The following is a 288,358-nucleotide window of genomic DNA, read 5'->3' on the forward strand; positions in this document are numbered from 1 at the left end:
CTAAAACAACAAAGCAGGTACAGCCCTGTCAAGAAGAACAAGAGCGCATGTGTGGGTGCAAGAATGCAAGTTCCTTGTCAGTTAAAGCTATCGAACAGAGCCTTCAGTGATTGCTGCAGCTTCTATGATGAGTCTCGTACTCTCGTTAAGATGCTTTGTTAGTATAGCCGTCTTTTCAAAGAACGGAATAGAGCCACATTGTGCGCAATGCAGACTAAGAAAACCCTATCTCCTCACTCCTCAGACCTGTCTACCCTACGCAGGACAGACCGCAAGACACGAGTATCTTGTACACTACCCCTTTTGAACAAATTTACTTCTTGGTCTTCGTTTGTCTCTGTCTTTTGTCTGCAAATTGTAAAGTTCTGCGCGCGTCTGTACCAGTTTTAGAAAAAGTGTTTGGAGTTCTAATTCGTACTCAGCGCACGCAAACTTGCACGTGACGTGGAAGACTACCGAAGCTGTTTCTCTTCGTAGCCAAGAGACTGGGACGGCATGCTGCGCGCTGTCTTCTCTACGCATAGTAATGTGTTACCGGGCGGACCGAAAACGTATTTTCGGTGAAATCTCCCCTGAAGGTTGTGACTGCATACCTAAACAAGGTTCTGCGGCCGAAGTTGGCAGGATGCTGTCAGCAACACGAAGAAGCTGTGGAAACTACGCGAAGCTGAGGCTGCGCGTGCACCTGTGTCAAGTAACAGGCATACAAGCAAAACATGTGCAGGAGTGAGCCTGCAGTGAACTTTGAAATCGTGTGTTGGTGTATTAGGCCCAATTGAGACATTTTGGTTTATCTATGTGATATATATTCTGTCTTTTTTTAAATGCGTTTCAGCAGTATTTGGCACTATTTTCTACGTATCGCAAGATAAGATGTACCTTACCTACCGCACGCCGATTCGCCCGTGCGTTCGGCTGCTGGCGTTCCGAATCAAGAATAAATACGTCGCGCACAACTTCCAATTACCGTACACACACAACTTGTATTACACATATCAACAAGTTGAACAGCAAGCATGGTGCGCAAGCAAGCTATGCGTCAGCGATCAGTCGACGGACGCAATGTTGAATGTTCTCGATGTTGTTCGATAACGTTCTCGAATCCAGTGAACCTGAACACCGACTGCAAAGCTAGCACAAACAGTCAAGATTCACCAAATGTCAAAGTAAATGGCATCTCGCACGATGTCACTGCGCTAATGCAACTATCTTTACAGCTCCGGACCTAGCGAACACACCCGGGCGTGACACGAACAGAGACCGATAAAGCCATCAAGAGAGTTCGCGAGCACATGGAAACATTCGCCGTACGTTTCATTAGTTACACTGCTAACCACGCAGTCGATCCATACCTGTCGATGACTCGAAATCATTCTTGGAAACATTTCGGCGCGCACACAAAAGACGAAAACGAAAGGCGAGTAGCACGATGTAGATACTTCTGCAAAAATTACTGTCATGATGTGTTTTTCTTATGTTTCCTTATGTTTTGCTTGTTTGTTTGTTTGATTGTTTTTACGCACATGCGCTCTTGAGCTACCCTGGGTTATATATTTCGTGTACTTCCTTCAATAAACTTAGTTGTGAGTTCGCACCCGTTTGTCTACTCGCCTTTCGTTTTCGTCTTTTGTGTGCGCGCCGAAATGTTTCCAAGAATGTCCTCAAACCAACTCGCCCAGCTCTCCATACTGTTACTCGAAATCACTTCTAATATCCTCTTGAAGAAACACAGTTCCCGTCCAAGAAACCGCTTAACAAATTGGTGGAGGTGCTGGGTATCGATCCCCGTACCTCTCTGTACGGGACTCGGCGACAATTCGCTATGGCGACAGTCCAGGCCAAAGCACGGGCTCCGAGAGCGAGCGGCGTTTACAAGAGGACGACCCACTAGGAGCCGCTGGAGAACGCAACCGTTGAACAGTACCAATTGCTTCGCCACATTATTTCGTTTTTTTTTATTTCGAGCGATACTGGTTACGGACACCGGCGGCGGCGGCGGCGGACAACTACGGCGCCAAAAACGGCCGGTGAAATGATCTCATAACAGCTTTCGCTGTAAAACGCCGCCATGCTGGTAAATGCTGGGCTGCGCACGGGAGTACAAAGGCCGAGGTCACAGCCTCCACAGTGCATTTTTGGGGGGTCACGCCTATTTAGCGCAGCCCAGAGAGGATTATGGCGGCGCCCAGGGAGCCGTGTGTGAAAAGGTCTTGTCTGCCACCAAGCTCGAAGAAAAAAAAAAGAAAAACCTTCCTTGTTTCATGTTGGCCTAATACCTTATCTAGATTGATTAATCTATGTTATTATACCTAAAAAATATAAATTCACGGTCCATCTCTCTGCCTCTTAAGGCAGAATGACCTTATTTTCCCCCATTACTTGTTTTTATACTTTATCTATACTTTTCTGCCACCAATACTCTAACCGTCTCTTACTTATTTCTATCGCGGACGTGTTCAGCTTTCCATTGTTGTCCATAAAACCCAAGGCTTCCTGTAGACTCGTGCCGTATACTTGGGTGAATATGTTCCATCGTTTCCTTAGTTCCCCCGCAGCATGTACATTGTTCTTCTTCGTTGCTGAATCTCGCTTTATAACTACGCGTTCTAAGGCAGCCCGACCTTGCTTCAAATAGCTTCAAACAGTAAAGCGCTTACCCTTGAATTATCATAAAACCTTTCCCTCCTTATTTCGTTTTCTCCCTTTCGGTAGTTGCTCAGAGCCGGCTTCTTTTCCATCGCTGTCGTCCAATAAGTCCTCTCCGCCTCTCTGACCTACCGCTTAATGCTCCTTGTTGCCATATCGCCCGCACTGCTAGCCGTATATTTACTGGTGAGCCTCCTAGTTCTTTTTCTCCACTGCGTGTCAACGCTTTTTCTATACAAATACCTGAAAACCTTCTCTGCCCATCTACTCTTCTCCATTTTCCTCAGCCTCTCTTAGATTCTCATTTTGCTCGGAGCTTCCCTCACTTCAAAGCCTGTCCATCCCATATCACCCTTTACAGCCTCATTTGTCGTCTTCCCATGAGCGCCCAACGCGAGGCGGCCCACCGTCCTTTGATTTACATCCATTCCTGATTGTACCTCTGACTTCATGCACACCACTGAGTTCCCAAATGTAAGCCCCGGGACCATCACACCCTTCCACAGCCCTCGAAGCACCTCGTACCTATTGTATCCCCATAAAGCTCTGTGCTTCATAATTGCAGCATTCCTCTTTTCCTTTGCTACCGATGCTTTCTCTTGCACCTCCATATATCTGTCCCCCTCATTTACCCATACTCCGAGGTACTTGTACTCGCTTACCCTCGGTATTTTTTGGCCCTGTATTTTGACCGCATGGTCTTCGTGATCATTGAATACCATCAATCTCCATTTTGTTGCACTAAATCCTAGTCGCCTCACATTCCCATATAGCGGATATTGTCACGGGGTCGTGACGTCGACGAAGACAGCAGTCGTCGTGTTCAAGCTGAAACTCTCTAATTTGGCCGAACTTGTGGCCGGGAGATGAAAACTCAAGCTACAGCAATACACGCTGTACACTGATATCGACGAACAGGGCGTCGGCCGTCGATAAAAAACTGACAAGGCAGTGGCGTACCAACTCGTTCGCGAGTGGGGGGGGGGGGGCTGACGTCGCTCACTCTGTCCTCCACACACACACACACACACAAACACACACACACACACACACACACACACACACACACACACACACACACACACACACACACACACACATATATATATATATATATATATATATATATATATATATATATATATATATATATATATATATATATATATGTATGACTTGAGGTGATATTTTTTATATTCATAGAGCTGATCAGATGACTTGTTTTCAGAACTGTTTGTTTTAAATCAAGGAAGAATCTGCACAAACAGATTGTGCAGGCTGGGCCGCCATACACCGTGACAACACAGCAGTGTTTAACCACATTTTGTAAATATTACCATGAAGTTTAAAAAGTACACCCAAATTTGACCTGATCATCTGAGCATTGCATTAGCAAACTTAACAGTCTTAGTTTGGCGTTGTAGATACGATGAGTATGAAGAACCTGCTATGACTCCAGTGCCTTATGTTCTCACTTATTATACAAAACATGTGGCTGAAAAAGCAAGGTACATAAGCCGAGTGCCAACTTTACTGTTAGAGCCCTCTAATATAAAGTCTTCCTGAAGGAGAAGACCCAGTTCAGTCGATTAATACTTAAGGAAACCACGTTGAGCTGGTTGTGTATAGTTATAAGATTATAAATGACTGCGAATTTATATCCTAGTTGTCGTTCCTTGCCCTGCTACTTTTCCCATCTCGGGTGAAGGGTGGACGAGAAAGCGGTGAAGTGGCCCTTTACTCCTCCCCTCCGGTTCCTCCAAGTAAATACCCTACGTAAACTGTGTAAGCTCAAATTTTCCTTGAAAAAATGTGCGATTGTAACGTTAAACTAGCACGCAATGTTTCCTTCCGTATAGGTCGTTAGCTATTAATGATTGGTCGAGATTTTCTGGGTCATGCTCATAGCACCTGCTCGTAAAACGACGCAATAAATGACGCGTAAGTGATCCACCGCGTAATTACCACTCACGCATGACTGCCTAAAAAATAAATAATAATGAACTTGAAAATGGGGTACCAGCGAAAACACAGAAAACACGTACACAAGAAGGCGTTACACATGGACGAACGCTGGACTTTCAACTGTGCTTTATTGGAAGTTGCGTTGCCGCACAGGACTTCTCACGCATGCGCATTGCCGTTACTTCCCACGACACGCGACACTTCAAACTTATTTTTCCGCTAAGTAGGCACGTTCTTTCGACGTCAGAGACAAGGACGTACGAGTCCCGAGTTGAGCGGGGACTTGGGAAGCAATTTGGCTGTTCATTGCCGCAGTTGCACGAAGTGCAAATCGATTAAGCCGAGGTTCGATCGCATGACCAGTTGGGGTAGTGGAAATACAAGATATGAGCGGGAAATTTTAGAAGCATTTCATATTGTAAATCATAAACATAATTGTGTCAGCGATACGTCCTTGTCTCTGACGTCGAAAGAGCGTGCCTACTTAGCGGAAAAATAAGTTTGAAGTGTTGCGTGTCGTGGGAAGTAACGGCAATGCGCATGCGTGAGAAGTCCGGTGCGGCAATGCAACTTCCAATAAAGCACAGTTGAAAGTCCAGCGTTCGTCCATCTGTAACGCCTTCTTCTTGTGTACGTGTTTCTGTGTTTTCGCTGGCACCCCGTTTTCAAGTTCATAATGCACCAACTGGCCCAACAGCTAGCGCTAATGCACATAATAATAGTGAACTATTTTCAATACGGCGTATTGTTTATCACTGGTGCTTCGCTATTCGTCAAAAATTTTCAATGTGCCATAAAATCGCTCCCCTGTTACGCGACGTCACAAGTATGCGACAACTTAAAATGAAGTGTGCGCAATAAGCAGCACATTACTGTGCCGAACAATAACTCACTTTTTTTTTTTTTCGGAATAGCCAGACAGTGTCTCTTTCTGAACGTAATTTAAGAAGGCTGCTCGCCAATCACATTGGCAGAGGCTGCTTATAGCAGCGGGCGAGATGGATTCATATGTGTAATTGTGTATAAAAGATACTTTCAGTTGTAGTATAATGTAGTGTAATGATGTTGAGCTGTTTTTGCGCGTGTACAACTCTCTGTGAACTCGCCGTAGCTGACAGAGAGGTAGAGAGAGAAAAAAAGTCACAGTTTCGCCGCAAGGCCGAAGCAATGAATGCGATAGCAAGAAACTAATGCTATATGAAGTGAGGCTCGCCAATGGATACTCTCAGTTTGAACAGCGCTCCTGTTGCAAAGGCGGCCGAAGCAGCGAATGAAACTAGCGTGCTTCAAGTGTCGAGCTGTGACACTTGATAGTTCGCGCTCATCTTCTGTTTGTTCGTTTAGCGGCGTCCCTTGAGCTCGAGTGGCTTTCGTACGCTCCGTAACATGAGCGCGGACATCACGGTGAAAGCGTGAAACATCCCTCTTCCCCTCAGCACAAGAAAACCGCGCCAGCAGACAGCGGAAGGGCAAGGTTCTACCTGCGCAACGCCGACTACTTTTAAATGCGCCTGTCGCGCTCCTAACGCCATCTCGCTGGTAATGAAGAAACGCTTATAAGCGCAGCCGTCTCTGAGTCCGTCCAGCGGTAAAGGATGTGTATATAACGCTCGCCGTTACTTACGTGGAGGATCTGCGTTTCGTGGCGTAGTGGCTAGCGCCACTCGCTGCGGAGAAAGAGGTCCCTGGTTCGATTCCGCGCTTCGGATGCATTTTTCTGAATTATTTTTCTTTGGGGCTTTTATATATATATATACACACTTATACATATACGGTGCATGACGGCGACGGGGACGGACATTTTGCAGCCGAGACTGTCCATATAATTGCTATCGCAATAATAAGCATTAAGAACAGACACAATCCTTTGCAGGCAAGCAGGCTTCTTAGTCCAGAATACTGTGGAGACTGATCATATCCCTGGTGAGGTAGATCAAGTAACGGGGCAAACTTGAAAGCTGGGCTTCTCAATGTGCTCGAGTCCACTGCCTTGTTACAAGCCGCCGCGATCGCTGCAGGCTACCATATGATGAGCAAAGGGAAGCAGGCTAATCGGTGACTAAAGTGGGAATCTATTTTAGCTGTCCTGGCTAGGCACAACTAAAATACTGGACACTTCTGCACATTCATCCACGAACAGCAGCTTGGATATGGAGCAGTGGCGATGCTATTCACTTTCAAAGAAAGAAACTGAACTTCCTGAAAAAGAGGGCGTTTGATCGGGCTCTAAAGCGTTTACTGGTTCCCGCCCATATTTGCGTCGCCGATTACTTAAATATCAAGCCTGGCAGAACAAACTAAAGTCATGACAGATTGCTGTAATGTTATAGAGCCCCTGCTGAGCGATAGCTTACTCTGCAATGCTCGAGCGCAAGGCGCGCAAGCGTGGAATAGGCAGCCCGCACCGCAGGTAGCCTACAGTACGTGGTCATGACACACGGAGGACAGTCGTCACAGCAGAATCATAGAATAAATTTTATTACATAATTGCGTTATTGGTGCGTTCAAGTAAAACTTTGCCTGACTTATTATTTTTGCAGTCCGCAGCCGACAATTAATACTGTCGAAAGTGGGGGGGCTCCGCCCCCCTTGTCCCCCCGGTAGATACGCCTATGGTGAAGCGCGTCGGTATTTATACATGTGCCGTCGAATATCCCAGCGTTATCGCTGGTTGCCGCGCAAACTCTAGAATAAGCTCGAGTGTTCGCGTGTTGCGCGCAATCTTAACAAAACGATCTACAATATACGGGAAGCTTCTCGAACAATGAGGCGCGGTTTGCGCTGGGCGTTGCTGACAGTCTTTGTGGGCGAAAACCGAATACCGCAAAAGCGATAATAAGAAACGCACGTGGCAATATGAACGACATAAATAAAACGATCAGAAATGCTCTTTGTTTTGTTGAGTACTGCGTACAAATAAATGATACGAGGACTTTCAAAGGCCTATAAGAATAAACTAATCGAGTTAGTAATGATAAAAAATACAATCGCCATTTGTGCATTTATGTGATGAGTCAACAATACAGTACCCGTTCTGTCACGCGGCTGCCTCACGGGCTCGCAGTCTGCAAGGAGAGCACCAGTGCAGATACGCAATCGCGATCACTATGTTGAATATTTTGGGGTATGCGCAGTACCACAACGCGTTTTCACATCAGCTGGTGTCCCAGTGTGCTCTTTCCGAAAGGTACTGAATGGGCGCGACGATATGGGAGGCGTCGACTAAACCTTATTGCTGGATGCGTAAGGACCACTCGGTCTGCCGTACGAGAATGATCAAAATAAGGCGCGCAAAATAAATGACGATTTGAATATGCGTACAGCTTGGCGCTTGTTTTGCCTGTGCATTTCCCTTGAATATGCAGTTTCACAGTTCAGTTCAGTGCTTATAATCTTGTCAAGGCTGATGCGGCACTGCGTGGCATAAGAATGGTGCGTACCGACTTGTGGAATGACGTGGTTTTCTTTGCCACTTGGAAACGCAATCACCGGTAGCACGCGCTCCGCCTGACCTTCGAAGTTTTCAGCGGCCCACCAGGGGGGCATCCGGCGATATGGCGCCGTGCGCGCAAATACAGAAATGTGGCCGTTCACCTGGTTCAGCGTCGGCACGCACGTAGCGCTCGCACAAACAGCATTTGCGTCCTTGACGACCTGCTCGGTCCCGCATATCTTTCTAAACCTTCAGAGCAAGCGACACATGAAGCTGCACATGCACGGCGAGCAGACAAACAGCGCGTGCAGGGCGCGTAAACGAGCTGAGACGCAGTCAAAAGGCAGGTGCTTGGAGAGCAGCCATCGGTTATTGCAACAAAGGCGGCGAAGGATGGATGGATGGATGCTATGAGCGTCCCCTTTATAACGGGGCGGTGACATGTCTGCCACCATGCTCGAAGAAAAAAAAAAAAAAAACCTTCCTTGTTTTATGTTGGCCTAATACCTTATCCACATTGATAAATCTATGTTATTATACAAAAAAAATATAAATTCACGGTATATATATAAACGCGCACGACGCAGCGCCCCTGGCTGAGCTTGGGAGGCCTATTGAAAATACATGAGGACGGACTATTTCCTCCTATTGACACACTGTTTTTTTTTTCTTTTCCTGAATTTCCCCCACTCCTCAGGTCACAATACATCTCCCTTCTACTCTCGGGAGCGCACCGACGACCAATTTGGGCTTTTATCGTCACACTCAACAAGGCAATGCTCACTTCCAAGGTCATTTAACCAACACTGCGCCATTGGATGTACCGAGTGGGACGATCGAGTGCCAAGCTTTGCTGAAAGGCCTCATTGCGCACGGTCAGGAGTCGCCTTCCGGCCAGGAGCCTTCGAGGCAGCAGTGAGGAAGGCGTACGGCGATGTTGGGAGATCAAAAGTAAAGAGGTGTCGTGTTTACTTGGCTACACATTGGTAGCGGATGCCTCTTCCAGCAAGGGTTAAAATGGCTTTCGGACGACGATTGCTAGGGAAAATATGGTTCACTTCATTTGTCCAATAAGGTAGCTCAGGTGCGGCCTACAGCAGTTTTCTGTGCAGATTACGATTATATCGTCGAGAGTACAAGTCTTCGATGAAGGACCATGTGAATAACGTCAGAAAGAAGGTCTCCAGCAGAACACATGGCAGCACCTCATGAAGGCCAGCCGCAGCGTAATCATAAAAGAAACTGCTATTGCAGTCAGTATCTGGAATTTCTCCCCGTCCAGACTACAAGAGAACTGCTAAGCAGGAATCAGGGGCGTAGCCAGAAATTTTTTTCGGGGGGGGGGGGGGTTCAACCATACTTTCTGTATGTTCGTGCGTACGTTTGTATGTGTGCGTGCCTATATGCGTAAGCAAAACTGAAAAATTTCGGGGGGGGGTTGAACCCCCCAACCCCCCCGCCCTTGGCTACGCCCCTGGCAGGAATGATGGCACTCTTCCCTCAGCAAGGTGCCTTGGCCACTAAAACGGGCTTCAGCCACTTGTATGTGAGTAAGGCTTTTAAACCAAAGCATCCTAATAATTTTTAAACCTTTCCTTTTGTTTCTTCCCTTAACTATGCACACTACCAACCACACCAGTAATTGCTGAACCGTGAATTTCTACATTTTAGATGTTCCATTGGCTCATACCGATTGGAGCTGGCCACGTGCATGGGTATTTTTTAGATTAAAAGCACTTTCTTTTGAATAGTGCCACGGGCGTTTCCTATTATCACCTTTGCTTTATTCGGTTTTCGCCCACAAAGACTGTCAGCAACGCTCAGCGCGAACCACGCCTCATCGTTCGAGAAGCTTCCCGATCATTGTAGATCGTTTTGTTAAGATTGCGCGCAAGACGCGCACACTCAAGCTTATTCTAGAATTTGCGCGACAGCCAGCGATAACGCTGGAATATTCGACGGCACATGTTTAAATGCCGACGTGCTTCACCGCTTGTCAGTTGATCGACGGACGACGCCCTGTTCGCCGCTATCATTGTACAGCGTGTATTGCTGTAGTTCTAGTTCTCATTTTCCGGCCACAAGTTCGGCCAAATAAACAGTTTCACCCTGCAAAGGCCGACTGCTGTCTTCGTCGACGTCACGACCACGTGACATCTGGTGGAGGTGCTGCTTCATGATCCGGACGCCACCGCGGAGCGCTGACCCAAGCCCAAGCCGCGAAGAAGACGACTCTAAGGACAACCCGGTTCCTCGAACCAGCCGCCGGCAGAAGGGACTACAACCAGAGTACGGGCTCCTACCCGAAAACGCCAGGCAGCCGAAGACCGTCACATCGACCGCCGAGACGATGACAGACCCCCTGCCACCTACAACGGTAGTGATGCAACAGCCAAGGGAGCCACCGACTTTCCGTGGATCATCGTTTGAAGACCCGGAGAGCTGGCTGGAGACGTACGAGCGAGTCGCCACCTTCAACCACTGGGACACTGAAGAGAAGCTGCACCACGTCTACTTCTACTTAGAAGACGTCGCGAAGACGTGGTTCGAAAACCATGAATCGAGCCTTCAATCCTGGGACCTCTTTCGGACGACATTCCTCAATACCTTCGCGAGCATCGTCCGCAAGGAAAAGGCCGCTGCTTTGCTAGAGACAAGAGCACAGCTACCGAATGAGACGGTCACTATCTACACGGAAGAGATGACGAGACTTTTCCGCCTGGCCGATGCTGCCATGCCTGAGGAAAAAAAGGTCCGCTTCCTTATGCGGGGAGTGAAACAAGACCTCTTTGCAGGATTGGTGCGGAACCCACCGAAAACTGTCACAGAATTCCTAAAGGAGGCTACAACAATTGAAAAATCCCTCGAGAATAGGACGAAACAATACAACCGCTCAACCCTGTCGACAGGCTACACCGAAGCGCACTCGCTAGGCACCGACGACCTACGGGAAACCATCAGAGCGATAGTGCGGGAGGAGCTGCGCAAGCTGTTGCCTTCAGCGCAGCCTCAAGTGGATTCGATCGCCGACATGGTCCGCGAGGAAATCCAGCAGTCGCTGGGCACCCCCAATGCAGCGCAGCCGCAGCTGCAAGCAATGAACTATGCTGCAGCAGCCCGACGCAACGCCCCCGCTCCTCGTCCACGTCAAGACGCCTCGCCGCCGCAGCAGTTCTGCCGCCAGACGCCGCCGCCGCCATCACCACCAACGCCCTACCGTCCTCCTGTCGCCCAGCGCTATGCCCCGCGCTACGCCCCAAGGAAGACCGACGTTTGGCGCGCCCCTGACAACCGCCCGCTCTGCTACCACTGCGGGGAGGCCGGCCATACGTACCGCCGCTGCCAGTACCGACAGATGGGGCTTCGAGGATTCGCAGTCAACGCGCCGCGCCCGCAGCCAGGCGAACGGCCTCGCGACATCGACGACTACCTCACCGGAACACAGTGGCAAGAACGACGACCTTCCCGCTCGCCTTCGCCGGGCCGCTATATACATGTCACCGCACCGCCGGCAGTACACTGGCCCCAATCGGGGCCGGTCGCCTAGCCCGTATCCGGGAAACTAAGGGCAGCAACCGATGGAGGTGCGGTTGCTATACGACGAAATGCCGAATATCCTCCGCGGCCACCTACGACCACAACGCGACAAGACCTGCACAACACGACGCGAACCAGACAGAACCCTGCCGACGAAACCTCGCAGACCGAAGTAGACCTGACGACGCAACGGGGAAGCAGTGGAACAAACCGACGAAGCCGTGACCCGACGCCACGACCTAACTGCAACGCAAGACGACGAACTAGCGACCTCGACGTTCTTATCGACGGCCACAGCGTCACAGCTCTCGTCGACACCGGAGCCGACTATTCTGTCTTCAGTGGACCGTTCGCCACCAAGCTGAAGAAACTAAAGACCGCTTGGAGTGGACCCGAAATCCGGACAGCTGGAGGCCACCTGATAACGCCGATTGGTGTCTGCACGGCGAGAGTCACCATCAATAACCGGACTTATCCTGCGAGCTTTGTAATCCTACAAAATTGCTCTAGGGACAGGGGCGTAGCCAGAAATTGTTTTCGGGGGGGGGGGGGGGGGGGGTTCAACCATACTTTATGTATGTTCGTGCGTGCGTTTGTATGTGCGCGTGTATATATACGCAAGCAAAAGTGAAAAATTTCGGGGGGGGGGGGGGTTTGAACCCCCCCAACCCACCCCTGGCTACGCCCCTGTCTAGAGATGTGATACTTGGAATGGACTTCCTAAGTGACCACGGCGCCGTCATCGACCTGAGGTCTGAGTCGATAACGCTAACCTCAGACAAAGCGCTCCCGCCCTACGCGACGCCAGGGAACCATGCACTCTGAAGGTGATAGAAGAGCAGGTGACCGTTCCGCCGCGCTCCAGCGTCATTAGAGAGTTTTAGCACTGGGGACCCCAAGCCACCTGCGTACGCACGGTCTTGCGTTCCTTTGTACTCCCAGCCGCATCCACCGAGAATACAAAAGAGCGCAAGGGCCCGCGCGCCCCCAAGCCCGCGGGAACCCAGCACTAAAACTCTCTATTATTTCCGTCGGCACCGCAAAACCTGCGAACCTTGCAGGCGTCATCGAGGGCGATCAGCAACTACTCCTGAACCGTCAAATTTGCGTCGCACGAGGTATAGCCGAACTCCGTGACGGTAGAGCAAAGGTAGTGCTGACAAACTTCAGCCACGAATATAGGCACCTCAACACTGGTACGACGGTCGCCTACATCGACGAATGTGTGGCCGCCAGCAATGCTTCCGCCCTCTTCGATGCTGCCAAACCTGCTTCGACGAATCGAGGTCCCGAACCAGATTTCGACGTCAAACCGAGCCTTGCGAAGGTCAAGCAAGACCAGCTGAAAACCCTGCTCCTGCAATACAAGGACTGCTTCTCGTCGTCATCACGAATTCGACAAAGTCCGGTGGCGAAACACCGAATAATAACGGAGGAAAGTGCGAGGCCCCTCCGTCAGAGCCCCTACAGAGTTTCGACTCGAGAGCGCGACGCAATAAAGGAACAAGTCGACGAGATGCTACGCGACAACGTCATCCAGTCGTCCAAGAGTCCGTGGGCGTCACCCGTGGTGTTAGTGAAGAAGGACGGGACACTGCGCTTCTGCGTTGATTATCGGCGCCTGAACAAAATCACGAAGAAGGACGTGTACCCCCTCCCACGAATAGACGACACCCTAGATCGACTACACAACGCGACGTACTTTTCGTCGATGGACCTCAAGACCGGCTATTGGCAGATCGAAGTAGACAAAAGAGACCGAGAAAAGACCGCTTTTATAACGCCCGACGGCCTCTTTGAGTTCAAGGTCATGCCCAGGGGCGTAGCCAGAAATTTTTTTCGGGGGGGGGGGGGGGGTTCAACCATACTTTATGTATGTTCGTGCGTGCGTTTGTATGTGTGCGTGCCTATATACGCAAGCAAAACTGAAAAATTTCGGGGGGGGGGGGGTTTGGACCCCCCCCCCCCCCTTGGCTACGCCCCTGGTCATGCCTTTCGGTCTTTGCTCGGCACCTGCGACGTTCCAGCGCGTCATGGACACCGTGCTGGCCGGATTGAAGTGGCAGACGTGCCTTGTGTATTTAGACGACGTCGTCGTGTTTTCCTCGACATTCGACGAGCATCTCCGGCGGCTTGAGGCAGTACTTCAAGCAATCAAGGCCTCTGGACTGACCCTGAAGCCAGAAAAGTGCCGATTCGCGTACAACGAGCTCTTGTTTCTGGGTCATGTGATCAGCAAGTCTGGAGTGCGCCCAGACCCGCGGAAAACAGCTGCCATCGCCGACTTCGCGCCTCCCATAGACAAGAAGGCCGTGCGCCGATTTCTCGGCTTATGCGCCTATTACAGACGCTTCGTCAAAAACTTCATCGCCGAACCACTGACGCTTCTCACGAAGGCTAACGTGGAATTCAGGTGGGAAACGGAGCAAGTGCAAGCATTTGAGGAACTTAAACGACGCCTGCAGACGCCACCCCTACTAGCGCATTTCGACGATTGCGCCGATACGGAAATACACACTGACGCAAGCAGCTTAGGATTCGGTGCCGTCCTTGTGCAAAAACTGACGGGCTTGAAAGGGTTATCAGTTATGCTAGCCGGTCACTATCCAAGGCGGAAGCCTACTATTCCACAACAGAAAGGGAATGCCTTGCCATCATCTGGGCTACGTCAAAGTTTCGCCCCTACCTTTATGGCAGGCCCTTCAAAGTTGTCAGTGACCATCACGCCTTATGTTGTCTAGCTAACCTGAAGGACCCTTCAGGTCGTCTCGCACGATGGAGTCTGAGGCTTCAAGAATTCGACATTACCGTCGTGTACAAGTCCGGACGAAAACACTCTGACGCCGACTGCCTCTCTCGTGCCCCCGTCGACGCACCGTCGCAAGACGACGACGATGACTGCTTCCTCGGAAGTATAAGTGCCGACGACTTCGCCGAAAGGCAACGAGCCGACGCGGAAACGGGAGGCCTTATGGAGTACCTCGAGTGCAAGACCGCCGTTGTTCCGAAGGTATTCAAGCGAGGACTGCCGTCGTTTTTCTTACAGAACGGCGTTCTCCTGAAAAAGAACTTCTCGCCACTTCGAACGGACTACCTTCTTGTCGTGCCCTCATCATTGCGACCAGAAGTCCTCCAGGCCCTACACGAGGACCCGACGGCTGGACACCTCGGTGTTTCCCGCACGCTCGCCAGAATACAGGAAAAATACTACTGGCCACGCCTTGCTGCCGACGTGCCGAGATTGCCAGCGACGGAAGACACCGCCGACTAGGCCAGCGGGACTTCTGCAGCCAATCGAACCACCTCACCGGCCGTTCCAGCAAATCGGGATGGACCTACTGGGGCCGTTCCCGACGTCGACTTCCGGCAACAAGTGGATCATCGTAGGGACTGACTACCTCACCCGCTACGCCGAGACAAAGGCCTTGCCCAAAGGCAGTGCCGCCGAGGTAGCCAAATTCTTCGTGGAGAATATCGTTTTGCGTCATGGCGCCCCAGAGGTCCTTATCACTGACAGAGGTACCGCCTTTACTGCGGACCTAACTCAGGCGATCTTCAAGTACAGCGAGACGAGCCACCGCCGCACCACCGCCTACCACCCGCAGACCAATGGCCTCACCGAGCGTCTAAATAAGACCATCGCCGACATGCTCGCCATGTACGTCGACGTTGAGCACAAGACGTGGGACGCCGTCCTTCCGTACGTGACCTTCGCTTACAACACGGCTGTCCAAGAAACGACGCAGATGACGCCGTACAAGTTGGTCTACGGAAGGAGCCCGGCGACGACGCTCGACGCCATGCTACCCAACGTCACCGACGAAGAAAATGTCGACGCCGCCGCTTACTTACAACGTGCCGAAGAAGCTCGACAGCTGGCCCGCCTGCGCATCAAGACACACCGACAGCCGTCGCTACAAGATTCGACGACACTTCGTCGAGTACCAGCCCAGCGACCGTGTCTGGGTCTGGACGCCAATACGACGACGCGGACTGAGCGAGAAGCTTCTTCGACGATACTTCGGACCGTACAGGGTACTTCGACGCCTCGGCGCGCTCGACTACGAGGTTGTCCCTGACGGCATTACGAACTCTCAGCGGCGTTGTGCACGACCTGAAGTCGTCCATGTCGTGCGCCTCAAACCATATTACGCGCGTTAGCGAATCTGAGGACTCATTTTGCTTTATTGTTTATCGTACTTTGTTGCTTTATTCTTGTTATTTATTCGCAATGCCCGTAGACTGTCGCGTCGCCAAGCGGAATTCAGGAGCGTCCTCTCGAGGAGGGTTAGTAGACGACAAAATGGCAGCACTACGCAGTCGCTCCCTTGTTCGGCTGTGCTAGCCTCAGTGTTAACGCGTTGGCAAGGAAGGAACACTACGACTTTGCATGTTCCCTGCATCAGTGAACAAACTGGGCCCTCCGTGACACTAGAAATTTGATTCGTTCTTGCGAGACGCGAAGTTTTCGTGAAAATACGTGGCAACTCGCGCTTTCAATGCTAGCCCACAGCGTACACATACTATCAGCTTCGCGAGGCTTTCCGTAGCCACGTAGGTTAGTTAAATGTTATCGTCCGACATATTCAGTTGAAGCTCACCCTGTTTTACTTGCATATAGCATGCATTGGTCACTGTTTCTTGTAGTGCATGAGTCCCATAACACTGTACGCGGGAGGCCGCGCTGGCTCGCGAGTCGCGATGTGCTCTTGTATAACTGAGCGATCTCAAGTTGGCGATACGTTAAAATAGGACCTCTATCCTTTGTCAGCAAAGCGCTGTTACGAATCGTGCGAGCGACGTTTCAATCATTCGAGGACGCGTCTGCTCGACGCCTTTCTTGGAGCGAACGCTTTCCACGCCGTCCTTCGCCAGTGTGTTGGGTTTCATAGCCACCACTACCACGGCCGGCCGTGCCACCACTGCGCCGCTTGTTTTTGTACGTTTGTTGATAGGTGGCAGCACACTGAAAGCGATTTGCTTGTTGACCGGTCGGAGAGCAAAGTGGCAAAATGGTGTTCTCTGGCAAAATGTTCTCCGCACCCAGACTGCCCAGACGTCTCTCTAATTGTAAACGTGGTGACGCGGAGTGGTCGAAGTCGTTCGGCGGAGGAAATTCTTAGATTGCTTTCAGCAGTGATGTTGAAAGGAACCATCTTGACGACGAGGATTTTTCACTGGACGTAGAAGCAAGAAGACTGTGAAAGCACCGAGAGTGACAGCGACAATGAACCATCAGCTGCTAACTGACGATCGAGGAGCGAGTTGCACTGGTTGCACTTCACGTCCCCTCGTGCGTTAATGTTCTTCCACACTCTTAAGTCACTTTGATTGTATTTAATGTATAATATCCTTGAGCGTGATCAAAATAAAAGCATAGTTCCTCTTGTGCATTGCATGTATCGCAATTATTGTGGATATTATGGAGCGCCGCATGCCGCCAACACGCTCGAGCTCGACCAGCGAAGTGAAATGGTTAGAGCTATGGAACGTGCAGTCACGGCCACAATCCACGCCTCTCGGCTAAATTCTTGGACGTTACGAAAAGCATACGCGTGCATTCTTTTCGATATTCATGTTTCGATCGTGCTGATCGAACCTGCAACATGCCAGTGAAGTGAACTGCACACGGCTAGAGTCTCAGCATGGCTGTGACACAAGCGCTACTGAATGGGATGTTAAATGCTCGTGTTCCGTTGAAGACGTAACTCCGCGTTCCCGGCTGCGCAAGTAATGACGACGTCGTATTATGTTTGCAAACCATCGCCACATTAAACATGTGGTCCCGTGCAACAGCGATGGCGCTACTCGCTGGCGGCCTACTACTGCCGCAACTCCGTCAGGCAGGCTCGGTACGTACTACCTCGGAGTGCCGTTCAGCTCATACGTCAATTCTAGTTCATGCAGTTTTATGTAGCACGCACAATATTTCGCAAAGCATCGTTATGCACGGTAACGGAGCTGAAATATAACCTTTCACACCGCAGCAAATAATTAGGTGGCGAGTACTTAGCACTTTCCATGGTTTGGGAAAGTATTTTAGTCTCATATCCATTTCAGCGCAGCTCATGACTTCATCCGGTGAAAGTGACACGGGCCGTACGTCCGCACGTCCTATCTGTTCCTATTCGCAATGATGATGATGATGACTTGGGGCTATTCCCTTTGTATCGGGCGGGCAAGATTAATTTGCCCTAGCCAGCGAAAAAAAAAAAGAAGAAAACACACACACACACACACACACACACACACACACACACACACACACACACACACACACACACACACACACACACACACACACACACACACACACACACAGCACCGTAAATAAGTCTATACGGCTAATTCACTGCCGCTGCGTCGCTCGCCACCACCGCACCAGCCTTGCTTTGGTGGTGCGAACTGCTGCATAGTTCACTGCACCAGCCGTTTCATCGCCTGCGTGCAGCAGGGGCGTAGGCAGAAATTTTTTTCGGGGGGGGCACCTCCTTGATCTGTAGTGGGGACGAGCAGACAGATGTGGTAGAGTGTCATTTTCTGCTCTGCATGCTATGGCAAAAAAAAAATTTCGGGGGGGGGGGGGGGGGGCACGGGCCCGGTGTGCCCTAACGTGGCTACGCCCCTGGCGTGCAGCACCGTGTCACTCGTGCGCGCAAACCCCAGTGCCTCGGGCAGAGTAGTGCCCTCTCGCTGGCGGGGGCACAAAGACGTACAGCGTAGCACAAGGTGGGGGATGGTTTCCTCTTCCTGCTCGCACACCCGGCATAAAGCCCTCGTGTCGTCGGTAGCTTCGTCGAATCGACGGCGGTACACAAGTGTTCGCAGTGCCCCAGCCCGCGCTTCAAACAAAAGGCCGCTACCCCCATTTGTGTCGTAGATGCGTTCCTTTTCTATAACACTTTTGTGCTTGCGGTACTCCGTCAATGTTGTCTTGGAACATATCGCCTTCCGCCACTTTTCGTTTTCTTCTTCCCGTACTTGTTCTTGAACGGCCCGAGCCCATTGGCACTCCCTGGTTGCCGTCACGGGCTTCGCGAAGAACCCGAACTTTCGGCGGAGGGTGTGCAACCGCGCAGCCCATTCAGTCCTCGTTCCGGTCAAGTGTGTGTAGCGGAACAAGCGCCGTGCCCACCTGCGGTCGTTCATGAGACGCAGGCGGCCCTCGTAGGCGATCTTGCTCCTGGCTTCTCTAGCCTCATACGACGACCACCCCACGTCTCCTTGAATGGCCTCTATGGCAACTCGCCCGTGGCAGCCCAACTACAGCCCAACGCCAGTCGACCAACCTCTCGCTGCCCTCGCTCCAGCCACTGTCTAGTTCCTGACTGGAAGGTCAGCACAGCACCCATATGCACCAGCACCAGTCTATGGGCTATGGATGGATGGATGGATGCTATGAGCGTCCCCTTTGTAACGGGGCGGTGACATGTCTGCCACCAGGCTCGAAAAAAAAAAAAAGCTTCCTTGTTTCATGTTGGCCTAATACCTTATCTACATTGATTAAATCTATGTTATTATACCAAAAAATACAAATTCACGGTCTATCTCTCTGCCTCTTAAGGCAGAATGACCTTATTATTCCCCCATTATTTATTTTTGTTCTTTATCTCTACTTTTCTGCCACCAATACTCTAACCGTCTCTTACTTATTTCTATCGCGGACATGTTCAGCTTTCCATTGTCCCTAAAACCCAAGGCTTCATGTAGACTCGTGCCCACACGTATACCTGGGTGAATATCGCCACATTCAATCAGTACATGTTCCATCGTTTCCTTAGTTCCCCCGCAGCATGTACATTGTTCTTCTTCGTTACTGAATCTCGCTTTATAACTACGCGTTCTAAGGCAGCCCGACCTTGCTTCAAACAGTAAAGCGCTTCCCCTTGCATTATCATAAAACCTTTCCCTCCTTATTTCCTTTTTTCCCTTTCGGTAGTTACTCAGAGCCGGCTTCTTTTCCATCGCTGTCGTCCAATAAGTCCTCTCCGCCTCTCTGACCTTCCGCTTAATGCTCCTTGTTGCCATATCGCCCGCACTGCTAGCCGTATATTTACTGGTGAGCCTCCTAGTTCTTTTTCTCCACTGCGTGTCAACACTTTTTCTATACAAATACCTGAAAACCTTCTCTGCCCATCTACTCTTCTTCATTTTCCTCAGCCTCTCTTCGAATCTCATTTTGCTCTGAGCTTCCCGCACTTCAAAGCCTGTCCATCCCATATCACCCTTTACAGCCTCATTTGTCGTCTTCCCGTGAGCGCCCAACGCGAGGCGGCCCACCGTCCTTTGATTTACATCCATTCCTGATTGTACCTCTGACTTCATGCACACCACTGAGTCCCCAAATGTAAGCCCCGGGACCATCACACCCTTCCACAGCCCTCGAAGCACCTCGTACCTATTGTACCCCCATAAAGCTCTGTGCTTCATAATTGCAGCATTCCTCTTTCCCTTTGCTACCGATGCTTTCTCTTGTACCTCCATATATCTATCCCCCTCATTTACCCATACTCCGAGGTACTTGTACTCGCTTACCCTCGGTATTTTTTGGCCCTGTATAAAGACCGCATGGTCTTCGTGATCATTGAATACCATCAATCCACATTTTGTAGCATTAAATTCTAGTCCTAGAGCCTCACATTCCCTTCCGCATATATATGCCAGTCGCTGTATATCATCTTGACTCTCCGCAAATAAGACAATATCATTAGCGTAAAATAGACCTGGAAGCTTCTGCTCAACCATCGTGCCGACCTGTTTGTGTGACAAATTAAATCCAATGTTGCTACCTTCTAGCGCTTTTTCCATCCTCACCATGTACAGCATGAATAACAGCGGGGACAAAGGACATCCCTGTCTCAGCCCCTTGCTAATTTCAACGCTGTCCTTGCTACTTATTCCTTCCCATTCTATACAAACTGTATTTTCTCGGTATATTTCCCTCAAAAGCTGTATACAGTCGTCACCTATGCCCACTTCTTCCAGTATATCCCACAAAATTTCCTGATTAACGTTGTCATACGCCCCGGTAATATCTAGATAAGCTACGTATAAGGGCCTGTTTTCTATTTTCGATATTTCTATACACTGAGTAAGAACAAACAGATTATCGTCTAACCGCCTGTCGATTCGAAATCCATTCTGAAGTTCTCCCAAAATGTCATTTTGTTCCACCCACGCTTCTATATTTAATTTTACTGCCTGCATCGCCAACCTGTATAGCACCGATGTAATGGTTAGCGGTCTATACGATCGAATGTTATCCTTTTCTCCCCTGCCTTTATATATTAAGTTCATTCTACTTTTTCGCCAACTGTCTGGTATTTCCCTCTCCTGTAAGCACTTTTCTACGGCTTTCAGCAGTGCTTCTTTAGTGTTATGTCCGAGTTCGTTAATGAGGCTGACGGGAACCCCATCTAAGCCCGGTGTAGTGCGCTTAGGAATTTTTCCTTCGGCTTTCTTCCAATTGAAATTCTCTATTACTACATCTTCGTCGGTTGCACTCCTTTGCGCACTTTTACTCACCGGGGGAATCCCGTGGGCGACCTTTTTAAACGAATCGGCTGTTATCTTTCGGATGTAACCTAGCGCTTCATACCCTTCCAATTGATTTCCTCCTTCATCTACCATATGTTGTTGCATTGTGACAGACTTCCTACCCAGCGCTTTTAGGTGGCTCCAGAATATCCTAGGCGCGCCCTTCTTCTTTTCGCGAATCTCTGTCATCCAGCGTTCACTTTCACCTTTAATTTTTGCCTCGACTAATTTCTGCACAATGGATTTTTGCTCTAAATATATTTCCCATATTTGGTTGACTTCGTCCTGTGGCCGCTTCTCCTTTTTTGCTTGTCTGTGCTCCCGTGATGCCTCACGTCGCTTCTCGATCGCCTCCCGGATTTCTTTGTTCCACCAACTTTTTGGCTTTCTCTTTCCTTTCCAACAAATCGTTTTCTTCTCTTTTTCCATTTCTTTTGTGATTATATGTAGCAGCTCACTATACTTCCAGTCTTTACCTGGTAGTTCGTCTACTTTTTCCTCGACTCTTGCGGCTATATTTGTTATTTGTTTGTCATTAAGATACAAGCTGCCAAACTTTGATTCTATGTTCTTATTATCAGTTTTATATCCCATTTGTAATATTATGCGTTTATGATCACTACCCAAGCTGTTAATGCCTTCCTCGTCTATTCTCATCTCTCTAAGTTTGTCATATATTCCTTCTGTCATGAGACAATAATCAATGCTCGATTGCCGGTTTCCGACTTCCCACGTGACCTGCCCCTCACACTTAGGCCCCACGTTAACTATCTCAAGACTATGTTGCTCGCAGAGATCTAGCAAGAACTTGCCATTGGTGTCTGAATATCCGTCAAGGTCATGAATGTGAGCGTTCATGTCCCCTAGAAGGATTATCTCGGCATCATGACCAAATTCTTTAATATCGGTGCTTATGCATTTCACTATCTCCAGATTCTTTTCTCTGCAGTTATTCCCCGTCCACAAGTAAGCTACACCTAGCCACGTTTTCTTTCCACCTACTGTGCCCGAAACCCACATGTGCTCTGAACACGTTTGTTTCACTCTATCCAATTTTGTTCTGCTATGGATTAGCATTCCAACACCCCCACCTCTCCTTTCTGATGTGATCCTGTTACATCCTTCCCAAATATAATTGTCAATATGTGGTGGCTCTTCCAAGTCTCTAAGGTGTGTTTCTGTAACCGCATAAACACCTATCACCTATAAAACACCTATAAACACATAAACACCTATGCCCATAGACTGTCGCGCCACCGAGCGGAATTCAGGAGCGTCCTCTCGAGGAGGGTTAGTAGACGACAAAATGGCGGCACTATGCAGTCGCTCCCTTGTTCGGCTGTGCTAGCCTCAGTGTTAACGCGTTGGCAAGAAAGGAACACTACGACTTTGCATGTTCCCTGCATCAGTGAACAAACCGGGCCCTCCGTGACACGAGAAATCTGATTTGTTCTTGCGAGACGCGAAGTTTTCGTGAAAATACGTGGCAACTCGCGCTTTCAATGCTAGCCCACAGTGTACACATACTATCAGCTTCGCGAGGCTTTCTGTAGCCACGTAGGTAAGTTAAATGTTATCGTCTGACATATTCAGTTGAAGCTCACCCTGTTTTACTTGCATATATAATTGGTCAGTGTTTCTTGTAGTGCATGAGTCCCATAACACTGCACGCGGGAGGGATGTCGCGCGGGCTCGCGATGTGCTCATCAGGGGCGTAGCCAGAAATTTTTTTCGGGGGGGGGGGGTTCAACCATACTTTATGTAGGTTTGTGCGTGTGTTTGTATGTGTGCGTGTATATATACGCAAGCAAAACTGAAAAATTTCGGGGGGGGGGGGTTTCAACCCCCCCCCCCCCCCTTGGCTACGCCCCTGGTGCTCATGTATAACTGAGCGATCTCAAGTTGGCGATATATTAAAATAGGGCCTCAATCCTTTGTCAGCAAAGCGCTGTTACGAATCGTGCGAGCGACGTTTCAATCATTCGAGGACGCGTCTGCTCGACGCCTTTCGTGGAGCGAACGCTTTCCATCCACGCCGTCCTTCGCCAGTCCACGCCGTCCTTCGCCCTTTCACCTGTGGTCATGTCTATATCGGGCAAACGGGCCGGTGCATTAATATCCGGTTAAGAGAACATTCAAAGAATTATTCTTCTGATGTTTACTCCCACGTAGCTAAGCACTGGAGGGAATGTGAACAGGAGACGAAGAGGGCGTGCCACCCCCTTCTGGATAGGACCCAAGTCCTGTACCGTCACAAGGACCGCAATACACGGGAGCTCTACGAAGCTTACGCGATTGGAAAAACAAGGGCGTGTGTAAGCGATCCGTCGGTGCAGCTTGCTGACTGTGAAGTGCAGTATCTAGATTCTAGGTTTTGACATGGTGATTGACGCGTTCACGTGACCAGTTTTTGCCGAATGAGCTCATCCTTCTTTTTTAATCTTCAGTGTATATATGTCACCCTTCACTCAATAAAATTTCAGTTGTGAGTCTGCGCATGTGTTGTCCCCCCCCCCCCCTTTTCTGTGTCCTTGTTCCTTTTAGCGCAATATACCTTTGAAGAATGAACATCAACCAACTAGCCCAACTTGCTGCTCTGTTCGCCAGTGTATTGGGTTTCATAGCCACCGCTGCGCCGCTTGTTTTTGTACGTTTGTTGATAGGTGGCAGCACACTGCAAGCGATTTGCTTGTTGACCGGTCTGAGAGCAAAACGTTCTCAGCGCCCAGACGTCTGTCTAATTGTAAACGTGGTGACGCGGAGTGGTCGAAGTCGTTCGGCGGAGGAAATCCTTCAGATTGCTTTCAGCAGTGATGTTGAAAGAAACCATTTTGACGACGAGAATTTTTCACTGGACGTAGAAGACTGTGAAAGCACCGAGAGTGACAGCGACGATGAACCACCAGCTGCTAACTCACGAGGAGCGAGTTGCACTTCACGTCCCCTCGTGCGTTAATGTTCTTTCACGCTCGTAAGTCACTTTGATTGTATTTAATGTATAATATCCTTGAGCGAGATCAAAATAAAAGCATAGCTCCTCTTGTGCATTGCATGTATCACAATTATTGTGGATATTATGGAGCGCCGCATGCCGCCAACACGCTCGAGCTCGACCAATGAAGCGAAATGGTTAGAGCGATGGAACGTGCAGTCACGGCCACAATCCACGCCTCTCGGCGAACTTCTTCGACGTTGCGAAAAGCATACGTGTTTATTCTTTTCGATATTCATGTTTCGATCGTGCTGATCGAACCTGCAATATGCGAGTGAAGTACACACGGCTAGAGTCTCAGCATGGCTGTGACACAAGCGCTACTGAATTGCATGTTAAATGCTTGTGTTCCGTTGAAGACGTAACTCCGCGTTTTCGACTGCGCAAGTAATGACGACGGGGTATTATCACTGAACACTTTTATGTTTGCAAGCCATCATCACGCGCAGCAGCGATGGCGCTACTCGCTGGCGGCCTACTACTGCGGCAAATCCGTCAGGCCGGCTCGGTACGTACTACCTCGGAGTGCCGTTCAGCTCATACGTCAATTCTAGTTCATACAGGTTTATGTAGCACGCACAGGATTTCGCAAAGCATCGTTATGCACGGTAACGGAGCTGAAATATAACCTTTCACTTCGCAGCAAATAATTAGGTGGCGAGCACTTAGCACTTTCCATGGTTTGGGAAAGTATTTTAGTCTCATATCCATTCCAGCGCAGCTCATGACTTCATCCGGTGAAAGTGGCACGGTCCGTACGTCCGCACGTCCTATCTGTTCCTATGCTAACAAACGGGTTGACTTTGTTGACCCTCCTCCTGGCGCCATATTGAAAAGCACGGCGCGCCACCTATAGCTACCTATAGTTCGTGGCAGGCACTGTTCGTGGGCATTGCCTAGCATTGCGAATGCTAGCAAACGGGTTGACCCTCCTCCTGGCGCCATCTTGAAAAGCACGGCGCGCCACCTATAGTTCGTGGGCATTGCGAATTGTTGCATGCATTGGCCTGTTCTGTTTTAAGCATCGGGACGATGCTTTTTCAGAGGGGGGCACTGCCACGGGCGTTTCCTATTATCACCTTTGCTTTATTCGGTTTTCGCCCACAAAGACTGTCAGCAACGCTCAGCGCGAACCACGCCTCATCGTTCGAGAAGCTTCCCGATCATTGTAGATCGTTTTGTTAAGATTGCGCGCAAGACGCGCACACTCAAGCTTATTCTAGAATTTGCGCGACAGCCAGCGATAACGCTGGAATATTCGACGGCACATGTTTAAATGCCGACGTGCTTCACCGCTTGTCAGTTGATCGACGGACGACGCCCTGTTCGCCGCTATCATTGTACAGCGTGTATTGCTGTAGTTCTAGTTCTCATTTTCCGGCCACAAGTTCGGCCAAATAAACAGTTTCACCCTGCAAAGGCCGACTGCTGTCTTCGTCGACGTCACGACCACGTGACAATAGTATACTTTGCGTAAATTGGCACATTTTATTTTGCTCGATGGGTTGGCTGAAGCCTGCTGCTGTGAATGCAACATAGCAGAAAATTTCGCCTAGTTCCTGTTCCTGAACTTGGCTCGTACTAACAAATCCTGAGAGGCAAATTGCCACTGTCCTTAAAACGAAAAGTATACAATCACTGCATACTGCCAGCTTTAACATATGGGGCGGAAACATGGAGTATAACAAAGCAACTAGAGAAAAAGCTCAGGACCACACTGAGAGAAGACAGTAGAATGGGACAGACATGGGCTCTGGTTGATCTTAAGCAAAAAAAAAAGGTGGCCACATAATGCAGACAGCCAGTTGGAGGAGAAGGGAAGGAGTATGCAGGGATAATAAACAGGAGACCATAGGGTCCCTTCCTTTGCATGCACATTGGGTGCTTGTTTTTGATGAAATTCGATAAAGGTCTTTCAGCACCCATTTTTTATTTTCTTGTGAATTTCGGTGCATACATATGATTTTTTTTTTACTTTCCAATTATCCAAAGTTTTGTGTTTTGGATGGTCACACCAAGCACACAAAAATGCACAGTAACGTCATTCGTGCGAAAAGCACCAATGGGTAAAGACGAGCAACAATTACACAGGGTGCACACTACAGAAATACTTCACAAGGTTCCCCTCCAACCATAGAGTCCATAGTTGATGCAGGGGCGTTTTTTTTTTCCAGCAATTTTAATGGAAACATTGCTGTCTTTTACATAAAACTTACTGTCCAAAAATTTACTGGTGGATGTTTTCAGTCCTTTTGTTTAAACCAAAACATGAAACCCACCAAATGTTGTGCATTTAGAACTGTAGCACTGAGATGTTTTCTAGCTCTTATGAACAAGGTTGGCAATCCTCAGAAGAAAAAGAGAGTGGAAAAAAAACTTGATTAAAATAAAGAAAGGTGCATCACATGATGTTTATTTATATGTTGGGCCCACACATACAGCACTGCACCTGAGAAATATTTTACAGTTTTAAGTTAGCATCTCAACATACGATGAAGCCATGAGGCAAGGCAAGACATTCCCGCTTCACATCACCCTGTATGCATAGAAATCATTGAGGGCTTCACAAAGGTTGACACTGCACACCAAAGTCACTACGTAGCAAACAAACAGGAGGGCCAGTGGATAGAGAAAAATGTGCGTATTCTTGAGGATAGGAAGCGCTGAAAGAGAAAACATAATCAACATTTTCAAAACACATCTACGGTGAGGACAGTCTGTCATAGACACAACAAGAATGAAAAGCTACTAGGCACATCAGGTGATAATACAGTAGGAGTAAAAAATTTAGAGACCACTAGGTCTGGGAAAACTTTGAATTTAGCAGCAATCTGTGACTGTATTCGCTCGAACTGCAAAGAACATGTTGTTAGTGTGTTTTAGAACAGGCCAGAAATCAAAATTCAAGGCTACCTTCCGAAACAATGGGAATATTCAACTTTTTCTTGTGTATAAGCTTTTGATGCTGACTGTACAAGTCCTTGAGCAGCTAGCCTTATCAGCCCGAGCGAGCACTGCTATGTGGGCAGCCTCCAGGGCATTGGTCCTGCTTTGTGTCCATTTATTCTTGATTTTCAAGTAGTATTGCAAAGCCATTTGTGGGCGAGCTTATGGCAAATTACTAAACGCATACTTGCCCCAGGTACAGTTACCACCAAAGACAAATACCCCAAACAAGGCAGAAGTTCAGACGGAGGCAACAATGGTCTCTGTGAACTTGGTTGCTGCCTCGATGAAGACTCGCTGAAACGTTGGCTCCAGTGACACCCTCTGTTCAAAGATTTTTTGCCGCTATAGGCACTTTCAAAGTGCTGAAATATGCTTCATTTCAAAAGCATCAAAGGAGGCCTAGACTCTATGTTCAGCACAGAGAATGCATGATGTAAAATTAAAAAAAAAAAACTCAACAATCCCACAAATTGACCTGGTAAGAGCAAGTTGTGACAGCACTATTACAAAAATTTATATTGTGTAAAATACCGGGCAAGTGCCCCTTCCCCTTTTCGGGTGATTTGAAATATGTGCCAATGACCAAGCAAGCGCCCCCACCCCCCTCCTTCCCTTCCGCCATTTTTTTCCAACCTGTTCTCCACTACAGAATCCTGCAGCAACAGTTCCTAGGAACCCAAGTTCCATGTCTTTAGATATCTTAGCACTCTTACAGCGTGGGGCCTCGGGGGTTGTAATCTGAGTTGTCACAAACTGTCAGAACATTTGAAGAATGTTTCCCCCTTTGTCATAGCTCATGACATTCCACACAAGGATTCCTTCTGGTTCAGTCAAAGCAGTAAATGCATGCATATTCAATAAGGCATTTCATTAGAAGCGCAGGTGTGAATTCTTCTTAAAGGTTCTTTGCTGCCATCTTGAATTTCGGTCCGAAACCGAGCAAGGCCCCCCCTCCTCCAAATCTTGTCCAATTATCTTTCACTGTAAAGGGAAGGGGGGCACTTGCTTGGGATTTTACGGTAAGCACTAAACAATTTCATGACAGCCACAATCCCAACACGATTTGGTGCTACATATCCAGATGTCCTTAGTTTGTTTCTGCGTTACCTTTTCACTTCCTTCGTTGTGTTTAAGTCATCGCATATCAAATTCTGGCAATATGCCACAGTGGCTCCCAGCCCTGAACAAGGTGGGTCAAACATCGTCACTTGGACCTTGCATTTCCTGTCACTTGCACCTCTAGTCATCCTGCATCATGGTGGGGCACTAATGGTGGCGACGGCATTAGCATAGTTGTCGCAGTGTTGATTGATTTTAATTAGGAGGAACAGCACTCCAAGGGGCTTGGCACTGCTTGCAGACGGTTGTCTCTCGTGGGGAGGTCCAGAGGATGTGGACTGTCCTCACAGACTGCCGTGGCAAGTCAAATGTTGGTGACGCTGCATTCGTGTTACCTTTTGTGTTTCACGTTGTTTTTTCTGTGTTATATTGGAATTCTATAGTAGAATACAACTTTAAAAGCATTTCCTCGTCAAAGGCCTGCATTAGTGGGCACACACTCCAGACTGACGTCATGAGCCGGACTGCTGGTGCCTCCTGAGGACATTGCCGAGTGCATGAGCGGCAGGCACTATTTCGTTAGTCACGGAGGCAATCAGCTGCTGCACTTTGGTTGTCTGGGCGAGGCCTCTCTGAATTTCTTAAGTTGTATCCGACTATAATTTGTGTTCTGTCATGTTAGTGTAGTTATTTGTTTGATCTGCCTGGCGGGCTCACTATTGTGTAAAAGGTACTAATGAATGCCCTTATGTTTACTGTAACACTACGGTGTGTACTACGTCTGTTTGACCCTCGAGAGAGAGACCCCACAGCACGTGGTTGGAGCAAGCGAACTGGCACGTAGAAAAAGATGCACATGTGCTGTATACACTCTCAAGATCAGCCGTGAAACAGTAAGAAGGTGCAGCATTTCAGTTTGGTAATCCAAACTTCCGCACTCAACTGTACATCCTATTTATTAATTAGGAACTATGCGGGCTTTAATAGGTGCCACTAAAATCTATGAATTGTGGTGTGGGAACTCTAGGCCCTTGCTTTTTGCACACTGTTCGCTTGCCCAGCGTCTTCTCATAGTAAGGGTGGTGCTTTTGGCATTGTAAAAGGGTAATTTACTGATACAAGAAAAATCGTTTTTCTTTCTAGTATCCCTAACCTTATACTGACCCTATACCCCTAACCAACATATAAATAGTCAAACAAATAGTGCACCATGGCATCAGTTCCAAGAACTTTGGTTCATACAATTTTGTGATATTTCTTACCACTGTAGCCAAGGAATGTGATGTAGATGTAGTATCCCAGCGCTATCAGCCACAGGGTGTTGCCAAACAGAAGGGAGATGTGGTGCGAGAGCACTGCACAAAGAAAGCACACCACGCTCATTGAATCTCCCCTCTGAGCAGGCTGGCTATGCTCAAGTGGTTAGCCTTTCCCGCTTCTTTCCAAAGTGCAAAATTACACATTCAAGAGGTGCAAGCCGAAAAGAGTCTTTAAAAATATTGATTTTGATTATGCTGTAGAACATTCACATGCAAACAGAAGTCTTGGCCCAATGGTGTAGCACGCCCTGGCTCATTCTTTTTCTCTAGTGCTCAGGTGGAGAGATGAAAAGCTCTTGTATCGCCATTACAGTGACAACAAAACAAGAAAAATAAAACCGCTTGACACCCTGAATTCCAAGAATAATGACATCTACAAAATAACTGCACATCAGCTTGCACGACTGAAGAAAAAAAACAAAAAACGAGGCGGCTACTTCACATTCGGCAGAGACAGAGCAGTGATAAAAGGTGGGCAACATTTTTTAGCAATAATTTAAAAAGTTAGCTATTTCATAAAGTGAACAACTCATGTAGGGTTGAGCTGCTCATGTTGTCCATACTAATGCGTGCAACACATATTAGATTAATGGTTGCTGTCCATACTTTGTTCTGACTGCTGGTAGTTGTATGGCTAAGGTGGTTCATGTAGAGGGGCTAAGCAAGAAATGTTTTACAAGTGCCTCTTTTGCTCGTGACCTCCCAGGAACAAGGTTTGGTTGCTCTGCCCCCAGAACAACACTTCCGTCCTGCGCTTTTGTGGATAGCCATCGTGTGGTCCAACAAAAGCAGTTCTACAGGATTTGTGTGTTCTTACAACTCACGACAAGAGAGGAATCCAAAGAACACAGAGAGCTATACATAACTGCACTTGGCAAAGGAAGCAGAATAATCTGAAAGTTCTGGGAAGCTGCATTCCACCTAAATACTGTTAGGAGGCATTGTGCATGCCATTGGAGACGAAGAGACAAAGAAGAAGCCCTTCACAGTTACTTGTAAATATATTCGCTTCTGTCTCTCTCGTGTATCCCTGTGACATGCCCAACAACTTGGAATTTCTGTTTCTCAAATTCTGCACTGTCACACTTTTTCACAAAATATTTTCCCACTTACTGTGACTCACTGTTGGCTTAAGTTTGCATGTACAAGGCTACGTCGATTGCAAGTGTGTAGACAATGTGCATTTTATAAATAATGTCAGGATTAAACGTAATAATAAAGCTCAAGATAATTATTAAGCCTATCAGCAATCATTTGTTTATAAGCAGCCTTGCACAAGAGAGCCTACTTCTGCAACGGGAACTGAAGCAGATGACCAAAGTGCTATACAACAAGATTAACTAAAACTGAGATGCATGGTCCCTGCACTCTATATAATATGTGTTTTTACTATTTCACTACTGCTTACTATTAGGTGCTTCAGTAGCAATGTGAGATTAAAGTAGTTTATACTCCTGTCACACAGGCACCCGCGAACTATGTTTAACTCCTCTGTCCTTACGCCAAGTGAGGCGTGTCACACGGTCTCCCTTACACCAATGGAGCGTCTCGCAAAGGCAGTTCGGCGAACTTCATGCCCAGTAATCTGTAGTTATGGAAAAAATTGCATGGACAAAACAGCCGCAGCCAACACAACAATGAATTTTATCAATATTAAAAGTTCTGTTTTACTGCATAATCCATTGATCACGTGCATTTAATGAAAAAAATATACGTGCACAAGTGCACATACTGTTCGCACCATGTCTTGCGAAAAATCTTCGTGCCGACATTCTGAGTCTGTGCATCTCATTCTGTTCTTAATGCAGTGCTCTTTATTCTCCTTGAACATTACTAAAAGTCACAGCAGTGAGCGACGTGGGCTCTTCCTTCTTCATCGACCCTGGCAGTCGTGCCAGCAGCACATGTGAAATGTTGTGGAATCAATCCGCAGCAAAGGCTTCACGGACTGAACGTGAGACCTGTGCTTGTCCGATACTGGAAAGGACAACGCGACCTAGGTGGTAGAGCAACTTCAAAGAAATCGATGACAACTTCCAGTGTGTGTGACAATCATCCCATGTAGAGAAAACGCGTACCAAAACAAACATACAGTATCACCAGCACTCCTGTCAACATGCTTGCAGGTACACGTTTCTGTGATAGAAGCCAGTTTTTGTGGTAATCCCGACACGAATGTTTTTTGTTGTGCCCTGCTCTGTTACGAATGTGCGAGGAATCATGTATCTGCTTTACAGGCCTTTTTCTTACCAACAAAGAATCAATTGTGAGTGTAAGCACTGTCCTGTCCACTTCTACAGTCCATGTTTTTCGGTGCGCTTCAAACTAATTTTTGAAAGATGAACATAAACCAACTAGCCCAACTCGCCATCTTGCTCCAAAACAATATTTTTGAATTTCAATTTGAATAAACTATAGATTTTATAACATAAGTACAATGCAGAATGTTTTCAGCGTGATTAGATGCAAAATCTTGCATGCAGACGTAGGCCCAACAACACCTAATGGGCCTATTGAAGCTTCTGTGCAAAGCTCATAATATGGCCGCATCACATGGCCACAACTCCATCTCCGCCCAACTCCCTAATGGAGTTTTACATTTATGAAGTTTAACGGAGTTTGGTGGTGGCCGTGTGAGAGGGGCACTCCACATTATGGGCCGACTGCAATACTTAGAGTCAGAGAATGCATACGTCTCTGGGCAAAATAGGACGTTTGAAATATGAGTGTAAGCATTGTAGAAATCTTACAAAAAAAAAAAAAATTGGCCGCATATCTGCGTGCTTCGCTGCAAATGTCATCGAAAGACAATAGTCCTCTGCTGGTTGTACTACATGAGTCCTCCTTCTCCATGTTGAATCGTCGCATCATGCTCATAACGTCGCATTTTCAGCGCAGCCCAAGAAACACTATGGTCTTTAGAATTACGTATCTATGTACTTTCTAGTAAAGGAATACACCACCTAATACTAACGTATTGGTGTTGCGCCTCAGATATGCGTAATATTTGCTTTTTGATCGACAATGTTCACAAGCATGAATGCAGCTACCAGTTCAAGATGGCTGGGCGTTCAGCGAGTGCTTAAACTTTGGCCGGGTGGCTGAATCGTGTGGCAGACAGACAGACAGAAATTTCTGCATTCAAGTATCCCAAGATCGTCTTTAAAAATTGAGGAGCCCTTCCCCTATCGGAGAAATGATGTGCCTGACCTGTCTTTCTTTCTTTTTTCTCAATGCGCTTGCTCTTTCCTAACGTAAGCGTTGAGTTTTATTACAGAGAGCAGCCAATTACAGATAGTGGCCATCCCCAGAACGCTATTCGGGCTGAATTGGCATGGCGACCATCATGCGATCACGGAAACGAGGGCTAGGAATTCAATTTTCTCCCAGTTGAAATTTTCCTGAAGTACGCAACTCCTGATATTGACCTTATGCGTTGTCTAGCAGATTAGAGTCCCGCCAACGCGAAATATTTCAATGAAACATCTACAGCACGTGCACTGCTTCCCAATTCCTTCTTGCATAGCCTTCAGTTCAACTCACATTGGGCAAGCATGGGCACATAACCTAGTGGTCAAGGCCCTCCCTTTCAGACCGCATGGACCCCGGTTCAAACTCAAGCCCCGGAAAGAAAATTTATTTTGTTTTATTATTGCTTTAGCTGCGGGTGAGGAGGGTTAGTTGGAACACCATCATCAGCTTCCCAGGTCAGTCATTACAAGGCTAGCCTGAGAAAGCCTTTTCTTGATACTGAAGCTACAAGAGAGATGTAGCCTAGACTACCGTAAAATCCCGAGCAAGCGCCCCCTTTTCGGGAGATTTGAAATATGGGCCAGTCATGTCCTTATTTTTTCAACCTGTTCTTCGCTAAGGAACCTTGCAGCAGTGGTTCCTAGAAGCCCAAGTTTTCATTGTCTTTTGATATGTCCACGATTTTCTAGTAGTTTTACAGTGTGGTGCCTCGGGGTTGCATTCCGAGTAGTTACAGATTGCTGGAACATTTGAAAAACGTCTTTCCCCCCTTGTTGTAACGCATGAAATTTCACACGAGGATTCCCCGCAGTTCAGTAAAAATAGTAAATGCATGCGTATTCAATAAAGCATTTCATTAGAAGCACAGATGTGCATTCTTCACAGAGGCTCTTCAGCTGCCATCTTGAATTTTGGTCTGCGGCCTAGCACAAGACCCCCCCCCCCCCAAATCTTGTCAGATTATTTTTCACCGTGGGGGGGGGGGGGGGGCATTTGCTCGGGATTTTACAGTAAGCTTAAGAGCTCTGAAAAATAATGTAGAAGCTAAAAAGAAATTTCCAGAACCAACAGGCTGATAAAGAGAATGGAAGGCACGAGGCCGTGTAATGAGCAGGGCACATATGCTATGCACAGCAAAGAGGCACTCACAACGAGAGAAGAAAAGCTGGAAAACGTGCAACACCACCAGCGGAGGAAAGAAGGCGTTGAGGTGCACATCAAAGGCATATCCCCATTCGACATCCTCCGTGCGGCAGGTGGGCTTGAGCAGATACTTGTTGCTGATGGCCCTGGGCAGACAAGGAAGATGTGACCACAGTCCTTCAATCAAAAACTGCCATAGGCTCCACGTATCAAAATCAGGACATGCCATCGGCCAAAATCATGGAGGTCCACTGACTGTAGCGCCATCTGTATGTAGAAAAAGAAGCTAATAAATGGCATTTTTGTGTGTAGCGTTGTACAAGCCCACAAGCACCACTGCGTTGATGAAGTGAGCAGTGCAATTATGTTTGTGGCTTATATTTTGGAGACGATACTGTGGAAACAAAATGCTTGGACCTTTCTCAACAGTACTTCTCCTAGTTCTTGCTGTGGCAACTCGCATAATAACAGCGAAGACTGCAGCTATCGTGGCGATGCAGTTTACTATCCCTCGCAAATTTGTCCACGGGCATGTTCGTGTTTCGGAAAGGAGTTTTGCAACCCGTACGATCGAAGAAACATTGATATAACCTTGCTGTCAGTCAGTGCCTCGGTTCGTCCTCGTCAAGTGTGCACCGCTTTCGCCTCGTTACGATCAACCAACTAGCTCGAGACGTGTTATTCCAGTTGATATAACCTGTCTACTGTTGTTCTAATTGCCAAATATACCAATTAGAAAGTTGACAATAACTGCAAGACATCAAAACCAGACGTTTTCAGCGAAAGACACAATGCATTTTACCTTTTTCTGGTGAAGAGATGAACGTATGTAAAATATCTGACTATGCACCAGAGTAGACGGGTCTCTCTCTCACACCGTATATCGTAAAATCCCAAGCAAGTGCCCGCCCTCCCCATGGTGACAGATAATCCAACAAGGTTTTGAGGGGAGCCCTCGCTTGCTTGGTTGCGGATCAAAATTCAAGGTGGTGGCAGAAGAGCTGCCAAGCAGAAACAATGCACACCCATGCTTCTAATGGAATGCTTTATTAAATACGCATTCATTAAGTGTTTTCATTCACCCTCGAAGGGTGCACAAAAACAGTGAAAACGGCAGACGGGAAGGGGAGGGGGCGCTTGCTTGATCGTTGGCACACATTTCAAACCTCCCAAGAAAAGGAGGGGGGGGGGGCGCTTGCTCGGGATTTTATGGTAGCCATTACTGGTACTTTTTTTTTATGAACGGTAAAAGCGCCCTGGAGACGATCACACAATGAAGGAACAACACACGTGCAGCACTGCCTTCTCAGCACTGCTTATATAGCACAAAACATGAGCACATCTGCTGCACAGAACTGGGCAACATCGCGGACACCAAGGAAATCAAATTCTTTTTCTGTCGGGCGGCACTTGTCACCCATCTTTTCAATCGCTTCTATAATCTCGTTTGGCTGTATAAGTAGTGCACAAAATAAACTGTTGAAAGTAGTGCTATGTGTGTTTGTTCCTTCATTCTCCGATTCGCTTTTACCCTTCAAAAAAGTGGACTACCAAAGTGCCCAGATTACCACCTTGGTGATTATTGGTACACATTTTACAAATACCGTGCTAACCCAAATCTAATGTGCACCTTTATCCCAAAAGCACGCCACTGGCAGTAGCAGCGACAGAGCATGTCTCACGCGGGGTTGGCCTACAGGCAGGGGTTCATTTCATGATCAACTGTAGTCTGAGTATGTCACATCTTTTCCTAGTGGAGTTCAAATGGTGAAGCACCACTTTCAGAATGAAAACTCATTTAAAGGTTATTTCACATTCTAAAAACAGTGGTCACATCAGCTGCATCACATCTTTTTTGGGTGCCTGAGACTTGTGTCCATGAATCAAAGGCTGAAAGTTAATCTGGAAATGCTTCCCAAAAATGGAGAGATATCCAGACCTTGAAGACAAGCTTGCCAACCCTGTTAAGCAACTTCATGTAGGCCCACGACAACCACGCTTCTCGCCATAAAGGCCTGCAAACTAGCACACGGTCGGTGTCTACAAAAGGTGATATTAAAAGAAGGAAAAAAGTTCTTTCTCTAGACGTGAACAATCATCAGCCAGAAGCTTTTGAGGAGAAGCTTGATGCATTGCAGCAGTTCATGCTGGTACTTTGTCACATAGCAGCAAACTGCAAATGCAGACCAAACAGCACTGTGATTCAATATGCCTGCAAACATAACGTTCGAAGGCACCAAACAGGTATCTTTGCTGTTGTGCCGAAAATGAGTCAATGGGTACAAGTTGACTCCGTACAGTACACACTTGATAACTCAAGCTTGAGAGGATCTCGAGATTGTTTGACCACCATGAGAACGATGGGAGGCTTTGAATTGGATCATGTTAGCTAGCGGACTGTCTACAAGTCTTCTTCTACAGTTTCAGTTTCGTTCCGCACGCAGCAGCTGTATTCTGCCGCAATGCCTATGGTGTTCTCTGGCGCGGGTACATGTTGGGGTGCTGCACAAAGCACCGCCTTTGTTGTTGAAAGTGGCTGAAGCGTGCTAGGCCGTTGCAGCTTTACTTAGCAAAGCATCGCACTGGTGTAGCGTCCTGAAATTTATGCAGGGAGCTACATAGCTTTCACGTTATTCTGATAAGCACATCTTGCCCACAACTGGCTTCACAGCAGAGCAGCCTTATACTTTCACCATCAGTCTGCACATGGGACGACGCATCACAGCAAGAGACACGTTTCATGTTTCTAACTCAATGCAGTATTTTTATTTCCATAAATAGGTGATGCGTACTTTTGAGACAAAAACACACGTCTGTTTTCACTGTTGTAAAAAAAAATAATTCATTATTTTGCAATGCCAAATCTGGAACAAAATTGCAGAGCAATGCGTACTCTGATGGTTGAATTTGCCCGGGCTTCACTTCTTTCTCATGGTCCCACAAACTTGCAGGAATAAGTTTTGCATACAGAAGAAGAAGCAAATTTTAATTGGAGGAGACTTCACATCACTTTGTTTAAAGTTCGGTAAACAAGTGCCACCAATCTCAAGAATGAAATCCATCCAAAACAGATCCGAAGCCTGTACTTCCCATCATTCCCATGGTGGTTGGAATACCGCTCAAGGAGTCCCACACAGACACTAGTGCCAGATTTTCCTCTATGCCAGAAACCTCCATGTTGTTATATTTGTTGTATATTATATTCTACATATTTCTTCTGTTGTATGGCCCCAGGGGGCGGCCCACAAGATCTGCAACCGAGGGGGGCGTGGTGTGAAACCTGCGGGTTTCTTTGGAGCCACAACGGTGCTCGGTGCCCCCTTCACAAACAATACAATGGCACAGTCGACATGACCGCTACCAACTTCGCTGACGACAAGCAGCAGCGCACCATTCCTGTGCTCAAGCTGCTGCTCATGACTATCACCGTGTTACGCTCTCCGTTCTTAAAAGATACGGTATGTGACAGCATTGGCGCTTATCACAGTGTCTGGCCAGACCCAGAGAAGCCGAGTGCTGTTGCCGAGTTCCCTTGTCCTGAAGACAAGGAGGCTGTTCAGCAGTTCCTGGGCCTCTGCACACTACTCACATCGTTTCATTGAAGGATTCTCCAAAAATTGCAGGACCTCTCACAAGACTAACACTTCTCAGTTATATAAATGACATTGATGACCAGATTAACCCCAATATTAAGGGTCGACTTTTTGCAGACGACTGCCTGATTTACACCACTGTAACCAGCCGCAGTTATCAAATCGCTTTAAATTCTGCATTAAAAGTTATTAGTGACTGGTGCGATACGTGAAAAATGAAAACAAACTACAGTAAGACTATGTAAATAACGATAACCAATAAAAGTAAAAATATACACTCCTTCGATTACGAGATGGATGACAAAGCTTTAAGCCATGTAAACCATTTTAACACTTTTGTGACCGCACCTATTCCCATCGATAGTATGTTATCGATGACTTCAAGATCAAGTTTTGGCACTCTTTGAGCGGTTCTGGACAGCTAACGCAATACAAAGCATAAAATAACATGTTTTTTATCAGTTTTGTTTGCGAGTTTGTTTTTTCCACTGCGGGGAGATTTTTAAAGCTCGTTCGCAGTCGAGTAGGTGAGCGCTCGTTGTTTCAGACTTCGTGTCGACGCCGCTCGCGAGTGCTCCACAGAAACGGCGAATTTAGACGGATTCCGATTAATATGAGCGGGAATCTCTGGATGATGGTAGCACCACAGAGACGGAAGACGACTTCGATTCGCCAGGCTTCAGTACGGACGGCGAAAGTGCGTCAAACCTCCCCGGAACATCAGCAGCTATCCGCTGGTAAGTTTCGTCGTCTCCTCTGGTCGTTTTATCGCTGCCGCGCGTCGATGTAAACGTATCCGGTGTGTTCTAAATATAACAGCTCTTATCTGCAAGGTGTTGACTTCATTCGGGCGGGAGCATTTGGCGCCGGCTGCAGAAAGAGCGCAGTTCTCTTCGCGAAGACGGCGAGGAGCGGACTTTGACCCAACGCTCCGGTGTGCTGCGCGGTGGTGTCTTCGTGTTGTTTTTTACCGCAGAAGTCGTCAGAGAGATATGCAACCACACAGATAAGTATGCGTGGATGCATACTTTCGAAAAGCCAACATACAGTGAGAGGGACGGATCCATGGAGGGAGGTTACTGAAGAGAAGATGAGCAAGTTCGCCTCACTCCATGTGTACATGGTAATCGTTGAAGTCCCGCGCTTGCATTGGTGTTGGTGTCGACGACACATATTTCCAGGCCTTCGTCCACCGTCAGTGATGCCACGGAAAAGGTTCAAGGCTTCTTGAGTGTCTCTGATCTGAAGAAGATGACCGTCGCATCCCACGAGAATCTTCACCACGTGTCTTCTTTATAGCAACACATGAACGATTTTTCTACGCTATCTTTTAACCACGTCGGAACCTTTCAGTGGATGAGAAAATGGTGAAATGTGAAGGTCGGTATGGTATTCGGCAGTATATGAGCGAGAAAGAGGTCAAATGAGGGTACAATTATGGATTTTTGCAGATTTAGAACAAGCTACACTGTTCATTTCAACAAATACACAGGAAAATGGAAAAATACCAGAACTGCAAACTATGCTAGGAAAGTTGAACAGAAAAAAACTTTTTTTCCCAAAACATGCGCAGCCAGCCTTTGTTTCACCGCGTCGAGAACCTGCATCGCGCGGTGGCATGATAGGCACTAGTGTTTATATTCTTGTATTTATGTAAATAATCTTTGTACTTACAGAGCTTATATTTCCACTATTAGTTTATGAGGGCTTTGCGTTCAAAACGTATATTTCGATTTTTTTTAATGTTTGATCTTTGCAGAGTAGCATTGATGTTTTTATGAATCTTTCTTTCTTTTTGATGCATTCTTCTTTGTTTGATAATTTTTTTATTATATTCTAAATAAATCCGTTGTTTGAAATTAATACTGTTGGAAAGACCAATTCTTCCTCTATCATTTGATACCCTACACTTTAGCATCAATTTTATTCTGTGGCAGGAAAAAAATATTTCCTGGACTAGCCAAAAACAACCGATTTTTCCGCGGTCACGAAAGTGTTAAGTACCTTGGACTTACTATATCGAATGATCTAAACTGGAAAACACACATAGACAACATATGCTCCTCGGCTGAAAAAAAGCTTTGGTACTTGAGGCTATAGGGTTTACTTTTTGCAACAAGCATGAACACAACAATCCACGCGTGCGAACCTGTCCCTCGTTTGGATCACACCGCGCACTAGAGGAGTGTAGTTACTCGCTACTAGTGCTACGCAGCAGCCCTAACAGTCAGAACTGTGACCCCCTATCCCGCGATTCGCGTAGAGTTGCGACCGCGGCGGGCTTCAGGCCAGTGGGGACAGAGACAAGTCTTTCAACTGAAGATGTTTATTCACCTCAGATGCCAATTGCAACAATAGAGTGCACATCAAGTGGCACATCAAGCACATCAACACCTCAGTGGCGGAGTGTTCCGCACTACTGGGGGGAAACAACAACAAAATAGCAAGCACACGTCGAGGGAATGATAAATGCTCATCTCACCTCGCGTGGCTGCTTTTGCACTCCGGTCCGGGGTGGTGGTTCGCACTTCATGGCAGGAGCGCTGCAGGGGTTGATGGTGGCGGTGGTCCTCACGGCTTGGGTCCAATGTGGTCAATCACATCTCCCCAAACCGAAGACACCGAGGCCCCCAAGAAAGCCGCGCGCGTTCCTTGGGGTCTGGAGAGGAGTCTCTCCAGAAAAGGGCAAGGAGGGAAAACGGGGCATCTCGACTTCGGCCAGGGAGCAGGGCGCGAAGGGGTTGATGGTGGCGGTGGTGCTCACGGCTTGGGTCCAATGTGGTCAATCACATCTCCCCAGACCGAAGACACCGAGGCCCCCAAGAAAGCCGCGCGCGTTCCTTGGGGTCTGGAGAGGAGTCTCTCCAGAAAAGGGCAAGGAGGGAAAACGGGGCATCTCGACTTCGGCCAGGGAGCAGGGCGCGAAGGGGTTGATGGTGCCGGTGGTGCTCACGGCTTGGGTCCAATGTGGTCAATCACATCTCCCCAGACCGAAGACACCGAGGCCCCCAAGAAAGCCGCGCGCGTTCCTTGGGGTCTGGAGAGGAGTCTCTCCAGAAAAGGGCAAGGAGGGAAAACGGGGCATCTCGACTTCGGCCAGGGAGCAGGGCGCGAAGGGCTGCGGGAGCGGCACAGTGCCCTCTCCCACGCAACCCCCTCGCCACTGCGCGTACAAACGTGGCGCGAAGCCGAGGTGCCGCCGCGTTGAAGACAATGGGTTGCGTGTGCAACCCCACAAGGCGAAAGTTAAAACTTGCTCCAGAACAAACTAAATTAACTGCATACTTACCACTTGTTCGTCCTACACTAGAGTACGCGAGCGTCGTCTGGGACTTCTTTAAAAACAATCTGATAGAAAGAATTGACAAAATCCAAAGAAGAGCCGCAAGGTTCATCTTATTAAAATACCGATCAACCGATTCCGTAACTGAGATGATTAACAAATTAAACTTGCCTTTACTTACTCAACACAGGAGGATAGCTAGATTGAAAATTCTATATCTGATTCATCGTAACTGGTTTAATTTCAATGCCCCAAAATATATAAAACAGCGAGTGTTCTCAACAGTCAGAAGCAGCCACCAAGAACATGTTCTACCAATTCCAGCACGAATAGATGTACATAAATATTCGTTTTTCCCCAGAACAATAGAGGAGTGGAACTCACTGCCACATGAACTACTGACAGTAGACAATGTAAGCAAGTTTGAAACCGGGATAACTAAACTTTTCACTTCGACTGTAGACACATACCGTACTTACTCGAATCTAGGCCGGCCCCGATTCTAAGCCGACCCCCGAAATTCGCAAGGCTAAAAAAAGCAAAGCTTAATCCCTGTACTCGAATCTAAGCCGACCCCCCCCCCCCCCCGCACTTTGCCGCATCATTTTTTCAAAAAAAAAAAAAAAAAAAACATCAGTTTAGAATTGAGCAAATACGGTAGCTTTTACCTAGCGGATTCACTTGACCTAAAGAAAACTCTCGTTTCCTGCTGTATAAGAACTGTTTCATCTAGCGACCGTGGCAAAATTGATGGTACCATGATTTACTAGTGTCTATAGCTCTTCTTGCTTGCACTGTACCTATTCTATCATTGTATTACGTGTACTACTGCATTGTGCCTTTTGTGTGTACTGTACCTTGAGTCTGTCCTCGATCGCGACTGCACTTTTTTTTCCTTTTTTCATATCTTGTAACGCAACCACCCTGCAACGGCCTTCAGCCGACAGTATTGATAACTATATAAATAAAATAAATAAAACAAGGACTGAGGAGCAACAACAGGCCTTCGTAAAATTGTGCAAATGTACACGAACACCCGCAATGTACGAACCTGAGCCATGCTAGTTCAATGAACCAAGAAGATCCATTCCCACTTGCTGGAACGGTACTGGAGGCAGGTTCAAAGGCTGGAGGCCTGAAGGTTGGAACATTACGTCACTGACAGTCACAGAAGGTGCTGACACAGCACTGAACGGAAGAATACACCGTTTACTGTGGAGTTATTACAACAAGTCACCAAGCTGACACACACCAACCACCTGAAGACCACAGCCTATCATTCCCAAACAAACGGCTTGAGGGAACTCCTAAACAGAACACTGGCCGGCATGCTATCTATGTATGTTGATGTGGAGCACAAAACGTGGGATGAAATTTTGCCCTACATAACGTTTGCTTACAATACAGCTGTGCAGGAGACCACCGAGCTTACACCATTCAAGCTTGCTTACGGACGCCACATCACAACACCATTAGTCACCATGCTCCCAGTAGACCACCAGAAATGACAGCGTCCAGAAAGCTGAGGAAGCTTGCCAGCTTTCTCCGAACCGCATCCACATGCAGCAGGACACTGATGCTCGCCACTGCAACCTAGGCCGATAGATTGTCCACTACCAACCAGGCAACTACAGATGGGGTATTGGACACCTATTCACCCTGTGGGCTCTCCAAGAAGTTGTTACTACGCTATCTTGGCCCTTACCAAATTGTGTGCTGTCTTGGCAGTATCTCACATGCAAGATATTGTCACGGGGTCGTGACGTCGACGAAAGCAGCAGCCAGCGTGTTCAAGATGAAACTCTTTATTTGGGCAAACTTGTGCCCGGGAAACGAAAAGCCAAACTACAAGCAGTAGACGCTGTACACTGATAGCGACGAAGAGAGCATCAGTCGTCGATAATCTGATGTGCAGTTAGGCGCATCGGCATTTATACATGCAGCATAGAACATTCTAGTCTTATCATTGATGGCCGCGCTAGTTCCAGAATGAACTCAACTGTTCGCGTTTGCGCGCTCAAGCCTATCAGAAGATCCTAAAACAATCTGAAAGGCTCCCAGACATATGGGCGCGGTTTGAGAAAGGCAGTGACTATACGTGTGACGGACCGGTTACATAGAAATACAAAAAGGAGCGCACGTGGCAATATTCAGATGGCTAAGTAGGCAGCCAAAGCCCTGTGTCACCATGTGGTGAAGAGTGTACGCCTTGACTCCATTTTCAAGGGTTGGGAAGGCCTACCATATGGAGCTAAACATATCTAAATGCTCTGGTTGTGTCAAGGGTGCACTATTTTATGCTTACACAAAGTTTAATGCAAATCCGACTTGATAGCGAATAATACAGATGTATATCAAGTGCGTTTCTCTCAATTTTCACATTTTGCGCACAATCTTTCGTGTACTTAAACTTGTCATATCTTAACGAAATTTTGTACAGAGTATCTTCAGACAATTTAGAGTGCCAGTATCTATATCAAACCTTGATATCAATTACGTGTTCATTGTTTTATCATTTAAAATGCCAACAGTGCAAATGCGAAATACACATCTGGTACTCATGATTTTTTTTTTAAAGGTATCGTGTTATGCCCGCATTTTAGGTAGTTCTCTGCACTGTATGGTTTATTTGCAGCAAAATGAGTCATACTGCAATGCCCTGTGAAAATCTTTAATAAGCTAAAAGGTGTCTGCAAAAAAAACCCTACATTTTTGTTGCTAATGTTCTTGGAAATCTGGAACTACTACAGCTACAATAAAACTAATTGCAGTTTTGAAATAAGGTTAAAAAGCCCTATTTGTGATTAAAACTTTACAGTTCTAGGCCAAGAATTTTAAAAGATCTTTTTCGGGTGGAGTCTCCCCTTTTCATGATGGTTAGTGCAAACACAACACAGACGAAAGAAGAAGAAACGACGACACAAGCACTATCTACCATATATACTCGTGTAAGGGCCGCACTTTTTTTTCGAAATTTTTGCTTGGTGCGGCCCTTACACGAATCAGGCCGATGACAGCTCACCAAAGGTCTGTACTGTTTCCGCGACAGTAGCAGAGTGTAAGAGAGTCGCAAATAACATTCCAGGAATGTTTTTTATTACGATTCCATTTCGCTATCGCTGTCCTCGTTCTCGGAAGAGCTCGCCTCGGCGTCGGCGTCCTCCCAGAGACGTTCATCCTCAGCGCCGCTCATGCAGTTTGAAATTCCAGTCACCTTGAAGCTTTTCGCGACTGTTTCAAATGACACGGCACGCCACGCACTCAAAATCCATGCACACACTTGTTGTAGCGATGCCCACCCCCGACTTGCCTTGAATTGTGCCTGGGGTATTTCCATGTGGCGAGCGATGGTCAGGGCTTTCATGCGGATCATGTCAGTTGAGACGGCGTAGCCGTCCCTTCGAGTGTCGATGACATATTTGACAAGTTCGCCTTCGAGTTCCGGGTACTTGCACTTCTTTCCGCGAAATGCTTTTTGGCTCCTGTTGGTAGCGGCGAGGGCATCTTTCTGTTACATCCAGTAACGCACGCGCTTCTCATCGACGTCAAATTTGCGTCCAGCTTCTCGCTTGCCGTGCTCCTCGGCATATTCAATCACTTGCAGTTTAAAGGCTGCAGTGAAAGATCTCAAGTGCCGGCCCATCGTCCCTCACCTGCGATGGCTCAAACAGGGCCACTACTACAGACAAAGTGACACCGACAACACCGATCTGAAGAAACACTGCCAAGCTATAGTGTTCTAGAATATTGGGTAGTGAGCCCACTCTCCGGGGAGAGGGTACGTTGCCGCGGCGCAAAAAATGTAAACGAGTTTTCGTTTTCCTGAGTTCCCGTGTGGCGGCGCTACCATCGTCAGCAATGGGAGCCTTCGCGCCTTCGCCCCGCTGCTGTAGGGCTGCTGCTGTGTTTCGTCGTCGCTGCAGGTTTTCGGCCGAGCATTGCTTCGTCAATACGTTTCATTTTTCAGTTCCTGTAGTTGTGAATAATGTAGATTGGTAGCAAGGCTTGTTCACGGGCTGCTTTTCATGTGAAGAACTCCGTGCAGACAGCATTTTAGATGTGCTGACCATTGTGAAAGCAAGGCTTTGGCAAGAGGTTGGGTGCCGAAGCCATGCCTCAATGCTCTCTCAAAAAATAATCCAATTCTATGTTGTTACGCGACTTCATTTTTACATTAAGGGGCTAAACACAGACAGAGCAGGCAAACGCCAAAAAGCAAAGCACTTCAAGATAAGCCGCTGCACTTAAATAATTTTATTATTGTTCCTGCATTTAGATTTTACAAGTGTAGGTTAAACTTGAAGTATGAATCTTCTCTGAACATTCTTTTTCTGTTTCACTGACCCAAATACAAGAAAATGCCAGATTTGAAAAACAAGCAAGATAGTATGTTAATTGCCACTCGCCATGCATACTATAGCAATAAACCCTTAATTCAACTGTGAATGGTGGCTTTGGTCCTTGGCGTACCATCAACAGTGCGATTAATATGATCTGCTAGAACGTCAGTAGATCTGTATAAAAATGCATGTGTTTAAATGGAAATGTGTCTATTATTTGTAGAAAAGAGTGCATATGAACCTTTTAGGCATATTATAGTGTCAGCAGAATTGCTAACTGAATTTTGCACTCAACTGATAGCGGTGTTTGCATGCAATTTCTTACACAAATATAATTTCCAGCATGTGAGGGGTCTTCAAGAAGCAAAATCTGATTGCATGGTCTACCCTTACTTTCGGTCTTTTATTTCTTGGGCATGATTAGGATAGGTCTTTCCTGCTGTGCACTCCCACACATTTTCTTGCACTTTTCAGGAGAATATATCAACTGAGAGCGCGTAAGGTGCTTAAGTTTGTAGTAATATTGTTTTATTTAGTGAGAGTATGACCTCACTAAAGAGACTACAGAGTACAAACGCTAGCATGAAAATATTAGTCTCTTTTATCTAAAGGCAATCGATGTCAGTGCACGTTAAAGAACCCCAGGTGGTCGAAATTTCCGCAGTCCTCCACTACGGCGTGCTTCATAATCAGAAAGTGGTTCTGGCACGTAAAACCCCATAAATTAATTAATTATCTAAACGCAATAAAACTGCGAGATCTTTTTTTTTAAGCGAGAGCTCGCTACTGCAATACAAAACTGGCGGTTTACAGCATATATTGCATCCGGCGCCCGCTGATGACGCGCTCATGTTTAGCGATACTTCATGCGCCAGAACAACGGCCAAAGCAAGAATATGCTCACGCAAAAGAAAAAAAAGCAACGAAAATGGCTATGTACAGGGGTTGCACAAGAGTAGTTTGTGCTTGAAGCGCTGGCAAACGAACCTTCGCGCTGAGGGCAGCAACGCGTCGCTTACATTGCAGGTGGTGGTGGCGCCATCTACCAGGTGAGACATAAAGTGCGTCAGTGCACGGCCTCCAGTCAGCCCACTACCCCTTTCTAGAACACTTTAGCCAAGCTACTAAAGCAGAAAAGCTGGCAGCGCCATCTAGCTGCAATTTAACTAACTACACTTTTCTGGCGGGACTTTTTGAATTTTTTTTTTCGAAATTCCCCCTCTAAAGTAGGGGTGCGGCCCTTACACGAGTATATACGGTAACAGCGTACTCGAGAAATCGCGGAGGCATTTGAGATGATCAAAAAGAAAGACACATGCGTGAGCTGCCCTTCTATCGCTTTGATTGATGAGGAAGTGTCTTTCCTGGAAAGGGCGTAGTTTTGTTAGCACACACGTTTTTATCTGTCAATTATCTTTGGCGCATGTGCGCGTTTGTTGTTTTTTCTCTTTCTTAGACATATATATTTGTGATTTTTCCAATAAACATTCAGTTGTTACATAGCGCTTGTGTCGTCGTTTCTTCTTCTTTCGTCTGTGTTGCGTTTGCGCTAACCATCATGAGCATTTTCCAACTCGCCCAATTCGCTACTCTCCCCTTTTCTGTAGCTTCATTCTCAATGCAAGGAAGTTCTTTTGAGGAAGTTCTTTACACGTCATAAATGTCAATAAGGGCGACTATAAAATGCCGGTAGTAACGCAGACAGGTCCTTAGACACTCGTCTGACATTTTTTATGCAGCGACTGATAACGATCGGAGCAGACTCTAGCAAATATTAATAGCAGTGACAGCAGTACAACTCGTACACAAGGCACTGCGTCGGTAGCTTTGTCAAACCTCCGAGAGATGGCAGAAATTTTGCATAAGGTCTAGATATGCCAAGCATTTTCAAGGAAAGAAAACAATTCCAGGACTTTCAAGGGCCTTGTTAAGAGCGGCATAGCCAGGAGTGGGTAAACCCTCCCCCCAAAAATTGTCAATTTTGCATAGGTATTTTACACACAACCACACATAAAGGGTGGTTGAAGCCCCCTTTCTCAAAAGAGTTTCTGGCTGGACCACTGCTAGCGATTGTACATATGGACTTTCCCATTTCAAGGGTTTGCAATGGATTCAAGGATCTGTACACATCCTGACTTGAGTTTCCACAAGGTGTTGTAGCACAAGCAAAGGATATGTGGACACCAACATGGTTGCTGACTGTGCGCAGTGAAACTGGTCCCTTGGGTTTCATGCTGTGCATGTGCCTGATGCATTCAAGTGCCACCTTGACCAGCATGTCAAGCACGAGTGTGCCACAGTGACTGCGATACCTGGAAGCATGACATCCCAGCTGTAGTCACTTGACATTAACAACACATCACAGGTGGTGCTGTGCTACGTGGAACAATTAAATGGCAGCCGCACTTCCATGCCAAGCAACAGGTTGGCATCACTGAATGCATGCACAGCATTGCTACAAGTGCCAATGTGGCCTCTTTGGCAACCCCTTACGGTTTTGCTTGCAATGGATCTTTATCCAAAGTCACGTGACGCCCCAGTCACGGCCGGCTGAAGAGCCCTGATGAAAGTGCCCTGGCCTTCACTACCGTCTCCTACTGCCGTGTGTTTGAATGGTTATCGCGACAGGCACCAGCATCACAAAGCATTTCCTTGCTCTTTTAGGTCAGTAGTTAGTGTGCAAGCTCCTCGATTTCTGCCAATGCACGCAAATGCTCAATCATTGTGCTCAGAGGCTCGAAACATCAAGTAAGTCACCAGTTTCTTACGATGTTTGTAACTGAAAACGCATCCCACAGACAAGCATTTCTTTGCTTAACCCTTTGAGGGTTGCTTTTTTTTTTCGCAAAATGCATCCCAAAAACGTGTTTTTTTATTGCTGAATTACAATTCTTCAGACGAATCTACATAAGAAAAAGAATTGTCTAAATTTTTTGGGGGTGGCCGTAAAATGACAAAAGAATCATTTGGGTTACATACACATGGTTTATTTGTAACAGCAAGATAAATTCTAAAAAAAGCCTGTAGAACTGTTAAAAAATTATGCGTTCAAATAAACGTCTGTGCAGTTCACAGTCGTACAAGAATAAGTGCACGAAGTGGCGTTAAGTGGAAACACGGGGGGGAGAAAAGCCACTTTCGATCCAGTCAGCCTCGTCTCTCCATGCTCGCATTTGAAATGTCGCTCACTCATCATCATTTCAGTCTTAACTCATAAGTAACTCCTCGCATGACGAGCTGACATTTACTGAATCAAATTCTCATTTGGTAGTCGAGTGGCGATTCCGGAAAGGGCTGCTAGACTCACTAGTGGCAGAGATACCGGCGCGCACTTCCATAGAGAAAGCAAGCTGCATGGGGGAGTGCACTGAAGAAAACTGTGTAGTTGTGAGCACTTCCGGAATGCAAAAACAAGTCCGAAACCTATAATAATCCTTTGTCTTATCGCCAAGGAGACGGTGGCGGTTTTTGTGAGTCCCTGACACAGGAAACGCAACCACAGTGGCATCATTCGTTTGTGTCAGTCGGTGCCTGCACGGTGTAATCGCGCCTCGGGGAGCAATAAACGAGAGAGTAACAAAATGGTCAACCTTTGAGAAATTCTAAATAAGAAATCAGAAATGTTTTGCGGGTGCAACAAGCAGGAACCGGCTGAAGAACGAAACCGAAACTAGCTGGCGCACTGCTGTAGTGAAGCATAAAAGAAAACGGAGAGACATCGGTGCAAGAAAAAAAATTCCACGTATTCCCGCACTGTAGCAGCACATGCCAACAAGAGAAATGATCAAAAAAGGCATGCGTTTTAAACATACAGGCATGATGTACATGTATGCCTTTGACCGTCTTGTGGCTGTTGCGGATGACATACATGTACATCTTTGACCCTCGAAGGGTTAAAATATATTTCGCGCTTATTGTAGCTTTGTTCAAATACTGCAGAAAGTTCCCATATTAAAGTCACTACCTCTTGATGTAATACTTGGCATCATTAGTTGTTGGAATTTTCAAGAAAAAACAGGGAATCGGTCTGTGTTGGTGCCTCGCAAACGCTCCAAACTAGATCTTCAATGATTATCTCAACGGTGATACCTGCCTTCAAAGCAAATGCAAAAATGTGCGAAAACGTGTCAAAATTCTCATCAAATTTGCATATTAGGGTTCAACTTGTTCAATACAAAACTTAATATAAAGGTAAATGTTTTATTTGCAAACAAGAAAGGCTGCTTAATTACATTTGTCTGCTACTGTAAGGCTCAGTTTGAAAGCTGTCCTCATTTTGGCGTTTGCACAGCGGTAGAACGTAGCTTTCAAGATAGCACCCAGGCAGCACAGCACATTGGGCCAATATTGTTTATAAATTGCAAAATGATGGCCTAAAATGAAGGCCCATTCACGCCACTACAAAACAAATGTTGGCAAAGCCAGCCTATAAGGATGCCAACAATGGTCCATCGTAGCCAGATAAATACAATATTGGTACCGCCATCGTACAAGGATGGCAACAAAGGCCCATCGTAGCCAGCCAAGATACAATATTGGCAGCGCCATCGTATAAGGATGGCAAGAAAGGCCCATAATTCCCAGCCAACATAGAATATTAGCACAGCCATCCTGTAAGACGGCAACAATGGAATACCGTTGCCAGCCAACATACAATATTGGCAGCGTCGTTTTATGAAGATGGCAAAAACAGTCCATTGTTGTCAGTCAACAAACAAAACTGAGACTTCCATTCTATAAGAAAGGGAACAATGGCACATACAGGGTCTTGATCTTTAAGTTGGCATTTAGTTTGGCACGAAACATGTGCTAAATAGTTGCACAAAATTTGTTTTACAGATGTTGAGCAATGTAAAATAAGTACCAAGTTCTCAACTGAGTTTTGCGCACTGCTGGAAATACATCTATGAGAAAGGAAACACACACACAAAAAAATCTATCTTTGCAATGCTTGTTAAATGTTAATGTTAATTGTGTGATACAGCCAGCGTATACATCATACCTGTATAAAAACAAAAAAAACCTGCCTTTACATTGATTGAAGCTAGTATATAGCATTGATGATTTAATGGAGTAGAATAGAATTCTAGTCTGCTTCGCAATGGGCCTCTGCGCTGGTGCTGCTTTTGCGCACGCACACCAAAATTATTCTGACAGCTTTATTAATCAAAACATTGCATGTGACTTCAACCATGCCACGTATTTTTATGTTTGCTACACGACTGGTTGGATTACAGGATTGTACCTTTTTTGTGTGTGCGCTACAGCGATGTGCTGTCCAAGACTGCTGTATCGCCCGCAGAATCTCCAAATGAGCGATCAGTTATGTTTGCACCCTCAACGCTTCGCACAACCAGACGTGTTCACTTTGAATAAATGTTCTCAGGGTTCGGGAGGCCAGAGAAGCAGCACAACACCATGTTTTGCTCAGGAATTTTACGTCCTCTCCTCCCGGCAATGGGGTAGCGCGGTGGTGGCTGGTCATAAAACACATGTCACTTGATGGCTGCTCTATCCACTATGGTTCAATGGTGGTTCCGTGCTTTCAATGCCTTTGGAAACGAGGGGGTGGGGAGATGGTGGGAGACGACGGGACCTTGGAAGATGCGGTACGCGTTTTGGCCCCTTCTGGCCAGCAGCTATGCTTTGTCAGTCAGTGGCAGTTACTTCACCTCGTTCAGGCTCCCAGCATTGGCAGGCGCGCGCCCCTCAGCATTCAGTCGGGAGTCATCGGGAAAAACGGAGTCAGATACCGAGACAGGATGAGATTCTACGGCGATGCCACAGTGAGAAAGCAGCTGCCCTGTGCTTCTTCGGACCTGATTGTTTTGACTTTTGACGAGCCATCCGCAGATGAGCGCCAATGTGTTCTGACAACTCGTAAACTTTCTGCTGGATATGTGTGTTCGTACCGCATTCAGTAAGTCATTTCTTTCCTTCAATGCATGTTACTTTCAGAGTTTTTGGTACGTGAAATATGTGCTGTGTTTATTAATGTCTACATTATCACGTATTTTCTTTAGATTTGTTGGTTTGTGAATACCCATGTGTTGGGTTTTGTTGTGCATGTCGAAGTATGTTAAGTGCTCGCCCTTCGTGATGTCAGCATTTGCGTGTGTTATTTTGTTCTTTTGTCGCATTGTCGTGCACCAGCTAAACATCTGTTTTTCATTTGCCTTCACCACCCGTTTTGCGCAAAGACATGATGGATTTGTAACACTCAAATTTTTCTTAGTTGTGAAGTTGTTGCTTTCTTTCAAGCTCTAGCCGCAGTCACCATTTAATAAATAAGCCACGAACTTTCTGGTAGTTCAAGGTGGTTATAGATTTCGGCTGTAACGAATGTCTGTTCAAGTGGAGATGTTCATTTATTTCATTTTGTATCACACTTCACTTTTCACTAACTTCCTTTGGAACCTTCAGTGAACTGACAACTAAAAAATAAGTGCTAACAAAGAGACATTTGGCTCTGTGTCTTTGTGAGTGGTGCCTTTTCCACGATTCATAATACAGTCAACTGCCGATTTTTCGGACGCCCGATTTTCCGGACATGCTCGATAATTCGGACACTTTCGCGGCACCGTCACCAGCCTCATAGATGTCAATGTATAAGAACGTCCGAAATTTTGGACGCTGAAACTCTTTAGCGTCCGGTTTTTCGGACTTTCTGCCCAAATTGCAGGTCTGAGAGGCATTAATTGAAGTCCCCACCTCTGCCGCGTCCGTAGGTTCTAACCAGTGCTTTCGCGAGTCGATCTGTTTGCGACAGTAGCAAAGTCCGAAAGTCAGCTTTGCCGCAATAACGAAGTGTTATCGGGTGAAGCTGACCAGAAATTCAAAGGGGCCGCTATCACGGCGCCGTGCGGCGATGTCTTTATGGATAGGCAGCGGAAATGCACGGAGGCGTGATGGCGGCAGGTGGCAAACGCGCCAGTACGGCTTAATCGCCGACAACCCTTCGATAAGCATTGTCAGTTAACTGCTCGCTAGTGCATATGGCCTAGCGCGCAGTTGCATGCGTACTGCACGCATTTAATAGGCGAGAGCCCAAACGTGCCGTGCCACCATTCATGCTGCCTCTTTGTGCGAGACCGCTCAGTGCGCCGCACAGACGTGTTGCGTTCACGAATAAAACCATCTCGCCATTGCCGCGCTCGTGTGCGGTCAGGAACAGAGTGGGCATCACGAACAGTTTCATGACAAATGCATGCGTACGGTAGAGCAACAGTACAGTGGTGGCGTCAGCTTAGTTGGCGATGTGCTGCACACAACTAGAAACGATCGGCTTCACACGGCAGCAAATTGCGTATCGGCGGAGATTCGGCGATGCGTGGGCACGCGCATCGGGGAAAGTCGGACGAGTCGTCTGCTCTTTCGCCACAGTCCTTGCGTTCCGCGTCATCGTTTCCAAACGCTCCATGCGAGAGCACCGTAATCTATTCCGCGCTTTGCTGGTGTCGGCGGCGCTCATCACAAGACGCAAATTTGCAAGTAAGTGGCTGTTGGCACGTAGTTAAGCGGGGTTCACGGCAGGTACCGTATGCGTTTGCGAGAGCCTGGGCGCGCACCAAAATGCCTGATAAGTGTACTGGGAGGCATTAAAGCTATTTCGGACGTGGTTGTGGCGATTTGACCGCTTGAGCGGAATAAAAAAGCATGAATTCATTTTTTCGGAATGCCCGATTTTTCGGACGATTTCACGGTCCCTAAGGAGTCCGAAAAATCGGACGTTGACTGTATAAGAGCGTTGTTCAAAATACTTAGTGTCGGTTCTATGCAGTTGTCATCTGCAAGCAAGCGGTCAGTAGAACAAAGCGCGAAAAGCGAAATTCTTTTCAAAACTTGCAGTATCATTACTATATGCATAGAGTTTCCTACAATACTTACTAGAGGGAACTCTGGCGCTAGTGTCTATGGGAGCTGCAATGCATCGCGCTTCAGCCAGCATGGGAATCATGGGTAGTACACGGATTTGTCTAAACTTCGTTCTTTCGGCTCCGTTTGGCTCCGCGTCGCCTGCATCCGCTTTGTCGCAAAACAAAGTTCAGCAAAAATCAGCAGTTTCACTTCACCACTTTAACTTCTTTAGGCTCACCGATTCAAATCTGGTCACGAAGTTCACAACGATCCATTCTTTTATCCGAAAGAAAACCAAAACATAGCAATAAACAAAGCCACAAGTGCGTTCGAAGCCCACAAGCACGAAGACTAGGCAAATCCGTGTACTACCCATCATTCCCATGGTGGCTGAACGATCGCAGCGCCAGAGTTCCCTCTAGGTCATTTTAGGAAACTCTATGACTATATGTACACATGCAGAATAAACTTGTGTTTACTCTCAATTTTTCTACGCTAATTATCCCTGCTGCTTGCCTAAAAGCAAAAGCGTGGGCAACATGCATTAATCCATTTCTATCATCAATCACATCATATCCCCAGTTGATCATTGTACATTTTTAGGGGTGGAACATGATCGCCACCTTAAATTTCATCTTCATGTGTCTAATGTGAAAAAACAAATGGCTTATGGTATACGCGTTCTTATGAAAACTCGATTTCATTTCTCCTTTTCTACTCTCATATCGCTTTATTATGCTTTCGTTCATTCACATATTAACTACAGCATTGAATCATGAGGTAACACATACAACAGTCACCTGACATCATTACAAGCCATTCAAAACCAAGCTATTCGTCTAATAACGTTTTCATCACGTTGTGTTAACGCCAGCCAATTACTGCATTCTCATAACATTTTAAGTGTGTCCGGTCTTAATAAATATAACCTCACTATTCTTGTTTATAAGACACTACAAAATAATATTCCTGTTTCCATATAACCACAGACATTCCTCGTTAATACTAATAACACTAGATTTGCAAGCAACAATAATTTTATTTTACCCATCGTTCGCACCAACTACGGTAAGCAGACTACATTTTTCAGCGCTTGCTTTTTGGAATTCACTACCATCTCCTTTAAAATTACTAAATGCTCATAGGTTTCAATGCGAACTCAAGCACTTACTATTAGATTCGCCTAACTCTGGTTCTTCACTGCTCTAGGTGCTTTTTTTTTTTGTAGTGTATTTTGTCTGTTTTCTTCCCGCACTTTTGTATCCTTTTTCGAGACTTTCTGTTATTTGCTTATTGCACTTTTTTTATTATCTTGTATATTGCATTACTGTTTATTCATTTTGAAAATATCACCCACCCTGTCGTCCTAACTCTGATTGACCAGGTCACATTGGCTAGGCCTGTATTTTGTTCAATGCGTTGGTAACTCTGGTTTTGGGTTAGTTTTTTTTCTTGCATAAGATTAGCTTTTGTCGGTATTAAATCTACGTATTGCCATTTTGATTGTATTAGTATTTACCATGTTATCATGCACAGGAGGTCCCATTTCAGTTTGTAACTATGGGACCTCCTTCTGTATATACTTATGATGTACTTATGATGACTCGAGATAAAATGATTCTGATTCTGATTTACATGCACAAAAATCTACCTCATGTTAAACTACACATTCAGAGGAAAACATCGCAAAGATATTGGCATAGACAACGAAAACGCTGGCAAGAACTGGCATTAAACGCTAGAAAAGAAAGAACGATGGTGCAGCCAGCGATAAAGACTGGCAAAAAATATTGGAGCTGCCAATATTTATACAATGTTGGCGATATGTACAACGGACAATGTTGGCTACAGCCATCTTTGCCATTATTGGCGATATGTTGGACGAACAATATTGGCTAGAGCCATCTTTGCAAACATTGGACCATCATTGGCTTCCAATATTGACCAATGCACATTTAGGTGTAGCAAAACCCCAAAAGCCAACGTAGGACTAATATTTCTGCCAATGTTTGCCAACCTTGGGCCAAGATCGGTCCAATGCCGGCATGCTGCCTGGGCATGTTCACCAGCACCCTTTCTTATTCTGCTGCATGCTGAAGGCCGTAAAATCCTCGTGAAATGTTTGCTGAAGGTTCAACAGCCTATGCGCTAGCGTGTCTCAACTGACCACTGCAGAAGATAGGCGAACAGTTAGGAAAGAAATTCCATTCTGCATGACGACTTCGCATTCCAATGAACGCTTGCTGGCCAGCACGCCCTCTCACCAAACTTTGCCACCAAAGGAAAGCGTGGTGCTGCATGTTTAGAAAAGGGTCCAATGACCTCCCTTAATGCACCTACAGTCAAACTTGGATAAAACAAACACAGATGTAACAAATTATCGGTTATAACAAAGTAAATGAAGAATAATCATGCTGTAGGCACAGTGTTGTGAGTATACGTTTAAACACGGTCATTTTTATGCCATATATGCCACTTCGTAAAACAAGGTTTTAATGTATGCGCTGAGTGTGTGTACTCTGCATTGCTCCTTTCCAAACATTAAGCTGAAGAGCAGTACCTACTGCTAGTTCCACTATGCCATCCAGCCTGCAGATTCAACAGTGCTGCCTTTGCATCCCACACTGTCCAGGACCAGGCATTGGTGTAGTGCCATCAGATCGCGCGTAATGATAAAAGCAGGTACAACATTTATGGCCGCACATCTGTTATTGCACTGCTGGCGAGAGCTAATCTTCCGCTAATAACTGAAAGAAACCGAATTTCTCATCTCAAATTTTTATATCAGCTAATTAAGGAGCACTATAAGATAGACACTAGCAAATTATTGTCTTTCTCCTCTGGGTATCCGACAAGGCATCACCATAATCTCTCTATTACACCCTTTCAAACACGCAATAATTGTTTCAGATATTCATTTTTCCCGAGAACAGTCAGGGAATGGAACAACCTAACTAATGACATTGTTTTACAGCCATCACTTGAAATGTTTGTCTCGTGTCTAACTGCATAATATATATATATTTTTTGAAATTGTGTAGAATTGACCCCCGTGTTTTCCAATACCTGCGTATGTGAGTCTGTTTCTGGTATATTTATTATCCTGTACATTTTGAATTGCATTTTGTCGCCATAGTTGATCATGCATTCGTGAATACTGTATAGCAGCTTTTTTCTTTTTTGAAATTCTGTACTTTGCTTCCGTATTTTTGTTCACCTACGAATACTTATGATTGTAATTCCCGCCTTGCTATAATCCCTCATGTGGGACTGCAGTATCTACAAATAAATAAAATAAATGTCCACTATATCAAATGCACCTTACCACAGTCCAGTGGCCACAAGGACACCCATGCCAATGCAGTCAATAAATATCACCCACAGGAGAAACTTGAGGAAGCCCAAGAAACTGATGCGTAGGATCAAAACAAATCCCACTGATGAGGCTGCAATGAGGAGAAAAAAACAACAACTTAACTTGCTGACACATTCATAGTAAAGTCGCACACACATAAACAATCTTCAAGGGCACATCATTTGTGCAAATTCAATGTATTGCACAAGTTTAAGAAACCACAAATTCTATATTTATGACTATTTTGCAGTTGGGCTGATATGATCAATGATGCTACTGGTTTACACCACTTTGGAGCAGCTTCGGAACAGGCAACCATTATGGGCTTTTGGAGCAGGCGTCTATAAAAGCCATTGCAAAACTGTTCAAAATTAATACTTGTCGAAATAAAATCCCAGCAACACGTGTCCCTGGTGATACTCAACAAGCCATAGTCGCAACATAAATATATTTAAAATTATACCTAACCACTAGGCTAGCCTTCACTAAGAATTAGTACCAGTCAGGCAGGGAGGCTGTCCTCCCCAAAATAATGTCCTGGCCCTGAAGGAAACAAGAAGTCTTCCTCAAACACATGGCTATACTGCCTTATGGCCTTAACTACACCTTACAGGTACTGGGCAAAAACAGTGAAATCTTGTTAATTCGATGACATCAGAAACTGAGCCAACCTCAAAATCAAGCAGTGTCATGGCCTGCTTTCACCTCACTCCCAATGCCACAGGCTCTGGCATATTCTGATATTAATGGTGCATGCACACCCAGCATGCACTATTCGAATGTGCCAAAGTCGTCTCGTACAAACAGTACAGCTGAACCTTGTTTTAACGCATCCATAAATTAATTCATTATATTCGATGTTTGATGTAACAGTAAAGATAAATATCGGATCTAATAAATAAGCAAACTGGCTTGTGCAAAAATCCTAGATACAAAATGCATTAATCTATGCTTCAAACCCACAATAAATGAAGCAATCCTTCCTTGTGGCATCTTCAAATAAGTAGACCGGAATAAGAGAAGGTGCAATTACATCTGAATAGAGTTCCGTTTGACAAAACAGGCCTGCATTCACGTTTATTCGAAAAAGGATGTGATCTTTGCCTGGAGGCTTTTCACAGTGCTGCACATAAAAAAAAGTGGTTTTGAATTGTCTTTCAATATTTGTTTTGCTCTTTATGCTACCTTTCAAGCTTTGAGTGTCACTCGAACCAAGTATTTCTTTGTTGTAGACAATATCGCAGCAAGTCTCGTATTTTCAGTTTAATTTGAAGGGGCCATGACACCCAATTTTTTTATCATGATCTGCCATGTGGGTTAACCCTTGTGCGTTCACAGATAGGTTGGGGAAATCTTAGTGCATTTGGTTGAGTAGTTAATTTACAACAGAATATTTTTATAAACACGTGAATAGTCAGAGAATTCGGCAACACTGGAATACTAGCGAGCCGTGACATCACAAGCTTTGCTGTGCGAGCGCCTGCATTCTGGAGAACGATGTTGTTCCGTGGACAGCTGCATATGCAATTGAGCTATTCGAGCTTTCTTCAGCTTGGCAGTGCAAATAAACGATTCGCAGCAGCTGTAACTTGGTTAGACGACGACGTCCTCGCTCCATGCAGCACATAACGTCCACATGCATGGCAAAATGGCACTCGCCGGTGTTCATTGCCGACGACTTCTGGGACTCATATTGCAGCGAAATATCTTTTTACAGTCCATTTTGCATATATGTATGGGCATAATAGACCCTCTACTTGTAGTTTATGCTGAAAACCACAAACTGTTGGATGATCATGTCATGACCCCATTAACAAAAGAATGAACGCCACAAAATAGAGGCACGACTAAGCAAAATGAGGCATGGCTAAGCAAAGTTAGTTTGCTGTAACTGATAGTTCACTATAACAGTGCTTGTGATAACGAGGTTGTATAAAAATGCAAAAAGGAGATCAGAAACGTTTCCTTCTGCTGATAAAGATGCATGTTGAACTGCTGCTTGCCCGTGTGGAAGGAGGTATGGCAGGGACAGCCACATGGGTCTTATCTACTTGTGCAATCAATGCATAACACTGCTGCCTTTTCCAAAGCATTGCTTTAAGTTGGCAAAAGTAAACAAAACCCTTGCTCACTTAGCAAATATCTTTCATTGGGGTGCACTTGGATTCAGAGAAGTTCTGCTCATCTGGATTCCCTCAATTTGTGCCTATACATAGGTCAGTGAGTGAGCAGACTAAAAAAAAGGGCTGGCTGACCTATGCGCCTAAATGAAGAATATAATGCGGATCTGGAGCAAAGCAGTGGTAACAAGTTGATAACTGATACTTGATCACAAAGAAAGCCTGAAAGTTCAAGCCAATTGTCCGATAACTTCTTCAGCTGCAACTGCCTTGTCCCGTTGTTTCCGTCTTTGGTCTTTTCACTGCACCACAATATGCTCCCAACTTGTTTTAAGCTATGCCAACCATAGAAAAGTACTTGCAGTCAGGGCACGGAGAAGAAGTATTTGTGGAGGAGAAATTGCTCGGCCACCGCGGCATGCGAGGGTGGCGCAATAGCGTCGCAGAGGAAATGCAGTTTTCACCGCAGCATGACAGATGGCGCTTCTGGCGTGTTGCCATCATTTATGTGCTCTTCTATGGACTCAACGTATAAAAATTGTGATACCGTCTCGTACATTGTAAAATATTTCAGATCTCTGTCTGTGACATCAATTGATAGATGTGACAGATACTTTAGCTGCAGTTAATAATAGATACTGCCCAAATTATAGTCCGTACAGCGCTTGAAATGAGCAGCTAGTTGTGGCCCCTGAGCAGACGACATTCGCTGCATGCATGGGCCCTTCGCTCCTCGCTCGCATGTTGTGTGCACGCTTGCGGCCTTGGGAGGGAAAGTTGCCTATTCGCGCGGGCAAGCTGTCGTGCATTCCTTCGCGATTTGCAGGCTTTCTATATCTTTAGCGCGCTCAGCGGCTTCTGCGTTGTGCCGGTGGCACTGACTTCTTGAACTTTGCGCACGCTTTTCACGCTGCAACAAAGGCATGTAGAAAAGAGTATTGCTCCTTTAGGATGGGGTGGAAATGTGCCGTGCCAAAATGCAACAGTGGGTACGCATCCTGCAAGGAGTGGGTACACAACCGTCAAAGTTCCTAGTGACCCAGTGAGGTTGGAAGCGTGGGCTCCTGCCATATCAAGGAAAGATTGAGAGCTCATGACTTATGAATACAATTGCGAGAAGCACTTCTCGGAGAGTAAGTCTCATCATTCCTTGAAAAAACTCACAGGGTCCCTTATGCATTCATCATCATCTTCATCATCATCAGCCTGTCAACGCCCACTGCAGGGCAAAGGCCTCTCCCATGTTCCGCCAATCAACCCGGTCCTGTGCTTTCTGCTGCCATGTTATACCTAGGAACTTCTTAATCTCATCTACCCACATAATTTTCTGTCTCCCCCTCACGCGTTTGCCATCTCTTGGAATCCAGTCAGTTACCCTTAATGACCACCGGTTATTCTGCCGACGTGCTACGTGCCCGGCCCATACCCATTTCTTCTTCTTGATTTCAACTATGATATCCTTAACCCCCGTTTGTTCCCTGACCCACTCTGCCCTCTTCCTGTCTCTTAAGGTTACACCTAGCATTTTCCTTTCCATCGCTCGCTGCATCGTCCTCAATTTAAGTTGAACCCTCTTTGTAAGTCTCCAGGTTTCTGCTCCGTAGGTAAGTACCGGTAAGATGCAGCTGTTATATACCTTCCTCTTGAGGGATAGCGGTAGATTACCATTCATGATTTGATATTGCTTGCCGAATGAGCCCCAACCCATCGTTATTCTTCTAGTTATTTCACTCTCATGGTTCGGCTCTGCGGTTACTACCTGTCCTAAGTAGACGTACTCCTTCACAACTTCCAGTGTCCCGCCCCCTATCGCAAAGCGCTGTTCTCTGCCGAGATTGTTCCACATTACTTTAGTTTTATGCATATTAATTTTCAGACCTACTCTTCTACTTTCCCTATCCAGTTCGGTAATCATGAGCTGTAATTCGTCTCCCGCGTTACTCATCAATGCAATGTCATCAGCAAATCATAGGTTACTGAGATACTCTCCATTAACTCTTATCCCTAATTCTTCCCAATCTAGAGCCCTGAAAACCTCCTGTAAACACGCGGTGAATAGCATTGGAGAGATCGTGTCTCCCTGCCGTATGCCCTTCTTTATTGGGATTCTGTCGCTTTCTTTATGGAGGACTATCCGCTGTAGATTTCTTCCATTATGTTTATATAGGCTTCGTCGATGCCCTGATTCCGCAGTGCCTGCATGACTGCTGATGTCTCCACCGAATCGAATGCATTATGCATTACACTAAGACAACTCGAAGGCGAAAGCCATCCTCTTCTTTTTCTTCAATCGATTTGTCTATCCTGCCCCGCCCCTGTGCAAAAGTTTTCTGCACCTAACGTGGTTTTGTACTGCCTCCAGGATCAGAGGCATTACAAGCTTTCTGCACCTCACCTGGTTTTGCACTGCCTCTGTGATCGGACCACCAATCATGGAGGCAATGCAAAGCGATGACGTCACGTCATGTGACGTCGCAAATTTTGGCGATCTGTGACGTCATGATAACGTCATGTGGTGACGTCATCACGGAATAATGATTTTTGCATCACTCATGTTGAAGCCGCTGATGCGAGACGCCGACGCCGACGGTCAATTTTTATGTTTGATGAGGCATCTAAGGCTTTCGCCTTAAAAATTGTACCTAATCTATCAAGTTCACGTTACCAAAAATTAAGATTTCTCGTTGTACAACATATCTCACTGAGGTAATTTTCCTGTATGTGACGCCATATTTTCCATTAATTTACGGAAAAAAAGGAGCCGCCAAGAACGCACAAGAAAAACTATCACTTGGGCGTAAAGCGCGAACGGCGAATCGTCGCTGAATGGCCTTGAACCAGCGAGCTTCATTGGAGAGTGCGACACGTGCATTCTTCCTTATTTTTTTCCTCTCTGCTAGCAGACTCTCACGACAGAGGGCACGTCAGTGCTGTGCCCGATTCTGTGACTATATTAGGATGCCCAAGCGAGCACAGTTTCACCTCCTCAAGAATTCTAGCTCCGTGAGTCAGGGTTAGGTATAGGTGCTATGCAACACCCCTTCAACTTTGCTATAACGCTCAATGCAGCCAATAAATCGATGTGGTACTAAACACGCATCTAGGTTTGTTGACTGCAACGTAGAAATTGTGAACCAGATCCCATTGTTACATACTGTTACCGGCTGCAGCAGCACGTGGTGCACACAACAGAAGGTGGAAGAGCAGGAGAGAGGCTGGCAGCAATTGTGTGTGACTCCATTACAACATATAGGGCACAGTTGAAGGGGCCTGAATGTTTTACTGGCTGAACATTAACAGATGCGAGGCCTTCCCACTCATTGTCGTGAATGCGGGTGTGCCCCTTACTTTACAGACACGATGGTGCTTTGCAGGCATAAAAAGCCACTAGCCTGAGAAATTATTGAGGACTTGCGCATCACAAGAAAAAACGAAAACTGTGTGAGCCAGCCATCGATAAGGCTTTGGGACAAGGAGTGTGAAGGCCTAGTGAGCACATGGGGCGATTTGACATAGAAGTTGTGCGCAAGTCTAGTGAAGCCAGAAAAGTTCCTCATTCTTTTGAGCATTTGCCACATGAGAGTCCGCGCACATCATGTACACTTGCTGTCCTTTGCTTTTTTGTGAGCGCTGCCCAATCCTTGCTATGGCCAACTTGCTCAGTTTTATTTCCCAAGTCAAGTGCACAGCATGATGCACACACTGAGCCTGCAAATTAGCTTGCATATAAGTATTGTACAAGAAATTCAGACAACAAAGAGAGAAATGATGCCGCACCAACAAGCCACAGTCCAAGCAGCACCAGAAAGGCAGGATCGTCCCTAGCAAACTGGTCCTTTGTCTCTGCAAATGATGAAAGCATGAGCACAATAAAGCTGCGACCGGAACAAACAGGCATGCGAAACCAGAAGGATGCTCACGTTTTCTGTACTGAAAGTTGCGGTACCTGTGGCAGGGGGGAAGAAAAAAAGCTATTAATGTTGGGTTAAATGAACAATCCTGCTAAAATGGTTGCTCAGGCAATAAAAAGTGGTGAAGCTTAGGTGGTCAACTGTTGGTTCACCGCAATGCTTTGATATACACAAGTCAAAAGACTAGCTACACTGTATGAGGTGGCACCAAGAGGCGCATGGCGGTCAAAACAGTGATGCTCGAGGAGATTGCAGCACCTGTCCAAATGAGAAATGGCAGCAGTGGTTCAAGGATAGGTCTTGTTGGGGAACTCCAGCAGAAAATTCAGGTGGTGTTACACAACACAAGAGCTGCAGTCATGTAAGACAAATGAGTTGCAAGGGGCAAGTACATATGTCTGGCATTAAATGGACCCTCTGAACACCCCATGTGAGCACTTTTGTCTTTTTCAAGAATGTGCAGACATTAGCCAGGTACCCAGTAAGCGCTTGCAAAGCAATATATACACCTGCGTAACTGCACGTGTTGTTGATGCTGTGACCGATGATGAATGATAGCTCAGCCCATTGTAACGTGTGGGAAGCTAGAAACCACTTGCTAGTTACACAATTCATGTGTGACATATGGTGCAATTCTACGCTTCTGCCATGCAATATTCTGTTTGTTGACGCGACCCACATGACGCCCCTATAGGGCCTTTTTCCGAAGCAGTTTCAAGCACTGGTATGGCTCTGTAGTAACTTGGCTCCCACGCACAATGCCTGGCTTGAACGCTGTTACTTAAAGTCATGCTTGAGAGATCACACGAGTTTTTGTACCGTATGCTGCGTTTCTCAAAGCCAGAGTCTGATGAGGCACCTAAAGAGCCAATAAACGGGCTCCGACTTTGTTTTTTACACCTCCGAAACAAGCTCACTGATTCACCTCATGGCACTTACATTTTGTGGATATTGCAGCGGAGCACGCCCAACTGATTTTCAAAAAACAATTTCCACCTCTGGCGCCTGACCAGTCCTCTCGCCCACTAAGTGATGTAACATTGCCTATGGGGAGAATTACTTAGTACTGACCTCGTTAATTGGTCCCCTGCACTACAAATATTTGCCTTGGCCCTGCAGTGATGCGGTTTTGTCGTGCATATTACTTATTCTGTCAGTGCCTTGCACCGCACTTTGTTACCACAGCGCCTGCGAGTAACAGGAACAACAAGTGGAAGAAGCCTTGCTCAGTTGTTTGCGCGCCGAGGACGTAGGGCTACGTTCTGAAGAGGGCGTAATCACAGCGATGGGCTATGCTCCCTGTTCTTCAGGGCAGAGAAGGGTAGGGAGGCAGCCAAAGCGGCCACGAAAGGTTGTCCTGTCCTCGGCAACTTCCTTATTATAGCACCTATTCGCAAAAGTGTTGGGCAGCATGCATACGTCGTACAAGTGCAGAGTTATCTCTTCATAACAAATTTTCAACCTCGGGGTTGTTTACTGGCCCTTTAAGGCTTCTTCGTCTTAAAATATGTGGGTTCCTGGCGGCACTGGGAATTGAACCCAGTGCCTCCTGCATTGGATGCTCTAACTACTTGCTCTCTAGGAACTGCTTTTGCTCATTTTCGGATGGCTTTTTTTCTGGCTCCATAGAAGGAACCTTGGTGATCCCCTGGCCCCCCTGATTTTGAGATTGGTACACGTGAGGGCTGTTCTGTCCGCAAGAGACACGAGGGGGGGCTCACAGTATTTGTGATTTGAAGCAACTTTTGGAACAGAATAAAAGTGCAATTGGGGAAGAAAGAATGGTGCTTTGGATTAGAGCTGTGCACGGGCCGTATTTCCGAGCCCGAGCCCGGCCCGGGCCCCCTGACTTTGTTGAAGGCCCGCCCGAGCCCGACGGCAAAGGGCTGCGAGCCCGCCCGGCCCAGCCCGACGTACGAAAACACAATCCCGGGACCGGCTCGGCCCGGCTTTTTGAAGGTTCGCTGCGAAAAGAAAACATCGTTTTCCGGTAATTTGGCATTTTATTGAGCATATCAAATATGATCAAACGACACACGACGAACGGTCTCTATAACAAAGATTACAAATTACAAGTAGACGGCCTCATGCCAGCAACAATAGAGTTCGCTCGCCAAAGCCGTCACGTGTATGGGGTATGCCCATGCAAGCATCAGCTTGCACGAAGGCGATCTACGTCAGGTCGCTCGTCGCTGTCGCGTGCATTTTCACTCATATGGGATTTGGCCTTAAATCTAACGCGGAACAGTCGCGTGGCGCCGTCACTAGCTCAGGTGGTGTTAATTCCCTGTTTGTCGGAGTGCAACAGAGGCAGTGCTTTACCTGTTCGCCTTTTGTTTAAAGCAGCGAATGGAAAGGAAAAGCGGCAAAGGGCGGTCGCGGAAAAGGCGCTGTATGCGTGCTGGAAAACAATTCCCGCTCCTTCTCCATATTTCGGGCTTGAGTCGTGCTTTGCGCCGGGCCCGAGCCCGGCCCGATAAAACTCCAAGTAGCCCGAGCCCGGCCCGGGCCCGAGGTGAAAATACGTCGGCCCGCCCGAGCCCGGCCCGCGGGTCGGGTCGGGTCGGGCTCGGGCTTTTGGGCTACCCGGAGCCCATGCACACCTCTACTTTGGATCTCTCGGTCCACACTGAAGGACACAAGACTAAAAACTGGAGAACAGCCATGAATCAAGCTTGTCCTCGAAGCTTAAGATATACAAAGGCCAAGCACCCTGCAGCAAAAGCATTAAAAAAAATTGAGGAGCCCTTCCCCAATCGGGCAAATGGGGTCAAGCAAAGTACTGCATTTCTTTCTTTCTTTATAGGTAGCGACCTTCACTGGAATGCTGTTTCTGGGCTGAATCAGCACGGCATCTTTCATGTTCTTTCCAACATTTCTCAGCCTGTAGAACAGCCCCACGAAAGGACCATCACGCAATCACAGAAATGCTGGTTAAGAATTCAATTTTCTCAAAGTCGGAACGTTTCTGAAATGCACAATTCCTTATCTCAATCTTACACGTAGCTTAGCAGGTTGCTTTTAGTCCGCCAACATGAAATATTTAAATGAAGCACCCATAGCAAGTGTACTGTTTGCCAATTGTTTTTTGCATCGTCGGTAGAAAGCATTCATATGCTTCAGCTCAGTTCACATTGGGCAACCGTGGGCATATGGCCTAGTGTTCAAGGCACTCACTTAAGGACCAGGGAGACACCGGTTCATACCCCAGCCACAGAGAGAAAATTTATTTAGTTTTATTTATTATTTCTTTGGTGCACGCCAGCTGTGGGTGAGGAGGGTTTTTTGGAACACCACCATCACCAGTTACACAGATCCGCCAATACCAGCTTCGCTTGAAAAAGGCATTGATAGCAAGCTTCAGTGCTGCACTCCTCAGACTAAAAAAGGTAGGCTTGATCCAGCACGAGTATGACAGCCCATATCTAGCAATCCTGCCTCAGCTTGCAACCAGTATTCAGAACATAAGAGAACATTGCTGCCGACACCCCCATCTGTAAGCTCGGCCATCCTATGGAGCTTGCAGAGCTACAAAAATGAGACCTCTGTGCTCTCCTGTTGTCAAAATGATCATCTTTCCATCTGAAGAACACATACTGTGATCTACTGTTAAAGGGAACACCGGAGCATGTGGAATCTATTCAATGCCACCACCAGCTGGCAGCTGCAACAAGTTTCGCGCAGGCGTCGCACATGGTGTTCCTTCATCACGTGAATGGCTCACTTGGTGAAGATTTGAAGCACAGTAGCAGATGATAGCAGGCGATGAAAGAGCATGAAAGCACGAAAAAGCACAACCCACAGAGCTCACTGTGCCGAGTAGACACACTTGCATGCTTGGTGTTCCCTTCTAGACCACCAGCATGCACACAGTGTGCAACGTAAACATGGGTTCTGGCCATCCTTATGTGCCTCTGCAAACTGTGCTGACTTGTTTTAAACCAACATCTTGCATCACGATGTCAGCAACAGGGCATGCTCCTATGTCCTCAGTAGTTTCAAGGCCCACTGGCAAAGTTTGCCATTCCTGATGCACTTTTTGCTGCATCAACATCGATATGGTAGGACCCTTGTTGCCATCCAATGGAACTACGTTATCTTCTCAATGTCATAGATAGATTCACATGGTGTCGCCATTACAGGACATTACAGTCAAGATTGTAGCTTAGACCTTCAGTTCCACATGGTTTTGCCTTTTCCCCAGAAATGATCAGCCCCAGGGGTTGTCGATATGGGTCGAGTTATTCGCGAGCTGACCAACAATCTTGAAATCTGCCACACAAGTGGTGTAGCGCCACACTAAAAGCTCAGGCCCCTACTGCACCCATGGTCCTTTCACAGAACACCCATTTCGTCTATATCACGTGTGTTGCACATGCGCTCCCTGAATTTATCTGCTCTGACCATTCACCCAATACTTGATCAACATCACCTCCAGCATTCACGACACACTGACCAGAGGTCCAACAGCCTAAAGTCCCCTTTATATTCCACAATCTCCGTGGCTTTGCTTACATGTTCCTTTCCATCGACACTACTTGAGCCGCTGTATACTGAATCTTGGATTGCAACAACATGTTCACAATCCCTGTAAATGGTCACAACCATTGTGTCCACTCAGAACCTCGAAGTATATCGTCCCTCTCCGCATGTTCTCCCAACAGACAAGTCCACCTCCACACAATGTCACCCCTCAGCTTCTTTCCGGACTATCACATGCAGAGACTTCCTCCCTAAAGCCACCGTGGGCCGAAGATAAAATCACCCAGAGACATCAGAGTGGCCTTCACCACAGAAGCTCTTAGAATTAGCTAGAGCATAATGATTTAGTGAAGTGTACATTATTTCTGAACGGTGAAAATGTGCAACGTTCGCTTTGGAAGAGTACCAGATTATTTACGACTCTATTCATCTATGATGAGGCATTTATGTTGACCTAAAAGAATCGTATACAGTGCTCGGCACTTGAAGCACGATTATAGTCAGCCTCAGAATAAGTGTCAGCTCTGCCCACAGCGGTCCCACCCAGAGGGAATCACACAGACTCTTTTATGTGACATCGAGTAATTCAGCTAGCTGACTTTCCCACACGTCTGAGACACTGGTTGAACGTCCTGGAAAATTTCACCAAAGATTCAGACATCACTGCCGAGCCAAACATAATATTTTAAGAACTTTTATTTCAGAATGTACGCGGCATTTACATTAGCAGGGAAAACCGGCAGGCCTGTGTGGAACACACAGCACAGTCACAGCGCGAGCTGGAAGCGCTAAACTTTCGTGGGGCAACTACTACAACTGCACTTGCAAGGTACCCACTACGCCATAAATCATCATAATTTTTGCGAAGTAGGGGAGCACCCAATATGCCATTATTCATTATTTTGCAGAGAAGCGAGGTACCCGCATTGTGTGCACTGGCACAAGGCATTGTGTGCACTTTGATGATGCTGTGGCTGATGATGAAGAGTTATGGCTGAGCCCTTTGTAATGGGCAGGAAACTTCCACTTGTTATGCAATTCGAATTGTTCTAGCACGCATTTAAAGGGGCCCTCCAACACTATTCAACCCCTCATTTTTTACTCGCAGGCTGTGTAGACTGAAGTATGGACAGATTAGTGCGGTGAGAACGACAGCGAACGGGGCATGCAGTCCAAAGTTCTTTGGTGTAGAATATTCAGAAAACAAGAAAAAAATGCCTACCCTATACACGATTTTTGCGGGGTCACAGGACTACATTTCACCTGTCAGTGATGGTGCAAGGCGCCGCCAATGGCATGAGCTGAAAGCTCCTATGTAGGGGAAGCTCGCACACCATTGCTGCTTGTCCTGTCCAACGTATTGTTGATGCCGTTGCCATAGTAACAAACAACGTGGTGCCTGAACACGGCATTTTGTTTACACCAAAATGAGCTCCTTTGAATTGTCATAATTTGTTACTGCTTTGAAACGAGTTTGTCCGCCGTTCCGTAACACGACGCTCCATGGCACTCCCTCTTCTAATTTGCGGAACGACAAGGGCAGTGAAGCCTCCTAGCATCCCGGGACTGCGCAAAGTTGTTTCGCGGGTTGTTCGGTAAACTACAAGAGTGCAGCAGCATCAATTCAATGAAGGGGATTAATTGCCCCGCTTCAACAACAATCAAGAGTGCCCCGCACATGCGGAACGAGGCAGCTTGCAAATGTACAGAAGCAAGAAGAGGGAAGAGAGAGGAGCCTTTGGTGTGGACATCCGACCCGCGCAAGCAATAAAGCCAGCGCCTCTGTCATGTCTTGTAGCTGTAGTGATCTTTTTTTGTTGTGACATCGTCTATTTGGGGTTCAATGAAAAAGCAAAGCAAAGAAAAGTGAAACCAAATAGTAATCTCAGTTTTGATTCCATGCCACGATCGCTTCTAACATTACACTTATCCCCGGTGTAAGAAAAATAATTTAGGTGTGGACACTCCGCCCGACGGCGCGTCCACATAATGTTCGCCTCTTTCCTCCTCTCGGCCCCCATGTCGCAGCGCCTCCCACGCAACCGCGGCCGGCGCATGTACTATAGAAGACGAGCTGCGTGCGTGGCGTGCGTAACGGCGTTGCGCACGTGAGAAGTCAGCGAGCAGAAAGACTGCTCACGCGCTCTAAGCAAGACGCCGCGCTTTTACGTACGCAACGCTGTTAGGGACGCTATGTGCGTCGGGTGCCCCGTTTACACCGTGGCCGTATGAAAACTTGCCGTTCAGTTGCTCTATCCTCCTCCGCTGTGCGTAAATTACAGCAGCAGCGGTCTAAACAATAACAACAATTATGTACGTTCTTTTCGGCATCCTTTTTTTTTTCTAACGCCGTGCAGCCAATTCCGGCGTTCGCCGCACGTCGCATTTTTCGGTCGCGAGCACGGTCGCGAGAAACGCGGTATGCGTTCCTTGCTCTAGTTGCTAGCGTGCACGGTTAAAAAAAAATACAATGAGGTGAAAAAAAAATGAAGAAAAACGCACGTTCGCCTCGTCGCAATAGGTTTCTTAAGCCCCCATGTCGCAGCGCCCCCCACGAAACTGCGGCCGGCGCATGTATTAAAGGCGAACATTATCTGGACGCGCTCTCCTTCGCGGCGGGCGGAGAGTGTCCACACCTAAATTATTTTTCTTACACCGTGCACTTATCCGATCATAGGCCTGCACTCATTTCGAACCGCAATAGTTCTGGTGAGCGCCACTACGTGCTGAAGCGCTTCAGCAGCGATGTAGTGAATTTTATGCATGATTAAGATACTAAACCATTTGATATCAGTGCTTAGACCTAAGCTAAAATTATCCCCAGCCATCAGTCTACGTAAACTACAAATAAGAAATAGGTGCTTCAAAAGTGTTGGAGGGCCCCTCAAATGCAATTCCTTGCCCAACATGACGCCTATATGGGATTTTTTGCGAAGGAGTTTCAAACACCGGCGTGGCTCTGTGGTAGAATACTCGACTGCCACACAGGCGGCCCGGGTTCAAATCTCATTCCATCCTGGATATTTTTTTCTCATTTCACATGATAGCGGTTGTGGACACTGATGGCAGCGAACAGCTACACCACCATAATCAGCTGTTGTGATCTAATGACAGCTTTTGCTGTAAAAGTACTCATCGTTAGAACGGAAACCACAAGCATGAATCTTGGACAGATGAATGGCAGGCATGCGGAAGTTCTGGGGGCGGAGAACTTCTGCCCCAGAACCATGCACCACGCGTCTGTGATGCAAGGTGACTGCATCCAGTAAACAGTTGTTCAGTTCTCAGTGGGATCCAGCTTCGCAACGAACGTCCACCAGCTCCAGCTGCTTTTGCACGGCACACATGTACTGCTTTAAGCCATGGCAAGCCGGCATTACAAAGAAGTAGATCTAACGGTTGTCTACCGGATGCAGTCACAAGCACTCACTGCCAGCAGCCATCGCGTTCCAATCGCTGAGCAATAAAGCTTCAGTGCTGTGCCAGCAAAATGAGGACAATGACATTCTAAATGCCGAAGCTTGAGAAAATAGGATTTTGCAGAAAGTTCTCTATCACAGCAACGCAGACACACGCAGAGCTCCCACATGCAGAAAGATCTGGCCAGCGGAACTTTTCTTTCGCCTAGCAGCATCTGCTCCGAGAGCAGCGCTTGTGGGCGTGACGATCGCCGTGACGTAACGTTGCTTGCAAGCAAGGAGAGATCCATTCTATGAGCTGCATCTCTACAGTTGCAATGCCTGCGCATCTCCCCCCAAACCCTTTTCCGTGCGACGTCAACGTAGCATGATTATTTCGCCACGATTAATACTGAGCTGCATTCTTGTCATAAGATCAAGACGCTCACACTTTCTGCGGTGAAACGAAGAGGTAGAGCATTTGCCACATGGCAAACTGGAAGTCCATGTGTCGCACATGAATCAGTCGCCTCAGGAACTTGGATCCCTTGTCTTTAGCACTGCGTTTCTCGAGGTGGTTGGGCGTCGGCGAAGGCAGTGGCGAACTGCGGACACCAGTCGACAAGCCTCCCATGCGGTCCTGCGAAGTGCCAACAACACTTGTTTACAAATCAGCGCACAAATACTATGGTGCCGTAACGACAACACGGGCCAAGTGAGCTCGCGGTCGGCGAATTCTGCTTTGCAGCGACGACGCACAAACCGCTCCGCGCAGTTTCAAGTGTTTCGACTTATCTGCTAGGCATTTTGGATGCCATTCGAGCGCTTTGTGCTGTCGTGGAAAGCGTCAACCTGTAGCAATGATGATATTCTAAATCTTCTGTTGCCGACGAACATTGCGAATGCGGGGAAAGCTCTTTGCGACGTGACGATCGTTCATCGCTTATGCAGACGACGTGCACATCAAATATACGCTGTCGAACGCGCGGTCATCGTACCATTATAGAGCAAGCTTCGCTGAGCACATTTCCACCAGCACAGGCGAGAAGGCGAACTGGGCGAACCGCGGAACACCACCAACACCACAGAAGACAAACGTAGGCTAGGACGGCTAGGCTGAGCTAGGGACGGTCGCCACCATCATCCCACCCAGTACCATCATCAAAGTACTTTTCTTTATGTTGCCTCGTCACTTGGCAAAGAACATACCTATTTATAAAAGCAATGTCCACAAAAAATTTATTTAGCGGTGTTACCATATGGTGTTACGAGCTTGAATGCTTGAACTATTTAACGATTGATAAAGTTACTCCATCGCTCGCATGTGGCGCGCCGAGTCGGCGACATGTCGGCGATCCGCAGTTCTCGAACGAGCTTCGTAGGTGGCGGTGGTCATGGACGACCTTCCCACCGACCATGATGTGATCGTCGTAGGAACGGGTGCGTGCGTTCTTTCTCTATTGAGGCATGCTTGACTATTAGCGGCGAGCGAGCGATCGTTTGCTAGTTGATGGTAAGACAGCGCTTAAAAACGCGCAGAAACGATACGCTGACAGCTTGTTGTGAAACACACAGGAACGCGACGTCAAATAAACGCAAAAGACACGAAAAGCTCAAACGACAATTAAGGTGCCTGTATAGTTGTTGCCTCCGAAAAAGCGAATATTTTTGCAAATAACGCTTTGAAGTTCGATGCGTACACCCACTTGCACTAACGTTCGTGATTCATTGCAGGTATGCCAGAATCCATTGTAGCTGCCGCCGTGTCGAGAATCGGACAGAGGGTTCTACATTTGGATAAGTATGACAATTCTATTCTTATACAGTCTTTTTTTTTTACGCATTCCGACATGACGCACGCGCAGCTGGACGAGTTTTCACGTCTAGTGCCTATGTGTGTTCGATCCTTTTCTTTCTTTTTTAATTCGGGATAGCATCAAAATATTTCTGCACCACATTTTTAGCTAGCCAGCGATTCGGTTTTCATACACTGCGCCCTTGAAAATAATGGCAACTTTTAACACGAGTGTTTTATGCCGGGGTCCACCAAGACTTCACTGACGTCATTTCCGTCACGGAAATGACGTTGGTAAAAAGCAAATAACAGATGACAAATAAAAACTAGCAGAAAAATTTTTGTTGACGCGGGTCACCTGGGAGTCGAACCCACGACCTCTCGGTCTGCGGCGGCAAGTGCCGGACACGCTAGCGACTGTGCTGCTGACACACATGCGCGAGGCTTTACAAACGCGGCTTATGTATCTCACACCATCTCCACGAGACAAACGCCAGAGGCAACGAGGACGTGTTGGCAGAGGGTAACACCTCCTCTATACCAGAGGGAAGTGGAACGCCTTCGCGCGTTCACAGCTCATGCTACGAACTCTGCTGCTCGCGTTCCTGAAGCGCTGTGTGGTGGTGTATGCATGAGCAGAGGCATAGATTACCCTATTACGGGGGAGCGCTCAAATTAGCATTTCCCTCGACGACGCTTTGTATGAGTGCATATCGAGTACCAGTGTTTATTATGTGCTTGTTGATGCCATCTTTGTGCGGGATATACTGTGTCCAGGTGTATGTCAACTACTTCAACTATCACAAAGGTTTAATCACGATCATGGACGTTAGTCGTCGATCGGTATGGAACTGTGCCACCAGGCGTCAACATCGGGGCATCTAGGTTAAACAGTGCTATAGCTGCTAAACACCAATAGTCAATGTGCAAGCTCTCATGTGTCAATGTACAGTAAACAATGAACTACTTTTGAGAAAGCATGTTTCACTTTCGTGTTATACCGATTCCTATGAAGGAGGGATCAACCATGTTTTTCAGTCCATGCTTTTGCAGTGAGGCGTCTACTGCCCTCAAAGCGACCCTGAAACGGTTTTGACGATTTTGAACAAGCGCATTGAGGACCATTAGCAAACCGATACAAGCCCTCTGCTTAAGCTGTTCACAGTGCCTCAGTCAAATTAGTTTTCAACCACCCACTTCCATAGTACGTAATGTGGCAGTGCTATGTAACTCAGTATGTCCAGTCTGTGTCTCTGACAAGTTTAGGGGTGAAGCACTTAAGGCCGAGGCATGTCCGTCCATGTGGTGTCCGTGTCCGTGCTTACACACCTACTCGCCCACTCGTCATGATTCACTTCGTGGAGATGCGTGGTTTTAACAATAGGTTTAACAATAGACTAATATGAATCATAATTGTGACAAAACAATATAAAACACCTGCAAGCACAAACTCCCCAGGCAGCACACCGGCATTGGACCAATCTCGGAACAATGTTGGTAAACATTGGCAGAAATATTGGTCCTGCGTTGGCTTTTGGGAGTTTGCTACACCTAAATGTGCATTGGTCCAATATTGGATGCCAATGATTTTCCAATACAGTAAAAGCTCGTTAATTCGAATTCCACGGGAACGCTGAGCAATTTCGAATTAAACAAAATTCGAAATAATGAAAGTGAGCAAAAATGGGTGGATTTCGGGGGTGGGGGCACGAAAAATATTTATTGGCCAAAAAAGTCGGTGATGACCATCTGCTTCTTTTCTCTGAATGCCACAGCTGCGGCTCTCTGTTCCAGCACGCGGACGCGGCGCAGGGAATCCTCTTCACCCTCTTCAAAGCTGAAGAAGAGACGCGCCACATTAAGTGCCTCCATCACCGCAGAAGCTGACGGGCGCACAGGCGCTTCGTCATCTTCGTCTTCCTCACCTTCTGGTTCTTCAGCAACAGGCTGCGCACCGGCTACTTGAGCGATAATGTCCTCATCAGTCAGGGCACCACACACCGATGCACCGGTGTCAACTTCAACATAATCGGCAAAACGTATGCCCCGGAGAGTGTCGTGCAATGCCACTGGCATGAGCTCCTCAGCCCCGTCCACGTCGACTTCACAACTATCCTGCGCACTTCCAGCTGCAAATCCACTGTGGCGGAAACAGTTTGCGATTGTGGTCGCGGTCACCTGTTCCCATGCGCGCACCAACATGTGCATGGCAGTGAGCAGCGTAACGCCGAAGTCCTTCCTGTCGCCCGCGCACAAAATCATTCTCTCCAGCATGTGACGCCTATAAAAGCACTTGATGTTCCTTATCACACCCTGGTCCATTGGCTGTAGGGCCGCAGTCGTATTTGCTGGAAGGAACACTAGCTTTGTTGCTCTCAGCTCAACGTCGACTTTGTGCGCCGAGCAGTTGTCGATGACAAGAAGAACGCGTCTGCCGCCCAGTTCCATTCGCCTGTCGAATTTCAGTAGCCACTTCCTGAATAGGTCACCTGTCATCCAGGCTTTCTTGTTTGCGGCGTACTCCGTCGGCAGTGACCGAATGTTTTTGAAGCACCGTGGCTTGAGTGCTTTGCCAATCACAAAAAGGGGGACCTTTTCCGTACCGGTCATATTTGCGGCGACCAGAACAGTGACACGCTCTTTGCTGCGCTTGCCGCCGGCACAGCTGTCTCCCTTGTAGGTGATCGTCTTGTCTGGCTGCAACTTGAAAAATAACGCTGTCTCGTCAGCGTTAAACACATCCTGTGGTGAGTAGCTCTCCAAGTACTGCTGCAGGGTGTCGCTTCTCCAAGTAGCGCATGTTTCGGCGTCCACTTCCTTTGCCTCGCCGGATAACGTGCGGAATACGAGATTGTGCCGCTCCCTGAAACGATGAAACCATCCCTCGGAGGCGACAAAGTCTTCAATGTCCAAGCGCAGGGCGAAATCGGCTGCCTTGGCCATGATGACAGGGCCGCTCAATGGGATACTCTGGGCTCTCATTTCTTTAACCCAGATAATCAAAGCTGACTCCAGTTCCGGGAACTTCGCTGTCTTTAGCCTTTTTTGACTGGCGCCAAAATCCTCGGCTTCATAGGCGTTTTCAATGGCCGTCCTGTTGCGTATGTAGGTTGACAACGTGCTCGGAGGTATGCCGTGCTTCCTCGCAATTTCGTATTTGCTCGAGTTCCCTTGGTCAACCTCTCGCAAAATCTCCAGCTTCCCCTTGACAGTCTTCGCGCAGTAGTTTCCCCGCGGCATCTTGCAACTTCGATGCGGAATAAGACGGCTTGACGGCGTGAACGAACAACGTGCTCGAGGAACAAAGTGACGCTGCCGGGTGTGGCCTAGGACTGCTAGGACTACTCCGCCGACTCCTCAGCGTCCCGCGGGTCCCGCGTATACAAGTGGCGCCAGGCGCTGAGATAGCGGGAGGGCTACGGAAAAAAAAAAATTGCTCCCTGGATTTCGGAGGCCATACTTTGCTCGCCCTTTGCTCGGAGGCCACTTGAAGCTCGAAAAAACCGGTCGTGCCACCTATCGTTCGGCCGTAAAAGCTTCCACTAGTGTTTGACGATGATGACGCTCGGCGGCGCACGCTTCGAATTATCCGTAGAGGCGGCAATTTCTGTTCGAATTAATGAATCGTTTTACACATGGTCTCCTATGCACTGCGGACCGGACTGCGGCGACCATTTCGAATTATCCAAAATTTCGAATTAATGAGGTGTGAATTAACGAGCTTTCACTGTAATGGCAAGGATGGCTGTAGCCAACATTGTCCGTCCAACATATCGCCAATAATGGCAAGGATGGCTGTAGCCAACATTGTCCGTCCAACATATCGCCAATAATGGCAAGGATGGCTGTAGCCAACATTGTTCGTCGTACGTATCGCCAACATTGTATAATTATTGGCAGCTCCAATATTTTTTGCCAGCCTTTATCGTTGGCTGCACGATTGTTCTTTTATTTCCAGCGTTTAACGCTGGACATGAAAACATTTTCCACTGAATGTGTAGTTTAACGTGAGGTAGATTTTTGTGCACGTAAATAAATGCATGTTGCCCACGCTTTTGCTTTTAGGCAAGCAGCAGGGATAATCAGCATACAAAAGCTGAGAGTACACAAAGTTTATTCTGCATGTATACACATGGCAAAGATACTGCAAGTTTTGAAAATAACTTCGCATTTCGCACTTTGTTCTGCTGACCGCTTGCTGGCAGATAACAGCTGCACAGAACCTACACTAATTACCTTCAATAACGTCCTTATATTAGAAATCGGGGAAACGGGACCACTCACAAACACACACAGCCTCCGTAGGTGTTAGCGCTTATTTGATTTGTCAGTTCACCGAAGGTTCAAAAGGAAGTCAGTGAAAAGCGAAGCGTGATAGAAAATGAAATAAATGAACATGTACACGTGAACAGACATTCGATACAGCCGAAATCCATAACCACCTTGAACTACCAGAATGTTCGCCTATTTATTAATGAAAAGGTGACTGCGGCAAGAGCTTGAAAGTCTGCGACAACTTCACAACTAAAAAAAAATTGTGTGTTACAAATCCATCATTTCTTTGCGCGAATCGAGCGGCGAAGGGCAAATGAAAAACGGGTGTTAAGCTGACGCACTACAACGCGAGAAAAGAACAAAATAGCACACGCAAATGCTGACAACATCGCTGAGGGCGAGAAATTAACCAACCTACTTCGAAGCGCACAATAAAGCCCACCACATTGGTATTCACAAACTAACAAATTTAAAAAAAATTACGAGGTAATGTAGACAATAATAAACGCAGCACACATTTCACTTACGAAAAACACGGAAAGTAACATGCGACGAAGGAGAAAAACGACTTACTGAACGCGATACGAACACAAAAATCCGGTGGAAAGTTTGCGAGCTGTCAGAACACATCGGCGCTCATCTGCGAATTGCTCTTCAAAAGTCAAAACAGTCAGGTCCGATGAAGAACAGGGCAGCTGCCTTCTCACTGTGGCATCGCCATCGAATCTCGGTATCCGTAGGAACGTGGCATCCTGTCTCGGTATCCGACTCCGTTTTTTCCCGATGACTCTCGACTGAATACTCGCCGATGCCGGGAGCCCGAACGAGGGAAAGTAACCGCCACTGACTGAAAAGGAATAGCCGCCTGGCAGAAGGGGCCGAAGCGCGTACGCATCTTCTGAGGTGCCGTCGTCTCCCGCCATCTCCCTCCCCCCCTCCCCCCCCCTCGTTTTCAAAGGCATTGAAAGCGAACCGTCGTGGGCGGAGCAGCCGTCAAGTGACAAGTGTTTTATGACCAGCGACCACCGCGCTGCCCCACTGCCGCGAGGAGGGGACGTGAAATTCCGGAGCAAAACATGGCGCCGCGCTGCTTCTCCGGCCTCCCGATCACCGAGAACATTTATTCAAAGTGAACACGTCTGGTTGTGTGAAGCGTTGAAAGTGCAAACATAACTCATCGATCATTTAAAGATACCGCGGGCGATACCGTAGTCTTGGACAGCACGTTGCTGTAGCGCGCACACAAAGAAGTTATAATCCTGTAATCCAACCAGTCGTGTAGCAAACACGAAAATACGTGGTGTGGTTGAAGTCACATGAGATGTTTTGATTGTTTGCCGCTAATAAAGCCGTGAGAATAATTTCGGTGCGTGTGCGGTGCGCAGAAGGCGCGCCAGCGCAGAGGCCCATTGCGAAGCAGATGACTTCTATTCTACTCCATTAACTCGTCAACGCTATGTACAGCTTCAATCAATGTAAAAGCAGGGTTTTTTGGTTGTTTTTATACAGTTGCGATGTATACGCTGGCTGTATCACACAATTAACGTTAACTTTCAACAAGCATTGCAAAGTGAGATTTTGTTTTGTGTTTCCTTTCTCATAGATGTATTTCCAACAGCGCGCAAAACTCAGTTGAGAACTTGGTACTTATTTTACATTGCTCAACATCTGTAAAACGAATTTTGTCCAACTATTTAGCATATATTTTGTGCCACACTAAATGCCAACCTAAAAACGACCCTTTGCCCCCCCTAATGGGGAGCCCTGCGCACGCCTATGGTGATAAGTAACCAGAAATCTTCTTTGAGGTGCGCTGGATGCCGGACAAAGTGATTTTCATTATAGCGTGCATGCAGGTGGTGGCTCGATTCGGGCTAACCTTCCCTCAGTGATGGTAAAAGGGGAAAAAAACATTCTTGCCGATTAATCATGCATATGCTTGCCAGTGTTTAAGACATTGGAGTGATGTGTAAGTCTGGACAATATTGTCCGGCGCGTAGCATTGGCCGTCCAATATTGTTTAACCAGTCAGATTGACTGGACAATATATCCGATCTACTGCCATTACTTAGCCAATATTGTTTTACCAACGGATAAGCTGGCCCAATATTGCCATCCATATGGCCTGGTTCTGCCAATATCGTATTTACATCGGCAACCATGGGCCGTTGTTGCCAACCTCAAAGAATAGCACAACCAATATTGTATGTTGGCTGGCAAAGATGGACCATTATTGGCATCCTTGTAGGCTGGCTTGCCAACATTGATTTTATAGTGGTTTGTATGGGCCATCATTGGGCCATCGTTTGCCAACGTATAAACAATATTGGACCAATGTGCTGTGCTGCCTGGGAAATGAGTTTTCAACCACCCACTTCCATAGTACGTAATGTGGCAGTGCTATGTTAACTCAGTATGTCCAGTCTGTGTCTCTGACAAGTTTAGGGGTGACGCACTTAAGGCCGAGGCATGTCCGTCCATGTGGTGTCCGTGTCCGTGCTTACACACCTACTCGCCCACTCGTCATGATTCACTTCGTGGAGATGCGTGGTTTTAACAATAGGTTTAACAATAGACTAATATGAATCATAATTGTGACAAAACAATATAAAACACCTGCAAGCACAAACTCTTTGTACTATTCGGCAACTTTAACGTACACATTACAGACCTTAGAACCTAGCTTTGTCGTTTACTTCACTGTCGGCTGTCACGGTATATAGAAAACTGTTGGTATAGTCGAAACATATATGTGTATATGTGAATAAAAAAAGGTTTACAATAGACGAACATCAATTATAATTGTGACAGAACAATATAAAACACCTACAAGCAGAAACTCTTCATACTAGTCGGCGACTTCAATGTAGACATTATGGACCTTAGGACCTAGCTTTGTCGTCATCACTTTACGTCACTCAGTTTACATTATATGGGACAACGCTCGGGTAACGTAGGATAACTCATCCATACGATACCCAGAGCATCGCCCACTCGTGATGATTCACTTCGTGGAGATGAGTAGATATTAGAGCTGTGCGAATAGCAATATTTTGGGTGCGAAGCGAATTCGAATATTGAAGTGTGAGTGCGAATCGAATAGAATATTTTTCTAATATTTCTCGAATAATTCTAGAATATTTTTCGAATACTTCGAAGTGAAACAGCAGAAAAAAAAGTTAGAGAGGATTCCTCAGCATATTCTTATGAGATAGCAACATGAAAGTGTTTCTTTTCGCTAGGTTGATGAAGCACTGGCGGGGTGGTGTTTCATAGTTGTCTTATCAAGAATGAGGCAATGTAGAGGCCGAATTGTATTTATGTACGTGATTTGGTGCAACCAAAGTGTTGCCGACAACACTTTACACGTGATAGACGTAGATGCCATTTCCTCAGCCTCTCCTCCTCTTTCAACTTCTGTGGAAGCCCAACTGATGTGGCGGACAAGGGTGTGCGCCCTTCAAGTCCAGAGTTTCAAATCTGCCTCGTAGATGTCGATATATAAGAACATCTGAAATTTTGGATGCTAAAAATCTTCGGCTTCCGATTTTTCTGACTTCCTGCCAAAATTTCAGGTCCAAAACAGCATTAATTGAGCCCCCTCCTCTGCCACATCTTTCATCTCCATGTTGGAACCAGCATTTTCTTGAGTTACTACATTTGCGACCATAGCAGAGCTTGAAAGGCACCTTTGCCGCAATACCGGGATGTGATCAGGTGAAGCATATTGAAAATCTAGGGACCACTTTCAATCGGACGTTGACTGTGTCTTGGCAAAGTTCGACCGTAATGGAGCTTGAAAGACAGCTTTGCCGCAAAACCGGGGTGTGATGAGGTGAAGCACATTGAAAATCTAGGGAGTTTCAATTGGATGTTGAGTGTCTTGGCAAAGTTCGACCGTAACGGAGCTTGAAAGGCAGCTTTGCTGCAATACGAGAGTGTAATGAGGTTGAGCATATTGAAAATTTGAAGGGGTCACTTTCAATCGGGCGTTGACTGTATTTGTTTTTGGGAAGTTCGAATGGTAAATTTCGAGTGCGAATCGAATCAAATAGGAAACACTATTAGAAAAATGTTCGAAATTTCGAATATTCGCACACCCCTAGTAGATATCTTTTTCCAACCTAATTGTGAGCAGATGCTGATCGTATTAGTTGAAACAGCTTATAATTTTTGACAACTGGCCAGAATATATCACACGACACCGGTGGAAGTAAAAAGAACGTGAATTATAGTGACTGAATCTAACATATTTTTCGTGGTTTGAATATGTTTTCTATTTTCAAATTGCATTCGAAAGTCGCAAAAACTGGTACGTCACCTGGTGGACAAGCCTTGATACTGCGTGAATGAATTTTACAGGTTGCTGTACGTAGTATGCTGTTGTCTAGGCACACCAGAATTCATGCTTAAATTTATAGTCTGTATATTATTAGGCATCCCTGCTTTGTTTTGTGCTTATTACTAAGTAAAACGAGTTTACGCTGAGAAGCACTGCTGCCTTCGCAGCAAACTAGTGGAATCATGTCAAGCAGCGGCACATGCATGAAGCGTACAAGCATGTGCAGTGAACTGCAGCACACGAACACAAACAATTATCGTGCTCACCTACCACTGTTTACAGCATGTGTTGCATGTACAACTTCGTCAGAGCTGCAGATAAAGTTTTGATAAAATTTTCATGGTGTTTCCCGCATCGCAACTCTATGATTAGATACTCCGACCATTAAGCTTTCTATTACACTAAAGGAAACAGGTACCATAAAGATTGCTTGTCACTGCCTTTAAAAAAAAGCATTAACACAAACAGAATACGCAGTTACAGTTTATTGCCAGACCAGGGAACCTCCGGTGGACAGTGAGCATCATCTGCCTGTGTTACAACGTGCTCCGTATTGACGCGAGCTGCATGACAGTGCTTTTCTTGTGATTTATTTTTTTGAGCACCGTGAATTGCCCTAGCTATGGAGTGTGCTGCAAATCTTGTGATTGGTGACATGTCAAGCTCTGACATCGTGCACGGCAAACAGGTAGTGGAGGCTCTTCACTTGATTGGTGCACTGAGGCTCTCGCTATCCGATCATCACCGGGATCTGCAGCCACCCCTGAAGACACCACCACATTGTGCACATTTCTGTTTATCGGTGATCATTCTCGAATACTTTTAGTTTGTCTGCATACATCTTGATGTGAGCAGATTATCAGCATACTGGAGAATAAAATGTGAGAAGCCAGTGCCGTTGCGGAACCTGGCTGTGCTGACCTCAACGACACGCTTCCATTTACCTGGCCTTCGCAATTCACTTCGGTGCACATCGTTGCACTGCTGGAGTTTTTTGTGGAGGCCACACACGCAACTCAACCCAATGAGTGCGCTGCCATTGCCGGTGTTGCCTGTACATTCAAGTTAAAGGGACCCTGAAACGGTTTTGACGATTTTGTATGAACACATTGGGCCAGTAGAGCAAGTCCTAAGGATAATTTACAGACCGACTTAGGCTATGTGCGTAAACTGTGTAATTTATTACAAGGCTTTAAAGCTGCTAATCGCCACCGATCACAACGGCTCAGCTGTGATCCCGCCCACTTCCAGTGCACGTCGTATTGGTATTGGAAGCGCGACGCCACACAGACGGCTGATCTGATTGTATATGTCCAGTCCACGTCACTGAAACTCCTATGGGCAACGAGCATCGTCTGCCTGTGTTACAACGTGCTCCGTGTTGACGTGAGCTGAGCGACAGTGTATATCTCGAGGTTTCTTTTTTTGAACAAAATGAATTGCCCTAGCTGTGTTGTGTACCACATATCTAGCAATTGGTGACTTGTAGCTGCGACATCGTGCAATGTTTGAGGCTTCTGGCGAGCGGGATCCCTTCAGCTCATCGCTGCAATGAGCGTCGCGCTCTCCCTATCCGTTCAACGCCACGATCCACTTGTCTGCGGCTGTAACTTCACCCCTGAAGACACAACCACATTGCCCGAGTTTACGCTTATCGGTGATCGTTCTCGAATTCTTTTTGTTTGTCCGCATGCTTTTGCAGGTTGTCACCGTACAGGAGAATAAAATAAGATCGGCTGGTAGTGTGGCGGCACCTGTCGGAGCAAATATCATCCACTCCGCGAGCTTCATCTTTGTTGCCAGACTGCATGCTGCCGGGCACACTGGGCCTCCGAGATTGCGTGCAACCTGTCGGCGCGCAATATCGGAGGCCATGACTGGGCGAAGCTCAAACCATTGAGTGCGCTCATGAGAGCGCTGCGATCGCCGGCGATGCCAACGTGTCTGTGAGTTGAGGGGGTAAGGCAGGGTGAGGAGGAGGGTATATATATAATTGTCCATAGTGGCCTTGGTACGCGGTGCGTCGCTTAATTTCTGGTGGGAATGATTTAGGGATGCTCTTGCCTAAATGCTGACAAAACTTCAAAAAACCGTTTCAGGGTCCCTTTAAAGGACCCCTGATAGCCAAGTTTTTGTTTGTGACTTTTTTTTTTACTGTCATTTATGGCTTTCAGTCTGATAATTCCTAAATTGAATTAAAAGATGCTCTAACATATTGTATAATTAATGCTAGCATCGTTAAATGCGACCAATTTTGTGTCACTTCGAAGCACCCGCCCTAAAACCATAAAAAAAACGTGCCCCGCAGCACAGGAGCTTCTAAAATCACGTGCACTCCAGCTCTGGTGACGTTTAAAGCAGTTTTCAAATTGAGGCCCCATGCGTGTTAAAGATTGAAACGATGTGGGTGCTTCGGTATGAGGTAAGACTGTTAAGCGCGTGTCTCCTCAGGAAGAAGAAAAGCATTCCTGGCCTAAGTATTCAGAATTACCCTCAGGGCAGCGCCACAACAGAGCGAGAAGGGTGCCGAATAATAGCCCTCTTTGGGTGCCAGCTGTGGTATTGTATGCCCCCGCAAATCTTCTGTGCCTTTGACAATAGTCGCTGTGCTTGTGGAACTTCACACGGGGCCTCTGTCTGCATCATGCCAGTGGTGATGTTGCGAGGTGCTGCCTACTCAGATTAGCATTCACGCTTACTTTAAAACCAAATTAAAATACAGTTGAACCTGGATGTAATGAAATTGACGAATGGTGGCAATATTTTGTTATATACAGGCTTTAGTTACATGCAGTTTCACATGAAAATCGGCAAGTATTGTGCAATACAAAACCAAAATGAGACGGATATTACTTCGGTAGGCCTCACCTCTCACATTTATTCAGAAGAAAGAAACTGCATGATTTTGGCTTGAACTGCATGATTTTTCTTCATATATGATGACATCAATCGGCGCTCCAAGGAAGTTAATTCATGAAATGCAGCTTCATCATCCTGCGCGCCAGCGGCACGATGCAAGACGTCCAACGCGTCCATCACATCTTTCACTGTAGGCGTGGCAAACAGTAGATCTTTCTCTGATGCACCTTCGTCGTGACTGCAATCTTGCACCATTTCAACAAACGCCGCGTCTGACATTTCTTCAGTACATATGGCGCCGTTCTCAGCAAACAAAAATATGCCGAGTTCGACGTCGTCGGGCACTCCCCCACTCGCACGTAGCACATCCCACGATTCAGTTACATCCACCGGATTTGCAAGCTCCTCTTCGTCGTAGCAGATTTCAGCTTCAACGACCTTTGTTTGGGCCTTGGTGAAGCAATTTGAAATCGTCTGAGCAGCAACTTGCCATGACGCGGCAATCATCTCGACAGCTTGATAGATGTCGATCTTCGTTTGCTGTTCAAAACGGACGTCCAGAAGAATCTTTTCTATCACATGACGGCGGTATCAGCACTTAAAGCTGTTGATTATTCCCTTGTCCAGCAGCTGTATCAGGGATGTGCAATAGGGAGGAAAATATATAAACTCTATGTTTGAGAGCTGAAGGCCGTCAACGTGGTGTGCATAGCAATTGTCCAGGAGCAAACGGATTTGGCAGCCTTGTTGCTTGATGTCTTCATTGAAGTCTTTCAACCAATCGGAAAATATTTCCCGCGACATCCACGCCTTTGAATTGAACACATACTTTACCAGAATTCGCTTCGTTCCCTTGAAGCATCTGGGCCGAGTGCTTTTTTCTGATAACCAACGGGACCCGTTTGTCACTGCCATCACTGTTGGCGCAAAGCAAAACCGTCACGCTGAGTTTGCTTTGCTTGCCTCCGTGGCAGTCTAAGCGCCAGCGTGCGATTAGGCAGCACCTGATAAAACAGAGTCGTTTTATCAGTGTTATAAACGTCAGCTGCCCTGTAGCGACTCAAAACGCCAGGCAGCTCCTCGGCCCCACACAACGCACTAGCATCGCTGTCGGCAGAGGCCGACTCACTGCTAATGATGTTGACACTCGCGTTAAGGCTCGCGTCGAATTTACTCACACGATGCAACGACAACAAAACACGCACAAGCCTAAAGAAAGTCACAGTTTTGCCGCAAGGCCGGAGTAATGAATGCGATAGCAAGAAAGTGGAATGTCACACGAGGAATGACAAGCAGCTCGATACTTGCAGTGCGCCGCTGAAGCACAAAGAAGGACGCCCGAAAAGAACGCTCAGGTGCACACAGGACAAGCTTGAACTAACAACTGTCACAGTTGTTATGTCTTTATGCTTGAGCGACGCGCTGCAAATGTCAACAATGGAGAATCAGACGCTCTTAGATATTTTTCTTTCTCTGAAACTGCGGCGCATGGAGTGATCCCTCTGTGTCTCCTGCCACATGGGGGCATCTGACGCAAGGTGTGCCCGTTTTTTTTTTTTTTTTTTTATTGTTCCACATCTCGAGTGGGTACAGAAAGGGGCCACTTTGTCGTGCTCGTATCAAGGACAGTTTTCAAATTGAAAGAAAATGTAGGAGCGTTGCATGACAAAAAACACGCCCAAGCTCCTTCGACATCTGTGTGCCACCAGCGGTAAATGGTGCATATAAATAGCTCGCCGTTACATTGCCGGCGCATGCATGGCGTATGGTTGAGTTGTCAAACTCAGCGCGCTGGAGAACAAGGGGTCGCAGGTTTGAATCCCTGGTCGGGGTGTTCCAGATATTTTTTTCTTGTGCTTTATTTTTCTTTGTGCCTTTTTTATATATATACATACTGTGGGCACTATAGTTGTGTGCTTCTTTCTCATCTGTGCATTATCATAATCATCATCATCATTTTGTCTCTGCCCTCATCGTCACCGTGTGTCATTGTCATCATCATCGGGTGTGTGCACGCTCGGCCCATTCTCTTCCGAGGCCTTGAGTCTCATAAACGTCGCTTCAACCAAGACGTCATACGTGGTGGAGGTGGATTTTCGGTCCTCGGTCCTCTCCCAGCCCGCTCTACCTCCTGGAGCTTCGTTCAGGCCGCCGCTTGCCCCCACTGTCCGGCAGCATGTCGCAGAACGAGCCTGCCGGCGCCGATGCCGTCTCTACCCCTCCGCCGCACGTTTTGCCTCCTGTTATCATACAAGGCCACCACCATGACCGTGACACGAAGACCGCTCTTCGCTGGTCTTCGTGGAGAAGACGTCGAAGACTGGCTCGATGACTACGACCGCGTGAGCGCTGCTAATCAGTGGGACGAGGCCGCCAAACTGCGCTACGTCCCTTTCTACCTAACCGGCGTCGCGAAGACGTGGTACTTCAACCACGTCGTTGACTTACCCGACTGGGCGACCTTCCAGCGGCAGCTCTGCCATGTTTTTGTCACACCGGCCGTTCGGTCCGCCGTCGCGAAGAGGACCCTGGATACTCGCCAACAACATCCCGGCGAGTCATACACATCGTACATCGAGGATGTTCTTGCACGATGCCGGCGTGTCAATTCGTCCATGCCCGAATCGGACAAAGTACGCCACATTTTGAAGGGCATAGGGGCTGTTGCCTTTAATGCCCTCGCTGCACAGAACCCAACTACCATCGCTGACGTCGTCACAACTTGTCAGCGCCTCGATGCTCTGGATTCGGTTCGTCTACAACCAGACATTCGTGAACACCACTCTACGTCTCATTAACATCTCCGTGATCTCATAAGGGACATAATACGGGAAGAACTACGGTCGATGGGCTTCTCACTTCCGTCACCGTGTTCTACACAGTCTTCTGGACCGGCCTTGCGCGACATCATCCGGGAGGAACTCACATCCATGACCTCCCCTGCGCACGTACAGCCACCTGCTTCTCGGCCCATACCAACCTACGCCCAAGTTGCCGCCGCGCCTCCCGGCGACGTAAACACCACTTTGCCGCTACCATCATACACGTCGATTGCTGCTGCGCCCCCAGTCCACTTCCGTTCGGTGCTGCCTGACCCTTCACCTGCCCACCTGACCGCAATATCTCCAGGTGCTCCGAACGCCTTCGTGGCATTCGCCGTAGCGTGGCGTGGTGTGCGTTCGCCTTGGCGTGGCGTGGCGTGGCGCGTGCGCCACGGTGGTGGCGCACGTCCCGCTCAGTATGCTACTACTGTGGGTATCGCAGCCACATATCTCGTTTCTGCCAAAAACGCCAGCAGGACGAGCGTCGAGGTTACGACATGCGTGAACGGGATTTTTCCACTGGGGCCTCTTATCAAGGTCAGCATTACTCGTCGCCCCCGCACCGGTCTCCATCTCCGCCCGCGTCGAATCCGCCACAGAACAGCCGATCCGCACGATGCCGCTTATCTTCACCCTTTCACCGCTCCTCTTCTCCACTTCGGCCTGCCTCATTCGCCACCGATAATCAGTCGGAAAACTAGGTGATGCAGTTTTTTGGGGAAAACTGCATTCCAAGTTAGGACTGAAATTCCTCCATCAGGCCCGTGCAACATGGTCTTTGTTGTAGTGGAAGGAGTGCATGTCGATGCTTTGGTGGACACGGGTGCGACATTTTCTGTTATACGTGCTGATTTGTGTCAATGTTTGAACGAAGTGACGACGCCTTACGATGGACCCACGTTAGTCGCTGCCCAGGGGAACGCCATTCGCCCTTCCGCTTTTTGTACTGCTCGTGTTTTTATCGACCGTATCCGTCATCACATCCAGTTTCCTCTCCTATCCCATTGCTCTCACAAACTAATCTTAGGGTGGGATTTTCTCTCATCTGCTTCCGCGGCTATTTGTTGTGGCCAACGCGTCGTCCACCTGACACCGACTTCATGCTCGACGATGACACCCAGAAGCCACTTCATCTGATCGCTGCGGAAGACACCGAACTGCCGCCACTCCACGAAAAAATTGTCACCATTACGTCCAACGACATCGACCACGGCGACGTGTTGGTCTCCCCTTCATCACTTTGCGCTCGTCAAGGCATACTTCTTCCGTCCGGTGTCGTTTGTTTTCGCAATGGATCTGCTCTCATCACCGCCGTAAATTCAACATCGGAGAAGGTTCTATTGGCACAGAACACTACGGTAGCCCTTGTTGCCGACCACGAGCCTGTATTCGTCATGCCCCTGCAAGCCGTCTCATCCAAAGACCCTTCCACCGGGGAGCGTGCTTCTTCCTCCGCCTTTACCGCCACCATCAGCAACGACTTGACAGCTTCACAGACACAGCAGCTGCTCGCATTGTTACAGAAACACGCAAATTCTTTCGATGTTTACTCGTCTACTTTGGGCCGCACTACCACTACCGCGCATCGAATTCAGACAGTCGGAACATCTATTGTACACCGCCGGCCATACCGCGTGTCTCTTGCTGAGAAAAAAATTATAGAAGAAAACGTTGCCGATATGCTCAAACGTGAGGTAATACGCCCCTCATCTAGCCCTTAGTCGTCTCCTGTCGTTTTGGTCCGTAAAAAGGATGGCTCTGTGCGCTTTTGCGAGGATTACCAGGCGCTCAATAAGATCACCCGCAAGGACATGTACCCCATGCCATGCATTGACGACGCCCTCGATTCCCTACAAGGCGCGGAATACTTTTCATGCCTCGACTTGCATTCAGGATACTGGCAAATTCCCATGCATGAAGGCGATAAAGAGAAAACGGCGTTCGCAACCCCCGACGGGCTATACGAATTCAACGTGATTCCTTTCGGGCTGTGCAACGCGCCCGCGACTTTTGAGCGCATGATTGACACCGTGCTGCGCGGCCTCAAATGGAAAACTTGCCTTTGCTACCTGGACGACATTGTTATCCTTTCGTCAATGTTTCCTCAGCACCTGCAATGCTTAGATGAAGTTTTGATGTGCCTTGCCAGCGCTGGTCTCCAACTCAACACCAAGAAATGCTGTTTCGCCAGCAAATCTATCAAGGTCTTGGGACACGTCGTTAGCAAAGATGGAATTCGGCCAGACCCTGAGAAGATTGCTGCGGTTCTTCGCTTTCCGCGCCCGGAAAGACCGAAGGAGTTGCGGAGTTTCCTGGGCCTCGCCTCCTATTTTCGTCGGTTTATTCAGAACTTCGCCTCAATAGCTGCTCCACTACACCAGCTACTTGCTTCCGACGTCCCCTTTCGGTGGTCTGAAGAATGCCAAACAGCATTCGACCTGTTAAAGGACGCCCTCACGTCCAAACCAGTTCTCTGCCATTTTGACGAAGCCGCACCGACTATCCTTCATACAGACGCTAGCGGCCGCGGTATAGGTGCCGTTCTTCTGCAACGCGACACCTCTTCACAAGAGAGAGTGGTTGCATATGCCAGTCGTGTACTCAGCGCTGCCGAAAAGAACTACACGATAACTGAGCAGGAGTGCTTGGCTGTGGTTTGGTTGGTGCAGAAGTTCCGTCCCTATCTCCACGGCCGTCAATTCACAATTGTTACGGACCACCACGCCTTATGCTGGCTTTCCACTGTGAAGAACTTGTCCGGGCGCTTGGGTCGGTGGATTCTACGCCTGCAGGAGTATGACTTTGACATAATTTACAAGTCTGGTAGAAAACATCAAGACGCCGATGCTCTTTCTCGCTGCCCGCTTCCTGCTACCCAGATCAGCGTTGGCGAGACCTCGGCCGTTACCGCAGTTCCCACGCTCACCTCAATTGGCCATCTGTTCTCGGACGACGAGCCAACATTTCGCTCCCACCAGCTGTCTGATCATAGTGCAGGCGTATTATGAACCACCTTTCGGGAGCCTCCCATCCACCTAACGCGCAACTTCGTCGTCAACTCCAGCAATTTAAGCTGGAAAATGGCGTTCTTTGCCGCCACATTTACCATCCTGACGGTCAACGCTGGGTTCCTGTGCTACCACGCGCTCTTCGACTTCATGTGCTTAAAGCCTTTCACGATGATTTGACTGCTGGTCATCTTGGTTTTCAAAAAACTCTTGACCGCATTCGATGTCGTTTCTACTGGCCCGGCCTTTATACTAGCGTAGCGCGGTACGTCGGTTCCTGCTTCCCATGCCAGTGCCGTAAACTCCCAACATCTGCACCTGCCGGACCTCTACAGCCAATTCCGTGCCCCACAATGCCATTCGAGGTTGTAGGTGTCGACCTTTACGGGCCTCTTCTCGTCACATCTACTGGCAAACAATGGATAGTGACCACCGTAGACCACTTGACGTGCTACGCTGAGACAACCTCTGTGATTACTGGCTCAGCTGCGGAAGTTGCTGACTTCGTTCATCACACCATAATACTGCGTCATGAGGCTCCTCGTATACTGCTTAGTGACCGTGGAAGGGTGTTCCTGTCACAAATGTTAAATGAAGTACTGCGCGCTTGCGGAACTACTCACAAGACAGCTTCAAGCTACCACCCTCAGACCAATGGTCTCACCGAGAGGTTTCATCGTACTCTTGCTGACATGATAGCCGTCTACATCCAACCAGACCACAAAAACTGGGATACTCTGCTACCGTTCCTCGCCTTCGCCTACAACACGGTCGTTCAGCGCACAACTGGCTACTCGCCGTTCTACCTCGTTTGCGGACGTCCCCCTGCTACCTTTCTTGACGTTCCCCTCTTCAAGAGCCGTGTTAACTCACCTCAGTCTCCCAGCGAAGACTACATTTCTCGACTGGCCCAGTCCCGCCATCATGCTCGCATCAACACAGACGCGAGACAACAAGGGCGGAAGGTCATTTATGATGCATCCCATCGCGTTGTATCTTTTCGACCTGGTGACGAGGTGCTGCTTTTGACACCTATTCGCACACCTGGTCTCTGTGACAAGTTTCAACCACGCTTCATCGGGCCGTACATAGTTCTGGAACAGACTTCACCTGTTTATTATCATGTGACACAACTTGTAGTCCTAACAGACCACCGTTACCGCAGCACCGAGATTGTGCACGTTTCTCGCATGAAACCCTTCACGCGACGTTCTTCATCACCTTGACTTGCAGCGGCCAGGATGTCCGCTTACAAGCGGGGGAAATTAGTGTGGGCACTATAGTTGTGTGCTTCTTTCTCATCTGTGCATTATCATAATCATCATCATCCGTTTGTCTCTCTGCCCTCATCACCATGTGTCATTGTCATCATCATCGGGTGTGTGCGCGCTCGGCCCATTCTCTTCCGAGGCCTTGAGTCTCATAAACGTCGCTTAAACCAAGACGTCATAATACATATACATATCCGGGAAATGACGGCGACGGCAAAAATCCACCGAGATTGTGCGTATAATTGCTATCGCAATAAAAGCAAACAAAGTCAGGTGCGCACAACATTGACACCTTGTGTCACAATGCATAAGCGAAAAAAAAAAAGGGAAAAAAACTGGGATCTGCCACAGAGCGGCGTTAGGGGAGCTAGCGGCTTTAATCGTCACCATCGCAGCACATCGGATCGACTGCTCTGGCTCACTGCGCTTACATGCGTTCCTCGTGCGATCGCTGCTTGCCTCTTTTAGCAGTTGCAAAAGTTACACATTATTTATTTGAATTTTCGGCAGATCTACTGCACAAAATAATGAATGATGAGCATGGAAAATTCGTTACACCCAGGTCACTTGCCATGATGCCTTCGTTACATGGAGGTCAAAAATACATGGGCTTCTATGGGGATGGAGTTGGGGAATACAAAAAATTCATTAAATTCAGGAATTTGTTAAATAGAGGTTCATTACATGCAGGTTTAACTGTATCCTAAAGATAATGTTTGCCACTAATAATCGGTCAGAAGTACTCACATATATGGAACAACCAAACAACACAAACATCTCGAGGTTTAAATTTTGGTATCAGGGGTCCTTAAGCAGGAAGAGCAGTTTTGAAGAGGCTAACAACTGATTGCCATTAATTGCCTTGATGCGTCACTTTATTTGTAGTGTCACTGATTTGTTAATGCTGTTGCCTAAAAGCTGAAAAAATTTCACCTGATCGTACAGGAATGCTTTAATAAGGTTTGGTTCACAGCATGTGTTGAAAGTGTGAGTGGCTGATGTGAGACATTGCTATTAGTGGTACAGTTGAAACTCCATCTAATAAGCAGTTCTTAAAGTAGCTTACTGGGAATAATGAACTTTGATGCATTTCCAGCGCTTAGGCAAAATAAGAAAAAAGCATGCAGACAGGGAAAGAAAAAGGGACAATGAGAATGCTGGGCTTCAACTAAGTTAATAAGGGGTGGGTTTTTGTACAGTCAACATGCACCGACAGACGCCATAACAGGAAATGTCTGTGCATGTTGCCACTCAACAGCAATCCACAGTACACATGTTTTTCCTGTTACAGGGTCTTTCGGCACATGTTGACTGTACCCGCCCCTTCTGTGCAATATTAACGTAGTTGAAGGCCAACATTCTTACTGTCCCTTTTTCTTTCCGTGCCTGCACACTTTTTTCCTATTTTGCCTAAGCACTGGAAATGCATCGAAGTTTTATCTAATGAAGTGATGGGACCACACTTGAATTAGTTAGTAAAATTGAGAAAGGGATTTTTCGGTCCTTCATAGTCTAAAATTATAACATAGAGACACCCTAAAGCTACCACGGCACTGTTTTTGCCACCAACTTAGGCCTGCACATGCAAAAAACTAGTGAGGGCAGCTCGGACATGGGGGGCTCCATGTCCAGGAGCCTATATGCAAAGATGCGGCAAATGAATGTAGTGACTGTGCAAGCAGGCTGAGCAATCTGTCACATGAACCATAAGAACCACGTGGTCGCTACTGACTGCCGAGTCCGTTGTTCCATGCACAGCGTGCAGCCACAGCGTGCAGTCAAAATAAAGCGAGCTGTGACTAAAGTGCCCAGATGTTTCAGCTTGATAGTGTTAGCAGGGACACTTGGTGAACAACCAATCTGTGCCAAAATTAGAATGAAATCACCGGTTTCTTACTAATTTATTTCAGGAAGAACTTCAATAAATTGGGTTTGGTGGCCAAATTAGTTAGTTAGTTTATGTTGATGATAACATTGAACCCTATGGGCACCTGCTGGGGAGTGAAAACTTTTTCATTAGATCAGGAACTTCATAAAACCAGGTTTCATTAGGTGGAGTTTTAACTGTGCTACAGTTGAGCTAGGAGCCACTTGATGCTGTTCAAAACTAAGGGTAGATAGGAGCAACATTTTAGGAAAGATCAAACGCAGAACAGACAAAGCCGAGATACACATGGCTTTGTCTGTTCTACGCTTAAAGGGGAACTCCAGTGCATTTTCGACCATAATGAGACAATGCCGTTTTCAAATTGTATTAACAGTCCTGTAAGAGCTAGGGTGGTTCAGTTTGCCGAGGGACTCATCAATAATTTTAAATAAGCAATAACCAAGCTGCTTCATGCAGGGTAGATGATGACATCACGAAATATACTACACGCCGCCATAGCACACTTGATTCTTCTGTTGTGCGAAAAGCAAGCTGGCGATGTTTTCCGACGCGGAATCAAGCGGTGCCAGCTCGTCTGAACTTACCAGCGACGAGTTCAGCGATGAGTGCAGCTATCTGAACGCGGAAGCATTGCCTTTTGATTTTGACCCGCTGGCGCGTGAAGCAGCTGACGTGCCCCGCATCGATGGCATCGAGCCGCGGCAAAATGAAGAAGAAAGCACGCACTGCGTCCGTCTGCTGCACGACGCGGGGTAGGAAAAGGGTAGAAACGATGAATCGCACGCTCAGGGTGGCCCGCATTTAAAGGTGTGATTCCAGAATTGGCTACCAGTTTATAAATTCACTTTCTAAAAAGTTTAAATGACTGTATAATTCAGCACATAGGGTACTGAAGATAACATATCTTGAAAATTTTATTGAAATTGGTGGATATAAAACAATTGCCGGCGTTCCTCTCTTCCAAAAGCTACCAAGTTTTGTTGAAAGGAACAACCTCGTTCACTCTGCCTAATGGCCAATAACGTATTTACATGGATCTGCTTTTGTTGCAGAGAAAGTCATTATGGGGGCCTTTGGGCTAGCTACAACTTAAGCAGCTTGCGGGAATGGATGTTCATGCAGGTGAGGTGGCCTTGCTTGGATGCTTAGGCTTCTCTGTTCGTAGGGTGACACGTGCATTCACAGATGATTGTTTTTGCAGAATGAACCAGCGCCACCTGAATTACTGGAGGAGTATCCACTGGGACCTGGTGAACGTTTACTGTTGACCGCTCAGAACCACACTTCAGTTGTCAATGCAAAAGAAATAGTGAATGTGTAAGTCATCATTACATTGTCTGAACTGAGCGTAACGTAAGTGGGGTTTGAAGAATTGTGATAGTTTTATAAGCATCTTGGCTCCAGAAAGAAGCAGTTGGTAAAAGAGACATTGCTGGATTGAGATTGTTTAGCATGCTTTTGAAGAGAAGCACCAGGGGCAGGCAGGTGAGATTAAAGGGTGAATGTTCTTTGTTTCTTATTACACAATATGCTCTCAGAGATTCAATATATGTGACGTTCAAAATTCTTCCAGGAGCACATTTGCTGCGCATGTCGCGGATTGGGCATGCCGTCCTGTGTTCAGTCAGTGCCAAGTGATAGCCCTGTATTCGGTCAGGTTGGGAAGCTTTCGAAATTCCCAAAAGAAATAAAGATTGCGTCACTGGCCCCATCATCCCTTACACGGAAGTAACGCACTTTTCACGGGTGCTAAATGGGATTGCGATTGTGCTAGTGATGGAACTGTTAGTGGAGGACATCACATGTCCATTCCTATTTATTACTTGTCAATTGATAATGAAAATTCAGTTGTTAGTTGTGTCTTGTGTGCTCTCATTTCATTGTTTCATCTTTGCATGCTGTTTCACACTCAAATATGTGCCAACTCGCCTGCCTACAATCAGTGTTGCAGTTCACTTAGGCACTATTTGGAAGTGAATTAAAATACATTTTAAATGTTTGCTATGTCCAACATCTACAGCTGAGTGTCCTTGCACACAGAGCAAGCTTACAGCAGGCTTTTTATAGCCTCAAAATTCGGTGTTTCAACACCTTTAAGAAGATTGCAGGAGGAACATGACTGCAGCAATCACAGGACCAAATTAATTGGAGAAACATGTGTGAGGCCTTTGCCCTGGCTTAGTCTAAGGGCTGCTGCTGATGGTAATGATGTTGAAGGCCATAACTGTGTTGTTTCTTGCGCCACTCTGTAGTGTGCCTGGGTTCCATCGTTAAGTGTTTGGCAAACGTGTACTGAACAGCCAAAGTGGTACTTGGAATTAAACAGCTAAACATGTCATGTAAGTAAAAGATGTGTAATGAGAACATGAGAGATGCTGCATTTCATAGCAGTAGGCCAAAGCATCCACAAAACTGTTTTGGTATTAAATTCAGTATTCAGGAGAGCACTGGTAATTAGGTCATAATTTGGGGCAATGTCCAATTCTAACACACGAGGCTGAAACATGGATGATAGCAAAGAAACTAGACTAAAGGTTAAGGACCACGCAGCGTGCAATGGAACAGAGAGTGGCAGGAGTAACAATAAGAGATAGAGGACGGCAGAATGGGTCGGGGAATAAACAGGAGTAGCGGACATTCTATAGCTGACATCAAGCGAAAGAGAACTGACCCGGGCAGGCCACGCAGTCTTGGGCAGTAACTAGCTACTAGTGACTGGTAACTAGTTAATTGTTTCAGTAACTTGTAACACTAACTACAGTAGACTCCCGTTAAGACGAACTCGAAGGGGCCGCGGTCATCTGTTCGTCTTATCAGGAGTTCGGCTGATCAGAAGTGCCCCTAAAAAGAGACATGGTAACATGCCAAGTGCATCCAAATATGTTACTTGAAAACACTGAATGGAGTAGGCCTACAATGGCGGCAAAAAGACATGAAAAAGCATTTATTTGGCTCATCTAGATAAAAACTATGCCTTCAAGCAGAGTACTTACACGAATCGTACGAGCACCTGATTTTCGCGGGTTCAAAAATAAAAAAAATTCATGTACATACTGCTACCACATTTTAATGATAAAACTTTAGCACGCTCCTATGTTGACGATTACAAAAAAAGAGAGAGAGAGAAGCACAATTTTCCTTCAAAGAATGTAAAATTTATTGTCCTGGCAGTTCGTTTTCTTCTGTGAGCCTGTTTTGCTGGCTCTAAGATCACTTCTGGATGGGCCTCGGTCGCGTGCTGTTGCCTTGACAAAGTCATTATACGCTGAGTTGCTTAAGAAAGTCTGCAAGGTTTTCTTCGAGGTCCGGATATTTTGCCGTTTTCCTGAACGACGCGCAGCTGAAGATATCCCATCGGGCTACTCACAGTCACAAGCCTCGCCACGAAAAAGACACAACGCAGCTATATTCACTGTGCAAAATAGCCTTCCCTTGTCGTGCGCTTCCATAATCAAAATGGCTGATCACAATTTGCACTTCACTGGGAACAGATACAACGCACACAGGCCCTATGCGAACCAACGCGAATTGACCACAGAATACATGTGCTCGGCCGCCATTGTGTGATGGCGATGACAATGCACCTGACCCCTCTGACGGGAGTGCGCCGCGATCGTGGTTTTGGTTTCGTACTCGATTGTAATGCACAGACCATTTTTGTTCCTGTTGTCGCTTTCTTTTTTTCCCCCACTCCCCTTGCGTTTGCCCCTCTGACCACAGCGGAGGAGCCCCAAGCTCTTGTGTTCTTCTGTTCTCCTTTGTACTCCAGCTGGGAAACTGAAGAACGGGAGGGGAATACAATGGCTTGGGGGTCCAAGTTGTAAATCCCCCTACTCTTTTTGTTGCTTTCTTTGCCGATAAAGCCCGCACCTCCCCCACCCACAGGCTGGGTGTGAGGGGGATGCCGGCTTTATCCGCTGACCGGTCTTTTTCCTTTATCTCGCGCCCTCCGCGTTTGCTTCGCGTCTTTGCTCCCGAAAGCGCTTTTTTTTTTCTTTTGTGCTTTTTCTCGGTCGCCTGAATGCCCAACCAAGACTGCAGTGTTCGTTTCGCAGAATCGCCAGCGTTGTTGACCACCGCGAGAGTTCGTCTTAACAGAAGAATACACTTGGGCGGTTCGTCTTAAGCGAATTTTTTTTGCATTGAGTCTATGGGGAACCAAACAACCGGTCCTGTGTTGTTCGGCATAAGCGAGAATTCGTCTTAACCGAGTTCGTCTTAACGGGAGTTCACTGTAGTTACTTTTATGTTAAAGGAACTTGTAACTGTAACACTGTTACCTTTTTACACAGTAACTGTAACGGGAAATACCGTTATAGTTACTTATGTTTTTATAAAACATCATCCAACAGCAACACTTGTTCAAGGCCGACATTAAACGCTTTCCACTTTTTCAAACTTTCTTAAAGGGACCCTCCAACACTATTCAACCCCCCATTTTTTACTTGCGGGTTGCGTAGACTGATGGCTGGGGATAATTTTAGCATAAGTCTGAGCACCGATATCAAATTATTTAGTATTTTAATCACGCGTTGAAGTCGCTACATCGCTGCTGACCGCATCAGCGCGTAGTGGCGCTTGCCAGAACTATTGCGGGCGGAAATGACGAAGATGAGCGCTGGCCTATGATTGGATAAATGTAACGTTAGAAGTAATAACGTTGTTGCATTAAAGTTGAGATTACTACTGTGTTTCGTTTTTCTTTTCTGTGCTTTTTCAATGAACTCCAAATAGCCGCCGTCGCAACAAAAAATATCACTACAACCACAAAGTACGACAAGGCGCTGGTTGCCATTCCGCCTCTGGTATTTTTTTTTTTTTTTTGCCTGCGCCGGTCGGATGTCCATATGAAATGCTTGTCCCTCTTCCTTCTTTTTGCGTCTGTACGTTTGCGAGCTGCCTCTTTCCGCATGTGCGGTAGGCTCATGATTGTTGTTGAAACGGTGTAAGTAATCCTCTTCGTTGAATTGTTGTCGCTGCACACTTGTAATTCTTCGGGCTGCTCACTGAACAACCCGCGTAGGGGCGACCGTGTTTAACTGCCCATGCCGCTCCACAAATTCCGTTCTCGGAATAAGAGGAGGGAATGACATGGAATGTCGTTGTAAGGAACAGCAGACAAAGCCTCGCCAGCCTCGCTTCGAAGCAGTAGCGCCCGTTCAAGGTCTGACAAGTCAGGTTTCAGGAACCACATTTGTTACTATGGCAACGACGTCAACAATACGTTGGAAAGGAGAAGCAACAATGGTGTGCGAGCTTCCCCTACGTAAGAGCTTTCAGCCCATTTCATTGGAGCGCCATCCGACGTCACAGCAGAGAGTGAAATGTGGTCACGTGACCCCGCGAAAATCGAGTTGAGGGTAGGCATTTTTTTTCTTGTATTTTGAATTTTATAAATTGAATAACTTCGTACTGCGTGCCGCCATCGCTACCGTTCTTGCTGCACTAGTTCGTCCGTACTTCAGTCTACGCAATGCACGAGTAAAAAGTGGGGGGTTGAAGAGTGTTAGAGGGCCCCTTTAATTACCATATCCTCCCACCTTTCAACTTTCCACAATCCCTTTGCAGTTTAGGATCTCTTTGCAGTTTAGGAGAGGTGGTCACTAAGAGGATTATCTTCCCTGCAGAAGACCGAGGTCGGAGGTTGGTCTTTAAAGGACCCTTCACCAGGCAACATAGCAAATTTTAGTTAGATGATGGAAGTTGTTGTGCCGAATGAAGAGCAGTATGCCGCAAGAATTTTTCAAATCGGTCCATTACGAGCTGAGAAACACAATTTGTAGCGGTGGGAAACCATGATGCGAGGAGGCGAGTTTAAAACCCTTGCCACTCGCCCCGTGTAGCCCTCGCAAGCCAAATCCCTTCCCTGCCCTCTTCACTTGACACATATGCAGGAACACGTCATGCGCATGCATGGTCACGTACACATGACGTGCCCGAGCCAGCCCGAGCATGCGAGCGGTGTTGCACGGCCGCTACCCCCCCCCCCTTTTTTTTAATGTAGTGGCCGTGGGCGTTGTGTTGACGTCCTCTGTGGTGTACTGCCTGTTTCTGCGGGACGGGCATGAAAGTTGCGACATTTGTACGGGCACGAGAGTTGCGGTATCATGATCCAGTGTCCCATTAACGTTTAATTGGACGCGGTAGAATAAATTAGCATAATGAGTGCTCAAACGCGCCAGAACATTACTTTCATTTCCAGGGCTGGCGTCTGCTCGATGTGCTAACCGCGGGGGCACGAACACATGCGAAATGGAGGCACATTAGCCCCGCATCTCGGCAATCCACGGGAAAAAAATGAAAAAGACGCACGCATTCCCTTTGTTTGTGATCATTATTTCTCTCAAGTTTTATTCATCTATTCAAGTAACAAATTACACAAGCTACACATGTCGTGTCAAATAATTATTGCAGTGTCACGTGCTACTGTTGGCGACGTCAGAGCACTGTCGTCTACGTGGAGGACCAACGTAACAGCACTACCATCTACATAGGGTCGTTTCCTCATGTACGTCATCCCCTCATTCTCTGTGCGCGCGCTTGCGAGAGGAAGGGCAAGCAGCGTTCAACTTGAAATTTGACCCATTTCCGCGGCACGTAGCGTTGCAAATTTGGCAGACGTGATCGCGAATGCCCAGTGTATGCATTGCGCTCGTCAGTTCAAAATTGTCAAACCTGCTGAGGGGCCCTTTAAAGCAACCTCAAGTTTACTTATAAACTATATGTCGTATAGTTTATAAGTAAACTTATAAACTATACGACATATAGTTTATAACGACATACATATATATATAAACTATACGACATATAGTGTATAGTTTTTTTTTCGGCATATATATTCTTTTTGTAACTTGAGCTTCTAGCTCTGTTCTTATTGTACCGGTGGTGCATTAGGGCACCAACTTCCGACCTAATTGTGTTTGACAGGCGGCTAGAAAGCAGCAGCGTGCGAAACGGCTGAAAGCCAGAAATACCATGAACTAGCGAAGCAATTTTTAAAACATCTTTGGAACTGATTGTAAAAGGTTTACTCCGACTTAACACAATTATTACCAATATAACTTAGATTTTTTGCCTCCTATGCAGGTGGCATCCTCAGTTTAAAAAAAAAAAAAAGGAAAAGAAGAAAAAGAAATGAGTGGAGGTGGAGGTCAACCAGTGCACTAGTCATACATGTCCTTGTAAATGTCCTGTAGGGAGCTGCGGTTGTTGCAAGCCGATGCATCAATAAGAAAGAAGCACGATTCCAGGAGTTTTCTTCGTCTAGGGGTTTACCACGTGCAGTTCTGACTACCTGCATGCCTTTGTACGTTTTTATTAAGTAAATTCTATCATTTGGTTTGTGATCTATTACTTATTTGATACAGTAACAGAAAAGTAACGATGTCACAGTAACTCTTACTGTAACTGGTTACTTTCGGGAACTCTGTAACTGTAACAGAGTTGCTTTTTTGGCTTAAATAACTGTAGCGTGCCGATTACTGAGGCCACGTAATGCATAGGACAGGCAACAAGTGGCCAGTAAGAGCAACAGAATGGCCGCCAAGGGAGGCAGAGAGTTAGATGGAGGAACCAGTTGACAGGAATAAGTGGACAAGGTAACTGGGGATCATTAGGAGAGGCCGATTATGATGATGATGTCAACTGAACCACTGTTTTTGCATAGGCCTGAAAAGCTCGTGGACTGCTCCCCACGTGACCCTGGACCAGCATTGGTGCAGCTGCATACTGTCTCTGATGAAGGTCCATCACATGCTGCTTCAGCTGAGAGCACCACAGATGAGCTGACCACAAGTTGTCCGTGCCCTTTTAACGCTGAAGACAGTGCAGAGCATTCCAGTGCTGACATAGTGAATCAGCGTGATGGGCCTTTGGAGAGTGAGGATGCCAGCACTGCCTACCACACCGTTGCCAGTGCTAGAAGCAGCTCCGTTGATGCTACTTACGGTAGTGTGACGCAGCACACCGAGAGCACACTGGAGGGCCTGAATGGAGAACCCGAGGAGCCAGTAACTGGAGCAAGGGACAAGGTCAAGGAGTTGTGGTCTCTGGAGAAACTGCTGAATGTCTCACGGAAGTTTAACCTAGACCTGGCTCCCAAGGCAAGTGTCATATGGATTTCTTGGCGTAAAAGTTTGTGAGCATACATTTAGTTATATTGAAAGCACATGGCAGCAGATTGCTTTGCCTGCTGCTGCTGCTTCTCAGCAAATTGCCTGAGCAGACAGCCCCGCCGATGCTAAAACCTTGCTGTGCTCTTATTTTGCACGAGGGAGTGTCTTAATCGCCAGGCACCTTTCGTTTCTTTTTTCGCTGTTCGTCTTTTCTATCTTTGGTGTGAGCTATAGAGCATAGAGGAAATCTTGTATGGCTTCTGAGGTCTTGTAGTGCAGTGCTCACAGAGTCAAATGCGACAATTTAGGACCACCATCTACAGTACCGGTGTAATTTCTACCCGAACGATTATATAATAAGAGCCAACATGACCTTTAGCAGCAGCCAGATTCAGAGCGATGTTATGAACGAGCAGTTTACCAAAGCTGTTGTCGCATTTCAATGAGTGAGCACTGCACTTGTGGTTTGCCACGCTGTCTTACTTCTGAGGCCATGCACAGCCAATGCAGCTACCCCGCTGAGCTTAAAGCACCAACAATTTGAAAATAGCTTTGGGAAACTCCACATGAACACTTTGCTGTCAAAGCACCAATGCACCAGCTTAAAGCAAATGCAAGCGTCAGCTAGCAATTAATGGGTGAAAGCAGCAGCTCAAAATTGACCACTGTCGATTAATTGGCCTTTGGAGGGCTGTCCGCTAGCATCCTGGTTGGTTCAATTGGCTAAGTGACTGCTCTGGAAAGGAGTGTGTCCCAGGTTCAAACCTCTGACCAGGACAAATTTTTCGTCAACTAAGAGGCCTTTCTTTCTGAGAAACCCATACGGATTTCTGCATAGCTTTGTGCTACAAAACAGGTGGTTGCCAACTTTTGCTTTTGTGACCTTTATGCCACCTTGCAGGACGGATTAGCAGTACAGTTTGCACATTATGGAGGGTCAAGAATGCAATGCAAAAGTACTAAATGCAGGATTAATTTTTGGAATTAACTGCGCAGGAATTTACGCTACATATAGTAGTCAATGTCGCTACCAAACAGTCAAGATCCACAAATAAGTATGTACAGTAATACCTCGTTAACTCAAAGTTGTAAAAACCAGAAAAAATTTCAAGATAAGCAGATTTTCGAGATAAGCAAAGTTGCACATATTCCATTGAGAAGTCCAGTTCTATCTAAAAACGTTACCACTACTGGGCAGTTTCTTAACAGAAGTGCCTAACTGGCTCGTTGTAAAGGTTTTAAAGAAAAATAATGACATACCAGAGCTATCAACCAGCCGTGTTTTTTGACGCTGCCTTTTTATTCAGTGCAGAAAGACCGACCGACTAAAGGCTGGTCTGCCTCTCGGTAACACTTGCACCTAGCAAAGCTTTCTCGAGTTTTATGAGAATAAAAGGACTCTCCTACCACGTTTCGTCTTTAGTTCTTTAATTTTAAAAAACTGACCCTACCATTCAAGACCCGTTCAGTCTCTTCTTCAGGGGGTGACTGCCCAGCCGGGCTCGCTCTGAAGCGAGCGCTTTTTAGTGTCTCCCTCCCCGCTGCTCTTTTAGTGGGTTGTCTTCTCCATTGGTCCTGGAGACCATGTACATACACGCTCGGCAGTGTTGACCGGTTAATGTTTCCATGTGTTGTTTGAATATGCCAAGATTCCAAGAACTGTCTTTTGTTGCGGCTACCTTCCGTTTCGATGACCCGGGCGTTGTCGATGTTGATGCGATGGTCCAGCTTCTTGTTGTGTTCTGTGAGAGCGTTTCGTGCTGCATTGAAGCTATGTACGTCGTTTTGGTGTTGCCGTATCCTTTCCGGAAAGTTTTTTGTCTCGCCAATGTAAGTGACGTGGCAATCAGTGCAGGGAACTTTGTAGATTAGCCCAGGGAATCTTTCTTTTGGCCGCGGAAAGAGTCGCCCAAGTGTTGAGGCGGGTTTGTGTGCCACCCGGATACACTCCTTCCCCAACACCCTCGCCAGTTGCTCACTGCTTCCCTGTATGTACAGGACCGTGATGCGGTAGGGTTGTTTGGGGAGGCTTCATTGTTGGCGCCACTCTTTGCAGAAACGGGTACGAGGGGGGAATTCCTCCAGTCATCACGTCGTTGGCACACTCGGCAGATGAAGCTCCTCATGTACCCATTGTTCAAGAGGTCGGTAGTGACTGCTTCTCATTTTGTTTGCTTTTCTTAGGAGCTGCAGGTGGCTTTTGCACAGGTCAAGAGCGTCGCGACAACTGAAGCTTGGTGGGCGGTGGGGTGGTTGGAGTTGAACTGTACATATCAGCCAGTGTGCGTTGGTTTTCGGTCAACCGAAAAGCTCGGACGTCCTTCCACCCATTTTCCACTCGTCTCACTAGCACGTCGAGAAAAGGAACAATGTTGTTCTTTTCACATTCCACAGTGAATTGAATCGCCAACTCGATTGAATTTAGATGTGCTAGGAAACTGTCGACATTAGACTCCCTGATCACGCAAAAGACATCATCCACATATCTCAAAAACATTTTTTGTGGTTTGATGAACGTGTCCATGGCTTGTTTCTCGATGTGTTTCATCGTCAAGTTCGCCGCTGTGGCTGAAATTGGGGCACCCATCGCGGTTCCACTGGCTTTTTTGTAGAATTTGCCCCCAAAGGAGAAATATGTAGCATTGAGGCAAAACTTCATCAGTCGGCACAGTTTGTCCGTGCTGAGGTTGGTCCTTTCGCTGAGTTTCTCGTCTTTTTCCAGGGTGGTTCGGGCAACAGAGACTGTGAGGGGCACGGGCACACTTGTGAACAGCGAAATGACATCGAAGGACACGAGGCTCTCATCACTGCCGACATACGCTCAACAAAATGGGTGGCGTTTCTCACATGGGTGACTGTCTTTCCCACTCGTGGTGACAGAGTCCTGTGCAGATGTTCAGACAGCATGCGGAGTGGGGATGTACTGAAGGCCACTATCGGGCATAGTGGTATCCCTGGTTTGTGGATCTTTGGAAGGCCATGGAATCCCGGCGCAGAGCCATTTCTGCATATGAGGCATAAATACTTGAGTCTTGATTCTGGGTGGTTTTTGAAAATGTCATCTAATAGCTTGTTTAGCTCTCGTTGGGTCCTGGTGGTGGGTTCTTTTGTGAGCTTCACCCAGCCAGACATATTGCTGCTGAATATGTTTACCTTTAAATTTCTCGAGTTTGCTTAACACATTGCATGTGGCGATCATCCCCGCCGATGCGCTCAACTTTATTTCGCATCAAGCGAAGCATGTTTCTTGTTTCGGCTGATATTATCACCCCGTCATCACCCCTTGAGTAGCTGCATCAACACTGCCGCGATCACCGTATGTGACGGCACGTTTCGCTTAAGAAAATGGTCAAACCAGCCGATGTTGCAGGTAAGATCGGTATAACCCACTGCTAAGTCCAGAGAATCAGCCTTCTCTGTCAGTGTTGTGACTGGAAGGCTGGCTCCTCTCACACGATGCAGCCACACAATCAGCACCGTTTTGACGTCCGGAAGCTTCGAGCCTCGAATCCGCTTCTTTGATCTTTGCAGCATCAGTGACTTGCTTTGCTTTAGCGATGTTATCCTCACCTTATAGCAAGGCCAACGAAAGAATATGCGCGACATGCCTTGCATAAATCGCATCTTTGATGGTAAACAAAACAAAGTGTATGGATCGGGCTATTTTGCAGGGCCTGCCTCTGTGCACGTCTATACGCCTTGTGCACCGCCTATAGAGGCGCCACTGATAGCCACCTAGCGGGCGCCGCCGACAGTACGTGCGGGAAGCCGAGCAGACGACAGCGCTTTGCACAGCTTTGGTGTGAGATGGGTGAAGTTCGCGGCTGCTATTTCCCCTTCGTGCGGGTGCCAGCCAACTAATTCTGCACTGGCAGCTGCAGGAAAGGCGCGGGCCTCTACGAAAGTGGACTTGTGCACGATGTTTGTCACGAACGAGCGCTTAACTAAGCGCACGTCGCCGATATCGAACGACGGCATTAAAGCCTGGCGCCAACGGTTCGTGCGCGACAGAGCGCGCGCATCGAAAAAACAAGTATAAAAAGGCGCCGACAGCGCGCCCCTTACCCTCTCCGCAGAAGACGCCACCGACACAGCCAACGCACGCGAAAGATCGGGATATTCGAGAAAGCAAAGCAGCGCCAGCGGCGCTGTCCGATTCCGCAGACGAATCGGTGAGAGAATCTCGCCCTTTCTCTAGCTTTCGCTGTGCTACGCACAGACGAATCATACGCACCTTCCGCCTTCCCGAACCCAGGCGCGAGCCGATACAGGCAATGCAAGCGATGCAAGCGCGCGGCCGCGGCGACGGAGAGTCGATCAGTCAGTGAGAAGTTAGTCAGCGAAGGAGTTATGTCGTTCTAGTGATAGCATCGTTCGCTTGACCGCAGAAGGCATGTTATTTGATGATCTAGTGCTGCGAGTAAAGTATCAAGAGATGACGCCGCGGGAGCAGTGACAAGTTTTGAAGAGGGTCGCCGAGGAGACATGTGATGACCGACTGCGCAGGAGAACGAACGTCCGCGTGGAGTGAATCGTCATGCCAGTGAATATCAAAGGTGCGTCGCGCAGACCAGCGTAACAAGACCCAGCTACGAGGTACAGCTCGTGGTGAATATCCGCTTTGTTTTGTTTACAAAGGTGACGTCTCAATCACTTCGTGTTCTTTCTGAAGTCAACCATTGCTGGATTTCTGTTTCTGTAAATAATAAATATAGAACTTAGCTTGTAATAGCGTGGTACATGTACCGCGCTAGTACAAGCTAAGTTCATGGATGACCAACTGGCCCGAACTACAACACTTCTGAAATATAGAACGTTTGAGTGAAGTGCCCTTGGGCGGCACGGCGGTCGAACAGAACCAACACATGCTCAGGCTTATAACATTGGTCGTCTACCAGTGTCAACATGATCGAGTGCATCCAGCGAGCACCGATATGGCAGAACAAAAGCATTAGAACAGGAAGCGACGTGTTAACTCGCACAATGACGAAGCAGCTCGCCTTGGCCAGCGAACAGCGGCGATCCATTGCTTCAGTCGTTCTTGCTCAGGATGCCTTGCGGTAAGTAAAACCGTGTTCTGGGCGTGTTTTTTTTTTTAGGTGTTTGAGCACTCCACTCCACATCAATTGTTCTTCGACATCCCTTGAAGTTTCGGCCAGCACACATACGACGAACGTTGCTTATTTCACTACGCAAACGTGAACAACGCAGAAACACGCGTACAACGACGTAGGAAACCACGGCGGCCGTCTGCTTGCCTTCCCGAGAGTAATGACCGAGTTCGCCGCCTATGGCGCTTCCGTCGGCGCGCACCATGCGTATAGACCTTTTCACTGGAGAGAAAAAATGCCGCCATGCTGGGCTGTGTGCGGCAGTGCTAAGGCTAACGTCACAGCCTCGGCAGTGCATTTAGGGGAGTCACGCCTATTTAGCGCAGCCCAGAGAGGATTATGGTGGTGCCCAGGGAGCCGTCTGTGAAAAAGTCGGACGTGACGTGACACAGGGTTGCTTGACAAAGTTATGCTGCTAGGTTCCGACTTCACACTAGGGAACAACATTGTCCGCTTTGTCGTAAGCGCGGCAACCTCGCGTGAACCTTGTGAAACGGTTCAGCAGCGAAGTTTTTGTTCCACTCTCAGTCAAAATTTGAGATAACCGAAAGTGGTCATGGAAATACTTCGAGATAAAGGGCAATATAAATACATTGCACCTATGAGAAATCGTTCGGTACCATGGAAAATTTCAACTTCGCCGATTTTTCGAGATATGCGAATTCGAGTCAACGAGGTATTACTGTTACATTTGAATCCAAATGTATCAAATCTGTAGGGGATCAGAGAAAAGTTCCACATATACTATAGGTAATTTAATATATAAAATATTTTATAAAAATCTCGAATATATATTGCAAGAGGATCGTTTGGTAGCATTCATTGTTTCATGTCACTTGTGCCTTGCAGCTTCTGTTCAGCCGCGGCCCACTCGTAGAGCTGCTCATCTCATCGAACATTGCCCGCTACGCTGAATTCAAGGCCCTGACACGCATTCTGACCATGCACAAGGGAAACCTACAGCAGGTGCCCTGCTCACGGGCCGATGTGTTCAGCTGCAAAAATGTGACTGTGGTCGAGAAGCGCATGCTCATGAAGTTCCTCACCTTCTGCAAAGAATTTGAGCAGCACCCCGAAGAGTACAGAGGTGAGAGGATTCTGGTTTTATTTAAGGACCATTGACAGCCAAATTTTTGTTGAGACTTTTATGCTTTAATTAGTACCTTATAATATTGCGCTATACAGTAGAACCCCGCTGTTACGTTCCTCACTGCTGCGTTTTCCCGGCTGTTACGTCGTTTTCCGCCGGTCCCGGCATAGCTCCCATAGGATACAATGTATTAGGAACCGCGCTGTTACGTCGTAACTGTCGGACGTTCCCGTATTATACGTCGCGAAGTGCACTCGGAGCCGACCGAGTGACTACCGAAGAGAGCGGCCACGGGGCATTTTCACGCAGCTTTTCCTGATTTGACCGTAACATTAGGCTCATTAGAGGCGCAAGCAACAGGATTTTTCGATTGATGCAAACAAAAGCATGGCCTTCGAGATTCACATTGCAAAGATGGCGTCTATGACGTAATTGCTCGCGAAAGCAAGGCCTTCGAGATTGGCATTTACTATTGACAAAAGCATAGCCTTTGAGATTTGTATTGCACAAACATGGCGTCTATGACGTATTGTTTGTAAAAGCAAGGCCTTCGAGATAGGTATTTACTTCTGCCATCGCGTTGGCGTAGACTCATCATCATCATCGTTATTTGTCGGAGGACAAGAGGAGTTCCGAGCTGGTTGGAGCTCGCATGGTCGTGCGCGCGGTTCGCGGTCGGACTCGCGGCGCTGGTCGTGATTGCGTGTGCTTAGTTCTTTCATGCCTACAGCTGTTGGTGTTAAAAAAATCACATACGTTGATTACATTTCTGTGGATGAGGCCGTCCCCGGCTCCGCGTTTCTATCCGTCGACTAGATCGCTGCTGAGCGCGCCAATTTTCGTGCTGCACGTAAGCATTGAAATAAAATTCTGTGCCACTAAATATTTTGTCGTTTTTCCTCTTTTTCGGCTCTTGCGTTTCCCGTCTCTTATGTTTATTTTCTACGGTCCCTTCAAAAACGTATCAGCGGGGTTCTACTGTATTATACTATATATTGCGCATTATTTCAGACGTGTTCATGAAATCTCCGTGTAATTTGCGCACCCCCTCTTTGGAGCTCCAAATTCGCGAAAAAAAGTGCACAAGTGATGCAAGTAAATACGGTTTGCGTGACCTTTCAAAAATGCACTGCTAAGACAAGGACATCGGCCTTTGTACTCCTGTGCAAGTCTGCCCCCTCTTTGCGATGAAAAGGTCTGCTAGGAGAGAGCGCTCGCAAGGATCGTGGCAGCCAACACAAAGTTGTGACGCAGGTGGTGGTTGGTCGTTTACACGAAAACCAAAGGTGCGTTTTGCATTCAGTGGCACGACACGCACTTCAAAATTGATCTTAAGTATGTTTTAGGCTCTATTATCTGTTTATATTTCGTAGATGATGCGTGTGTATCCACATAAATCTATCCCACAAGTTATCTCACCTTCAAAATTTTTTGTCAGTACTCCTTTAAATAGGCTTCAGCACATGACGCAAGCACCTCGTGTAGGGCGAGGGTAGGTTTGCATCATTTCGATTAATAAGTCTGTGCGCTGTAGATCGTTTCTCGAGGGACTCGAGATACAGGCGTGATTTCCAAATCATACTAGCATCCATCCAGTCAATAGCCTCCTCAGTCCCGCGTTAAAGTTAGGCGCACGAATTTTTTCAGAAAGTTCAGTATAGCTCGAATAGACTACATAGGCAAAAAGTGTTAAAGCTTAGCTTAGTAAAAGGTGTGGTTTCTGTGTGGTGCAATATCCAATATATCGGACATCAGGCCTTGACTTGGTCCTGATGTCCAATATTGGACATCAGGACCAAATAACACGGCGAAAATAATGTACTTAAAAGGTACTTTAAAAATGATAAGGTACTTAAAAATGATAAGCAAGCAAACAAACTTCAGAAATGCAAGCCAAATTACGTAGTTTGACGAGTGCGTCAGTAGAACACGCCACTGCTGACCGCTGCCATTTTGGACTAGTATTCCAGGCCACGGCCAGGCTAGACCGCACGCGCGCTCCTTTCCTTACGGCCTTCTCACCCGTCGCGAAAGCAATGGGAGAGTTTCTCAGTATGTTTCGCCGCCCGTCGGCGGTAGGGGCGCTGCGACCCTGACCGTGCATCTCATGCGCCGCGCACTCGGCACAAGAGCGTTGCTCGATGTGAAACCGCGGAAGGGGGGTTCTTGACGGAGAAAGGGGAGGGGGATTATTCAAGAAGTCAGGGGTAGAGGGAGGATCGTCTCCTTTAAAAAAAACTAATGTTATCAGACGGCTCTCCGCATAATGTCGGTATGCATGTGCTCGTGGATAATACAAGCTTAAAGGGGCCCTGCAACACTTTTCGAGCATGCTCAAAAAGCGCTGCCGATCGGTAGTCGAGGCTCCCGAGAACACGCGAGCCAAATATTATAGCGATGCGCACGGCCTGGAATTTACAATAAATTCTCAAAGTCAGCTGAAAATCGCTCCCTCTTCTCTCGACAAATGATGTATTAGTCCGCAAAATATGACGCGATTGTCGGCAGTTCCACCATTGGCTGATGTTATAATCACGATAACACCCTCATTATTACTTTCGTTGTTAATTTTGAGTTCAATAAGTAGATAATATGTATGTTTATATTATGTTATCGCGTTAAAAACACCGAACATTAATATTAGCATTTCCGGTCTCACCGACAGCTCGTCTGCTCGTAGTTGCGTGGTTCCGTTTTCTTCGCCATGCGCAGTGCCGAAAACGTGAATATTTCTGTGCTTTTGACCATCGCCGGTTGCCGTTGAGAGTGGCAGCCGTTCGAGTGTTGCCTCGTCAGCTGAGAACTGCATCGTCGGCACGTTCTCACGACCGACCGAGGCACGGGCGCAGCGTGTCTCCGATAACAATGCTGGCGTCCGGTAATGGCGGCGCTTCGGGGTCGTCTGCCAGTGCCGTCTTACGAGGCGGTGTATCGGAGTATGGGCCGAAACCGATCTCAGCTGTCATTCGTTCCAAACGAGCGCGCACGTTTGCTTCCATGGTTGGCAGAGCGATGAAAACAATACGGCGTTCGAGGTGCACACCCAACATTACCAAACCGACGCGCAGTTTTCAAGCACGCGCGATACACAGCGCGATCGACTCCGCTCGACGAGAACGACGCAAGCCGACCGGAAGTGGCGGCACAGACCACGTGGTTGCGCCGAGACGCCAGAGAGAAAAAAAATGAAAAAAAATGCCGCCGGCGTTGGCGTCGCCTCCTCGCACCTCCGCCCTCTCTCCCTCCCCTCACGCCGCGCGCAGCTTTCCGCGCGCTCGCTGCGTTGAGTTGAGAGAGAAAGCTGCGTAACGTGATCTCTATAATTTGGTAACACCACTTAGACTTGACGGATTCGAAAAATTTTTGCGGCATATGGCTCGTGAAGAGTCATACGTCAATAATGGGACTATTCCAATATAACAAAGAAAGGTGTTGCAGGGCCCCTTTAAACTCAGTAAAACTACGGAAGAATCGGCTAACGAGGCATAATGCAGGAGGGTAGCGAAGTGGGCGAGTTGGAAATTGCTCACGATGGTTAGCGCAAACGCAACACGGACGAAAAGAATAAAAAATGACAACACAAGCGCTATCTAACAACTGAATGTTTATTGGAAAAATCACAAATATATATGTATAAGAAAGAGAAAAAACAACAAACCCGCACATGCGCCAAAGATAATTGACAGATAAAAACGTGTATGCTAATAAAACTACGCCCTTTCCAGGAAAGACACTTCCTCATCAATCAAAGCGATAGAAGGGCAGCTCACGCAGTTCTCTTTCTTAGACATATATATTTGTGATTTTTCCAATAAACATTCCGTTGTTATAGATAGCGCTCAATTGTGTCGTCGTTTTTTCTTCTTTTCGTCCGTGTTGCGTTTGCGCTAACCATCATGAGGCATAATGCAGGAGGCATGAAGCACTGGCAACGATCAGAGAAAGAGATAAACAACGCTGCACCTGTTCTGCAAGCAGAGAGCACCAAATACCTTTGGCCCTTGGTCTTGTTGGACAATGAGGCCGCAATTAAGAGAGCTCGCCTTCCCTTTGCTAGCTATTTTCTATTTCTTTATTTTTCCAAATACATTTCGAGTGGTTTTCAGGACAAAATGCTGCGGTCTGCAGCATGACAGCTCTTTGAAACATGTACGTGAGTTGTATATCTAATGGTTGAAAATAACTGCGTATAGGGAGAAAGAAAGTAAAAAAAAACAAGAGAGGACTCTTGCTGCTGAATAACCACTTCGGACGGCACGCCCCGAGAGTGGTACCTGGTGTTAACACCACCTGGAAACATTAATTCCAGGGACTCCGAGCTCTTTTGCGTTCCTTTTGTTAGCGTCAGGATGGCTGGGCCGTAAAATAAGACACAATAGAAAACGCAACGCACGACACACAGTTAAAAGGGAAAAAGAAGTTTACATTTAATTATTAACAACTTGGTTACAACGCAAAACTCATAACACAAAGTCGCGTACGCATATTCGCTCAAATCGCACTGCTAACAACGCACAACCGCTCTAATCGCACCGCTAAAACGCACAACCGCTCAAATCGCTCGCACTTTTCAGACTCTCCTCATCGCTTATTATTATTACCTCGGATTTGACTCTTGCACTGCGCTACTGACGACCAACAACAGGCTGCATCAGCTGTACAAGCTACTGCGAGCACAAGACAGGAACGAACTACACAACCCGAGGCCTGAGTTTCTAGCTCTTTTGGACAAGATAGTGGTCTTTTTCAATAAGGCCTCTGAACACCTGCCACGCAGGAATGTGCTAGGAGTTTTGGAAACAGCTGTCCAGCCCTACTTGCAACGCGCTCCCATCTTAAGTTGCCCTGAAGGCGTTGACGACAGCCAAACCCGACGATCCGCAGATCTCAGAGCCGAAAAATTCCTAAGAATTCTCCTCGTCAATCACACAAACCAACTGACTGACGCGAACGACAAGCCTTCCACCTACGCACACAAGCGGACTAGGAAGCATTTTAGGTTGTGAACGAGACATTTGTGAAGTCCGACAAAGTTTTCACTTGAAAGCGTTCAACTATTTGCGAGTGCTTACGAGCAATAAATATTTATTTCCAGACCTCAGAATGTCTATATACACGTTTGATGGCGGAGCGCTGTACTCCCGGCTCTTGCATTTATACGTTTTTCGATAAGCTTAAAGGGACACTAAAGGCAAATATTAAGTCGACGTTGATTGTTGAAATAGCGGTCCAGAAACCTCGTAGTGCTGCTTTTGTGCCAAGGAAGTGCTTATTTTGAAATAAAATCACGTTTTTAGTGGTCCGCATCGCGTTAGCGCGCTTCAAATCTCCCGCCTGAAAATACGACTCTCATACGTCACTGCTGCCGTGCCCAACGTTGCCCGCTTTTACTGCGCGGCCGCCGACACTAGTAGCAGCCGAGCGGAAGTAGCGGGACTCACAGTAGCAACAATGGCGCTGCGGCAAAGACTTGCTCGGATGGGCACATTCAAAGCCGTCACCAAGTTGCGGTTGGTCTCGTAATCCTCAGTACGAAAGTGCAGCGAGCACGCACGCAGAGGTTTTGACTGTTTAGCACACTGGCGCAATGGCATGACACTAAGCCACTTCGAGCGTAAGGGTTCATTCCGCGGCACCCAGTGAAAAGACACACCGGTTTCCTTGCTGCAGCACTGGCGTTGTGCACCATTCGGGCATCCGGCAATATCACACGCATGCGGCATTTTGTCGAACTTTCTGTCAGAGCGACTTTCACGAGCGCGCAAAACACGCACGGCAGTACGCGATCCCGAAACTACCACTGAGACGGGCGAGGCACAGTTCGGCGAAAACGAAACCTTTGAACCACGCGCGCCGTTCCCCATGGCAACGCCACGGAGGTTTTGTTTTCCGTGAATCAAGCGGAAACGAACAAACAGCATTTTATTACGTGTTTTGATGCTCGGAATGTTCTTTTTTTTACTGCTGCCAGTTTGATTACTAGTGATTTATTGTAGGCCGACTTCCCTACGTCATCGGGATCACTTCGAAAATGTCCCACTCGTGGCGCTCATCATGTGATGCATTTAGCTTAATTTCTCGGTAAGTAGGGCACTGCTGTTGATAATATTGCCGTTTTAGAAGTTGTCATACATTGGGCTTTTACTCTGACATAAATTGTTATTTGCCTTTAGTGTCCCTTTAAGCTCGATGCACATATAAGAAGTCAGAATAAACCATTTGTGCGTCTTCAACGATTAGGCAACTTGTTTTTCAACGCGCGGTGAGCGAAGAAGCGCGCCCGAACTCATGTGCCGACGTTGCGCGCTGCACGGAGCGGCGGAGGAGGGTCAGGAGGGTCAGGGTCGCAGCGCCCCCCTCAAAGCAGCGGCGAGAGGTATGTACTACACCCGATGCGAAGGCCGTAAGAAGCGAGCGCGCGCGTGCGGTCTAGCCCGGCCGTGTCCAGGCGCACCACTGCATTGATTTTGCCCACACAGGGCGCTAGTAGACGTTGAAAAAAACTAAAATAGTTTTCAACGGCAAATACTGGGTGCTGGGGTTGCAGCACACGAGAACGAGTTGTCCAATATATTGGACAATTCCCCATACTCGGGACTCAAGAAGATAGTGTGATAAGTCATAGCCCAGTGATGTGATCAGGGGTGCAACAGCTGTGCCAATTATGCCAATTTGATACAATTCCTTCTTTTTGTGCCAAGCTGAGCCAAAACCGTGAAATTTGCTGAAATTGCGCCGAAATGCCCGACCGGCTTCAAAATTTTCTCAGTTGCGCAAATTTTAGCGAGAAATGGAGGCTGCGTTGGTCATCTGCAGTGTGGATGTCATCATCCAGTGCAGATGTGCAGACCCTACCCCCCCCCCCCACCCGCGGAAGAAAAGAAAAAAGTCAGTTTCACCGCCAGGACGAAGCAATGAATGCGATAGCTACAATTGTAATGTTATACGAAGTGAGGCTGGCAGGGAACTCTTTTGTATCCAATCTCGTGTAACTGTATAAAACGGTGTAAGAGAATACGGCCGCTCCAGGGAAAGATGCTCTTTCTGTACAATGTCTTCGCATTGAGAGAGCAGCACGTAGAAGGATATACGAGCCGCCCTCTGATGGGCTGCCGACATAGCGCATGCGCCAGCGATGGCGACCTCGCCCTTAGAATTAAAATTTAAAGTTGCTGCTGAAGCGACATCCCCCCCCCCCTCGTCTTTTCATGTTCGTTCAAGACGGGCGGGGCGTTTTCTCTCTACTTCGATGGCAGGCCTCACAAGTGGAGTGGTGTTATCGCATGCGCCCTCCGAGCGATGGAGATGGGCCGGCTCGTTTGATCTCTGCTTCAGCCGCATTCATTGCCCACACTCACGTGCTTTTACCTGCGGTAGAACATACTATGTGCGGGGGGGATGTTATCAGTTTGAACTTTATACGGGACATGGCGAGAAATGCCCGTCGAGTGTGTCCATATAATTGCTATCGCAATAAAAAAGGATAATGGTTCTCAAATTTCCTGATGCTTGTTTTCTGCGTCCAGAATGATTTTTAAGCCACTTTTGCCGCAGTACACTGGTTTCCTACAGAAAAGCGTTCTGAGATTTGGAAGGCGCTATTTATACTAGCTCTCAGAGACACAGCACATTTTATTCTTTAATTACTCATTTGTGCACGCGCCGTGTAAATACGAGTACTAGTATGATCGCTGACGTCTAAAAAATTATTGGCAATCACTTGGAGCTGCTGTTTATGGTGTTTCTGCGGCCCTGAGAAACAAATAGACAAAAACGTATGCCAAATTTCTTCTCTCTCCACCCCCACTTGCTCCTGCTTTACGAATCTCCCGAATTTCGAGGGTGCCAGGTGCGCAGGTCCACATTAGCATTTGCAGTGCCTGTCGATTTATTTGACAGGCCCTGCAAATGCTAATGTGGTCTATTTGACAGGACTGCAAATGCTAATGTGAAGAAAGCCAAAGGTTATACTGCTCCAAATTTGGGATTTAGTGCAAAAAATTCAGGTTTTTTTCGTAACCTGCTCCAAATTTGCATTTTTGTGCTCCAAAAGCAACATTTTGCTGTTCCAAAAATTGCTCTAAATCCCATTTCGGCTGTTGCACCCCTGTGTGATTTCTGCGCCAATTGCACCAAACTGCGCCAAGAGGTGAAACCAGCTAAATCCTGCTACATTTTGGCAGAAATCGCATAATTTGCACCAAACCTGCGCCATGACAGCTTTTTTGTGGTATTTCGGAGGAAAGAAGAGATGGCAGGCACTAGAAATATTTACATAAGGCATATGGTTGTAAATTTTAGTGGTCATTGGAGCAGACAGGCTAGCGCTGTGTAGTTTAAAAGATCTCTCGAAGCCAATCACTGCATACTCAACAGAGTTTATTTGATTGAGCTAATGGTGATGAGCAAGTAAATTGCGGTTGCCACCTACCTCTTGATTGAGCTTATATTAATGTTCATGCCTAACCGCCATTCATGCTACAACATTTGCCAGTTGCAACCTGTCTTGCCCAGCTGCAAAGACATGCACACAATGTCTTGTAAATGGCGACTTCTGCACCGAAGCACGTGCCCTACCATGCCAAGGCATACGAAATCATGTAAGGTGGCAGGCTGTAAGAGAACTTGATGTACTGGCCCACTAGCTCTGCAGTGACCCAGCCTTGCGCAACCTAGTGCAAGCTGCTTTTTTACCGATTAAGAATGACGTAGGTTCTAGTAGACACCATTGAAATCTATGACTTCATAGTGTTTAGTGGGCAAGGTGGCTACGCCACGCACATTTCCTTTTTGCGCATTTTCTCGCTTACCAAGCATGGTGACTTTGCTATTGCCAAATAGTGACTCACTAATAAGAGAAAAATTGGTTTTCTCTTCAGTGTCCCTTTATAAGCCAACGAAACAAATGCCTAACGAGTGCACTCATAAAGTGCAATAGCATATGCTCCACCACGCAGCTCGAACACCTAGGTCGCATTGAAAGTCATCGCAATAGTTCTTTTCGGTAGTAAAAAGAATGTGCATGGAAAATTGACATAGCTTGAAGCATCAGGGAAAGCCGCACTGAATAACACACGAGAAGTGTATCGCTAGTAGCATTGAGTTAATTTCGCCTTTTGGGATATTATGCATGAATATACATTTATTTTAGCATGTAGTTATTTTGTTAAAGGGACCGACAACTGATTTTTCTCGGCCCATTTTTTTACGGCACGACAGAAAGCTCACCCTTTGCGGTGTTTGTACTGCAGTAGTTAATCCCAAAAGCACGTAGTTGTTTTACAAGCAGTATTTTTCTATCTGAAAGGCTCCAAACACGGATGCAGCTTTCCTCCAGCAACGCTGAGAATTGATAGCGATGCCGCCAGCCCTTTTCGCGATTTGTGAAAGCTATCGTTCTGCTTTCACAAGAGTTCCTGTAACTATGCTTAACCACCTTTATTTATAGATTTCCAACTATTTTTGAAAATAACAAGCTGTTACAATGAGATAATGTGGCATTATACACCTTCCCTGTATCTGTACCACGTTGTGTGTGCATGCGTCCAAGGTTGCCTGCGCCTGTGTCATGGGTGGATTGTCCCGGCGTTGTTACTCTCTCGATGCACAAGCCAAGCCAAGTCATCAAGAACGTCGCTACGCATATGCGTGGCCGCGCCGTGTAGGAGCGCGCGTCATTTATGAGACGAAGTGTAGGTAGCAAAACTATGTCGCTCCAAAATCTTAGCGACCTGGAAACTTCATGCACGGTTGCATGAGCACGCTGAAAAGTTGCTCAAGACGCACTGACGAGCATGGGATCATTACGTCACGCGAAGGCAGTGCCACTTTAATGCATACTACTAACGCAGGCCTATATGTACAGATGGTTCCACTGTTAAAGGGAACACTTGCGTACAGGGCATGTTTGGATTACACTCTCTTGCAAAAATATAGTGGCTTAGATTTGCATAAAACTACTGGTGGTTGACAGTTCTGCCTATTTTTGACAGACACGTGCAGTGCATGAACAATGTTTCCCTGTCCACTTGCTGTTAAAGGGCCAGCAAAATGAAAGGTGCTCATTGGAGTGTTCCCTTTAACAGTGGACCGTACTGTACATATTTATGGAGTAATACATTTTAATATAAAGAAACAAACAATATTTCAGTACTAACAAAAAAATTGTCGACCGCGTACAGCAATCAACGGTCACGTGGCCGGGTTTATCGGATCGTTCATGTTTTCGCCACCAGAGGCACCACAGGTCATTTTTCGCGGCTTTCAATTAAGAAATAAAAACATAAATCCATCTCTCATGACAAAAACAAGGTTGGTTTGAGTCAATGCAAGAGACAGTCTCTCCATCAGTGCAGTCATCTTTCATGTTCTGGGCAGTTGTTGGTCCCTTGAAAGATGGTAAAACTACTCCTACCTAGTAACTTCAAAAGTTTTTTTTGTAAACGCGTGACAGACAACTGCTCCAAAAGGCAGATTTGCTGCTCCATAGTGGTGTTGGTCGATCACATCACTGCATAGCCGCATGCTCCGCCAGTGCATTTCACGCCACTTTTCCACGTCGTTCTGTGTTGGTGTAGATGCTGTGTCAATTTGCCGGTCTCCCCGATGTAAACACTTTTGCAATCTGCACAAGAGACTAGGAAAGGCTTCTTTGGGTAGCAATTAAGGCATGCATTTACAAGTGCGTGCCTTAATTTGCGTACAGAAATGTGAGCTAGCTCAATGTTGTAGCTGCGCAGTATGAGTGTTCTTTTGTGTTCCGGCATGGTTGTGTTTTTGGTGCCAAGATACTGTTGATACAAAAATCCAATGATGAGCCACCAACGAAACAGCTCTGGTTAGTGGACACAAATCTCGAAGGACTTACTTTTGCTATACTCGGCGACAACTTATCAAGACAGTGGAGCGAAGGCTACGCAGGCAGGGCTTCCGCACATTCGTGTTGCTCTGCAAGTAGTGAGGCAGCTTGTGGCTGATTTCGGTTTTGCTCGACCGCATATAGTTTACCTGTTTTGAAAATTATATACATGGAAAATGTGAATGGCAGAAACATTTTGATTCTTCGGTGTATATTTTAGTGTCATATTACGAGTATATTTTTCTTGGAGAACTATAGTCGGGGACAACTTTAGAAGACAGGAGGGGCCCCACCCAGATGACCGAAGCGCAGCAGCCTCTGCGACTAAAGAAATAGTCCCGCTGCACGTTAGGCATGTTCTCCGTCTGCGGGGGTCACCGGCCATCCAGCTCATGACGTCACCTGAAGTGTGCGCCTATTGGTGGAGGCTCGTGTGCATCTGCCTTTGAGGGGAAAATGCCGCTGCCTTCTGAAGTTAGCGCGTTTGCGGCTGCACACTGACCCACTACGTCATGGACGCCATGTTTACTTTGGAAAACTGGCGTGCTGAAAAGGTGGTGCTGTCTAAGAAATGGAAAGAAAGGGAAGGCATTCTTGCAAAGGGAACAATAACTGTATTTTACCTATGACTTCCTGCAACAGTTTGAGTTTCATAATAAATAAGCAGTATTTATTTCAGCAAAGCAAATGAGAAAATTATCAGTAAACTTAAGTACTATTTTTGACGCGGTAGCAGGCATGCGTTTTGGTTCTGCAGCTTCCACAGTGCTGTCAAGAAAAGCTGTCGCCGAGTATAACTATGCACGTTCAAGAACCACCTTCGAATTGCAAATACAGATCTCAAAGGCCATGCTCATTTTGCTCGTGGGAACCTGAAAATCGTCATATGTGTTGTGTGCCCAGTTTGGGGTGCAATTATTATGTGGGAAAGAAGAAAAAAAAAAAGATATAAGCTTGAGGACAAAATTCAGATGCAGGCACTTAGAGGGAGATTGGGCTGCGAAGAGGGATTGGATTGAAGCAGCCCAGTGTTGCATGATCGGGGTACGAAGGGAGGGGGTTTTTCTTGGAATGGTGCGGAAATTTGAAATTAGTCGTGAAATTGAAGCTCGAAATTTCTCGGTATCCCATATAACTCTTAATTAGGGGTATGCGAATATTCAAACTTTCGAATATTTTTCTGATAGTGTTTCCTGTTCGAATCGATTTGCACTGGAATTTGACTATTCAAAGTATTCAAACTTTTGGAAGATTAATAGAGTCAATTGACGTCAGATTTTTTGGGACTCTCTAAGGAATGCGAAATCATTCGAAAAATCGGGCAGTCCGAAAAAACGAATTCGTGCTTTTTTATTATGCTCAAGCAGTTAAATCACCACAAACATGTCCGAAATAGCTTTAATGCCTCCAAGTACACTTATCAGACATTTTGGTGCCCACCCAGGCTCTCATGAATACATTCGGTACCTGCCGCGAACCCCGCTTAACTATGTGCCAAACACTAGTTGCAAATTTGCGTCTTCTGATGAGCGCCTCTGATACCAGCAAATCATGGAATAGATTACGGCGGGAGTGTTTGGAAACGATGACGTGGAACACAAAGGCTGTGGTGGAAGAGTGGACGACTTGTCCGGCTTTCTCCGATGCGTGTGCGGGCACAAACGATGCGCACAGGCATCGCCAAATCTCCGCAGATATGCTAAATTCGCTGCTGCGTGAAGCCGATCGTTCCTAGTTGTGTGCAGCACATCGCCAACTAAGCTGACGCTGTGACTGTCGGGGCGCTTGCCGTAACATACATACGTGTTTGTCATGAAAGTCTTCTTGATGCCCACTCTGTTCTTGATCGCACATTGGCACGGCGACAGCGTGCTGCTTTCGTTCGTTAAGACAACACGTCTGTGCGGCGCACTTAGCGGTCTCGCACAAAGAGGCAGCATGAATGGCGGCACGGCGCATTCGGGTTATACGCATACCACAGTGCTAGGCCACATGCACTATTGAGCAGTTAATGGAAGGTGGTTATCATAAGGGTTGGTGGCGTTGTACTGAAAATGCACGCCTCCGTGCATTTTCAGTGCAATATCTGTAAAGACATCGCTGCACTGCGCCATGACAGTGGCCCCTTCAGATTTTCAATATGCTTCGCCCCATCACACCCTGACATTGTGGCAAAGCTGCCTTTTGGACTCTGCTACAGCCGCAAACAGATTGACTCACAAAAGCGCTGGTTCAAACTTGCGAGATGATAGACGCGGCAGGTGTGGGGGCTTTAATTACTGCCGTTTCGGACCTGAAAGTTGGGCAGAAAGTTCAAAAAAATCGTATGCTGAATAGCTTCAGTCCGAAATTTCACATCTTCTTATACACTGATGTATATACAGGGCAGATTAGGAACTCTGGACTCGAAGTGAGTGTGCCCTTGTCTGCTACTTCAGTTGTGCCTCCACAGAAGTTGGAGGAGAAGTGGTTTAGGAAGTAGGGTCTTCTTTCACATGTAAAGTGTTCTCGACACCACATTTGTTGCACCAAATCACGTAAAAAAATACAAATTCGGCTTCTGCATTGCCTCATTCTTGATAAGACAACTTGGGAACACCACTCCTTGAGCGCTTCACTAACCTAGCCAAAAGAAACGCTTTCATGTTGTTATCTCATAAGAATATGCTTAGGGATCCTCTGCAGCTTCTAAGAGCGGAGCTCTTTAAGCTTTTCGTTGCGCCGGGTTATCATGGTCATGAAGCTGTATGCACTCGCTTTGTCCTTTTCAACTTCTGCTTCGCTCCCACAACACGTGCGCCGGCGTGGCCTTTAATAGCCCGATAGTGAGAGGAGGGAACGAGTACAGAGCGACAGAGAAAAAAAGAAAGAGAGACAGAAGGAAAGATATTAAAAAAAACAGAAAATTATGGCGAGAAAAAAATTTCTGATGAGGCGGTGGGATTCGAACCCGCATACCCGCGATCCGAAGGCGAGCGTCCCAACCACTCGGGTGTCCAGGCACACTAGCAGAGCATAGCACAGACTTGTATAGTATAATATAACAAGATGGCAGGAAAAGGAAGTGATGGTGAAGAGGAGAGAAAGGAGGAGGGGACAGAGTAATGCATAGCATAGAGAGAAACAGAGAAATCGAGAGTAAAAAAGATAGAGACAGACATAGAGAGAAAGAAGGGCAAGGAGGAGAAAGATAGAAAGACAAAGAAGTACATACACGCAACATCTAGTCTCGTGACTAAAATAACGTAACATGATGTAACTAGCCACGTCACTAGAATCGGGTAACATCATGTAACTACTCGCGTGACTGAAAATCGAGTAACATCACGCAACATCTAGTCACGCGACTAAAATCACGCAACATAGCATAATAGCCAATCACGTGACATGTCCCTGCCATAAACCACGTAACAGCTAGTCACGTGACATGTCTAGCAAAGTCTAGGCATACTTAGTACTACTAGCAAAAACTAGCAAAGCCAAAGTCGGGATCGGGAATTGCCAAATAGCACCTAAAATCTTTTAATTAACCAGGCTGGCACCAGGCTGCCGCTTTGAATTATCCAGTCGTATTTGCATTAGAAAAATATGGGACTGTAGGAATTCCTTGAATCAGGTGGTATTTCGAAATAACTGAGTTCAAATTATGAAGGTTTTACGGTAACTCCAGTCAGTTTTCATGCACTTTCGCTTAAGCCACAGGAAGTCACATTAAACTTGCAGATTAATGCACGAGTTTAATACAGTGCAGACTAACGTTGGAACGTTGTGGCACCCTTGTTTTTTCTTTGCTGTGTCAGATTATGGCTTTTATGCCATCTTGATACTGGGTCGTGTACTATTTTCAGTCTGCGTTAATAATATTTCCTTTAGCATTGGCAAAGGAATCACTATGCATTTTTTTTGTACACAGAGAAGATAGCATGAGAGATAAGCAGTCATTCAGCAATGCTCTTAGAGCAATTTAAACATAGTGTCAGTTCATTGAGGCAGCACTTGAATGTGAAATATCTGACAGAACTGCAATACAGCTTTCTGGAACCTGACAAGTCTTAACTGTCATTTCTCAAGCTTCAGTACTTGATCGAGAGTTGTAGTGATACAACCTTTGGGCTTTGAGTTATAAGAATGTGTTAATGTTATTGTGTGTAATGAGGGGAGACATAACTTAGACTAACGGACAACAAGGCCAGGGGAAGTATAGCGGACATTATTTGTAATCTTTTCACTGATCTTCATAAATAATGAACATTTAAAATTAAAAGTAAGCAAATTTGGAGCCATGATCGATAAATTTATTGTCAGCATCTTTTTGCCCACTTATTTAGCATCATGCTGCAATAAAAATTGTGCCTCTAGCTATCCAAATATATTGATGCAACTAACAGGCGAAAAGATTTGTTCGGAGAAAAGGATAAGAAAATGATTGTTGTTGTGCCTTCTTATGCAGTGAAACACAATGAAGTGAGCAAAAATACGTTTCATAAATGCTAGCTTCAAAAAGTCGATTTTGTTCATGATATTTGCCCATCTATTGTTCCAAGAAAATGAAACGAGAGCAAGCAACTAAGGAATGTAAGGTCTGCATGATGTCATTATTTAGATGATTTTGATCTTGGCTCAACCAGGTTTTGAAGGCAGGCCCTTCTTGGAGTTTCTCCAGTCAAAGCAGCTGAGCAAGAATGTTGAGCACTATGTGCTCCATGCCATAGCCATGGTGGACGGAACTACGCCAACACTGCAGGCAAGTTAATAACAACCCCACCTGTTTGCCTCTGGCCCATGCGTATTGTGTCTGGCTCATGCCTGTATACTATAGACAAAAAAAGCCGCACCTCCCCGAAGGGGATCATGAGGAAATGCGAATGCATTTGGGTGCACCCGGTGAGTGTGCGATTAATTAATGAAGAGAGACGAGAGTGTGCACGTAGAGGCGTAATGCTCGAGTTGCATTGTGTTACACTTCGTCCTAGTGGTATCGTTGCCGTGAGAGATTCGACTTCACCGACTTCCATCGCTATCAAGACACCAAAGCGCGCGCTCCCTGCATGATATATATAGGTCCGAGCGCGGAGAGGAGTGCCCGAGCTCTCTCTCCGCCGAGCGAGCTCCGCGATGCGAGCGCCCTCACTGGGTACACTCCTCCTCTCCCTTACCCTCCGCCGCTCACCACCTGCTCCGGTTGCTAGGCGCGGCGCAGCTGTTGCTAGGGGCGAGGAGGAGCGCGCACACGCAGGACAACCTCCGACTAAGAAATGCATTCACATTTAAAACGCTCGTGTGGTGGCGCTGCTGTAGTATGAAATAAAGCACTGCACAAAGCCGGAGAATGCAAGACGTTGAGACAGCACAGCACATTCACGCCTGAGGCATCGACAGCTGTAATGCGGATACAAACAGATGTGGAGCATGCGACCGCTCATACCGCAGAAATGAGCAAACAGGCATCTACTGCAGAAGCGTGAATGCAGCTTTGCTGGTAATCTGTCCCCCCACATAAATTTCTGGGGTTTTACATGCCAAAACCATGGTGTGGTGAGGTGCTGTGCTGTTGTGGAAGGCTTCAAAAATTTCAACCTTTCCCCAGCCAAGTTTTTTGGGCAAAAAAAGCTTCAAAAATAAGGATTTCTTTTTATTTGTCTATTTCATTCTACATGTCTTGAAACAACTAAAAACTCGCAACATACACACAAATTATTTTTTTGAAAAGATGTAGAGTATTGGCTTCACTGCACTGCACCACGGAAAGTGCCTTAAGCCTCTCCAGTCCTCGTGCAGAAAATGCCTCTTTGAAATTTAATAAATAAAGTGTAAGAACACGCGAGCTGGTGAGAAAAAAAAAAGACCTTGGAAGCGCCAGTGGCTCTTTTGTTTACATCTATCGACGTCCACTGTTGATACTTTGAGACGTGGTCGTCGTCCAAATTCGATCATTTAGAGAAAAAATGCTGCTCTGAGTAGTCACTGCCAGACTCGCAGTAGAACAGAAATTCTTTATTTCACAAAGCTCTGGCAAACAAGCGTTTTTTTTTTTTGTTTTTTTTTTTTTCATGCGAACCTTGGAGTAACTGATTTGTGGAGCTGGCGTGGTTTGCTAAAACCCTCCTTAACCACAGATGGCAACCACCAACAAAATAAGAAATAACATCAATTTTCTTTCCTTCGCTGGGGTTCGAACCCGGGTCCGCCCGATCCAAAAGTGAGTGCCTTGACCACTAGGCCACACGCCCATGCTTGCCCAGTGTGAACTGAACTGAAGCATACGAATGCGTTCTACTGACAATGAAAAAAAAAAACCAATTGGGAAGCAGTACCCTTCCTATGAGCGCTTCATTGAAATATTTCATGTTGGCGGACCAAACACAATCTGCTGGATAATGCGTAAGGTTCACATCGGGAATTGCACATTTTTCAGGAAAATTCTGACTTCGTAAAAATTGAATTCCTAACCCTCGTTTCAGTGATCGCGTGATGGTCCTTTCGTTAGGCCATTCTACTGGCTCACGAATGCTGGAAAGGTCATGAAAGGCACCATGCCGATTGAGCTCAAAAATATCGTTCCGGGACTGCCCATAAAGAAAGGGAAAAAAGAAACGCCCACGCCAAGCTGCACTTGCCCCCTCGTTTCCCTAGTAGGGTGAGGGCTCCTGAATTTTTACATTTTTTTCTGAACAGACAGCAAGTGCACATCATCATCAAGATGGTGCCGCTCGCGCACAGAGGAGGGCCCCATTTTCTAGTTCCGGTTACCAGAATCAACTCCTTTCTTGACCAGAATGCATGCTTTAAGCATATTTTTAATTATATTTACTGTGCCATCTGTTCAAGCCAAAGAGAGCTCTGCAAAGTGAATCAGGATAGCTTAACCCAAAATCTTCTTCCAACATGGACAAGCCAAGCTTGTTTTTGGAAGGGAAAGAGTTAATGTACACCTAAATCTAAGTGTACCGCTGCGCAGGGGTGGATCCAGGGGCTTCCTTTGGGGGAGGAGTGTATTGCGCAGCTCGCAGTAATTGAAGGTAAGAGGGCAAGAACACCAAGACGCACTCTTTTGCATTAAGGTCTGCATTTTCCAAGGTAGTGCAACCTCTTTCTCTCATCGTAGCGGTGCGTTGAAGTGCTTGCTTGAAACACGACAGAGAAGAACCAGCGTTCTTTAAAGAGGACTTTGGCGTAATGTATTTGCATGTGCAGGAAATGTCCGGAAATGGGAAAATAATTCACTGAAGATATTGCTGTAATTGCTATATCCAGTTTCGAGTATTTGACCCAATACAAGCGAGGTAGAATGATTGCGCTTTCATTGTTATCAGAACCGACCGAGAAAATTGAGCCAGTAATGGCACGTTGCTTCTTGTTTAGTTAAACCAGCGCCTCCTCTATTTTTCAGTGCCTGGGCGAATGCTCTCCTCGGGCCGTCGAGCGCGCGCTCCGCGTCCGCTCGCCGCTGCCGCGTGGTGGCGCTGTGCAAGTAGACTACGGGAAGCTGGCGCTGAACGGCCGCGCGTATCACAAAGCTCACGAATTCGTGTTTGCATCCAAGTTTAATTGCATTTGTGCTTCTCGCAGGTTTTCACAGATACAGGGGGATCGAAAGAAACACGAACATAGCGGCGTGCTGTTTTCATCATGCTCTAACCGTGGTGGCAATAAAAAGATGCTAGATGGTCTTTGATTGTGTCATGGATGATGTCATCTTTTCATCAATCATCCAGGCTATAGCCACTTGAAAAGAAATGCAAAACAGCAAAGAATGCAGATGCCGCATGTTCGCGTGTCTTTCCATCCCCGCTGTACGTATATTCCGCAGGCAGTCAGGCCGTGCTGCCGGTTCAAATTGCACTCGAGTTTGATAGTATCCGCGTTTTATTTTCTATTTCAGGTTATTGCAACCGCCCCAATGCCTTAGTATGTCATACTGTTGTGTTCCACTCTGCAAATGGAACTGAAAGAAATCACGATTGTCTTTTTTCATTTCCCTTTATTAATGAAGAGAAAAAAAATCTCACAGGGTCCCTTATGCATTCATCTAAGATGACTGAAAGGCGACAGCCATCTTCTTCTTTTTCTTCCACTCAATGTATTGAACATTCCCTGCCTCCCTCTGAGATATTTCTGCACCTAACGTGGTTTTCTTACAGCCTCAAGGATCGGAGGCAGTGCAAGCTTTCTGCACATCAGCGGAGGCATGTACTGCCTCCGTGATCGGCCCATTTTCACCAAGCGAAGATGTAATATGACATCACGTTATGTCACGTCACGATGATTTCACAAAATTTTACGATCTGTGACGTCATATCATGACGTCATCACATAATTATTTTTTGCATCACTCGTGCTGACGCCGCCGACGGTCAATTTTCGCGTTTGATGAGGCATCTAAGGCTTTCGCCTGAATACACTGTTCGGCTGTCATTCCACGAACTTCCAGCTGCTGCTGGTGTTTGGTAGAGGTGGCTTGCAGTAATTAGGCGGGATAATTGGTCTCCTAATACATCTTCAAACTACACTAGAATATGCAGCCGTCGTTTACGACGCGAAGATTTGATAGAATATAAGAAGCGGCGGCTTAAGAAGGATGCAGTAGCATCACTTTTTGCAGACTACCCTTCATGTTTGCAGCCCAAGGTAACAACTGAACCAAGCATGGCACGTATCCCTAAACGTGACCGTGTTGCGTCCAAACAGTCAACAAATGCATGTATAGTACCAGTAGCAACGCTGCCTCGCAATCGCCACCATGTGCATGCAGCGCTGACATTAGGTCCCGAAGCTGAAGAATCGGAGCCCATGGACACCACATGCGCTACCGGCGAAACAACCAACAATCAACATGTACAGTGTCACAATAAATGAGTGTACAAGGCTGAGCAGGCTGCCCCATGCGACAAAAGTGTCCAGGTCGACAGCCATTCGGCCTCTATACTTTGCTCACTACCGAGAAGGGCAAATGGAAGAGAAAAGAAAGATACCTGAGGAGCCAGATACTGAGGCTACAACAATCCGTCGATAAATACAAAGACGAGCTCAAGCAACTGACAACAGGCCGCACCATTTTTCACGCCTTTCACATTGGCTGAAGTTGAGTCGGCACTACGACTTTATACTTGAACGACAGCGTCTGTTCACACACATCGGTCAGTGTTGCAGGAAGCGCGCGGCATGTGTAGCTGTTTTTGTATGTTTTTCGTACCACCACGATATAACAGCTTTAAGCTCTGAAATGGTGCGATCACTTGGCATAGTTCCTCTTTTTCTGGCACCAGCTGTTGCTTTCTCCCAGTGGCAACAAATGTAATTCTCAAAAGCTTTACGAAGGGAACGGGCGATCACGCATATCCCTGGAAGCAGTATAGTGACATTTCATGCTATTTAGCGCATGAACTCCAGGGTCACGTATAGTATGCTACACCAGTAGACGGTAGCACGCATCGGGGAACTTCACGCGACCAAGCTTTCAGTATTAGCTCTTGGCAAATGCTGCTTTCGAAAATCGAATTTCAGACAGTCAAAAACCGACTCTCAGTCAAGCAAACGTAACGGCGACAAAACAATTTTCCGTGCATCACTGGCATGCGCTCTCTGGTATCGGGCTAGCAGACAACGCGCGAGCGTCTCGATCAAATAACCGCGAAAGACACATGCCTTCGAAATGGGCTGGTTGCCCATAACGACAAGTGCTTCATGATTCCAGTTTACAAGTCTTCATTATACTTTGAACAACGCGAATACAGCCGAAAACTGAACCAATAGCAGCTTCGAATGCAGCCACGGCATTCGTTTCCGCAAGCGACGACGCGACGGCGGGTCTACTACAGTGGCAGCGCCTGGTGGCTAAAAGCCGCACTAACGCCGACGGTCAGTTCCCATTGCGCTCCGCTCCTTCGCCCAGGCACAGAAAAATAGAGGAGGCGTTGGTTCAACTGAAACATCAGTGTCAAGCAGTATCAAGTCTCAGCTTCATCCAAAAGACTTCGGAAAGCGAGTGTACATGAAACAAATTCAGCAATGACATTGCAAGGCCTCCCTCGGTGGCAAAGTTCTTCCTCCCGATACAACGCAGCCCTGCTGTTTGATGTTTTCTTTTCCTCGTGGAACAACAACGAAGCTTGTCTTCTTTTGCAATGGCGTTTGAGCAGCCAACAGCATATCATGTGGGCATCGCGCTGCAGCTGATGCCACCCTGCTACATGTAAAGAGCCTAGTTTCACTGACAGTGCAAATGTTTGCCTGTGGTTCTACGCTCCCTCATGGTGTCATTTTTCGGCGAATGAAATTCACGGCGGTCATCGGAGGGAGGGGAGGACGGTCACGCATATTTACAACAGCCCACAAGAGGCTTTCCAGTCATAGCCATTGTTGGAAGTGGTGCCCTGTGTGTGTATGTCCTTCTCTCTCCTTGTCTGTCATCGTCTTCGTGCATGGATCACCCAAGAAGTCTTCTTTGGAAATGTGCATGGGGAAGCAGAAAAGGGCAAAGAGATGTGGAGAGAGAGAGCACAGGGAGGTGATTCCCCTTTTCACAATTGTGTGCTCTCTCTTGGAAAAAACACAGACTTTACTTCGCAGCTCGTGAGGGCATACGACCCTTCCTGAAACAAAGCATTGGAATGCTCTTCTTATTGACACACTTTTTTTTTTCCATGAATGTCCCCCCCTTCTCAGGTCACAATAAAAGCTCCCTTCTACTCTTGGGAGTGCGAAGCCCCCTCCTCTGGCCTCGCTTTTCAGCTCAGTCACAAAGCTTATCCGCTTTTCTGTGACTGTGTCGGAAGAAGTTCTTTGTTTCATATAGACACTGATGGCATAGGCGGAGAGTACGGGGGGGCTGGGGGGCTTAGGCCCCCCCCGGACTGCCTCATGGGGGGGCAGAGCCCCCCCTGGTGCCGGCCCAGGGTATTTTTTAAGAGCTTGGCTTAGGTCCCCGGGTCATCCTGTCTGGCAGCTATTTCACAGGAGGCTGTTTATGCCCACGTCTTTTTCATTTCAGCCATTTAAAGTTCGGCACATGGGCCAGTGACAAGTCAAACATTCAATGGAAAAATGCCCCTCAAACGGATTTTTACGTGCAGAATATGTTGTGCTGATGAACAACTGAAGCGACGACTTAAGCTATGACAAATTTAAAAATTCACCGGCGATTACGATACTGTCTCATTCGCTGAGCGCAGCCTCGTGTTCGGGCAACGCCAGCTGTGTTTGAAGTTTTGACTATCCGCAGTTGTAGCAATGTAACATTCGTTACATATTGCCACAGAAACTGCCAGCGCTCGAGTGCTACGCATACTATAGACCCTTTCGCTGTTTACAAACACAGCTGCTGGATGGCTTCCGGTTTTGTGCGCCGGCGTAGCCAAGTAGCATTGGCGGGGAACAAAAGCCTTAGCGAGTAGCCCGCACATTTTCAACACTTTTCTCCCTGTGTCTGGCCAAATATAATAAATAAATATTCTTCTAAGCTACACACCCAACATTATAGGAGTTAGTCCTTAACTTTAAGGGCCTTACTTTTACCTGAAAGCGCAAAAATAGTCTTTCCTTACTCTGGCCCATCTTAAAAGACACGCTTTCTGCTTCGGCCTTAGAGAGTGATAATTAAAGTGACCGGTAGTTTCTTGGGGTGCAACACGTGCGGCTGTTATCTCAATCTTGAAACCGACCGAAAAGGCGAATATACTCTGTGCATTGAAGCTGTCGCGAACCAAGTGAAACGCCCACAGCCCCCGTTACGACAAGCGAAGCCAGCCGCAGTGCATGTGCCAGCCCTGCATGCGCACGAGCGACAGAGGAAGAAAGCGAGGTTAGAGGCCAGTATCCCTCGACAGACTCCGCGTTCGCTCTCTTCCGTCCTCGTTCGCGCTATCGGTTACGCCGCCGACGCCAACGGCGATGCCGCTCAACGCAGGAACGGACGCCTAAGAGCTGCGCTCTAATTGTCTTGAACCCCGTAGTGAATGGTTTTGAGAACACAAAAATGATACTGAGAATACAAAGCAATCCCGACACAGTCAATCAGTGAACGCTTTCGCGCAAACTTACTCGCCAATAAAAAAACGGGTACATATTAGTACCCTTCGACATGCCCGCTTATAAAAGTGCCGAGAAAAGATTGCACGCAGTTTTGATTTATCAGTAAAGGGTTTTAATAAAGGTTCGGCCCCAAATGAGCAACTCCATTACTCGTCCAGATTCATAACCGCAGCTTCGCACAAGGTGTAGTGGTAGCAAATGGTATTTGCTACCATCTCGGAACTACTTTCGGCCATCTTGAATTGAACTCACTGGCATATAATTAAAGCTTCCCGTGATAGCGTTAGCCTACTCTCTCCTGTGCGGCGCATGTTTTAACAAAGTGAAGCCTAACCCCACGCATTGCGTGAATCGATTTTAGGCGACGCAGTCAACGAGTCAACGAAAAAGGTCGCCTACGCTACCTTTTCCGCTTCGAGCCAAGAGTTACGAGGTGGATCGATGTCTTTGTGTAAACTGAAAAATAAATATAGGGTCTTCCACTTACATATATCTTCATTATGATATCGCGGGCACGATACTAAAGTTACATTAAATTCTTTAATTTGGAAGTTGGACTCCTCTCTCTCTCTCTCTCTATATATATATATATATATATATGTATATATATATTATATATACATATATATAGGGAGAGTGAGAGAGAAATGTGGAAAAGCAAGTCGGGCCCCCGCCCCCTCCGGTAAAATGAAAACTCTCCGCCTATGACTGATGGTGATCTGTGCGGCTCTCTTTTGGAACAGTCTGTACGATGAATGAAATTGAATGGTTTCCGATATCTATTGACACTGAAAGGGGATCCGTGCCAGTACGGACTCCTAACACAGCAGGGAGCATGTGTCTCTGACCAGAAAAAGGAGAAGGGAAGGCTCCTTCCTTGCTGCTCGTGTAATTGCCACACTTATTTCAACAACGTTTTACTTAGTAGACTAACGGTTTGCGATGGTTTTCCAGTTTTGTTAAAGTGACATAGCGTGAAGAGGAGGGGGAATACATCAACAACAAAAGCAAGCACTTCCGAATGAAGGTTTCATGTTTAGTCCTACAGACGTAGGCAAAGCAGAAGAAAGAACAAAACAAGGAATGCAAAATGATTGAAACACAAAAAGACCCACCTCCGATTGCCGTATGGCCGCGCTGGCGTCTTTCATAAATGCTAACCCCTTTTTGGGACAAGCATATAAGACTCACATGGGCAAAAGTAAAGTACTTTGCAGTAAACCCCTTTTGATGCTTTGAAGGACGCCTTGGAGAAAGAAGTAGTGCTGATGACACACGGCACCGCACCAAGTTCTTTAGGTGGTTTGTGGCCTTCGCAATCAGCTCCAGTTTTTCAGATGAGTGCCGCAAAAAGAAAAAAAGAAAAGAAAAAGAATGCGCTGCTCATTAAATCGGCTGGAGAGAACACGTTTTAAAAACCACGCTGTTGGTTGGCACCCATTGTGTAGACTACAATGCACCACACTATTGACGAAGCAAATGAAACTGCCTGAATTCAACATGACGGCACTAGTGACGTGATACGGGCGTACAAAGGATGACGTCACTGCCTTAGCAGCGCATTTTTGGGGGGCCACACTTATTTACAACGTCACAGGGGATTAGGCGATACCTGGTGAGCATTCATTGAAAGGCTGCATTGTTGAGTTGCGCACACTGTATGCGAGAGAATACCCTTTACGTTCGAAATGTAGACGTGGAATCAGCTTTCCCGAAAAGGAACGTTGCCAGGAGGGAGATACTTCTTCGACTTGTGTCACTGCTCATGAACGAGTTTCTGGAAGATGCCCCCTTGAGTAAAGGACTTTACAATGCCTGTGTGTCAGGGTATAACATTGTTGGCATGCTCAAGCAGGCAGTCTTTCAAACACATTCCAGTTCTCTCTGAAGGTGCATTATGGGATGCGGGTAGGATGTGATTAGCTCGCTTTTGAAAAGGCGGGGGTGAGTAGCCAGCTTTGAGCCCAACAGAAAGGTAGAAGTTATGGGTGCATTTCTCGTCGCGGACAGCCAAGGTCGCCGCAGCAGCCTAAAAAATTCCACGTGTTGAAAAATTGCTGTTGAGGAGGTGCCGCACGGGGGAGGGGAGGTGATCGCCCGATCACTCCTCCACCCTTGAATCCGCCACCGATGCTGCATCCGTAATCGAACCCACGTCTTGGTGAGCAGCTGAGCATCATGACCACTGTACCACTGCGGCAGCCACTGCAGGCAAGTTTCTGGCACGCAGGCTGTTCAAGGGAACTGGCCAATACGCACTTGCATGACCAGCCATCTTTTGCCAATTTCTCCAGCGCATGTACACCTGCTTCAGTTCTGATGTGGTTGTTGGGCCTTACCATAAACATTTCAACAGCTCAAGTTTATCATGCTCTTCTACATACAGCAAATACTTTAAGGTATCAAAGTGCAGTGATGTGCTTCAAACTGAATAATGCATTGTTTGGGTAATTGATTTCCTTAGCCTTATGTGCTTGCCAATAACTGCCTGCATGTTTATCAGTTAAGACAGCCCGCACGGGTCCACATGATCTATGGTATGGGTGAAGTTGTCAAGAAAGGAGTTAAGGTAGGCAGAAGCCAGTGTGCAAGCTTTTGACAAGTTGTGACCACAAGCAAGGTGAGCAGCACTGTGGGCCCTCTGTGTTGCACCAAGGTTGTTGTCACGTGGTTAGTGCGGCAGGGGCACGGACACGCAGGGACCGACACGAAACAAGTCGCTTGCTCGGACGAAAGAGTACCCGCTGTTTATTGCGCCCGAACATATATAGGCACACAAGTTACAAGGGGCACCATGCTCTGGTGGCAGCCTAATTAAAGGGCTTAGCTGTGGCCACCTCTACATCTACTCCCCCTTGAAGTTATAATGGTCCAATGGGAGGATGGAGAAAGCCAAAGACGCCAAACGTTTTATAAGTTCAAACGGTGTGGTGGAACAACACGCCGGCCGTAACGTGTTCGCATCACACCATCCCTACAGTCCCTGGCTGTGGGGGACTTCTGCACCGACTGTCCAAGGGGCACGATTGATGCCATGTTGTTGGCAGCCTGAGGTTCCTGAAGGGGAACCTGCTGCAGTGGTGCTTGCTGTGCAGCCGTTGGCGGTGGTTCCTCTTCGGAAGCAGCAGGTGCTAATGGCACTAGGTGACACCGGTTGCGCTGTAGGACGCCACCTTGCTCTGTTTCAACCACATAGCTTCTTGGTCTTTGCCCCATACTGAGGACCGTAGCCTGCATGTGGTCAGGTCGCACCCAGACACGCTGACCTGTTGGTGGCAGGTCTTGAACTCCATGATGTCTGTTGTAGTTTTCTGCCTGCTTCCGCTTGTAATCCACGTCCTTGGCGACCACGTCTTTCCTTGGCAGGCAGTTGGTATGTAGCTGGGAGTCTTGCTTTGGGACTCTGGTTCTGAGTTGACGTCCCATCAACAGCTGGGCTGGACTGAAGCCGTCAACTCCTGGAATATCCCTATAACTGAGTAGTGCCAGAGGAGGATCCTTTGACTTGCGGAACAGGTCTTTGACTGTACGAACCATCCTCTCTGCCTCCCCGTTCGATTGAGCATAGTCTGGACCACTGGTCGCATGGTTGAAGCCGTACGATGCTGCAAACTCTTGCGACGACAATGGTGGGCCGTTGTCTGACCTGACCTCTTGCGAGATTCCACGGCAGGCAAACATGCTTTTAAGAGCGTTTATTACTGCCTGAGCTGTCGTGCTCCTCAGGATCACCACCTCTGGGAACATTGAGTACTAGTCCACCACCAGGATGAACGTCTGGCCATTGAGGTGGAACAAGTTGTGGTAACCTCGATGCTCACCAGAGTCGAAGACTACCACGGATTCAGGCTTAACGAGCCACAGGGCCTCGTCTACCGTCGCCTGCTCACGTTTAGCGCACCGCTCCGCGCGCGCTCAGCTAGCAAAGGCGTTGAGCGCTGCGCGGCATAAATACAGTGTTCGAGATAACACCACTTTATTTGCCTTCGGCGGCACCCCAACACACAGTACAACGTCCGTTCCTGGGGCACGGGGAAGCAACGGGCTTCCGGCGCGGACGGTACACCAAGCGGGGGGACCGCGAGCATGTCGCAGTTGGCAATGGCGAGCTTTGACGGGCCGCTCGGGAAAAGGTCCCTCACGGCTATTCTACGCGCTCTCACGATGACCACTGGGCCTGGTCGCGAGAGCTAGGGCAATCTCCGTACGCGTGGGCCTCCGGCAAGTGCGGCTTGGTGTGGTACGACCGCGCACGAGCACTAGGCACTGCTCTTTCGCTTAACATACAAACAGGAGCTAACACTGAGGTAAACACACCCGCCGAGATGCCGAGGCACCCAGGCAGGCTACAGTCCGGCGATTCTCAAAGGGGACGTCGGAACAGAAGGAAACGCGTTCTTACCCAGCGGCGTCCAAGTAGAGAGAGTCCGTCCCAACGTGCACGTGCGTCAGTCCAGTGCCTCCTCTATAACTTTCAGTGCCTGGTAGAACACCCTCTCGCGGCCGTCGGCACTTGCGTTTGCCCCGCTCGCCGCCACTGCGTGGTGGCGGTGTGCAAACAGAGTCGGGCGCTGTGCCGGTAGTGCTGGTGCGGGTGCGGCCTAAAGCGCTTGTTTGCTTTGTTGTGCCTTGACATGCGGTTGGGTTTAGCGAGTTGAATGCGATGGAAGATTTTTTTAATCCTTTCCACGTAGCTTGCATGACTTGCAATGTCGTACTGCTGCGTGCTGCTGTGCAAGTCGGATGAAAAAAAGAAAGTGCCTGGACTATCTTTCCACGAAATTCCTGCTGCTGCCGACGCACGAGAGAAATGGTTGGCCGCTATTCGACGGGACGGCTGGTCGCCAAATGCAACGCCCTGTTACACGAAGGTATGCAGCCGTCATTTTCGCGTTGAAGACTTTCTTGAAGGAAAGAGACGACGGTTGAAGAAAGGTGCAGTGCCTTCAGTTTTTGAAGATTACCCCAAACACTTGCAGCCAAAAGGAAGTGCTGAACGAAGCACAGCAAGCATTGAAAAGAGAGCTTGTGCTCCGTTGAGACTGGGGAGCGGTCATGCGACAAGCGGCGCTACTGGGCTGTTGCCATCTGCAGCACCCGTGCCACCAGAACCTGAATGGGAGGAACCAGAGCCCATGGACACCACCAATGGTGTCAGCCAAACCGATCAGCACAATGGTGTTACGCATGATAAGGATGGTGCGCTCAAGCCTCCTGCATGTGACCGAGGTATTCAAGTCGACAGCAGGCGAGTGTCAAGTTTGCTGACCACAAAAAAAGCCAAATGGAAAAGAAAAGAAAAGGACCTGAGGAACCAGGCACTTAGGTTGCAACAGACTGTGGAAAAGTACAAATTGGAGCTAAGAAAGCTGCAAGAAGATTCCTTGGCGTCAGATATCTCGTATATCAGAAAAAGGACCACAGAGCAACAGCCTGCAGCATTGTTTCTGCTAGACCAAATCACAAATTTTAAGAAAAAAAGGCCAACCTGGTGCGAAGAGACAACTCGTCGGTGCATGGTCCTTCGACATTTGTCAACAAAAGCATACGAGCACATGCGGCGTGAAACGCTTCTAAAACTTCCAAGTCGAACAACTCTGACGAGTTACATTGGCACTACCAGTGGTGAGACAGGCTTCAGCAAACTGGTTGAAACCAGGTTAGCTACAGAAGCTAAAAACTTGGACAAGCCTCAGTCAAGGGTCTGCTCTCTCATCGTTGACGAAATGAGGATAAAATAAAAGTTACAGTACCACAAGCAAAGGGATTGCTTTGTTGGGCTCGTAGATGTTGATCTAGAACAAAATAGCAGCAGTCCTGTTTTAGCCAATTCACTTCTTTGTTTCGTGATTAGTGGCATGAGCACAGCATTCCGAATACCAGTGGCTTACTACTTTACGAAGGGACTTACCTGCGACCAACTTCATAAATTGATTGTTTTTGTAATGAAGAAAGTGGAAGCATGTGGATTTAAGATTGTGCGGCTAGTGACCGACAATCACAAAGTTAATGTGAATGCCATCAAACTTCTCGGTAATGGATTGGTAATCTACAAGACTGAACATCCCTGTGACCCAGACAGACTCCTTTTCATGAGTTTCGACCCATGTCATGTGTTGAAGAACGTCTGGTCACAATTGTTGTCGCATGATATTGGGCCAAAATGTGAAATTTCTGCTTCCTTCATCAAGGACCTGTACGAGATGCAGAAAGGTTTAACTGTAAAACCTGTCCGATATTTGAGCCGGAAGCATGTTTTCCCTAATAATATAGAAAAAATGAACGTTGGCAGAGCTGTTCAGGTCCTCTCCCCAAGCGTGACGGCTGCTTTAGAGTACTTGAAAGGTCAAGCTGGGCATACATGCTCCAAATCATTTTCCCATGCAGGCCCAACCATTACCTTCATGAAGAATTTTTACCGCTGGTTTGTACTGCACAACACGAGCAATACTGTGCAGCACATAAATCACAATTTTGCTGATGCTCGACACTATGACGATGTTGAAGATCCTAGGCTTGAATGGCTTGAGGTCACCTTTCCATTGTATTTGGACAGGCTGAAGAAGAGGTGCAACCATCCGCGAGAATTTCCTACGAAGGAGACGTACGAGGCTGTTCTCGTCACCACTTACTCTACAGTGGCATGTATAAGACACCTGCTCACAGATGAGAGCTGCTGCTTTGTTCTTACAGGCCGGTTCAACAGTGACCCAATAGAGTCATTGTTTGGAACATTGAGGATGTCATCAGGCACAAATGACACGTTAGATGTTCGTGCTGCACTTTCGGGTCTAGAAAAAATCCCGAAGACCGGAATCGCTGCGGCTAGTGCAGCATCAAATGTTGCTCATGCTGAGAGTTCAGCATCAGTGCCCCTACCTGCCGGTGCTTCAAGTTCGCAACCGTCGTGTACTTTGTCCGTGCTGCTTCCTTCTACTGCAAACACAGATGTGCAAACACCACCTTCTATGAAAAAGGCAGTTGTGATGTTGCAAAGGCTAACCGCTTCTGTGTTGCCTCAGTACCTGCCATCTCTTCAAATATTGGCCACAGCATATGTAGGGGGCTACATTGCCCGTGTGGGGAGTGAAAAAGTAAACAGTGAAAACTCTGTCTCTGTGTGTTTGAAGCCAGCCAGCAACAAGCTGCCCCTGCAGCTGACACGCCACCAGGACCGAGGTGATTTGCTGTATCCATCTGACCAGCTCCTTTTTGTCCTGGATACTTTGCGAGCTTTTGCAGACAGTGCTCTCAAAGACAACCCGACTTTGGCAAAGCCACTCAACACCTTGACAAAGCACACAGTTCCAGCCCTCTGTGCATCAAGGTTCCTTAAAGGGACACTAAAGGCAAATAACAATTTATGTCAGAGTGAAAGCTCAATGTATGACAACTTCTAAAACAGCAATATTATCAACAGCAGTGCCCTACTTACCGAGAAATTAAGCTAAATGTATCACATGATGAGCGCCACGAGTGGGACATTTTCGAAGTGATCCCGCTGACGTATGAGAGTCTGCCTACAATAAATCACTAGTAATCAAACTAGCAGCAATAAAAAAAGAACCTTCCGTGCATCAAAAGACGTAATAAAATGCTGTTTGTTCGTTTCCGTTTGATTCATGGAAAAAAGAACCTCTGTGGCGTTGCCATGGGGAACGGCGCGCGTGGTTCAAAGGTTCCGTTTTCGCCGAACTGCGCTTCGCCCGGCGCCCTGCTTCGCTCACGCGGTCGCGTCTCAGTGGTAGTTTAGGGATCGCGTACTGCTGCGTGTGTTTTGCGCGCTCATGAAAGTCGCTCTGTCAGAAAGTTCGACAAAATGCCTCATGCAACGACGCCGGCACTACGAGCCCTGAGCAGCATACTGCGTTCATCGGGGCTCACGTCGCTGAATTGGAGCCCAGCGTCGCGAACCAATGTCTCGTTGTCAAGTTCTCCGTCCACATCCATTGCGGCGACTGCAGCAAGCTTCGATGGCCGTTGTTGCTGCTGTGGTCCCGCTACTTTCGCTCTGCTGCTACTAGTGTCGGCGGCCGCGCAGTAAAGGCGGGCAACGTTGGGCACGGCAGCAGTGACGTATGAAAGTCGGATTTCAGGCGGGTGATTTGAAGTGTGCTAACGCGATGTGGACCACTAAAACGTGATTTTATTTCAAAATAAGCACTTCCTTGGCATAAAAGTAGCACTACGAGGTTTCTGGACTGCTATTTCAATAATCAACGTCGACTTAACATTTGCCTTTAGTGTCCCTTTAAATGCCAGAGTGATGGCAGCTATGACCACAGGGTGCGACTCATGAACCTCATATGTATTTACTTCCTCAGGCCACTCCTCTCGAACTATGCGTTTAATGTGACTGACAAGCAGGATGCTCGCAAATATTTCGCGAGGAAGCCACTTTCAAGGAAGTATGTAAGGATTTGAGAAAGGTTGTGCCCTTGTGTATTATATGTGATATTTTATTTTGTCAACAAATATTTTCATTGCAAGCCATTTTATGTAACGCTGTGAGAAATATTTTCTTGTGCAATTTATTATCTTTTTTTCTTGTCAGCAAATGTCTCACTCTTAGGCCAATGTATGCATGGCTGTGAAATATTGTTTCCTTGTGCAGTTAACTTTTCTTTAATTGCCACCAAATGTTTCACTATTAAGCCATTGGATGTAAGGGTGTGAAAATCATTGTGTGTGCAATTTTATATTTATTTTTTGTATGCAAATGTTTTAATAGCGGGCCAGCGTATGTAAGGCTGCGAGAAAGGTTGCTTTCTTCCAATAGAAAAAATTTTTCCTTGTCACCTGGTGATTTAATCCTAGGCAGCAGGTTGGACCCTTTACAGAGAAACAGCAGGACTTTTTCTTCACATTGGGTTAATATTTCACGAGATATTTTGAATTGGGACAACAAATTGGTTCAGTTGGATTTCGTTAATGGTGGAACGTAGACTGATTTTGAATCTGGTTTTGTATAAACTTGCTCCGCGGCCGAGCGCCAAGTCAGCAACTGCGGGTTTTGCCAAGTCTTGTGTTTGTTACGAGCGAGCTCAAGAGCTTAGTGGTCTAGTAGGCCTTGATTCTACCGATCATTGTCAGCATCTCAAGAAACCCTGAAGTCGAGAAAATCGCGAAACGAAACTAGCAGCCGCACCTGCGCAAGTGATGCGCGAGCAGCGAGCGAAAGCGGCGAAAGACCACGAAACCCTGTTTGGGTGGCGGCGCCTGGCGGTGAACGGTTGTACTTGCGCCGACGGTCGCGCCTTTTGTTCTCCTCCCCATCCACCAGGCACTGAAAGTTATAGAGGAGGCACTGGTCAGTCACGCCGAATCTCACGGCTCCAAGACCGCGTGCAGCGCCACCACGAGAGCCGGCGCATAGCGCAAGATGGCGCCACTTGCCGTCGCGGGAGAATGGGAGAGGGAAAGGATTCGCAGAACGGCGAAATGCCCGCGGGTGCGCCTCGGATCCCCACAAAGTCCATTCCAAGAAATTCCCAGGGACGTCCAGGTAGGGCCGCGGAGACGAGGGTCTCTGCAAGGTTCACACGGGTGGAGGCTCGCTGTTCGCGGTTGGTGACGAGAGAGGCATTGTCTGCTGAGATACAGGGCCACCAAACTGACTCCCGAGCTAGGGCTTTGGTCCTGTTGATGCCCTGATGACCTTCGTGCAACAGCGTCAAGACGGCCGGCTGAAGGGACGATGGGATGACAATCCGGGCACCTTTCAGCAGCATACAGTCACAGACAGAAAGCTTGTCTACCACAGAGGCGTGCTTTGAAAGGTGCAGTGGCATCTTGGAGTTTTGTGGCCACCCTTGCTGCCAGAAGGAGGTGAGTGCCTTACACTCTCCATCAGACTCTTGCGCCTGTCATACCTCTTCGGGGCTGAGTGGCAAGACTTCTGAAGTGCAGCCGACTACCTGTACTGCAAAGAGTTCCACTGTGTCTACGGGAGTGGATGCTTTGTGGCTGATAAGCGACAAGGTATCTCCTGTGGCTAGCAGCTTTGCTGGTATGTGCAGCATGTGGAACTGGTATTGCATGGTCTTCAGCTGTAGTCTCTGAATGCGAGGAGGCAACATGCCCAGCTCCATCTTGCCCAGAAGTGAAATGAGCGACAGGTAGTCAGTCTTGACGTCGAAGGTGATGCCATGGACGAACTCGTCGAACCTTTGAATAGCCCACGTCGTTGCCAAGGCTTCTTTTTCTGTCTGGCTGTAACGCTGTTCGGTCTCTGTCATTGACCTCGAAGCGAATGCGACTGAGTGGCGCTCTACAGGGGGTCATGTCCGTAGCAAGACTGCACCAAGTCCGAACGTGCTTGCGTCTGCCGAAACTAGTGCCATACTGCCACGCCCACTTCTTGTTTTATTTTGAATTATTCGGGTTTGCCCAGCAAGGACGTTTATCAACGATCGACGCTGTCCGCAAAGCAGTGTTCGAGAAGCTTCTTGATTGTAGTAGATCGTTTTGTTAAGATTGCGCGCCGCCCGTGAATGTTCTAGCTTTGTCGAGAGAGAATGCTGCCACCAGCGATATTGCTGGAAAGTTCGATAGCGCCTGTATAAAAGCCGACGCGCTTGACCGCTTGTCAGTTTTTTCGACGGTCGATGCTCTGTTCGCCGCTATCAGCGTATTGCTGTAGTTTGACTTTCAGTTTCATGGCCACAAGTTCGGCCAAATAAAATGTTTCATCTCGGATACGCTGTCTGCTGCCTTCGTCGACGTCACGACCACGTGACATCTGGTGGAGGTGCTCCCCGGTCCATGTACCGAACGCCCCCATCCAGCCGTGAGCCGAGCCCTCGCCGAGAAGAAGACACCGACAACATCAGCGACAGTCGAGCCAGCCGCAGACTGAAAGGACTACCCCCCCAATACGGACCCCTACCGGACAAGACAAAAGCCACGGCGACAAGAACAACAGGCACGATGACGGCCGCAGCGAACGCTGCCGCGATAGTGATGCAGCCGCCCAGGGATCCGCCAACATTTCGTGGTTCGCCATGTGAAGACCCCGAAACCTGGCTGGAGACGTTCGAAAGGGTCGCAACATTTAACAACTGGAACGCTGACGACAAGCTGCGCCACGTGTACTTCTACCTGGAAGAAGCAGCAAGGACATGGCTCGAGAACCGGGAGTCCACACTTCGAACCTCGGATCTCTTTCGCAGTGCTTTTTTGGAGACGTTCACGAGCGTCGTCCGAAAGCAAAGGGCCGCAACCTTGCTGGAGACAGGGGTTCAGCTCTCGAACGAAAGCGTGACCATCTTCGCGGAAGAAATGACCCGGCTGTTCCGCCACGCTGACCCCAACATGCCTGAAGAAAAGAAAGTTCGTTTCCTCATGCGAGGAGTAAAGGAACAGCTCTTCGCTGGACTTATGAGGAATTCGCCGAATACCGTCCAAGAATTTGTCTCCGAAGCAACAACAATTGAGAAAACGCTTGAGATGCGAACACGGCAATACAACCGCAGCTTCTCGACCACAAGCTACGCCGACGTTCAAGCACTAGGATCTGCTGACCTGCGTGAGACGATTCGAGCAATCGTGCAAGAGGAGCTGCGAAAACTTCTACCTTCGTTGCAACCTCAAGTAGATTCCATCGCTGACGTCGTGCGCCAGGAGATCCAGCATTCACTCGGTGTGCCTCAGCTAGTAGAGCCGCAGCCACAAGCTATGAGCTATGCTGCTGCAGCCCGCCGTCATGCTGCTCCTCCACGCCCTCGCGAAGACGACACACCGCCGCAGTACCGTCATCAGATGCCGCCGCCGCCACCGACGCCCTACCGTCCACCTGTCGGCCAGACGCCGCCGCCGTCACCAACGCCCTACCGCCCACCTGTCGGCCAGCGCTATACCCCGAGGAAGACCGATGTCTGGCGCGTCCCCGACAACCGCCCACACTGCTACCACTGCGGGGAGGCAGGCCACACGTACCGCCGCTGCCAGTACCGTCAGATGGGGCTACGCAGATTCGCCGTCAACGCGCCGCGCCCGCAGCCAGGCGAACGGCCTCGCGACATCGACGACTACCTCACTGGAACACAGTGGCAAGAACGACGACCTTCCCGCTCGCCGTCGCCCGGCCGTTACATGTCACCGCACCGCCGGCAGTACACTGGCCCAAACCGGGGCCAGTCGCCTAGCCCGTATCCGGAAAACTAAGGGCAGCAACCGATGGAGGTGTGGTTGCTGAACGACGACATGCTGAAGATCCTCCACCGTCGACGACGACGCCGCGACGAAGTTCCGAGCCCCCGCCGCACGCTGAACGACGTCCTGAAGACGAAACTTTGGGACCAGAAGCAGACCTGACGACGCAACGCGGAAGCAGCGGTTCAAACCGACGTAGCCGTGACCCGACGCCGCGACGTAACCGCAACGCAAGACGGCGGACTAGCGACCTCGACGTTCTGATCGACGGCCACAGCGTCACCGCTCTCACCGATACTGGAGCCGACTATTCCGTCATCAGTGGGCCGTTCGCAGCACAGTTGAAGAAAGTTAGGACTGCTTGGGAAGGCCCCGAGATCCGGACCGCTGGAGGCCATCTGATAACGCCGATTGGTGTCTGCACGGCGCGAGTCACCATCAATAACCGGACTTATCCTGCGAGCTTTGTAATCCTACAAAACTGCTCCAGGGATGTGATACTTGGAATGGACTTCCTAAGTGACCATGGCGCCGTCATCGACCTGAGGTCTGAGTCGATAACACTGAACTCAGACGAAGCGCTCCCGCCCCACGCGATGCCAGGCAACCATGCATTGAATGTGATAGAAGAGCAGGTGACCATTCTGCCGCGCTCCAGCGTCATTATTTCCGTCGGCACCGAAAAACCTGCGAACCTTGAAGGCGTCATCGAGGGCGATCAGCACCTACTCCTGAAGTATCAAATTTGCGTCGCACAAGGTATAGCCGAGCTGCGTGACGGTAAAGCAAAGGTAGTGCTGACAAACTTCATCCACGAATATAGGCACCTCAACTTTGGTACGACGGTTGCCTACATCGACGAATGTGTAGCCGCCAGCGATGCTTTCGCCCTCTTCGATGCTGCCGAACCTGCTTCAACGAATAGAGGTCCCGAACCGGATTTTGACGTCAACTTGAGCCTTCCGAAGGCCAAGCAAGACCAGCTCAAAACCATGCTCCTGCAATACAAGGACTGTTTCTCGTCGTCATCGCGGGTCCGACAAATACCCCTTGCGAAGCACCGCATTATAACAGAAGAAAATTCTCGACCACTCTGTCAGAGCCCCTACAGAGTTTCTACTCGAGAGCGCGACGCGATAAAGAAACAAGTCGATGAGATGCTATGCGACAACATCATCCAGCCGTCCAAGAGTCTGTGGGAGTCACCCGTGGTGTTAGTGAAGAAGGACAGGACACTGCGCTTCTACGTTGATTATCGGCGCCTGAACAAAATCACGAAGAAGGACGTGTACCCCCTCCCACGAATAGACGACACCCTGGATCGACTTCACAATGTGACGTACTTTTCGTCGATGGACCTCAAGACCGGCTACTGGCAAATCGAAGTCGACGAGAGAGACCAGGAAAAGACTGCCTTTATAACACCCGACGGCCTCTTTGAGTTCAAGGTCATGCCTTTCGGTCTTTGCTCGGCACCTGCGACGTTCCAGCGTGTCATGGACACCGTACTGGCCGGATTGAAGTGGCAGACGTGCCTTGTGTATTTGGACGACGTCGTCGTGTTTTCCTCGACCTTCGACGAGCATCTCTGGCGGCTTGAGGCAGTACTTCAAGCAATCAAGGCTTCTGGACTGACCCTGAAGCCAGAAAAGTGCCGATTCGCGTACGACGAGCTCTTGTTTCTGGGTCATGTGATCAGCAAGTCTGGAGTGCGCCCAGACCCACGGAAAACAGCTGCCATCGCCGACTTCGCGCCACCCACCGACAAGAAGGCCGTGCGCCGATTTCTCGGCTTATGTGCCTATTACAGACGCTTCATCAAAAACTTTTCACGAATCGCCGAACCACTGACGCTTCTCACGAAGAATAACGTGGAATTCAGGTGGGAGACGGCGCAAGTGCAAGCCTTTCAAGAACTTAAACGACGCGTGCAGACGCCACCCATACTTGCGCATTTCGACGATTGCGCTGATACGGAAATACACACCGACGCAAGCAGCGTAGGACTCGGTGCCGTCCTTGTGCAAAAGACTGACGGGCTTGAAAGGGTTATCAGTTATGCTAGCCGGTCACTATCCAATGCAGAAGCCAACTATTCCACAACAGAAAAGGAATGCCTTGCGATCATCTGGGCTACGTCAAAGTTTCGCCCCTACCTCTATGGCAGGCCCTTCAAAGTTGTCAGTGACCATCACGCCTTATGTTGGCTAGCTAACTTGAAGGACCCCTCAGGTCGTCTCGCACGATGGAGTCTGAGGCTTCAAGAATTCGATATTACCGTCGTGTACAAGTCCGGACGAAAACACTCTGACACCAACTGCCTGTCTCGTGCCCCCGTCGACGCGCCGCCGCAAGACGATGACGATGACTGCTTCCTCGTAACTATAAGTGCCGACGACTTCGCCGAAAGGCAACAGGCCGACGCGGAACTGGGGGGCCTTATTGAGTACCTCGAGTGCAAGACCGCCGTTGTTCCGAAGGTATTCAAGCGAGGACTGCCGTCGTTTTTCTTACGGAATGGCGTTCTCCTGAAGAAGAACTTCTCGCCACTTCGAACCGACTACCTTCTCGTCGTGCCCTCATCATTGCGACCAGAAGTCCTCTAGGCCCTACACGACGACCTGACGGCTGGACACCTTGGTGTTTCCCGCACGCTCGCCAGAATACAGGAAAAATACTACTGGCCATGCCTTGCTGCCAACGTCGCCCACTACGTTAAGACTTGCCGAGATTGCCAGCGACGGAAGACACCGCCGACTAGGCCAGCGGGGCTTCTGCAGCCAATCGAACCACCTCACCGGCCGTTCCAGCAAATCGGGATGGACCTACTGGGGCCGTTCCCGACGTCGACTTCCGGCAACAAGTGGATCGTCGTAGCAACTGACTACCTCCCCGCTACGTCGAGACAAAGGCCTTGCCCAAAGGCAGCGCCACCGAGGTAGCCAAGTTCTTCGTGGAGAACATCGTCTTGCGTCATGGCGCCCCAGAGGTCCTCATCCAGACAGAGGTACCGCCTTTACTGCGGACTTAACTCAGGTGATCTTCAAATACAGCGAGACGAGCCACCGCCGCACCACCGCTTACCACCCGCAGACCAATGGCCTCACCGAACGTCTAAATAACACCGCCGACATGGTTGAGCACAAGACGTGGGACGCCGTCCTTCCGTACGTGACCTTCGCCTACAACACGGCCGTCCAAGAAACAACGCAGATGACACCGTACAAGTTGGTCTACGGAAGGAGCCCGGCGACGACGCTCAACGCCATGCTACCGAACGTCACGGACGAAGAAAACCTTGACGCCGCCGCTTACTTACAACGTGCCGAAGAAACTCAACAGCTCGCCCGCCTGCGCATCAAGACCCAGCAGCACACCGACAGCCATCGCTACAATCTTCGACGACGCTTCGTCAAATACCAGCCTGGCGACCGTGTTTGGGTCTGGACGGACGCCGATACGCTGACGTGGGCTTAGCGAAAAACGGCGATACTTCGGGCCATACAAGGTTCTTCTACGCCTCGGCACTCTTGATTACGAGGTCATCCCGGACGGCATTACGAACTCCCAGCGACACCGCGCACGACCTGAAGTCGTCCATGTTGTGCACCTTAAGCCGTTTTTTGCGCGTTAGCGAACCTGGGGACTCTACTTTTCCTTTGTTATTGTTTATTTATGTATGCACTTGTTTTTTTCTCTCTTCTTTGTTCTTTCACAAGCATCGGGACGATGCTTTTTCAGAGGGGGCCAATGCCACGCCCACTTCTTGTTTTATTTTGAATTATTCGGGTTTGCCCAGCAAGGACGTTTATCAACGATCGACGCTGTCCGCAAAGCAGTGTTCGAGAAGCTTCTCGATTGTAGTAGATCGTTTTGTTAAGATTGCGTGCCGCCCGTGAATGTTCTAGCTTTGTCGAGAGAGAATGCCGCCACCAGCGATATTGCTGGAAAGTTCGATAGCGCCTGTATAAAAGCCGACGCGCTTGACCGCTTGTCAGTTTTTTTGACGGTCGATGCTCTGGTCGCCGCTATCAGCGTATTGCTGTAGTTTGACTTTCAGTTTCCCGGCCACAAGTTCGGCCAAATAAAAAGTTTCATCTCGGATACGCTGTCTGCTGCCTTCGTCGACGTCACGACCACGTGACAATACGACGGGTGGTACGTGGCCGTGCAGCTGTCTGACGTTAAGAGTTCCTTAATTTTCTCTAATGCTGCTTCTTGCTCATGCTGCCATACCCATCTCGCAGACTTATTCAATAAGGCTCTGATGGGCGCTGTGACGTCTGAGATGCGTGGCAGGAATCTAGCGAGATGATTCACCATTCCAAGCAGTCATCTAACACCGGCAGCGTCCGTTTGCCTTCCATGGCTTTCACTGCTTCGACCTTGCCTTTATCTGGCCTGATGCCCTGTGCTGAGACGACGACTCCAAGAAAGGAGATCTCAAATACCCCGAAATGGCCATCTGTTTTTGGAGGTACTCAGGTGCGGAGGTGATGCCAAAGGGGCGCCTAGCCAGCAAAAACAGCATCGGCCATATGGGGTGATGAACGTCGTGAGCTCTTGGGAATCTCCAGAGAGCTTCACCTGGTGGAAGCTTGCGGTCGTGTCCAGCTTTGAAAAAACTGTGGGAGGCCAAGGACTTGATTAACAGTTGGTAGAATAGGGCATTTGCGGAGGACGGCCTTGTTTAGTTGAGTCAAGTTGACGCGCAGCTGGTAGGAACCATCGTCTTTCTGGACGACAACGAGGCTAAAGCACTATGGTAATGGCTTCTTGACCCTGCGGATCACGCCTGCGTTTTCCAATTTGTCCAGCTCGCGGCGGACAACCTCGAGCAGCGGAATAGGGATCCTGCAGCGACAGCAAGAAAGGCACGGCATCAGGTTTCAGCCGCATGATGTACTCGTCCTTGAGAGTGCCCAATCCCTTGAACAACTCAGCGTGCAGCGTTGCTTTTGGAGATTGGAGTTCAAGAAATCTCACTACTTGGAGGGCTTGCAGCGCTGGCAGTCCCAGAAGAGGCACAGTGAGAGACTGGATCACATAGAGGCGCTGACAACTTGTCTTTCCTTGCCACCGAAGTCATGCCAAATACGAGCCTAGCACGCGAAGTGGCAGTCCTCCAGGTGCCGGTGAGCAGACTGTCGACTTGGTCGAGCTTGGCAGGCAGCATAGGGAGGTCGCTTGGAACGGCGGATACTTTGGCTCCGGAGTTAACCTTCAACTGTGCTGTGTAGTTGTCAGCGGTGACGTCGATGAACTTGGCCGTGGCGGGCGTCCCGACGGCGTGAAGGTAAATGGAGCCGAGCTTGTTCTGCTTGTACTTTCGTGAGTGGCATACTTCAGCAAAGTGGCCTTTCGTTTTGCAGAAATTGCAGGCGGAGCATCGAACCGGGCAGTCCGAACGTCGGTGAGGCGCGTAGCCATAGAATTCACATGTGGACGGCTCGCGTGAGCGCTCTGCATGCGGCTGAGGCGTAGTAGGCTTAGCTCTGGAGCAACGACGAGGGGCGAACTTGTTAGCTTTTGTGGCGTCGAGGTTGAGCTCGCGGGAGTACTCGGTTCTGTTCTGGGATAACGCCTTTTCCTTGTCGGTGTCCTCAGATTGACGGGCCTGTGTCCATGCCTCCTTGAGTGTCAGCTTTGCATTTCGGCACAGCTGGCCCGAGAGACAAGAGTCACGGAGGCCGACGATGAACCGGTCGCGTATGAGCCCTTCTTCGACAGCAGTTGACGGGCAGTTACAGCACTTCATCATCCTGCACAGTTCTGTGTAGTACGTGTCGACACTTTCGTAGGGTAGCTGAACACGTCTGTGAAACCGCAATGACTCGTAGAGCTTGTTTGCTGAGTACGCGAAGTGCTCTGTGAAGTGGGTGGCAACGACTTGGTATGAAGCAAGCGACTGGGTGTCGAGTGAGAATGTCTCGAGGAGTGGGCGGGCCTCTGGGCCCATGCAGTGCAGTAGCGAGTGTACCTGCACATCTTTCGACACTTTTTTCAGTCCCGAAACCGCCGTGTAGGTAGCGACTGAGCCATGTCACCCATGTTGCCGGGTTTGTAAAGTCGAACGGTGCCGGTGGCTGGAGGTTGACATCGTACAGTTTCGGCGGCTCACTGGTCTCGAATGACATCGTGCTGCCGTCCTGTCGTGGCGAGGTGTGAAGCTCATTATTCTTTCGCTCCTGACACCATGTCGCGTGGTTAGTGCCGCTGGGGCACGGACACGCAGAGACCGACATGAACACGCCGCTTGCTTGGACAAAAGATTACCCACTTTTTATTGGGCCTGCACATATGTAGGCACGCAAGTTACAAGGAGCGCCACGCTCCGGTGGCAGCCTAATTAAAGGGCTGAGCTGTGGCGATCTCTACAGTTGTGGGTTGATTTACCAGCTGCTGCTGCTCTACTTTGATGCAGGTGGATGTGCCCATGTACTGCAATACCAGTGCTAAAGGGTTACTAAGTGTTGAGGATTAAACTTGCACGTATGTTAGGTGTCAGCATACCCCGACATTTCCTTACAAGAAGTCTTCATTATATACTAGCAGCTGTGATGGGAGGTGCTGCTTTATGGTGCAACCATGTTGGACTGGTAATGGTGCTGCATAACTGTAGTGAAGAGAGAGGTTTATTATGAGAGAAAAGCTGAGAGGTCAGCTTGAATCAATTTTCTCACCTGTTACTCAGCGTTAGGAAAGGGAAGGGGTGGGAGAGAGAAGGTGTTGATTACGAGGATGAAACGAAACCTTGAATGTCCAAAAACTATCTACAGTCTTTTGTTGAGTTCTGCTCGCGCAAGAACTTGTTCAGAGCTTTGAAAATATTGCGCTGATGACGACGTGTAGGTCCCAAAAGAACTTTTACCGATACTGGTTGCTTGACAGAATTCAACAAAAAGGTGGCCATAAAGTTTCTTTGTATCTCGGGCAGATGCACAAGAGCTGTTCAGTAAGCATTTGCTCTTTGACTTTGGAACATGCAGAACTCTCTCATTGGTCTACTACAAACATTTAGGACTCAAATCACTAGATTGAATGCCTTTAGTTCTTTAGCATACTGTAAAATCCCGAGCAAGTGCCCCTCCTACGCTGACAGATAATCCGACAAGATTTGAAGGGGCATCCCATAGTCAGTCTCGGATCAAAATTCAAGATGGGGGCGAAAGAGCCACTCAGAATAAAGGATGCACACATGTGCTTCTAATTAAATACTTTATTGAATACGCATGCAATTCGCCCTTGTCGGGTGAATAAACTAGAGTGAATTAAACATTGAAAATGGCGGGAGGGGAGGGGGGGCACTTGCTCGGTCAGTGGCGTATATTTCAAATCTCCCAAGAAAGGGGTGGGGTGCTTGTTCAAGTAGGGGCACTTGCTCGGGATTTGACGGTAGTTTCTTGAAGGCAAGCATTTTGTAGAGGTAAAAAAAATGCCACTGTCTCTTTTTTTTATACAAAAGAAGGTAGACTCCTTTTGTGTTAGGATTCTCATGATTGCCTCATGCAGTCACACAGTTGGGATTGACAGGTTTGTAAAACCACAGGTATGTGTTGTGCTCAAAACCCACACGAGCCTTGGGCACAAGCACAATCATTCCATCAGTAGGCTGCCAACTCCTCCACCATTGCTCAGCTTGTTAGTCAGCTGTTGATTTTAGATGTCTTCAATCTGTCAGTTTCTGATGATCTTTGGGTTTTTGTACTGAAAGATAGATTTGGCACCTAAGGAAAGGTCCTGGATTATTAGGCACTCATTCATGCCTGCACAGTTGGTTCATTCCAGTCCGAAACATCAGCTGGCTGTATTTCAACTAACTTAATCAGCACAGTGAATATATGTGTACCATCAAATCAGATTTGCTTCAAGTGCGGTAAAGTTGCTCTACCTGTAGAACAACAAACTGTTTCTATCAATGGCAGCTCTTTTAGTCTCAATGCTGCACGGTGTTGAATGATTGAAATGCTATATACTTTTAGTGTGTGGCTGCCAGCACTTGTTAATTGAGGCGTGGTGACTGCATTGGCTATGTTTGTTGTGGTGCCAGTAGAGCGCTGCAAGCTTGCTTTCTACTCTCTCATGCCACGTTGTCACTTTGCTGGTTGGACGTGCGTTACAAGGATGCAAGTGCAATGACAGCCACTTCGATTGACACAACATACTGTCACGTGGTTGTGATGGTGAAGCAAGCAGAACTTCAGCAAGTAAGGATGAAACACTTTATTGGGCAAACTTGTGCCCAGAAAGAAAAGAAGTGACACACTCAGTGCAACGATAGCCTCGGGCACAATCATCAGTTGCCGGTAATCTGATCAGCGGTAAGGCACATCAGCATTTGTACATGTGGCATTGAAGATTCCAGCCTTATCCTTGTGGCCGCATTAGTTCCAGAATAAACCCTACTGTTCGTGTTTCGTGCTCAAGCTTATCAGAATAACCTAAAATAATCAGGAATGTTCGACATTCTGGCGTGGCACACGTAAGGCAATGGTTACATGTGTAATGAGTTGGTTACATGAAAATTGAAAAAAAAAAATATGCACATAACATTGCCCTCCTCTGGAAAAGCGTCGTCCCGATGCTCAAGATAGAACATGGAATCGAAAAAAAAAGTGCATACACAAAGAAACAGTAATAAAAAAAACCTAAAAGTTGAGTCCTCAGATTCGTTAATGCATATAAAATGGTTTAAGGTGAAGGACATAGATGACTTCAGGTCATGTGCAGCGCCGCTGAGAGATCGTAATGCTGTCTGGGATAACCTCGTAGTCCAGAGCACCATGACGTTGAAGCACCTTGTATGGCCTGAAGTATCGCCGAAGAAGTTTTTCACCGAGTCCACGTCAGCGTGTCAGTGTCCAAACCCAAACAAGGTTGCTGGGCTCGTATTCTACGTGGCATTTTCGATGGTTGTAAACGTGGCTGTTGGTCTCTTGCTGGATCTTGATGCACAGACGGGCAAGTTGTCTTGCTTCTTTGGCGGGCTGAAGGTAGACGGTGACGTCAGTGACGTTGCGTAGCATTCATCGAGTGTCGTTGCCCGGCTCCTTCTATAGACCAACTTGTATGGAGTCATCTGCGTAGTTTTTTGCACAGCTGTGTTGTATGTGAAGGTTGTGTGTGGAAGGATATACATCCCATGTCTTGTGTTCGATGTCGACGTACATGGCCAGCATGTCGGTGATGGTCTTATTTAGATGCTCGGTGAGGCCATTGGTCTGTGGGTGATAGGCGGTGGTGTGGCAGTGTCTTGTCTGGATGTATCTCAAGATAGGCTGAGTTAGGCCAGCAGTAAAGGCTGTATACTTCGTCGGTGATTAGGACCTCTGAGGCGCCATGACACAAGACGATGTTCTCAATGAAAAACTTGGCTTCCTCAGCTGCAGTGCCTTTGGGCAGGGCCCTTGTTTCGGCATAGCGGGTGACCCACTCGGTAGCTACGACGATCCATCTATTTCCGGAAGTCGACTTTGGGAATGGCTCCAGTAGGACCATCCTGATTTGCTGGAACGGTCAGTGAGATGTTTGATGGGCTGCAGAAGTTTGGCTGGCCTAGTAGGCGGTGTCTACCATCGCTGACAGTCACGGCAAGTGATTACGTAATGAGTGACATCGGCAGTGAGGCGAACCTCTGCACATAGTGCTGAAGGTATAACAAGGAGATAGTTGGCTCGAAGTGGCGAGAAGTTGTTCAGGAGAATGCCATTTCGCAAGACAAAATACGCCAGTCCTTGCTTGAATACCTTCAGAACAACGGCGGTCTTGCCCTCGAGGTATTCTACAAGGCCCCCGAGTTCCAGGTCAGCTCGCTGTCGTTCAGCAAAGTCATCGACACTTATGGTTCCCAAGAAGCAGCCATCGTCCGGGGCGTCCTGCGGTGCCGGGTTGACGGGGGTGCAAGACAGGCTGTCGGCGTCAGAGTCCTTCCTTCCAAACTGTTAATGACTGTAATGTTGAATTCTTGAAGCCTCAAACTACACTGTGCGAGGTGACCTGAAGGGTCCCTCAAGTTAGCTAGCCAACACAAAGCATGGTGGTCGCTCACAACCTTGGAGGGCTTGCCATAGAGGCAGGGACGAAACTGATGTAGTCCAGATGATGGCAAGGCCCTCAGTTTCTGTAGTGAAATAGTTGGCTTCTGCCTTGGATAGCGACTGGCTAGCATAACTGATAACCCTTTCTAGTCCATCAGTCCTTTGCACAAGTACGGTGCTGGGCCCTACGCTGGTTGCATCGGTGTGGATTTGCGTGTCAGCGTATTTGTTCAAATGCGCAGCTATCGGAGGTGTCTGCAGGCGTCGTTTCAGTCCTTGAAATGCTTCGACTTGCGGGGTTTCCCACGTGAATTCCTTGTCGGTCTTTGTGAGGTGAGTTAGTGGCTCGGCAATCCGTGAAAATTCTTTGACGAAGCGTCTGTAATAGGCACACAAGCTTAGAAGTCTGTGTACGGCCTTCTTGTCGGCGGGCAGCGGGAAGGCAGCGGTAGTAGCTGTTTTCCGTGGGTCTGGGTGCACTCCAGGCTTGCTAATGGTGTGGCCCAAAACAAGAGCTCCTCACACGTGAAGTGGCACTTTTCTGGCTTCAGGGTGACTCCGGAGGAAGTACAGCTTCAAGGTACCGGAGGTGTTCGTTGAAGCTTGAGGCAAACACATTGTCGTCATTCAAGAACACAAGGCAAGTCTGCCACTTCAAGCCTGCCAGTACTATATCCATAACGCATTGAAAAGTCGCAATTGCCGAGGAAAGACCAATGGTATGGCCGTTTTTGCGCAAAGAAATAACGAGGGAAGAGGTCAAGGGGAGCGCTTTCCTTGACCCCTTTGCTTGCTATTTCTTTGTGCAAAAACATATTTTTGCGGCCTGTACATGAACGTGAACCGACTAGCCCAGCAATGTGCACTTCTAAAGACTAAAAGGCATGACCTTGGAACTCAAAGAGGCCGTCTGGTGTTATAACGGCAGTCTTTTTTGGTCTCTCTTGTCTACTTCAATTTGCCAGAAACCGGACTTGAGGTCCATCGATGAAAAGTACTTCGTGTTTTGTAGTCGACTTAGCACGCGCGCCCATTTCCTTTCCTTAAGGCAGGCGCGATCGTGAACTGACAGCGGGAGCCAAGGGACCACTAGGAGAGGAGCACCGTCGCCCTTTCCGGACAACCCCTTCTTTCCCGCCACTCCTCGCGCCAATCCTCGCATCCCGGCTGACGGGAAAGGGAACTCGCCCTGCGAGGGAAACAATCCTCGCGGTGGGGAGGGATACGGGAGGTGAATAAAACAACCGACCAGACTGGCAGACGGGCTCTCGTGCCCTGCTGACCTGCGAGGTAACACCTCACCGCCCCAAGACCCGCCAGCCGACCATCGACCGAAGGCGTAAGCGTTACCCTTTGTTTTCTACGAGAGCGGACTATCCCTCTACGCGACATTTACGCGTTATTGCTAACGTAGCAATAAAGTGTTGTTTGTTGTGCTAGCCTGTTGCCTTATTCGCCCGAACCCGTCGTAGCTGCGATGACTCGCGCTACGGGAAGGGGACATTGACTCGTGCACGGTATGACTATTTGCGGCTGGGACCGGAGCTAGGCTTCTGCACCAGCCGTGCTTAGAGCGGTCCCCCTCAATTTTCAGTGACCAGAGGCTGATTAGGCCCCTGGCCCCGCGTTGGGCGCCAGAATGTGGTGTCGTCGCTCAATCCCTGCGCGCACGGTCCTCGCTATATACTCTTAGCCGTACGCGCCATACACCACCGCGGGTTTGAGCACTGGGAGCTTCATGCAGACCGCCGCGTCCTCATTCGTCCCGCACCAGTGTACCGTTCGAACTGCTGCACGCGAGAACTCGGCCCGTCACCGCGAAGGGACGGCGAGCCGTCGCGCGCAGCGAGGGAGACCCTAGGCGACACTCTCCAAGTTAGTGATTTATTACTGGGATTACAAAGAGATCAATAATTCGGCACAGCCAATCGTATGTAACATAATTACACAGGACACCAATTAGCTAATACAAGTTACCAAATGTGGCCGCGAATGGCACACCTATAAAACAAACTAAGAGAGAAACAGGTTTGGAAAGCCGACCTACCCTTCGGCCAGCGCTCCCGCGATCTCGCACCCCAGAGCAGAAGATGCAGAACAGACAAAGCAACACTTGAAAGAAACGTATACAGTGCACGATCGCGAGGCGCTGCCTCGGGACTTCGAGACCGCGGAGGGTAGCGCGCGCCCGCTGAGGCCGGGGCCTCGACAAAACAACGTAACCGCCGGCCGGCGACGGAGAACAAAGAACAAAGAATCGCCGCCGGCCGGAGCGGCCAAAACGCATACGCACCCTTCGAGGTCCCCAAGTGGTCTCCGGTCTCCCCCGAACCTTGGTCGCGCGCCCGCCGCTTCTAGGCGAGCGCGAGCCAGGTCCGAATCCCGCCAAAACTGGGCCAATGGGACACCGTGTTTAACCTTTGAGGGCGGGGTGGCAGGAAAGTGACAGCGATTTATGACCAGCTGCCACCCGTCCGGTCGAGAGGAGAGGGACACGAGAATTCTCCAAGGGAAGATGGCGTCGAGCAACTGGGGCGGACGCCTGAATTCCCACACGGTTCAGACGCAGGTGCTAGTTGCCCTCAATGACGCGTTTTAAATATGTAGATTCTTCCGTGCCGGTGGAAATGACACTGGAGAGAGACAGAACAGTGACCTGTTCTTCTGTCACATTCAAGGCACAGTGATAGATTTTCTTATCCGGCGGTATGGCATTGTCTGTGGAAAGTGTTCTCGACTGGTGTCTTAGGTGAATGACTGCGCCCTGTTTATTTAGGAAATCTATGCCTAGAATGACGTCCCTCGAACAATGCTGTAGGACCACAAAGCTCGCCGAATAAGTCTGGCTGTCCATTGTGATTCTTGCTGTGCACTCTCCAGGCAGCATTATAAGGTTGCCTCCAGCTGTCCAGATTTCGGGTCTTTCCCTAGCGGTCTTTACTTTCTTCAGCTTGGTGGCTAATGAGCCACTGACGACGGAGTAATATGGCGCCGGTGTCGACCAGAGTGGTGACACTGTGGCCATTGATAAGCACCTCGTGGTAGGTGGCTCATCGTCTTGCACTACGGTTTGGTCATGGTGTCGGATCACAGCTGCGTCGACTTGCTTTGATGCTGCTACGTTGTGTCGTCGGGTCTTGTTTTGCCGGAGAAGTGCTCTCATGAAGGCTCTCTCTGGTAGGCAGCGAGCTGACATCTGATGATTCCCAAGTCAGCGGCGGCAACAGAGGCGGCGGCAGAGGATCTTTGACATTTTGTCATACAGCAAACACACCTACAGCGATTGCTGCCTTCAGTTTTCCAGATAAGGGCATGCGGATCCGCCCTGAGTAGGGCCAGTGTACTGCTGGCACTGCAGTGAGGTGAAGCGAGCGGCCTGGAGATGGTGAATGGGAAGGTCAATGGGGTGTCTACTGCGCTTCCGCGAGGTAGTCTGCTATGTCGCATGGTCATTCACCTCACTGTGGACGCAGTGCGTTGATGGCGAAACCACGCAGTCCCATCTTTCGATACCTGCAGCAGCGGTAGGTGTGGCCAGCTTTTCCACAGTCGTAGCAGAGTGGGCAGTGGTCGGGGGCACGCGAAACAACGGTCTTCCTCGGCATGTAGCGTTGGCCAACAGGCGGGAATTATGATATTGGTGGTGGCTGCGGTGGTGTCTGGTGGCGGAACTGAGTTGGTGTGGCATCTTGGCGTGGATATGGAGGAGGAGCGTTATGATGCATTGAAGCAGCTTAGATCATAGCTTCTGGATGAACCTTCGGTGGTTCGGGAATTCCCAGCGGTTGACAGACTTCCTCACGAACAGTGTCGGTGACTGAATCCACTCGAGGCTGCGAGGACGGGAACATGCGGCGCAGTTCTTCTCGCACAATAGCCCTCATCGTCTCGTGCAGGTCGTCAGAGCAGACTCTTGGATTTCGGTGACGTGTGGCAGGAATGACAATTCTGTTGCTGGTTGCCTATGTCCAGCGTCTTGTCAATCGTCATCACTTCAGAGACTAATTTTTGGACACTGTTCAGTAGGTTCCGCATCGGTCCCATGAAGAGCTCCATCTTGACTCCTCGCATGAGGAAGCGAATTTTCTTCTCTTCGGGCATGGCAGGATCTGCATTCTGCATAGGAGAACAGTCTGGTCATCTGTTCCGTTAAAAGTGCCGCATTTTCGTTTGGCAGCTGCACACAGATCTTGAGCAGAGCCTTGGCCCTCTCCTTGCGGATGACACTCGTGAATGTGGCAAGATGGTGCGAAAAATGGGCCATGTTGTCAGGGTTCACTCTTGGTTCTCGAATCAGGTCTGAATAGTGTCTTCCAAGACAAAGTAGACATGCTGTAGCTTGTCTTCAGTGCTCCAGGTATTGAAATCGGCGACGCTGTCATACACTTCGAGCCAGCTTTCGAAGTCTTCGAATGATGATCTGCAAAAGGTTGGCGGCTCCCTGGGTGGTTGTAGCACGACTGTCATGGGTGACACAGCGGCCATCACGGTACCTGAAGTCGTCACCATGGTTCTTGTCTGAGTCGGCAGGGCTCCGTGCTTCGATTGTAGTCCTTGTAGTCTGCTTCTAGCTCGACTGTCTCTGATGGTGTTGGTGTCTTCTTCACAACTTGGGCTGGGCTCACGGCTTGATGGGGGGGCATCCAGAACATGAACGAGCAGCACCTCCAGCAGATGTCACATGGTTGTGATGGTGAAGCAAGCAGAACTTGTGGGAGAGCACAGGCGCCCATTTTCTTTTCCTTAACGGAGGTGCGATCGCAGTCTGGCAGCGGGGACGAACCGGTCACTTAGAAAGGGACACCGTAGCCCCTTTTAGGAGAACCCATTCCACCCCGCAGCCAGCTCGCACTACTCCTCGTTTCACCGCTTGCGGGTACCCTTCCCCCGCAAGTGAATGAGCCCTCGCGGGGGGAGGGAGGTGAATAAAACAGCCGACCGGGCAGGGAGACGGGCTCTCTTGCGCTGGTCACTTGCACCAGCAACCCACGTACGAGATCACCCCCAGGACCTGCAAGCCAAGCATCGACCGAAGGAGTAAGCGTTACAATAGCCTCGAGCACAATCGTCGGTAATGTGATCAGCTGTAAGGCACGTCGGCATTTATATATGTATGCCTTGTTGGTGGCCGCGTTATTTCTAGAATAAACTCTACTGTGGCTTATCAGAACAATCTAAAATAAGCGGGAATGTTCGAAATTTCGGTGCGGTGCACATAAGGCAGTGGTCAAACGTGTGACGGGTCAGTTACACGAAAACAGAAAAACAAGCACGCCTGGCAATGTGGGTGCAGACTTGCACTACATGTGAGAACCATGGCTGGCAGCACTTTGGCGGCACTACCATGAAACACAGACCATCTTGACCTCAGTGTGTTCCACTGTGTACCATCTTGCTTTCAGGAGCACTCATCAGAGGCACAACAAGCACAGGCATTCTCAGACTTCTGTGTTTCAATCGCAGAGCACTGTACATCTCGTTAATGAACCACAATGACGTGTCATGTGGCACAGTAGTGGGAAGAGTCCCTTATGCATTTGCCAAAGATGACTCGAAGCTGAAGGGACCTTAAATGAAGTGGGGCACGCTGCGAGTCAAGTGCAGAGGAAGCTCCTTATAAATGACGGGAGGCTTGTCATAAAAATGTGCAGGGATGTTTTGTTAGCCTGCCTGATTGAAACAGGCTGAAGAGTCCTTTGACTATTCTTTCTAAGCGAGAATAACCTCTGGTACTACAGGGGAAATGCTGCTCTTCAGGAAGACGAATCAAAATTACTTTCATTCTTAATTTTACAATCAGGTACTCTGAGTGTGTGTAGTGACCCATACTCAATTAGCAAGAAGTTGACAAAAACCTTCGTGCAGCACTTCTTTGCAATAGCTTATGCTGTTCTGTACTTTCATGGTATAGGCATTGAAATCTGTTCAGAAGTTTCTGGAGTCACTGGGAAGATATGGCAACAGCCCGTTTCTGGCTTCATTGTATGGAAGCGGAGAACTTCCCCAGTGTTTCTGCAGGTAAGTCATTTTATTGGATCATCAATAGAATTGGAAAGCACTTTTACTAACCTTGTGAGGCATTCCTCAGGTCAAAATGGAAGTGTAAGTACAGTTGAACTGCATTGTCGAGACATGCGTTCGATATATTTATTGTAAGTGTACACACTAATATGGAAAGAGGGAAACATACTTGGTGGGCCAACATAGGCGTATTCATAGTATTTGTAAAGAGCCTCCTTGTATGCTCCGTTTGATTCCACTCATTACACACTGAACTGTTCTTATTTTTAAATTTAATTCCTCAGTGGATGCAGGATGGCACTGTCACAGTCACGGATTCTGGCAGGGACACAAGCAAAATGGACATTTCAAATACTCAAATTCAATGTAGTACTACAGGTCACCCTGGTCTACAAGTTAAATATGTAATAGTATCAGTCCTAGAGAGCAAGTCAGCTTCAGGGGAAGGTACTCGGGGTATCACAGCCACGTGCTGCATCAACTTATTCAGAAATGCTAAAAATAACAAACTTCTTTATATAATGAAAACCAGCAGATAATGAAGCCAACGAAGGTATAGGGGACGTTAATTGAACTGTTTTAATCGTATTGTAACAATTGTGACGATGTGAAGAAAGCAAAGTGAATGATGCTTTCGGATTCAGTGTCCCTGCCAGTTGCAAGTTGTCTTTTCGTCCCCTATACCTTTCCTGGCTTCATTATCTGCTAGTTTTCATCAAGTTTGTCTCAAGCGAATATTCCCTTCCTTCATTCAAACCTCTTCATGTGGCACTTTCGTAGACTATAAAAAGGGCAATTGACTCGGTAGACATACCAGCAGTTTTAGAAGCATTGTGTCATCATGGAGTACTTGGAACATATGTGAATACAGTTAACCAGATGTAACGAACGCTTGCGGAGCAAATTTCTGCATTTTGCTAGGGTAGCTTGTTTATACATGGGCAAATTGGTACATGGTTCTAGGTAAGGGAATGCCAGCAGCACCAAAAGAAAGCAGGAGAAACCGAGACAAGGCTGTTCCTGCCTCTGTTTCCTCGTCTCGGTTTCTTCTGCTTTATTTTGGTGCATCCCCTTACCTGGACATTACAGTTCTTTTTTTCCATTTCCGAACCCCATTCTCAAAAGAAGCCCATGTATTTTTGATGTCCATGTAACTAAAGGGCTGCAGTAATTAACCTTAATGTAATGAACTTGTGACACTGACCGTTTGTTACTTTGAGCTGCGAAGTGAAAATTTGTATGTAAAAGGCACAAGTTTTATAGTAACAAAAATAATAAAATAAGGGGCAGATTGCGAGAGCCACGCATACCATTGCAGCAAGCGAGTGCGTGCCACGAGGATGATACAAGCATCGCTGGTTTAGCCGTTGCCAGGTTTTACTGTAGGTTGTATAGTAATGCAGGGAATAATACTAATACCTACATTGGAAAGAAATGACCTAACTGCTGTGCAGTGAAGCGTTGTACTTATGGCGTTCATTATTAAGGAAAAAAGTCCTCTCGGTCTGGTATGCACATTCCGCTAAAAGGGGGGACCAAACAACTACACATTCGATGTAGCCCTAGAAACAAATCAGTAAGTTACTGCTTTTCACCGTCTTGTAGCATGTTTGTAAGCAGTAGAACAGTCATTGACATAATCAGTGATTCCACTCCTGCGCCAACTGCACCAAAGTGCGCCAAATTGTATTTACTGCGCCATCCTGATACAGTGCAGACCACTTATAACGTAACCGCATATAGTGCAGGACCGGTTATAATGCGGTCTTTTTAGACTCCCGTTTACCCTCCCATAGAACCGCATGTATACGCATACCGCTTATTGTGCAGTCCCCCAAGATGAAATACCGTTTATAATGCGGTTGTGGGAAAATATTTCTGAGAAACGCGGTAGCGAGTGCGGTTCTCAAAGGAGGTACGCCGCTGGGGAGGGAGCGACGAGGTCGTTACGAAGGGCGAGGGCACGCACAGTAAACGAACGAGGGGCGGAGGGAGGAAAAAGACCGCGGCAGCGCTGTGCGGGCTCGCCGAGTGGGGAAGGATGGTGGTTGCCTAGGCGACGGAGTAGCCTTTGCACCGGCGGCGGCAAGGCTCCGCGGCCGCTTGCCGGCAGTGCGTTCCGCGTGGAACGTACGATCGCGTCCTCATCAAGTGCGCTTTAAAAGCGCCGTCGTTATCACACTTGCTACAGATATCGCGTTTGCTACCTCGTCCGCGAATTGAAAAGTTTTGCGGCTTCATGACGCGAGCTTTCGCCTTTTCTGCCAGTGCGCGGACTTAAACGAGCTTGGCGGGCTTTTGTCGCCGTTGATCTCCCGGCCGCGAACACAAAACTTCGTATCACGCGCGCTGTTCTTGGGTTAGTACTTGAGTGCGATCTTTTCGACGTCCGATCTTCATGTTGTCTTGGACAAACTTCCCGCGACAATATGCTGAACCGCCGGCTAGGCCTAATCAGCGTTGGTTGCTTTTCGGTAGCGGTCGCGGGCGATAAAAGTTGCGGTTTGGTGCGGAATCAACGAAACTTTTTGCGATGGCTGCACTTGAAGGGAAGGGAATCATATCGTTAATGAAAACGAGGGCATGGTCGGCACATGCAACTCTCGAATGGTGGTTCCGGATTCGATTGCAATGTCTTGGACATCGCGTGCGCGCCCGTGAAATCGAACGATCGGTACCGCTCAGCACGTGAAATTTCGGTCGCGATTCGACATGGTTTCTGTGTAAGCCGCATACCTCGAGGTGGCCTGAAACGTAGTCGGCGAATTTCCGCGACGCCACTTTGTTTTGTTTGCTTTTTTCCCCCGTGTTCATTTCGTTGGCAATGCGGGTCTTTGGCGGTTGATTTTTGAAAATTCGGAGATTTAAGTCGTTGTAAGCGCCCCATATCGCATATGTCGATTATCGGACACGCGAGGCTATAGCTCAACACGTTTTGCGCAAGTGCAGCCTTTGAAAAAGGTTGTTTTGGTTATAGTGCGGTACCGCTTATAGTGCGGATATTCGCGACTCCGGCGACTTACGTTATAAGCGGTCTATACTGTAATATCAACGAAAATTGCGCCAAACTGCGCCAAAGTCTCGGGTTTTGGGGCGTCTATCACCGGCAATCGCACCGCCGGCGCGTCAGAACATGTCCAGCTTGATCTTGGAGCTGCCAAAGTCACAACCACATACCAAGACTTATTGCGCTGAATAAATAGCGCTCGCACGTGCGTCCCGAGTAAGTCACGATGCCATGCACGGTGCCGACGCAGCTTCTGTTCTGCAAGTCGGCTCGACAGCAAAATGCGCTCTCCACAGAGGCTCGTGACGTCTATGGGCCTATCGGTAGCAAGAAAGTGCGACGGCGATACATCGGCGAACGTCATCTGTTCCAGAAACGCTGCTGATAGCTCGTTTCAAGCGTCGCACGGCACGTAAGGAAAGCAATGTTCAGTAATGACTACATGCGTGCCGCTAAAATGTCTGTCACTTCTGTTTCTGGACATCGCGGAATGAAATCGGAGATATGGAACAATATCGAATTTTCCTTGCTTCGCGTTTATGGAAGAGCACGCGAACGGTGGGAACGCGTTGACACTTCTCCTCACATATACTTTATTCATGGATCTTCATCCACAAGTGCTCTTTCGTAATTTCTTCCACAACACATCCGAAGTTTGTAATCACTCTGCTGTAAATACCCCCTAAAAGGCCCTGCCCTTTTGAGCTCGCGTGCTAGGGTTCCAATTCGAAGTTTTTGCTAGCTCTTTTTTAAAATGTCATCTCATTAATAAAAGCATATCTCCTGGTCGGAGCAGCCGCAAATGGGCAGCTGTCAGTAGCGGGCCCATCGCTGACGGCCTACAGTGAAGTGGCTACGCCATGTTACACGTCCGCCCCTCGCTTTCCAGGGTCACTAGCGGACAGATAAAAAAGAACTCACAGTTTCGCTTAAGGGCGAAGCAATGAATGCGATACCAACAAATTGTATTGTTAAGCGAAGTAAGGCTAGCAGCTAGATCGCTTGGATCCGATCTCGCGTAACTCAACAAAACGCTGGTTTAAGGGAATATGGCCGCTCCAGGAAGCGAAGCGTTTTCGTGCTCTGAGTTCTCTAAACGCGTAGTAAGCGTTGAGAGCACAGCAAGTTTACGAGCCGTCTCCTGATGCCTCGAGATAGCGCGCGCGCAAGCGAGCGACTGCGCCTTTCGAACGATGCGGTCCCCTCCCCTCCCCCACGCCCGCTCCCCTGGCGTCCCTTCATGCTCCTTACGAAAGACGTGCGGGGCGTTTCCTCTCTGTTTGATGAGCAATCCACGGCAGGCCCGCACGCGGGAAGATGTTATCTCATGCACTCTCCTTGCGACGGAGACAGACGGCCGGCTAGTTTAATCTCCGCTTGAGCCGCGTTCGTCGCCAGCGCTCACGAGCTTTTACCCGCGGCTAGAATGCGCGTGGTGATGTTATTAATTTGGACTTTATACGAAAAATTACGGCAATGGCGACGGCAAAAATTCGCCGAGAGTGCCCATATAATCACTATCACAATAAAAATGAAAAAAAAATTGAGGAGCCATTTCACTATGTGAAGTGGATGATAAGCGAAGCTGTTTCGCGCATGGCACAGAGGTGACATGGTGGAGGACAGTTTGGTATGTAAGGCCAGGTTGTTAACGGCCAGGCTGTTAACGTTCAATACCCAATATTAATGGGAAAGCCTTAGATGCTTTATCAAACACGAAAATTGACCGTCGGCGGCGTCAATCGATTGATGCAAAAAATAATCATCATGTGATGGCGTTATCATCACGTCATAGATCGTCAAAACTTGTGACGTTATCATGGCGTCATATATTGTGATGTCACGTGATGACGTCATCGCAGGACATCGTCGCTTTACACTGCTTCCGTGATCGGTGCGCCGATCATGGAGCTAGCGCAAAACCAGGTGAGGTGCAGAAAGCTTGCAGAGAGGATCAACCTGTCGATCGAGAAGAAAAATAACGTGGCTTTCGCCTTGGAGTCTTCTTAGGGGAATGCATTAGGGATAGTGTGGCTCTTTGCCATTGAGGCACTGCTGTACATCACGGCGTTTGTCTACCACGTCTGCTGATAACCACATAGATGTATTTAGAGTGTTATTTCATAAAGTGCAATTTTATTGATCCGGTATTCTGTTTATTTGCTAGTGTCGAAAATAGTCGACGAAGAGGTTAATCCAGAACACTCAACTGCATGAGTCCTTATTTTTTCATTAGCCAGTGAAGTATGGAGCTCTCCTGAGATGATTTTTTCCACGAGATTTGCAATGAATCGAAATATTTCTAGGCTTCATAAGAGCCCCATAATAATTATTAAGGTGCTTGAATGTTAATGCAATATGCTTCTGTAGTGTACTCCAGGATGTAAAATTTGCTGCTCCAGAGTGCTCCCAGATGTAAAATTATCTGCTCCAAAGTGCTCCAAGATTACAATTTTTCTGCTCCAAAGTGCTCCAAAACGGAAATTTTGCTGCTCCGAAAATTGCTCCAAATCAGAAGTCCTCGGTAGCATCACTGCATAATTTTTGAAAACATGGTGAGATATATAATTTTTTTCCCCACCTTTAAGTCAGTCAATAAACATTTTTTACAGGGGTGTGCAAATATTTGAACTTCCGAATATTTTTCTGCTATTCGGTTCAATTCGCGCTCGAATTTGACTATTTGAAGCATTCGAACTTCCAGAAGGTAAATCAACATCCAGTTTTTCGGACTCTCTAGGGACTACGAAATCGTCCGAAAAATCAGGCAGTCCAAAAAAACGAATTGATTCTTTTTTATTCCACTGAAGCGGTCAAATCACCACAGCCACGTCCAATATAGCTTTAATGCCTCCCTGTACACTTAGGCATTTTGGTGTGCACCCAGGCTCTTGTAAATACATTTGGTACTTGCTGCGAAGTCCGCCTAAGAGGGCGCATCAGCCGCAAAGCAACTCAGATTTAAAATTTTTGTGTCCTTGGATGGCAGCACTTACACACCACAAAAAGGAGGGAAGTCATAGTCCACTCTAGGTGTGTAAATCTCACCAGGACACAAAAGTATTTGTCATTCCACGTACAGAAAGTAGCGCTTCTTGAAACTTGCCTGGCAACACGTCAAAACATGGTGAACGCTTTGTCCTACATCTCCCTCTTGCCCCACCGCACACCTCATCAGAATCTGTCTCCTGTCTCTGCTTAGTGAGAGGGTTTCTGGATCATCGAATATTCTACATCTTGCTTCGTTCTTTCACTTCGAAATATAGCACTGCATGAACTCGGGCTTACCCGCAATCAGCATACACTGCAACGAAGAGTGGGCACAGCAACGCCAGAGTTGGGTTATTTCCTTTTTCCAAAATTATTTCCAAAATTATTTCCTACCTTAAGATTAAAAGTGATCTGTTCAAACTTCCTGAAATAAATGCCATTAAATGGTATTGTGCAATGTAATAGATTTAATATTTTTACACAGAACAGCCTCGCAGCAATTCACAACTGAATAAGCCACAAACAGCATCTTTTATCAAAGTTAGCATCTTTTATTCAGGGGAGCTTACACTTTTTTTTTATCTCTGAAACATTTTAGCTGCTGCTTTGGCATCTAACAAACTGGGCACATAGTTGGAATGGCTACTTTGAGAACATTACATTTCAAAGAAAATGTAAAGATCCAAGAGCTTTGTGCATTTCTCCCTGTTTTGTAATTGTAGAAAACAAATTCATTTCAAATTGTTGTATATAAAAACCTAATGCCTTTCAATTGCACGAAAACAAATTCATGGGCATGTGTGAAATATCTTTTTGTTGCAAGATGCTTGGTAGACCAGGTATTGCTACCGTTAAAAACTTTAAAAGCAGCCACAGCATGAAAAAAAAAAAAAACAATTCGGCAGATTCCAAGTACCGGAGGAATTGATGTTATGTGAAGCATGCGGCAGGAAGGTGACTGTGGCGTAATTTTTTACATTGATTGAAACGTTATGAAATGACACTGAAGATATGTGCAAGTGGTATATGCGCGTACAATGTTGACGAGTCGCACATGTGTTATATAACCAGTGGTTTACAGTGGCGTAACGATGCCAACCGCAACATGGGTATTACCAACACCGGACATGGTAAGCTGATATGTAGTGCTTCTACTTGTCCGTTAATGAATGAGAATGCACGCACGTTTCACGAACCCGTGTGCATGTGTGGAAGGGGTTCTCGACAGTTCTCAGGTAGAGGGTGGCGAGCAGAATGTCTGTTATTGTGATTGATGTGCACAACGCAGACCTCGCCAATTCCGCTGCTTGTCTGTGTGTGTTCGGTGTCTGGCGGCCGGTGAAGTGGGATGCGGCCTATGTTGAAGTTGTGCATCACCGTGTTCCTCTACGTGCCCACGCCACCGCACCTGCAATGAGCTGCTTGCTGTGGACGACGCATTGTAATCCCGTAATTGCAATGCGCTCATCGCTCTAGGTTTCAGAAAGTGCTAACATGCAACTTTCTGTGAGCAAAGCGTCTTTTTCAAGGTTGTGCGCATGGATGTGCACAGACTACATTGAGAGTGGCGAGCATGAGGTGATTGTTGTGGTTTGTGGGAATTCAGGCGTCCACACCAGTTGCTCGACGCCATTTTCCCTTGAAGAACTCTCGCGTCACAAATATAGGGGTCACTATTTAACAAAGAGATCCGCGCGTGCGAAACTGTCCTGCCTTTGGGTCGCACCACGCGCTAGCAGAGTGTCAGTCACTCGCTACTAGCACTACAAATCAGCCCTATCACTTAGAGCTGGACCCCTAACCCGTAGTTCGCGTTGAGTCGCGACCGCGGTGGGTTTCAGGCCAGTGGCAACAGAGACAAGTTCTTTGCTTGACACAGTTTATTGTGCCAAAGTGCCACCAACGCAACAAAATATACAGGTAGGAACGAAGCGGCGGAGCAGTTTCACACGACAATGTTAAAACAACAACAAAATGGGAAGCACACAAGGTTTAGAGCGATAATGCTCGTACTCACCTCTCGTGGCTTTGCAGCCCGGCCCTGAGGCGGTAAGTCGCCCACAAAAGGCCAGGTGGCGCGCAGGGGGTGATGACGGCTGGATGGCTCCCGACTCAATTGAGCTGTGTTCGTCACGGCTCCCCAAGTCGAAAAACAACGAGGCCCCCAAGAAAGTGACATGTGTTCTTGGGGTCTGGAGAGGAGTCTCTCCAGAAAAGGGCAAGGAGGGAAACCGGGCATTTTGGCTTCAGCCAGGGAGCAGGGCGCAAAGGGCTGCGGGAGCGGCTCAGTGCCCTCTCTCACGCAACCCCTCTCACCACTGCTCGTGCAAATGTTGGGTGAATCCGAGGCGCCGCAGCATTTAAGACCATGGGTTGCGCGTGCAATTCCACAGGTTGTGGCGCCGAACGAAGGTGGTAGCCCAGTCCAAGACAATGTCTAGAGGCCTCTTTGCTAGCCAGGTTGTGTCGTCGACAGACTGTCTGTCGATAGAACCGACGACATGTCGGAACCTGAAATCACCTTTTGTGTTGGTGAGGTATAGGCCGTCGAGGCTGGTAGCCCTGGAAAGTGCTACGTAGACCAACTTCTGTGGATGGCGCTTATCATATCTGTGGACTACCTGGGCATATGTGTACCACTGTGACTTAAATATAGTTATGGTGTTTGCTTGCGCAAAGGGAAATTGTTCTCTTACAAGAGATATTTTTCTGCCGTATATCGTGGTTGTGGTGGTTCGCAGCCGCACGGGCACCCATTTCAATTCTATTGAGGGGTGTGCGGTAGTGATACGCTTTGTCCTGGCTGGGACAACAATGTCTACCATGGACGCTGGAAATTCAAGCCACAGTCGCACAAGGCTCAATGTACCACAAGGTGCCCATGTTTTCATTAACCCCTTTAGGGTCGAATCTTTTCGCGGCATGCACTCCAAAAATGTGTATTTTTTTTATTGCTGAATTAAATTCTTCAGACGATTCTATTTAAGAAACACATTGTATAAAATTTTTTGCGTCACCGTAAAATGACGAAAAAATCATTTTTGTTGTTACATGCACATGGTTTATTCGTAACATCAAGCATAATCTTAAAAAAAACACTTATACGATTTTTTGTAAATGAAAATAAGGCATTGTATTAAACATAGCTCACAGACATACAGAAATAAGCACACCAGAGTACTTTTCCAGTAAAAAATGTTCTTGCTGTAAAACTAAACACTTTTCAGCGTGTGATAGTCAAGATGTCGCTCCTTCATCATCATCCGAGTCTGCATTCATAAGTAAATCCTCGTCTGACGAACTGACATCCACTTAATCAGATTATGATTCGGCTTAGACACATCGTCCACACATTGTCCACAATAGTCCACATCGGAAGAATCGCCACTCGACTCGCTGCAGAGCAACCGGCGCACACTTCCATAGTATAAGTGAACTGCGTGAGTGAGCACACGGAAGAAAACTGTATGGGTGTGCGCCCGTCCGGAAAGCAAAACAAGTAAAAAGCTCTAATATTCCTTCGTCTTATCGCCAACGAGACGGAGTTCATTTTTCCGAGTCCCCAAAACAGGAAAAACAACCACGGTGGCATCTCCTGTGTAATTTAGCGCCGCATGGAAGCAGATGTAATTGCACCCTGGGGAGCAGTAAACGAGAGAGTAACAAGCGGTCATCCTTTGAGAGATTAGAAACCAGACAGCCATCAGCTTTGTGGGCGTGAGAAGCAATAACCACCCGAAGGACGAAACCGAAACGAGCCGCACCGCGAATGTGTGCTCGGATGTGCAAGCGAAAGCCGGCACGCTGCTTTGGAATGAAAAATAACAAATGAGAGACATAGGCGCATGAAATAAATTCCACGCATTCCTGAAGTGTTGTAGCACATGCCAAGCAAAAGAAATGATCGAAAAAGGCGCGCATTTTAAACATACAGGCAATGACCTACATGTATGGTGTAAACCCTTTGGTGCCTGTTAGGTGATGTTGTACATGTATGGTGTAAACCTTTAAAGGGTTAAAGGGACACTAAAGGCAAATAACAATTTATGTCAGAGCGAAAGCCCAATGTATGACAACTTCTAAAACGGCAATATTATCAACAGCAGTGCCCTACTTACCGAGAAATTAAGCTAAATGTATCACATGATGAGCGCCACGAGTGGGACATTTTCGAAGTGATCCCGATGACGTAGGGAAGTCGGCCTACAATAAATCACTAGTAATCAAACTAGCAGCAGTAAAAAAAGAACATTCCGAGCATCCAAAGACGTAATAAAATGCTTTTTGTTCGTTTCCGCTTGATTCATGGAAAACAAAACCTCCGTGGCGTTGCCATGGGGAACGGCGCGCGTGGTTCAAAGGTTTCGTTTTCGCCGAACTGTGCCTCGCCCGTCTCACTGGTAGTTTCGGGATCGCGTACTGCCGTGCGTGTTTTGCGCGCTCGTGAAAGTCGCTCTGACAGAAAGTTCGACAAAATGCCGCATGCGTGTGATATTGCCGGATGCCCGAATGGTGCACAACGCCAGTGCTGCAGCAAGGAAACCGGTGTGTCTTTTCACTGGGTGCCGCGGAATGAACCCTTACGCTCGAAGTGGCTTAGTGTCATGCCATTGCGCCAGTGTGCTAAACAGTCAAAACCTCTGCGTGTGTGCTCGCTGCACTTTCGTACTGAGGATTACGAGACCAACCGCAACTTGGTGACGGCTTTGAATGTGCCCATCCGAGCAAGTCTTTGCCGCAGCGCCGTTGTTGCTACTGTGGGTCCCGCTGCATCCGCTCGGCTGCTACTAGTGTCGGCGGCCGCGCAGTAAAAGCGGGCAACGTTGGGCACGGCAGCAGTGACGTATGAGAGTCGTATTTTCAGGCGGGAGATTTGAAGCGCGCTAACGCGATGCGGACCACTAAAAACGTGATTTTATTTCAAAGTAAGCACTTCCTTGGCACAAAAGCAGCACTACGAGGTTTCTGGACCGCTATTTCAACAATCAACGTCGACTTAATATTTGCCTTTAGTGTCTTTTTAAGGAGGCTATTGCTTACGTCGATGTTGGCCGTGATCACGTATGGCTTGCTGATGCTCAGGCAAATTGAGGCCGGCAGGCCACCCATCTCGCGTGCGTTCAACTTGGCCACCTTGGTCAGGGTATCCCTGTGTATCTGATCGTGCTTATAGCCAGTGATGTTATCGCATGTGGGATGACATAACATGTTGTCCACAGCACCGAGGCAACGTGCGTTACAGCGGTCGACGTCTGCCTTGCTGTAGTATAGGGAACCCAAGCTCAAGTTTGTGGCGCGACGACAGCGCCGCGCTGCGGCTCTTTCAGAAAGCTCTGGAGCTACCGGGTGCATGTGAGGCCGACTCAGCCCCTTTCACGGTAGCGGTAGCGCACGTGCGCACGCGTTCTTCTGTCGGTGCGGGTAACGGGGGAGCCGTCAGCTCGGCACGTTGAACCGAGAGGCTTGCTGTGCGAAGCTGCGCATTTCTGTGACGGCAGAAGCGACCCCACGGAAGTGGACGCGAGGTTGGAAGTATTGCTGTGTCGTGGGCTGCCACAGCAGTACATACAACACCAAGGCACGCGATCCACCTGTAAAACTGTTTCGGTTCCCGGACATGTCGCACGAGAAATAAAGGTGGCAAGCATGGATAGCTGACAGCGCTGTCTTGCCTTCTATTTTGGCTGTCTGAGTTAATCGCTTTCGTTCGTTTCGACTACCTGAATCGGTACGTAACACGGCGCATGAACACAGCGACTACAGTAATGATTACTCGCTGTCTTCTCGCATTGTGAAAGTCCAATTACGGTTGTAGGTGAAACAACTTTGTGTTTTCATTCCCCGTGTTCGTGAGACCTACCCGTTGTTGTTGAACATTCATACTTGCGTTATACCATTAGCGTTGCGCAGTTGGTTGAATGCAACTGAACTCGGCACATTGTCAGAAGTTCGGCGCCTGCAATTCACGCGTCGGGAAGGCTGCTTTATCCCGCCGGAACGGACGTGTGTGCATTTTCAGCAAGCTTTGACATCGTTCTGCAGGTTTGCTTTCTTTTTGTCACTTTATTAGGGTGATATATATTTAAGCCGCTAAATATAACTGGCACTTAATACATGCTTTGCATTTGCAACCTTGAAGTAACCACCTTCTGACTTTGTGCGATTTTCTAGCCGGGTTCGTGCAGCAGGTTTTATATGCCTGTCAATCGATATCCTCATAAAAAGAGAGTGCAAGCATGACGCGAGAGCCGAAAAAACGAGGCGAGCAGTTCATCTTGCATCACAGTGGTTAAATCTCAGCTAGCTGCCTCGCGTCTTAATCGGCGGGTGATTCTCCAGTGGCACAGAGGACTTGACTCTAACCGTCTCAGGAAACAGTGCCATGGCCGTATAATTTCTTTTCGCACGCCGCAAACGTTTGTTCACAAAAGTACACGGCTGCTACTGCAGGCATGCCATATCAAAACAACAATCATATGATTCGTAGTCCACACCACAGAACATCGATAGCATGTACAGCTTTATTTCGGAGTGCATGTGGACTGTTATTCATCTTTACCATGACAGAATGAGACTTACCTCGAGGTATACGCCCCACACAGTGTAATCGCGACTTGGGAAATGCATTTCGCTTTGAGTCGGGCATCGTTGTTGTCGATCGTCTGCTCTTCACCGTAAACATGATTGACGAGCCTTTCTCCTTTTAACAAGTTTGCTTTTCGGAAGTGCCTGTCCAGCTTGAAGATCTTTTTGAAGCCGCACTGCAGGCGGTACATTGTGAGGTGTCGCAAGTGCACCGTCAGAGCTCTGCACGTGCACGGAAGAGAGTGGCAGCGCATTGGAGAGAAAGGAAAATGCGCGTTGCCTGCACCCAGTTTGTATTTTTATGCCAGAGATGGCTCTGCCTGTCAAGAGCAGCAGCACCACTAAGCGTTGCTTGGGGAGCCTATAGCCGTCCGTCTCCTACATCTGAGCACTCTCCTGGTCGTCTCCATAATTTGTAATATACCAAAATTGGCATCGCAAGGAATCAGTGTATGACGAACTTGATTCACTGGTCATGACATTAATAACGCATAGCGCCTGTCACGTACATCATGAAGCCCTTTCCCTCAATCACGTGTGGCATGTACCCGCATACCACGGTTCATGTGATGCGGGTATGTACCACACGGGATGCCACACGGGACGGGACGGGACGGCCAGAGTGCCTCAGGTTCGCTAAGGAATGCTTTGCATTTAAAAATGATTTCGGGACACTAAAGGCAAATATCAATTTATGTCATAGTGAAAGGTGAATCTCTGAGAACGCCTAAAATGTCAATATTATCAACAGCAGTGCTCTACTAATTGAGAAATTAAGGTAAAAGTAGGATACGATGTGCGCCACGAGTGGCGCATTTTGGAAATGATCCCGATGACGTCAAGAGTCCAGAGTACAATTAACCACTAGTAATCAAACTAGTTGCGATAAAAAAAGAACCGTCCGTGCATCACAAGACGTAATAAAATGCTGCTTGTTCATTTCTGTTTCAATCATGGAAAAAACCTCTTGGCATTACCATGGAGAACGGCGCGAGTGGTTCAAAAGTTCCGTTTTCGCCGAGCTGCGCTTCGCTCACGCGGTCGCGTCTCAGTGGTAGTTTCGGTATCGCGTACTGCTGCGTGTTCTTGGCTCTCGCTATTTTTGCACTGTTACTACCCTAGTGATGCTGCTGGCCAAGCCAAGAGAGAGAGAGAGACAATAATCTTTAATGAAATTCCCGGAGAAGTTAGCCTGGTTTGTCGCCTGGCTTGCTACTCCAGGTGTCGGGTGATGACTATGATATATACAATGATCACATATACACACAAATAGTACGTAGTCACAAACGCACATATATGCACAAAATAGTCATTAACAAACTTTTATTAAGTCGAGTGTTCCTCGAGAACGCCAACAGCGCTTTTGTGTTGCGCATCGCACAACCGCTGCTTTGCCATGGGCCGAGAAGGTGCCACAGCTTCAAGCTCGAGCCGCATTGCAAACGAAGTGCTGCCTTCAGAAACTGTCGTTCGGTGCTGTTACAGTGAACTAGTTTTGAAGTGGCCCGTGGCTGCGTCTCGGCAAGGTTGACGGCCACTGTTGCACAAGGAACCGTAGCGTTGGCGGCCGAGCAGTAAAGGTGGGCAACCTTGGGCACGGCAACTGCTACGTCAGAAGGCTCGTTCAAACGGGTGATTGGAAGTGCGCTAACGCCGTGCGGACTGCTAAAACGCGATTTTCTTTCAAAATAAGCATTTCCTTGGCATGAAACAAGCACTCCGAGGTTTCTGGAACGCAATTTCAGCAATCAACATCGACTTAATATTTGCCTTTAGTGTCCCTTTAAAAATTGCATCAAAGGTGGCTGAGCGCGAAGTCCAGGACAGTGAGTGAGGAATGACCCATTACCATCGCCACGTGTTGCGCCGTTGCGAAAAGCACGTGCCAAGCCGACACTTGGTGGTGACCGCTCAACTTCAAAGCTTGTTTTCCTTCTAAAATCAAAGCTTGTTGCGTTCTACGCATGTGCCATCTGTGCAAGCGCAGTTAATGCCTTGAAAAACCATGGGGGGGGGGGGGTCTATGTTGTAAGCGTTCTGTCACAGAACGGAGGCGGGCACGGAATGAAACGTCACGAGAGGATGAGAGGGAGCAAACAGCCGCACTGAGTAGGATTGAAAATTGGGCGAGTTGGTAACGATTCATAGCTGGTAGAGGCAAAACAGCGCGAAATAATAGCTTCCATGTCGTGTCTACTCGTCCTTGGTCCCTGTTATTTCGCGCTGTTTTGCCTCTACCAGCTATGAGCCAAGAGGCAAGCTGAGGGAATTCAGAAATGTTTTCAGTGCATGAAGAAACATAGAATTATTATGGCTGAACATAATATTGGCAGGCAATGTTTTTCAAAGCTTGAAATGAAAGAGCGCGATGACTTTACCAATTTATTTGTGTTAATGTCTTGAGTAGACATTTGGTGGTGTGGCAATTTGACGAGTCGTTCGGAGGTGACTATCGGCGAAGGATTGGAATAAGCCAGATACAAAGCAGGCTAATTCGATTCTCCGGCTCCAGCGCTTACATTTCGATCCAATCGAAGTCGTTCGGAGACCGTTTTGTATCCATTCTATCGACAAAACGGGGCTTCCATTCGTTCTGTGCCCGTTCTGTGGCTATTCTCATGTCTTGACCATCAGATGAGCCTCGACCACGGAGAAAGAATAGACAGGAGGGGAAACTCGGCTGCTTTCCGCGCCACGATAGTGTCACGCCGGAGCGCGGCGACGAACGTCGTGACAGCGCCACCTACAGAACCGCGGCCGAACTGCCGCGCCGGAGCGGCAGACGCGGGAGGCGTCGAGCCCGCTCTTGTCGTCTGCTTGCGCGCCGCTGCTCGGTGCGCGAGCGCCGCCCTTGCATTAGGTAACTACTGAAACACGATTCGCTAAACGAGACGGCAAACGTTACGGCGTCTTTTCGCTAAGCTCGCTGGAGCGCCGTGGCAGAGAGAACAACCGACTGCGACAATTTCACGAAGCTGTCCACAATTGTTAGAGCTCGTTTAATTTCGTTTAAGGTTCGTTTAATTTTTTCACCTTCGCATGCTTTAGCAAACATATAATGTGTGTGAAAATGGCGCGAAATATGCGATAATGAAAAAAAAAAACGTGAGCCAAGTGTGTTAGTTTGGAATTTCGTGATAACGGTTTTTCAATGTCGAGCTACAATAAAGCAATATAAAAAGCTACGAGCCACACTTCTTTCTCGACGGAGCTTACCTGGAAGTTTGAAGCAGTTTGGAGGTTGTTACTATGTCTGCCGAGGACTTTTGACTCGTGACGAGCACTCTCCGCCTTCACTCGTTTGGCACTGCATTTATCGGTTATTTCAGGGATCTTCCGGCCGGTTCTTGGTTTCTTTCTTCGGCACAAGTAAGGTGAAACCTCTTAAAAAAATCCCAGGTGCCACTTCGAAGGAGCCACTTCCGCTGGTCAAGCATACCTGAGCAACCAAGCTTAGCGTAGTATAACACCTGCTGACCATTTTGCTGAGAAAGTTCTTTTCGTCGACGTAGTCGCTTGCTGTCACTTCTCGATCCCCCCTTCCACTCTCTCGTCCATTCTTGCATGCGTTCATGGTAAGATGGAGCGTTCAAAGTTTGAACGTTTCCCGCGCAGGACTTGTATACTTATTGAAAGTTGGAGACGAACCATCTGCGCCTCATTGTCGATTATTAGCAAATGCTTACAATGTTAACACTTACATCATAGAGTAGCAGCATAGAAACTGGCGTACTTACGCAGTATTGATTGTCACTGCTAGAAGCAAGCAGACGTTCCTCTGCTGTTCCGTCGGCTCACGTTTGCCCAAACTTGCTCCGGAAATGTACGTTTTCTTTCCACGTGCAATAGTTCTGTATCGCAGTTATCGACATTATTTTACGGTGCATGCTACTGAGATAGAAGAAATGCTCATCTTTCATTATATCGAAGAACTTGCGTGATTTATGTCGAAGAATATGCGTTATTTTCGGCACACGCCTGGCAACGAATGCAGATCGTCTGCTTTTTGAAGTTTCCCAGTTTCTTTCGTTGTGGCCTGAGAAACATCTGATCTAAAATGGAAATAATAAAACATATTGCCACTAGGATGCTCTACACGCGCCTTATTTCCTTGCGGCAAACCACGCTGGCGAAAAACTTTTATGGCTGCAACCGGTAGCATAGTGCAGTCGGCCATTCGCAGTTGTAGCAGACGACACCCAGGCGCCGTCGGAGACCGCGGGCGCGCGCGCTTTCCTACTGCGGGGGGAAACATGGCCATGGGAAAACACGTAGTTCCTTGCGTCACCGCAAGGCGCGCTGCACGCACGTTCGCCAACCTCCTCTCCCAGGATGACGTTATCGCGGCGCACGCTCGCGCTGGCGCCGGCTCGGAGTTTCCCCTCCTGTCTTTCTTTCTCCGTGGCCTCGACCAATCCCGTGCGGTTCCCTCTCGTCCTCTCGTGACATTTCGTTTCATGCCCGCCTCTGTTCTGTGACAGAACGCTTACAAAATAGCCCTCCAGTTCCTGCTTTCCTGTGACGTTTCTAAACAGCGCTCATTATTCACATGTACACGATGTCATGCGTGTCATAAATGAACTTGCATCTTCGTCGTGTGGCTGATCGCCAGCACGCAGCAAAAGCCCACGGGTGATAATGCTCCTTCTTCATGGCTAGCCTCTGCTGCAGAAGCCAGCGCTGTCCCCCTTGCAGCCAAAGTAAATTCCTGTGATCGCTGAATAGGACGGTTAGCTGTGGACAGGGGATAATTCTTTGAGCATTCAGGATTTCTCCATCCTGTTTGGAGACGAAGCTAGTAGCCGAAACGCTGTCGCGACGCCGAAGAAACGTTCCTTTGTGTTTGGGCTGCACCCCTGCATTAGCCTCGCATTCCACTTCATGGTCGCTTGGAACATGTTCGAAAGGCATGAAAGCTCACAAAGGGTAACAAAAAAAAAGCAATACAACCCGCCCGAAAATCTTCTGATTTCAGATTATTATATTTTATGTGTGGCATCAGTATCTTAATAGCAGTGCTGTTCTCATGCCCCATCTTGCAGTTTTGTGAGTATGGATTAAATTGACTGGCACTTGTATTAAAGCTGTTGGCGATTGGATTAAGCATGGTGGCACTTGGATTAAATTCACTGGCACGCTACCTATTTGGGCTGGCACTTGGGTTAAATATGTTGGCGCTAGGAATAAATGTTTGCCACGTAGATTAAATAGTTTGGCGCTCAGTTTATATCTTACTCTCGGATTATTTTAGCTGGCACTTGGATTAAACTCGGCAGGAAACCTGTACTTTCTGTGCAGTGTGGTACCACGGCAAAGTCCGCATAAACAAGGAGGTCCGAAAAGTAGAGCTGTGCGAATAGCAAAATTTTGGGTGCGAAGCAAATTCGAATATTGGAGTGTGAGTGCGAATCGAATCGAATATTTTTCGAATATTTCTCGAATATTTCTAGAATATTTTTCGAATACTTCGAAGTGTAATTGCAGAAAAAAAAAGAGAGGATTCCTAAGCATATTCTTATGAGATAGCAACATGAAAGTGTTTCTTTTCGCTAGGTTGATGAAGCGCTGGCGGGGTGGTGTTTCATAGTTGTCTTATCAAGAATGAGGCAATGTAAAGGCTGAATTGTATTTATGTACATGATTTGGTGCAACCAAAGTGTTGCCGACAACACTTCACACGTGATAGGCAAAGATGCCATTTCCTCAGCCTCTCCTCCTCTTTCAACTTCTGTGGAAGCCCAACTGATGTGGCGGACAAGGGTGTGCGCCCTTCAAGTCCGGAGTTCCAAATCTACCTCGTAGACGTCAACATATAAGAACGTCTGAAATTTTGGATGCTAAAAAGCTTCGGTTTCCGATTTTTCAAACTTCCTGCCCGAATTTCAAGTCCAAAACAGCATTAATTGAGCCCCCACCTCTGCCACATCTTTCATCTCTAAGTTGGAACCAGCGTTTTCTTGAGTTCATACATTGCCAACCGTAGCGGAGCTTGAAAGGCAGCTTTGCCGCAATACTGGGGTGTGATGAGGTGAAGCATATTGAAAATCTAGGGACCACTTACAATCGGACGTTGACTGTGTCTTGGATAAGTTCAACCGTAACGGAGCTTGAAAGGCAGCTTTGCCGCAATACGAGAGTGTAATGAGATGAAGCATATTAAAAATCTGAAGGGGTCACTTTTAATGGGACGTTGACTGTCTCTTGGCTAAGTTCGACCGCAACGGAGCTTGAAAGGCAGCTTTGCCGCTATACGAGAGTGTAATCAGGTGAAGCATATTGAAAATCTAGGGACCATTTCCAATCGGACGTTGACTGTCTCTTGGCTTAGTTCGACCGTAAAGGGGCTTAAAAGGCAGCTTTGCCGCAATACGAGAGTGTAATGAGGTGAACCATATTGAAAATCTGAAGGGGTCACTTTCAATTGGACGTTGACTGTATTTGTTTTTGGGAAGTTCGAATAGTAAAATTCCAGTGCGAATCGAATCGAATAGCAAACACTATTCGAAAAATATTCGAAATTTCGAATATTCGCACACCCCTACCGAAAAGTTCATTAAAGGCTTTCCGCTACGGCACTCTTTTTTTTTTCTTTTTTTTCTTTTTTTTCGCCGCGTTTGCTATGTCGACACCGCAGATCCATGGACGTTAACCTTTCAACATTTGCAAATTTACTCCCAAGTTGCATGCCTTGATAGTCGGAATCGTGTGGCAGCCTGTTGGTCATGTTTTGCACATGCACAGCCTTTCAAAAATGTTGTTTTGGTTACAGTGTGGTAACGCTTATAGTGTGGATATTTGCGACTCCGGCAACTCACGTTATAAGCGGTCTATGCTGTATCTGGGAATTATGCTTGGCAATCTTAAATTGAATTCACTAGTACAATTAAAGCTTCCTGCGCCAGCATTACCCCACTCTCTCCTGGCTGGTGCATGTTTCAACAAAATATACGAAGCATGGCAATGAAAAGCACCCAAGAAGCCAAACAGCAGCATTGTGAAACACAACAGAAGAAAAAGGAAACTGCTTTGAAGCACAAACCTGTGGGGGGAAAAGAGAGTTTTCGTTCCCTCTTGCCCCCCCCCCCCCGCCCCTAAAGGAAAATAAAAAAAACTATGCCTCTGTTACCGAGCTATTAAAAGTCATAGCTTATCATAATCTTCCAATGTTCTCTGGTCAAAGCTTTTTGAAGGCTGTTTTAAGAAGTTTTCTGTGCTCCAAGGTATTGAGATTGTGGTTTCCGTGCCCCATTTGTAAGCGTGGCATTGTGTGTTGCAGGCTGTGTGCAGTTTATGGCGGCATCTATCACCTGCAAAGGGGACCTGGTGCTCTTCTGGTCAATGAAGATGGTGCTTGCATAGGAATTGTGTCCAATGGCAGGCGCTTCAATTGCAGGTAAAAGTGTCCTGCGTTGAGGCCAGCATAAAACTTTCATTTCCATAAACCTTGCTCTGGCATTTATAGAGGACCCCTGAAATAGTATTTAATAGTTTAGGAACACAGGCAAAGGCGGCAGTGAATTAGGTGGCGTGATTCAATCAAAGAGTTAGCAGGCATAAAATGAAGTGAACTTGTGGAGGGCAGGGAAGATCGGAAATTGTTGGGAGATGCTTTCTTAGAATAGGCTGTTCATGGATAATAAATCTTTCGTATGACATCGGCTTGGTTGCCACACTACGTGTGCAATCATTACGGTCAACGCTACGTTTGCACATCTGTACGGAATGTTCTACAACACTATTAGTTTCATTTGGAGCACGTTTGATGTGGATTGCTCCTGGTGTCCTCTGCTAGCCACCACTGGTTTCTTCTCTTGACTCTTTCACAAACGTGACTTCCCGAGTGACTTGCCCGCTGGCGCGGCCAGGGCCAGGCGGTTCGGACTCCTTCCCCCAAAAATTTTTTAATATTACATGTGTATATATAAACATGCACGGACATGCATTAAGGGGGGTTGCTGCAAAAAGTTTTAGTATAGTGGTCAACGTTTACATGCCTAAGTTGTGGCTGTGGTATCCCTTAGCAGAGGACGAGCACGTTGAAGAAAAGTGAAAAGAACATAACTGAGAACGCTCACCTGTATTGTCGCATGCAGCAGTATTTCAGCTTTTTCAGCAATAATGGTGAAAATGAAATAAACACGAACCACGCACCAAAAGTGAAAATTTATATGTTGCGGAATTGTTTACAATGATTTTTTTGTTAGGCCTTAAGGTGCCTTATATGGGAAGCAATCCTGAAAACTCTGATAAGTTAGCCATAAAACTCTCGTTGAAGCTGGTAAGCAAAGCAATTTTATTCCTTCCACAGCCAGACCAAATTCATTGGGTGTCTGAAAGTGCCACCATGTTTTATGTGCACTGCATAAACAGTGTAATGCGAAATCTTAAATGTAGCGTGTGTACGGCAAATGCTATGGGTTCAGCGTACTGCACATATGTGCATTTGGATACCGCAAAGCCCGCTAGACCAAAACTGTCTAATGAACTGCAGCACTTGTCTGAGCTTTAGTGCAAGGTGAACTAGGTTACAGTTGCATGGTTGGTTATGTGCCAGCAAAGACAGATGGGGTTGTGAAGGCCTTTGCCGTACACAAGCCTGTCAGTTCTTTTCGAAGCAGGTATAAATGTGCAGCCGGGGTAATCCATAATCCTACCGTGCTCTCCATCTTTATCTCGTGCCCGAAAAATGTAGTACGCTCTCAGATATAACTTGATTTGCTTTTTACTCAGTAAGATAAAAAGTTGGGTGAGTTGGTTCATGATAAACAGAAGGGCGTGATAATACAGTACAGAAAGGAGATTGACACGGGACGACGCACTTCCCATGTTTTTTGCTCATGTGTTGGCCTCACCCTCAAAAAATGTGGTTCAATATTTAGAAAGAAAAAATTTCTCATGAAAATATATCATATTATTGAACAGTTTTAATATAATCTTACACAGTGGACACTTTTTTCACTTTCTGGGTTGCTAAAGCATCTCCTGTGTGTGTTTGCAGATGTTGTCTTGTGTGGCTAAGTCAGTCATGAAACAAAGATCTTTATGCAGAAATACTGCATATGTAAATATTATAATGCTGTGCCTTATTAATGTGGTGTGCAGATGGGTTGTCATGGGAGCAAGCTATGCCCCACCTGAAATGGTTTCATCAAGGGACACGCAAAGGTATTGCCACTATCATGACAAGTGTCCCACTTTACACACGCACTCTCCATTGCTCGCAGAGTGTCAAGAGCCATCGTAATATCTGACGAGTCACTTCACCCAGCAGAAAAGGAGCAGGTAAAGACTCCAAAGCCATATTTTCATGTTTTCTGGTGCCAGAGATTATCGTAAGGATTATTACAAATGAGAACACCTGTATTTCTTCGAGGGTTCCTGTAAACCCTTCAACAATTTTGGGTCGTATATTTTTTTGCTGAACCGACATTTGCACATTTTCCATGCTTTAAAATAATCTATGTTAGTTTATATTTTGCTGATTTTTACAAGTATTCTTTATATTTTGCTGATTTTTACAAGTATTCTTATTTGATTTAAAAATTCAAACAGCCTTTAAGTGACGTTACCAAAAATGGTTGATAGAGGACGTTGCCATGGGTGGCGAAAATTTTGTATTCACACAACATTGAAAGTTGGTTTTGCAGCACTAATATTTCCAACTGCTTGCCTTTGCAGATCACACTGCTCAGACTTGAGCAAAGTGAGCAGCTGCCACAATCTGTTCTGGTGCAAGAGCAGGGGCCTGGCATGATGGTCTGTCCACCTGGACTTTGTGAGTGCTTACGCTGCCTGAAAGGGATGACCTTGCCCATTGAAGCATCTCTGTATATGTTTGTGTACCAGTAGACCACGTAAACACAGGCATGCAAATAGATGATCTTGGTACATGTTTATTGAATTCCTGCCCACGGTCATATTCTGTAGATCCAGCACAGAGCCCTTCAGTGCACTCACGCTGCGGCAAGCACAAGCCGCCAACGGATTGGGGTAGCTTTTTATTCTCTCTTTTTACTTGTTGCCTTTGCACGTGCATGCACGCATTCGTGTTTACACCGTACGCAATAAGCTCAGTTGCGAGTCAGCGCGGTGCGTGTGCGCTTCTTTGCCGCCCGAGTTGTTTTTTGCACTGTCAGTTCAAGATGAATGACTAGCCCGGCTGTCAGTTCAGGTATTGTCACGACAGTGACGAAACAATGATGAGATGGTGCCAATTCAGCTAAATGACCAACTACAGATAAGATCATTAATGAACGAACTGGTAATATACCTTCTGACCGGCCTTCGGCCGTAAAGTTAAGAAACCATTCTGTTTTTCTATGTGCGTCTTCTTTTTCATTCATATATATATATATATATATATATATATATATATATATATATATATATATATAATATATTTCTTTTTTCAGACATACTGCCAATTCCAATGGGGATTTTAGCAGGAAGGGCATACATACAATAAAGATATACAAAATTATAAGTTGGTTGTACATTTCACAAATAATATTTGGAATAATTACAAGAAGGTTGCACATAATATCATTTAACAAACAGATATGGCATGTATAAACATTGTATAAAGATTGCATTAACACAGGAGTTACAAGGAACGTGCCATGAAAAAAAACAATAATAATAAAAGAAGTGCATGCATAGAATACACGTTTAATGAGTGAATAGGTCGTTACAGGATGTAAATAAATACCATTGCACAAAACAAAATGGTAAGGTTAGAACCATACAAACACTTCATATCTGGGAAACACTTAGGTAGTTTTCAAGAAGTGACAGGATGCTATCTTCATTGTTAGAAGTAGGCAGATTATTCCATGCCATAATGGCTTGTGGAAAAAAGGAAAATTTAAAACAGTCAGTTTTGAACCGGTATTCCTGAAGGTATTGGGGGTGCTTATGACGTGAGGGTCTAGTTTCTGGGTAAGATAGGTATTTGGTGCTATTAATACGTAGCTTATTGTGAAAAAGTTGGGAAAAAACATTATCTGGCGAGCGAGTTGTTCAGCACAGTTACGAAGGGTTAGTATTCCTGCTTTTTGCTTTGGGAATCAGATGCGCGGTATTTATTCAAAATAAACCTGACTGCTTTCCTTTGCACGTTTTCTGGTTTATTAATTAAGTTATTTGTAGATGGGAACCAGATGACGTTAGCGTACTCAAGTACTGCTCTAACAAATGCGTGACAGGCAAGTAGCTTTGTTGGATGCGGGGCTGAATGGAGACGCCGTTGAAAAAAAAAGTCTTTTTAATGCAGATGACATTACCTGATTTCCCATCTCAGTCCAAGATACCTGTATTCCTTAACTGGAGTTAGTTGGGTATCCCCAATTGTGTAGGAAAAGTCGGGTGTTATTCTAAGTAAAGCTGATTTACCTATATTCAATATCATCTGCCACTCCATACGCCATTGAGATACTGATTTTAGATCATTCTTGAGGGTTAGGTGGCCATTAGGACAGTTAATTTCTTTATATACTAAGCAATCATCGGCAAAAAGCCTAATGTTTGTCTTGATAGATGCAGGTAGATCATTTATGAAAATGAGAAATATTGGAGCCAAGACATTGCCCTGAGACACGCCTTACATAATTTGGGTTATGTCAGATTTTTGAAGATTACTTTCGACGAACTGTGTTCGGTTTGACAAATAAGCACTGATCCAGTTACTCATTGGTCCTTTACCTAATACTGCTTCAATTTTTATGGTTAGTTTTTTTTATGTGACACCCGATCAAATGGTTTAGAGAAGTCAAGTAGTATGAGATCCATCTGTTTTTGATTGTAATGGCTTGCGAAATTTCGTGTACTAATTTAGTTAATTGAGTTACTGTAGAAAGACCTTTGCGGAAACCATGCTGGAATGGTGACAGAATGTGGTTTTCTTCGACATGGATAGTAATGTGCTTTAGGATGACGTGTTCAAGCAATTTACATGTTGTTCTGGTTAGTGAAATAGGATGGAAATTGGAAGCGTCACTTTTGTTACCTCTTTTATGAATTGGTATTACTTTAGCCATTTTCCATTCGATTGGGAGAGAACATGTGGTTAATGATTTGTTAAATATTAGGAACAAATATTTTGCCATCCACTCAGCATACCGCCTTAAGAATTCGCTAGGTATGTCATCAGGTCCGGCTTTCTTTCTGCAGTCTAGTTTTAACAATAAATTAAAGATTCCTGCCTCGTTTAAGGAGATAGAGTCTATGCTATCTGAACTGTGTGAGTGAATATGGCGTGGGATCACATCGTTATTAGTGAAAATTGACTTAAAGTAGTTATTCATTAAGTTTGCTCTTTCTTTACTTTCTTCTTGAGACATAGCATCGTCATTTTGGCTTTTAGGGCAAATATAATTTCAAAATTTTTGTGCTGAATTTTTTAGAAAATTAGTGAGCGTATTAGAGAGATAGAATGATTTTGTGATCTTTATTTTCGATTTCATAGAAGTGATCACTGAAGTGAAGGATGGGCGAGTTTTGCAGTCAGGTCTCTTTTTTAACAATTTTCTGAGTCGTTTTACTTTGCGTTTGGTGTGTATAATTTCACGGTTTATCCAAGGGTTGTGCCTTTTTGTTCGTTTTATTTTACTAAGGATGTAACTTCAGATACAGAAGAATATAATGGTTTTAAATCTCTGCCATAGCAAATCAGTGTCTAATCCAGGTTTATTAGCAAGCTGTTCAAGAGAACAATATTCATAGGAAAGGTGAGCGACTACGCTTGAATCATTGGCATTCTTAAAATCAGTATAAGTGACAAATGATTTGGGAGGTGTTATAAGGCCATGAACTGGGATCGAACAGGTTACTACGTGGTGGCCTGATATACCTTCTAGTAGTTGAACATCAACCTTATCTGGAGGAAAATGATCAGTCAAGAACACTAGGTCAGGTAGGTTGTTTCAGGATTTGATAGGTATTCAGGCTTAACATAATGTCTAAAATTATATCAGACGAAGCAGAGTGATGTTGCAACGTGTGCCAGTTGATGTCTGGGCGATTAAAATCATCTACTAGTATCAGTCTGTTTCCAATGGCATAGCGGCATAGGTACATGTGCAAGAATGTTAAAACGTCACTGTTGATGAAGGACTTTGATACATGCAGCCGACAACAACGTGGCAGGAGGAAAAGTGTATTTTGCAGAAGATAGCTTCTACCCCTTCAACGTCAGGAAGGGGCATGAGAGGAATATCTTTGTTTATTAAGATAGCAACGCCTCCTCCTCTCGTTTTCCTACCTTTGCGTAAGATTGCGTAGTTTGGCGGCGCTATCTCGAAGTCCTTAACGTCACTCGTTAGCCGCATTTCTCTTAAAGCAACAAAGTCTGGTTCAAAGCTGAGTAAAAAGGATTCCAGCCAGCTTAGTTTTTGTTGAATTCTGCGGGAATTTATGTTAGCAACTTTTATTTCATGCGCGAGGGATTGTTGCATGGACGCAAGGTCCGCATTTCGCTTCGGCGTTTCTTTTTCTGTGGGAATTGCAGAAAGCCGGTCGAATGCAATTCGTGTCCTCATCCGAGCAAAATAGATCATTGTTAATTTTTAGTTTGTCATACACCAGAGAAACCTCATCACCAGATGTTTTCTTTATTTTAGCAGCTTTCCATAGGTTCCTTCTGTAGTTGCGAACCCGAGGCGAAAAGTCTTCTCCGATTGCAAAGGATGATCCCTTAAGTTTGGAGCAATTTTGCAGTATTTTATTTCTGTCACGGAAGTCTAGGAGTTTCAGTATCACAGGCCGCACCTTGTTTGTGGCTGCTTTACCTAATCTACGAAATAGTTCTATGGCTACCAGCTTAAGCTTAAGGACATTTCTTATTATTTTTTCGTTGGTTTCAACATCAAGATCTCTTTGATTACCCTTGTCGTCCTCTGGAAATCTGTAGACAATTAGGTTAGATCATTGAGAGCCGTTGTCTAACTCATCTAACTTTCGTTCCATAGCTGTAACGTTAGTATTCTTGCAGTTTACCGAAAAGGCTCATACAAGAGGCAATTTTTCCATCAAGGGCTGTCACTTGGTATAGTTTAGTTTCGATGGAAGCTAGTCGGGTATTCTTTATTTCTTTGCCGTCGTCCGCAAGCTGTTGAATTTTTTTCGAAAGCTGGGATAAGTCAGGTCCAGGGTTAGTTTCTACATCACCACAAAGCAATAACCACACTCAATAAGTGATACGACACTTGGCTTAACATTTCACACAGTAGCCATGGGCACGGAAGCAGGATCAAGCAAGGGTTACTTAAGCGGATACATGTACCATAGCGTTTGCTTACCTGTACGATGAAGACAAATGGATTAGTATGCTGCATGTCAGCATAAAGTTGCATCCGCTTTTTAGGCTCCACAGGAAAATATCCTGCAGCACCGCCAGTGGTCCCATGCAATGGCCAGCCACTGCGCTGATTGTCAACCATGTAGGTGTCATGATCGATATTCCTTCATGTGGGTTCGCATCTGCGCAGTCGATGTGCCAGACGCTAGGTTGATCGTCAGCAGCATGGCGTAGATTAACTTGTTTATATATATATATAGTACGTCTACTTAGGACAGGTAGTAACCGTGGAGCCGAACCATGAGAGTGAAATAACTAGAAGAATAAGGATGGGATGGGGCTCATTCGGCAAGCATTATCAAATCATGAATGGTAGTCTACCACTATCTCTCAAGAGGAAGGTATATAACAGCTGCATCTTACCAGTACTTACCTACGGAGCAGAAACCTGGAGACTTACAAAGAGAGTTCAACTTAAATTGAGGACAACGCAGCGAGCGATGGAAAGGAAAATGATAGGTGTAACCTTAAGAGACAGGAAGAGAGCAGAGTGGGTCAGGGAACAAACGGGGGTTAAGGATATCATAGTTGAAATTAAGAAGAAGAAATGGATATGGGCCGGCCACGTAGCACGTCGGCAGGATAACCGGTGGTCGTTAAGGGTAACTGACTGGATTCCAAGAGAGGGCAAACGCGTGAGGGGAAGACAGAAAATTATGCGGGTAGATGAGATTAAGAAGTTCCTAGGTATAACATGGCAGCAGAAAGCACAGGACCGGGTTGATTGGCGGAACATGGGAGAGGCCTTTGCCCTGCAGTGGGCGTAGACAGGCTGATGATGATGAAGATGATGATGAATGCATAAGGGACCCTGTGAGTTTTTTCAAGGAATGATGAGACTTACTCTCCGAGAAGTGCTTCTCGCAATTGTATTCATAAGTCATGAGCTCTCAATCTTTCCTTGATATGGCACGAGCCCACGCTTCGAACCTCACTGGGTCACTAGGAACTTTGACGGTTGTGTACCCACTCCTTGCAGGATGCGTACCCACTGTTGCAGTTTGGCACAGCACATTTCCACCCCATCCTAAAGGAGCAATACTCTTTTCTACATGCCTTTGTTGCAGCGTGAAAAGGGTGCGCAAAGTTCAAGAAGTCAGTACCACCGGCACAACGCAGAAGCCGCTGAGCGCGCTAAAGATACAGAAAGCCTGCAAATCGCGAAGGAATGCACGACAGCTTGCCCGCGCGAATAGGGAACTTTCCCTCCTCACTACAACTTTCACCGTCACGCGCGCCAACTGGCTCACGCGGGCCAAGAAACCACCGCCAATTTATTGGCCTACCGCTGCAACAGAGCCGGCGAGTCGCGGCTGCAGCTGATTCCGTTCGCTCAAACCACGGCTTAGAGCAACACGTTCGCTGCCGCGTGAATGCGCTAGTCACGTGGTTCTTTTTGTATTTCGTGGGCTTTCTTTGCAACTTGGAAAAAATGGTATACGTGAGACTTCCTTTATCGCAAGAAATGCAAGGGGGGTTTCTGAAGACTATCGAACTTTGCAAGTCGCACTTCTTGCCTAAAGTCAATATTTAGCAATTTAATTAAATTATCCTAATTAACTAATTACAAAACAAAAAGTTTTCTGTACTGCACAAGGTGACTGTCAGCAATTTGCAACTGATTTCATTGGCTGCCTCTAATATTGTATTTTTTAACCCTTGGCTAAATATAGCTGGGACACCGGGTATATATGTAGGTAGATATATATGGGCATAACACAACGGAGGCGTTATCAACAGTGACATAAATATTTATTTCCTAACAGTTTCGGGAGGGGTCCTCCCTTCGTCAGGGGATGAGTTAAACTGACATTGAAGTTTGAACTTGCTTCTTGCCGCGTCCCTCTCGCCTTCAAGGACATTTCAGACAAGGGGGGGGGGGGGGAACAGATTAACGAAAAAAAAGGAAGACGACGAAGTTAGAAAAAACGAGGAAAAAAAAAGGACTGTGTATGGTCTAAAGTCATTGAATGTCTACATCTGGTTATGATCTCGTGTTTGCCGGTTTTCGTCGTGCGCCGGACCACCCAAAATTGTTGCCGTGGCAGGCGGGATGAGCCTGTGCCGCCGCACGTGAGGGAAGAGTGTCCCCTTAATGGGTCAGCCTTCCACCTTTCATCTCCGCCTGTTCCTAGTGTATAGCCTTCAAGTGGTAGGGGAGCGTAAGCACTTCACATTGTACGAGCGAATCAAGAAACAAGCATGGTCCCAATTATGATTCTGTGTTGCCAAATTCATTTTGGCTTATCTCTCGGAGGCAGGAGAGTCTTCCAGGGTCCTCATTGATGCCGGATGTTAATGTTCTAGAATTGCAAATAAAATATGCCTCCCACTCTTCGCGCTCGTGCGTGTTTTGGAAACTGGACTGTAATAGAGTTACGCTGATATTTTCAAAGCTGTGGTTTGGCAAGCGTAGATGTCTGGATAAGGGTAGCTTCAGCAGGGAAGTGGCGTGGTACCGGTGATTATTGAACCGCAGCCGAAATGGCGTGTCCGTTTGGCCAATGATTTTTTGCCTGCAGACGTTGCAATGTAGCATGTATATCACATTACTGGACTCACAATTAAGGTTTTGAGTGATGTTGAATTTGAAATCTGAGAAGCTTGCTTTTGATTCACGTGTTGTGACCATGTGTGGGCATACCTTGCAGTGAGCCTTTCTGCAAGGGCGGCACCCTGGCTCAGTTTTGGCGGAGTTTGTTTTTGCTCTGACAAGAATGTCCTTCAGGTTTTTATCCCTCCGGTGCACCACGCGAGGTGGCTCCGTGAAGATGGAAGCGAGTCATTTCCTTTGCCTGATTATGTTGAAATGGCGGGAAAGTATGTTGTTAACTCGTGGAACTGATGAGGAGTAAGTTAGTACAAAATTTGTTTTTGAAGTTGTTTTGGATACTGTTTTTGGCTCCTTAATTATGTGATTCTGGTTCACGTTGCAAGCATGTAGTATGGCATCATCAATAATATTTTCAGGATAATTTTGTTGCGATAGGAAATGCTTTAGGTGTTCTGCGTGCTTGTCAAATTCCTGTATATCGGTGCATATTCTTCGATACCGGTAGGCCTGACAATATGGAATACCTGTTTTGCAATATCTTGGATGGCTGCTGTTCAAATGTAGGTACATTTGCATGTCTGTAGGCTTTTTCTAAAGGTTTGTTGACAGGCGCTCATTTTTGACCAAAACATTGACATCCAAGAAGTTAATGGGCGTGTTAAGTTAGCACACTCCGAACTCCAAAGGAACACACTCGAATGCGCTCGAGTGCAACGCCTTCGGAGCTTAGCTTAACGGTGGTTTCCGCCTACTGCTTTCGGGGGCACGAAAGCGTGACATGGCGAATGTTATGTTGCTTCCGCCGTGGCAACGAGTGGAAAAGGTGAACGCACTTCGTCGGAGGAGAGAGTCGGAAACACGTCATTTCTTCAGAAGCCGTAACAGGCGCAAGCTCTCGCGCACGCCCTCGTGCACCGTCTCAGGGTTGGAGTGCGTAGAGCGCGCTCCGTAATTACGCACCAGAAGTCGCTTTTTAACTGTTAAGTTTACAAGAGTGCACTCCGCCGGCTAGAGCGCGCTCGAGCTCCTTAATTTAACACGCCCAATGCTAGTTTTGGAAATGCTATGCGTGCACTTAATCGATGGGTGGAGCTCGCTGAAATCTCATATGATCCGGAGAAGGCTCCCCTCATCATGGTTCCATATAATAAATATGTCGTCCAAGAATCCTCTGTAATACAAAGGTTTCAAGGTGCGCCGCTCAATGAATGGGATTTCAAGATATGTCACAAAGGTGTTCGCAAAGTGTGGGGCCATTTTTGTGCCCATTGCAGTGCCACCGACCTGAAAGAAGTGCTTGCCTTAAACTCAAAATGGTTATGGTTTAGTACAAGATCGAGAAGTGTAGACAGTAACTCGCCACTTACACCGGCCGATGAGTCAAATTTCACATACTCAGAAACCGTAGCCATTATTCTGTGACGGTGGGGTGTATTAGTGTACAGTGAGCAGACGTCCATGGTCACCAGAAAGCTATCACCTGGGATGTTGAGATTAGAAGTTTCGTGGATGAAGTGGTTTGTGTCCTTTAGGTAAGAGGGAAATGTCGGAGGGATGTCTTTTATTAGGGAATTCTGATATATTTTCTGTTGATGTACTGTTACTGGATACTATCGGACGTCCCGGATTGCCTGCTTTGTGTAAATAGAAGCGACCGAGAACAGAATGGGCCAGTAACATCACTTTTAGCATTTTGCTGGTAATTTTCTCTCCCCGGCAGAGATTATTTAGCGTTGCTTTTACCTCATTTTCAAATTCGGGAGTCGGGTCCTTTTTGTAGAAGTTTGTGTCAGATAGTTGCCGTTCCCCTTCCTCTAGGTAGTCCGACATGTTTAGAATTACTATGCAACACCCTTTATCAGCAGGCTTGATGGTAATGTCGGCATTTCTTCGGAGCTCATCGAGTACTCTTTGTTCTGACTTTGATAGGTTGTTGCAAGATCGTTCTTCAGAAACCAAAGTGCAATAAAGAACACGGGAAAAGAAAGAAGCGACCAGGACAAGCGCTCACTATCAACTAAGGTTTTATTGCAGAAAAAAGGTTTTATTCTATCACCTTCTTTCATTTCGTTGTTGCAGCTTCAAAAGGTGCATATATACCGTATTTACTCGCGTAATGAACCCACCTTTTTTTCAGAGAAGTCGGCGCCAGTTTGGCGGGAGGGTTCATTACGCGGGAGAAAAAAATTGCGGGAGTTATAAGATCTGAAATTTCGCATGATGGTGTTTCGCATGACGATCTCCATGCTGCAGTACATGTTCGACCACCTTGAGTTTAAAACCGGCCGTGTAGCTAGCGTACCAAACCATCGCACCTCACGCAGCAGGTGTCCAACGAAGTTCACCACGATCGAGAAACCAGACAACATAGAAGCAGCGACGGCGCTATAAGCATGGCCTCTGAGATTGTGTGCCGACAGGTTTCTCTCGAGCCTCTCGAGAAACCTGGCAGCATGCAGTCTTGGAGGCCATGTTTTAAGCAAGGAGGTTTTTTCTGCATTCGACTGATGGTGCTCTGCCGCAAAAAGGCGTGACTTTTAAATTTCGACTCTCGTCGTTCGTGCTGCTGGCAACTGTTTAGCATGGTTGTTAAACTATGTTGCGACTCTTATGGCGTCATTGTTTTGAGATATAATGGCGTTATTTAACGTTGTTTCGATCGTCAGCGGCACTGGCAATCACACCAAATAAAATGAACAGATATGCACATTAAAAAATATTTTTGTTTTTCGAGGACCAAAGTGGGGGGTGGGTTCATTATGCGAGTGGGTTCATTACGGGAGTAAATACGATATGCTCTGTTTCTGCAATAAAGACCTTAATTGTAGGATAGTGAGCGCTTGTCCTGGTCTCTTTCTTGTTTCGTGTTCTTTACTGCGCTTTGGTTTCTGAAGAACAATGAACAACCAACATGCCCAAGTATTCTCCCTTCTGTTGCGAGATGGCCGATTTTTTTCGTACACTCTGATTATATCTTTTTGGACAGCTATGTACATATCAAGGTGCTTGTCCCTCAGCTCACTTGGGCACCACGATTTGTCACCACCAATCAATCTATTCTCGTCTGGATTGTTTTCCCAATCATGAAAGTATTCATGAAAGTATCGTGAAAGTATTCACGTGTGTGTGTGTGTGTGTGTGTGCGTGTGTGTGTGTGTGTTTGTGTGTGTGTACACACACACACACCAAAACCACAAAGGGTTTCTAGGTCCAGTGAAATATTAACAGAAACATCAAATAGACGCGCGTGCGAAGCAATTTTATTAATGTTTCGCTTGGGGTCCGAGCTTCATCAATTCTATGAAGCTCGGACCCCGTGCGAAACGTAAATAATATTGCTTCGCACGTGTGTCTGTTTGATGTTTCTGTGTATATATATAGTAGCAAAGCCTTGGTACTGTGTAATGGTTTACGCTCTCCAGCATCTTCTAGTGGGTCGTCCCCTTCGACATGTTCCTGAAAGAATGCCGCTTGCGCTCAGAGTTCATGCTTTTGCCTTGACTGTCGCCACTGCATATTGCCACTGAGTGCCGTCAAATAAACACCTTAACAAGTTGGTGGAGGTGCTGTGCCATCACAACTACCCTGCTATCTACCATGCCTCAAGACGCTGCCCAGCAGACGCCTCCGCCTGCACCAACCTCATGTCCCGGTGCCCCTTGTATCCTCGACCCCCCTGTCTTCACTGGTGTAGATGGTACTGATGTGGAGGACTGGCTCGTGATTTATTAATGCATGAGTGTCCCCAATAAATGGGACGAGGCAGGAAAATTGACCAACTTGGTTTTCTACCTTGCGGGTGTGGCAGGCCTGTGGTACGACAACCACGCATCAGATTTTAAGATGTGGTCTGACTTCAAGACCGCCATTATCAACGTGTTTGGTCGCCTTACTGTTTGTAAGCTGCATGCCAAACAGCGTTAACATGAATAAGCTCAGCAGGCTGGTGAATCCTTCACCAGCTACATCGAAGACATCCTCGATTTGTGTAAGAAAGCCGACGCCACCTCACGGAATCTGACAAGATCAGGCACATTATGAAAGGCATCGACGATGATGCCTTCACGATGCTGCTCGCCAAAAACACCAGCACAATGGCAGAGGTCATAACGCTCTGCCAAAGCTGTGAGGAGCTGGGCCAGCAGCGGTCGATGACCCATCGCTCTCCACCACGCGACGCTGAGCTCGTGGTGGCTCTCCACCACGCGACGCTGAGCTCGCGGCTGTCGTGTGGGTGTTGTGACCTTGGGCTGCCTGGTTTGTTCGGGAAGGAGCCCGTGCTCTGGCTGCAGTCCCTTCTGCCTGCGGCTTGTTCGACGATCCGGGTTTTCTTTGCTGCCGTCCTCTTCGCGGCTTGGGCTTGGGTCAGCGCTTCGCGGGGGCGTCCGGATCATGGAAGAAGCAGCACCTCCACCAGATGTCACGTGGTCGTGACGTCGACGAAGACAGCAGTCGGCGTTTGCAGGATGAAACTGTTTATTTGGCCGAACTTGTGGCCGGAAAATGAGAACTAGCACTACAGCAATACACGCCGTACAATGATAGCGGCGAACAGGGCGTCGTCCGTCGATCAACTGACAAGCGGTCAAGCGCGTCGGCTTTTATACAGGCGCTATCGAACTTTCCAGCGATATCGCTGGTGGTTGCGCAATCTCTAGAATGAGCTCGAGCGTTCGCGTCTTGCGCGCAATCTTAACAAAATCATCTACAACAATCGTGAAGCTTCTCGAAGAATGAGGCACGGTTTGCGCTGAGCGTTGCCGACAGCCTTTGTGGGCGAATGCAGCAAAAGTGATCAGAAACGTACGTGGCAATATCCGACTACTCCGCGTTGCTCTCAGAGGTGGAGTCATTAGTACGTGAGAAAATCGTGCACCAGTTCTCTCTGCTGGGCTTTGCTCACCCTCAGTACGTTCAACAGCCGTCACAATAAATAAAGGTTTAATTCAAAAGAGTATCTCAGCTTTCCCTTGCCATATTCAGACGCATGTTTATAGAAATGCACCCATCGAAATCAGTTTTGCCACATCTAAACGTGACTCCTCAGACTCCACATAAACAAAAAATTTGGCAGATCTCACGCCTTGTGGGAATCGGTTTCATGCGAAGCAGTCAGCGAGTAGTGCTATGGCACATTTTTTGGCTTTGAGCCAAGCGTTACGAGGTGGATCGTCGTGTTTTTATAAGTGTAGTAGTTGTGTGCACATCGTGGGCTTACCAGGCAAGTTGACAACATTGGCGTTTAAAGGATAACTTATGGCCGGACGTAACGTCAGCACTCACGTTAGAGCACATGCACCAGTAAACGAAGTACACTTTACGGTGTGGCGATTGTTACGCCACTGGAAACAACCCTGGCGGGGGAGTGAGACGGAAGATGATGAAAAGCTGACTGGAGAGAGAAACAGCCTCTCTTGTGCCGGCAGTCAGCGACAATCACCCTCAAGACCTGCGAGGCACTGATTGACCAAAGGAGTAAGCCTCACCCTTCGTTTTTACATAGAGCGGACTACCCTCTACGCGATGTTTACACGTTATTGCTAGCATAGCAATAAAGTGTTATTTGTTGACCTAGCCTGTTCCCTTATTCACCCGAACCCGTCTTAGCTATGATTACTTGCGCTTTGGGAAGGGGACGTTAACGTGTGCACAGTACGACTGTGTGCGGCTGGAACAGGAGATGTATAGCCATGTATAGAGTGAACACCTTCATCTGGCACCCAACGTTAATGAATTTGGCAGTGTAGCTAATTTTGTGGATGCCAGCGACTACCTACGCTCCGTCAACGTACGACAACTGACATGTCAGAATTCCGGGATTTGTTCGTGTTGCCTCATGTCGCTTCTCAAGGTGTCGATCCTATGGCTAACGCGGCGGCATTGTTCGGACCGTACGACAGGATTTCTGACGCCGAACTTCTTGCATGCGTGGTCCCAGTGTCACTCATAGAGCAAGCGGCTTGATGTTTCCGACTGACCGGACATCGTGCCCGCATGGACGAAGAGCTTCGCGAGAGCTTCTGCTGTGAATTGCTTCCTGCAAATTATGAGTGGCGCTTGAGGAGGGAGTAGAAGCTACGTACCCTGCATTGGAATGAATCTCCCCGGTGGAGTATGTCTGAGCGATTGACGAACTTTATCACCTCACAAGCCCTCTCGCCACTAACACTGAGAAAGTTGAGCTGATTACACAGCAGGTGCACCCAACATTTGCGGCGCACTTCAGCGGATGCAAGTTCGCAGACCTAGAAGAGCTCGCTGCGGCGCCAACATATCACCCGCCCTTGCCCTCAGTGCAGTCACTTGAGCCTCGCTGCGCATGGAACGGTAGTGCGGTCACCTCAGAGGCATTCAGGGGCAACGCGTCAGCATTGTTTGCTGATTGGCAGGTACCACATAGTTGGAAACTTTCAGACCGTGCTTTGGACCCTTACGCTTACGCGCTTCGTACGGCCCATGCTGCCCCTGCACATGACGTTCTGTGGTGAGAGCATGTGGTCGACACGAGACCAGACAAGCAGTGCAATGCGGAGCAAGCCCAGCCGGATCGCAGTGAGGAGTGCCCAGGCCAGCATAGTTTCCACGGTCGTTGCTACCAGGTGGTACACCGGGGCACATTGCCCACGAATGCAGCCGCACACCTGGTTGTGAGCGGATGCGCAGTTCAGGAAACGGACGGAGCTGCCGGTGAACCACGTGGGAAATCACACGGCGATCAGGAATACCACCGACGCAGTCAGATTACTAGCACCTACAGTATCTCGTGCAGTTGATGCCGCAGACTCGCTCGCACTGTTAATCGAGCTAACGATAGCTTGAAAGAAGTTTGCAGCACTTTTAGATACTGGGACAAGCACTTCTTTATTTGGGAACGAGGTGTTGCACCATCTCCGTGTGAATATCCGCTTGAGACAAAGCAACACCGCCTTGTTTCGGGCACAGCACAATCGAGCAGTGTGGCTAGGCTTGTGATCCGCTGGGAAAGACGCATAAGGCGACAACGCTTTGTGCATCTTCCCGGGCTGTCAATGCTTCTAATCTTGGGTCGAGACTTTCTTGCCAAGTCAGGTATTGTCATTGACATTGCAAGCGGGGATTTCCATGAGCGCGATGGAGAGGTGCTAAAGCTTTTCTCAAAAACACCCACATTGACAAAGGCATGCCAATTGCAGGGAGCAGTGCAATCGGGAAAGGAGAAAAGCGCGCTGAGAAAGTTTCCTGGTTGTTCTAGTCCCAAAGAAGAATGATAATTATCACCTTTTTGTAGACTATCGCAGGCTGAACGAGGTTACGAAGAAGGACGCATACCCTCTTCCATCCATTTCATCGTTAGTATTGCCGCGCCTGCTTCTTCTTTTATTTTGATGTATTTGGGCTTGACCAGCAAGGACGGTTATCAACGCTCGAAGCTGACTGCACCGCAGTGTTCGAGAAGCTTTGCGATTGTAGTAGATTGTTTTGTTAAGATTGCGCGCAGGACGCGAATAGTCTAGATTATTCCAGTGCTTGCACGACAACTAGTGATAAGACTGGAAAGTTCGATGCATGATGTATAAAAGACGGCGTATCCCAGCCATGAGCAGATATCACGTGGTCGTGACGTCGATGAAGACAGCAGCCGACGTGTTCAAGATGGAACTGTTTATTTGGCCGAAGTTGTGGCCGGGAAATGAAAAGTCAAACTACAGCAATACACGCGGTACACTGATAGCGGCGAACAGGGCGTCGGCTGTCAATAAACTGCTCAGGGCTGGGATGCGCCATCTTTTATACATCATGCATCGAACTTTCCAATCTTATTACTGGTTGTCGCGCAAGCACTGGAATAATCTAGACTATTCGCGTCCTGCGCGCAATCTTAACAAAACAATCTACTACAATCGCAAAGCTTCTTGAACACTGCGGCGCGGTCAGCTTCGAGTGTTGACAACCGTCCTTGCTGGTCAAACCCGAATATATCAAAACAAAAGAAGGAGCGGGTGTGGCAGTATCCAACTTAGGCGGGGCAAAGTACTTTACGACGCTCGATGCTAGTCATGGATATTTTCAGGTCGAAATGGACGAGCGGGACAAAGAGACGTCAGCTTTCACATACCCCAGAGGACTTTTTTCAATTCAGGGGGATGTTTCTGGCTTGGTGGGGGCTCCCACTACTTATCAGAGGCCGATGGACCGAGTTTTGGGAAATGCAAAGTGGCGGCATGCCCACGCATATCTAGACGACATAGTGGTTTACCTGAAACGTTTGAGGAGCACCTGTGCTACTTGAGAAACAGCTAGAAAGGCTGAGGTCTGCAGGCATCACTCTGAACCCGAACAATGCTCAGATAGCGGCAACCCGAATAATGTTGATGGGGTTTGACACTTGACGCATTTTGGTTGCATTTTGCCGAATAAGGTTAAGCTTGAAGTGATAGTCAGCTATCCATCACCGAAAGATATTGGCGAGCTGAGGCGCTTTCTGGGGATGGTGAACTTCTATCGCCAATTCATTCCAGACTGCACGGCAGTGCAGGCACCTTTGACAAAGCTCTTGAGGAATGGCGAGCGTTGGGCTTGGGGTCAACAGCAGGAGGCCGCACTGCGTCGCCTCACAAAGTTGCTGGCTAACACGGCTGAACCGCAGCTACTCGAGTTAAAAAGGGAGTTTGTGATTCAACCAGATGCAAGGGACCTGGGCTATGGAAAAATTTTGCTTCAGGAGCATGGAGGTGGCCTTCGACCGATTGCATTCACGAGTTGTTCATTGACATCGATGGAGAGGTACTGCTCAGTAACAGAAAAGGAGTGTCTAGCGATAGTTTTTGCTCTCCATAAGTTTGACTATTACATCGACAGAGTTGCGTTTGTTATTGAGACTGACCACATGGCGCTCACGTGGTTGAGGCGCTTGAACAAACCATGTGGCCGCCTGGCTCGTTGGGCATTGCTGTTGCAGTGTTATGACTTCACCGTGCGCAACCGCAAGGGCAAGAATAATGCCTATCGTGTGCTCCAGTCCGATACGAGGCAGGTCAAGGGACCAACCCGAAACGAACTGAGAGCGAGACACTAGACGTAGCGCTAATGGAAACAGTGGACCAAGTGTTAGTTCAAGGCAAGAGTGTGAACCATGTGGTTAGCGCGGAGATTGATTTCAGCAGAAGGGAGCTGTTAGCAGAAAGATCCGTTTTGTTGAAAGGTGTTCAACGGGCTCCGGGAGCCGGGTGGCGAGGCCACCACGCACACGGGGGCAGCACGACTCCGCAACTCCCCACAACTCCATGGGGGCAGCTGGTATTGCTGTCGGCGCAGAGCACTCGGCGACAGCTGGTAGTGCTGTGAGTGCGCTGGATTCTTATCTGCTGGATTTTCCTGGCATCCTGCTGAGGTACATCCCATCTGACGCATGTTGAGAGGAGCACTACTTCGCTACTTTCACGACTCGTGCATCACTGGGCAGGCGAGCAGCCCTAAGACTTATGCTAAGTTGTGTTGCCTCACTACCTGGCCAGGCATGAAGCGGGATGTGATACGTTACGCGTGTTCATGCCACGCATGCCAAAGTGTCAAGCCCCGACGTGGACGACTGCCTGGCCTCATGCAGCTGATCAACAGCCACACGCCCTGGCAAATCGCAGCATGGGACGTCATGGGATCGTACCCCACAACTCCTAGCAGAAACAAGTTCTTGCTGGTGGTCACGGATCACTTCACTAAGTGGGAAGAACATTTCCTCCCTTAGAAAGCTGACAGCTCGAGTGATGTTGAATAAGTTGATGGAGGTTTTCATCAGGTTTGGGTTCCCTGAGCAGCTGATAACACACAACGCATCTTATTTCACTGCGAAGGTGTTTGTCGACATGTGCACCGCACTTGGCATTAAGCACAAGAAAACAACCACCTACCATGCTCAGTCGAACCCCACAGAACGAGTCAATCGCAAGATCAAGCACACGCTTGTTGTGTTCTCTGAAAGGCACAAGGACTGGGATACCTACGTGGCGGAGATCAGGTTTGCGTTGCAATCGACCATGAACTGCTTGACTGGGTATGCACCTTCTTCTTTAAACCTGGGGAGAGAATTGCCGAATCCGATGGAGAGGGTCCTCGTGCATCGCAGTGGAGTGCCAGTCACGTCATCAGCACAAGCTGAATGCGAGTCACAGCTGTGCGAGAAGCTAGCGGGAGCTTTATGTAAAGCACACCGTAATCTCTGCACTGATAGGGCACAGCAGAAGGCGCAGTACAACCGCTCGCATTGGAGCATACATTATAAAATGGGCAATCTGGTGCTTCGACGCCATCATGTTCTCAGCGATGTTAGCAAAATATTTGCAGCCTCACTGGCACCGAAATGATCAGGGCTGTACTGAGTGTGAGAGAAGGTTTCTTCACTTGTTTATCGGCTCGCGAGCATGAAAGGCAAACCGAGCGGCGGACCGGTGCATGCATGTGACTTGAAACACTTAAGTGTCACGGGAGGAGCATGGGGATGACAATTAGTCTCCCTCCAAGCCGCAGGCGGTGGGTGAGAAAACTCGAAATCGAGTGGTGAGCCCAGAGCTGCGTTACTACTTGCGTAACATGCGGAGACAACTCTGCATGCTCGGCCACATTTGATATTCTACACGGGGTGCAGTGAATCACGCGCAACACAATTTGCGAGTGTTAACCTTTTCTGTGTCAACATTAACCGAACAGATGGAGAACCATAAGGGAAAGAAGCGCCGCCGGGTCAGCTCAGAGAGAAGACTGCCTTCTCACAGCCAGCCCCCACAAAGACTTTCCGTCGTCGATGCAGCCCCACCACCACCGGCAAACATCGCCACAGATGCCTGACTGGAGATCGACCGACACATCACACCACCACTTCCACGCTACCCCATCACCTCACTGGCCAGCCGCGACAGTCAGCTGCCTCGCCTCAGGGCTGCAGTCTCCGGGACGTGACCACCTGGACATGCCAGGATGGTGTGGCCTATGTACCCGAGGCCTTGGCGCTGCATGCTGAAAAGGGAAGCCCCAAGCCCTGCCAGTTTGGAGGAGCCTTCGCCCAAGGCAGCAGCTGGGTCGATGCTGGAGATGGCAGCGTGCAATTAAAGTCGTCGCCGACTGGCACCTCTCGGTCACCACCAACCACTGGAGTGGCAAGGCTCAAGGGGGCGAGGCTCAGACCACGGGGCTGCTGGCACAGGTGCAGGCCAGATCTACTGCAGCAGCAATGGCGGCGAGGGCGACAGCAGAGGAGATAACTGGAGAAGCTGATGCAGGCGGGCACGGCAGCAGCGGTCACAATGTCGATGGTGGCTACTTTGAATGCGGTGGCTACTTTAGTGGCAGCGGCGATACCAAGCTTAGAATAACAGAGAGCTGAGCTAGTTGGTAAGTATTCATTCTAAAAAGACAGGGCGTGCAAACACGGACACAAGAAAGAAGTCAGGACACCACAAACGCCGACTAACAACTGAAGAGACGCGCAACGGCTGAAAAGAAAGAAGGCACGAAAACTTATCTGCGCATGCCCATCCAACAGGCGAACCTATCAATCCGGCACGCGTGTCGGTCTACGTGGAAGATAACTGTTAAGGCATTTGATTTCATCTTTATGCAAGTTAATCGACGGTTGGCTCACGCATGCACTACCACTATTCTCGATATGCCATGCTTCAATCATCAGGCGCGTTTCTTCATTTCTATGCCGGTACAACACTGCGCATTCATCAAGTTTTGGCGTGCACTTACAATCTCAACAATGTAAGGATAGATTAGAAGGTGAGCCTCCTGTTAGCGATCTCTTATGTTCTAATAATCTCTGGTTGATGCATCGGCCCGTCTTGTGTCCGTGTTTGCACGCCCTGTCTTTTTAGAATGAAGGCGATACCAATGTGGGTACCAGCGACACCCACGGCACAAGCCCTATCGCAGGAGGGCATGGACCTGGACCTATCTGCCCTGCCTTCCTTGATGAGGAATAACAAAATATTTCCTCTCGTGTTTTGGCCTCCTTCGTTCGAGGGCTTTCATATGGGGAGGAGGATGCTGGATAGCATGCGTGTCCATATCCTTTCCTTAACGCTGGCAATCGCGGACTGGCGATGGGAGCCAAGAGGCCACATGGAGAGAGAGCACCATTGCCCCTTTTCTAAGAATCGGTGCAGTCCCACTGCACCGCACGCTAATTTTCGTTTCCCTGCTCGCTGGAAAAGGTACTCGTCTCCTGCGAGTGAAAGAACCCTTGCGGGGGAGTGAGCCGGAAGGTGATCAAAAGCCAACCGGAGAGAGAGACAGTTCTCTTGTGCCAGCGGTCACCGACGATCACCCTGAAGACCCGCGAGCCACCGGTCGACCAAAGGAGTAAGCCTTACCCTTTGTTTTTACACGAAGCAGACTATCCCTCTACTCGACGTTTACACGTTATTGCTAGCGTAGCAATAAAGTTTTGTTTGTTGACCTGGCCTGTTGCTTTATTTGCTCGAACATGTTGTAGCTGCGATTACTCGCCCTACATGAAGGGGACGTGCACGGTACGACTGTGTGCAGCTGGAACCGGAGCTAGGCTTCAGCACCAGCCATGCATAGAGCGAGCCCTTTCATCATGAATCACCGACTGGCCCATGATCATCAAATAAATGAGTGCAAATAGGTAAACAACAAGACCACCTTTGTAATGCACGCAGACCTTTTTCAGCACGTGCAAGATGCGAATTCCCCTACAGCAATGAGCAGTTTCAAACTGCTGTTTTTCGACTGGGAGCATATAGAAACATTTAAACAAACCCTGAAACATATAGTGCCCAGTGGCTACATCTTTATGCATAGCATCACTTTATATGTGTAATAACCATGAACTGAAGGTAACATTGTCAGTGACTTTACCCCCTCGTTAGCCTGAAGCTGAACCCCACACTTTCAGTGTATTCAGTCACACTTGAGAGTTGGTGTTGTGAAAATGATAAAGAACATTTTTTTTTTTTTGCTGCAGATGTTGTTCACCTGACCTGCCCCAGTGTTCAGGAAACTGCCGAACAAGATTTGACGCCCGCTGTCAAAATGCTTTTTGACACATCACCTGAAGGTAAAGTATCTAGGTTGAAAACAGAATTTTTTTTGGCACTTTGTCACTTGTAATATTTTGGGTCCAGCGCGGCACTTATTTCCTTACTCCTCAAACACTTTCTGGGTAGAAACCGGTGGGACTTGACATTGATGTAGGAATGGCTCAGTGTTAGTGCCATGGCTCAGGGGTGGTACAGCTGCGCCAATTGTGCCAAAGTGCTACATTTTCGACTTCCTGCGCCAAGTTGCGCCAAAACTGCAATATTTCCGGAAATTGCACCACGCTGCTCGAAAACGCAGAACTGACAACCACAAATTCGTTTTCTGTCCAGTTTTAGTAGAACCTGACAGTGGTTTAAACAGCTATGATTTGGCTTCGTCCCCGATATCGAATGTAATGTTCTGTATGAAACTGGAACCAGGAAATCTATATTTCACAGCAAACTAAGATGCGCTGGCTCTTATGGGGCTATATGGTCCCGTGTTCTCGGCTTGCCATGTAGCTACCTACTCCATGCAGATACGCTGTACCGGCGACGCCAGGAACATTGAGAATTGGCCCGGATGAGTTGCTTTCATGGCTATGTATGGCATGCTGCCTCCGCGAAGGCGGCATGCCTGGAGGCGTCTACTTGATCGTGCAATGTGACTGTCGTTTCGACGAAACTTGCCACATATTTGGACACCTGTTTAGGTGGCCACGACGTGCAAGCGAAGCGGAATTAATTTATTGCATATCGTTGTTAAATAGCTTCTGCCAAGCAAACGCAATTAAATGCCTTAACCCTGCCAATTGTAAGTCAGTTACACATAGAACTATGCGTTGCTGCACAAGCATGCGGCTGGCTTACACGTCGCAGCACCCACCCTGCAGCAATCAGCTTGCGAGAGCGCAGGCCGCGAGCACTGGCCGGCTACGTGATGTAATCGCCCCCTTTTTTTCCGCTCCGTGGTTTCATATATTGAATATAGAAGGCGCGTTCAGCCTGGTGACATTCCCACCTGGATTTTGTGCTTACTGTGGCAAGTGACTGCGTCGGCCATATGCTCAGCTGCTCGTAAGACCGTAATCATCTTTTCTGATTATGACCATACCAGCTCTGCAGGCTATCCTCTCAAAGGCATCTGTATGATCATACGTAAGTTGATCTCTTTAAAATGGCTGCGTTCTTTACTGTTTAGTGCCTTTCTTTAACTCATGGAGGCGCAAACGTCCAGCGAGGGTTTAGGGAGAACAAGATTCTTCTTGAGGGGTGCAGCTAACTTAATATTGCAAGCGTCAGTGAGATACGGCAAATAAGGAGTCGCCTAAACCCCTACAGTGCTGATGCCACGAAAGTTCCCCTTGCTGCTGAACTGATCAGGAGTGTGAAGCAGTCCAGGGCAAAGTATGCATGAGGCTCAGTGCTGAAACAAGTGTCCATAGAGGGAAAGTCATAGAAGTTGCTACCACCACCACAGAGAGTCAATGCAGAATGACCGGAAGGTCTTGGAAGACCAAGTGGAATCAAGCGGAGCATTGAAATCGATATTTGGACGGAAACCCGTCTGGTCAGGAACAGACATGACCACGATGTGCTTTTATTTGCTTTTAATCATGGTCAGAGTGTTGTTTTAATTGTCTTCAAGCGGAGCATTGCTCTCTAGTGCAGATGAACTCATTAGTTCCAGCATAACGATATTCAAAAAAATTGAAAGTGACCAAGTACTCCTTTCTAAAGGAAACTCTGCCCTGCTATTCAGCAAAATCGCACAATTTGACAAAGTGCAGAAAAAGCGAAAATAAAATGTTCACGCAATGTTTACTTTCATTATGATATCAAAATTGGTGACATCATGTATGCCTTGGTTCCACTCCTTGTCAATTTTTTTTCAACTTTTAACTTTACCATATGAATTACTCTGACGTGGAACATTTGCCCTAGCTGTGATAAAATAGTTTCTTAACAGCACTTTGGTTCTGTGATATTTCATAAATAAAAAGGTTGACTCGCTTTTTTTTTTCTTTTGACCACCTGCTCCTAAACAGTTTTCCTGCTCCAAAACGCTATTTTTGCTGCTCCAAAAGCTATCTGAGCTGTCCCACCCCTGATGGCATGCTCATGGCAGTAGACTAAGCCGGCAAGTGAGCATTGTACTCTATCTACTCTTATTGTGGGCTGTCTGGCTTCACAAGACAATTGATGTACAGGGTCGTTTGTGCACTCTTAGGGTGAACAGTTCGCAGAGTGCCAGTGCAGCAGATGCGACTGCACATCGAAGCAGTGCAGGCGCATAGGAACCCATAGGGGGTGCTTTGCGTCCGTCATTTGCTACAGTGATGTAGCATGCAGCTCTTGCTTTGCTCCAGCAAAGCAAGGGCGGTGCACTGAATGATGATGTGTCGTGTGTTTTGGATGCAACCTTTTACTTATGTGCACTGTACTTAACAGCATCACTTAGGGGTGCTCAAATAAAGGTTGGCAATGCCTTGGACAGCCTGTATGCACATGGTCTGCAAACTTTGTTTTGGTTGTGCAGGTGAAGACAAGTCTAAGCCAAAGGCATTGTACATACTGTACTTCAATGTTGAAGATACAACACAAGCACCTTTGAATGAAAACTGTCCACCTGGGCTCATACTTGTCTCATCTCCAGGCCCTTACTTGGACTACGAGCACCCCGTCAATGAGGTGGGCACCACAGGCTCTTTTCTTGCTCATGTTTTTCATTAGCAAGTGTAGCCATCCTCTGAACATCAAATGCCTAGGCTGTCACAAGAGCCTCATCAAGTCTAGCTAAGTGCATTCGTCAAGCAGTAAAACAAAGCAGTGATGTAGCATGCGTAGCAGAGCGTGTGTCTTTCTTCCCTTCGTCCTTGTCTTTTCACGCCCACATCCAAGAAGTCTGCAGCACTAGTGGGCACGAAACTATCAAAAGTTGGCTCACTATGGCAGAACCATAAGCTACGCGTGCCTAGCAACCAACATTTCTTCCAAGGTAATGTTTATGTACACGGTTGTCCACTCTTAGGGTGAACGTGACTCAGTGTGGCGGCGCACTGAAGCGAAGCAACAGAGGCACACAGGGGCCCATGGAAAATGCAACATCTGTCATTCTTGGTTTGTTGTAGCAAAGCAACACACCTCACTGTTTCTGATCAAAGTCAAGGTGGACTTTTTAAAAAGCTCTATGTCTGTTCAGTGGCCACTCTATGCAAACCCTATAATGGGGCATGACCTGTATGAAATCGTTCTGTTAACATACGAAAGAAGGGGAATTTAAGGGCCTGTTTTTCTTTGTTAGACACAAGCTTAATGGAAGCCAAGGAAGGTACAAGGGACATCATTTGTGGTCTTTTAATTAAGGGTACTGTATTAATTATGATATAAATTTGAAGAAATTAAAGTGGACAAAAACACAACTTGCCGCCAGCAGGGATTGAACCTGCAACCTTCGAATAGCGCGGGTGCAGGTGCAGCCCCTGCCTGTGGCAAGTTGTCTTTTCATCCACTTTAATTTCATCATCATAATTACCACAAATAACATCCCTTGTACTTTTCTTGGCTTCACTGTCTCTTGGTTTTCAATAAGGTTCTGCTAACATAGAGCTACAGTGTTTTCCAACACAGTGTTATGCAGCAGCAAAGTAATGACACTAATTTTGAACTTATGGAGCTTATGCGTTAAACTTTACTTTGGGTCACCCACGTTACGGTGAGAGCGAAATGCGAGAGCACTCATGTGGTCATCGCAGAAAAAAGAATTTGCACAAGCGACCATTCACCAAAACGGTTGCTTGTGCTTTTTCTGCGGTGTCTGTACTTAGGTTTAGGTGCACATAAAAAAGCCCCAGGTGGTCGGAATAACTCTGGAGTTCCTACTACGGCATGCTTCGTAATCATGTCTTGGTTTTGGCATGTAAAACCCTAGAAATTAATGAAAATAAAATGGGAGTTTACATTCTTGGCTTGTTGGCAAGACGCCACAGTTCAGTAAGTACAAACAATTAATATATATTTTTACAAAATAATGATGTCAGTGTAAGCAAACAAAGAAGGAACAGTGTCACAAAAATAGAAGGAAATTATTAGAGCTGTGCGAATAGCACCATTTTGGGGGTGAAGCGAATACGAATATTAGCCCTTTGAAACGCTATGTACACAATTGTGTACACCACTTGTTTTTGCTATTTGTATTGACTAGGGCCTAAGAAAGAGCAAGATACATTGAGCTGTGGATGAATTGAACCACCTGCATAATAAATTTCTCTACATTTAACTTCATTTTGCACTGTACTGTTGCATATGATCACTTTGTTGAAGGCACTACCATGTTCAACGAGTCGTTCGACGTGCCGCTTCCCGCGGCCAACGTCAAAAGTATAATTTTTCTTTGCTCAATATGGACATAACCGAAAACGAATTTGCAAGGTATTTCTAGCCTGAGATTTCATTCTGTTTATGCAAAAACACAGCATGAATGACTTCAGAATAAATAGATTTTTTATTACAAAGTGATTAGGAATGATTACTATAATGCGTATAAATTAACGTATTCCGACATTATTTTTGTTGCAGTATAATATCGAGTGCCTTGAAGTAACATTGTATCTATCTGACGCATTTACAGAGTTTTTCATAGGTGGAGTCTGAAAGGTTTAAAGTTTGAGTGCTAATTGAGTTCAATATTTTTCAAATATTTGTTGAATATTCTTCAAGTACTTCGAAGCTAAATTACAGAAAAAAGGTTGCGGAGGATCCCTAAGCATATTTTTATGACAGAGGAATATGGGCGGAGGAATCAACTTTATTAACATCAGTGCGTCGGAACGGAACAAAAACGAAAAACGATATTTTTGACCGGAACGGAAACGTAACCGAAACGTTATCTATTTTGTTCTGGAGTGAAACCAAAATATTTTTTCTATTTCTTGGTTCACAAGAAAACTTGGCGAAACGGAATAACCGAGGTCATGCAATGTGAGCAGTAATGCATATCTCAGGGTACAGTATTAGCACATCTCTCAGGCGGGAGTTCCAAAGTAAAGATGCATTGAAATTTTGCGAAAAACGAAAAGAGTGGCAACCAGAGCTGTTTATATAAACCCATATATGCCCAGTCTCCTACATGTAGGTCGCTTTGATGTGCTTTAAAATTGCTAACTGGAGCCATTTATAGCAAATGAAGCCGGTGCCTGCCGAAACATGTGCTATAGCCTACGCATTGCTTGCCCTTCATACTGAGCAAACTTCATCTGAGCAAACGTGTACTCTGTAAGGGAGAGGCCCTGGAGTGGAGGATAGCCTAAGTTATGACGCTTTCTTTTTCTTCAAATTATTGCAAAAAATCCCATCATTCCACCATTCGTGCTAAAAGTAGTTTAGTAGCTGTGACCATACTATTGCCCGTAATTGCAAATACACAACTTGAGCTCAGTGCCACGAGAAAAAAACTCGGTGCAAAAAGCACTGCAAAACTGTGTTGCACGTACCTGACAGTAAATAAATATTTTGTACGTTTTGTTGCGGGCACAAATCCTCTATTCGTGAATAAAAATATTTAACCGAAGGTAACCACGCAGTCGAAAATTTTTACGCCACAAAGTACGCCCCCGATATGAAAGAAATGAAAGTATATATGATCCTAAAACCAATGGCAAACACGTTAAAGCCAGAGACGCCAAGGCAGCCACACAAGAAAGACAAAAAAGATCTAAAACGTTAAAAACTAAAAAAAAATATAAGAAATGTGTAAAGCACAGGGTATAAACTATTGTGTAAAGCACAGGGTAAAAACTATTGAAAAACTATTCCATTTCCCTCTCAAATAAGGAAGTAAGCTACCTATGGCGTATGCCTTTTCAATAGTTTTTACCCTGTGCTTTACACAATAGTTTCTACCCTGTGCTTACACATTTCTTATATTTCTTTTTAGTTTTTAACGTTTAGATCTTTTTTATCCTTCTTGTGTGGCTGCCTTGGCTTCCCTGGCTTTAACCGTGTTTGCCGGTTGATTTTAGGAGCATATATACTTTCACTTCTTTCATATCGGGGGTGTACTTTGTGGCGTAAAAATTTTCGACTGCGTGGTTACCTTCGGTTGATTATCTTTTCGGCAAGCAGTTGTCACGTGGTAAAAATATTTGTTTGCTCAATTTTTCTGAGTATGGGCATATATGGGTTAACCCAAGTGGGCTTTTGTGTGCCTGTCACACAGGTCAGTGTGAAGAGGACAATCTCGGCGCTGAAGTTTGTTTTATCAGAACAGTGCTCTCGCACCTCCGAGAGTACTGTGATGGGCTGCTTCTGAGATCATGCCAACACAAAGCCTGCTCACAAAATTTGTAATTCACTTTTCAGATAACTTAAAGGGTACTGTTTTGCATTACTTGGCAAAATTTGTGGTACTTGGGCTCCTCTTTAAGAACTTAGGCAGAACTTGTTTTGCCCCAGTCCCACGTTCTTATGAGGTGCTCTAGTAGCTATACCACAAATCTTATGTTTTTGTCGTTACTTTAAGATCAAATTATTGCATACAAATAAAAACCGTTACGAAACATTATTATTTTTTATTCTGGAACAGAAACGAAACGGAACTTTTTGTGGTGGAACAAAACTAAAACCGAAATGAAAATCAGTTCGTTGCAACACCCTAATCAACTTAGATGGCATGGTCCTCAGGGTGGCTCCACATGGGCGGTGACCCTTTCACGACAATGCCATGACCAAAATGCTCAATTTTCATAATAATGTGTCCGAAATTATTCGGCCAAATCGCTATTCGCTTCAAACCTAAAATTTACTGTTCGCACATCCCTAAGAGATAACAAGGTCCATTCATTTCACCTGCACTTTGTGAACCAGTTCACGATGGCACCGCACTCGGGCATTCATTTCATGAGTTCGACGTAGTGGCACTGGCACTCCAGTATTCGTTTTGAAAAAGTGCAGCCGTCATGCAAGGCTAGTTCACGAATTTTCTGCACCTACTTCTGAGGTAGTGCCGAGCCCATGCTGCACAAGATGGCTGTAACTGCAGCATACAACAAAGCCAACTGCATTCGTGTCTGTTTTGACGGCGTCCAAAAAGTACGTCATTGAATGTTTTCCGGTAGTTGCAAATGCCAGGCAACATAAGCAGTGCTAACTTTTAAGAATCACAAGCTGCGAGACAGCCGACCGTAGCATAGGGCTTGCACAACATCTGCCCTGTCATATTCGTTTCAGCATCTCATTGCTGCTACACTTGCTGAAATGGTCCCTGCACGACGACGGTGCCCAGACGGCACCACCATGAACCAGTTCAGGTAGTGCAGGGTGAATTAAGTGGACCTACATATAAGCTTTTTCGGGACTTTATTACAGTTGCAATTAATGTGATTATACCAGTACAGGGTTCGTGTAGGTTTCAACAGAGGAAATTCAAGAGCTCATGACGTTTTTCAAGGACTAAGAAATTGCACCCCGATCAGGATTTTTTTACTAGTTTAAAATTCTGACTAAATTTATCACACGTATACCTATACAGTTCAAACTCGACTTAACTAAGTCATCACTACACTCAAATTACTTTGTTAAATCAGGAAGCGCCTAGTATCAAGAAAGTGGTTTTTCAGTCCTTTGAAATCTGAAACTGTGACATGCCACCGAAACACAATGACGAGGAGAACGTACGCAGTGATTATGCTATACTCGGATACAACTCAAGAAAAAAAGCGGCTTTTCGCATTTCAAAGGACCTCCCCCTCCAGCCAATGGAGTCGCCGTGTCATTGTGGCCCCGCGGCAGACCGCGTTCACGCCACACTCATGAGAGGAGTCACAAAGCAGCATGTCGCACCATTGGTTGGAGGGGGTCCTTTGACGGCAAAAAGCCGCTTTTTTCTGGAGTTGTATCCGAGTGTAGCAGGGCGAGCAAGAAAGTTGCAAGGAGGCGATCAATCTGTCACATAAATCATGAAATAACGAAAGCACACAAAAGTGTTCCTGTGGGAGCATTGACAGAGACAATAAACCACCACCACCCGCAGCACCATCTGGTATGTAACGGTGCTACCGACTAAAATCGGGGTCATGACTATGGGTGATAGAAACAAATCGATGCTTCTTTTAGATGCGAAGTATTTTATGGCGGAGTTCAATCCGGTGGTGGTGTGGTGGCAGTGGTGTGCGGCGTGACCACCCTTACTGCGCATGCGCATACCCTCTCCACTTACCCTCTCCCTCCTCCTCTCCACATACACTTCCCCTCTCCTTTCCCTCTCTCCCCTTTCCCTGTCCCATTTCTCTCTCCCCTTTCCCTCTCTCCACATTCCCTCTCCTATCCCCCTCTCCACTTCCCCTTTCCACTCTTCCTCTGAAACGCGCGGGCTAGACATGCTGAAATTCTGCGCAACGCCGCGATGAGCATCAGCGCATGTGCGTCCCCTCCCCCTCTCTCTCCTCTCCTATGCTGCCCCTCTCTCGCACGCCTGCCGACCGTGTTCCCCGCTCGCCCTGTGAGAATTAATGGCCAGGCGAGAGGGAAGACAAGACGCGCGTAGCGTTCCTCTTCGCGTTCCACGACGCGAGGTCGGTAGCATGCCCAAAGAACGCCAACGGAACGCGATCGTGCAAGTGCTCTGGCTTCGCATCGCCTCATGGTCCCCTTTAGCGGGAAATGGTGTAACTTTTAATTCATTTATTTCAGACAAATCTTCGTTAAAGGGACACTAAAAGGAAATAACAATTTATGTCAGAGTGAAAGCTCAATGTATGATGTCTAAAACGGCAATATTATCAACAGCAGTGCCCTACTTAACGAGAAATTAAGCTAAATGTATCACACGATGAGCACCACGAGCGAGACATTTTGGAAATAATCATGATGACGTGAGAGCATCCGACTACAATTAATCACTCGTAATCAAACTAGCTGCAATGAAAAAAGAACCTTCCGTGCATCAATAGAAGTAATAAAATGCTGCTTGTTTGTTTCTGTTTGATTCATGGAAAAGAGAACCTCTTTGGCGTTTCCATAGGGAACGGCGCACGTGGTTCCGTTTTCGCCGAACTGCACTTCGCCCAACGCCCTGCTTCGCTCACGTAGTCACGTCTCAGTGGTAGTTTCGGTATCGCGTACTGCCACGTGTGTTTTGCGCGCTTGTGAAAGTCGCTCTGACAGAATGTCCAACAAAATGCCACATGCATGTGATGTTGCCGGATTTACGAATGGTGCATGCCACCAATGCAAGCCGCCGCGCAGTAAAGGCGAGCAATGTTGGGCACGGCAACAGTGACGCGAGAAATACCGCTTTCGGGCGGGTGACTTGAAGTGCGCTAACGCGACGCAGACCACTAAAATGTGATTTTATTTCCAAATAAGCACTTCCTTGGCACAAAAGTAGCACTACAAGTTTCTGGGCCGCTATTTCAACAATCAACGTTGACTTAATATTTGCCTTTAGTGTCCCTTTAAGTAGGGTAGTCTAATGTTGAACCTGATGGTTACTGCTATGGAATGCAAATTCCCTCCTTAGATTGGGAACTACATAAAATCGGGTTTTAACTGTATTATTGTACTGTATAAAAGTCTAGCCTTGATGCCATCTAAAGTAGTTCCCAACACACAGCAAATGTTAAGGGCATCTGCAGGTACTGAGACTTTTATAGTATTAGCAAGGCTTGACATCATTACAGTGTGCTAACCATATGCACCGCTCGCTTGACAGGGGAAAAGCTGCATAAATGCATGGGACAAGAGTTTAGTCGTAAGGATATAATGAGAAGAGATAGAGAGAAAGCAAGACAAGACGCACTGACGAGCAAGGAGTAAAATGAACGATAGGACAAGGCATGAAGAAACGGTTTACATGCAAACTCGTGCCTGTGTATTGTTTCTGAAATGGAAAGTTTGCCGCATTGATGCTAATCTACGACAAAAAGCAGGTCGCACTGTGGACTTCAGACTGCGCTGGTCCCAAAATTCAAATGTTTTCAAGAACAAAATACAATTCCAGGGCCCCCAAGGGTCTTGAAAATGTACTTTTCAAATTCAAGGTTCAAATTCAACCCTGCAGTACTAAAAGGAAAGAGGCAGAGATGCTTATAGTGCCCACTGTATTGGACATGGGGATTAGGTAGGAAAGGGGATTAATAGGCATCTTTATATCAATCTTTCTAGGAAAAATGTGTATTGTGTACAAGTGGAACATACACGTTTTTTTTTAATGTAGCCCCAAATTTTTGTGCGTGTTACAATTGGACTCAAAAGTGAAATTGGCATCAAGTGATTTTCTTCAGTTTTCTAATTATAATGTTACCTGTGCGTTACAATCAGGGGTGCGCTAGAATTGTGCAAAGACAGTATATTGTGCATGTCACGCAGCCAATTTTTGCAATTTTTCATGGTATTTTAAAGGGACACTAAAGGCAAATGACAATTTATGTCAGAGTGAAAGCTCAATGTATGACAACGTCTAAAACCGCAGTATTATCAAGAGCAGTGCCCTACTTATCGAGAAATTAAGCTAAATGTACCACGTGATGAGCGCCACGAGTGGGACATTTTCGAAGTGATTCCAATGACGTATGAGAGTCTGCCTACAATAAATCACTAGTAATCAAACTAGCAGCAATAAAAAAAGAACCTTCCGTGCATCAAAAGACGTAATAAAATGCTGCTTGCTCGTTTCTGTTTGATTCATGGAAAAGAGAAGCTCTTTGGCGTGATCATGGGGAACGGTGCATGTGGTTCCGTTTTCGCCGAACTGCGCTTCGCCCAACGCCCTGCTTCGCTCACGCGGTCGCGTCTCAGTGGTAGTTTTGGGATCGCGTCCACATCCATTGCGGCGATTGCGGCAAGCTTCGATGGCTTCGATGGCCGTTGTTGCTGCTGTGGGTCCCGCTACTTTCGCTCTGCTGCTACTAGTGTCGGCGGGCGCGCAGTAAAGGCGGGCAACGTTGGGCACGGCAGCAGTGACGTATGAAAGTCTGATTTCAGGCGGGTGATTTGAAGTGCGCTAACACGATTCGGACCACTAAAACGTGATTTTATTTCAAAATAAGCACTTCCTTGTAGAGCACTGCACGGGCTCGGGCCTACCCGAAAACCCGAGCCCGGCCCGGCCCGTGGGCCGGGCCGGGCCGGGTAAAGTAGTTTTCACGGCGGGCCCGGGCCGGGCTCGGGTCTGAAGCTCCGGGCTTAGGGCCGGGCCCGGGTTTGAGGTGGCGGGCTCGGTTCGGGCCGGGCTTGGACTTTGCTCAGTTCTTAAAGGGACACTAAATTGAAACAATGAATCGGTTTAGACTGATAAAGTATACTCTGAGAACTCGAATGTCGTTAATTTCATCATCATAAGTTTATTCAGGAGAAAATCAAGGTCAAAGTTCTATTTTTTTATGTTGCCCCGACGTCATTGATTTCAAACTTAATTTTTGTCGTAATTTGGGGACATTAGCTCAATGATATTTCCTGAAACTTGGCTTGTTAAGTCTGTGACTTCCTCAGATGTCAATGTACTGCATTTTTTACCGATTAGGAACTACGTAGGCCCCAGTAGACGCCGTCAGAATCTCTGACGTCACGGTGTTTGCAGCGCGAAATGCCACGTGGCTTCGCTACTCGCATTTTCCTTTTGTGCGTTTTCACGCTTACGAAGAGTCTTGTCGCGGCGAGCGTGGTTATTTTGGAATTGTAAAAGAGTAATTTACTCATGTTAAGGCAGGTAGCGCAAAGAGACACGGACACAAGCGAAGAATAAGTGCACAGGACAAGCGCCAACTTCAAACTGGCGCTTGTCCTGTGCACTTATTCTTCGCTTGTGTCCGTGTGTCTTTGCGCTACCTGCCTTAACATGAGTTCCCACAAACTGAAGTTGGCGCTTGTCCTGTGCACTTATTCTTCGCTTGTGTCCGTGTCTCTTTACGCTACCTGCCTTAACATGAGTTCCCACAAACTAGCCCAGTTATCCGTTCTCGTAAGTAATTTACTTATAATAGAAAAAGCGTTTTTCTCTTTAGTGTCCTTTCAAGTTTCTTCCACATACATAGTGCCTACATACATGTTCCAAATTATGTCCCGAAAAAGCGTTTCATATATGTGGTGCAGGGTATTTGGGGAAGTTTATGAAGTACAGGTACTGAACTTCGTTTACTTCTTGCACATGGGGCTACTTGAATTAGCTGAAACGGGCGAGCTAAAATTATATAGATCAGGCGCTTATAACATCTCGCTAGTCTGTGCTTCATTTGCATTCGTTGGGATTTTATATCCCAAATGTTATTCTTTAATCGCAGTAATAAATGTAATATAATAAATTGATGCCTTTAACTTATCATCACAAGAGCGATCACAGAGTTCCAAAGCGGGGAAACGTTCTTGAAAATTCCAGCCCTCCACTAAAGCGAAAGTACAGCGCGTAATCTCGTTACATCGAATCCCTATAAAGACACACTCTTTTTTCATCGCTCCGCCACAGCTCCCAGTGGTCATGTGACGCGATATGGACATGCACAGACTGCTCTGTGTGCCCACATTGGTAATGTCTTAGCTTTCGTCTTGCTCCGCTATATCAGGGGTCTCAAAGTCACCTCAGCGAACGGGCCGCATTGATGAAAATTTACTCCCACGACAGCCAGCACAACGTGCCAAAGGTGGGCGCGCGGGGGCATAGGTTGTTGAAAACGTCAGCTAAGGTTGTCATTTGAGGAAGGACTTTTCCCACAGCTCATGTATGGGTCATTTCTGAAGGGGATTTGGCGGCAGGGTTCCTACAACATATCGAAAGCTATCTTCAAAATGACTAAAACCAAAGAGTTGTTTCACGGTTATGTATCAACGCATGGTGACCGCAGGGGGTGCCTCACGAAAAAATATGTTTTAGACCTGTCATGCCTGTGTAGCTCAAGAAGGTACGTATAAGAAAATTAAAAACAAATAGACGAAGACAGTCATGTGGGGGCCGCGGGCCGCTAGCGAGAGGTGCGCGTGTTTGAGACCTCTGCAATATATAGTGCGAGAGCTACATGATGCTGCCGCAACAGCTTTGGAATATGCAGGAAAAGCATAGGTGACGTGACGAAGTATCTGGCTTGAAAAAAAAAAAACAATTACGAATTCCGTGCCGGGTGATGTCCCCTTAGCTCGAACCATATGAATTCAATGAGTAATCGTCGAGAAGCTTATTCACACCCTATCAAACTGGAACGAAATCACTTCGTCCACCTCCTGCCAGTCCTACCTGCGTGTTCCAATGGCCACCTTCTATTGGTACAGCATCGTTAGGAAGGCATACACCATTGTAATATAGAAAAAAAAGAGCACGGTGCAAACCATGCATAACATGAACTGCTGAAAACTGCAAGTAGAAGCCCTCAAAGAGGAGTTTAATAGATGCTATTGAAGAATGGCACGACGTTCGGGAACGAGAAAAATGAAGGGATGAGCTGGACAGCTGTGTTCACTCTGCAGAGGTCCACAATGACATTATAAACTAGCTGCAGTGGTGGAAGCTAAGAACAACGACTGCCGACACGTTCAGAATTCGTAAGGCAGATGTGCGCCCCTGCGGCTAGCGAAAGCAGTGCAACAAATTTTAGCGCGCCAGGATATGTGGTGCAACAGAGCATGACATGCTAAAAGGCGAAATGCTTCACAAGAACATGTGAAGAAATAAACTACAAACTATGCCATAAAACCTTATAGACTGTATATACTCGCAGTGATGCGATATATCATAACGATGCTATGACAAATTGTTTTTTCTTCCTTTCGGCTACTTATACGTATATGAAGTACACGTGGCGCACACGGATCGTTATAATTTTTATCTAGGTTAGTGTACTTAAAACAAAGGTAATAAATTTGGCTTTTTTTCCTCGACTTGTCTTGCTCTGACAAGGTGCTACTATGTGGAAGACAGGTGCTACATATCCAGAAGGGTGCACGATTGGCTTTGTCGTTAGAGCATGCTTTAAATTTCAATAGAGAGCACAATAACAACAAAGAGAATACTGCGTACTGTTCCCTGTCTCCTCTGTTTTTATAGCGCTCCCTATCGAAACTGAAAGAATGCTGCAAATCCCTTTCCTTGCTACAATATCTGCTACAAAACGCTCTTGGTGATCCCCATTGTGTGTGCAGAAAAAAATAGGTACATTATACCTCTGCCGAACGAACGTTCATCGTACCCAGTAAGTCCGCTCAACTGTTTCCACCGTGAGCCCCTTTTTACAAGAAATTACCATAGGTTAAAGTATAATTGTTAGCGATGCATGCACCAACAAAGCGTAGATATTTCATACTTAAAACGCCTCGCTGTCGATTCTATGTTCGAGTTACACCACCTAGATTATTGGCTCGGGCCCCTGTCGGGCCCGATCTGCGGTCGGGCCGGGCCGGGCCGGGTAGCTGAAATCTTTTCTCGGGTTCGGGCCGGGCCCGGGTCTGGCTTTGAGTCCCCGGGCCGGGTTCGGGCGGGTAAACTTTAACGAGCTCCGGGCACGGGCCGGGCCCGGGCCGAGAATCACGGCCCGTGCAGTGCTCTACTTCCTTGGCATAAAAGTAGCACTACGAGGTTTCTGGACAGCTATTTCAACAATCAACGTCGACTTAATAATTGCCTTTAGTGTCCCTTTAACATATATATATTCCTTATGTGCTTTTTTAATGTTTGCCAATTTGCAGTCAGTAAAGCTTAGATGTTGTTCCAATGGTCTAAAGACAGAGTGCTGTTGCTTGCAGGCAAAGGAAGTTTTCCACAGGATGTATCCCAATGAAGAGTTTCTGCCACGGGCACCTGATCCAGAAGAGATTCTCCTCGAGCATGAAAACAATCCAGGTGACCATGGGCCTCTTACTGAGGACGTTGAGAAAGACCAGTCCGACTGTGGTAAAGGCGATGATGCGTCAAATAGTGCTCTGCCTGCCATATCCAATCCTGGTGCCTCTTTGTCTGGAGATTCATGAGTGCTTGCATCTTTTTTTTTAATAAAATTATGCTGTTAAGTTTGGCTGAATGCTTCTCTATGTACTTTTTGTTTGCTCTCTTCGCATTGTATGAAGCGAAATGGAACACGTAAATAATTTGGCAGACAAACTGGGATTCAATGAAAGGCAATGTTGCATGCTGTAAGTATTTTTGGTCTCTTGGCTGCCGCTTGGTATTTCTCTTGAATTTCTTTCTTCAGTTTTACTTTTTTTGTTTTTACCAGAAGTGCACATCTTATTGCACCATTGCAAAACGTGGGCGACCAGGAAGATAGTTCTTATTGCTGTTTTCTGTGCTATAATCCACAGACTATACACGATTATTTTTTTAAATATTAGAGGCCAGATTTTGTGTTAAGTCACAGTGCCATTCCACAATCATCGCCATGACATTTCTAAATCGCATTGCCACGTCATCATATGCAAGCAAATTTTGCTCAAGTTTTAATGTGTTCGTATTTGTAAGCACATCTGCAAAACCTTGTTTCAAAAAAATCAAATAACAGTTATCCTAATAATGAAAAGACAATAGGCGGCATTGCTCCGGGTCGGAGTGGTCTAGTCGAGCACCTGCGAGAACTAATGATTATGAAGTGTTGAAGAGCTGCTTAACGAATCTGACATGCTTCACTTGCTTTTTGTTCATTCTGACGGCTTTCGAAATTAACTTGCTTTTCATTAAGGATCCAAACTTTTGGGATTGATAACAAAACACCTGCTTTTCTATTGTGCACAGGTTGCAGACAAGCTGAGACACCCATTTTGAATCTGATTCTGCCTGTAACTGTTGTCGGCAAAATATGACACGAGTATCAAAATTCCATGGCAACGATATTCTAAAAACAAAAAACTTGTTTGACTTGTGTATTTTGATGGGCTGCATATTTGCTATTCCAGAGTAGCTTCCATTGCAGTATGATGCGGTTAAGTACACCTTTACATTTTTGATGACACATTGTTGAATCAGCACCGAAACTCCTTCAAGAGTAACACCCTCCACCACATGTAATGGAGACTGTGCTTTTGTTATGGTCTGACTTGGTGGGCATGCTGGGTAAGTATAAAACAATGAAGCTTTTAATAGACTGATCATAGTAACCGCCTCCAGTGCTTCCTGCAGCTCCCAAATGAACAACACAAAGCTTGCATAATTTCTAAATGAGGCGATCTTCAATGAAGTTTTCTTTCTTCACAATGCCTCAAAGGAGTATTGATTACTGCACTAGACTTCCAAAAACTTATCTTCCTCTAGTGGGTTGCTTTTTCTCATTACTAAGGCACACGTACAGGGTTGTCCAGCTGAGTGTGGCTGCACGCCGAAGTGAAGCAGCACACAGGGAACCATGGGAGGTGCTGCACGTCGTCTGCTACAGTGCTGGAGCGTGTCGCTCTTGCTCTGAGTGGCACACGGTAGCAGACTATGCAAAGCACTGGTTCCCTGTGCGCCTGACCTAGATGTGTGGCCGTACTGGCGCTCTACGGAGCATGGCCACGCTGAGCCGTGTTCAACCTAAGAGTATATAATCCAAGAAAGCAGTCATGCAGCCAATTCCTGTGACTGACCTTCCACAAAAGCTACAATGTCATGCCTTGAAGAGATGAAAAATCCGCTAACATGAAGTGTTGCTGGAGCCGCCGTTTCGACAAGCGGACTTTTCTTCAAGGTTGCCCCTGCTTTCGTATCTCTTCAAGCTTCCATCTTCCACTGAAATTATGCCTTTTTTTTAATTTTATGCCTTGCACTATATGCTGCGCCTGTTCAGTTTACAAAAGAACAGATAATACAAAAGCACCACAAATAAGCACACTTGTAAGAAACTTCCTTTGGCTGGCTGTCGTAATTTTCTGACACAGAGATGTCAAGAAAATTTAATGCCAGACTCCTGGCATATATGTCACTTAGACACACAGACAGTATCAAATCATGCCAATCACTCTACATCCATTCAGGATATAAACTTTTTTTTACAGGTTGCTGTTGGTGTCGTGTGAAGTATGTTTAAAGAAGTGCTGACACAAGAATTTCGCATCTTGCTTTTTCTGTTGCAGTAAGTAGCTAATGACCCATTTATAATGCCTGGGAACCTCGTTTGCTCGAGCGTACAACAGTTAATTATTTGGAGATGCTTTTGTTGCAGTTTCGGTTTCAGGGAGCGTGAAGAGAAGCAGGACCAGTTAAGGATAGAGCAGAAGGAATTACCCAATGGGCAACTAATAACTTTGGGACGTCTATCGGACCACTTTTCTGGACATCACGTACATCTGGCGGATGCACGAGAAATCCCGTGGGACGTCCAGCGGGACGTCCACAGGACTATATGGCGCAAAATAAGGAATTGAACATCCCGATCATCCCACCGGGCGACCGGATATTCGGATGTGCTTGGACTATGCAAATTCAGTAAAAATCTTACCCGACCTCCAGAAAAACGTCCGTGGAATAATGCAACGTCCAGTGTACGTCATATGCTGGATATAGTGAGGCTTTTAAAGGTCATTATCACGTCACCTTCAGGATATCATATGATATCCTGAAGGTGCCCAAAAATCCACCACGGAAAGTCCAGCTCTGGACGTGATAATCCTCACTATATCCAGTGGAGCACCAATGGGCTCATTGTAAATACAGCTCAAAAATAGAGACGCAGACAAGAAAAAAAGTAAGGACACAAACAAGCGCTTCTTTGTGTCCTTACTTTTCTTCTACACACCACTTATGTCCAATTTCCACGTAGAATTCACATCGGTTTACTACTGAACAAATAATAAATCTGAACATGCAGAGGATTATGAGCACGTACTTCATAAATGACGTTTAGTGTATGGCGCACAAATAATCATGCTTATAAGAAGCAATAAATTATCCAATGATATTGTAAAAGCGGCTTTATTAATGATCTTAATGCTGTGGTGCGCAAAGGAACGAAAACACGAAGGAATAAAGCGCAACTGAATGTGGCACAAAATACGACAGAAGATGACCGCACAAGGTGAAGCTGATCGTCGCGGCAGCAACATAAATTCGAGCTCTGCATGAATGCACTCCAGGTCCTGTCAAAGAAACTGCGCTGGCTTCCAGGCAAGCTGGCGTGGTCTCGGGCCTCATGTCTAGTACAGCGGTGAAGGAAAGCTGCATACCAGAAGAATTCTAAAATGTATGCGAAATAACTTCATGAAAAAAAACATGGTCCCTTATGCATTCACCTGAGACGACTCGAAAACGAAAGCCATCTTTTTCGTCAGTCGATTCATTGATCCTCGCTGGCTCCTCTTCGAAAGTTTTCTGCACATAACGTGGTTTCGGACTGCCCACAGGATCGTAGGCATTGCAAGCTTTCTGCACCTCACCTGCTTTTACATTGCCTCCGTGATCGGCCCCCGATCACGGAGACAATCCAAAGCGACAATGTCATGTGATGGCGTCATCATATGACGTCACGTTGAATGACGTCATAGTGACGTCACAAGTTCTGTCGCCCTGTGACGTCATGGTGACGTCATCACGTGATGATTTTGCGCATCACTCGTGTTGGCGACTCGGGACGCCGACGGTCAATTTTCTTGTTTGATGAGGCATCTAAGGCTTTAGCCTTAAAAAAACAACACAAACCAGTGGCGGATCCAGAGGGGGGGGGCGGTAGGGGAGATCGCCCCCCCCCCCAAAGACTGTGTGACACGCCCCCCCCCCCCCCCCCCCCCTTCCCTCTAGTGCCTGCGTCCACCTCCTTTGTCAGGTTGCCCCGGCTACCACTGCCCAAACCGCAGAGGAAGCCGAATGGCTAGAGCGTCCGTTTCCAATGCGGAAGCTACCGGGTTCGATTCCCAGTGCCGCCGGACACCAGCCGGTTTTTCTAAAGAGTTGCCCCAGCCTGGCAGTTTGTGTTCTGGGCACTCTAGATGGTGCCCTCGTCTTTCCTGGAACTTCTTTCACCCCCTTTCCATGTTTTCCAACGACGAGGAGCCTCCGTTCTGCTATTTTAGTCCCCCTCCCCTGCACAGGAGGGTTGAGATGTTCTTCTCGAGACGGCGTATCCTGTGCTTTTCTCTTCTTCTTTATCCAAGAATTTCATCTCCTCAACCCCCTTGCTTCCTCAGCAAAAGGGGGTGGCAGCTTAAAGGAGCATTGACACAAAAAGTTTGGATCTTGTTTTTTCTACGACTCACTTATTACGGATGGAATGCTATTTTCCTGGAGCGCGCGACGGTTAATTATTTGTACATAGTTTTATAGCGCCCAGCCGCAGTTTCGGTTTCAGAGAGCGCGGAGTGAACACAGAATAGTTATCATGTAAATAGTTATTTGTATCGAGAGGCAGCCACCGTACCGCAAAGAGACAGCGAGAGACACTATACGCGACCACCCTCCCTCCCTGGCCGCCCCATCGGCTACAATGGAATCGAAGAAGCCGGCCCAGCGCGTCGTCATTCCATATGTGCCGGGCATCAGTGAACAGCTCTCCAGGGTCTTCGGAAAAGCGGGGGTCACAGTAATTCACAAACCGGAATTGACGCTCACCCACTTGCTACCGAGGCCGAAAGACCGACCATCACCAAGGCGTAGTCTACAAGGTGTCGTGTTCTGAGTGTCCAGCCAGCTACATAGGCGAGAGCAAGTGTTTCCCGGAGAGAATACGCCAACACAAGAACGACGTCAGGAAGATGGAAGCGCAGCGCAGCGCTCTTGCAGAGCACTGTGAGAAGCACGACCATAAAATAGACTTTGACGGCGCTTCTGTTCTAGGAAACACAAAGGATTCTGCGAAGGAGGCTCTTGCTCGAGTCTCCGCACATTCAGCACACACCTGCAAATGTGAACCGCTCGCTAGGAACAATGCCCCCAGTATACGTTCACGGCCTCCGAAACGTGAGGGGAAGGGAAAACCGGAGCCGTGGTGAGAGAACAAGACACGGCCATGCTTCCATGACCAACGCAGTCACCCCCTGAGGAAGGGAGCGAATCGATCCCGAAACGTTGGGCTCTCTTCAAACTGTGGCTGGAGCCATTTCAACTTCCTAAAACCGCGTCCACATGCGCACCGTGTCGTCAACTCTTTTCAAATAAGGCTTTCTGGGTGCTGCTATAATCCCCTCTGAGGCGTTGTAAGTATGCGTGACCCCCCAAAAATGCACTGCCAAGGCAAGGACAGCCATAGGCGTGCGCAGGGGGGGGCAAAGGGGGCGAGAAGGGGGGGCGCAAAGTCAGCCCTATACATTGTAGGGGGGGCGATAGGGGGGGCGCAAAGGCAGCCGCTTACATTGACATAATAGGGAGGGGGGGCGCTGCGACGAACCTTCGCCCCCCCCCTGAAGGGCAACCCTGCGCACGCTTATGAGGACAGCAGCATTTGCACTCCCGTGCAAGTGTGCCCCCTCTTCCCGTTCAAAAAGTCTGCTAGGAGAGAGCGCTCGCAAGAATCGTGACAGCCAGCACAAACTCGTGCGCAGGTGGTGGTTGGTTGGTTACACGAAAACCAAAGGCGAGCTTCGCGTGCAGTGGCGCTACACGCACTTTAAAATCGATTTTAAATATGTTCTAGGCGATATTATCCATCGATATTTCGTAGGTGATGCGTGTGTGTCCACCCAAATCTATCCCACAGTTGTTATCTCGCCTTCAAAATTTTGTGTCAGTACTCCTCCAACAAAGTCTCTTCGCGGCGTAAGGCAAGACGCTGGATTGCACACATCGCTGACATATCTGAATCAGAGAAGGTTATCACAATACGAAACAAAGCCTGTAGGAACCTTTGGATTGTTGCCGTCGACGGGATGAAACAGTGTTCTTCACGTCACCGTTTTTTCCGGCATTCCCAGTGCAGCTTGTCGCTTGGCACGAAGTTCTCCCTCTAAGAACTCAAAGGTAAGAAGTTCTTGAAACGATGCACTTGCAGCTATATGCTGCCGAAGTTACTAGAACGTAGGGTATTGCCGTCACTGCCGCATCTTGCTAAAACGTTTTAGTCTGACGCGTGGTCTCACCTTTCACTCCTTTCTCTCTTTATTCTTTCGGCGAAAAGCATGGGAGAGCTTCCACAGCCAGGCACGTAGCCAGGATTTTTTTTTCGGGGGGGGGGGGGGGGGGGGGGGAGCAAGGCCTAATTGTTCGAAAGAAAGTCCATGGCAAAAAGAAACAAAAAGTTGCCCGGGAATATAGAAGGCTGGACGAATTGGGGGGGGGGGGGGGGGGGGGCCTTGCCTACGTGCCTGTTTATGGCAGCTGCAGGTTTTTCGGATGGCAGTCCTAATGCTGTAGGTTTGACGTTGCACTGCGCTTCTTACAGCGTATACGAGTGAAAGGAAAGTGGCTGCATCGCCTTTGTTTACGACAAGAATTTCCACTCTCAAATTTGGCGGGAAACAGCGGTGCGCATTGACAAGGCACAGGCGGCTGGCGACTGTCCCACCGTCCTGCGAGCGTCTAGACGCGCGCGTTGCTACCCGAGTCGTATGAATCTTGAGACTGGTACTGTGGTTGCCACTTGACCCGTCCCGGCGACACGAGGTAAGCGTAGGTCACGCACAAATAAACAGCTTGCGTTTAGAACTTTCGGTTTGATATCGTCACCCCTTGATTTTTTTGTTTCTGAGTTCAAGAAGACTTGAAACGTGCCTATCATTGCTAGCTGCAGTATTGGAGATACCAGTCAAGCCAGTATTCAGCCAATTATATCCTGCATTAACCTGTTCAGAGCAGCCAAGAAATCCGCAAATTGACTATACGCCTAGTGGATGGGTGGATGCTATGAGCGTCCCCTTTATAACGGGGCGGTGACAAGTGTGCCACCATGCTCGAAAAAAAAAAAAACCTTTACTCTTTTTTTTTTTAGCGTTGGCCTAGTGTCTTTACTTCAATTAAGACTATTTTACTCCAGAAGAAAAAAAAAACCTTAAGTTTTCAGCTCCGTTCTGTGCCCTTTACGGCAGAATGTCCTTATTTTTTTCCCAATATTTATTTTTGTCCTTTCTCTCTAGTTTTCTGCCACCAATACTCTAACCGTATCTTACTTATTTCAATCGCGGGTGTGTTCAGCTTTCCATTGTCTCTAAAACCCAAGGCGTCATGTAGGCTCGTGCCCAAACGTACACCTGGGTGGATGTCTCCACATTCAATCAGAACATGCTCCGCCGTTTCCTGATCTTCCCCGCAGCACGTACATTGTTCTTCTTCTTTATTGAATCTCGCTTTATAACTACCCGTTCTAGCAACCCGATCTCGTTTCAAACACAGTAAAGCGCTTCCCATTGAATTGTCGTAAAATGCCTCCCTCCTTATTTCATTTTTGCCCTTTCGGTAGTTACTCAAAGCCGGTTTTTTCTCCATAGCTGCCATCCAGTAAATCCTCTCCGCCTCTCTGACTTTTCGCTTAACGCTCTTTGTTGACATACTGCTTACCCTACCAGCCGTATATTTACTAGTGAGCCTCCTAGTTCTTTTCCTCCACTGTGTGTCCACGCTCATTCCTATACCAGTAACGGAACACCTTCTCTGCCCATCTACTCTCCTTCATATTCCTTAGCCTTTCTTCGAACCTTATTTTGCTCTGAGCCTCCCTCGCCTCAAAACCTGCCCATCCCATATCGCCCTTTACGGCCTCATTTGCGCCGACGTGCGCGCCGACGGAAGCGCCATAGGCGGCGAACTCAATCATTGCTCTCGGGAAAGCAAGCAGACGGCCGCCGTGGTTTCCTACGTCGTTGTACGTGTGTTTCCGCGTTGTTCACGTTTCCGTAGTGAAATAAGCAACGTTCGTCGTATGTGTGGTGGCCGAAGCTTCAAGGGACGTCGAATAACAATTGCTGGAGAGTGGAGTGCTCAAACACTTACAAAAACGCGCCCGGAACACGGTTTTACTCACTTACCGCAAGGCCTCCTGAGCAAGAGCCACGGAAGCAATGGATCGCCGCTGTTCGTTGGCAAAGACGAGCCGCTTCGTCATTGGGCGGGTTAACACGTCACTTCTTGTTCTAATGCTTTCGTTCTGCCATATCGGGGCTCGCTGGATGCACTCGATCATGTTGACACTGGTAGACGACCAAAGTTATCAGCCTGAGCATGCGTTGGCTCGGTTCGACCGCCGTGCTGGGCACTTCGCTCAAACGTTCTATATTTCAGAAGTGTTGTAGTTCGGGCGAGTTGGTCATCCATGAACTTAGCTTGTACTAGCGCGGTACATGTACCGCGCTATTACAAGCTAAGTTCTATATTTATTATTTACAGAAACAGAAATCCAGCAATGGTTGACTTCAGAAAGAACAAGAAGTGATTGAGACGTCACCTTTCTAAACAAAACAAAGCGGATGTTCACCACGAGCTGCACCTCATAGCTGGATCTTGTTACGCTGGTCTGCGCGACGCACCTTTGATATTCACCGGCATGACGATTCACTCCACGCGGACGTCGGTCATCACATGTCTTCTTGGCGACCCTCTTCAAAACTTGTCACTGTCACCTCTTGATACTTAACTCACAGCACTAGATCATCAAACAACACGTCTTCTGCGGTCGAGCGAACGATGCTATCACTAGAATGACATAACTTAATTGTTCGCCGACTAACTCCTCACTGACTAAACTCCTCACTGACTGACTCTGCCCCCGCGCGCTTGCTGCGCTTGCATTGCCTGTATCGGCTCGCGCCTGGGTTCGGGAAGGTGCGTATGATTCGTCTGTGCGTAGCACAGAAATCTAGGGAAAGGGCGAAATCCTCTCACCGATTCGCCTGCGGAATCAGACGGCGCCGTTGGCTCGGCTTTGCTTTCTCGAATATTCCGATCTTTCGCGTTCGTTGGCTGTGTCGGTGGTGTCTTTCTGCAGCCCTTCTAATGCAGTTACGAGGAATGTGCCAATATCCTACAGAATCCGCTATAACACTATGATTGAATTAAGTACTTTTTTCTTCAGTATATTTTTTCCACATGTTAAAAAACTTCAAGGTATGTTTTCCAAGACATGTGAAAGAAATGAACATGAATTGTTTTCTTTTGCATGAAATAAACGCTGCCCACGATTTTGTGTTCGGAAGTGTCAAAGGTACTGAAGCAATGACACACTGACTGAGATAAATTTTCTAAAGTACAAGCGATATGTCGCACGCTCATATATTCAGCATCTCTTGCTCATGCTCAGCCCGATATAATGTTAATACGCACATTGCGATTTATTCTTTCGGTTACAAAGTGCACAGCTATTTTTTAAGGCAATATGCAGAAAGTCACTTGCAAGGCTTACGTAAATATGCGTCAGCACTATGCCACTTGCTAATTTTCGTCGTCTGTGATGCTGCTGCCGTTCTGCTTTGTCGTTGCTGTCTTAAATTTATTTTACTTGTTAAAACGATGCGACGTACGCGTGGAGATGAGCAAGTGAAGCAGTGCTTTATTTATTTTGAAGCACTCTCTAAAATAAATAGTTTCATTTGCAAACGGCACATGCGCAGCTTCGAAACCACCTGCCTACATTCGCGTGCCTCCTCTGGTCCGGCTGTCAGAAACGCTATTTCTTTATCGGTTAAAACCAGTGACGGTTCACTCACGCATTTCTCTCCTTGTTTCTTTATCAAGAAGGCTTCTAAGAGCCGCCACTCGTGCATTGTCGCCTTGAAAGGTTTCACCTCGCTTCTCAGCGACTGAAAACGACCTGGATGTGGGTTGAGGGAAAGCAACCAGCGGTATTACGGTACCGCTCTTCCTTTCTCGCTCGTTGTGCTTTCGCCGCTGCTAATTGCGGTAAAGGCACCCCAACACCACAAAAGCTTTTGTCGAAATTTACTGTGTGGTGTCACGCCTCATTATTGCCTAGTCAGCCCATGCATTCTTAACGATCCACTTGTCGTTCGGGAGACGCACTATAGTGCGCCACTGGAACTGGGAGCGGACGAGCGAGAGAGGAGAAGCGCTACCGTAATCCCGTACCATATTTGTGTACCGTGTTTCCGCAACTTGATGAAAGACTCTAATAGCGCACCGTGCACCTGCCGTGTCGTCTCTGCCGTCTGTTCGGCGCCATACGGATGACTTTTGTCCAAACGAATAATCCGAGTACAAGTGCTGACAACGCGAGGTCAACGAGCCTCCTAATCCCCGGAAGGATCGTGAGAGATGGCGGTCCTCAACCTCTGAAGTCTTGCGCGGTCAACGGGACATTGAATTTTGAAGTGCAGGTGTGTGCTCACCCTACAAAGGTTCTAGGATTGGTGGAATCCTGGTGGGATGACAGCGTGGAGAGAGGGAAAATGGGGTGGACCTCAATCTGCTAATTTAATCCGGTGCTGGAGCACCGTGCCTGTTCCCTGTGATCTGGATAATGTAAATTACTTGTATAGTTTTCTTCCTTCCATCAACTTATCCTGATGACTGCCCGGCAAGACACGAACCCGTGTTCGCACCGGCTACGCAACCCGATTTCTAACAAAGGCATAGCGCAGCAAAATGGCCATATATCTGAAGTGTGGTAGCCCGTAATTTGTAGTAATTCTTCCAATTTATTAAGATTAGAAAACTGATTAGGACAACTGAGTGGAACCACTTTAAGTACAAAGTAACAGTATTTATGCTGTGATGGGGTTCTTTTAATAATAGTAACACTAAAAACAAAAGGGATCCCCCTCTCTCTCTCTCTCTCTCTCTCCAATTTTCTTCAAGCGACCCCCCCCCCCCTAAAATGAGTGGCTGGATCTGCCCCTGCACAAACCAAAGTAAATGAAACGCTAACAGTGCAACGTCGTGTATGCCTCACTTCATGTTACGCGAGCGATCGCCCGAAAACAAACGTGATTCTCTGCTCAGAGCAGCTGAGAACACGCGTCTGCGGGAGAAAAGAGGCTTCCTTTACCCGTCTGGTCATCTCTTGATATGTATTAAAGAGATGACCAGACACGCTGTTTAAGTACTCCGGAGCTTCAGCACGAAATTGTGGTGGACGCCATGCTGAGGTACGTCATCAGGAAATAAAAGCGGGAAATTGCGGTCGGGTGCCCTGTTGACGCGCACTCAGATGCCGCGGAAACAATTGTATTTTATGTAACTACTCGTCCACATCTTTTTGTAAAGTCTCTGAACCGGGCGAACGCTAACTGCCGAGAACATTGGACATATCTGAAGTTGAGAATGAGTTGTTTGAAACTGTCTTCATTTCGCATATAGTGAAGGCTTGAAGCAATGCACGCATCTCGCGCGAACGTTTCACTGACGTTCAGCGATCCCTGTAGATAGAAACAATACGATCGACGCACGAGTGACCACAGCTGGCTTCGAAACATCTAGGCGATATATATATATATATATATATATATATATATATATATATATATATATATATATATATATATATATATATATATATATATATATATATATATAATAATTTTGTGAATTGATTGAGATATTACACTTCTATTTGTCAATTTCTTACCGTATTTTCGTTCAGGCATCTATTTAACTTATACAGGAAGAATGGGGGTATTTGTAACTTTATTTCATGATATCTGGATATTTGTAAAGCATTTTCTATATTGCCTTTTATGCAAAAACTTGTGGAATAAGGTGAGTTTACCTGGTATTGCTTTTCTTTCAAATGTTTGCGCACGGTGAGCCTTGTTGTACGCTACCTCAGAAGCAAAAGACAACAGCATTGCACGAGCGGCATTGCTGTGCGGCCGTCTCTACTCCTTTTTTTTTTTGTTTCCCTTGCGTCTTCCCAGTGTGCTCAGTGCATAATAAGGTGCTAGTGGAGGCTAATGAATTGTCGAATAAAGCGGTGTGCTAGCCAACCACTGGAGACCATGAGCAAAAAGCTCGTAGTGTGAAGCGGTCACTGCGCGTAAGTGTTTCAGCTGACTGCGCGTGTAATTTACATTTTTTTATTACACTTCATTCTTGAATGCCTGATGCTATTGCCCGATTACTCGTGCGAAGTTTTTTTTAGGGGCGAAGCTCCTTAAGGCGGCACCCGTTCGTCCCTCGTAGTCGTAGTCGTTGTGAGTAACCAGTCTTACGCTTTGACCTCCAAGGTGGTGCCGGTGGGAGATTTTTCCTGTGCGTTGTTGAACAATAAAAAATTCGCAGCGTTAGCTAAAAGCCGACTTCTTCTGTCTCTCATTCCCATTAGCAGCCATTCTTTACCTCCAAGGTAGTGCCTGGTGAGATTTCTCCTGTGCGTGATTAAACAATAAAAATTTTGTTCAAAACGCCGTTGATTGATGAAATAAACCAACGAAAGACGCCAGATGTTCTGTAAAAGCAAAACGAAAGAACGCCAGATGTTTCTAAAGCAAAACGAAAAGGCGCCAGCTGCTTAACGAAAGACGCCAGATGTTTTCTAAAGCAATGGTTTTCTAAACAATGAAAATTCACAGCGTACATGTAAAATTAAAGTGAGCTGCAAGTCGTCATAACTCATCGAACCTTTAGTATAAACGCGCCCGATCTCACGTCGGTGATGATGTACTGGGCAGAATTCACGGAAGATTCACGGTTTACCGATGAACCTCCGCAGCTTCGCCCACTCATCATCATTCACTCCGTGGATATGCTGTGATTTTTTAAAGACGATAGTCTTTCTTGGGGAACTTAAACGCAGAAATTTTGGTCTGTCTTTCTGTCTGTCCTTCTGTCTGTCTTTCTGTTTGTCGGCACGTCCCTCGATTCAGCCACTCGGCCAAAGTTGAACCACTTGCCCAAGGGCCAGCCATCGTGAACGGCTGAATAGGTTCATACTTGTGTACATTGTTGATCAAAAAGCAAACATTACGCATATCTGAGGCGCAACATCACTAGGTAAGTATTAGGCGGTGTGTTCCTTTAACAGAAAATACATAGATACGCACTTTTAAAGACCTTGATGGTATGCGTTTAACGTTGAGACAGTAACGCGTTTATTAAAAGATTGCCACAGCTGAAGCGATCAGCGGTCCAAGCCGAGCAAGCGCGAGCGCCAACAACAACCGTCTTCGTCCTCTTCTTTCGCAGGCGTTCTTGTCTGCGCCCTACCATGTTACAAATCACTCCCCCGCGGAAAAGGAGCCATCCTGGCCTCCTGGCGACCTAAGGAACAGGTACAACTGGTGGGTCATAATGCGGCTTCAGTCGATCGACGTGAACAGTCTCGCGGCCGCGACGACGGCGGTCCGTAGATCATTGAACAGGCTCAATCATATAGTTAACTGGGGATGCTTGACGTAGGACGCGGTAGGGGCCTTCGTACTTAGGCAGTAGCTTTGTGGAAAGGCCAGGAGCGGAGGAGGGAACGCGAAGCCACACCAACGTTCCAGGCGAATACGACTGAGGAGGCAGGTTTTCGTCGTTACGGTCCTTCTGGCCCTACTCGCCCTACAATGTTACAACCCTAGTTTCTTAAGGTGCGCTGAAAATGCGACTGCGCTGAAACTTGTTTTCCTCCGTGCCCTCTGCACAAGCTCATTTTGTGTTTCGGTTCAGTATTGCATTGTACGAATGACAGGGGGCGCCGCTCTGGCATTCCTGTTTTACCCAGGCGACGTGTAAGTAAGAGAGTTTGTGGAGAGTACTCGTTGAGTGCGGACGTTTCTTCTCCTTCGGCGCATCGCGCCAAACAGCGTGTTCGGGCTGGCCGGCGTCCCCACCGGTCGCGTTGGTCACCGCCGGTCTTCGCCTGCCGCTGCGCCGGGACTACCAGCCCGCAACACAGCACTCGTGTTTCCCGACGTATTGCCAGATGGCGTCCATATCTCACGCAGCGCCTCTTCTATCGTCTTTAGACGACATTTGCAGCGAAGCACGCAGATACGCGGCCAATTTTTTTTCTTCTCCTGAAATATCACGAGTATTGCCTGACCTTAACGCTGCCGCGTCATCCAGCCTTAAAGGGCGACGACCCAACTCGCTGGTTAGCATATTCTTCGAGTCTTGGACCTAGTACACTGTGTATAAATAAATAAAATAGATAAGCAATATATATATATATATATATATATATATATATATATATATATATATATATATATATATATATATATATATATATATCTTGTGGGATCTGAGAGGTGGTGTTCAATCGCCGCTCTCGGAACACACGGAAGACAGCAGACGCGGTTGGTTCAAACGAACACTTTCTCGTTTATTACACACTGCTTTTACATTCGGCGAGCTCGCCGGCCGAATATTATTACAATCTAGTCACTCGCTAAAACAATTACACGCGGACAATGAATACTTAGATAACATATCACACACTCCAACAACGTAAGGCATGAAATACACCATAACATAAGACAACATACGACAAGCAATAACCGCGAATGCGGCGTCGCGAGGACGCACGACTCACCACTACGAGGGGCCCCGAGGGAAACGAGCCGCGGTATCGTCCCCCTGCGGGACCCACCGCGGGAGCCGCCGTCCACGCCAGCCGCCAAATCCCAAAAAGACTTCCTTTTTCCCGCCCGGCGGCCGCGGCGGCCTCGCTCGCTTCTCTCCGGTGGCGTGGCCGTCGCTTACGCGCAAACCCCAACGCTCGCGAGCCCAGAGCCACTGCCTCCGACGGCCTATCCGCGAGGCGCGCGTGCGCCATGAGGCGCAGACAACTTTACAGGGGCTGATAGCACCCCCACAATATATATCTCAGTGCGTTAGTACACTTTTTCCTTTCATTCTTACTCGAGTAAATGGATAAATAAATACAGGAGAGAATGGCAAACTTAAAATATAGCTGAGCTAGTTGATAGATATTCATGTTAAGAAGATATGACGTGGAAACACGGACATAAGAGAAAAGTCGAGAGAGTGAACAGGTATCTCTCACGTAGACCACTACTCGCACTTGATTGATAGCTAGGTATGGCCTCTTACGTGGGAATGCGCAGATAAATATTTGTGTCTACCTTCGGTTCCGCCACTGTGTGATTTTTCAGTTAGCGGAGTTTCTGGTGTCTACTCTCCTGTGTCCGTGTTTGCTAGCCCTGTTTTTATAAAGGGCCCCTAGTAGCCTCTGAAAATACAACAAAAACAATAAACAATGAGCGCGTTATTCTCTCTTGGCGTTTTTTGTATTTTGGTGCACTTTGTGATGTCGGAACAGTGATTCACGTGACATCATCAGGGTACATACTCTCGACTGCTCCATATACGAGAAATAAGAGTTGTGAATTGTCTCCCATACTGCTTTGCTATGCAGCCGCCCACCCGCTCTTGCTTCTCTCGCACGGCTATCGTGCGCGATTAACTGATTTCGCTCCATTTTGTGCGTTTGCAACCGCGCATGCAGAGATAACGGACTGTAGCCGACAAGCGCGAAATCATGATAGCTTCAACGCTTAGTGCTGACACTGTACGCGTGCTTTATAAAGAAATAAGTGGCGAGGAGATGTCCGCTGTAAGAATTAAGGGCATTGAAGGCGAGAACGAAACCAATGAAAAAAAAAAAGGCTCCGGATTATATGATTCTTCTAACGGACGCAGTCTTTACAGCGGAGACGATGCAGCTTTCCAGGAAAAAGGCGAGCCCACTTCAACGGTTTTTTGTATATTTTTATTGCGTTAGCAATTGTATGGACACTCAGGAGAGGTCTTCACCGTCGCCGTCATGCTGCGTATAAACTCTAAATCGATAACAGCGCTCCGCGCATTGTATATGTTCTACCCGCGAGTAAAAGCTCGCGAGCGTTGGCAAGGAACACGGCTAAAGCAGAGATGAAACAAGCTGGCCATCTCAGTCACACGGAATAACCTCAACCCGCGTGCGAGGCCTGCCGTCGATTAATCCTCAAGCAGAAGGAAATACCCCGCCCGTCATTTGCTGGGCGAAGGAGCAGGAAGGGATATCCGGGGAGAGGACTGCGTAACTCGAGCAACAACTGTGAACGTTGACGATAAGGGCGCGGTCGAGAGCGCTGGCAGGCGCGCTATTTCGGCAGACATCCCCCAGCGAACGGCTCGTATACCTTCACGCTACGAGCGTTGTTGTAAGCGCTGTGATCTCACTGTTTCGCGCTCCGACCACTGATACGACAAACTGACCGAAAACCGCTTCTCTCGCGGGAGCGGCCGTATTGCCATACCGCAGCGTTTTGTAGAGTTAAACTCCGGCGATTTTTTGGCCATGTCAAAGTAATGGTGCTTTTATGTTCCTGAGACGCTCCTGTTACGGGCCCGATAGCAGAAATACTCGGCAAATTGGAGAATAATTTTAAATAAGCAAAAAAGCGCAACACCGAAACCGAAACCCAACCGAGTGTACTGTCTACGTATGACGTAGACGTTGTTACGAACGAACCGGAAGTCGTGCAAGGCATGCCGGTCACGCCGGCGCGGAGTATGAAAACCATGATGAAAACCATGATGAAAACTGTGAGCGCTCAACGCATGGCAACGGCAGCGGCGCGATATTGGCTGCGCGCACACAGGGGCGCTGCTGCAGACTTCCGCCTAGCAACGGCGCGACATTTGTTTTCGTGGCCACTACAGGGAGCGACCGCCGCGCCGCCATCCGATAGCGCCTGAAACGCGCTTCTGGGCACTTTTTCTCCCTGAAGACGGCCGCTGGCCTAGGTACTGAGGAGGAGAACGCCCCTAGCTCCACTTGTCCCTAAAAGCGCTTCGCGCCGGTGTCAACTCACGTCAAGGTAAGTTCTTGCATTCCTTGTTCTGCGATGTTTTCCACGCGCGACGATGAAATTTCTCCACGCAGTACGCATCTCACTTAGAACTATTTTCATCGTGACAGTTTTTGTATCTTCTTGTAGCCTGGGAACACCGTTCAATTTGTGCGACAGAAACTTATAGCTTCCGTCTCACGCTATTGTATTGAAACGGTTGAATACCGCTTGTAGTTACTTTCTTGCCCTAGAGTTGAACTAGTAAAAGGTTTGTGACACACGTTTATGAGAACGAATGCAATAAGCTAGGTCTTCGCTTGTACATTAGTGTGCAAAAAAAGCTTTTACTTGCGCAGGTGCCCAAGTTGCGAGTGCAGTCGTAACGCTTTGTCGTTGGATCCGAGCCCATGGAGGAAGTTGGAGCTGTAGAGCTGTATGTAAGTAAACTTTGTGCGTGCATATTATTCGTTTGACCATTGCGAAATATGTCAGAAGTGGTGTACTAATCAGTGCACAAAAATTGATCTGCCAACGTTAAACAAAAAGCATTTAATAAAACTAATGAGCCGTAGTGTCCCCACTTCACTGCTCATGGGCTTTTTCCCATTAGCTTAATGGGCACAGCCACTGCTCTGCAAAGGAAGCCAGACATGAAGTTCAAGGGGACACAGCTTTTGCATCGGTCTGGCTTGAATGAGGACAACTTGCGCTGTGATTCAAAATTTTATTTTCAAGCCGTTGTTCGAAGCTTTACAGGAGGCTAACACATACAATAGGGCTCTCGTGGTTCAAAAACCGTGGGCAGGACTACCGCTCAAAGTAAAAGAAATCTAGGCCGAAGGTTTACAGGTTAGTATGATTGAAAATTGGGCGAGTTGGTAACAATTCATAGCTGGTAGAGGCAAAACAGTGCGAAATAACAGAGACCAAGGACGAGTAGACACGACACGAGTGCTGACTTTCAACTGAAAAGTTTTTTGAAGAAACATCATAATATACTCTTACTGCGCATGCTCTTACAAGGCAAGAAACTCATGACGACGTCATGGCATTGAAGTGGTGTTCGCAGCCAAGAATAAAGTTGGTGATATCTGCACAGCAGTGCGGAAAAAGGCCCAGTGGTGAAGGATTCATATTCCATTAAGCACACGAATGTTTTTGTGCCATTGGCATTGTGTACAGCATACCCTTCACGTGTGGAAGTGTTTACATTGGGCAATCGGGGCGACGTGTAAACTCGCAACTGAGGGAGCATCAAAATTCCTTGAGAGGTAATGTTTGCTCTACGCACTTGGCAATGCACTGCCAACATTGCGGGTACACCACAGAATTTTCTAGAATGAGGATTCTTTTCCGCCACCACGACCAGTTGACACGCGAAATCTTCGAGGCCCGCAAAATACAGAAGGCAGGGCATAACTGTGTCATTCAGTCTTCAGTAGCCCTCCAGGAAAAGGAAATTTCCTTTTTAGATTCTTGTAATCGTTAACAGTGCTAAGATTACTAGCGAGAGCGAGCCAAAGAGCCCGGATGAAAGCATGCCAGTTTCATTACAATCTGTTATTGCCATGTATTAGCATGGCTCTTATGACAAACACCGACATACCGGAATATTTTCTGGCTGTTTTAGGTCAGCAGTTAATGTACAAGCTTCCTAAATTCTTCCATTGCATGCGATATTCTTTCATGAATTAGAGGCTCAAGACATCAAGTACATCAACAGTTTCTTCCGTTGTTTGTTATTGAAAGCATGTTGTAGGGATGGGTACGTTTCTGTATGAGATAGATTTTGTACATACCGCAGATCCATATGTGCTCAAATACTGCAGAAAGTTTCAGTATTATCGTCACCATCTTTCAAAGTAGCATTTGGCGTTGTTAGTTGCCTAGTTTCTGAAGGAAGAAAAAAACTGGAAAGTGAGTTCCTGGACTCCAATCTCGAAGGTGATGCTTTACCTTCATGCAAATTCATCGACGTTCGAAAAAAAAAAAGAATTCGCATAAGATCTGCATATTTTTGTTGGAATCCTTCGGTATTACTTTTCATGTTGTTAACTAGTTTATTTGTATAGGGAAAGGCTGCTCATTACCTTGTCTGGAATCGGTGCACCGAGTTTGTGTGCTATGCATAATTTGGCAGTTGCAGGGTGGTAAGGCATAGCCTTTCAGATAGCAGACTTGTCTACCATCTTTCTGGTGCTCCTGCCACGGGCTGAAGCCAATTAAATCCTTGTGAAATGTTTGCCGAAGGTTCAACAGTGTGCACACTAACATGTCCCAACCGATCAGGACAGAAGATAGTCAACAAGTTTGGAGAAAATATGCAAATTCTGCATGGTGCATTCACATTCCAGTGGACATTTGCTGGCTGGCGCATCCTCTTGCCAAAGTCCAACATCAGGGGAAAGTGCAGTGCTGCATGTCTGGAAAAAAGTTCATTGACTAAACACCAAGCGATGTCTGCCAAGGTGTCGAGCTTTCAAAGTGCAAAGAGAGAGTAAGCTTGCTCTAACAAACACAGCAGTGGTTATGAAAATGATAATGTGCATTTGTAAGTACATACTGTCGTAGTGCGCTCAGTACAAAACAAGTAACCAACTAAGCCATGCCGAGTTTTAAATAGCATAGGTGTCAGGGGCGTAGCCAGAAATTTTTTTCGGGGGGGGGGCTCAACCATACTTTATGCATGTTCGTGCGTGTGTTTGTGTGTGTGTGTGCCTGTATACGCAAGCAAAATTGAAAAATTTCAGGGGGGGGGGGGGTTGAACCCCCCCCCGGCTACGCCCCTGATAGGTGTATTATGTCCGGTACCGCCTCACACAAGAAACGCCTGCTGGTGTGCCGTACCCTTCTACCTATGAACTTGCAGCAGTTGGGGACCTATTAACTGCACCGTGGCACTGATAACGATGTAGACTTTCTTGAACAAATGGCTCGGCAGCTACAAAAGTGGGCTTGCTACGAAACGTATAATGCAGATGGCACTTTATCGGTACTAAAGGTTTTGAAAACGCGCAAATGCTTCACAAGCTTGCCCTCGGATGCGTGAACGTTTCTAAAGACACCTTGTGTTTCACTTATAAGGATTTGTGCAGGTGGTATAAATAACCATTGCGGCATCGCAGAAAGTGTCAAAAACATGCTTGGAAAATGTTCTGATTTGTCGTAATTTCTGAAACATAGGATAAGCTGCTGCATGCATGTTTGACTGACTTCATTGTGCGTTTTGCATGCAGGACGAAATTAGCATTCTGGTAATTTCATAACCAGGTCACAATTGTGAGACATACTGTTGTGGAGGAACTCGTTGATTTTGCCTACCCGGGATTCCATAAAACACCTAAATTTGATTGCACTGTGTGGGACAACATCAACTGTTCAGTTGCACCTGCTTTTGGCTGTTACAAGTTTAGTGCTGTTTACCAATGTTTCGCTGCTGCGCTTACGTGTATTTTGTGGTTGAAATTGCTTTAATTTTAAAGGAGTACTGACACGATTTTGAGACATCGCAAAAGGGACATTTTTGGTTTCCTTGGTATGCAGTGTCAACGATTTCCACACACCAGAGTCAGAGAACACGTATCAAATATTTTAATTTGACTTTGAAGTTTTCGTCGCTGAGCATCTGCAAGCCAGCCACAGTGCAATGGACATTATCCTGACGAGTCAAGACAGTTCCCCCGAGTTTGCAAGTTCTGCATCCTGCATGCAGCCTATATCGTAGAAATCACTGTCAGGGTCACTGGACGACAATTAATGGCGAATTCCACTGGGAGATCCGGAGCGGCCGCCGAAATCCTGGAGCGAGCACTCTGATTGCACCAAGCCAAATCTGCCAGTGGAACACGTGAATGCACTGCGTGAGGTCACTCCGGAAGTTGTTCATGCATACGTCACGCAAATTGGCTCCGGGAACTATTTCTGCTTCCGCTCTGTGTGTTTCCATGGGTCACCGCTGCAAAGCGCGCATTTCGACCCCGCAGTGGCTTAAAGCAGGCGTGCCATTTTCTCGTGTTGCGCTGACAAATATGGGCGAGCGCATGGAAATCTCTTCTTCGATGTAGCCGATAATCTTCGGGCGTGCGCACAGTGGGTCAGGGAACATTTCTTTAAACATCATTTCGTAGAGCTTACGACGGTTCGTCGTAATCGATGCTGCTACTACTGTCAGGACTCGTGCTCTCGCTATCGCTCAGAGCAAGAAGCAAACCAGAAGCTCGCCCAGCAGAGTCACACAACACCATTTTAGGAATGTAAACAAGTGCACAGGGTGATCAGACCCCGCCTTAAACATGCTGAAGACAACCGAGCTGCCCGACTGTACCGGAAATGACGTCACCGCGTTGCCGGAGTTCTGGCGAAATCCACCTCTGCAAGACGGAGCAACTCGGAACGCTCCGTCGCGGAGTGGGTTGCTCCGAATCTGCCAGTGGAAAACGCGAACTTGCTCCGATCGACCAGTGGAACGCAGATTATCGAACGCAGAGCAAGAAAACTTGCTCTGGCTCGACCAGTGGAATTTGCCATAACTTATCGTTGTTTTTGTGCACCACGGGCAGATGATGGATTTGCCGCTAGTATGTCGCGAGTTTGTGTATCCCCGTGACATCACACTGCTATGAAACATCACCGAGAAGCCGCCCCCTCGATATCAAAACCAAAAGTGTCTTTTTAAGGTAGCGATAAATAAAATATATACGATGCATTCCCAGGCACCACAATACTCGTTTTAGGTTTTTCGACACCAGTATTTTTATTTAGAGCATCAATCCGAAAATTTTTAAAATTCATGTCAGTACTCCTTTAACATATCTTTTTTCCTGTCTGTACTCATAAGTAACCTCAACTCACTTGGTAAGAATCTTTAGCACATAAGCAACACAAGGATGAAAAGGGAGGGACGTCTGCACTAACTTTCAACGAAATAGTTTATTGCACACAAGGCACTAATAGACACAGTGGTGGTGCCCTAGCACTTCACCAAGATGCCATGCAGAGAGGTATGTCATTTTCTGTTTTATTTTGACAAAATATATGGCACACTATAATCACTTCGCGAACTACTACACAATCAATACAGTCAATTCGTTATTCGAGAAGGATAGTTGCGGAGTGCTAACACAATTGGTACCCACTTTTACAATTTTTGCAGCTTCTATCATCAGTCTCGTTAGTTCAACTCTATTAGCTGATGAAACCTTTGTGTCCTGAAAGAAAGCTTCATACTCTCATGCCCTACACTGTGACGCCAGCCATCCATCGTTGCATTTGTTCACAAGATTACAGTGCTCTCTTAACCTATCATTCATGCAGTGGCCCATTTCCTGACATACCACTTACCACATGAAAGAGGTATCTGATAAACGACAGCTTCTCGGCATGTCCTATGCCGTTTTGTGCAAGAAATTGTCTTCTTTGGTGCTTAACTACTAATTCTGCAAATCGATTTCAGCTTGCATGGAGCTGAAAAACTACTTGTACATTAGCACGTGATGCCATCCTTTCCATAACTGTAGTTGGATAGCGTAACAACTCAACAGGACACACAGCACATGGGAAAGGTTCACACACAACGCGTCGCACAAACAGAAGTGTAAGTCGTAAAAGGCTTAAATTAGGAAGTACCGCTCCATTGCTCTAGTTGGCTGTTCCAACAGTGATGTCGCTCAGAAAAGAATAGCTGATGTGCCATACTTGCACAAAATTTAGCATTACATAATAAGGTATGTGTCACATACAAATGTGCAAATAGTTTTCCAGCTCTATGAAAGCTGAAATCAATTTGCAGAATTTGCAGTCAAGCACGGAAGAAAACTGTTTGTAAGAAAACGATATAGGATGTGGTTTGCGGAATGTAGACAAGCTGTTGCTTATCTGATACCTCTTTTCTGCAGTAAGCAGTATGCTGGGCAAACAAGCAGCTGCATGAATGATGGGTTAAGATAGCATTGTAATGTGTGAACCTTTCTTGCAGAACACAAAGGTTTTGTCAACCAACAGAGCTGAACTAACGAGATTTATAATACTATTAGCTGCAGGAATTGCAAAAATTGGGTACCAATCGTGTTAGCACTCTGTCCCTGTCCTTGTCGGATAAAGAATCTGCTTTCTTGATTGTGCAATAGTTCGTTAGTTGATTAGTGTTACGTACGTCTTGTAAAAATGAAGCGGAAAAATACAAATCTCTGTGCATGGCTTCTTGGTGCAGTGTGAGGGCACCAACACTGTATAAATGTTTGCCTCGTGTGCAATAAACGATTTTGTTTAAAGTTAGCGCATGTGTTGTGTGTCTCTATTTTTCTCCTCGTGTTGCTTATGTGCAAAAAATTCTTAGTATGTTGCCAACTAGGCTGAATTTTTCCCTAAATCTCTGTCACCCTGTGCTGCATCGTCTGTTGTCTTTTGACCAAACGACAAAGTATTGCTGCTGTGCTTGTGCGTTTGCCAAGTCAGCCTTCCGATTTTTGTTGTGGTGAATGGTGATACATGCCTGCTCGATGGAGACACCTTGTACTTATTGTGCCTTTTGCGTGCAGGTTTTTGGACAAAGTCATCAATTCCATTGCTCTTCCTATGCCAAGTGGCCAGGATAATGGTTGAAATTGCTACAATAAAGGTTATGATCAACAACATTTGTTGAAATTTTGCATTTACTTTTGGAAGCGCAGTATAACGCATTCCATGCAACATTACTAATGAAAATGAGTCGACTTAAAATGCTTATGTTGTCTGGAGCGCAATGGATTAAGCAAGTGCCATGTCGGAATAAACAGCATTAACTAATTCTTTGGACAAAAGAACACCGATTTTGCTGATATGAAAAATTATTGTACACGGGGTGATGCTGGAGCTGTTTTGACAAGCGTACTTGTCGTCTTCGTGGCTGCAACTTTGAGACAAGTCTTGTCGAAATGTTGGCTCCAGTGACACCCTAGTCAAAGCGTTGTACCATGCCAGCATTTCACAATCAAAAGTTTTAGCTGTTCACTGTTAGCCTGTTACACCCCGGTGGCACAATGTCACAAATTATGTTGAGGCATAAAGAAAGACATTGTGCCACCGGGGTGTAACAGGCTAACAGTGAACAGCTAAAACTTTTGATTGTGAAATGCTGGCATGGTACAACGCTTTGACTAGGGTGTCACTGGAGCCAACATTTCGACAAGACTTGTCTCAAAGTTGCAGCCACGAAGACGACAAGTACGCTTGTCAAAACAGCTCCAGCATCACCCCGTGTACAATAATTTTTTATATCAGCAAAATCTTTATGCCTCAACATAATTTCTATCAAAAGTGATAACTAAAGGGAAGTCTGCATAATATGGCATCGGATTAATTTCTGGAGCTTCTCTAGCCAGCAAATTGAGAACTCTTTCTGTTTACTCTGTCCTTTTTTCCTATGTTCGCGCGCTGCAAAACCCTGCCAGTATGATAATCCAAAAACGGCAGAAGTTCAGGGGAAGATGGAGGCTTGAAAAGGTGAAAAATTCTTGGACACGGAGTGTCGCTGGTGTCAGCGTTTCGACAAGCAGTCTTGTCTTCTTCAAGGGTAAATATTGCTGCTGATTGAAAGAATTCGATGCAGAAACCACTATTCGACACCTTTATTTTAGCCAAATGGCGCATAAGTGTTTTAAAATACAGCAAAAATCCCCATATCTCCCGTGGAGCAAAGTTCTCTCGATTTCTTTTCATTGAAGTGAGTGGGTCGGCGGCCGTAAATGACGGGAGGCGCTCAAGGATAGCTTTCGGTTTCGGTTTTTGACTGCGCGAAGCGCCACCTGCTTCCTGCAACTGGTGTCATGGAGACTTCCTGTTTAACTTTTTGAAACTCCAAGCGATTGAAACCTTTCCTTGCACTGTTGTACTCGATATTGTGGAATATATATGCGCCTGTGTACGTTATGGTTATATTAGGCACCATCCGGGATATCAAGCATCGAAATCTGATGTAGAAGGTAAGCAAAACACCACTGCATGCTGCACGACGTTCCTGCTGTCTGCGTATTGAAGCAAATATGTATCGTCTTTACGGCGACCGCTGTCCTTGCATCTTGGCACGACGTAGGCGGGATCGATTCCTCCCATGTTTATCGTAGAAGAAAGTGAGCCGCGCCAATACGGACACTAGAGAACCAGACATCGTGTCTTCTCATGTGTCGGCTTTTGACGCTTTTCGTCCCATTAAAGACTGATTCCTACCTCTAGAAACTTTCTGTCGTTCTTTGTGTTTATATTCTGCCCTTTTCACCGGACTTTGAAACGAGGTCGCATTCGTTCGTCAACTGACGCAACGTGCAGAATGTTGCCTTTGCCTTGTTCGCAAAAGAAGATAGTCAATACCACGCCATCGAAGGGGCCCGTGAAGGCATAAAATCCGTCAAAAAGAAATTGACATGCTTCCTGAAGTCTGAAAGGGCTAGGTTATTTTCTGCATCGCAAGAAGCCAGTCACGTGTTTGGCGCTACAGGGGACCCTCCACGGGCTGCTGCAGCTACTATCCCAGCCTTTAAATCCGTTCCACTCCTAGCGCGAGTGCGCCGATACAGATGTGGCAGACTGTCTACGATGCTTACATTGAATGCTGCAAGCTGCGTACATTGAAATTGTTTTATTTTTACACGTACATAAAATACGATTCGTGCATGCAAACAAACAAGGCGTTAAATAGGGCGGCATGGCTCATCTATTTACATCATCACCACATTGGGAACCAATCGCACTGTTTGCATGAATGGCATTCCCCGCCAAGCGAAGGTGACCGAAGACATAGGTGTAAGTGCAGTCTTCATATATGAAACTATTTAAAGTCTACTAAGTGACATGGTTTAGACAACCTGTTACCATAAGGACCTACCAACATTGTGCATTTGTACAGAGCTGTCTATGCTTTCAGCGTGCCTTTAACTTGAGGCATTTAAAATTATTTCCTTATCTTATTATCTACTCCATCTATCTTCTAGCTGCCCTTATCTGGGTGCCCTCATGGCCACTTCCGTAAATGGTATTGGGCGTAAGGCATACCACTGGAAGAGCAGACGCCACCTTGGTGCAACGTGCTAGACAGGCTCATGTGGTCATAGTGGCTGCTTAGTCTACTTTGGGAGCACCAGAGCGAGCTGAAAACAAAACTTTAGAATGCCACCTGCGCTGTAATTCTGAGTGACTGGGGAGGTTTTCCTGCTGTTGCTGTGCGCTCGACAACACTTGGAAGAAATTACTACATTATGTAGCCACTGTCTTTGGAGGAGTTTTGTATGGTAGGCCAGTGCTCAATGCAGGGCGTACGCTATGGAGCCTGCTGCCAGCTTTCACATGTGTCCGCAGGGTAAGAAGGTGCATGAATCTGCAAATGCAGAACTTAGAAATTGTAAACAGCTATTGGCTAGCACTTCCGCAAGGAAGATTTCTGCTTTGACGTGGGGCTGCGATGTTCGGTAAGTAGCAGGAAGCACTCACCGAGACTCGCCTGTGAACGCTGCCCAGCTAATGATGCTTTTCTTCCTCAAGGTGGCCCATATGTTTCTTACCTCCATATCACCCCCAAAATTAGGTTGATGCACTCAAGCTAATTTCAATTAAGTTGACCTGTCCCAAATCCATTTGTTTTCTACAAAGCCATATGTATTCGTGTTGGAAAAGTGCCACACCTTTTGCGTTATAGACACAATATTGGCACCGAAATTGCTGGAAAACTTGCCATAGACTTTTGCACGTTAAAAATTTCTATGCAGTCTCTACACCTTGTTTTTACCCTGCTTTGTAGCTGCAAGCTCGTTGCTGCAGTAACTTCTCAGTTTTTGCGATTCCTAGCCCATGCATGTCTTTGTCTGCCGGCGTTGTTTGGAGAACTAGTCCAGCGAACGTTGCTATGTGATATTTGTTCACCTCCACGTTGCACAATACCACATGTTTTGCCTCGTAGACTGCTTCTGCTTCTAACAGCAGTTGCGTAGTCTGCCGTCTTAAGCTTTGGCTTATGAAAGCTCTGATGCTATAGGAGGGTAATCACATGATGTCATGAGCAAAGAAACACTAGGGCGGCAACTGCCATAGCCGTGGTCATCCACGTGGTCCTCATTCTAGGACTACAACCAAGGTTGTTGGTCGTGCGTATTGTTTCGATATTTTTTCGCGTGACATCAGACTTGTACGCCTGATCGCTGTACAACTACGGCTACAGTGACCAGATGTAGGCACTTGCTAGCGCCGCCTGGCAGGCCGAGCTCAATGCGCTTGGTGCAGGCTCGGTGTGCTTAGTGCAGTGAGCTCAGTGCAGGCCTCCTGTAGATATAATGGAGAGGGAGCAATAGGAATCATTTTAAAAAAGAAGGCTCTTGTTTGTTTTAGTGCCATCCAAAGAATGTTTTGAATTATGAAAAAGAAGCAGCTGGAAATTGCTCACTGACGAGACTGATAACTGTAGATACGACACCACTTGATTATAGTAATTATAAGAAAAAAAAGGCTCTTCCCGACAGCACGCACAAGTCACCATAGATGTCAATTTGCCTAAAGTTTAAATTATCTTTGAAAAGCCTTGACAACATCCACGCACTGACAGTTTATTGTGTATGCAGTTAAACACTATGTTGCGTACTTGCAATCGGCAATCTGATGCTTCATTCTTGTATCTGCCATATAGTTAGTTTCAACATTAGCTTGAACAAAATGTCATATGTGGGTAATTTCTCGAGGGATTTGGACAGCAGGACTCGAGAGATCTCCATAATGACTGAAATCTGGACGTTGATTCTGAAATATACAGCTTTTGTTCCATGGTTATGTTTCACCGCACTGCAACCTCACATGGGGGTGCCACATGAAAAAAATGCTTAAAACCAGTCGCGTCTCTGTAGCTCATAAACATACTTATTAGAGTCTTTTAGCAAGTTACGGAAATATAGTACGCAAATACGGTAAGGCTGTATGGTAGCGCTCCTCCTTTCCTGCTCGTTGTGCGGTTGCCACGCATCATTGTTGCCTGTCAGCCTACACATTGTTAACGAGGAACCTGTCGTTTGAGGATGCACAGTTTCCTGAACTGTCACCTGAACTGGGAGCGGCTTAAGCACAACGAGCAGGAAAGGAGGAGCACTACGGTACTGCCTTACTGTATTTCTGTACCATATTTCCATAGCTGCTAAAAGACTATTAAGAAAAAAAAGTGCGGGACAAAGACAGTCATTCGTGGGTATGCCGCTACGAAAGGTCCAGCCCGCGTGTTAAGACCCCTGGTCTATATCATCCCAGGAACATGGAAAATAGACACTGGAAGTTTTATAAGACATCTTGTGTGGGTTAGACAAGAGAAAGACATACCATTTATAGTTGGTGATTTTACTGTAGCAAATGTGCTGCAATGACCACCATGCTGCAGCCACACCGTGTAGATCGTGAATAAATGTTTTAATCAACGGTTGTCTAACAGTTGGCGTGGCAGCGTTGACTGTCCGTTTTATAACAATGTAATAAAATTTACATATGTACTCCTACGGCTCAGCAAGCTAGAGTTTAGCCAGTATTTTTGTATACAATTTGTGTACACACCATTTCTGCAATGCCTGCATGACTGGTGAGGTTTCAACTGACTAAAATGCTTTCTCGTGATTTGTGAAGGTTATATATAGGGGTTGGTTATATTCCATGCATTTATCCATAACATCAACAGTGCTAATAAGGTCTATTGTTGAGTAGCCTGTATGAAATCCTGCTTACTCATTTGGTTGATTGGATTCTAAGGTGGTCCTAATTCTACTAGCTATTACTTTTGCAAAATGCCTTGTTAGCAGTTATGAGTAAGCTGATCGGCTTCTAATTTTTCAATTCTTGATGCCCTTTTCATTCACACATTTATTTTGCAAAGCATGATTACAACAAAAAGGGACATACAGAAAAGGGTCCCTCGGTTATGAGACCATACGATGACCCCCTGCACATGATTATTGGATACAAATTACAAATAGGTACATAAGTTAACTGTACCGAAAACAAAAAAAATACATTATACAAGACATTGATAAACAAAGCTTATAAGTACATAAAACTGTATAGTAATGTCATACATAATTAATTAGGGCAATGTTCACATTCTTCAAAGATTTCAGTACGCTCACAGTAAAGAGGCATTGCATATACAAACTGGCCAGTTTTTCAAGAACAGTGTGCCCCCGTCTTTAAACAGATCTGCTGTTACCTGGCGTGTTATCGCAGAGCAATGCTGTTACTTTTTTTAATGCTTTTCCTCGCCATAGCAGTCTGGCACTGCTGAAAAATTCCTGGGCTGCGTTTTTTGACCAGTGGCAGATGGCTGATGGCGGCAAAGGGCACAAGAAAACTAATAGCATCACTGCACAGCAACACCCTGATCATAACCGGTTGCTTCCCTCTAAGGCTTTCTTTCCTTCATGTTAAAGCTGCTTTAGACACAAAAAAAAAGAAGACGCACACCACGAGAGAAGATGACTGGACAGGGCGCCACTCACAGCTGCTTTAATTCCCAGAAACCATACACACACATGTACCGTCAATTCGCGCCTGCGCAACAAACATCATTGAACATCAGGGGTAATACAATAACACACACTCAATAACTGTTTCTCAGTCTTATATAAAACTACTTATGTATCACTAACACACAAACTTTCTTGCTTTCTTATGTAAAAAGCTTCCATTAATTCTCTTGCTTTTGTGTCTTTGCTTCTGGCAGAATCTTCTCTAGGGGTGTGTTTTTTGTGCATGAAGCGGTTTTAAGATGAACAGATACCAATTCTTCTAACAAGAAGTTTTCATTCCTTCACCTGCCATTGCTGGTGAGATTCGTCTGGACTACTACTACTACTATTATTACTACCTTGTTGTCCTAGCTGATCTCTGTAGAAAATCATAGCTGCTTGACAACCTTATACATATTAGTAGTGAAACTGCCTTGCCTTTCTCTTAGTGCATAAATATGGTTTTTGCTTGTGCCCAATTTTCTCTTCACTGCTTTTAGGCTTCTTCTGTTCTTTAGAGCATGTTCAATTCTCTCCATATTGCACCTTCTTATGTTGGCTACCTTACTCTTGTTTACTGTTTATCGGGTTGGAGGCTTTCATGCTTCGGTGTTTCTTCAAGTGGCAGTAAACAACCTTGCGGTCCAAAATTTCTGATGGAGAGATAAATGCGCACTTGTACGATGTGAACATGTTGCTGCAACATGTTAAGCTTTGGACATTGCTATTGCAGATCACATATATCGATGCAACGAGGATCCCATATCTTCCTTGTTGTACATCGCTAAAATATCTTTGAACATAGCCATTTCCATCTTGAAGTGGTACATCCTTTGGTCATCTTGCTGTGTTGCTTCTGAAATGCCAATAACAGTTACAATGTGGAAAGCTCGCTTTTGTTGTTTACTTGAAGACATCATGTAAGTGCATATCCTGACTCACTTAAATTTGTATTGACCTAGCACATGTACTGAAACAAGTGCACAAGGTGCCCAAGAAGAAATAAGGACCCACAAGATTAGCAACATTTCAGTCTGTAATCAGAACAAGCATTCCAAGACATTCCCCAGGGCTGTGGAATAAAACCATGTTAGAATAACAGAGAGCTGAGCTAGCTGGTAAGTATTCATTCTAAAGGACAGGGCGTGCAAAGACAGGGCGGCCACTATCGCGGAATGTTTAAAGAAGTCCGTTATGCTAAGTCCGAGCATGGTTGCAGAAAGCAATGAGAAAAAAACATGTCGTAGGTATTCCTTACATTCATTGCATGTCTCACAGGCTAAAGAAAGTGGGAAGTAGATACAGCGTTAATGCTGTCTTTACGGCTGCCAATTATCTAGGTAAGATTTGTGCACTGTGCAGAGAAAGAATGAGCGAGTAATAGTAGACAAGGTGCGGAATAACATTTGTTTCATAAAACATGCCAACAAATTCACTGATTGCTGTACAGGTGTGGTTTATAAGATTCCCTTTAGCTACGGTTGCTTCTACATAGGACAGACGAGCCACTGTGTTAACCAGAGATTATTGGAACATAAAATACTGTGAAGCGGAGGCTCACCTTCTAATCTATTTTTACATTGTCGAGAGTGTAAGTCCACGCCAAAATTCGATAAATACGCAGTTTTTTACAGGCATATGAATGAACAAACTCGTCTAATAATCGAGCCATGGCATATCGATAATAGTGCGCATGCATGCGCACTATTAGCTCATGCGCATGCGTGAGCTAACCGTCTATTAACTTGCATAAACAATAATCAACTGCCTTAACAGTTATCTTTCACGTATACCCCCACGCGTGCTGGATGATAAGTTTGTCTATTGCATCAGCATGCGCAGATAAGTTTTCATGTCTTCTTTTTTTCCCGCCATTGTGTGCCTTTGCAGTTGATAGTTGGCATTTGTGGTGTCTTGACTTCTTTCTTGTGTCCGCCAAAAAAAAAAAAAAAAAGCTACTGTAAGGTGCATGAATACTGCAAAGTTTCGATACTGATAAAAGTGACAAGCAAGAAAACCTTAGTCGAAGATCTATAGCAGGGGCGTAGCCAAGGGGGGGGGTTGGGGGGGTTCAAACCCCCCCCCCCCCCCCCCGAAAATTTTGAATTTGCATGTGTATACATACACGCACACATACAAACACACGCACGAACATACTAAGTATGGTTGAACCCCCACCGAAAAAAATTTCTGGCTACGCCCCTGATCTATAGGATATAAAGCATGACCGCTCAAGATTGCCCTGTATACAAAGATTGTGATAACCGCCAGCCACATGTGCCCAAATGCACAGCCATCCAATAAGTATTGCAACACTTATTTAAATATGCAGATGCCTCAGCTTAATGTGAAAATATAGCCATTTCCTGGTAAGGATACAGCTGTATATTTTATGCATGTTATAGTGCAGCCACACCATGCACATTTAGAATTCTGAAATGTAGAGTGTGTATACAACCATACAATGTATTGAATTGTACTGAATTGCCCCCCTCACCCTATGCCTCTTACGGGGCCTGTGAGGTATTCTCAATAAATAATCAGATGCCTTCTAAAGTTTAAAATCGCACATAGAAAAAGTAGTGGAAAGACAGATGTAGAATTTCAATAAATGTAATTTTTCACTGTTTTGTGTTTACTAATGTGGGCTGATTCTATGATTTTTTTTTAATGTTGCATGAGCTTTAAAGGATACTCTGCTCATGAAAAAGTTGTTATAAGAGGCAGTGAACCACCCGTCAGGCTTGGTGAAAAATGTAGTCTTGGTGAGTAAACATAGTCAACGAGAGTTGGAAAGTTGGTAGATCATTAGAAACAACTGGTTGCAGTGTGAACTTGACACAAAAACAAAAGGCAACGAACAAGCACCGCGTCTTCTTTTGTCCTTGTGTTGAGTTCGCGCTGCAAGCAGTTGTTTCTTTGCTCAGAAACCACATCCTGTGGAAAGCAGACACCACTATGAAAAGCTCAGCCAAGCCTTGCAGTCATGCGCAACAAGGAGAGATTAGAAGTAGAGCGTGAAGTTGCCATTTTCACAGGCACCCTCTTTTCATACAGGGGGCTGTGCTCACTCTCTTTGCAGCTGTCGGCACCTGCTGTTTGACACTGAACAACACATGGCAGGCCAATATCCCACATAATAAAGAGCGGCATTTGGATAAGATGCGTTTCTTGTCGCCAAGGTGCTGCCACACGCTGGCCCTGTGCTCTATAGTAGCCACACTCATGCACAGGAATAATGAGAACAGAGAGCAATCGTGTTTCATCATGCATGCTCAAGCTCATGACGTGAATTCTTTCCTCTATGCCATCCCTCCGCGTACCTTCAAGCAAGCTGAGAGAAGAGGGGAAGCAGTGAAAGCGTGTGACAAATCCCTGTAACTCTATTCATTCTTGACGAATTCAAGAAATTTTTGCGGCAATCGATTCGTGAGGCCCAATACTGAGGTCATTCAATGATTACTTGGAAAAGTGGTTCAGGAGCCCCTCAAAGAATGAAGTAGTGGAACACTGCAAATTGTAATAGTAACTGCCCGCTTTCTTACAACTGTGCAAGCTGCTTTACATCAGAATGATATGTGCTTTGAGCAAGTTTCTAAAGGAAGTGATATCAACCGTTGCAGTCAGTGTTCTTTAAAATCTGTTGCATCTAAAGGTAAACCATAGCGATTAAAGTGTATGTGTGCATGTTATTCACAGTTGTACGTGGGCTGTTTGAACCAGGTGGCGTCTTTGCTAGGACAAAATCAAGGGAAACTACAGCTGTAATAATAGTGCAGCTGGTCTACCAGAAATACAGCAACTGGGTGCTTGTGCCAGTCAAAATTTCGCAGGTAGTCAGATTCTAACGCAACAATATCTGGCAATGCAGAATTTACAGCACCACTCCACAGAGCTTGTAATGCAGAGAAAGCGGCCATTTCCAGCTTAATTTTCTGCTTTGCCTTGGCTGATGCAGCAAATTATTTAGCATTCTACGCAAACCAGACAAATGGGACATTTGTCAGCAGCGCCCAAGGTCACAGGGAATACCTAACCTTTGCACAAAGTTCCAATGTGCACTGTCCTATGTGTTGTCTTGCCTATACAAATTGATGGTAGGACTGCATTACACCAACGTGCTGCAATTGTTGTGCCTGTGCCCCGTGCTGCGACAAAGCACAGGGCTGTGAAGAAGCACACTTGCAGCGAAGTGAGGTACGTAATAAAAATGGTACAATTAGCGCTAGACAGTTGCACTGAGAACATGTAATGTATTGGACAGATGGTAGCGTCGACCATCTACACGTGAAGTGTATCATGACATATCAAATGGCAGAGAACGACACGGACATGTAGTACAAAACAGTAACTCTATTACATTGAAGCCTCCCTCCAGCAAAATAGCTGCACCGATCAGAAGCTGCAGTAACAGTAACATAATTGCACCAAATCAAGTTTCGGGACTGAGGCCGTAGCGTCACGTAAATAATGAATTGTTGAATGCACTTCCACCTCGACTACAACCGAGCTCGAGCTAAGCCAGGCCCGTAGCCAGGGGAAGGGCCTGGGGGGCCCGGGCCCCCCCTCGACACGCTAGCCGCTGCGCCACTGAGGCCAATCGGTTCGGTAGGTCTAACGGGCTGTATTTGTATTGCCACGCTGGACGTAACTTTTAAGACTCGTTATTCTTACGTCCAGACGTAACGGTACGAGCCGTTGCAGTTACGTCTGGACGTAAGAATAACGAGTCTTAAAAGTTACGTCCAGCGAGGCAATACAAATACAGCCCGTATACGTAACGCTAGACACTCCCTTTTCTCAAATAGTCAAGGCTTTCAGCAAGTGCCCCCCCCCCTCCCCACAAAGGTAGAGTTCGAAGGCGAACGGCACACAAACACAGCACACCAGGCAGAAGGCCTGGCCCGTTCAACTCATTTGCTCCGTCGCGCTGTAGAAAACACCACAGGACAGCGAATGCAAAGACTTACCTTGGCGTGGGTTGACACCGGCGTGAAGCGCACATGGCCTATGGCTGCCGATCAAGCTAGGGACAAGTGGAGCTTGGGGCGTTGTTTTCCTCGGATGGATGGATGGATGCTATGAGCGTCCCCTTTAAAACGGGGCGGTGACATGTCTGCCACCAGGCTCGAAAAAAAAAAAAAAAAAAACCCTTCCTTGTTTCATGTTGGCCAAATACCTTATCTACATTGATTAAATCTATGTTATTATACCAAAAAATATAAATTCACGGTCCATCTCTCTGCCTCTTAAGGCAGAATGACCTTATTTTTCCCCCATTATTTATTTTTGTTCTTTATCTCTACTTTTCTGCCACCAATACTCTAACCGTCTCTTACTTATTTCTATCGCGGACGTGTTCAGCTTTCCATTGTTGTCCCTAAAACCCAAGGCTTCATGTAGACTCGTGCCCACACGTATACCTGGGTGAATATCGCCACATTCAATCAGTACATGTTCCATCGTTTTCCTTAGTTCCCCCGCAGCATGTACATTGTTCTTCTTCGTTACTAAATCTCGCTTTATAACTACGCGTTCTAAGGCAGCCCGACCTTGCTTCAAACAGTAAAGCGCTTCCCCTTGAATTATCATAAAACCTTTCCCTCCTTATTCGTTTTTTCCTTTTCGGTAGTTACTCAGAGCCGGCTTCTTTTCCATCGCTGTCATCCAATAAGTCCTCTCCGCCTCTCTGACCTTCCGCTTAATGCTCCGCCTTGTTGCCATATCGCCCGCACTGCCAGCCGTATATTTACTGGTGAGCCTCCTAGTTCTTTTTCTCCACTGCGTGTCAACGCTTTTTCTATACAAATACCTGAAAACCTTCTCCGCCCATCTACTCTCCTTCATTTTCCTCAGCCTCTCTTCGAATCTCATTTTGCTCTGCGCTTCCCTCACTTCAAAGCCTGTCCATCCCATATCACCCTTTACCGCCTCATTTGTCGTCTTCCCGTGAGCGCCCAACGCGAGGCGGCCCACCGTCCTTTGATTTACATCCATTCCTGATTGCACCTCTGACTTCATGCACACCACTGAGTTCCCAAATGTAAGCCCCGGAACCATCACACCCTTCCACAGCCCTCGAAGCACCTCGTACCTATTGTATCCCCATAAAGCTCTGTGCTTCATAATTGCAGCATTCCTCTTTCCCTTTGCTACCGATGCTTTCTCTTGTACCTCCATATATCTATCCCCCTCATTACCATACTCCGAGGTACTTGTACTCGCTTACCCTCGGTATTTTTTGGCCCTGTATTAATACCGTATGGTCTCCGTGATCATTGAATACCATCAATCCACATTTTGTTGCACTAAATCCTAGTCCTAGAGCCTCACACTCCCTTCCGCATATATCTGCCAGTCGCGTATATCATCTTGACTCGTCCGCAAATAAGACAATATCATCAGCATAAAATAGACCTGGAAGCTTCTGCTCAACCATCGCTCCGACCTGTTTGTGTGACAAATTAAATCCAATGTTGCTACCTTCTAGCGCTTTTTCCATCCTTCGCCATGTACAGCATGAATAACAGCGGGGACAAAGGGCATCCCTGTCTCAGCCCCTTGCTAATTTCAACGCTGTCCTTGCTACTTATTCCTTCCCATTCTATACAAACTGTATTTCCTCGGTATATTTCCCTCAAAAGCTGTACACAGTCGTCACCTATGCCCACTTCCTTCAATATATCCCACAAAATTTCCTGATTAACGTTGTCATACGCCCCGGGTGATATCTAGATAAGCTACGTATAAGGGCCTGTTTTCTATTTTAGATATTTCTATACACTGGGTAAGAACAAACAGATTATCGTCTAACCGCCTGTCGATTCGAAATCCATTCTGAAGTTCTCCCAAAATATCATTTTGTTCTACCCACGCTTCTATTTTTAATTTTACTGCCTGCATCGCCAACCTGTATAGCACCGATGTAATTGTTAGCGGTCTATACGAGCGAATGTTATCCTTTTCTCCCTTGCCTTTATAGATTAAGTTCATTCTACTTTTTCTCCAACTGTCCTGGTATTTCCCTCTCCTGTAAGCACTTTTCTACGGCTTTCAGCAGTGCTTCTTTAGTGTTATGTCCGAGTTCGTTAATGAGGCTGACGGGAACCCCATCTAAGCCCGGAGTAGTGCGCTTAGGAATTTTTCCTTCGGCCTTCTTCCAATTGAAATTCTCTAGTACTACATCTTCTTCGGTTGCACTCCTTTGCGTACTTTTACTCACCGGGGGAATCCCCTGGGGCCCTTTTTAAACGAATCGGCTGTTATCTTTCGGATGTAACCTAGCGCTTCATATCCTTCCAATTTATTTCCTCCTTCATCTACCATATGTTGTTGCATTGTGACAGACTTCCTACCCAGCGCTTTAGGTGGCTCCAAAAATCCTAGGCGCGGCCTTCTTCTTTTCGCGAATCTCTGTCATCCAGCGTTCACTTTCACCTTTAATTTTTGCCTCGACTAATTTCTGCACAATGGATTTTTGCTCTAAATATATTTCCCATATTTGGTTGACTTCGTCCTGTGGCCGCTTCTCCTTTTTTGCCTGTCTGTGCTCCCGTGATGCCTGACGTCGCATCTCGATCGCTTCCCGGATTTCTTTGTTCCACCAACTTTTGGCTTTTTCTTTCCTTTCCAACAAATGGTTTTCTTCTCTATTTCCATTTCTTTCGTGATTACATGTAGCAGCTCACTATACTTCCAGTCTTTGCCTGGTAGTTCGTCTACTTTTTCCTCGACTCTTGCGGCTATATTTGTTATTTGTTTGTCATTTAGATACGAGCTGCCAAACTTTGATTCTATGTTCTTATTTTCAGTTTTATATCCCATTTGTAATATTATGCGTTTATGATCACTACCCAAGCTGTTAATGCCTTCTTCGTCTATTCTCATCTCTCTAAGTTTGTCATATATTCCTTCTGTCATGAGACAGTAATCAATGCTCGATTGCCTGTTTCTGACTTCCCACGTGATCTGCCCCTCACACTTAGGCCCCACGTTAACTATCTCAAGACTATGTTGCTCGCAGAGATCTAGCAATAACTTGCCATTGGTGTCTGAATATCCGTCAAGGTCATGAATGTGAGCGTTCATGTCCCCTAGAAGGATTATCTCGGCATCATGACCAAATTCTTTAATATCGGTGCTTATGCATTTCACTATCTCCAGATTCTTTTCTCTGCAGTTATTGCCTGTCCACAAGTAAGCTACACCTAGCCACGTTTTCTTTCCACCTACTGTGCCCGAAACCCACATGTGCTCTGAACACGTTTGTTTCACTCTCTCCCATTTTGTTCTGCTATGAATTAGCATTCCAACCCCCCCACCTCTCCTTTCTGATGTGATCCTGTTACATCCTTCCCAAACATAATTTTCAATATGTGGTGGCTCTTCCAAGTCTCTAAGGTGTGTTTCTGTAACCGCATAAACACCTATCTGTTCCTTGTTTACCTGTCCCTCAATCTCCAACCACTTTGCCTTTTTTCTGCCACCCTGCATGTTAATGTAACTAATTGCAACACGCGCCTTCTCCCTTCTTTTACCTTTTCTCTGTTTTTTCGCTATACTACCTGTCAAAGGGTCCCCCTCGTTGTTTTCCTCATTACAAGCTACCATGGGCACCGAAGGGCCCGCGTGCCCCCCAAAAAAGCTACTGCGCGTCCTGCAAGACGCCAACCCACCTCATGGCCAAGCCTCCTATCGAAGTGTATTCCGTCTCCTCAGTACCTAGGCCAGTGGCCATCTTTAGGGAGAAAAAGTGCCTAAAACGAGCGTTTCAGGCTCTACCGAATGGCGGCGCTGCGGTCGCTCCCTGTAGCGGCCACGAAAACAAATGTCGCAGCAACGGCCGCCACGACGCGCGCTCTCCTCCTTGGGGTGCCCTTCGCGGGAATTTTAAACGGTGAACGCGGCCGCCGGGCCCCGTGGAATTTTCGTCGCCGCTTGTGAACTGCTACTGCTCTTGCGTTGACCGAAGACGCCGTCGTCGCTGTAGGGCTCGACTGTGCTTTGTGCATTTTGTTTTGTTATAACGGTGAACACGTTCGCCCATGAACATTTGTGTTGTCGCCACTGTCTTTTGTGCCTTGGCGCTGCAGCAAGACGCGATCGGCCGTTGTGTTCCACTGTGCGTTTCTTTTTTTCCTTTTTTAACAGTGAACACGCGGCTCGCCCTTGAATATCTGTGCTGTCTGCTGTGTCTTTTGAGCCCTCGCGTTGTCGCAAGACATAATCGTTGTTGTGTTGGACTGATTGCTTTTGTTTCCGGTTGGCGTTCGTTTTTCTCGGGTTGGACGGTTCTGGCGACCCGCGGGGAGCCCGAGGGTCGCCAGAAGTAGAGCTGTGCACGGACCGTATTTCCGAGCCCGAGCCCGGCCCGGGACCGCTGACTTTGTAGAAGGCCCGCCCGAGCCCGACGGCAAAGGGCTGCGAGCCCGCCCGGCCCGACGTACGAAAACACCATCCCGGGCCCGGCCCGGCTCAACTTTTTGAAGGTTCGCTGCGAAAACATCGTTTTCCGGTAATTTGGCGTTTTATTGAGCATGTCAAATATGATCAAGCGAATCACGACGAACAGTCTCTATTGCACAGATTACAAATTGTCGTGCGAAAACAGCAAGCAGTCCAACGATTCCGGCTTCAACGAAGTGCGGCGCTTTTGACCATGCATGCGTCAGCTTGCACGAAGGCGATCTACGTCGGGTCGCTCGTCGCAGTCGCGTGCATGTTCACTCATATGGGATTTGGCCTTAAATCTGACGCGAACAGTCGCGTGGCGCCGTCACTAGCTCAGGTGGTGTTACTTCTCTGTTTGTCGGAGTGCAACAGAGGCAGTGCTTTACCTGCTCCCCTTTTGTTTAAAGTAGCGAATGTAAAGGAAAAGCGGTAGAGGGCCTTCGCGGAAAAGGCGCTGTATGCGTGCTGGAAAACAATTCCCGCTCATTCTTTATATTTCGGGCTTCAGTCGGGCTTTGCGCCGGGCCCGAGCCCGGCCCGATAAAACTCCAAGTAGCCCGAGCCCGGCCCTGGCCCGAGGTGAATATACGTCGGCCCGCCCGAGCCCGGCCCGCGGGCCGGGCTTTCGGGCTACCCGGAGCCCGTGCACACCTCTAGCCAGAAGCTTCCAAGACAATTTAGTCGTGGAAGCTCTCTGGAAGGTTTCGGGCTAGCAGACGCTGAAAAGAGACGATACGCGCTCGCCGCCATCTTTGTGAGGACTCGATGGATTGCAGTGCGGGCGCTTGCGGACTACACCTTTGCCACCTTTGCTTGTCCTTACGCTCGGGCCGCTCGGCGCCGTTCCGCCGTGCGAGATGGCGCGATTACGAGTGGAGGCGAGCATTTGGAGCTAATGTTTATTGCTTTTCTTATGTGTCCCGTGAAGTTTCCTTCCGTGAACAACGCGGCGAACTCTCGCGTTCTAACCATTCTAACTGCGTCGTGCACATGTCCCAAAAGTTATGTACACGTTCGTGCGAACGCATGGAGACCCCTTTCGAGTTTATTTTTTTCGTAGTAGTATTCGATTGTGGTGTCGTGTGTGCTTTATGTGCATTTAGCTGAGACGATTGTGATCGAACTACCTATTTCGCTCCGTCGTATGTTTGCGTGCGTGAACCCCGTAAGAACTTGACTATTTCAACTAGGTCTTCGATGTTGATAAAATGCACTGATCGAATAAAAGCGATCGCGACATAATATTGTTTTTTGTGTGATCCTCGTTGGTCGCGAACGGCGTGCGAGCGTACTTCGATCTACGGGCCAGTATATGAGGTATGGTATTATGTTATGCTACGACGCGTCGATGTGAAAAAACGAAGATGAATTCAGAAATGTATACATCCTTTTGTTGCTTATTTCATCGTCGGCTTTGTCTTTTTCCACCTCTTAGTAATAATTCCATGCAGGATGTACGCGGTTATCACCTAGTAGCTCAAATAAAAGCTGAGCTAGTACATAAGATTTTTGGAGTGCCACTTAGGATTGGAAAAGAGGCTCAGGCAACATCTGCCAAAATGAGTCGAAGACGCGTCACACAGAAGTTTATTTTAGATATAACGCGCACTCGTGGTACCCGTACCGCCGCATGTCTCAAGTTATGACAAAACGCAAGCTGGTCAACGCGTGTGTGCGACGTAGTACGCGATAGATCCTCGAGCTCTTTTGGGGACACGATCACTTTCGCGAGATTTTCGCGTCGTGTTGTGCATCGACTGTTACACGTACTATGCAGACGTGAGCTGGTTAAGCCGTTAGCGGCGCGGTAGCTCACCTTGCATCGCTTTCGTGGCGCCGTGCGCCAGCTGGCTGTTTTGTTCGCGGACGGGGCGAGTTGCGCACGATTTTGCGAACGTACGTGATCGTATCCCAAATCCGTATGCTCGAGAATATCACTTCAGCTCTTCAGCAAACCTAGCCACATATTTTCAAGCGGGCAATGCAGAAAATCCAACGCGCACGCGGCGCGAAGTTTCGTTTGCTGCCACGGCGGTAGCGTTTGTTTACGTTTACGCTGGCTGTCGTCGTCTCCAGAGCCACATATACCCTTCGGGAGAGTTTGGCGATTGTTTCATCTCGCCGCTCTCCGAGCTCCGCCCTAGCGCCGCCCTCTTCTCGTGACGTAAACACTCTCTCCTCGCCGGCGGCGGCGGGCGGCAGTGGCGACAGCGCGGCGCGGAGTCCGACGCTGCCGCGACGGAGAGACGCCGGCCCATGTGCGCCGGCCCGCCGCATTTGCACGATCGCTGAGGAGCGCGCGTAGGTTACGACGCTCTTGTGCGCAGCCGCGCGTATTCATGGCGACTGCTCCTCACATTCAAGCGTGAATTCGTTGCGTGCGATTGGCTGCTGTTGCGCGGTTGGCTGTTCAATTAGCAGCGCGCAGGGTTTCCGCCTTTTTAGGCTTCCGAAGGAAAATAAGCGACGACGCCTTTGGATCAGAAACATCAGACGCAGCAAATGGACCCCGACCGACTGCTCCGTGCTATGCGAGATACGTACTTGAGTATTTAGCTTGAATATTGCTTGTATATAAACAGTGTACCATTAACACAAACTTATTATTTGTTGTGCAATGGGGCCGTTTCAGGCGCACAAACTTTAAAAATAAGTTTGTCACGCTGAAAAAAAGGAGTTTTATGGTTCGCGTTTCGATCGCTTGGGCAGATAGAAATTTTGCAGCGATCACGCTATAAGTGTCAAGCGTAATGCTTCGCGTTTACGTATTATATCGCGTGTTCTGATCACGAGCTTGGGATGTTACCGTGACGTTGTGAGGGGAAGATTTATTTCGATATCGCAGGTTAGTGCCGCCGCGCGTCAGCTGCGGCGGTTACCTGGCATGTGTTGTACAGTACGGTCCACTCTTAGAGGAAACACGCGAGCGCGCGGCCGGCGATCCGCGGAGCGCTAACTGCTGGCGAGATTTCGAAACGCGGAGCATGCGCGTAGGATAACAAGGGCGGTTCGTGTGCCGCGTCGTCTGCTACTCCTTCGCCCCAGCGCTCGGCGCGTGCTAGCGAAATTCTATACTTCTACGGTTGGAAGGACAACCTTGTTATGATCTCTGCATCGGGAATAAATTTCCTTGTCTGTTATAAAAAGCGGACGGCTGGTGCGAGCAGCATGTTGAAAGCTTACGACTAACTTACCGGTGAGCGCTTACAAGAATAGACTGTTGGGCTAGTCGGTGATTCACTGTGAGGGAAACTGCGCAAAAAAAAAAAAAAAAAAACGTCGACAAAGGGAGAACAGAACAGCACACGCGCATGCGCTTGTGCTGTTCTGTATTTTTTTTTGTCGACGTTTTTTTTGCGCAGTTTCCCTCATAATGAGCACTAGGCTATATGCAAGTGACAGGCTTCGTTATCACTTTCACAGAATTCCACAGCTGTCGAAATTCGGCCACTGGGGCCGCGAATCGCATCGCATCAAAACTAGCGAGAAACCAGAGCAACAAAACAAACCACACCTTTTTTTTTCTGCCTGCTGATTAGCCGACGAGGCGCAGGTAGAGTGGCGGCTGCATGAACCGCACTGCTGAAAAACGGAAGCGCTGTCCAGCGCTCGCCGAGGGCAGGGACGGAAAGTAGCAGAAGAACAGCGCCAAACGCCGCCCTTTCGCATCTATGCGCGTGCCCCGCGTTTACAAATCTCGCCGCCAGTTTGCGCCACGCGGGCCGCCGGCCACGCGATCGCGTGTTCCCACTAACAGTGGACCCCACTCAGGGGCGTAGCCAAGGGGGGGGTTGGGGGGTTCAAACCCCCCCCGAAATTTTTCAGTTTTGCTTGCGTATATAGGCACGCACACATACAAACGCACGCACGAACATACATAAAGTATGGTTGAACCCCCCCCGAAAAAAATTTCTGGCTACGCCCCTGACCCCACTGTACGTTATGTGGTCTGCGTTTCTGTGGCTGTCAGCCTATGGTGTCATTTACCGCTGTGTTGCCGCTTGTGTACTTGCTACCAGTTTCACGTTTAATTCGCGCATGTAAATTAATCTGCGCCTCTCTGCTAAGCGAATGTGCCTTGCGCTTTTTAGTCATGCACGTATAGTGCACGATGTTTGTGCTCGTGCAGGAAGCTCTTCCACTATAGCAAGGGACCCTTATGTGCTCGATGAAATTTCGTGATTAGGGAGTATAAAGCGCGAAGAATTTGAGCAGAAAAATGATTTTGTAAAGTAAACCAACAGGATGTCCGCTATCAGACTAGCCGAACGAGGTATTGTTTTCATTTAACACGCGCCTACTAGGGGCCCTGCACCTGCTCTGACGAAAACCTTAGATGCCTCAGCAAACGCGAAAATTGACCGCCGGCGTCCGTGGCGTCGGCGTCCCTCGTCGGCGGCGTCAACACGAGGGATGTCAAAAATCATCACGTAATGACGTGACCATACGACCAAAGATTGTGACGTCATCATGACGTCGAATAACGTGACTTCACGCGATGACGTCAGCACATGACCAGATGTGGTGTAGAAAGATTACAGTGCCTCCGATCTTGGAGGCAGTGCAAAACAATGTTAGGTCACAAAGCTTTCGAGGGGGGGGGGGGAAGACGGCTTTCGCCTTCGAGTGGTTTTAGGCGAATGCATAAGGGACCCTGTGAGTATTTTTTTCTCTCCTATTAGAGAGTTTTAGTGCCGGGGACTCCAAGCCGCTTCCTTATTCACCCTAGGTTCCCTTGTACTCTCAGCCGCACCCATGGACTATACAAAGGAACGTAAGGGGCTTACGTACGCAAGGCACTTTGGGGTCCCGGCACTAAAATTCTCTAAGAGGGAATTTTAGGGCTCGCGATCCCCAAGCCGCTTGTGTACGCCCGCTTTTGCGCTTTTGTGGCCTTAATACAATTACGTGCGCTGGTATCTCTGTTTCTTTTAAAAGCAGAGCTGTGTAAGCTTGGAGAATCCCCGTTAGTGGCGAATAAAAATTGTCATCATCATGAACCGGCACGCAATTCGTCCTCTTCTTTATCTTCTGCTTTGCTGCCAGAACACGTGCACAGACTTTTCCGGCGTGGTATCCAATGATTCTCACGTAACACTTGTCACGTGACATGTTCCAAAAATCACACCTGTTATATATGCTCGTCACAGAGTCACATCACGCAATACCAATTTTGGTGTATATCAATCTGGCGGAACGGCCGTCATCGCACCATGAGCGTGGCACGTAAGTCATGCTGTACATGTCACGCGTGTCATGATATTCACATTAACTCCCGTTATTTATGTTCGTCACACAGTCATGTCACGCAATACCAATTTTGGTGTATATCAAGCTAGCGAAACGTCCGCCAGCGCACCATCAGCGTGGCACGTAAGTCATGCTGTACATGACACGCGTGTCATGATTTTCATAATAACTCTTGTTATTTATCTTCGCCCTATACTCTTGTCAAGCCATACCAACTTTGGTATATATATCAAATTAACGAAACGGCCGCAAGAGTACCAAGACTATGGCATGTAAATCATGCTGCAAATGACATGCGTGTCATGATTTTCATGTTATGACCAGTCATATCTATTTGTCATACAGTCACACTATGCCATACCAATTTTGGTATACACCCCATGAACGAAACGGCCACGAGAGCACAAATTCGTAGGCGGCTAGATAGGTAGATAGACAGATAGACACGCTCAAAGTCGCAGAAGTTCGCTAAGAAAAGCTTCGCATTAAAAAAAAAAACCAAGATAAACGCAAACCCACAGGTCTTCATAGCTCGAAAAGTCACCGATGATCACGATACTCCCTCATGCGAAGTCTGAGCGCAGCTTTGTGTTGAGGCAACGCGAACTGTGTTTGAATTTCAGGCTATCCGCATTGGAACATTCGTTACATATTGCCATAGAAAATGCCAGTGCTCGAGCGCTACGCACGCCACTCTGTGCATGCAGGCGTCATCGACATCCCCGTCACGCACCCACCAGCCCTGCATGCGCACGAGCTCCGACCGAAGGGCGAGCACGCATGAAGGAGGAAGAAAGCGATGTTAGAGGCCAGTGGCTCGCGATATCGACAGAATCCACGTTCGCTGTCTTTCGTCCTCGTTCGCTCTATCGGCTACGCCGACTACGCCAACGGCGATGCCGAACAACGCAGGAACAGACGTCTAAGAGCTGCGACCAAAAAGCACAGCGCGTATCACGTCGTGGACTCGAATCGGCGTGCACAACTCAGTTTCACGATAATTTGGAGACGTCTAATTCACTCCATATTCTTCATTAAATTTGTATAACAATGTTCTTGCACAATTTCGCTTTCGCAATTTGTTTAGGAGCGCTAGATTTCAGCCCGTCGCGCGGAAAGACTATATATGGCGGACGCCGCCGGAGCGGAGGCGTGGCGGTGACGTGAACAGCGTCATCGCCGCGCAGCGACGTCACTGCCCCGCCCATTCGCCAGACTCTCCCCATCGACGGCTTTGGTCGTCTCGTCGTGGCGGCCGTTGCTAGGCGGAACTCCGCAGCGGCCGGCAGCGGCGTCCCTGTGTGCGCGCAGCCAATAGTGCGCCGCTGCCGTTGCCATGCGTTGAGCGCTCTGCATATTACAAACTCGCCTCCGGGAGACGCGCTGGCGCGCTTTCCGCCGCCGACTTTGAAATCCGTTGGAAAGTTTCGTGTCTGGCGCGTCTGACGTTGGTAAGGTTTGCGTTAGCCGTCGTCGCTCGTCCGTTTCACGGTACTCGCTCGCTGTGTGCTTGTGCGACGCGATGTTTTACGACTCGCGCTGTTCGTGCATAGTGCTTTGTTGCTCGAATACTTCCAGAACAAGTCCCGGAATATATGTGCCGGCCCCCAAAAGAACGACAGGTGAGCGTGCCCTTGGAGTCGCGGTTTTCATTGTGTCAGTTTGAATTCACGTCTATACCGAGTTGCTGTTCTCTGCAGTGGGGCTACAGTTATTGTTTTCAAAAATGACTGATTCGAAAAGGGCACGATGCTGCGTTTAAATCGTTATACGAACAAGCAGCGGACATGAAGCCCATGCGACGTAACTATAGTTACAGGTTTACAACTCTCACAGAACCGCGTGCTTGAATATGTGCTTTGCATTTGTCGCCGGTTAATTACTCGCCATCGCCTGTAACCGCGTTTCTAAGGCTCTAGGTAAATGTATGAAAACTTGTGCTGCTCTGAGACGAACAAACAAATTCACTTTTGAACGAGTCGACGGCGCTCTTTATCTGATTGGAACTTGTCTCTTTTCTTCAGGGTGGAAGCGTTTTTAAAGTATTCCGGAACGCCACACAGCTGATCGGTGCGCCCAGAGAAAAGCTGAAGAATTGCAGAATCGGCGCACTTCAAGAAGAGATGCCATGAATCCTCCTATATCATCCGTTCATTTTCTCCGCGTTTATCATCACTAGTTTTATGAAAATCAACGTCTTTGGAAATGTAGTCAATAAAGTGCGCCCGATATTAGTTGTGTTATATGTGGAGTTCATTTCGACATCTTTAAAATGATCTTTACATTATTAATCTATTTTTAGGTATTTCAACTGCTTTCATTGCCTTTGCAATGCAGTGAATGTTGAATTTTGTTAGTTATGATAATTTTGCACAATATCGTGCGCATACATCAGAAGCTCTTCTGCACTTTTGTCAGTATGAAAATTGTGTTTATGTGCCCTAATGTTATGTTGTTTTTTATTCCACTGTTCTTTAAGTTCTTAACTTAGCCGAGAACATTTGTGTTGTTTAGTGGTCATGAACACGTGTATATTAATCTCCTGTTCATCACTTCTGCTAACCTCCTGAACCTTTATCGCACCACATTTGATGAAAACGTTGATTTTCGGAAACGAGGACAATAAAACGAGACCAAAGATATTTTGTGTTGTGAGTGCAATTCATTCTTTTGCGTTCTGGCACATGCTGCACGACTGCAGTGTGTGCAGAATGCTTAGGGTTGCCACCTTTCCCAGAAAAAAAAACCGGCCCGTCAGCGGGGGGTCACGAAGGTGAGGTTGTGTGGAAAATAAACAAACTCCATGTTAAATCTTCGACATGCGATGGCATTTATTGTACCCTCCTTCAACATCAATATAATATGTCCACGTACATACAAACACAGCACTGAGCGAATCAATTAGTCTCTGGTTTAATGTTTGCACTCAAAGTCAAACGAGCGTTATGTATGCTTGCTGAACAAAATATTTGCCGCCGAGCTTTTCAGCCAAACTAAAAAATTGGGTGCTGAAATCCGTAGACACAACCTTCATTTCAGACAGAAACTTGCAGAAAATGATGAACTTAATGCGTTTTTCACAAACCACCGCGCCTTGAACTAACGTGCCTTGAACTTCCTCGAACGGCCGTGCCTGGAACTGGCGTGCCAACAATGCCATTCCGTCGCCCGTGTCTCTCAACCCGCTCAGCCCCCACTACGGTTCCTAAACCACTACGAGCGGCATCTGCAGCGAACAATGTTCCCAGGTGGGATAAAGCCCCTAAAGAAGGGGTAACATCTCAGCATCTTTGTGGAAGAGGGTGAGTGGGATATAAAGGAGAGGTAGAGAAAGGGAGGTAACGGGCACGAACACGTGCACCTTTCATCTGCCGCGGTGACAACTGACATCGGGGCTCGCGCTGGCGTACAGCCGCCGCAGGAAAAAAAAATACTGCCAACTGTTCAAAAATGTGTGTAATGAAGTCTCTTTATCGGAATAGTCGTGTCTTCCGAGTAGAATTTCAATTTTTGGTCATTTTTTCTGAGCTATTCAGTGCTTTAAAAAGTATACAATGCATGTATACCTACACGCGCAATAATGTGCAGTACACTCACAACCTTATTCGCGGAACTTGAATATGTACTTGGAATTCGACTTAGCGGCTCGGATGAGCTTCTTGTTTTCTCTCGCCATCTTTACAAATTCTTCACAGCTGTACACCAAATTATACCGCACACAAAGTTCTGCCTTAACCATTGGGACGCTTAGTTGGTTTCTTTCATCCGTCCACAAGTTTCCCATCACGCTGAAGACGCGTTCCACGAACGCATTGCTGCAGGGAATGGAGTAGACATGCTCCATTAGGTTCTGCAAGAGGGGGCACTTTACCGCTTTTAAGAACTTCAGCCACATCGAGCTTGATTTCTCGTCACATTTTAGAAGTCCAGGCAGAGCATCCTTCAAAAGACAAAGCTCTGAGTAGAGTTCGTCCCCTTCCTCTTGAAAGTCAATGCCAAAAAGGTTGCCCGCATTTATTACCACCAATGTAGTGGGTGCACCTTTGCGCAGATCCAATTCGGCGAGCATCTTAAACGGGGAGTTCTCGAAGTCAAACCACTTTTCGAGGTACGCAAGGGCCCTGTCATAGACATTCAAAAATTCCAGCTTTGCAACTTGTCCACCAGGAAGGATTTCAAGTCCCAGATTAGCCTTGACACCGAAGAACATATCATCCCTTCGATTAATCAGCTGTTTCCTGAGCTTAGTCATTACAGCGTAAAGTTCTGTCGGCTCAAGGTGACTCTTTTCGAGGGTGAGGATTGCTGAATGGAACATTGCAAGGAACGAGTGCATGAAGTGCATGTAGCACTCCGGAAGCGTGACACTCTCTGAAAGTCCATCGGCTTGGTTGCTTATAAATCTCCAGATTATTTTTTCGCACTCCTCCTCTCCTTGACTCAGAAAGTATGACTTGATGGGTGTCCAGTTCTTAATTAATCTGTCTAAGGCTGTAAACAAGCTTAACCAGCGGACCGAAATATGACACAAAACTTTGCTATATTCCTGATCACAAAATTCAAAGAACGTTTTCAATTCCTCTACACATTTCGAGCTAGAAGAAAATTCTTTGAATACCTTTAGTACAAGAGTTTCGACGTCAAACTTTAAAGACTTGACTGCGTGCTTGGCAGTGTTATGCACAACATGGCAATTGCAATTGGCCTTCAACAAAGTCGGCTGATCTTTCTGCATCTTCTGGAAAACTGAGTTATGTTTCCCATAATTCACAGAAGCATTATCCGCGCTATACGCTACAGCTCGCTCCAAAGAAAGGCCTACCTTCTCCAAACTTGTTGCCAAAAGTTCGCAGATGCCGCCGGAAGTCTCATCCGCCTGCTCACAAAAGTCGATGAGAGCATCGGTTATTCCGGCACCACTCACATCGTAGAAACGCACTGCAATGGGGAAAAGTTTTCTGTTTCCCTTGTTGGAAGCGTCAGTGGAGAGAGCGAACGGAAGGTTGCGGCCTGCTGGGCGAAGTTTTTCGACTATGCACTCCACTGCGTAAGGCGCCAGTACGTCTTTCACGAGGTGTTCCATCTTCGTTCTTCCGAGTCGCATTCTGGAAGCAATGTCTGAATCCGAGAAGACTTTCGGTGCCAACTTGCTGCCGCAGTCCATTGACAGGTAACTGTAGTTGTGCTTGATTCCATGGAATATGGTGCCCAGTTCCGCAGCAGTCACGTGATCTTCTGCGCTAGAAATGGCTGGAACAAAGAACTTTTTGACTGTAGCCGACTGTTTGGAGGCGAGGCTCTTCTGTTTATGTTTCTGCGTTGATGCATGATGCTTCACAGCGCTGACGCCATCAAATTTAACCGTAAACGTGCTTGCACATATGGTGCACCTTGCGGCTGTGGCATCGTCGTCCACGGGCAGGAGCCAGCTCTCGTACTCGGGTTGAGATCTCCACTCTTTCCGGAACGTGCATTGACGTATTTTTCGCTTTTTCAAAGGCGGAGAATCCGTGCTCATGATGCAAGCAAAGGAAGCACGTAACTAACTACTGATACTGATTTTCGCTCTGTTCCAGCGATCGGTGGCACGAGAGGGACGGCAATGTCCCCGTAGAGCGGTTGGTGTTTCCTGTTGTCTGCTGAATGTCAGGATTTCGAGGAAGAGCCGCCGGCGAGGGTTCCTTTCCTTTGCCAGAATCACCGCGTCGTCGGGACAGATATGGTGGTCAAACCGCTCGCAGTGTTCTGCTACTGCGCTCCGTTCTCGGTTCATTTGACGGAGGTTATTCTTGTGCTGCCGGATTCTTTCGTGGAAGTTCTTGGTTTCCCCAATGTAGGAAGCGGGGCAGTCGGCTCGCGCGATCCGGTACATGACGCCCTGAGCTTTTTCCACAGGTGTGCGATCTTTAGGCCGAGGGATGAAGCTGCCGATGGTGGTGGATGGCTTGTGGGCGAGTCGACCCCTGCCTTTCTCAGTATACCGGCTATTGCTTCTCTGGCACCGGCGATGTAGGGGATCGACTCGCGGTGTCATTGCGGCGATGCAGGTGTCACGTTTCCCCCCGTCTTTTCTCTTCCCCCGTCTTTTCTTTCCACCCGCGCGGTCAGTGCGGTCAACGGGTCAACACGGAGATGAGTAAAAAAAAAATACTCGGGATACGATGAGCAAAAAACCGGCCAATGACGGCCGGTCTTAGGTGCGGACCGGCGACCGGCCCCTTGTCTAAAAAACCGGCCCGGCCGGTCCAAAACCGGGCAGGTGGCAACCCTAAGAATGCTTGATTGCAAATTGCGTACATTCAAACGCGCAACGAACGCGCGGCGCAGCACGCGCAAGCGGATGCAGAAAAGAAAAAAAGCGCCGGCGCAACACGCGCGAGCGAGTGGGTTCATAAAAAAGAGTGGGGGAGGAGGCTGCGCAGCACGCGCACGCAAAAAAAAAAGAGAATAAAAAAACGGCGCGTGCGAGAGAGCTAGGAGAGGAGGTGCTAGGCGCGGCTGGTGTTGCCATGACGACGCATACCGTGTGCGCCGCCATTCTGCAGTTTTAGTCTGAATCCCAGCCGCCAGGATAGTAACTGAAGGGACGTTTGGCGCTGCCAGCGCTAACGTCATGAATTAAGGCGTCCTATGGGAGGTATACGGAGTAACCTCCCCCAGGCTCAGCGTCGCATTTTCAGCACAGCACAAAAAACACTAGCATTTTCAGCGCAGCCTAAGAAACACTAGGGTCTTTAGAATTACGTATCTATGTACTTTATACTAAAGGAACCCACCATCTAATACTTGCGTATTGATGTTGCGCCTCAGATATGCGTAATTGCTTTTTGATCGACAATGTTCACAAGTATGAACCCCGCTACCAGAGCAAGATGGCTGGGCGTTGAGCATGTGGTTAAACCTTGGCCGCGTGGCTTAATCGAGTGACAGGCAGACACACAGACAGACCGAAATATCTGCGTTTAAGTTCCTCAAGAAAGTCTCTCGTTCTTAATGATTGAAGATATGGCGCGCAAAGTCACGCCGAGGCGCCGACGCTCTTTAAAACAAATTACACATATTTTGAAGCCAGAAATCCCACTCGATCGTTGCAACCGACGAAGCGACTACGGTTGATCAGCAGTTGCCACGCTCATTTTTCCCCTCCATGGCAATGAAAACATAAATACAATATAAGAGCTCATGCGTCCGTTGAACATCCGCATATTCGCCGTAGACACCCGCAGGACACCTGCTGGATTGCCAATTAGTAGCGCCTTAGAGTCCTGCGGATGTCCACTGTACGCCTATCGGCAATTTTCGGATTACCAGTGGACGGCCAAGACATCCAGGAGTGGTTATCCAGTGGACGTCCATCGATGTTTAAATGCCCAATTGGACGCTGCGGAGCGGCCGTGGAAACGTCACTATATATTGTGCGAGCACGTGACGAGAAGCTCATACCATGTTGTAGAGCACTGCACGGGCCTGATTTTTCGGCCCGGGCACGTACGTGGTTCCAAGCCCGGGCATACATGACCGAACCCATCCCGAGCCTGGCCCGGGCCCGTGGTTTCAAGCTCGGGCGTTCATTACTAACTTATCTAGGGCGCGCGTTTATGACCAGGCCTGGGCCCGCTAGAGTATATTAATTGATGATGATTATTAATGATACCTTGCGCTTTGTAGCGGGCGATCGGACAGAAAATCCGGTGTACCGTGTGTACATGCATCCAAATACTCCTTTGCCCGCGGTGCTCCTCAGCGGTTAGGCTGTTTCGCTGTTAAGTCCTAGGACGCGGGTGCGATTCCCGCGGCCACGGCGGCCGCATTTTGATGGGGGCGAAATGCAAGAACACCCGCGTATTTATCTTCAGGTACACATCCCAATGACGTACGGCGGACATCTGACGGACCGTCCCGCGCAAACAAAAAGGCGTTAAACTGGACGTCCTGGACACGTCTTTCACGGACATTCAGACGCCCGCCGGACTCAATAATTTCGACATGAACGTCAATGGGACACTTTTCGGATTTTAAACGCGGACATCCATGATAAATCCGGAATTTCTGAAGCCTTAATAAAAGACTTACATGCATCATTCAGTTCCACATTAACAAGCCTAATATCTAAATTAACAGTTATGACTATTCAAGTGCCTTTATCATGCATGTTTCGGCTCATTGGTGCATATGGAAGCAGTTCTTACACATTTATGATGACTGCACACCAATGTAACTTACATTAAATATGATGTATGGGCTCTTGCTGAGGATGCTGTCTTGAGGTAATATGTTGTCACCCATGCAACCTTTACCAGAAGAAGGTCTTTTAGTTGCTTTGAGGGCACTTATTTGTGAACACACCAGTGATGCTACCGAGGACGTCTGATTTGGAGCAATTTTTGGAGCAGCAAAATTTCCGTTTTGGAGCACTTTGGAGCAGCAAAATTTTCATCTTGGAGCACTTTGGAGCAGATAATTTTGCATCTGGGAGCACTTTGGAGCAGCGAATTTTACATCCTGGAGTGCAATACAGAAGCATATTGCATTAACATTCAAGCACCTGAGTATTATTATGGGGCTCTTATGAAGGCTAGAAATATTTCGATTCATTGCAAATCTCATGGAAAAACCGTGAATCTTCCGTGAATTCTGCCCAGTACATCATCACCGACGTGAGATCGGGCGCGTTTATACTAAAGGTTCGATGAGTTATGACGACTTGCAGCTCACTTTAATTTTACATGTACGCTGTGAATTTTCATTGTTTAGAAAACCATTGCTTTAGAAAACATCTGGCGTCTTTCGTTAAGCAGCTGGCGTCTTTTCGTTTTGCTTTAGAAACATCTGGCGTTCTTTCGTTTTGCTTTTACAAAACATCTGGCGTCTTTCGTTGGTTTATTTCATCAATCAACGGCGTTTTGAACAAAATTTTTATTGTTTAATCACGCACAGGAGAAATCTCACCAGGCACTACCTTGGAGGTAAAGAATGGCTGCTAATGGGAATGAGAGACAGAAGAAGTCGGCTTTTAGCTAACGCTGCGAATTTTTGATTATTCAACAACGCACAGGAAAAATCTCCCACCAGCACCACCTTGGAGGTCAAAGCGTAAGACTGGTTACGCACTACAACTACGACTACGAGGGACGAACGGGTGCCGCCTTAAGGAGCTTCGCCCCTAAAAATCATCTCAGGAGAATAGACGTGCGCACAGGGGGGGCAGGGGGGGGCGCAAAATCTGCCCCGTACATTGACCCTTGCGATAGCAATTATATGGACACTGTTGGCGGATTTTTGCCGTCGCCGTTGCCGTAATTTTCCGTATAAAGTCCAAATTAATAACATCACCACGCTTATTCTAGCCGCGGGTAAAAGCTCGCGAGCGCTGGCGACGAACGCGGCTGAAGCGGAGATTAAACTAGCCGGCCGTCTGTCTCCGCCGCACTGACAGCGCATGAGATAACATCTTCCCGCGTGCGGGCCTGCCGTCGATTGCTCATCAAACAGAGAGGAAACGCCCCGCCCGTCTTTCGTAAGGAGCATGAAGGGACGCCAGGGGAGCGGAAGGGGGGGGGGCATCTTTCGAAGGGCGCAGTCGCTTGCGCGCGCGCTATCTCGAGGCATCAGGAGACGGCTCGTAAACTTGCTGTGCTCTCAACGCTTACTTCGCGTTTAGAGAACTCGGAGCAAGAAAACGCTTCAATTCCTGGAGGGGCCATATGCCCTTAAACCAGCGTTTTGTTAAGTTACCCGAGATCGGATCCAAAAAAGTTAGCTGCTAGTCTTACTTCGTTTCACAATACAATTTTTTGGTATCGCATTCATTGCTTCGCTCTTAAGCGAAACTGAGTTTTTTTAACCGTTAGCTATTGACCCCCGAAAGCGAGGGGCGGACGTGTAACATGGCGTAGCCGCTTCACTGTGGGCCGTCAGCTACGGTCCCGCTACTGAAAGCTGCGCATTTGCGGCTGCTCCGACCGGGAGATATGATTTTACTAATGAGATGACATTTTTAAAAAAGCAAGCGAAAAATTCGAATTGGAACCCTAGCACGTGAGCTCGAAAGGGCAGGGCCTTTTAGGGGGTATTCACCGCAGTGATTACAAACTCGGACGTGCTGGCGGAAGGAATTACGAAAAGCTGTTCTGGATGAAGATCCATGGATAAATTATATCTGAGGAAAAGTGTCAACGCGTTTCCACCGTTCACGTGCTCTTCCATAAACGCGAAGCAAGGAAAATTCGATATTGTCCCATATATCTACTGCGAGCGATCACAGATTTCATTCCGCGATGTCCGGAAACAGAAGTGACAGACATTTTAGCGGCACTCATGTAGTTATTACTGAACATTGCTTTCCTTACGTGCCGTGCGACGCTTGAAACGAGCTATCAGCAGCGTTTCTGGAACAGACGACGTCCGCTGATGAATCGCCATCGCACTTTCTCGCTACCGATAGGCCTAGACGTCACGAGCCTCTGCGGAGAGCGCGTTTTGCTGTCGAGCCGACTTGCAGAACAGAAGCTGCGTCGGCACAGTGCATGGCATCGTGGCTTACTCGGAACGCACGCGCTAGCGCTATTTATTCAGCGGAATAATTCTTGGTCCATGATTGCGACTTTATTGGCAGCCCCAAGATCGAGCTGCACATGTTCTGACGCGCCGGCGGTGCGATTGCCGGTGATAGACGCCCCCAAACCCGAGACTTTGGCGCAGTTTGGCGCAAATTTCGTCGATATTATCAGGATGGCGCAGTAAATACAATTTGGCGCAGTTGGCGCAGGAGTGGAATCACTGGAACACACCAGCAGAGTAAAGAAAGTGAAGCATGGCGCCAGGGGCGTAGCCGGGGGGGGGGGGGTTCAAACCCCCCGAAATTTTTCAACTGTGCTTCCGTATACATACACGCGCACATACAAACGCAAGCATGTACATAAAGTATGGTTGAACCCCCCCCCCCCCCGAAAAAAAATTCTGGCTACGCCACTGCATGGTGCATAGGTTGTTGGGAGTACAGCTTCTAAAGCATTGAAAATGGAGAAGTATGAGTTGGTTTTTGTTGGTGTATCGCTTGTCATACTTCAGCTTTTTCCATGCTTTAGAGGTTGTACTCTATTTAAGAATCAGAGAAGCAATTATGTGCAGCGTTCTTCACTTGCTTTACTGTGCTGTTGCGTTCACTAATAAGTACCCCAAGGCAAATATAGGACAGTCTCACTGGTAAAAGTTGCATGAGTGACAACATATTAGCACAGGGCACAAGATCCACAGCAGCAGCACATTTAACAACACCCATAGCATCCCCAGCAAGTTCGACATATTTAATGTTAACTGCATTGGTACACAGTCATCAGAAAATTATATAGCTTCCAAATGCATCAAATAAGCTGAAATATGCAAAATAAAAGGCACTGTGTATTAGGTGAAATGGTCATCACAGTTAACGTAGATATTAAGCTAATTAATGTGAAACCACATAATGCATATAAGCCTTTTAATAAGACTTGTGCAGCTTCTCGTGACGATTTGACTGAGGCATAGACTTGCACATAAAGCAGATCAACAGCATTTTTATTAAGCGCACTGCAAACATCAATTGTGTGCATAAAAACACCTGGCACAGCAGACCCTAACATATGAACACATTAACTAAAAGCTGATAAGGACCCACAAGAATTGAATATAACAAGAGAAAGTGTACATGTTAATTTTAGCATCAGTAGAGTAGCACAGAAGAGAAATAATAAATGCACCTTGAAGTCACTTAACACAACATAAAGTCTAGTGTCCCTTAACTTGTTTTATTTGTCCACCTAAAGCAGTGATGTTAACATGTTTTTCTGAAGGAAAACGAAATTACTAGAATTGATTACGCTTACACCTGAACTACAATACCGCAACCTAAAGGAACAGAATATAAGTGAACAAATATTGGGCACAAGCACTACACACACATTTTGTACAGACATGAAATGGCAAGTTTCCAACAATGAACAGTAATCCACATGATGCAAAAAATCACACCATCTCCGGCTAAAGGGGACCATGAGGCGATGCGAAGCAGTGTTTCGGCATGCAGAGCCCGCGTTTCAGAGGTGGAGTGGTGAGGGGGAAAGGGGAGAGGGGAAGTGGAGAGGGGGAAGGGAGGAGAGAGGGGAGGGGAAGTGGAGAGGGGATGGGAAAGGGAAATGAGATGGGGAAAGGGGAGGTGAAAAGGGAAGGGGAGAGGTGATGTGGAGAGGGAAAGGAGAGAAAGGGAGTGGAGAGGGGAAGTGGAGGTTTGCGCATGCGCAGTAAGGGTGGTCACGCCGCACACCACCACCACCACCACCGGATTGAACTCCACTATAAGAGATGCTTCACATCTAAAACAGATGGGCTCTTTCATTGGATGTCATGAATATAGACTGATAGCAATGACACGTTATCTGTAGGCATATCCAGAGCAAGCACTTCACAGAAAAGTTAATCTGTATACATAGAACTACGGCATGCAACATACAGCAATGTATACACAATGTAGAAAACTGATTGGGATACTTCGCTAAGGCATACCTTTCCTGTAGCAGGAAAATGTTTTTGGTGCAGCACATATACCGGGTGCCCCAGCTATCTTTAGCCAAGGGTTCAAAAATACAATATTAGAGGCTGGCGAGTGAAATCAGTTGCAAATTGCTGACAGCCGCCTTGCGCACACAGACAATTTTGTTTCGAAATTGATTAGTTTGTTAATTAGGATGAATGAATTAAATTGCTAAATATTGACTTTAGGGAAGAAACACGACTTGCAAAGTTCGAGAGCTTCTTCAGAAACCTCCATTACATTATTTGCGATAAAGAAAGTCTCACGTAGCATACCATTTCTTCCAAGCTGCAAAAAGAACCACGTGATCAGCGCATTCGCGCGCGGCAAACGTGCTGCTCTCAGCTGTGGTTTGAGCGAACGAAATCAGCTGTGGCCGCGACTCGCCGGCTCCGCTGGAGCAGTAGGCCGATAAGTTGGCGTTGGTTTCTTGGCCCGCATCAGCCAGTTGGTGTCATGAGTAAAGGGGCACGGGGCGCGCGCCGGACAGCGCAAGGCGTCGATGGTGTGCACCCCCGCCACGTCGACGCAAGCCAATGGCCGGAGAAAGGCGCGTGCCACGCGACCCGAGCTGAGGTGGGAGACCACAGAAGAAGAGTTGGGCATTGTTCGGTGGAGTCGTCGAGGAGCAAGGTGGTGCAGGCCAGCGTCGCGTCCGCGACGGGAACAGCAGGGCTGAGTTCTGGAGGCAGCGTTGTGCATGCCCCGGGAGGGTGGCCGTCGACCTCGGGGTCTACCGAGCGAGGCGTCCCGGGCTTGCGGCAGCCTCATCACGCAGTTCTCGTGGCACCTGCGGCACTACCACAGCGCGGCAAGACGACGGCGACCCACGGACAATCACCAGAGAGCGACTTCGGCAGTACGACCCGGTGGCACCAAGGGGAGGCCAGGAGTTAGGCCTAACTGGACGAGACGACGTTCTCGAAGAAAGACCGAAGGGTCAGCGACGAGGACGACGAGCGAGGCGGCGGATCTCAGACGTCGAGGAGCAGCGTCGACGGGACTGAGCGTCGACTTGGACCACGAGCCGAGTCAGCGGACACCGCGAACCGTAAGAACGCTCCATGGCTATCGCGAGTGACTGAGAGGCCATAGTGGCCAGACTTTCGGGCTAGAGGAGCCAAGCAGAGCTAGAATGCTTTTCGATGTTTTGTCAGCGATAGCGCACTAGCCTCGGAATTTCCTAATGTACCAATATTGTTGTAAATTTTGAGTGTTCATTTTTGTGTGCCGTGGTGTGTTAGATAAAGTTTTGTTTGCAGTGCCACCACGGTGTCTCCCGAGTCTCTCTTCTCTCTCTCTCTCCCAACTCCACTCCGACATTGCAAGCGCTCCCGAGATACGTGACATAATAAGTGGCGAGCCTGTGCCAGGATTTTTCCAGCGTTGGGCCCAGTCACGTAGCGTCGGGGGTTGCAAGGATGGATATGGATTGGGACAAGATAGTGAGAGTCATTCGGGAGAGAAAGCTCAATGGAGAGCAGGGTCTCAGGTTCATTGAAGAAAAGTGGGAGAGTAAAATAGAGGAAGGCAAAGCCGAACTTGAGGCAAGACGCGCCGATCTCGAGGCGAGACGCGCCGAACGCGAGGCGAGACGCGCTGATCTCGAGGCGAGACGCGCCGATCGCGAGGCAAGACGCGCCGATCGCGAGGCAAGTCGCGCCGATCTCGAGGCAAGTCGCGCCGAACGCGAGGCAAAACGCGCCATTGCGCTAGAAGCGTATGCTCGGGAAAAGGAGGAACTAGAGCGCAAACTGCGACTGGCACAAGCCACAGGATACATTGGACATAATGAGAGAAGGCCCATAGAGATTTCATTGGGAGAAGTCAATGCGCCTGATTATCAGAGTTTTGCCTCCGATCAGCAAAGGGGCAGTGAACACACTAGTTGTGCAAATGAGAATAGTCGGGTTAGGAATGAGCAGAAGACAAAGGGCCCAGGTGTTGCATATAGTGATGGTGTAGCAACGGTTAGTGAACTTATGCCAGTGCTGAAGAGGGCACGGAGAAAGAGAACGCGATGCCTCCGGACAACGAAGAGCAGAATACAGCTCGGTGAGCATAGTGTGGAAGGAAGAAGCAGTAAGCGTTTGCGAGTTGTGACAAAAGAGCGGAGTAGGAGGAATGGGATGCCTCAGACACACGGTAGTACAAGCGTAAAGTTAAAGAAAGTGAAGACAGTTCTAAAAGCAAAGGAAACTGGTCGTATACTATCGGGACGCCATAAAGGTTGCTGAACTTGTCAAGGGCACACGCGTAAAGCGAACTAAAAAGAATGCCCCAAAACGCGCAGGAGTAGAGTGTAAGAATTTGTATGCAAAGAGGTTGATGCTAGTAGTGAGAGCCAGGCATAAGGGGAGGACGCTGCCTGAGGAAGTTAGGTCGAAGAGGCGTCGGGTGAAAAGAAACAGAGGCATCAGCTTAAGTGAGCGTCCGAGACACTGGCAGCGAATAGACGCCGGAAAAAACTGAAGAAGACATGAAACGTGAAAAAGCACAGGTTTAAGTGCGGGGAAGTAAACTGGTGGTTGCTATGGTGTTGAGAAGGATTCTGTGAAACATAAGTCCTGTGCCGTGAATAGGTTTCGAGAATATTAATGGATGACTGTTTTGAGTAAAGCTTGAGAGTAAGTGAATGTTGTGCATATTTTGGAACACGGAGTGATGTGTTTTGTGGATAGTTATCTCTGTGAGGGTAGCCGTATAGTGGTAAGGACGATGAACTCGTGGACATCGTGAACGGTTCAGTGGAATGTTTGGTGACGTGTTCGCGAAAGTGCGTGGTGATGACCATGGTGCAGTGAAAGTAGATGGACCATAAGAGAATGCGAGTCAGAAGTTTAAGACCAACAGAAGCGTAGAGGGCCGCACCCTGAAGAGAAGAAGCAGTTTTTAAGGAAAAAACTCTTAAAAGGGGGCCCAATGTCATGAGTAAAGGGGCACGGGGCGCGCGCCGGACAGCGCAAGGCGTCGATGGTGTGGCGAGGAGTGGAAAAAGTACCCGATGGTGTGCACCCCCGCCACGTCGACGCAAGCCATTGGCCGGAGAAAGGCGCGTGCCACGCGACCCGAGCTGGGGTAGGAGACCAGAGAAGAAGAGTTGGGCATTGTTCGGTGGAGTCGTCGAGGAGCAAGGTGGTGCAGGCCAGCGTCGCGTCCGCGACGGGAACAGCAGGGCTGAGTTCTGGAGGCAGCGTTGTGCTGCCCCGGGAGGGTGGCCGTCGACCTCGGGGTCTACCGAGCGAGGCGTCCCGGGCTTGCGGCAGCCTCATCACGCAGTTCTCGTGGCACCTGCGGCACTACCACAGCGCGGCAAGACGACGGCGGCCCACGAACAATCACCAGAGAGCGACTTCGGCAGTACGACCCGGTGGCACCAAGGGGAGGCCAGGAGTTAGGCCTAACTGACGAGACGACGTTCTCGAAGAAAGACCGAAGGGTCAGCGACGAGGACGACGAGCGAGGCGGCGGATCTCAGACGTCGAGGAGCAGCGTCGACGGGACTGAGCGTCGACTTGGACCACGAGCCGAGTCAGCGGACACCGCGAACCGTAAGAACGCTCCATGGGTATCGCGAGTGACTGAGAGGCCATAGTGGCCAGACTTTCGGGCTAGAGGAGCCAAGCAGAGCTAGAATGCTTTCGATGTTTTGTCAGCGATAGCGCACCAGTGGCGATACGTGACAGTTGTGACACCGATACGTGACAATTGGCGCGCGTGATGGTGCAGTTGTAGCGAGCGCGGGCCAAGAAACCACCGTTAACTTACCAGCCTACCGCTGCAGCAGAGCCGGCGAGTCGTGGCCGCCCTTGATTTCGTTCGCTTAAGCGACAGCTGAAAGCAGCATGTTCACTGCGCGCGAATGCGCTAATCACGTGGTTCTTTTTGCAGCTTGGAAAAAATGGTATACGTGAGACTTTCTTTATCGCAAATACTGCAATGGGGGTTTCTGAAGAGGCTCTCGAACTTTGCAAGTCGCATTTCTTGCCTAAAGCCAATATTTAGCAACTTAATTGAATAATCATAACAAATTAATCAATTACGAAACAGAAAATTGCCTGTGGTGCGCAAGGTGGCTGCCAGCAATTTGCAACTGATTTGGCTCACCTGCCTCTAATATTGTATTTTTAACCCAATTGGCTAAAGATAGCTGGGACACCGGTATATGTGACTAAAACACACAACAAAAAAAATAAGACTTGGTGAAGGTATCTCGCACTAATTATACGCATAACACTGTAGTCTCACAAAAAGTATGGCTCTGCAATAACAGCCACGTATATTATGTAGAATATAACAGAATCCTTCGTGACGTAAAATTATGCACATTAACAGGCTCTTGCAGGTTATTTTACACAGAGGGCTCAATACTGGTCTCACAAACGTTGCGGCTTTGCAGTGGCATCAAGATAGTGCTACGTGATGCAATGCAGATGACAAATGCAAGTTAAGGGAAACTGCTTGCACTCTACACTGTGTATGAACCATGCACTTGCATCTTCAATGCTAACAGTGGATCAACAAATAGATACACATATAGGACAAACAGAAATTTAGGCCAATAATATCTCGCATTTAATGTAGTGGTTTCCACGCACATATTTTGCACAGAGGCACAATAAAAAGAAGCAAGGGATGGCTTACAGTGACCTCATCGTAATTGCCATGTCACGTTAATGTATCAGTACACCGCATCAGGTTCTCTCTATGCACGCACAGAGCCCCGAACAATCCAGCGGCATTGTGATCGCATCGAAGCCGGTTAACTGTGACCTAATTATGCTACCTAGATGTCATCAAAGCCATCTACAAAACCACATGCAAGCTATCAATAGGAATGTGAAAATATCTCCAAAAATAAAACAACAAAAAAACATGGCTGATCCCTCCGTCAGAGGAATCGGTATAACACGAAAGTGGAACGTGTCTTCACAGAAGTAGTGCTTATTGTGTAGTGATATATGAGAGAATTGTACAATGTCTATTCGTGTTTGGCAGCTATAGCACCGTTGACGTGGATGCACCCATGGTTGACGCCTAGTGGCATGTCTCCATCGCGACGACTAACGCCCATGATCACGATTACATGTTGTGGTAGCTGAAGTTGTGAACATATATTTGGACACAGCGAATCGTGAATCCCGCGTAATGAGGACGTCAACAAGGCTCATAATCAACACTGCTAACCGATATGCATTTCTTCAAACGTCGTCAATTAAGGAGTTAAGGAGAGATACGGCACGGTGTGCGCTTTCTAGTAAAGGGTAACCGACGCCTAGCGTGGCTCATGCACATAGGCGTGCGCAGGGTTCCCCATTAGGGGGGGTGCAAAGGTTCGTCGCAGCGCCCCCCCCACCCTACTAAGTCAATGTAGGGGCAGATTTTGCGCCCCCCCCTTAGGTGGCTAGAAGGGTCAATGTACGGGGCAGATTTGCGCGCCCCCCCCTCTTAGGTGATTAGGGGGGCGGCCGCCCCCCCCCCCCGCCCCCTGTGCGCACGCCTATGCTCATGCATACACTACCGCACGGCGGTTCAGCAACATGGACGAAAGAGGGTTGAGCCGCAAACGCGTGCGTCCCTCCCGCTGGCCTCTGTCTCGCTTCACCAAGGCACGACATTCGCTCCGTCGAAATCGTGCCCTTTCTGCAACGCGTATTGCGCAGTTTGGTTGGTCGATGCTCTCCGCAGCCCCCGCCACGGTGGTCTAGTGGTTATGGCGCTCGACTGCTGACCCGAAGGTCGCGGGATCGAATCCCGGCCGCGGCGGCTGCTTTCGATGGAGGCGAAATGCTTGAGGCCCGTGTACGTAGATTTAGGTGCACGTTAAAGAACTCCAGGTGGTCGAAATTTGCGGAGCCCTCCACTATGGCGTCCTCTGATAATCATATCGTGGTTTTGGGACGTTCAACACCAGATAGTATTATCGGTGCTCTTGCAATCGAATCAGCAGGCGGCGGAGAAATCCCGTTGGTGCATGTGGAAGCTGCACTATTCCGATGAGCCGGCGCACGCTAACACGAAGCGAAAGGCAAATAACGTAACTGCGTCTAGGGTGCCTAGGCGACGCCAGCGCGGCCAGTGTCCCTCGCTGGTATCAAGACGATTTAACCAATTTAACCATGACCTCCGATATCGCCCGCAATCTCGAAGTAAGCGCCAGTAAGTGTCGATCGTCACGCATTACCTCTTTTCACCTCTCACAGACGGCGGCCCTGCCTAGCTACACTGCCAACAGAGAGCACCGTGCGAGTAAGAACGTGTGCAAGATATAAGGCGCGTTCGTGATGCGTCTAGCATATATGCCAAGCTAGCGTAATGGGTTTAGCGTCGGGCGCTCACCGTCGCGGCCGCAAGGTCGTGGGTTCAATTGCCAGCTTTTTTTCTTTCTCACCTGTTGGCGTCCATTTTATCAACGTCATATCCGTACCGGATGTACTTGGTGGACCGCGGCATAAAACACTTTCGTGTTAAAATACCATGAGGTAGCTACCTTCAGTCTACAGAACATCATTGGTGCTGCACAGTCCACAGAAGATTCCCAAAGTTGCACAAGGTTCAGTCGCACAGGCACACACAACCAAACAGGAACTTTTCTCAGATGCACCTACAGTCCCTTGATAATAGCTCCAATCTTTGCAACCCAATGGTAATGACAATGGCCTCCACTTGTTCTGCAGAAACATAAAGGTGCACAGTGCTTACAAACGTGTGAGGTACGGGAAAACAAACAGTGCAAGCTTGCCTTGTAGATAATCATCAAAACATCGCACAATATAGCCTATTTGATATGACCACCTCGAGGGACGAGTCATGCTCTAGACAGCTAATTTTAAAAGTCGAAGGACACTTCTGCAGTAAAATTTGATCCAAGCATGAAGGTTCGGCGAGTTGGTAAGGATCCATTACGAAGGTATTAACAGCGCATAGACGTTAAAGGTCGGGATAGGCATAGGGTTGCCACCTGCCCGGTTTTGGACCGGCCGGGCCGGTTTTTTAGACAAGGGGCCGGTCGCCGGTCCGCACCTAAGACCGGCCGTCATTGGCCGGTTTTTTGCTCATCGTATCCCGAGTATTTTTTTTTTACTCATCTCCGGTTGACCCGTTGACCGCACTGACCGCGCGGGTGGAAAGAAAAGACGGGGGAAGAGAAAAGACGGGGGGGAAACGATGACACCTGCATCGCCGCAATGACACCGCGAGTCGATCCCCTACATCGCCGGTGCCAGAGAAGCCATAGCCGGTATACTGAGAAAGGCAGGGGTCGACTCGCCCACAAGCCATCCACCACCATCGGCAGCTTCATCCCTCGGCCTAAAGATCGCACACCTGTGGAAAAAAGCTCAGGGCGTCATGTACCGGATCGCGCGAGCCGACTGCCCGCTTCCTACATTGGGGAAACCAAGAACTTCCACGAAAGAATCCGGCAGCACAAGAATAACCTCCGTCAAATAACCGAGAACGGAGCGCAGTAGCAGAACACTGCGAGCGGTTTGACCACCATATCTGTCCCGACGACGCGGTGATTCTGGCAAAGGAAAGGAACCCTCGCCGGCGGCTCTTCCTCGAAATCCTGACATTCAGCAGACAACAGGAAACACCACCGCTCTACGGGGACATTGCCGTCCCTCTCGTGCCACCGATCGCTGGAACAGAGCGAAAATCAGTATCAGTAGTTAGTTACGTGCTTCCTTTGCTTGCATCATGAGCACGGATTCTCCGCCTTTGAAAAAGCGAAAAATACGTCAATGCACGTTCCGGAAAGAGTGGAGATCTCAACCCGAGTACGAGAGCTGGCTCCTGCCCGTGGACGACGATGCCACAGCCGCAAGGTGCACCATATGTGCAAGCACGTTTACGGTTAAATTTGATGGCGTCAGCGCTGTGAAGCATCATGCATCAACGCAGAAACATAAACAGAAGAGCCTCGCCTCCAAACAGTCGGCTACAGTCAAAAAGTTCTTTGTTCCAGCCATTTCTAGCGCAGAAGATCACGTGACTGCTGCGGAACTGGGCACCATATTCCATGGAATCAAGCACAACTACAGTTACCTGTCAATGGACTGCGGCAGCAAGTTGGCACCGAAAGTCTTCTCGGATTCAGACATTGCTTCCAGAATGCGACTCGGAAGAACGAAGATGGAACACCTCGTGAAAGACGTACTGGCGCCTTACGCAGTGGAGTGCATAGTCGAAAAACTTCGCCCAGCAGGCCGCAACCTTTCCGTTCGCTCTCTCCACTGACGCTTCCAACAAGGGAAACAGAAAACTTTTCCCCATTGCAGTGCGTTTCTACGATGTGAGTGGTGCCGGAATAACCGATGCTCTCATCGACTTTTGTGAGCAGGCGGATGAGACTTCCGGCGGCATCTGCGAACTTTTGGCAACAAGTTTGGAGAAGGTAGGCCTTTCTTTGGAGCGAGCTGTAGCGTATAGCGCGGATAATGCTTCTGTGAATTATGGGAAACATAACTCAGTTTTCCAGAAGATGCAGAAAGATCAGCCGACTTTGTTGAAGGCCAATTGCAATTGCCATGTTGTGCATAACACTGCCAAGCACGCAGTCAAGTCTTTAAAGTTGACGTCGAAACTCTTGTACTAAAGGTATTCAAAGAATTTTCTTCTAGCTCGAAATGTGTAGAGGAATTGAAAACGTTCTTTGAATTTTGTGATCAGGAATATAGCAAAGTTTTGTGTCATATTTCGGTCCGCTGGTTAAGCTTGTTTACAGCCTTAGACAGATTAATTAAGAACTGGACACCCATCAAGTCATACTTCTGAGTCAAGGAGAGGAGGAGTGCGAAAAAATAATCTGGAGATTTATAAGCAACCAAGCCGATGGACTTTCAGAGAGTGTCACGCTTCCGGAGTGCTACATGCACTTCATGCACTCGTTCCTTGCAATGTTCCATTCAGCAATCCTCACCCTCGAAAAGAGTCACCTTGAGCCGACAGAACTTTACGCTGTAATGACTAAGCTCAGGAAACAGCTGATTAATCGAAGGGATGATATGTTCTTCGGTGTCAAGGCTAATCTGGGACTTGAAATCCTTCCTGGTGGACAAGTTGCAAAGCTGGAATTTTGAATGTCTATGACAGGGCCCTTGCGTACCTCGAAAAGTGGTTTGACTTCGAGAACTCCCCGTTTAAGATGCTCGCCGAATTGGATCTGCGCAAAGGTGCACCCACTACATTGGTGGTAATAAATGCGGGCAACCTTTTTGGCATTGACTTTCAAGAGGAAGGGGACGAACTCTACTCAGAGCTTTGTCTTTTGAAGGATGCTCTGCCTGGACTTCTAAAATGTGACGAGAAATCAAGCTCGATGTGGCTGAAGTTCTTAAAAGCGGTAAAGTGCCCCCTCTTGCAGAACCTAATGGAGCATGTCTACTCCATTCCCTGCAGCAATGCGTTCGTGGAACGCGTCTTCAGCGTGATGGGAAACTTGTGGACGGATGAAAGAAACCAACTAAGCGTCCCCAATGGTTAAGGCAGAACTTTGTGTGCGGTATAATTTGGTGTACAGCTGTGAAGAATTTGTAAAGATGGCGAGAGAAAACAAGAAGCTCATCCGAGCCGCTAAGTCGAATTCCAAGTACATATTCAAGTTCCGCGAATAAGGTTGTGAGTGTACTGCACATTATTGCGCGTGTAGGTATACATGCATTGTATACTTTTTAAAGCACTGAATAGCTCAGAAAAAATGACCAAAAAATTGAATTCTACTCGGAAGAACACGACTATTCCGATAAAGAGACTTCATTACACACATTTTTGAACAGTTGGCAGTATTTTTTTTTCCTGCGGCGGCTGTACGCCAGCGCGAGCCCCGATGTCAGTTGTCACCGCGGCAGATGAAAGGTGCACGTGTTCGTGCCCGTTACCTCCCTTTCTCTACCTCTCCTTTATATCCCACTCACCCTCTTCCACAAAGATGCTGAGATGTTACCCCTTCTTAGGGGCTTTATCCCACCTGGGAACATTGTTCGCTGCAGATGCCGCTCGTAGTGGTTTTAGGAACCGTAGTGGGGGCTGAGCGGGTTGAGAGACACGGGCGACGGAATGGCATTGTTGGCACGCCAGTTCCAGGCACGGCCGTTCGAGGAAGTTCAAGGCACGTTAGTTCAAGGCGCGGTGGTTTGTGAAAAACGCATTAAGTTCATCATTTCTGCAAGTTTCTGTCTGAAATGAAGGTTGTGTCTACGGATTTCAGCACCCAATTTTTAGTTTGGCTGAAAAGCTCGGCGGCAAATATTTTGTCAGCAAGCATACATAACGCTCGTTTGACTTTGAGTGCAAACATTAAACCAGAGACTAATTGATTCGCTCAGTGCTGTGTTTGTATGTACGTGGACATATTATATTGATGTTGAAGGAGGGTACAATAAATGCCATCGCATGTCGAAGATTTAACATGGATTTTGTTTATTTTCCACACAACCTCACCTTCGTGACCCCCCGCTGACGGGCCGGTTTTTTTTTTCTGGGAAAGGTGGCAACCCTAGATAGGCACCAGTAAGTCAGTGTTCTTTGCCTCTTTACCTGTGCCTTTTACCTACCTGTTAATGCACCACACTGGTATGCCTATTCTTCCTTACCCATTTTATATGCCTACTTTGTTTTACTGGTTTATGACTATGCTGTAGCGTGGAAGTGACGCCCAGTATACGCGAAGGAACATCTCGGCGACGCATGCATTTTGCACTTACTATGGGAGTTCGCTTTCGCGCTCTTCATCACCGTCCCTACTGGTACGCACAAACTTGAGCAGATCTCAAGCGACATCTGTACTTGTTCCCCGCCATCGGTGTCTACCGGGCTACGTATTCGTGGCAGTCCTCTGATTCAGAGCTCACATATGAGATTTCAGCTTTTGCGCTGTTCCGACCACTTGACCATGATGCTTCAGTACGTTTAACAAAGACTCCTCGGAACCAAAGACGGTTGTGTTTACAACAATTTGTCCCCTTGCTTTCCTTCTCGCAAGCACGCCCTTCAGGTGGTCGCCGACGTGCATAGGAAGTCCGAAGCCAGAACAAAAGTTTTGACTTGCAGTACGCGAGTTGTGACGGTAGGCGTATACCGCAGTTTTGTTAACGGCGTCAGCATTCCACGCGCAAAAAATGGCCTCTATACGACATGCACAGAATAAAATTTGCTTTATGCGCACAGTTTATGTTGCGCGACACTTGCAGCGCCTCGAAAAGGCGCGCGCGAAAAAGCCCGATCCGGCGATTGTGTCCGTCCGTTCCTCACTATTGATGGCCATGACGATTGGAGGTGAACGGGCAACGCGAAACCGATAATGCACCCCAAAAACAGTACGGCGACAAAGACCGACCAAACAACTGGTTCAGCGAGTAGAGGTTTTTCTGAGTGAGTACGAACTTTAATCAGGTCCTCAGGGTGAACGAAAGCCGGTGCCGAAGGCCCCGCCAATCAATCCGGCGGCTCCACCCAGGTCGGAGCCGGTAGACAGGTCCTTCGGCGACGGCCCGGCCCTCTGGACCAGCCTTGAGCTGAGCTATGAGCTCTGTGCTTTGAAGCGCTGAGTCCCATGAGGACTGGTCAGAAAGTCTGTACCCGCGTTGGCAGGGCACAGCCAGAGCATGTGCTCGAAAATTGTTGTATTCGTGGCCACAGTGCGAGCATACAGCAGGAAAGTCAAGATTGATCCTGCTTAGTGTCGTCGGTGTTATGTATGTTCGAGTCTGCAACTGTCTGTAAGTGATTGTTTGTGCTCTGTTGAGCTTTGTGTAAAGGAGGAGGAAAAGGTCGACGTCCTAACCTATGATGACGGGCGAGTTCGTGGTATGACACGAGCGGGTCTTTGTTAATCGAGGTTCCTGCAGGCTGAAGTTGAATCGAGGGGTGGACCGCAGACGCGGAAAGTGAGCTCTCGCGCCACTTGGTGTGCCCGCTCGTTTGAGTTGCAGGAAGGAGGTCCGGAAATGTTTCCCATATGAGCCGGGAACCATGTAATGTGTGAGGACGGGAAATTATCTTCGCCCCTTTCTTGGTAGAAGAGCTTGTTGACAACCGTAAGCTGCCTTCGAAGAGACGAGGGCAGCCGAAAAAGTTCTTATGGCTGTTCTGGAGTCCGAGTAAATGATAGATGCTCCCGTGCAGCTTTGAAGGGCCACCGCAATGGCCATTTCTTCTGCTTCGTGGGTGAAGTTAGTAACTACCGTGGCTGCGTTGACGAGCGAGCCATGGGTGTCCACCACGGAGACGGCGTCAGCGCCTCGATTCCAATATCTTGCAGCGTCAACAAAGAGGACTTGCGTTTCGTTGCGCATGATCTTGGCGAGTATGGCCTTGGCTCTCGCTTTTCTCCGTCCTTCGTTGTGGTCGGGTGTATGTTTCTGGGAATCGGATCAACTGTTATCGCTTGCGTGGCGTTTTTGCAAAGTTGTGACTTCTCTGGCGGCATGAAGAGGGGCTCCTTAGCCGTTTTGTTCCGGTTTTCGAAAAAACAATTAAAAAGACGTGGTTAGAAGATTTTACCTTTTCTTGAGCACTACGCCAGGAGATGATCTTGCAGTATGACTTGCGGTGGCAGTCACTTTCAATGTAAAATCAGACTTTTGCTGATGTTTTACATATTACTGAAATCATCGTGATCATAGCATTTAGCTCCACGTTCGTGCTTAATGTGCCGACAAAAGCATAAACCATTATTGTCCGTGGGAGGACATCCGCGGAACGCTCGATCGCTGCTGGTAAATCCGCAATCAAACATCCACTGGACTTCCACCGTATTTTAGAGTGCGGAAGTACGTTCTTTCTTTATCCGAAAATGTGCGTCCTCCGTTGTGTACGACGGATGTTATTTCTCGGACGTGGACGTTTGGCTCTAAATCGGACATCCAGTGGTTAAGTGTGGTCCATTGGATGTTGTGACGTCAGGGTACAGTACGAGCCGAAACTAGCTTTTAAAACATACTGTAATTACTTTTTCAGGGCGCACTCGCGCGCTTAGCACTACTTTTGCTAGGCTCTTGAGGGCTTGACCCTTCATTGGACGCAAAAAAAAAAAAAAACGACAAGTGAAAATATTCGTGTCAGTACCCCAAGCCCAGGATATGCGCAACATTGGCTTTTTGATCGACGATGTTCACAAGTATGAACGGCGCTACCAGTTCAAGACGGGTACAGTACGAGCCGAAACTAGCTTTTAAAAAACATACTGTAATTATTTTTCAGGGCGCACTCGCGCCCTGAAACTGAACTTTGGCCGGGTGGCTGAATCGGGTGACAGACAGGCAAACATATCGAAAGATAGACAGACAGACCAAAATTTCTGCGTTTAAGTTCCCCAAGAAAGACTATCGTCTTAAAAAAAAAAATTAAACACCATCTTCCCAAAGGGAACCCTGATGGGATGCGAAGCAGCAGCGTTGCGCACGGGTGGCATCACGGGTTGAACGGCGCTAACGCGGGTGCTGCGGTGAGCGCTGGAAGATTCGTTTGAAGAGATGGCTGGCGTAGGTCTTGTCGTTTCTTCAGAGTGGACACGGTCGCTGGACCGGAGCTGGCGCGCATTTCGCCTTGACTACCACGGCCTTGTGATCGGTGAAGTGCACGCTGAGAGGTTCCTGCGGACATTCGACGTCGAAGTGAAGCGGAGAGAAAGGTGACACGTACAGACGTTTCAACGCGTACGTTAGGCGCGCGTCAGGTTTATTGCGCGTGAACCGACGAGTCGGCGGTGTAGCGAGCGGCGGTCGCGGTAGCGGAGCGAGCGGCGGTAGCGGCAGGTGTTGCGGGCGAACGGGACGAGGCGGCAGCTGCGGGCGCTGCGGCGAGCGCGCGGCACGCGAGGGAGGGTAGCGATGCGGGCTTGTTGGCTGTCATGGTACTTGGATGTGGGCGCGAAAAGACAAGGACGAAGGGAAGAAGACACACACACTGGCGCTACTGACAACAAAAACGTTTATTTTCATTCACCAAGCCTACTTTATACCTTTTTTGCACCAGACATTCAAGTGACCACTATCATATAACATGAAAAACCAGCAATACAATCAACAACATACAGGGTTGAAAACCTCCTATGACGAAATTGACCGCTTCTGCATCACCGGCAACAAGACATACCTTAACACATGCGCAGGTAGTCTAATTCCTTTTTGCTCAAAGATAGTGACATTTTGCTAACACAAACTTTCGCCAAAATAGTCTATCTGTTCAGCTTCGATTACTAATCTAGTGATTTCGGACTTGTTCTTGCCAACTACAGCAGTCTGTTCAAAATTGGGTCGGCACGTGCATTTATGGCAGTGTAGCGCCAAAAACCCATCAGGGGAGTCTTGCCCACTTTGTTGCTGTGCTTTCTGAGCCTATCATGTGAGCAGCAAGCCGGTCGGCCCAATGTAAAACCGGCCGCATGACAAAGGAATCCGGTAAACGACGCACGTTTTGCACTGAACAAATGGCTTACTGTGCACCATAACCACTGATAGACTATTTTGGCGAAAGTTGTGTTAGCAAAACGTCACTATCTTTGAGCAAAAAGGAATTAGACTACCTGCGCATGTGTTAAGGTATGTCTGGTTGCCGGTGATGCAGAAGCGGTCAATTTCGTCATAGGAGGTTTTCAACCCTGTCATGTTGTTGATTGTATTTCTGGTTTTTCATGTTATATGCTAGTGGTCACGTGAATGTCGTGTGCAAAAAAGGTATAAAGTAGGCTTGGTGAATGAAAATAAACGTTTTTGTTGTCAGTAGCGCCAGTGTGTGTGTCTTCTTCCCTTCGTCCTTGTCTTTTCCGCGCCCACATCCAAGGCGAGGGAGAGTGATGTCAGCACGCACTGCGAGGGGAGCGTGACGTCAACGCGCAGCTGCGGCGTGACCTACTTGGCACCGCTCCAACACCTGCGGCGAGGGGGAGCGCGTTGCGGCGCGTTCGTACGGACGCAAGGGACAGCGTTACACAGGCTAGTCAAAGAGCTGCTTCGCATCTAAAATAGCGCGCCGTTTCCTGGCAGCGGCTTTGGCGATGGTGTTTGCGAGTCTCGAATGTGAAGTAAATGTTCTTCAAGTTGTCTACACTCCACAAGGCCCTTGATTGCTGTCACACTGGCTCACACACACACACACACACACACACACACACACACACACACACACACACACACACACACACACACACACACACACACAAAATATCTGCTGTTCCTCCCGCACATGGTCGGTCTCGGCATCGCGCGCTTCCCTTCGCCCCCGGCGGGCGCCTTAAAGGGACCGACAACTGATTTTTCTAAAAGATAGTTGACAAGAGTATGAAGTTGGGCATGTTGGTAATGCATAACTGATCACGTAGCGCAAATTTGACACAGGACAAGAGAGGGGACGAAGACGAGCGCTTACTTCCAACAAGGTTTATTTCGAGGAGCGTACACATATATACTCTCGAAATGCGAAAAAACAAACAAATCATTCAAGAAGCTCACAATCATTCAAGAAGCTCGAATAAACATTGTTGGAAGTAAGCGCTCGTCTTCGTCCCCCTCTCTTGTCCTGTGTCAAATTTTGCGCTACGTGATCAGTTATGATTTTTCTCGACCAGTTTTTTATGGCGCGACAGGAAGCTCACCCTTCGTAGCGTTTGTAGCTGCAGTGGTGTATCCGAAAGCACGTACTTATTTTATAAGCAGTATTTTTCTATCTGAAAGGCTCAAACACGCATGGAGGCTTGCTCCAGCAACGCTGAGAATTGGTAGCGATGCCAGCTAGCCCTTGTGAAAGCTATCGCTGTTCTGCTTTCGCAGGAGTTACTGTAACTATGCTTAACCACCCTTATTTTGATCTTTCCACCATTTTTGAAAATAGCAAGCTGTTACAATGAGATGTGTGGCTTTATACACCTTCCCGGTATTTGTACAGCGTTGTGTGGCGCCTGCGCCCAGGGTTGGCCTGCGCCTTTGTCATGATGGCTTGTCCCGGCGTCGTTACTCTCTCGATACACGAGCCAAGCCAAGTAATCGAAAACGTAACTGTGCATATGCACGGCCGCACCTAGTAGCAGCGCGCGTCATTCTGAGACGAAGTGTAGGTAGCAAAACGATGTCGCTCCAAATGTTAGCGACATGGAAACTGCGTGCATGGTTGCATGAGCACGCTGAAAAGTTGCTCAAGACGCGCTGACGAGCATGGGTTCATTACGTCACGCGAAGGCAGCGCCACTTTAACGCATACTACTAACGCAGGCTTATATGTACATTATTATGGAGTAATACCTTTTAATATAAAGAAACGAACAATATTTCAATACTAACAAAAAAATCGTCGACCGCGTACAGCAATCAACGGTCACGTGGCCGTCTTCATCGGATCATTCATGTTTTTTGCCGCCAGAGGCGCCACAGGTCATTTTTCGCGACTTTCAATTAAGAAATAAAAATATAAATCCATCTCTCACGAAAAAAACAGGGTTGGTTTGAGTCAGTGCAACGGACAATTTTTACATCAGTGGTGTCAACTCATTTCATATTCTGGACAGTTGTCGGTCCCTTTAAAGGGGCCCTGCAACACCTTTCTTACATTGTAGAAAGAAAAAGACAGGACGCCGACCAAGGAGGTGTCAAAAATATAATAAATAACGTTTCGGCTTCACACGGAAGCCTTGTTCACTAAGCTGGGAGGCCGATGCTTCCAGCTTAAATCCGCTAAAATAATCGCTTGAGGCATCTTGCATACGCAGAGGT

General features: G+C 47.3%; 3 protein-coding genes and 1 long non-coding RNA gene across 6 annotated transcripts; 2 read left to right on the forward strand and 2 right to left on the reverse strand.

The window, feature by feature from the left end:
- Nucleotides 1-26,501: 26,501 nt before the first annotated feature.
- On the reverse strand, nt 26,502-71,335 carry LOC119382409 (protein unc-50 homolog A). Of its 3 annotated transcripts, XM_037650099.2 has the most exons (9): nt 71,170-71,330; nt 70,621-70,811; nt 62,301-62,326; nt 62,158-62,223; nt 56,231-56,351; nt 41,760-41,843; nt 33,839-33,978; nt 29,381-29,473; nt 26,502-26,773 (listed from the first exon to the last, which is right to left on the reverse strand). In XM_037650099.2, the coding sequence occupies exons 1-9, from the start codon at nt 71,170-71,172 to the stop codon at nt 26,637-26,639; spliced, it is 861 nt and encodes a 286-aa protein (XP_037506027.1). In that variant the 5' UTR covers nt 71,173-71,330; the 3' UTR covers nt 26,502-26,636. The 3 variants fall into 3 exon arrangements, with proteins under 3 accessions (XP_037506027.1, XP_037506028.1, XP_037506029.1); XM_037650100.2 differs by lacking the exon at nt 41,760-41,843 and having other exon boundaries at nt 71,170-71,335; XM_037650101.2 differs by lacking the exons at nt 62,158-62,223; nt 62,301-62,326 and having other exon boundaries at nt 71,170-71,333.
- A 126-nt stretch (nt 71,336-71,461) lies between these two features.
- On the forward strand, nt 71,462-215,330 carry LOC119382408 (rab proteins geranylgeranyltransferase component A). Its single transcript, XM_037650098.2, has 15 exons — nt 71,462-71,611; nt 71,906-71,972; nt 93,484-93,553; nt 93,633-93,748; nt 100,098-100,533; nt 106,506-106,743; nt 122,233-122,348; nt 157,736-157,842; nt 177,705-177,821; nt 179,531-179,593; nt 179,653-179,710; nt 180,107-180,203; nt 200,300-200,392; nt 202,894-203,045; nt 215,076-215,330. Exons 1-15 carry the CDS (start codon nt 71,566-71,568, stop codon nt 215,298-215,300), a joined length of 2,001 nt encoding a protein of 666 aa, XP_037506026.1. The 5' UTR covers nt 71,462-71,565; the 3' UTR covers nt 215,301-215,330.
- Nucleotides 215,331-232,272: 16,942 nt separating this feature from the next.
- LOC125757094 (uncharacterized) lies at nt 232,273-238,520 on the forward strand. Its single transcript, XR_007415046.1, has 2 exons — nt 232,273-232,327; nt 238,427-238,520. It is a non-coding gene; the product is annotated as an uncharacterized LOC125757094 (long non-coding RNA).
- A 24,165-nt stretch (nt 238,521-262,685) lies between these two features.
- On the reverse strand, nt 262,686-264,664 carry LOC119381046 (uncharacterized). The gene has a single exon (XM_037649036.2). It carries the CDS (start codon nt 264,600-264,602, stop codon nt 262,686-262,688), a length of 1,917 nt encoding a protein of 638 aa, XP_037504964.1. The 5' UTR covers nt 264,603-264,664.
- Between the last annotated feature and the right edge of the window lie 23,694 nt (nt 264,665-288,358).

This window comes from Rhipicephalus sanguineus, chromosome 2 (assembly GCF_013339695.2).
Source record: "Rhipicephalus sanguineus isolate Rsan-2018 chromosome 2, BIME_Rsan_1.4, whole genome shotgun sequence".
In the NCBI taxonomy this organism is placed as follows: domain Eukaryota; kingdom Metazoa; phylum Arthropoda; class Arachnida; order Ixodida; family Ixodidae; genus Rhipicephalus; species Rhipicephalus sanguineus.

Excerpts from the sequence above, each read along its gene's own strand:
- LOC119382409 (XM_037650099.2), bottom strand. Across the intron at positions 29,474-33,838 it reads CCAGCTTTTCTTCTCTCGTT|TGCTCTCGCACCACATCTCC; the intron begins GTGAGTGCCTCT and ends TTCTTTGTGCAG. Across the intron at positions 26,774-29,380 it reads CACATTCCTTGGCTACAGTG|CGCTTCCTATCCTCAAGAAT; the intron begins GTAAGAAATATC and ends TTTCTCTTTCAG.
- LOC119382408 (XM_037650098.2), top strand. The coding sequence starts at position 71,566 with ATGGACGACCTTCCCACCGACCATGATGTGATCGTCGTAGGAACGG. Across the intron at positions 71,973-93,483 it reads AGGGTTCTACATTTGGATAA|AGAAAGTCATTATGGGGGCC; the intron begins GTATGACAATTC and ends CTTTTGTTGCAG. Across the intron at positions 93,749-100,097 it reads GCAAAAGAAATAGTGAATGT|GCCTGAAAAGCTCGTGGACT; the intron begins GTAAGTCATCAT and ends GTTTTTGCATAG.
- LOC119381046 (XM_037649036.2), bottom strand. The coding sequence starts at position 264,602 with ATGAGCACGGATTCTCCGCCTTTGAAAAAGCGAAAAATACGTCAATGC.